General features: G+C 40.9%; 4 protein-coding genes and 1 non-coding gene across 12 annotated transcripts; 2 read left to right on the plus strand and 3 right to left on the minus strand.

Moving 5' to 3' along the window:
• The first annotated feature begins 66,647 nt into the window (after positions 1-66,647).
• On the plus strand, positions 66,648-66,754 carry LOC115802703 (U6 spliceosomal RNA). Its single transcript, XR_004023228.1, has one exon. It is a non-coding gene; the product is annotated as a U6 spliceosomal RNA (small nuclear RNA).
• A 13,005-nt stretch (positions 66,755-79,759) lies between these two features.
• IL20RB (interleukin 20 receptor subunit beta) lies at positions 79,760-112,646 on the minus strand. 6 transcript variants are annotated; one of them, XR_004023217.2, is made up of 9 exons: positions 112,400-112,638; positions 109,638-109,748; positions 100,134-100,260; positions 98,367-98,557; positions 94,152-94,276; positions 91,921-92,071; positions 88,265-88,407; positions 82,546-82,786; positions 79,760-80,118 (listed from the first exon to the last, which is right to left on the minus strand). XR_004023217.2 is itself a non-coding variant. In XM_022582567.3 (8 exons), the coding sequence occupies exons 1-8, from the start codon at positions 112,470-112,472 to the stop codon at positions 82,679-82,681; spliced, it is 1,029 nt and encodes a 342-aa protein (XP_022438275.3). In that variant the 5' UTR covers positions 112,473-112,638; the 3' UTR covers positions 81,865-82,678. The 6 variants fall into 6 exon arrangements, 4 of the variants coding, with proteins under 4 accessions (XP_022438275.3, XP_030617380.2, XP_089767237.1 ...); XM_022582567.3 differs by lacking the exon at positions 79,760-80,118 and having other exon boundaries at positions 81,865-82,786; XM_089911111.1 differs by lacking the exons at positions 79,760-80,118; positions 82,546-82,786 and adding an exon at positions 82,793-88,043 and having other exon boundaries at positions 112,400-112,645.
• Positions 112,647-113,152: 506 nt separating this feature from the next.
• On the minus strand, positions 113,153-205,410 carry NCK1 (NCK adaptor protein 1). 2 transcript variants are annotated; one of them, XM_022582566.2, is made up of 4 exons: positions 205,309-205,410; positions 143,220-143,463; positions 125,249-125,961; positions 113,153-123,216 (listed from the first exon to the last, which is right to left on the minus strand). In XM_022582566.2, exons 2-4 carry the CDS (start codon positions 143,443-143,445, stop codon positions 123,022-123,024), a joined length of 1,134 nt encoding a protein of 377 aa, XP_022438274.1. In that variant the 5' UTR covers positions 143,446-143,463; positions 205,309-205,410; the 3' UTR covers positions 113,153-123,021. The 2 variants fall into 2 exon arrangements, with proteins under 2 accessions (XP_022438274.1, XP_022438273.1); XM_022582565.3 differs by having other exon boundaries at positions 204,875-205,378.
• LOC149749442 (uncharacterized) lies at positions 204,235-224,992 on the plus strand. Its single transcript, XM_089911113.1, has 2 exons — positions 204,235-205,900; positions 206,475-224,992. Exon 1 carries the CDS (start codon positions 205,020-205,022, stop codon positions 205,503-205,505), a length of 486 nt encoding a protein of 161 aa, XP_089767239.1. The 5' UTR covers positions 204,235-205,019; the 3' UTR covers positions 205,506-205,900; positions 206,475-224,992.
• Positions 209,794-243,304, minus strand: SLC35G2 (solute carrier family 35 member G2). 2 transcript variants are annotated; one of them, XM_022582564.2, is made up of 2 exons: positions 243,036-243,304; positions 209,794-212,359 (listed from the first exon to the last, which is right to left on the minus strand). In XM_022582564.2, exon 2 carries the CDS (start codon positions 212,339-212,341, stop codon positions 211,103-211,105), a length of 1,239 nt encoding a protein of 412 aa, XP_022438272.1. In that variant the 5' UTR covers positions 212,342-212,359; positions 243,036-243,304; the 3' UTR covers positions 209,794-211,102. The 2 variants fall into 2 exon arrangements, with proteins under 2 accessions (XP_022438272.1, XP_022438271.1); XM_022582563.2 differs by having other exon boundaries at positions 242,746-243,304.
• Positions 243,305-278,155: the final 34,851 nt, after the last annotated feature.

Here is a 278,155-nt window from a genome sequence, read left to right on the forward strand (position 1 = left end):
CACTGCCCCACCATCCCTGTCCTACCCTCATCCACGTGCCATAGCCACTCAGCCCCCTGGCAGAAAACACCTCTCTCTTTGGGGAGAACAAAATAGCCTCTTAGTCAGTGTTATCTCCCAGTACCTCCAGAATCTCCCCACTACTTTCTGACCCCACATCACAAGTTTAGGCCACCTCATCTCTCCCCTGGGTGATGAGAGCTTCTCCCTTGCCTCCATCCTTTCCCCCATCCATTCAAAGCATTCTTTTTAAAAGGCAAATCTGATCATGTCACTCCCCTTACAAAAACTTGCAGTGCCTTCTTGCTGTTGTGTGGATAAAGACCAAACCCCTCCACAGCTGATGCTCTGACGAATCCTCCAGCTTTGTCTTCCCAACTCTCGTCCAAACATGGTATAGCCACATGGAAGTTCTTCAGGTTCTTAAAATACCACTTTTCTCCCTGCCCAGAAGACTCTATTCTCCCTGTCTGGAGCTCTCTTCCCTCTGTCCTTCACATAGCTCACCCCATCCGTTCTTTCCTCTCATATAAACCTCCCCTCCCCTCGAGGCCTGACTCACATGACCCCTTGGATTAGGGTCTGTACCCCCAGAGGCTCTCATTACCCCCTGCACACCGTCTGCTGTAAAACTCATCTCACTTTAAGTAAGTAACTGCTTCATGTATTCTAATTTGTTAATGTCCATCTCCCCCACTCAAGGGCAGACATTAGGGCCACAGAGGCCAGGTCTATCTGGCTCACCTCTCCATCCCCAGTACCTAGCACTGGGCCTGGCACATGGCAGTGTTCAATGAACATTTGTTGAATGATGGGAATTCCTTGGCTGTCCAGTGGTTTAGACTCCATGCTTCCACTCTAGGGGCCATGGGTTTGATCCCTGGTCAGGGAACTAAGATCCCGCAAGCTGCACAGTGTGACCAAGAAAAGATAATTAAATAAAACTTCAATTAAAAAAAATGTTGAATGAATTTTGGATCATGCAATTTCCATATACTCACAGATTATGCACTTTTCCCCCAACAATAATTTTATGGCCATTTCAGCATGAAGCCTCCTTAGATATCACACCAAATCAGCCATTTCTCTGTGCTTCCTGAAGGTAACTGACTCCTCTGTCCCAAATTTGAATCAAGCCTGAAATGAACTGAATTGTACATCACTGGAAGGGTCTTTCTCTTCCACATTATCAAATACCCCTCCAACAGAGGGTAAAATTGTGGTAAGAATTTTTTTCATGTCTAACACTCCAGAGTTTCCTAAGTGCTCTTACATGTATCATTGCACAATGTAAAATCACATTATTCTTGCATTATACATACATATATATATATATATATATATATATATATATATATAATTGCAAAGTACTGTTTTTAAGTGTAGTTTCCTTGGGATCTCAAAATTACTCCTTACTTGTACCAATACAGGTAATCAGACCATTAAAAAGCCGCTGGGGGGCTTCCCTGGTGGTGCAGTGGTTGAGAGTCCGCCTGCCAATGCAGAGGACACGGGTTAGTGCCCCGGTCCGGGAAGATCCCACATGCCGCGGAGCGGCTGGGCCCGTGAGCCATGGACGCTGAGCCTGCACATCCGGAGCCTGTGCTCCGCAACGGGAGAGGCCACAACAGTGAGAGGCCCACGTACCGCAAAAAAACAAACAAACAAAAAAAGCCCCTGGGAACCTGGCACTTTTCCCCCCTCCCGACCCTCCCTTGTGCACCAGCTATCACTTTTAATAAGAAGCTTTGCTTGCCTAAGGAAAAAAAATAGAGAGAAAGAAGCACCCTGGGACTTTCAATACTGGGTGACAGAATATGGCAGACCAATAACTTCAGAGTTCTGAGGGAAGATTTTTTCTCAATCTTGAATTATTTATAGTTGACCAAACTATTGATCAGGTGTGAGGGTAAAATAAAGATATTTTCAGATATTTAAGGATTTAAGATTTGACTTCCCATATATTGTTTTTAGAAAATCACTGGGAAGTTTGCTTTGGCAAAAGGAGGGAGTAAACCAAAAAGAGGATAACACAGGATTCAGGAAACAAGTGAAGCAGACAAAGAGAGTGGTGAAAACAAGTCCAAGGATGTCGCCGACGGCCTGGAGAACAAGTCATGCAGATGACAGCAGGAGAACAGCAGGTGGGGCGTTAAGTGTGGTCATCCAGGCTGTGTCCTGCCCATGGACACACCACCCAGAAAATCCATGGGGCTGAAATCCAGCCCATGCGTGGCTTACCAAGTCAGGTATTCTGATGGAGGGCTGAGTGCCCCAAGGTTCCATATTAGTTTGTAGCATCCCTGAAAGAAGGCTGTGGGACAGGAAGGTGGGAGGAGTGGGCAGAATGTTTAGAACTCTTGACAGTTTGGAAAAATTATCGATAAGACTGTTGGATCATTTGGAAAAAAAAATTAGTCAATTGTATTAGTTTGCTAGGGCTGTCATAACAAATACCACCGACTAGGTTGTTTAAACAACAGAAATGTATTTTCTCACAGTTCTGGAGGCTAGAAGTCCAAGACCCAGGTGTCAGCAGGGTTGGTTTCTTCTGAGACTTCTCTCTTTGGTTTGCAGACCGCCACCTTCCCACTGTGCCTTCATGTAGTCTTTCCTCTATGTGTCTGTGTCCTCATTTCCTAACTTCCCTTTATATGGGCACCAATCATACTGGATTAGGGCCCACCATAATGGCCTCATTTAAACTTAATCACCTCTTTAAAGGTCCTATCTCCAAATACAGTCACATTCTGAGGTACTGAGGGCTAGGACTTAACATACAAATTTGGAGAGGACATAATTTAACCCATAATGGTCACATAGTAAACTATGCAAAGAAAGAAAGAGAGAAAGAGAGAAAGGGAGAAAGAGAGAAGGAAGGAAGGAAAGAAGGAAGGAAAGAAGGGGAAAAATGGAGGGAAGAAGGAAAGAAAGAAAGAAAAATTATTAACAAAAGGAAAAGGAAAAGTTGTAGCAGAAATGATCATAGTAAACTGTCTGGTCAAGGACTTCCCTGGTGGCTCAGTGGTTAAGAATCTGCCTGCCAATGCAGGGGACACAGGTTCGATCCTTGCTCAGGGAAGATCCCACATGCTGCAAAGCAGCTAAGTCCGTGTGCCACAACTACTGAGCCTGTGCTCAAGAGCCCGTGAGGCACAACTACTGAACCTGCAGGCCACAACTACTAAAGCCCGCGCTCCTAGAGCCTGTGCTCCGCAACAAGATTAGCCACTACAATGAGAAGCCTGAGCACCGCAACAAAGACCCAACACAGCCAAAAGTATAAATAAATAAATTTATTTTTTTTAAAAAGCTATTATTTTTTAAAAAAAGCTATCTGGTCAGCAGCAAACAATATTTACATTGTTATTATAATGTAACACTAAGTTTTAACCAAGCTTCGTACTATTGAGAGAATAAGGGTGACAATAATGTAGATGAGAGAGAGTGAGGACTAACAGGGTAAAACCCTCAGCCACCATAAAGGAAAGATACGTAATAGATAATATTTGAAACACGTTACTCAAGAAACAGTGGAACAAGATTATTTAGAGCTACAGAGGTAAACACTCAGAAAAACAGCCTAAAGTGGTTGAAAGTAGGTGTATCTGGTGAGAAGGAATTGGCATGGGGAGGGCTGGAGAAAGGAGCTACTAAACTTTATTATAAGCTTTCTGTAAGTTACTGTTTTAACTGTGAAGATACTACTGTGGTTAAAAAATATTTTTTTAACTTTTAAATAACTCAAATTCTAACATTTAGGAGGCCACTGACACGCAGACTCATGCTACTGTATTATTTTCTTTGTGTGCAAAATTCAGAATAATCTCCTCTCACCTCCATTTAATTGAGACACATTCCAGCTTGCAAAAACAGCTATTTAAAGCTTTTTACCATTTGCAATTTCTTATTCATATGGATTGGAATTTTCTCAATATTTGCAGCCCAAACAAAATTCAGAAATGAACTGGATTCTAAGATTGTAAAACCACAGTGGGCATTGGAACCTGATCTCAAATGTATGTGTTCATGAAAACCAACTCATTGTTCTCAGTAACTTTATATTAAGTAAATGTTTTATGTTTTCCCTAATAAAAATATATTCTAATAAAATGCTGCTTTTTCGCTTCCATTAAATTTTTTTTTCAGATAATGGGAAGGAAGACGTTTGTGAAGGCGGGTCTTACCTGGGAGCCCCCTTGCCCTTTGTCCACTGTGGATTCTCATCATGGATTGAAACTTCCAAGATTTTCATCACTACAACAGGAACACCAGTAAATGGGGGTGGAGGGTAAGGACAGCCCCTGGAGTCCACAGCCTAAGCCAAGGGCATCCTGTAATTGTCCATCTCTCTTCCCAGTTTTGGTAAGTCATACAGCTTTGGAATTACAAGGTTTGGTGTTGATTTTCACATAAGTGATACAATGCATGATCTTTCCAGCTCCTTTATGATACTCACATCCAAATATAAAGATTCTGACCCAGGGTCAGCTGGATAAAAATTCTTGTTCTTTATAGAACTATGCTCAAACAGTTCTTAAAATCTCAGGAGCAAAACCAGGTAATAACTTTATGCTGATGTGAAGAAAAGCATCTTTGAAGAGTTCCTAATCAAAGCTCCTGTCCAACTGCAAGTTAATTTTTGAAGTTTCTTAGAGTTCAGGATGGTCACCAAGCTATTTGCTAAGTGTTCCTATAGTCACTTGCTTACAGAGAAAATAGGGTGGAGGATTACATGTATCTTTGATCCCTCTCTTCCCTATAAGATGTGCAGGGACTTCAGCATTAAGTACCTGGAGGGGAGAATTTAATGTTAGACCCAAATATTTTAGAAACAAACAGAGGCTCCCCTAATGTGACATTTTGTTTACATTAAAGAGCTAAGTTGGGCTTCCCTGGTGGCGCAGTGGTTGAGAGTCTGCCTGCTGATGCAGGGGACACGGGTTCGTGCCCCGGTCCGGGAAGATCCCACATGCCGCGGAGCAGCTAGGCCCGTGAGCCATGGCCGCTGAGCCTGTGCGTCCAGAGCCTGTGCTCCGCAACGGGAGAGGCCACAACAGTGAGAGGCCCGCGTACTGAAAAAAAAAAAGAGCTAAGTTTTCAAGGCTAAAGAGGATTTGTAATATCTTCCGAGAGATCAATATTCACCTCGGGATGTTTCCACCTGGTGATTAGGAGTGCCTTCTTCATCATCGTCATCGTCATCAATATTCCTTCTCGCTATGGCACACAAACAGTAGTAAATTGCTTCGGGCACAGATAAACCTCTTTTCTCACATTTTTTATAAACTAAGAAACCTAAAACTTTATAAACTTGTAAACAAAAAATGTAATGGTATATTAAGACTGACAATGGCAAACTCAAATGCCCACAGAGACCAGGCACATAATATATGTGAGAAAGACACATACAAAGAACATACTGTCTGTCTAAATGGGGCAGCCACTATCCTCTTCCAGATGACTGTTGGACTGAGATTCCAATTTTGCTAAATATTCTGACTTTTCAAGAGAAGCTGGAATCCTTGATTTTTATGTGAAATGCCATAATTTGCACTCAGCAACCAATTTTTTTTATGTGTAAGTTTTGCAAAATAAGGCTGTGGTCTTGACTCATCCCAGGGGCTGCTAGTTTCAACCTCTATTATCAGACAATGATAATAGATTGTTTTTCATTCATTAAGTCATAAACCATATCATGCAGTGTTGACCAACACTTGTAAGTGAAATGGACACAATTCTTACCAACCTAAACTCTTATCAAACCCTGCTTTGGACTATGACATGTTTTTTTCTCCCATCTACAGATGGCCTCAGGTCATGGCCCTGTTCTGACTGTAAACTTAGCTGGTTATTTGTCTGTTGTCTCTCAGCTCCATGCCCGCCATCTATGTTCTGCTCTGTAAGTATCACAGTGGGCTGGACACCTGCTAACTACAATTCCCACACTCATTTCCCGAGTAGATTCCAGTCATGTTTAGTCAACGAGAATCACTAGAAGAGACTCAGAGCAGGAAGAGGGCAGAAGCTATTGTCCATTCTCTCTCTCTCTCTCTCTCTGACTCAGGTCTCTTTCTGTCTCTGTCCCTTTCTCTCTCCCACCCAAGCCCTTTCAGCAGTCCACCCCAACCATGGCTAAGCCTCATTCACCTCCTGGTTCCAGATCACTCTATTTCCCCTTTAGTCCCTCCAGTCCTGGGGGGGGGCTAGTGGTTTCCTGAAGTTACTACTCTTTGGATGACCTTGCCTCCCCCTGTTGTGTTTTTCCAACCCTTCCAATATCCTTATTACCAATTCCTGGATAAATTTTCTCTCTTGAACTGCCTACGTGTCAAACCTGACTATTTGAGTACTCATACATGTCTGTGTATGTTCAGCTGTATAAATAACATTTGGTCATGAAAGTTGCTTGCATCTGCAAGGTGTACCTTGCACCCTGCCATTCTTACTAAAACTCCAGAGACCTTCCTTTTCAAACTCAAGTGAGCTGCCACCCCATTGAAAGCTCTTGAAGTAGAGAGTAAGGCAGTGTTTCCCAAATTTGTCTTATGATACAAACTGCTTGGGACACTTGTTTGAAGACAGTTTCCCAACCCCTCCCTAAACTGATGACTCAAATCTCCAGGGGAGTGGCTTAGAAATCTGTACTTTTGACAAATACCTCAGGTGATTCTCTCAAGCAAGCTTGAGAAACACTTGTGAGCACCACCTCTTCTACGGGCAACTCCTATGCCCATTAATAGCTGAGGTCCAATGTTAACTAAACTTACTGATGTAATCATTTCACAATATATGTAAGTCATTATGGTGTGCATCTTAAACTTATACAGTGCTTTATGACAACTATATCTCAAAACTGGAAAAAAAAAAAGAGAGGCAATAGTTGCACTGACTGTTAGAGTGAATGGTGGATAAATAAAATAATAAGCAGAAAGAAAAAAAAATTTTAATAAATGAATAAATAATAATTAATAATTGAGATCCTCTGCCCCAGATAGTCATCCTGGCTTAAGTGGGCAATCCAAGCAATCATCTCGCCACTGACACTTCTGTATAGATAAAAAGCTAGTGGTCACTGACAGCTTTACTTTTCTAAGACAAAATTAATCTACCAAAGTGGTATAAATAGCAAAATCTGGAACTATTTCATTGAGGTGAATGGGTTTGGGAATTGGAAAGACTTGGATTTAAATACCAATGATATCACTTAGTAACTATACGACATGCAACAAGCTGTTTAATCTCTTAGAGATTCAGCCTTCTATAAAATGAGAATAATACCATCTACTTCACAGAGGTGTTCTGAGGATTAAGTGAGAATATGTGTAAATCACCTAGCATGGTTCCTGGCCAAGGTATCCAATAAATATCTGTTCCTTTCCTAATCCATAAGAAGAATGCTGGATTTGTGGTAGATTTGTATTGCATCAACCTAATCGAGCTAGAACTACATTTCCCAAAACTCCCTTCCCTGTATAATCCTGAGTTAGCACAAGACATTTTGCTGGAGATTTGGAAGATAGGAGGGAAGCAGCAGCTATATTGCCTATACACAGTAAACAAGTAAATATAGATAAACAGGCTGTAGTAAGTGAAATGGGGTGATCTGATAGGAAATAAATGGAGAGGAGGGAGCATGAAATTACCATCTTACACAGGATAGTCTAAGAAAGCCCCTCTGAGGAAGTAACATTTGACCCCTCATCCTGATACCTCAAAGATAAGCTGACAGCCCAGCTAAGAGCTGGGAACAGACAGCCCAGGCAGATACAATAGCAAATGTAAAGGGTGCAAGACAGGTCAGGGCTTGGCTGGCTTGAGAAACAAAAAAGGGCCCAGCATGTCCCTGGTATTTGAAGTAAAACAGAGGATGAATGGCACAAGGGGATAGTGGAAATCTGGGCAGAAGCCAGACCATGTAGGGCTTTACTAGGCCACATTTTTTTATAAATGTGGATTTTATTCTAAATGTAAGGACCCCACTGAAGGGTTGGGCTTAGGGGATGACATGATGTGACAACTCCTTTTCATGTTTTTCTAAAGATCACTTGTTTTATAACTTTTAGATTGCCAAATATTTTTTAAGTCAGCATCAAATGTTGAAGAATAGAGGGAAACAAAAACATTCAGAGTGCTGGTGGCAATGTACTGCCATGTTGAAGAGCAATTTGACAGTTTCAGGTAAAATTGAAAATATATTACCATAGGATCCAGCACTTCTATTTATTCCTGGTATCTGCCAGAGAAATTTTGGAATGTTACATAAGAAGATATGTCCAAGACTGCACAGAGCAACACTCTTGGCAATAATAAGACAGTGAAGTATTGGTGGATGAATAAATAAAATGAGGTCTATCCATCTAATGCAATTCTATTCAGTGAGTAAAATAAATGAGCTTGATCTATATCAATATATAAATATATATATAAATTTTCAAAAATTGCAAAATAATACTAGACAACAATGCTAGACATCAAATATAAATATGGGGAATAAAAGTATAAAATGTATATGTATAACAGATTCACTCTGCTGTACACCTGAGACTAACACAACATTGTTAATCATCAATACTCCAAAAAAATTTTTTTAAACTATAAAATGTGGACAAGAAAGACATACACCAAGCTTATCATAGTGGTTTCATCAAGGCAAGACAGAAAGGGAGGATGAGTGACATTAGCAAGATGGCCAAATAAGATAACCCTCACTTGTATCCCCTCTTAACAACAATAACTTAACTTGGAAACCATCCACAGACAAAATGCCTTTGTGGGAGACAAAATCAGAGAAGAACAAACTTGTCTCTGTTTGCAGATGACATGATATTATATATAGAAGACCCTAAAGACTCTACCAAAAGAACTGTTAGAACTAATCAACAAATTCAGTAAAATTGTCAGATACAAAATTAACATACAGAAATCAGTTACATTGCTATACATGAACAACAAAATATTTGAAAGAGAAATAAAGAAAACAATCCTGTTTCCAATAGCATTTCTGTACACAGAAAACTATAAGACTTTGATGAAATACATTGAAGAAGACACAAATAAATGGAGGATATACTGTTTGTGGATTGATAGAATTAATACTGTTAGAATATCCATACTACCCAAAGCCATCCATAGATTCAGTGTAATCCTTATCAAAATTCCAATGGCATTTTCCACAGAAATAGAAAAAAACAATTCTAAAATTTGTATGGAGCCACAAAAGACCCCAAATAGCCAAAAACAATCTTGAGAGAGAATAAAGCTGGAGGTATATGTTCTGATTTTAAACTATACTACAAAGCTATATCAATCAAAACAGTATGTTACTTGCATTAAAAAAGACACATAGACCAATGGAACAATATCAAGAACCCAGAAATGAACCCATGCATATTTGGTCAATAATATTTGACAAGGGAGCCAAGAATACTCAATGGGGAAAGAATAATCTCTTCCATAAATGAAATTGGGAAAACTGGATAATCACATGCAGAAGAAAGAAGCAGGACCCTTATCTTATATCACTCACAAAAATTTCCTTGAAATGGATTAAATACTTGAAAGAAGACTTGATTGGAAGACTTGAAATCATAAAACCTGTAGAAGAAAACATAGGGGGAAAGCTCTTTGACATTGGTTTTAGCAATGATTTTTTTTATATGACACTTAAAAAGTGAAAGCAACAAAAGCAAAAATAATAAGTGGGACTATATCAAATTAAAAAGGTTTTGTAAAGAAAAAGAAACAATCAACAAAATAAAAAGGCAATTTATGGAATGGGAGAAAATATTTGCAAACTATATACCAGATAATGGTATTATTTCCAAAATATATAAGGAATTCACACAACACTATAACAAAAAACTAAATAAATAATATGATTTCGTAAATGGACAGAGGACCTGAATAAATATTTTTCCAAAGAAGACATGCAAATGGCCAATAGGTGATGCCCAACATCACTTATCACCAGGGAAATGGAAATCAAAACCACTTGAGATATCACTTCACACTTGTTGAAATGGTTATTGTCAAAAAGGCAAGAGATGACAAGTGTTGACAAGGATGTGGACAAAAGGGAACACTTGTGTGCTGTTGGTGAGAATGCAGATTGGTGCAGTCACTATGGAAAACAGCATGCAGGAAGGAAATCCAAAAAAGAGGGGATATGTGTATATGTATAGCTGATTCACTTTGCTGTACAGTAGAAACTAACACAACATTGTAAAGCACTATACTCCAATAAAAATTAAATAAATAAATAAAATGAAAAAAGAAAAGAAAACAGCATGGAATTTCCTCAAAATATTAGCACTAGAACTAACATTTGATCCAGAAATCCCACTCCTGGGTATATATCCAAGGGAAATAAAATGACTTATCTCAAAGAGATATCTGCACTCCCGTGTTTATTATAGCATTAGTCACAGTAGCTAAGATATGGAAATAACTAAGTGGCCATCAATGGATGAATGGATAAAGAAAACATATAAATATATACAATGGAATATTTTTCAGCCATAAGAAAGAAAAAATCTTGTGACATGGATGGACCTTGAGGGCATTATGCTAAATGAAGTCAGATAGAGAATGATAGAGAATAATATTTAAGCATGTGCTTGTCGGCCTTCAGGAATAATCCAGTTGTAAAGGACAGACTGAAGAGACAGCAGGAGGAAAAGAGTGATTGTAGGAACAGAGTCCTTAGGAAGGTTAGAGGAGGAAGAGATTCTAGTAAACATTGAAGGATGCTTCTTCCACTGTAACAAAAGGCAAAGAATGTCAGTATAGGGGCAGATAGTCTTGAACATTTGACTGTGGAGAAACAAGAGTGTTCCTGAAGGATACAATAAGGTCACTAACCAAGAGAGGAGGAAGGAAGATGTTACAGGAGATTTGATAAGAAAAGAAAAGTCATATTTCTTCTCCTCTGGAATTTTCTAAATTATGATTGATGATTGAAGCAAAAATTATAGAATCACATGGTTTAAATATATGTAGAGGAAATATTTAAGACAATATATTATAAATGGGAGAGAGTAAAGGGAAAAAGGTATGTTTTCTATACTCCACTCAAATTGATAAAATAACAACACCAATAGACTGATAAGTTATGTATATATAACGTAATACCTAGAGCAACCACTAAAAAGAAAACTATACAAAAAGGTACTCTCAAACACACTATACTAAAATCAAAATGGATTCTAAAAGCTGTTCAAGCAACCCACAGGAAAAAGAAAACAGAGGGAACAAAGAGAAGACACAAAATAAAATGGCAGATATAAGCACTAACATATCAATGATTGGATTAGGAGTAAATTATTTAAATACACCAACTAAAGACCAAATTGGCAGAGTGGATTTAAAAACCTGACCCAATTATATGCCATCTAAAAGAAATTGTTTTAAGTGTAAAGATATAGACATGTAAAATAATATAAACTTATGTATCATGCAAACAGTAATCAAGGAAAGCAGGAGTAGACTTCAGAGAAAAGAAAATTACCAGAGATGGGGAAGGACATTATATAATGATAAAAGGGTCAATTCACCAAGAAGACATAGCAATCCTAAATGTGTATGCACCAAACAACAGAGCTGAATAATATGTGAAACAAAAACTGAAAGGAGAAATATACAAATCCACAGTTATGGTTGGAGACTATAACACCCCTTGCTCAACAAGTTATAGATAACTAGACAGAAAATAAGCTGTACAAAGAACTCAACCACACATTCAACTAACAAGATCTAATCAATATTTATAGAACATTCCACCCAGTAACAGCAGAATACACATGATTTTCAAGTGCTCATGGAACGTATACCAAGATAGACTATGTCTTGGGCTATAAAATAAATTTCAACAAACTTAAAAGAATTGATATCTTAAGAGGGTGTTCTACAACCACAATGGAATCAAAGTAAAGTTCAGTAACAGAAAGATAATGTGGAAATCTTCAAACACTTGGAAACTAAACAACACACTTCCAAATAATCCATGGGTCAAATTAGAAGTCTCAAGGGAAATCAACATATAAATTGACCTGAATGGAAATGAGAGCACAACCTATCAAAATGTGTGGGACACAGCTAGAGCAGTGCTTAGAGGAAATTTTATAGCACTAAATGCATACAATGGAAAAGAACAGCCTAAGATCAATAATCTAAGCTCTCCACCGAAGGACCAAAAAAAGAAAAGAAACCCAAAGCTAGCAGAAGGAAAGACTTAATAGAGAACAGAAAACAATGACATTGAAAACAGAAGAACTATAGAGAAAAGTCAATGACACCAACAGCTCATCTTTATAAAAGATCAATAAAACTGACAAACTTCTAGCAAGGCTGAGAAGGATAAAAAAGGGAATACACAAGTTACCACTATCAGGAGTTAAATAGGGAATATCACTAAAAATCCTTAGATATCAAAAGAAAAATAAAGGAATACCATGAACAACTCTACACACATACATATGACAATAGATAAAATGGCCCACTTTCTCAAGAGACACAAACTACCACAATTCATTCAATATGAAACAAGTAATTTGAATAGCCTTATAGCTATTAAGACAATTGAATTCACAATTTTAAAACTACCAAAAAGAAAACTGCAGGCCCAGGTAGTATCACTGGAGAATTTTACCAAATGTTTAATGAAGAATTAACACCAACTGTACACAATCTCTTCTAGAAAATAGAAGAGGAGGGAACAGATCCCAATTCATTTTATTGATATGAAGCTAATATTACCCTGATGCTAAATCCAGACAAAAAGATACAAAAAAGAAAATTATCAACCTATATCTCTCATGAGTATGTAAAAGCCCTTAACATAATATTAGCAAACAGAACTCAACAGTATATAAAAAAGAATTATACACCATGATTAAGAGAGATTTTTTTCCTAGTGATGCAAGGCTGGTCCAATGTTCAAAAATCAATCAGTTAACCACCACATTAACAAGTTAAAGAGGAAAAAGCATATGATTACTCAATGCAGAAAAAGCATTGGACAAAATCCAATACTCATTCATTATTGTTTTTAACTCTCAGAAAAATAGGAATAGAGGAAACCTTCCTCAACTTGATAAAGATTATATACCAAAAAACCTACAGCCAACATCATCATACTTAATAGTGAGAAGCTGAATGCTTTTCCTCTAAGATCGGTAACAAGGCAAGGATGTCTGCTCTCACCACTCTTATTCAACATAATGCTGTACATTCTATCCAGTGCAATAAGGCAAGAAAAGGCATACAGAGCAAAAAGGAAGAAATAAAACTGTCCCTATTTGCAGATGACATGATTACCTACATAGAAAATCCCAAGGAATCTAAAAACAAAAAAAAAAAACAACAAAAAAAGAAACCTCCAAGAACTAATAAGAAATACAACGAAGTCACAGGATACAAGATAAACATAAAATTTTCTCTTGTATTTCTATACACTAGCCATGAACACATGGACATTGAATTTAAAAATACAATACCATTTGCAGTCTCTCAAAAAATGAAATACTTAGGTATAAATCTTATAAACATGTACAGGACTTGCTTACTGAAAACTACACAATGCAAAGAAAAACCACACAATGAAAGAAATCAAAGGAGATCTAAATAAATGGAGAGACATACCATATTCATGGATTGGAAGACTTGGCATGATAAATATGTCATGATGAAGATTGCCAATCTCCCCAAACTGATATACAATTAAACACAATTCCTACCAAAATCTCAGCAAGATTTTTTGCAGATATAGACAAGAATATTCTAAAACTTATATCGAAAGGCAAGGGAATTAAAATAAATAAAACTATTTTGCAAAAAAGAAGAAATTAGGAAAAATCAGTCTACCCAATTTCAAGACATATAACTACAACAATCAAACTGTATGCTTTTATACAGAGAGAGTAAAAGTGACGTTGTCCTAGATAGGGTGGACCAAAAAAGAAAGATCATACATATAATATTCTACTTGACCTAGGCCAAAAGTTTGAAATGCTCTAAATGCAGAATCCCTGGAAATGTTTCAACAGTGTGGTGTACATTTTGCGTCTATATAACATAATACACCTGAATAAAAATCAAAACATCAAGTCTCTCATTTGTCTTCAAATCTGAAAGACAACTATTTGGAGTTTTCATTTTACTCTTACTAAAATTGTTCATTAAGTTTGTTTTAAGAAAAAAATAGAATTATATTCCATAGAAAGGGAAAACCGAGTTGTTCTGCAAAAGTCCAGATGGATGAGTGTGCTCATAGAGAAGACAAATACAAATATATGTTGTGGGGAATTAGAAATTTTGATTAGACTTAGTGGATGTAAATTAAATTTCTACCTCTAATAAGATGATAAGGCACATATTAAGGAAGGAACTGAGAAGAAATTATACTATTTATATTTTACAGGGTTTTATTTCCCTGACAGTACTGACAAAGATTTGCAGCCAAAGAAAATGCAAAGGTGCGTTCATGTTAACATCACTGCAAGTCTGAAGGTGAAAAATAACTGATAGAATGTGTCTTCCAAAAATAGCCATCGTCTTCCTAAAAAACAAGTGAGGGGCTTCCCTGGTGGCGCAGTGGTTGAGAGTCCGCCTGCCGATGCAGGGGACATGGGTTCTTGCCCCGGTCCGGGAAGATCCCACATGCCATGGAGCGGCTGGGCCCGTGAGCCATGGCCGCTGAGCCTGCGCGTCCGGAGCCTGTGCTCTGCAGCGGGAGAGGCCGCAACAGTGAGAGGCCCGCGCACCGCAAAGAAAAAAAAACAAACAAACAAACAAGTGAGGGTTGAAAAAAGCTGGTGATAGACAGCTCTGCCTCCCTATTCCAGTGTTATACAAAGACCATAGGCATGGGGAGGGCCAATAAATAGGTCACCTGCATTTGCAGATTGCTGAGGGCACGCTAAACAAGGAGGGCAGTTATCAAGGTAGTCAGTAGCACCTGGCCCCTCTTTAAACACCTAAGCATGACATTTAAATCAGTGGTTCTTAAATTTCAGCATCCATCAGAAACACTTATTGGGCAAGTTAAAGCTCAGACTGCTGGGCCCCACCCCCCAGAGTATCTGATCTGTAGGTCTGGGGTGGAGCCTGAGAATCTGGATTTCTAACAAGTTCCATGATGATGGCCTAGGGACTGCATTCAGAGAGCCACTAATTTAGAGGAACTTAACACACTTTTTCACTTTACTTACACACTTTTTTGGCACTTACTTAGGGAAATTATCACAAGAAAAAGTTTTTCTCCAGATGTGCTTGTATGCCTCCCTTTATCAGATACAATGTGTTTCCCTTTCCTTCTAGGAAGCTCAAAACTCTTATTTTTATCAATTATATTAAAATGTCAACTGAGGTTTGAGGTGCTTCTATATTCCTGTTCCTCAGCAGCTTCTCCTTTTATTGAAAAATGCTTTGTTTCTTTTAAGAGGAAGACAGGGTGAAATGAACAAATGAATAAATGAATAACTAAACTTTCATTGCACTTTATTTCTTGCCTAGAAGCTAGCAGCACTCACTAAGTATAAGCCCTAAAATTTGGTATCTTTAACTTTGTAAAATACTAGCTTCCAAATGACTGCCCCACGTGTTACACCATTCCCCTCTGATAAGCTAGAGAAAGGGTCATTGAAAGATGGTGTCCATGTGGGCTTTGATTTGGAGCCGGTTCACCGTGTTGATCCCACACCTGACTGGCAAGGACGAGGCAGGAAGGTGCACTGCTGCACAGATGGCGCAGTGGTAGAGCTCTGGCCCAGCACTTAGTTCATGAGCCACAGAGCCAGCTTCCCACTGTCTCTTATGACACTGGCTGTGGCGAGGTTCTATTCAAAACCAGCTTCTGAATTCTCCATTTAGACATTTTCTCTGGGCCTACTCTGCCCTGCAGACAGCCCTAGCAAGAGCAGCCTCAAGTGGGACCCCAGCCCCTCAGTCATTCTCAGGTTCCAGTCATGGGTTTGGCAAGGATCCTATCACCTGCCAGGGCCCTCATCAGTCTCTGTTCCCAAATTCTTGGCCCCTTCAGCAACACCATTGTTCCTCTTGCTCACACAAAACACATGTGCGCACAAATCCATACACACCATGTGCATGAACACCCTTTTAGGGACTGCTTTACAAACCCCTGGGTATAAGATTTGAGGATACCATTTATAACAGGAGTCTTTCCCAAACAGACCAGCTTGGGAAATAGAGAGATTGAATTCTACCTGACACATGTTTTCTCTCATCATTATCAGGCTATTTTGGATCTGGCTAGTTATTAACTTGCTATCAGCTGAATTCCACTTATAGTTTTCAAAGTGCTCACTGTCAAATGATTTCAACCAGGGTTTTTCTTTACTGGGGATCAGCTGAGTATAGGGTCAGGCAGAGCAGCCCGACAGGATGTCTGAAATGATGCTGTGTGTGTTGCCTGAAGGCGGAAGGATCTTGCAGGGCTGATCTATGTAGCCATGAAACAGGCTCCTGATAACAATAGCTGCCATTAGTCAGCACCTCCCATGTGCCAACGTCTTATCTTACATTTAACCCTCACCAGCAGCACAAGATGTCTATCACCATCTCCAATTACAGACTCTGACTCAAGCCAGTAGGTGACAGGACCAGATTGCACCCTTTCAACTCCAGGACACAGGTTTCTGCTACACAGGGCTGGTTTGCTTCTAGGTTCATAGAGAACCTCATTTTCTCATGATCCTATGGCCTTCTAATCATGGTTTGCCACCATCTATATAAAACTCCAATGTTATCTGGGTAGATGAAAAAAAGTAATGAAAACAGATTAAATGTGTATTGGCTTCTGAACTAATTTTTATTTAAATTAAAGGGTGCATTCATATCCGGACAATGGCTATGTGTTTGTTTTTTTTTTTTCCATCTTGTCTAAGCTCCTCACTTCCTGGTGGCTAGAAATAATGAATGCATTTAAAGGCACATGCACACACAAACATGTGAGCACACACTGGTAGACAGCTAAATGTGTTTGTCTAGCATTTTCCCTTAATTTAATTCATGAAGTTGAGCAGGACTGGTCCCACCAATCTACCAAGTTCTAACAGCATGGGGATTTGTTCGGGGACAGGTCTGTAATTCAAGTTGGTCCATCCTCATTCCGAGGATTTTTGCCAGAGCTGCCAGAAGAAGACACTCCATGTCCATAGGATGTAAACCTAGAGAGAGCCTGCCTGAAGACAACACAGAGAAAAGTGGAGCAGAGACACAGGGGAGAAGTCCTGAGGACAGTGTCTGAGGCCCCCAATCCAGCATGCTTGAAGCTAACTACTGGGCTTTTCAGTTTGTGAGGCAATACAATGCTATTTGGTCTTAAACAAAATTGAGTTGGGTTTTCTGTCATTTTCAATAGAACAAGCTCTGATGGGGATCTATAAACTCCAGGTCTTAGCAAGCACCTGGGTCTAGTCCCTGCTTCCCTCAACTAGAGTTCTTTTAGATGCGAATAACTCAAATAAATTTGAATGGGGGGAGGGGCATTTTTAAGGATATATGTGGAGCAGTGAGGAAGAAGAAAGGACCTGAATTCCAGAACAGGGGACTTTCTGGTCACATCAGTCCCCACCTGCAGAAAAAGAAGACCCTCAGGATGAGTGGATTTCCACTTTGCCACCCCACACCGATAGGATTCAGCTGTCCTCAGGTATCTTCTCTCCCTGGGGCTTTTCTGTTGCAGCCTCCTCACGGCTTATTCTTTCAACCTGCCGTTTCTCTGCCTTGAGTCCCTGCTCCGTCATAACTTGGACTCTCCATCACGCCTCTCAGCTCCCACTCTTCCTCGAAGCTCCTCTTCACACAGCCCTTAAGCTCCAGCTCTAGCCCCTCACAGCCTCCTCCTCTTGGCATCTTCTAGTTCACATACCTGAAAGAGAAAGATCTGATTGGCCCACCTCTTCTTTGTGTGCAGGGCAACTTCCAGCCTGCAAAGTGGCTGCCCCTTGTGTCAGTAAGCATTTGTGATCCCATCAGCTGTGGACAGGGGTGGAATCTTTTGCTTTTACTTAGAAGGGACTGTGGGCAAGGCAAGTGCCATGATTGCACACTCTAAGTGCACGCCCACTCTCCCCCAGCTCCGCCAATGAGGGCTTTTTCTTCTGCCTACAGTACCGTTTCTTCTTTCTCCCTCAAAAGGCATCTCCAAGGTCTCCTTTCCCAGAAAGAGGCTGTGTAGATTTCCCCCTTCATAGCATCAACCATCTGCCATTGTGCAGATAATAGAATAATGTTTTAATATTTTAACTGATGGCATTTTCTCCAAGATTTTCTGATGTCTGGGAGTTCTCCTCTCTTTGAGGAGCTAGACTTTGGGAACCTAGGAAAACGTAAGTGATGTATTCTTGTTTTTTTGTGCTTTGAAAACCATTTACGGGACATAAATCTGGAGTTTATTCTGAGAAAGAATAGTGTCAGTCTGGCCTTGGTTTTGGAACTGGTCTGGCACCCACAGATAGGCCTGGGTGTTTTGTTAAACATAAATAACTTCACAGAACATCAATATCAGACAAGGCTACTATGAAACCATAATACATCAAGACAAAAACAAGACCACTCCGCAATCACGTCTGAACAGGGTCAAAACACGGAAATTCTTCAAGCCACAAAAATACCCAAGATCCCCCTCCCCCCAGCTAATATGAGTGACTGCTACTTCTTTATGTACTAGAGCTTTAGCCTCTGTCTTCTTTAGTCTTTAGTCTTCTCTCCTTCTAGATAAAATGTATTAGATCCCCAATTGTAGAATTACCCTACTTCCTGGCAGCATCCAATCTAGAGCAAAATCCCATTTCCTTATAAACTGTTTCAAATCTCTTAACACAAGCCCAATTCTATAATAAGTTCTTTCTAACACCCTCTTACCGACAACACCTCAGTTCTTTATGGCTTGTGCTTTCCCTCACCACACGCAGTAATAAACCAAAAATTTTCTACTAAGGTGTGTTCTTGCTGGTCTTGGCTGGAGGGCATTGACATTTTTAACCTTGAAGAAGCCAAGGGGCATAGCTTATACCATAAATTAAAAGATTTGAAAGAATGTGTGTGGTCATTCAAAGTTTCTTCCAATCCACACCCACAGCAGACTGCGTAATATTCCATAATCTGGGGAGTTAAGGCAAAGGGGAGAGAAGATCAAAGGAAACACACTGATACCTGCTACTGAAAAATAGGCACACTCTATGGGAATATTGTGACAGCAAAAACCAGTATTGCAGTCACTACACGGAAAGGAAGAAACCTGGACCCAGGTGAGTCCCTGAGAGGGGTACCCATGCCATTTGCTCTCCCACCTCTCCCCATCTACCCCCACCAACCCACACTCACCAAGCCAAGTCTTTTGGAGGCAGTGTGCATAACAGAATTCCCAGATAGATTTGGGGGTCCAAGAGTAAGGAGGATCTGTGCTCAGTTCCCAGGTGGAGCTTAGTACTTGCTAAAAGTCATGGAACTTCCTAAAGCCCAGCATCAGGACTCTCTGAACCCAGACATTTCGGAATTTTTATGGAGGTTTAATTACATAGATATGATTGGCTAAATCATTAGACTTGATGATTGAAATCAATCTCTAGGCTGGAGGTCGGGGTAATAGGTGGGCCTAAAAATTCCAAGCTTCTAATCAAGACTTGGTCTTTCTGGTGACCAGCCCCATCCTAAAACTATCTATGGGCCCACCAAGAGTCACTTCATTAGCTTAAACTCAGGTATGGTTGAGGGGGCTTCTTAGGATTAACAAAAGATGTCCCTATAACATTTATCACTCAGGAAATCCCATAGGTCTTCGGAGCTCTGTGCCAGGAATCAGGGACAAAGACCAAATATGTATTTCTTATTATATCACAGCTGCACAGTGCATGGAACAGCCATCTGTGTGGGGACAACCGAGAGGGCTGTGGGAGCAGCTAAGACCCAGACCTGAAGAAGCCTTGTGGTTGGGATAAAGAGACACAGCTGTAATCTACATGGACCAGCCCTTATGAACCAGATGGAAATGAGATGCTCAGAAGATGCCAGCGTGGAAGATGACACTAGAATCCCCCCATCTCCCAATGTCTTGGCATTCTGATGCCCCCAGAACTCATTTCAACCCCATGGAAGGGGAGGGGGCAGGAAATCCTGAACAGACCAAGATACTTACATCAGTGGAAATTAAGTGTCCATTTGTTGTCAGAATAAAAGCTCAAAATAGAAATTAAGTTCTGTTCCGAAAAAATTAAAACAGTTTCATATTGGGGGCACCTGACTTTGTTTAATGAGATAAGTCCACTACTTTTGTTGTCACCTGATCTAGGCTGCGGGTGTTCGGAGTCTGTGGAGGTCATGTTCACAAGACCTGTCTGTCCCCCTCACTAAGTTCTAAGTTCCTGAAACACTGGAACCCTGAGTTATTTGTCATTGACCCACCAGTGCCTATCACAGTGCAGGTTTTTCATTTGCCCTGGATCAGCTATTAACCAGCTATAAATCCTTAGGAAAGTTACTTAATTCCTTTGATATTCCATTTGTCACCTTAAAATTAGGTAATCTACTGGCAAAAATAAAGTATGTGTTTTCACCGATTGTAGCAAAGACTAGTATTACATTGGTAATGAGTATGAATTGCAGAATATATTAAGGAAATGTGTTTTTCTATTTTATAGCTATATACTAATCAGAACTAGGTTAACTAGATTCAACCACTCCTTTAATCCAAGGGATTCAGAGTAGTCCTTAGGGAACCTAATTTAATGACTAGATAAGACAAATTTGTAATTAGCGTATCAACTGCTTATATGGAATTAAGTCTTTCCAAAGTGCTTGAAGGTACTTGAAACAGTTTATCTTAAGTAGACCAACTGTTCCCAAACCTGGCTCATCATCAGAATCATATGTGGAACTTTTTAATCACAGAGATCCCTCGGCCTGCCACGGAGATTCTGATTCCGTGGGTCCTAGTGGGATGTGAAAGCTACATGTTTAAAAAGCGTCCCAGAAAATTTCAGTGATCAGCCAGGTATGAGAATCACTGCTTTAGAAAAAATTAACTAGACAATGGAAACTCCAACCGTATCTGAATTATCATAGATTCCAAATTAATTTCTCTTTTACACTTTATATTAGAACATGCTTTTTTCTTTTCTGAATCAATACATTACTAGTGAATGCTGTGCTCTCTGGGAGTTGCTTCAAAATAAGCTGGGGAGGTGAGGAATGGGCTGGGGAATGAGATAAAATGAAACAAGATTGGCCATGACTTGATCATTGTTGAACCTGGGGCAGAGTACAATTATTCTATTTTGTTTCTATTATTTTATTCTCTCTACTTTCGTATATATTTGAAACTTTCCATGACAAAAAGTGTTTAAAAACAAGACTGAGGTACGTGAATAATGAGTAAAGGCTCCTGCTTCTCCCTTCTCATAATCTCATTCCCCACTATTAACAGTTATTAGAAGTTGGTTGTATATGCTTTCAGATGTTTTTCTGTGTATTCTAAATGAATGTCCACTTTTTTATTCCACTTATGTGCCAACTTTGTACCAGATCCTGTAATGAAATTGGTTTAGGAGATATGCCTGGAAAATTTTCACAGAGAAATCATTGCAATCCCCTCACCAACCTTCTTCCTGCTTCCTCACTCCCACCACCTCGTGTGTCACTCCCTTAGCAAACAGAAGAGGGCACCTTAAATCCCAATCAATCTGCCTGGGAGCCATTACTGCATTTTCCTCACAGCCCAGTTCTCCACACCTTGGGACCTTCAAAGGCTTTGAAAGCAGCCTTCAAAGGCAACTCTGAGTTCAAATCCCAGCTCCATCACTTTCTGGTTAATACTTAATCTCCCTGTGCCTCAATATTCCCATCTGTTCAGACACTAACAGGAAAACTAACTCTTGAGGGTTATTAGGATGAGTAACACCTGTAAAGTTTAATTTTTCTCCCCCCACCCCAAATTCTCTAATTAACATATGCTCTTGTGTCACTGTGAGTCACTGTGCCAAATTCATGTCCAAACCCAACTCTAACCTTATACATACACACACACACACACACACACATACACACACACACCACAAATATGTTATTATTTCAGGTTTTGTTGCACTGAAATGTAAGATAGTCAAACAAATCAAAAAGTTAATTATTTTCTTCAGCCTCCTTTCAGTAAAAAGATGTCTTTCCACTAGGGGGATAAAAGAGGTTGACACACGTTCATATAGATATATATGTGTCCCAAACATGATCTCTAAAACCCCAAGTACCTAGCTGGCCACCTCTCAGGTTTTGTCTTCGTTTGTTTTTAAATCTCATTTCGGCCCTTTCTTTTCCAACTCAATGTACAATGGTACAATGATGCAGTATCTCCAACCATAGGTTTCCAAGATGGTCTTAACCCATCAAAACCCTTGCAACACATTTCCCAAAACCTGTTTAGGTTGGTGTTCCTTGACACTAAATTCCATTTTATCTATAGATGTATCTGCACAGAAGAGAGAGAGAGAGAGAAGGGGGGTGGTGAGAAAGAGAGAGACAGAAAAGGATAGAAAGAGAGAGGGAATGCTTCCATAACCTGGGTCATCTCCTGAATTTCTTATTTATAATCCAAATATATTTGGGTCCATGTATTCACAGGCGGAAGAACATACACTTCTTGTTCACATCCTGCATGAGTGCACACACAAACACATGTATAAATCTCTTCTGACCCTATCATGTACATACTTTGAAAAGTTTGTTAGAAGAACCAGACTGGTAATAATTCACTGCACCTCATGTATAATAAGCAGAAATGCACTGGCCTTTATGATGAATTGCTGGGGTAACACAGGGACATCTTGTTTGCATTTCAATGCACCAAGTGTCAGATTCTTATTTCATTACTTGCCGGCACATTAGTGGACAGTTTTTAATTTCTTTTTTTTTTTCCCTTTAGCAAAGCTCCACAGAGACCTCTTGCTTTTACCACTTGCATCGAGAGCAAGGTTGCATTATTTTTAAATGTTATAGTGTCTGGGTCTCACTCGAAATGTTGCTGAATTCACAAAATAAATGATAGCATACAACCAGCAGTTCTATCTGGCTTTTTAAAAAAAAAAAAACACAAAATTTCTCTTGCTTTTATTGAACTCAGTCTCTGAACAGGAGTTTGGAGGATTTGTGTTATCTTCTTCGTATTTTATATTGGAAGGTGTTCTTTGTTTTTAGTTATGTTTTGGAGGTTTTTAAATCCAGATTCATATTGTTCCTTACACACAATGATATGAGAAGCTACAAGAAGCTGTCCTCAAGGAAAATGTAGTTCTGAATTACCTTGTAATCTGCTGGGAGCTGTTGGGTGCTTGGACCTGCCGTGAAGCTCCCTGGCCTGCCCCACACTTGAGGGATGGGATGTGGATGCCACATGGACTGAGATGATTTTTTTTTTTTCAAAATTCTCCAAAAAAAAATTTGATGTAGACTTTCTTCCTAACATTTTCCCAGGTACATAATCAGATATAATGAAACATTCTTTAGAGCAGTGATTCTCAAACTTAACAGGCATCGCTAACACCCAGAAGGCTTGTTAAAACATAGATGGCTGGCTCCCACCCACCCCCAGAGATTCTGATTTACTAGGTCTGGGAATTTGCATTTCTTTTTTTTTTTTAACATCTTTATTGGGGTATAATTGCTTTACAATGGTGTGTTACTTTCTGCTTTATAACAAAGTGAATCAGTTGTACATATACATATGTTCCCACATCTCTTCCCTCTTGCATCTCCCTCCCTCCCACCCTCCCTATCTCACCCCTCCAGGTGGTCACAAAGCACCGAGCCGATATCCCTGTGCCATGCGGCTGCTTCCCACTAGCTATCTACCTTACGTTTGTTAGTGTATATATGTCCATGCCTCTCTCTCGCCCTGTCACAGCTCACCCTTCCCCCTCCCCATATCCTCAAGTCCGTTCTCCAGTAGGTCTGTGTCTTTATTCCTGTCTTACCCCTAGGTTCTTCATGACATTTTTTTTTCTTAAATTCCATATATATGTGTTAGCATACGGTATTTGTCTTTCTCTTTCTGACTTACTTCACTCTGTATGAAAGACTCTAGGTCTATCCACCTCATTACAAATAGCTCAATTTCGTTTCTTTTTATGGCTGAGTAATATTCCATTCACAGAACTAGAACAAAAAATTTCCCAATTTGTATGGAAACAAAAAAGACCCCGAATAGCCAAAGCAATCTTGAGAACAAAAAACGGAGCTGGAGGAATCACGTTCCCTGGCTTCAAACTATACCACAAAGCTACAGTAATCAAGGCAGTATGGTACTGGCACAAAAACAGAAAGATAGATCAATGGAACAGGGTAGAAAGCCCAGAGATAAACCCACGCACATATGGACACCTTATCTTTGATAAAGGAGGCAGGAGTATACAGTGCAGAAAGGACAGCCTCTTCAATAAGTGGTGCTGGGAAAACTGGACAGGTACATGTAAAAGTATGAGATTAGATCACTCCCTAACACCATACACAAAAATAAGCTCAAAATGGATTAAAGACCTAAATGTAAGGCCAGAAACTATCAAACTCTTAGAGGAAAACATAGGCAGAACACTCTATGACATAAATCACAGCAAGATCCTTCTTGACCCACCTCCTAGAGAAATGGAAATAAAAACAAAAATAAACAAATGGGGCCTAATGAAACTTCAAAGCTTTTGCACAGCAAAGGAAACCATAAACAAGACCAAAAGACAACCCTCAGAATGGGAGAAAATATTTGCAAATGAAACAACTGACAAAGGGAATTTGCATTTCTAACAAGATCCCAGGTGTTGCTGATGCTACAGATCGAGGAATACACTTTGAGAACCACTCCAGGGTGGATTAGAAGCCCGGCTCTGCCATTTACCTTCCAAGTGGGCTTGGGAAAGTTGTCTCACATCTCTGAGGTTTAGAGTCCTCATCAGTAAAATGGAGATAATAATAGCACTTCCCCCTAAAGTGATTGTTAAGGAAAATGAACAATAAATATAAAGCATCAACCATAATGCAGGATACATAGTCAATGTTCAACAAATATTAGTCCTTTTCCCTTTGTCTTCTTCTCATAGAAGGGAGATGAGAGGTCCAATAGTCCAATACTCCACACAGGGCAGGAATCCCTCATGCATCCTCCTGCTATCGTCCTTCGGCTCCTGTCCAGTCACCTCCAGATGTGGGAAGCTCACTACTTCAGGGAACCCATTGCTTTGTGGCCAGCAATCACTGGTAGAAAGTCATGCTGGGCTGAAACTTGTCTCCCTGAAATTACATGCCACTGCCCTCCTGAGTCATGAAGACTAAATCTTGCCTCGGAGCCTGAATGTGAGCAGGCTCAGGAAGTCCAGACTAAAAGGTCTAGGCTTTATTCCTGGTTGGTGGGAAGCTTTTGACTAGTTTGGTTTGGTTTGGTTTGGTTTAACATCTTTATTGGAGTATAGTTGCTTTACAAATGTTGTTTTAGTTTCTGCTATATAACAAAGTGAATCAGCTATATGTATACACATATCCCCTCCCTCCTGCATCTCCCTCCAACTCTCCCTATCCCACCCCTCTAGGTGGTCACAGAGCACTGAGCTGATCTCCCTGTGCTATGCGGCTGCTTCCCACTATCTATTTTATATCAGGTCATGTATATATGTGAATGCTACTCTCTCACTTCATCCCAGCTTACCTTTCGCCCTCCCCGTGTCCTCAGGTCCATTCTCTACATCTGTGTCTTTATTCCTGTCCTGACAATAGGTTTATCAGAACTTCTTTTTTTTTTGGATTCCATATATATGTGTTAGCATACAGTATTTGTTTTTCTCTTTCTGACTTACTTCACTCTGTATGACAGACTACAGGTCCATCCACCTCACTACAAATAACTCAGTTTCGTTTCTTTTTATGGCTAATATTCCACTGTATATACGTGCCACATCTTCTTTATCCATTCATCTTTCTATGGACATGTAGGTTGCTTCCATGTCCTGGCAATTGTAAACAGTGCTGCAATGAATATTGTGATACATGACTCTTTTTGAATTATGGTTTTCTCTGGGTATATGCCTAGTAGTGGGATTGCTGGGTCATATGGTAGTTCTATTTTTAGTTTTTTATGGACCTCCATACTGTTTTCCATAGTGGCTGTATCAATTTACATTCCCACCAACAGTGCAAGATGGTTCCCTTTTTTCCACACCCTTTCCAGCATTTATTGTTTGTAGATTTTTTGATGATGGTCATTTTGACCAGTGTGAGGTGATACCTCATTGTAGTTTTGATTTGCATTTCTCTAATGGTTAATGATGTTGAGCATCCTTTCATGTGTTTGTTGGCAACCTTTATATCTTCTTTGGAGAAATATCTATTTAGGTCTTCTGCTCATTTTTGGATTGGGTTGTTTGTTTTTTTGTTATTGAGCTGCATGGGCTGCTTGTATATTTTGGAGATTAAGCCTCTGTCAGTTGTTTCATTTGCAAATACTTTCTCCCGTTCTGAGGGTTCCCTTTCATCTTGTTTATGGTTTCCTTTGCTGTGCAAAGCTTTTCAGTTTCATTAGGTCCCATTTGTTTATTTTTGTTTTTATTTCCATTTCTCTGGGAGGTGGGTCAAAAAGGATCTTGCTGTGATTTACGTCATAGAGTGTTCTGCACATGTTTTCCTCTAAGAGTTTTATACTATCTGGCCTTACATTTAGGTCTTTCATCCATTTTGAGCTTATTTTTGTGTATGGTGTTAGGGAGTGTTCTAACTTCATTCTTTTATGTGTAGCTGTACAGTTTTCCTAGCACCACTTATTGAAGAGGCTGTCTTTTCTCCATTGTATATTCTTGCCTCCTTTGTCAAAGATAAGGTGACCATATGTGCATGGGTTTATCTCTCGGCTTTCTATCCTGTTCCATTGATCTATATTTCTGTTTTTTTGCCAGTACCATACTGTCTGATTACTGTAGCTTTGTAGTATAGTCTGAAGCCAGGGAACGTGATTCCTCCAGCTCCGTTTTTCTTTCTCAAGATTGCTTTAGCTATTCAGGGTCTTTTGTGTTTCCATACAAATTGTGAAATTTTTTGTTCTAGTTTTGTGAAAAATGCTAGTGGTAGTTTGAAAGGGACTGCACTGAATATGTAGATCGCTTTGGGTAGTATAGCCATTTTCACAATGTTGATTCTTCCAATCCAAGAACATGGTATATCTCTCCATCTGTTTGTATCATCTTTAGTTTCTTTCATCAGTGTCTTATAGTTTTCTGCGTACAGGTCTTTTGTCTCCTTAGGTAGGTTTATTCCTAGGTATTTTTGTAGTTGTTGTTGCATTGGTAAATGTGAGTGTTTCCTTAATTTCTCTTTCAGATTTTTCATTGTTAGTGTATAGGAATGCAAGAGATTTCTGTGCATTAATTTTGTATCCAGCTACTTTACCAAACTCATTGATTAGCTCTAGTAGATTTCTGGTAACATCTTTAGGATTCTCTATGTATAGTATCATGGCATCTGCAAACAGTGACAGCTTTACTTCTTCTTTTCCAATTTGGATTCCTTTTATTTCTTTTTCTTCTCTGATTGCTGTGGCTAATGCTTCCAAAACTGTGTTGAATAATAGTAGTGAGAGTGGGCAACCTTGTCTTGTTCCTGATCTAAGTGCAAATAGTTTAGTTTCAGTTTTTCACCATTGAGGACGATGTTGACTATGGGTTTGTCATATATGGCCTTTATTATGTTGAGGTAGGTTCCCTCTATGCACACTTTCTGGAACGTTTTTATCATAAATGGGTTTTGAATTTTGTCAGAAGTTTTTTCTGCATCTATTGAGATGATCATATGGTTTTTATTCTTCAGTTTGTTAATATGGTGTATCACATTGATTTGCGTATATTGAAGAATCCTTGCATTCCTGGGATAAACCCCACTTGATCATGGTGTATGATCCTTTCAATGTGCTGTTGCATTCTGTTTGCTAGTATTTTGTTGAGGATTTTTGCATTTATGTTCATCAGTGATATTGGCCTATAGTTTTTGTGTGTGTGTGTGACATCTTTGTCTGGTTTTGGTATCAGGGTGATGGTGGCCTTGTAGAATGAGTTTGGGAGTGTTCCTCCCTCTGCTATATTTTGGAAGAGTATGAGAAGGATAGGTGTTAGCTCTTCTCTAAATGTTTGATAGAATTTACCTGTGAAGCCATCTGGTCCTGGGCTTTGGTTTATTGGAAGATTTTTAATCACAATCTCAATTTCAGTGCTTGTGATTGGTCTGTTCATATTTTCTATTTCTTCCTGGTTCAGTCTTGGAAGGTTGTCCTTTTCTAAGAATTTGTCTATTTCTTCCAGGTTGTTCATTTTATTGGCATATAGTTGCTTGTAATAATCTCTCATGATCCTTTGAATTTCCTCAGTGTCAGTTGTTACCTCTCCTTTTTCATTTCTAATTCTACTGATTTGAGTCTTCTCCATTTTTTTCTTGATGAGTCTGTCTAATGGTTTATCAATTTTATTTATCTTCTCAAAGAACCAGCTTTTAGTTTTATTGATCTTTGCTACCATTTCCTTCATTTCTTTTCATTTATTTCTGATCTGATCTTTATGATTTGTTTCTTTCTGCTAACTTTGGGCTCTTTGTTCTTCTTTCTCTAATTGCTTTAGGTGTAAGGTTAGGTTGTTTATTTGAGCTTTTTCTTATTTCTTGAGGTAGGATTGTATTGTTATAAAGTTCCCTCTTAGAACTGCTTTTGCTGCATCCCATAGGTTTTGGGTTGTTGTGTTTTCCTTGTCATTTGTTTCTAGGTATTTTTTCATTTCCTCCTTGTTTTCTTCAGTGATCTTTTGGTTATTTAGTAGCATATTGTTTAGCTTCCATTTGTTTATATTTTTTACAGTTTTTTTTCCTCTAATTGATTTCTAGTCTCATAGCGTTGTGGTCGGAAAAGACACTTGATATGATTTCAGTTTTCTTAAATTTACCAAGGCTTGATTTCTGACCCAAAATATGGTTTATCCTGGAGAGTGTTCCATGAGCACTTGAGAAGAAAGTGTATTCTGTTGTTTTTGGATGGAAAGTCCTATAAATATCAATTAAATCCATCTTGTTTAATGTGTCATTTAAAGCTTGTGTTTCCTTTTTTATTTTCATTCTGGATGATCTGTCTATTGGTGAATGTGGGTTGTTAAAGTCCCCTACTCTTATTGTGTTACCGTCAACTTCTCCTATTATGGCTGTTAGCATTTGCCTTATGTATTGAGGTGTTCCTATGTTGGGTGCATAAATATTTACAATTGTTATATCTCCTTCTTGGATTAGTCTCTTGATCATTATGTAGTGTCCTTCTTTGCCTCTTCTAATAGGCTTTATTTTAAAGTTTATTTTGTCTGATATGAGAATTGCTACTCCAGCTTTCTTTTGATTTCCATTTGCATGGAATAACTTTTTCCATCCCCTCACTTTCAGTCTGCATGTGTCCCTAGGTCTGAAGTGGGTCTCTTGTAGACAGCATATATACGGGTCTTGTTTTTTTATCCATTCAGCCAGTCTGTGTCTTTTGGTTGGAGCATTTATTCCATTTACATTTAAAGTAGTTTTTGATATGTATGTTCTTATTGCCATTTTCTTAATTGTTTGGGGTTTGTTATTGTAGGTCTTTTCCTTCTCTTGTGTTTCTTGCCTAGAGAAGTTCCTTTAGCATTTGTTGTAAAGCTGGTCTGGTGGTGCTGAATTCTCTTACCTTTTGCTTGTCTGGAAAGGTTTTAATTTCTCCATTGAATCTGAATGAGCTCCTTACTGGGTAGAGTAATCTTGGTTGTATGTTTTTCCCTTTCATCACTTTAAATATGTCCTGACACTCCCTTCTGGCTTGCAGAGTTTTTGCTGAAAGATATGCTGTTAACCTTATGGGGATTCCCTTCTATGTTATTTGTTGCTTTTCCCTTGCTGCTTTTAATATTTTTTCTTTGTATTTAACTTTTGATAGTTTTATTAATATGTGTCTTGGCATGTTTCTCCTTGGATATATCCTGTATGGCACTCTCTACACTTCCTGGACTTGATTGACTATCTCCTTTCCCATGTTAGGGAAGTTTTCAACTATAATCACTTCAAATATTTTCTCAGACCCTTTCTTTTTCTCTTCTTCTTCTGGGACCCCTATAATTCGAATGTTGGCAAATTCAATGTTGCCCTAGAGGTCTCTGAGACTGTCTTCAATTCTTTTCATTCCTTTTTCTTTATTCTACTCTGCAGTAGTTTCTTCCACTGTTTTATCTTTCAGTTCTTATCCATTCTTCTGCCTCAGTTATTCTGTTATTGATTTCTTCTAGAGAATTTTTTATTTCATTTATTGTGTTGTTCATCAGTTTTTGTTTGTTCTTTAGTTCTTCTAGGTCCTTGTTAAATGTTTCTTGTATTTTCTCCATTCTATTTCCAAAATTTTTGATATCTTTACTATCATTACTCTGAATTCTTTTTCAGGTAGACTGCCTATTTCCTCTTCGTTTGTTTGGTCTGGTGGGTTTTTACCTTGCTCCTTTACCTGCTGCGTATTTGTCTGTCTTCTCATTTTGTTTAACTTACTGTGTTTGAGGTCTCATTTTCACAAGCTTCAGGTTCATAGTTCCTGTTGTTTTTGGTGTCTGCCCACAGTGGGTAATGTTTGTTCAGTGGGTTGTGTAGGCTTCCTGGTGGAGGGGACTGGTGCCTGTGTCCTGGTGGGTGGGGCTGGATCTTGTCTTTCTGGTGGGCAGGGCCACATCCAGTGGTGTGTTTTGGGGTGTCTGTGAACTTATTATGATTTTAGGCAGTCTCTCTGCTAATGGAGGGGGTGGGGGTTTGTGTTCCTGTCTTGCTAGTTGTTTGGCAAAGGTTGTCCAGCACTGGAGCTTGCTGGCCATTGGGTGGAGATGGGTCTTAGCATTGATACAGAGATCTCTGCGAGAGCTCTCACCAATTGATATTACATGGGGCTGGGAGGTCTCTGGTGGTCCATGTCCTGAACTCAGCTCTCCCACCTCAGAGGCTCAGGCCTGACACCAGGCCAGAGCACCAAGACCCTATCAGCCACATGGCTCAGAAGAAAAGAGGAAAAAAAAAAGAAAGAAAAATAAATTAAAATTAAAAAACAATAAATAAAACAATTTTTTAAAATTATTAACATAAAAAAATAATAATTAAAAAAAAGAGAACAAACAAACCAATAAACAAATCCACCAATGATAAGAAGTTCTAAAACTAAAGTAATATAAACATAAATATCAGAAACAAATCAGTTGCAGACAGCAAACCCCAAGTCTACAGTTGCTCCTAAAGTCCAACACCACAAATTTGGGATGATATGTTGTCTATTCAGGTATTCTACAGGTGCAGGGTACATCAAGTTGATTGTGGGGATTTAATCCACTGCTCCTGAGGCTGCTGGGAGAGATTTCCCTTTCTCTTCTTTGTTCGCACAGCTCCCGGGGTTCAGCTTTGGATTTGGCCCCGCCTCTGCCTGTAGGTTGCCCTCAGGAGTCTCTTCCTGACCAGGCAGGACGGGGTTAAAGCAGCGGCTGATTAGTGGGCCCCGGCTCTCTCATGCCAGGTGGAAGGAAGGGTACGGTAGTTATAATTGGAATGTGGGGCGAGCCTGCGGTGGCAGCGGCCAGCATGACATTGCAACAGCCTGAGGCGCTCTGTATTCTCCCAGGGAAGTTGTCCCTGGATCACGGGACCCTGGCAGTGGCCGGCTGCACAGCCTCCCAGGAAGGGAGGTGTGGATAGCGACCTGTACTTGCACACAGGATTCTTGGTGGCAGTGGCAACAGCCTTAGCGTTTCATGCCCATCTCTGCGGTGCAAGCTGATAGCCGTGGCTCGTGCCCATCCTTGGAGCTTACTTAGGCAGTGCTCTGCCTCCTGTGGGCACATGGGGAAGGAATCCCCTCTCCTCACGCACCCCAAAACAATGGTCTCTTGCCTCTTAGGCAGATCCAGACTTTTTCCCGGATGCCCTCCCAACTAGCTGTGGCACCCTAGCCCCCTTCAGGCTGTGTTCATGCAGTCAACCCCAGTCCTCTCCCTGGCGTCTGACCTCCAAAGCCCAAGCCTCAGCTCCCAGCCCACACCCACCCCAGAGGGTGAGCAGACAAGCCTCTCAGGCTGGTGAGTGCTGGTGAGCACCAATCCCCTGTGCAGGAATCTCTCTGCTTTGCCCTCTGCATCCCTGTTGCTGCACTCTCCTCCGTGGCTCCAAAGCTTCCCCCTCCCATCCACCCCCCATCCCTGCCACTGAAGGGGCTTCCTTGTGTGTGGAAACCTCTCCTCCTTCACAGCTCCCTCCCACTGGTGCAGGTCCCATCACTATTCTTTTGTCTCTGTTTATTCTTTTTACTTTTGCCCTACCCATGTACGTGGGGGTTTTCTTGCCTTTTGTGAAGTCTGAGGTCTTCTGCCAGTGTTCACTAGGTGTTCTGTAAGAGTTGTTCCACTTGTAGAAGTATTTTTGATGTATTTGTGGGGAGAAAGTTGATCTCCACATCTTACTCCTCTGCCATCTTGAAGGTCCCCCCTGCCTTTGACTAGTTTTAAGCCAGAGAGTGAAATGGTCAGATTTGTATTTCATAAAGATCACAAGGATAAGAGTTTGAAGAATACATTGTATATGGTGAGACTGGAGCCAAGGAGACTAATTAGAAGATTACAGAGAAGAGGAAGTGAATAGGAGTGTATCAAGGGGGTAGAAAGAATAGGACTTGGTCATCAGTTGTGTGTGAGGTATGAAGGAAAGGGTATGTCTAGGATGATGTCCAAAGCCCTGGCAGCTGAATAAGGGCTAACATTTACTGATAAAGGTACTACTTGAAGAGTATCAGATTTTCTAGGAAATAATCAGTCCAACTTGGGGCACGTTAAGTTTGCAATACTTGTGGGATATCCTGTGGGCAGTTGAATACATAGATCTGAGATCTCAGAGTAATATCTGAACTGTAGATGTAGATATGGGAGTCAATGACTTACATATTGTAGTTGTTATAGGAGTGATTTATAGGAATTATAATTATAGGATATTAATTCCATAACTATAGGAAGGGAAAATACAGAGAGAAGAAAGAGGGGGACCAGGACACAACTTGGTGGAAGAGCAACATCTGAGGGGCATATGAACCAAAAAAGGATGTACCCAGGTCAGCCAGAGGGATGGGAGAAGACAATGGAGAAAGCAATAACACAGAGGCCCAAGGAGAACCCCAATGTTCACTGCAGCACTGTTTACAATTGCCAAGATGTGGAAGCAACCTAAGTGTCCATCAACAGATGAATGGATAAAGAAGATGTGGTATATATATATACAATGGAATACTACTCAGCCACGAAAAAGAATGAAATTTTGCCATGTGCAGCAACAGGGGTGGATTTGGAGGGCATGACCCTGAGAGTGAGGGTCTCCTTAAATTTTATACCATAGGAGTCTCAGTCACCTCACCCCAGTCCTGGACATAGATTCTCTCAAGGATCTTCTTTGATATCCTAAAACAATACTATTTGAAGACATATAAAATTATCTCATTTCTGGGGTGATGTCACCAACATGACTAAGACATCCCTTGTTCCTCCCCCTATAGACACCTCAACAATAACAATTTGGCATCCATCCACAGATATGGGAGCTGTGGGATCCAACACCATACACCAAGGGACCCAGGAGGGGTCATGCCCACCCATGTGGCAGATAATAGGCATATAGACCTCTGTCCCAGCTCTGGACCCTGCAGTGGTGGCCCATGAACCTGCTCCAGCCCCTCTCAGCCATAGTCTGGGAGCCCCTGGAAAGCACTGTCTTAGACAATTACTCATGGACCAGAGAGCCTTTGCGGAAGTTCAGGTTTCCAGTGGAGAACTTCCAGCACACCACTGGAAGAAAAAATGCAAGTTTGAATGCATTGGAGAGGGTAAGAGGAACAATTTGGTTTTCCCACATTACCCCTTCCCAAACCAGCACAGCTCAGGGCCAAGTGACATCTTCTCTTCTTGGCCTGTGATTACTCCCACAGGGGAAAGGGAGTGTTTGAGTGAGCACCTGATTTACCTACTTGTGCCGGATGCTGCCAAGGAGGCCCATTTCTCTCTCACTCCACCCAGAGTACTGAGTCATGAGCTGCATGACTGGGGCGCAGGAAGAGGATGGGAGAGCAGCACATAGGAATCTTGGAGAACATTAAAGGGATGTGAACCCACTAACTGTACCAAGGACCCTATCAAGCCCACCCACATCTGCTAGGGACATGTAGCCCACAGATCCCCCCAACTGGCCCACAGGCAACTGCAGTGCTCCATGTGCTTCAACCACACACACCCCGACCCAGCAGCCCGTTCTCAAGGTGTACTACCAATGGCAGCGAGAGCAAGGTTTGGCAGATGGCTGGTGAGCAAGCACAGAAAGCCAGTCCAAATCTGCAGGCCAGGAAAAGACCACAACCTTGAGCTTCAGTACCTCCTCCAGAAAAACAAAAAGGAGGCTGTCAGCACATGATCTGGTGTGTTGAAGGATCAAGAGAAAGCATACAAGCTTAAGAATTCTGCCACAAGAGGAAGAAGTATGGAACCGGTGTGTCCATAGCGGGTCTGAGAAAGCCTCAGAATCCCTAGCTGGGCTAATGGAAGATATTCCTCTCCTGAAGTCAGTAAAGACAGGAGGAGGTGACTACTTCAAATGCAAAGATAGCTCAAGACTTCAAGAACGTGAAAAATCAAGGAAAATGACACCACCAAAGAGTTACAATAATCTTTCAGTAATTGACCCCAAAGACATGGAGATCTGCAATTTATCCAATAAAGAATTCAAAATAACTGGTTTAAGGAAGTTCAATAAGGTATAAGAAAACACAGAAAGACGATTCAATGAAACCAGGAAGAAAATACTCAGCGGGGAAAGAATAGTAGCTTCCATAAATGGAGTTGGGAAAACTGGATAATCACATGCAGAAGAATGAAACTGGACCTCTGTCTTACACCACAAAAATTAACTCAAAATGAATTCAGAGTTAAACATAAAACCTGAAACCATAAAACTCCTAGAAGAAAATGTAAGGAAAAGGCTCTTTCACATTGGTCTTGGAAACAATTTTTTTAGATATGACACTAAAATCATAAGCAACAAGAGCAAAAGTAAATAAGTGGGACTACCTCTAACTAAAACACTTCTACACAGCAAAGGAGCAGTCAACAAGATGAAAAGGCAACCCAGATATATTTGTAAATCATATATCTGATAAGGGGTTAAGATCAAAAATACATAAGGAATTAACGTAACTCAACAGCAAAATTAATTAATTAATTAATCCAAGTAAAATGGGCAGAGGATTTGAAGAGACGTTTTTCCAAGGAAGATGACAAATGGCCAACAGGTACATTAAAAGGTGCTCTACATCACTAATTATCAGGGAAATAGTAATTAAAACCACAGTGAAACATCAACTCACACCTGTTAGAATGGCTGTCATCAAAAAGACAAGAGATATACAAGAGATAAAAAGTGTAGCGAGGATGTGGAGAAAAGGGAACTTTTGTGCACTTTTGGTGAGAACGTAAATTGGTACAGCCACTACAGAAACTGTATGGAGCTTCCTTACAAAATTAAAAATAGAACTAACATATGATCCAGAAATCCAACTTCTGGGTGTATATCCAAAAGAAATGATCGACATTACAAAGAGATATCTGCACTCCCATGTGCATTGCAGCATTATTTCCAATAAGCAACATATGGAAACAACCTAACTATACATCTACAGATGAATGGATAAAGAGTTGGTATGTATATATAAAGGTGTATGTATATATTAATATATATGAATATTATTTGGCCATGAGAAAGAAGGATATTCTGCCATTCGTTACAAAATGGATGGACCTTGAGGGCACTATGCTAAGTGAAATAAGTCAGAGAGAGAATGACAAATACCACATGATATCACTTATATGTGAAATCTAAAAATGCCAAACTCACAGAAACAGGATAGAATGGTGGTTGCCAGGGACTGGAGGGTGGGGGAAATGGTGAGATTGGTCAATGGCACAAATTTCCAGTTGTAAGATAAATAAGTTCTGGGGATCTAGTGTACAGCATGGTGGCTATAGTTAACAGTACTGTATTACATACTTGAAATTTGCTAAGAGAGTAGATCTGAAATATTCTCACCACAAAAAAGAAATAGTGGGCTTCCCTGGTGGCGCAGTGGTTGAGAGTCTGCCTGCCGATGCAGGGGACACGGGTTCGTGCCCCGGTCCGGGAAGATCCCACATGCCGCGGAGCGGCTGGGCCCATGAGCCACGGCCGCTGAGCCTGCGCGCCCGGAGCCTGTGCTCCGCAACGGGAGAGGCCACAACAGTGAGAGGCCCGCGTACCGGTAAAAAAAAAAAGAAAAAAAAAAAGAAATAGTAATTATGGAGGTATTAACTAACACTACTGTGGTAATCATTTCACAGTACACACGCTTATCAAATCATCATGTCATACACCTTAAACTTACACAATGTTATATGTCAACTATACCTCAGTAAAGCTGGAAAAAATTACCTTATTTCTATAAACTTATTTCTTCTTTCTGCTAGTCTTGTGTATGTGCAGAGATATTCTGGAATGGATTTGTATTTAGAATGACTATGTTAGGATTGAGTGTTTGAAGGTGTATCTTAGCCTAAGTTCCCAGAGACAAGGGTTGGTACCACCAGCCTCTAGTAGCTAAAAGCCAGAGATCTGGGAGTCAGTCCTGAAATGCTTCTTGCTCCCTCCCACATCTAACCTATAACCAAGTCCTCTGCGTCAGTCTACAAAATACTTCTCAATCTGTCCGTTTCTCTCTACCTCCATGGCCGTCATCTGGCTCAAGCCACTGTAGCTATTGACAGGAACCATATCAACAGCCTGATGACTAGGCTTGGTTCTGATCAGTCACCTCCAGCACTGAAAATGGACTCTGGTGGAAACTTGTAATCGCCTAAAACTAGCTCAACAGGGTAGGGGTGGGCAAGAGGTGAGGGTCACGACTCCTGAACCGTCTGGTGCCAACAGCTGAGTGGGCCTCCAGCTTCTGCAGGAGGCCTATTCTCATCTATTTAGGCTTATTCTGACACTCAGTATTGACCTCACAGTACAGACTTCAGATCCAGGGCCCTCAAGGCCAGGGAACGCATCAGTTCTTCCTCGCCCATCTCCCCACCTGGCTGTCCGCTACTGTCCTACTCCTGCTCAGACCCTCAGCACCTGAAGGTGTCCAACACCCCTGCTGCCAGCCCTTCAGTTCTCCCTCTACCCCCAGATTTTTCCCAGGGCTTCTGGGCCTGAGCTTCATCCCTCGGGCTGCCCCTCAGGCTCAGCCCCTCCATCCATGAAAGTTATGCCCTTATTCTGACAGTTTCCCAACACCTACAGGACAAGGGCAAGTCCCCTTCTTGGCAACATGGTACACAACTGCCCAGGCCCTGCTTACCTCTCCAGCCCTGTTTTGTATATTCCCCCTCCTCTCTTGAACACTCTAGCAATCTACTTGTCTCCCAGATAGGCCTCTCGGTTTCACACTTCCACATTTTGTTCATGCTGTTCCCTCTGCCTCAAAGGCTTTTCCCTCACTTTTACTACTGACTACTCCTGTTCATTCTTTGAGACTCAGATGAGATGACCAGCTCCCCCCATAGTCCATCCCTCGTCCTTCCACACCTACCAGTTCTAGATGCCCCTTCTTCCTGCTCCTGAATTTCCTTCTCACTCTGCACTTTACCTATTACATGTTAATTATTTGTTTATCTTTCCATCTCTATCACTGAACTATGAGCTCTTTGAAGCCATAGACCACCTCTTATTGACCTCTGTCCCCTAGGCCTTGCATAATCGCTCACACACAGTAGGTGTCAAATAAGTGCTTGTTGAGTTAGGCTGGCCTGACTCCCAGACCCCCTGCGCCTTGTGTCCCATGTGCCAGCCCCCAGCAGGGTGACACGCTTCTCCCTCTCCACAGCAGGGACTCTGACTGCTGCCTTTCCTGAACTGAGTCACATGGCGGCCGCTCTAAATGAAGTGCACAGGTAGTGAGGCCTGGATGGCTTTTTAAAGTTTCTCAAGGAAAAGGAAATTGTGAAATGCCCCACTGGGGCTGCAAAGCAATCTCTCCTAGTCTTGCGCCCAAAGCCAGCTGCTTGGGCCGGGGAGATAACGGGACCCCACGCTGAGCTGCCACCAGCAGACTCAGAAAAGTAACAAATTGACAACATTCAGGAAGAAGATTCCTCATTTCCAATAGTATCATCTATACCCTGTGGCATAAAGCACCTCCTGCCTTATTAGCGTCTTTTACATTTTTTAGTGCTGAATCCAAGGTGAAAGGGAGGAGGGGGAGAGGGTATGTCTGTACCAGAGTCCTTTAGGAACCAGGAAAATGCCGTGGCAGAGATGAATTGTAGACCCAGAAATAGCATTTGGGGGATGAAATGTATAATGTTCACTCTTTTTCAAAAAAAAATGTTTAATACAGCCCAAATGACATCATATCAGGTCAGACAGAGCAGAAGGAAGGAAGGAAAATATTGAGCATTAAAAGAAATTAATCCAGACAGGCGCTTTCTAAAATGGATTCCACACTGCACACACTGAAGACCAGGGAGAAAAATCTTCATCAAAAAAGGTGTCTCCCCTCACTTGCCACGGTTAAATAACAGCTGGACTTACTTAGGTTTTAAACTATCCACTGCGCTTCAAAGACCAACACCAAAACTTGAAGGAAAATAATATTTAGGTAGTCTAGTCGGGCTCTCTCCGAGGTATGCCTGTGAAGTAGGGGAGTTCCTTATCATATTCACTAAGCCCAGTAAATTTCACTCACACAGAACCCCTGCCAGCCCCCGCCCTGGCTTCCCCACTGCCCAGGACCCACGTCCCCATGCTCCCCAACCTTGAAAACATAAGCTGTCCTGTGTATCACTGAATTATAGAGTTCTAGAAATTAACATGTCGCCACTAGTATTCTCGTGGTGGCAGGTCACTGAAGCCCACTCAATCTAGTTTCAACAAAGAAAGGGGGAGAATTTTGTTTAAGGCCACCAAGCTGTCTTACAGAAACCAAGAGGAAGAATGCAGCCTTTCTCAGGAAAGAACTAGAACTCGGAATCGTTATGATTTCAAGTCCCTCTCTCATTTCTGATTCTCTGCACATGTGCTTCACTACCCTGGCTCTGCAGGCTGGCATTTCCTGATCCTCAGCTCACGGGACGGATTGCATAACCCACAGCCCCTGAGAAACCCATGGCTCCTGCCATTCCACAAAGAAGCAAAATAACTGGCTGTCTGTCCAGTTCAAGTCCAAATCCCTGGAGAAGGGAATCTGATTAGGTAAAGTATCGTCTCTGACCCAATCAGCCCTGACAAAGTGGATACATCCTATAGTGCATATGGTTGCCTTGGGCTCACCCAGAGCATCTGGGAGCAGTTCCCAAGGAAGATGTGTTTGTGTTCTCTCCAGGGTCCAGAACCAGCACTGGACAGTGGGCCGCTGTGTCTCTCCTGACCCTAGCACAGGCTGAGTCCTGTCCAATATCTCTCAGGAAATCTGGACCAAGTCAGGAAAGAGAAAGCTTTTGGAGAAAGGGATTAGAGAGAGAGATACTAATTATAGGCATCAAGAGAAGCCAAGGGATGAACAAGCAGTACAAGTGTTTTGCCATGGTTTTCAAATAATCATTTATCAAGAAAGAAACCAGGGAGATGCAACACTGTCATGAAAACACAATTCATACACAGAAATGAAGAATACTAGAAGGGCAGAGATGATATAATTGAAGAGTTATCTCATCCACTGAGTTATACCAAAGTGCTCATAATTTGTTTTCCTTTTTCTATCTTGAAAAAGTCTTTTTATAATGCTATAGAACTAATAAATCTTGATACGTATAGCACTGTTTTAATGATTATTTCACACTTATGTTATAATTTAATTTTTACTAAGTATGACCAGGTGAAACTGCCATTTTCATAGGTCAAAAATGACAAACATCATCAATTTCAAAATAATATATATGCATCCTTTTAAATAGAACTACAGACTTAAATGAAAACATCGGCCCTTGGGATGACTCCCACTATGTCCCTGATTCCTGCTGCCCAGAGGCAACCATTTTTAGCTTTTTAGACTATTCTTTCTGATTGTTTATTTCTAAATAATATATTCTTATCTCTTTCTTATCTTTATATTTTATACTTTATATGTCAACTTCCTCCTGTGGAAGATATGCACCATCTCAATGCCATCAAACCTATCGGGTAACTTACAAGCTCCAGGGGATTTCTTGAGAACATTCCTCCTGAGGACTTCCATCCTTCTCCTCAAATCTCAGCTGGTGCTCTCTGGACCTACAGACTAGCTACAATACTGGAACTTTTCCCATCATTCTGGGAATTCCCTTTGCCTTTGCCACTCGCCTGTGTTGCTTTTCCCCACATTAATTTGATGTTCTCCTCTTTCTTGGTTTGCAGTCTCATTCTGTGGAGCACACACCCAGTAGCTTTCTGAACATCTGAACAAAGGAGATACATTTGTAAGAACTTACATGTCTGCAAATATCATTCTGCCTTCAATCTTGATTGATGGTTTGGCAGAATATGGAATTCTAGATTGAAATGTATATCTTTCCTAGAATATAGAAAGCATGACTCATTATCTTCCATCTTCAAGAGTTTCCATGATAAATCCTATGCCATTCTGAATCCTGATATGTAGGCATAGCCTGCTTATTCTCCTTAGAAGATTTTAGACCTGTGTCTATGTCCCAGGTATTCTGAAATTACATGAAGATGTATTTTGTAGTCAAACTCTGTTCATTCATTTTGATGGGCCTTTAAATCCAGAAGTTCTTGTCCTGGAAATCATCTTGTACTATTTCTATAAATTTCTCCCGCATCATTTCTTGGATAGTTTCCTCTCCTCCACTTTCTCTCTTCTCTCTTTGGGGCTCCTTTTCATCAAATATTGACAACTTGACCTGATTCTCCAGCTTTATCTTTTCTTTCCTATTTTCCAGCTCTTTTATTTTGTTATTCTATTTCTGAGGGATTATCTTTCACACTATCTTACTCAATGTTATCTTCCAACTTATTTATTAAATATATCACTTTTATCACATTTTAAATTCCCATGAGCTCTTCCATATTACATCATCTCATTTCTCTAAGGACACCTCATATAATATTACCTCTTATCTCTCTGAGGATATTCAATTATAGGGAGCTTTTTTAAAGATTTTTCTTCCTTTCTTATTTGTGGTTCTTCAGAGTTACTTTTTCCTGTTTGCTTGTTTTAGTCACTATCTTTTCTACACGAGACTTGTCACAAATGTCTGATGATCTTTGGTTGCCCGTCTAAAAGTGAAGTCCTGGGACTTCCCTGGCAGTCCAGTGGTTGGGACGTCACCTTCCAGTGCAGGGGTGGTGCCAGCTCGATCCCTGGTCAGGGAGCTGGGATCCCACATGTCTAGCGGCCAAAAAACCAAAACATAAAACAGAAGCAGTGTTGTAACAAATTCAATAAAAACTTTTAAAATGGCCCACATCAAAAAAAAAATCTTTAAAAACAAGAAAAGTGAAAGCGAAGTCCTAAAAAAGCTGACCAGAAGCTCTTTGTGCTTGGGTGCAACAGGAGATCAGGTGGTGACCCAGCCATTTGTGTGGGGATTTCCAAATATTAATGTCTGGAGATTTGTTCTCTCTTGTATTCTTTGTTCTTGTGGGTTTATTCCCTTTTTATTCCTTCTGTCTTTTCAGTGAGATTTGAGCAGGGAAAAGAAGTGATTGTATGGATTCAACCCACCACCTTGAGTTGAGAGTGCTCTATTACATTTCTGACAATTAACGTTTCTTTCTGGGGAACTGGGAGTTCACATGTCTCCTGTGTGTCCCCAACACTGTGTTTCTGTCTGCTGGTGAATCAGCCCTCAGAAGTCAAGAATGTGCCCTTATCTTTTGCTCCTTTGTTTCTGCGGCCCTCTCACAGGATAGAACCCACTCGGAGGTTCTCATTGGTTCCTCTGATCCCTTGAATGCAGAGAACAGTCAGCATACTTGGGGATATACTTACCCCCTCTTCCTTTTTCCTGCTTTAGCTGAAGCAACAGTTTGCTAGAATCTGCCTATTGCTTGTGCACTTAACGTGGTTCTTACCACCCCACCTAACACAGCCCATCTTCCAGTGATGACTCTTATCTCTGTTGCACCTTAAGACCAACAATTCCATCTTTGTAAGGCCTTTCTTTGCACCCACTCAGAAACTGGCAAAGAACATGGGCTTCCTCTGGGAAGTAACATGATTGGCACAGTGCGGGGGAGCATCTGCTTTAAGACAACTCTGGGTTTTGTACCAGCTTGGTCAAATACTGAACCTCTTTGAGACAACTTCCTCATTGTGAAATGGAGATAACATTAGTATAGTGAAATAACTTTTCAAATAATTAGTTATGATACTGTATAGCCACTGTCCCACTTACACTCTGCAATTAAAGGGAAGGAAGGACATCCACTGAGGTAGCAACAGATACTTTTGGGAACAAAAGTGCTGCATTCTTTATCTTTTATGGTCAAAGGACACTTTTTGGGTATGAAACATGAAGGTTTTTAAATGGGGATGCGAATAGAGAAAGCAGATTTGTCCTGTACTCCACAGCAAATGGAAGAGCTCCAAGATGGAGGAGAAGGAAGAGAGTTCTGAGAGAAAGAAGAAGGAGACACCTTGTAGGAACCCAGCTCCATGCCTCTCATGCCCCGGGGCAGGCTCAGGCTGGGCAGAGAGCATCTGAGAGTGGAGAGGGCTGTACCCTGCCCACCAGAGAGCTCTGAGAGTCAGCCAGCAAGCAGCCTTGCAGAGCTGACGTTGGGAGGTGATGGGCCAGCTGCAGAAGCCCCAGGAGTGTCCATGGGCATGAATGGAAAGCAGAAGTTCACTGAGAATGAACACTGTGAGCCGGCCTGGAAGTAAGCACAGCACAAGGCAAGTGGACCCCATCGCTGAGTCTGGGGAGGACAGCCCAGACAGATCAGAGGAATCTCTCTGCAACTGAGCTCAGGGTGACAGCAGCAACGCAAGGGCAGAAGTGGGGACAAATCAGCAGAGGGAGATACCCCTGCTCCTGGCCTAAGCACAAACTGAGGTGGAAAAAGAGACAAAGAGGGGCACCTGCAGCAAATACCTCATCAGTGAGGCAAGCACAGGCCATCAGCCCACCAACCCAATGCCACTGGGTCCTGAAGCCTCCCTTGAACAAGATATGTGAGTATGGGGGTGTGGGGCAGGCGGGAGCCACAGACCTTGAAACAGTTACATTTTAAACAGAAGGGACAAAGAAATTAGTACCTTGTGTCGAAAGGGCTTGAAACATTGCTAGGTTACATATCTTCTAGCAGTAGGAATAGGAATTTGCCTCTGAGTTCAATATTAGAGAAATTTTTGAAGCTTCATTTCTTCTCATCTGAGTCTTTGAGGCTATTGTGACTATAAAAGCCATGGTCATTATACTTACTTCATAGAATTTTTACTGTGATTAAATAAAGCTCTATCCATAAAGTCTCTAACACTCAAAAATGCTAACAACAGCCATCTGCCTGTGGGCCTAGAAAAGTAACACAGGGAGCAAACACTCATTGCCTTGGAGCAGTGCTTAACCCTGCTCGCTGTATCCCCCAGGCAGGGGATGTCTCCCCGACACTGGTTCCCCATCCCTGTATCTCTTTTCTGCAGAGCAGGTTAAGCTGGGCTTCTGGCTCTGAGCCCGATGGACTAATGCTTTCCCTTTGCCAATCACACTCTGAGTTCTCACTTTGCCCAAAATACCACCATTTAGGATCACTGAATCATCCTCTCCTTTTCCCTATGTCAACGTGAAGCTGGAGGTACACTCACAGTCACCCTGCTAAGAATGTTAGACAAATAATGCAGTTTGCCCAGACACTGCATGTTCAATTCAGCTGGCTTTAAAGACAGAGATGTGGAAAGCCCCAACCAGGAGATAGAGATCTTTACATCAACTACAGAAGGACAAATTTAAAACATCCGTGGACTGAATGAGACAGTCCCGTGGGGAAGATCCTTCCACCATCAGGAGGGTCCAAATTTCATACCCAGGTAGCAGGTTGCTTTTCTCATTTTATAGACCTCCTGCTGGACCTGCAATTTGATGTATCAATTTCTTTCTTCTAGTAAAAGATGAGCTATGAGGCAGCAGAAGATGAGATGTTCAGGAGAAAGTTAGAGGAATTTTATAGCCTATGTTGTCCATACCATCCAATGGCAGTCGGCCTCTATAGATACTTATTAAAATTAATATTGTTTGAGCAAGTCCAGAAAGAAGAAAGCACTTCTGCAAGCCTCTGCATGACATAACTCTCCCTCACAGAGCCTGGGACCCTAGCGACTGCATGACACGGTAGGTCATAACGCCGTTGTGATGGAAAGAACATTGTGCAGGGAATGAATAAACTCTGCCTGAACGGCATTTTGGAATCACACTCCCAGCTGAGGAATAGCACTGTTGATTCACTCCACCTCTGTCATTTACCAGGAGCATCCACACACCTAATACTACCCTCTGGTTATGGTGACACTGATTAGGTAAAACCTCAAGACAAAGCAGGCCTTGCCCAAGCAAGTCACAGCTACGAGCCTGCGGTCAACATCTGCTCTTACACATCCGGCCTACATTAAAGGCTACGGCCCTGTCTCCAGAACGACAAAGAAGCCATGTCAAAATTGAGCATTGCCTACAATCAGAGTGGCCTCTTGTGCACTTGTGCAACGATAATGGGAATGTACACGTATATGGTACTTTATAGTTTACAGAGGCGTTTTTACCAACTTTATTCCAATTAGCCCTCAGAACATGATAAGAATAGGTATCATTCTCCTTATTTTACAGGGGAGGAAACTGAGGTTCATAGAAAATAAGTGACTCGCCCAAGGCCACAAATCGAGTAAGCAGTAGAGCCAGGGTTTGCATCCAGGTCCCTGACATTGTGTTGCTTTCATTCCTGCAACTCGTGCATATGGTAGCAGGGCACAGGGATGGGATTCCCCACCATTCACTCTTGCCCATCATTTTTCTACACTTTTGGGGCAGCAGTTAGGGTACTTTGGGTTTATTACATTGAAAAGGAAAGGCATAAAAAGCAAAGAACAAAGAAGTGAGTTTTCAGCTTTTGAGTTTAAAATAGGATGTTGGAACTTCTGACGGCAAACTGCTTGAGATCTCAAAACCCTGGGTTCTGAGTACACAAAGGCGACATTCTGTAAAAGTAGAATTCCGAAGACACACCTGAGTTGGGTCAGCTCCCCCACCCAAGTCTCCACAGGGCAGAAAGAGACAGAGAGGTAGAAGGGGAGTCAGAGATTAATTCAGGAGTAGGGGGTCCTGCACCCCCCAGGTGGGTGTTCTAGACCCAAGAGCTGGACCCTGCAGGGGGCAGACTCTGAGCTGGGCCCCATGATCCATCTATCTCTACCTCTTGGTACTCGTGCCCTTGTAAATCCCCTCCCCTTGAGTGTGGGCAGAACCTGTGACTTGCTTCCAACCAACAGATATGGCAAAGGTGACAGGATGTCCGCAATCATGGGTACGTGATTACAATACATACAGTTTTAGTGCCTGCCTTGCAAGGAGACACCCTCCCTTGCTGACTGTGAGAAGCCAGCTGCCGTGCTGGGAGCATCCCCGTGGCAAGGACCACATGCCAAGGAGCTGAGAGCATCCCCCAACCAACAGCAGCGAGAAACTGAGGCCCTCAGCCCATGGCTGAGGAATGAATGCTGCCAACCGCCATGCAAGCCTGGAACACATCTTTCTCCAACTGGGCTTCAGGGAAGAACTCAGCCCTGGCAGCACCTTGACTGTGGCCTTGCAAGGAACCCAGCTAAGCCATGGCCAGACTCCCAACCCACAGAAACCATGAGATAATACACGTGTCTTATTTTAAGTCTCTACACGTGTGGTAATACTATTTTGCAGCAACAGAAAACTAGTACAGATAAGTTCAGGGATCTGTGGGAGAAGGGATGCGTGTCACTCCCAGGCAAGGCCCAGCAGGGTAAGTGAGGTCCTTGAGAGTTTCACAGCCCCAGTACGGTAAAGACACAACATGGTAACAGGGAACTCTACCCAATATTCTGTAATAACCTAAATGGGAAAAGAATTTGAAAAAGAATAGATATATGTGTATGTATAACTGAATCACTGTACTGACACCTGAAACTAATACAACATTGTAAATCAACTATACTCCAATATAAAATTAAAATTAAAAAAAAAAAGAAGACACAATGGGGTAAAATGCTGGCAAGGCACATCTGAGCAAATAGGACCTGGCAGAGCCTCTCCTGAGTATTCCTTATATTGTAGAAGCTCAGGAGTTTCATCCAAAGGGCTCGAGGATGGCTGAGGAGGGACAGCAGACAAGGAGGGGCCTTGTGGGCAAGACCAGGAAGACACAGACCAATGACACAGACACCTCAGGAGGTGTCAGTGGCTCAGGATGCCAAAAACCAAACCAGAGAGGTAAGTGACACATCCCAGATGCCAGCTTGGCCTCTTGCCACGACCAGAGACCAGGAGCTGTCCATGATGCTGAGACGTCTCCAGCTCCCTGGACTGGGTATCACTCCAGGCAGAGGGTGGGAGCTGGGGCAGGAATCCTGGACAATTGTGTTCAAAGTAGAAATGACCGAGTTTACCTGGAAATGATTAAGGATCCATGTTCTGCCATCAGTGTAGGAGGGCGGCAAGTAAACATCCTGATTCTACAGGCTGATGAGTGCTGGGGTAGCAGGAAAGGCAGAGATCTTGGGGCTGTGGGAAAAGTATCACTCAGTAAAGGGTTCCTGGAGGAGGTGAGAGCTGAGCTGAGTTTTAGAGGATGAACTAAAATGAGATTCTATGAATATAAGATTCCAAACTTTCATGGTTCCATGCATTTAAGTTTCCAAGGTTCTAAGATGCTTTTTTTCCCAAGTCTACAGATCAAAGTCTCCCCACTGGCACTGTTATCTGTTGGGGCCCTGCTTGGGAATGGGGAGGACACAAACTATCTGAAATGTATCTGAATCAGACTCCTATTCCTCATCATTTTCCACATCTCTGTCATCTCTGCCTGTAGGGATTTACTCCTTTTTTAATTTACTCTATTTTTAAGAAAAGTTTCACATGCACACAGTTTCAAGAATCAAATCATTGTGCAAGACTTGTATGAAAAAATAGCAATTGCACACACTGCCCCATTCCACCCCCATTTCTCGTCACGCAGAGGAAATACATTCAACTTTTAGAGGATTGTTCTAGATGTTTTCCTCTCTATCTCTAAGTAACTTGCTGATCCTACTACTTCTTGATTTTTCAGTTGCACTATCCACTGTCTTCCCAGTATGGAAGATGAGACTTTTTTGCCACTGTCTCTAACCCTACCACACACACCTTCTTCTTGTCCCCATTCTCCCAATGGGGTTGATTTATAATTCTAGTTAAATTCAATATTCAGTGTTTATATTATTAGGATCATGTAAATGCTATTCACAGCTAAGTCATGAGGCTTATGAACTATTATTAATTTCTAATAGATTTTGTTTTCCCTGGATTTTATGATTGTTTTGGTATTCCATTTGCTAAATTTTCTATATTCTTATCATTAATCTAGGTGTGAACTCTTCCTCATATATGTAAATGTCTTCTCAATATGTTGACTCATTAAGCATTTTATCACTTGTATCTTTTTGAACAGCTCTCTCCCAGGCTTCGGATCCACTCCAGCAATCTGAATGGCTTACATGTCTGCCATCCTGGGATTTCCCTTGACCATTATCCTGGAGATTCCTTTGTTTCTCTGCTAAGTTGGAGTCTGTGTTTCTCATGTCCCTGTTTCACCATTTCACCATTTTTCACGTACAAACACACACACACATGCTTCCTGGCTTCAGTGTGTGTTTGTTTCCAACAGCTAGTGCTTGCAGCTCTTCTTAGGAGGACAGTCCTTGGGCAACTGAAGGCTATTTGCCACCCCCCAGAGCAACTCTTAACTAATGGACTGGTTTGGGAGCATGTTGCTATATTTTCTCTACATACTCAATCAACCCATCATGGCTCTGGATGCAGACACAGTTGAAGAAAGTGGATGGCAGAGTGGAGAAACTAAAGACCCAGCTTCCTAGCCAGAAGACCAGGAGGGGAGGACCTTGGAAGCCAGGAAGTGTCAGAGGAAATGAAACCCAATCCCCAGCTAAAGGGACAAGTCCTGCTAGGTCTAACCTTAGCAGATCATTGTGGTTTCATTCCTCTTGACAGCAACTGGTTTAAGCATGACATGGAATGCAATTCTGGCCAACGAGAAATGAAAGAAGTGCTGGAGGTGAGAGGGGTGGGGGCAGGGGGCAGATTTTGGTAAAGGTTTCAGAGAGAAAAAGACAGTGCTGATATTAGGTGTTATATTTGTGGACTAGGGCCACTGCAACTGTGCTGGAACCACAAGCAGAGGTGGCAGAGGACAAAGCTGACATTCTGCAACTGGCAAAATGGAAAGATCCTGGAGCTGGGCAATTAACCAGTATGGAGCTGCCCCACCCCTGGGCTTCTTGTTATAAGGGATTTTTTTTTTTTTCATGTTTTTTGAGTGAACCGAGGCAGGATTTTCTAGAATTTGCAGTCAAGTTACCTAAGAGTCATACCTGATAAGGTACATACAATGCAAAGAGATTGCTAGACCATGGACGAAGGGCCAGATCCTCACCCACCCAATGCTGCTCTCACTCACTCTATGCTTTAGGTCCTTTCCTTGAACCCTGGAGCAGAGCATTACTTACACCTTCCTCAAGGTTCAGAGAATGTATTAACTTCAGGGAAAAGTAAGAAGACTGTATCTGGAACAGGGAGGGAAGAGGGACTCCCCTTCCTCCAGGCCGTCCACAGAGACTTGCAGCATCCTCGTAATGGCTTCCTGGGCAGGCAGCAGGCCCCAGGTGATCACCCAACCACAGCAATAGTCATTGTACAGAAATAGAGGTCAGCTCTCCAAAGGAAGCTAGAAACACCCTACATGTTAGAAAAGAACTGACTGCATGGATTACCCGTATAATGAAGTTTTAACTACCATCTCATTGTTTTGTCAAATAGTAGATGTTTGACAAATATTTAAATAAATAATTTTATAGGAAAAATACCCCAGGAATTGAAAACTTCCAGCTATTTACATCTACCTACATTTTTTTCGCAGACTCACCAGAACATAGACACCATTTATGTGAAGCTATAAGAGTGGTTATTCTATTTTGCATTCTGCTTTGCTTGCACTTAGCTTTGTGATGTGTGCACATTTCCACAGCTCACATACTTTTCAGTTTCAGTGGTCACAGGGAATTCTGATACACCATGGTTCTCTTAACCATTCCCACTCACTGGGCATTTGGGTCACTTTCTATTTTCCCCTATTATGAACATGCTGTCATAAATACCTTTGTAAAAATGGCTTTTTTCCATTTGGATTATTACCTTAGGGTATCTTCCCAAAAGTGGGATTACCAAGTCAAAGGATATAAATGCTTCATAGTTCTTATTATAAACTGCCAACTTGCACTTGAGAAAAATAGGAACAAATTACAGAGTAGCCAACTGTGTGTGGGTTTTCCATGCAGAACCTAACTTAACAGGTTTTCTCGATCTTATTTATTTTTATTACTTTAATGTTGGCATTCCTTAGCTGTTCACATCTGTATTTCTTTAGTTATTACTCAGGCTGAACATTTTTTCATGTCAGTTTGCTATCTGTAAGAAACAAAAACAAGACATTTTTGTTAGAGAAAATCTATTCCTTATGATGATGTGGCAACATTATAAATTGTAAGGGTGATATTAATTAAAGATGTTACCTGTCATTCTTTATATGTAAACAATATCTTCATATCTTTTGATAAATCCTCAAGTAGAGTGCAGGTCTTAGCCATACATTTGCATAATTCTGTATCTATTTTGGCCCTTAAGACTTATTCATGATAATTAAAATAATTTTCTAATTTTTTCATTTCATTTAGTATTTTTTCTTTACGAAAAAGTTGCAATTATTTTATAATTGATTCGATTCACCTTGTTTCTGATGATATCTTCTATTGCTTTAAATATCACAAATATTTTTCTCTTCCATTGTAGAAATAAATATTCTATTTCATCCTCTTTTGATTTTTTTATGGTTTGTTTCATGGTCATTTGCAAGGTGCACACCTGAGGTAAATTTCATTACTGCCTGGACTTCTGACATACATGGCTAAATTCTTCCCTTATAACACTAACAGAGGATAAGAACACACAGTCTTTTAGTTCTGTGTGTGGTGGGTTGGTACAGGCCAACTCAGAGTTCAGGATGCTACTCTACCATACGCCTCACCCTCCTGCAGGATTCCTTACTAACCAGACAGAGCAAGTAGAAGGGTGTTCATAAGCATCACGAGCGGAAGAAAATGCACACACACACAAACACAATTTTTTTTTTTTTTTTTTTTTTGCAGTACGCGGGCCTCTCACTGTTGTGGCCCCTCCCATTGCAGAGCACAGGCTCCGGACCCGCAGGCTCAGCGGCCATGGCTCACGGGCGCAGCCACTCCGCGGCATGTGGGATCTTCCTGGACCGGGGCACGAACCCGTATCCCCTGCATCGGCAGGCGGACTCTCAACCACTGAGCCACCAGGGAAGCCCGCACAAACACAAATTTTAATGCATGTCTCTGTATTATTTCTTACACCTTCATGTGCATCTATAATATCTTAAAATAAAAAGTCTAATTATAAAAAAACTTTTAAAATGCATGGAAATTTAATAAGATATTTTCTTTGAAGTATTCACACCCTGACTCTCAGCAGAAGTCCAAAAGCTTAGCACATGGTATCCTTCATCGTCAACTCTGGTACTCAGGGCAGGGGCCGCCGAGAGGTAGAGTCTTCATCCTCAATCTCCCATTATTTGAGGAATCAGCTTTCAAACACTGCCATATTAAGGCCAAAGGCAGGTTTAGAAGTCCTGGTTTTTAACCAGATTGCCAAATATTTATTAAGGGCCATAAGCAATCTTGCTTGAAAGTGGGGCACCAGCTGTCAAGTAAACAACTTGTAGCGGAGAAAATATTTTAAAGCTGCCAACAGCCTCTTCCCATTGCTACAGGTGAGGTTTAATTTTTGAAGCTGGAAGACTGTCATTTTGGTACCTGATTGAATTTTGCATCCTAGAATCTAAGCGGGAATTGGTCCTCAGGCTGGCCTTCCTTTTCCTTTGGAAGGGCCTCTAAGGGGACCCTTTTAGTCATGCAGACAGAGATAAACCAATTTCTTACCCCTTTTTCTTCAGACAGCCCGCAACCAGTCAGGGCTTTGGATGTTAAGTATTCTATTCACTAATGAAAATTTGGTTTGTATTTTAGCAGGACTGCACCTTTGCAAATAAATTATTTTAAAATGTGAATTTAAACTGTTCAGTCCCTGAAAAATATTTCTTGTTTATGAGAGATATTTCTATTTTCTCTACCTCCAGTGTTTATTCCCAGGAGATTGCCAGACCAGCTCATGCCAGGAGCAACATCAGGCCTGGTGATCTCCTTTTATACAAGGGACTTGAGCATTCAGCAGATTTTGGTACCTGTGGGGGGGTCCTGGACACAGAACAATGTACCACAGTTTGGGTAGTTTAAACAACAGAAACCTATCTTAGAGTTCTGGAGGCTGGAAGTCTGAAATCAAGGTGTTGGTAAGGCTGGTTCCTTCTGCGGCTTCTCTCCTTGCTTGTAGATGGTAATCTTCTCCCTGTGTGTTCCCTGTATGTGTATCTGTGCGTCCAAATTTTCCCTTTTCATCAAGACACCAGTCATACTGGATTAGTGCCCACCCTACTGACCTCAATTAACTTGATTATCTCCATAAAGACCCTATCTCCTAATAACGGCACATTCTGAGGTATTGGGATAGAATTGAAGACACAATCCAACCCCTAACACCTTATAGGGTTGTCATGAGGATTAAAACGAGTTAGGTTTTGTAAAGTGCTTAGATCAGTGCCTCACAGACAGGAAGCCCTATACACAGTTTGCAATGATGATGAAGAAGAAGAAGAAGAAAAATCATATCAACTTGAGAACTTTTGTACTGTGTAATAGTAAGATGTAAAAGTGGTTGCAAAATGATTTAACACAAAATATAATATGTTTTATAACACACAAAATGGAAGGAAAAGACAAAACCTGTCCAAAAGTGTTTACTCCCTGGTTGCTGTAAGATCAATTTCTAGCAGCATGTGGAGTGTTTGAGCCTAGCTTGTGTGCCACAAAACTGAGCCCACCAGGTGGGCAAAATGAACCCACTGTTACACAACTCTTAGTTACACTTTCCCACTGCCACTCACGATAAACAAGCAAAACTCACCTCAGACTGAAAATCAACAGTAAAGGGACAGAAAAAGAGGCCTTGCCTCAAGGAAACTTCTTTTTCTTTTTTTCATTAACTCACCACCCTGAGATCACAGAACCCAGGAAAAAGGTGGGCAAATCTTGGAGTCCATTGTTGAGTTCCAGGCTCAGGGTAGCTTCCAGAATAAATACTATAAATGTACATTTATATTGAGTGGGCCAATCAGGAAGCCCTGCATCTTTGCTTGCCCTAAGAAATGGAAATTACTTCCTCCAGGACCCCTGGCAAGTGCGCAGAGGCTGAGCTCGTTGAATGAACCACACAATAGTGGCGACTGGTGGGAGACCCTGGAACTGAATTCCAGTGTTCTTCACCCACAGCTCTGCTTCCATCACTGACTGGCACCTCCAATTTGCCCCTGCGGGCCTGGAGAGGAAACTGCACCCACAGGCCAGGCCTGGAGGTCACTGTGGCCTCAACCAGGCAGCTATTGCTTCAAAGGGCTCATTGAATATAAATGCAGTTATTGCATTTAATGTAATGCAATTATTAACATAGATTATTTTGAATTGGATGAATATTACATCAGATGTATTCAGCTATGAGTAACAGAAAATCTAACAGATTCAAACAAATACAGGCATTCATTACTTGCTAACAAGAAAATGAGAAGAGGGTGATCCTAGGGTTGGTTTGACAGCATAATGTGGCCATCGAGGAACCAAGAATGTCTATCTTTCCATGCTCCCATCTTTGGCTTGTTGGCTTTTGCTGCCCTGGTACCACTACCTTCTTGCTTCATCTCTCCCATGCAGGGAGGGAGCAGCCCCCTGCTACTGCTGATTTCTGGGTTGTTTTATCCATCCACTGTTTGTCTTCTCAGCAACTCTACCACCTGCTTAAACAATTTCCTACATTAAAATCCATCTGTCACAATAACTAAAATGACTTTGTTTTCTCAATTAAAACCTGACTGGCCACACAGCTAACACAGTAACAACTCAAATCCTCAGGGAGCAACACTTTAAGAGTGCATACAGGGCTTCCCTGGTGGCGCGGTGGTTGAGAGTCCGCCTGCCGATGCAGGGGTTCGTGCCCCGGTCCGATGTATATGTATTTGCTTGCAGAGCCAAGCAAAAGTGTAGGGCTGAGTCAAAGATGGTTTGACCCTCTAACCCTTGTGCATTCACCTGTTAAGTCAGCCTTGGGGGAAGACATGGCTGGAAAAGATAACCCAATGGGACCCTACTGTATCAGTTCAGGAGACAAAGGAAGGGTTTGAGAACCCTTGCTGATGTCTGCTCAGTGACACAACTGAATTTTTCTAATGAAAAATGAGAAAGCAAAAATTTTTCTAAGAGGGACTCAACTATTTCTTTTTTAAAAATATAATGTTTTGCTTGAATATGTTTTTACAGTCTTTTTAAAAGCCTCATACACATTTTCAGAAGTCCTGTTAGATATAAGACCCCCAAACAGTAAGGAGAACCATAAATACTGTAAATAGGAGTTTAAAAATTCACTCACCAAACTCGATAAACTCAAGTTTTGTATTCAGATAGGAGGAGCTAGACAGATGAAGATTCCTCCTTTCAAGTTGGGAAAGGTTCATCCTAAGGATTTCTGGCCTTGACATACAGGAATTCTTCCCTTTTGTGCCAGGAAAGACAGACTCAGGCCTACAGAGCATAAAGGCGGGGAACCAGCCTCTTAGGGGAAGCTAACTGCTGGCTGAGAGCGTGAAACTTCCCTAGTTGTCTAAATGCATGTCCCAGACAAGACAAGCAAGAGTCAATATCATCTATTCCAATCTGGGAGGAGGAACCAGGGATGGGTAAACAGAAGCTGATTCTTCCTATGTTTTTATATTTCTTTAAGTCTTACCCCAAACATAGTAGTCTATCTAACAAACATATATTGTATTAATAAGAGTTAACTCTGTAGGGTTTTTGGTTTTTATAGAGCTTTAGAAAGGAAGAAAATGGTCTTTCAGTCTCCCAGGGCTATGGGAAGCCCAGATATGGACCCTGATGACCCATAGCAGGTACCTGGACTGAAATCACCCTGCTTAGGAGGATGCCTAGAATAACCCAGCTAAGCCAAGAGGTAACAACAAATAGCACAACTCCTACCTAATCGAGGCATGGGGTGAGGGTCCAGAAAACAGCTATCTAATCACACCAGTAACTTAGACAAAGCAAAGGGGAAATAGATAAGAGCACACGTTTTCCTGTTGATGTCCCACAGCTGCTTCCACCCACACCTTTGGATTAAGAAGGATGGACAGGAAAACTACCTTCTGCCAATTAATTCCAGAGTGTAATTTGTAGCCTGGGCCCATCCTGGAAGATCCTGGGCTGCTAACAAACCATGACACTGCTTTAATTTCTCCTTTGCCCCCGCACTTTATTAAAACCTGGAGTGGGTTCCATCAAATATCCCTTCAAGGGAAAAACAGAGAGAGGGAGAGAAATGGAGCAACATTTGTCTCAATGCAATATGAAAGATTAGAGTTTGCTGGATAAAGAGGGAGAGGGGAGGGGGTAGAAATTCTTGTGAAACACACGCATGAACAGGGACACACACACAGACAAAATTTCTCTTTTGCAATGACCTCCTTATGCCCCATCCATCAGCCTGGGGTTGGCTTATTCTAACTAGCAGATTCCTTTATTCAGTATAACAGGCCCATCAGACACAATCTGCATGCCAATTACTGGCACAGACCCCTTGATACCAAAAAATGTAAATTAGCTGTCAAGGAAAAGCTTCAGCTGGCCAGGTCTCTTTCTTGCTCTCCATTTCCAGCTCATATACACACTCACTCTGCTCAGCACCTAGCTCTCACCAGTGAGTCCCCAGTGGAAAAAGTCATCTAAGAAATACAAACATATTTTATTATTATTAGTATTAGTTGCTGACTTTCTCAGTACAATGTGAAATTCACCAGTGGGCAAAAGCTGCTTCGGGCAGAAATGGGTGAGAGAGGTTGATTTCTGATAATTGCATTTCTCTGGGAGCAGATCAAGGCGTCCCATGAAAGGACATTCAAAGAAATGTGAGGATAAGGGCAAAGAAAACAGACAAGGAATGGGATTCTGTAACCAAGATAACAATGAGAACTTTCACACTTAGGAATGGGCCTAGGCAGAGTTGAGGGGACAGAGGTGAGACACGCTCCAGGAAAAAGCCTGCAAGACTGCTTTGCATTCTAATCAGCTATCACAAAGCCAGGCTGCAGCCAACCTAGAGGGCTTCTTATGGACACAGAAACACTCCAGTGTGTTTTCAACCCAACCTAAGCATGCTACCCACAAGGTTTCTGTCCTGCCGCTCCCAGAATCTCCAAAAGAGCACATTTGATTATACAGTTCCTCTTTTCTTTTTCCCAAAATGAGTCACAGAGGTAGGAGTTTATTTTCTACTGCCAAGGGTCCATGTTGAATTCCATTTGATGGGACAAAGGACACCACGTGGATCACTGTGACTACAGAGTGATACACTGGGAGATTTAGGGCATCCCCTTCACTCAGGGGCATGTCCAGCCCAATGTCGGGGAGGCCCTTATCCTTAAAATTTTCAGTGAGGAGTATCTCTGTATTAACAATTTTAGTTGCATGGATCAATCCATGCAAACAACAAATTTTTTTTCATTAAATATTCTCAATATCACACAATTCAATACTTACTCAAAATCTGGATTCCTTCCATGGCAAGTGGAAAATATCTTTACTTCTAAACAAACTGTGTTTTCTTCCCATGCATTCTGGCAGCTAAAATTGTCAGCTAGGAAAGTCTGGAGTTTTTTAGATGCTCAATTTTCAGAACATGATGTAAAAAGAGCTTAATTTGTCCAACTGAATGCCTACTATGTTCCTGAGACCTAAATGTGTGATAAAGATTGTAGCAAGAATGAATGAATGCCAGGAGCTAAGCCAGGTACTGCAAATAGGTTGGTGAACAAGACACATGCCTTGACCTTGAGGAGCTCAAGGTCAGATCTAGTTGAAATCCTCATCACTCACTTCTTGTCCCTGTATATATTTTGCAGCTGGCATTAATAAACAACTTGCCCATTTCACGCTTAGGAACTCTTGTATGCATTGCTGGGAAGAAGGCCACGGCATGCAGTACCCTATGAGCAAGTGAAACTAGACTAAGCACAAAGGAAAAAAGTGCCAGGCATGTGTGCTGTCTATTGTTTAATTTTAAAAGATAAAAGTGAATACACACGTCTTGAGTTGAGTGTCCTGTGAGGAGGTTCAGCGCACATCCCGAGCTGAGGTGTCAGCTCAGCCATTTCACGAGGAACTCTGGTCTGAAGGGCCGGGGGCAAGGCCTCTGCACAGGGGCTGGTATGAGCAAGTGAAACAGACTAAGCACAAAAGGAAAAAAGGTGGATGAGCTAGGCCTGAAGTGAAATTGCCAGATTTAGGTCCTTTCCAGATGAAATGTTGATCCTCTAACAACAGGAGTAATGGAAGATTTCCCTAAATCTGCCCTCAAGCATTTCCTTGATTGATCTGTGAGTATGGAACACTTCAAAACTGAATAGTGTGAAGAGAGAGCACCTTCAAGATGGCAGAGGAATAAGACGTGATCACCTACCTCCCCAAAAATACATCAAAAATACATCTACATGCGGAACAACTCCTACACAACAACTGCTGAACACTGGCAGAAGACCTCAGATTTCCAAAAAGCCATGTGGCTGACAGGGTCTTGGTGCTCCAGCCGGCTGTCAGGCCTGAGCCTCTCAGGTGGGAGAGCCGAGTTCAGGACATTGGTCCACCAGAGACCTCTTGGCCCCATGTACTATCAATCAGCAAGAGCTCTGCCAGAGATCTCCATCTCAACGCTAAGACCCAGCTCCACTCAACGACCAGCAAGCTCCAGTGCTGGACACCCCATACCAAAAAACTAGCAAGACAAGAATACAACCCGACCCATTAACAGAGAGGCTGCCTAAAATCATACTAAGTTCACAGACACCCCAAAACACAGTAACAGATGTGGTACTGCCCACCAGAAAGACAAGATCCAGCCTCATCCACCAGAACACAGGCACCAGTCCCCTGCACTAGGAAGCCTACACAACCCACTGAAAAATCCTTACCCACTGGGGGCAGACACCAAGAAAAACAGGAACTATGAACCTGCAGCCTGCGAAAAGGAGACCCGAAAAACAGTAAGTTAAGCAAAATGGGAAGACAGAGAAATACGCAGCAGATAAAGGAGCAAGGTAAAAACCCACCAGACCAAACAAATGAAGAGGAAATAGGCAATCTACCTGACAAAGAATTCAGAGTAATGATAGTAAAGATGATCCAAAATCTTGGAAATAGAATGGAGAAAATACAAGAAAGGATTAATAAGGACCTAGAATAACTAAAGAGCAAACAAACAATGAATAACACAGTAAATGAAATTAAAACTTCTCTAGAAGGAATCAATAGAAGAATAACTGAGGCAGAAGAATGGATAAGTTACCTGGAAGATAAAAGAATGGAAATAACTACTGCATAGCAGAATAAAGAAAAAAGAATGAAGAGAATTGAGATAGTCTCACAGACCTCTGGGGCAACAGTAAATGCACCAACATTCAAATTATGTGGGTCTCAGAAGAAGAAGAGAAAAAGAAAGGGACTAAGAAAATGTTTGAAGAGACTATAGTTGAGAACTTCCCTAATATGGGAAAGGAAATAGTCAATCAAGTCTAGGAAGGGCAGAGAGTCCCATACAGGATAAAGCCAAAGAGAAACACACCAAGACACATATTAATCAAACTATCAAAAATTAAATACAAAGAAAAAATATTGAAAGCAACAATGGAAAAGCAAAAAATAACATACAAGGGAATCCCCGTAAGGTTAACAGCTGATCTTTCAGCAGGAACTCTGCAAGCCAGAAGGGTGTGGCAGGACATATTTAAAGTGATGAAAGGGAAACACCTACAACGAAGATTACTCTACCCAGCAAGGATCTCATTCACATTTGATGGAGAAATTAAAACCTTTCCAGACAAGCAAAAGGTAAGAGAATTCAGCACCACCAGACCAGCTTTACAACAAATGTTAAAGGAACTTTTCTAGGCAGGAAACACAAGAGAAGGAAAAGACCTACAATTACAAACCCAAAACAATTAATAAAATGGTAATAGGAACATACATATCAATAATTACCTTAAGTGTAAATGGATTAAATGCTCCAACCAAAAGACACAGACTGGCTGAATGGATACAAAAACAAGACCCATATATATGCTGTTTATAAGAGACCCACTTCAGACCTAGGGACACATACAGACTGAAAGTGAGAGGATGGAAAAAGATATTCCATGCAAATGGAAATCAAAAGAAAGCCAGAGCAGCAATTCTCATATCAGACAAAATGGACTTTAAAATAAAGACAATTACAAGAGACAAAGAAGGACACTACATAATGATCAAGGGATCAATCCAAGAAGGATATATAACAATTGTAAATATATATGCACCCAGCATAAGAACACCTCAATACATAAGGCAAATGCTAACAGTCATAAAAGGGGAAATTGACAGTAACACAATAATAGTAGGGGATTTTAACACCCCACTTTCACCAATGGACAGATCATCCAAAATGAAAATAAATACGTAAACACAAGCTTTAAATGACACATTAAAAAAGATGGATTTAATTGATATTTATAGGATATTCCATCCAAAAACAACAGAATACTCTTTCTTCTCAAGTGCTCATGGAACATTCTCCAGGATACATCAAATCTTGGGTCACAAACCAAGCCTTGGTAAATTTAAGAAAATTGAAATCATATCAAGTATCTTTTCCAACAGCAACGCTATGAGACTAGATATCAATTACAGGGAAAAAAACTGTAAAACATACAAAGACATAGAGGCTAAACAATATGTTACTACATAACCAAGAGATCACTGAGGAAATCAAAGAGGAAATCAAAAATGACCTACAAACAAATGACAATGAAAACACAAGAACCCAAAACCTATGGGATGCAGCAAAAGCAGATCTAAGAGGGAAGTCTATAGTAATACAATCCTACCTCCAGAAACAAGAAACATCTCAAATAAACAACCTAACCTTATACCTAAAACAATTACAGAAAGAAGAACAAAATAACCCTAAAGTTAGCAGAGGAAAGAAATCATAAAAATCAGATCAAAAATAAATGAAAAAGAAATGAAGGAAATGATAACAAAGATCAATAAAACTAAGATCTGGTTCTTTGAGAAGATAAACAAAATTGATAAACCATTAGACAGACTCATCAAGAAAAAAAGAGAGAAGACTCAAATCAACAGAATTAGAAATGAAAAAGGAGAAGTAACAACTGACACTGCAGAAATATAAAGGATCATGAGAGATTACTACAAGCAACTATATGCCAATAAAATGGACAACCTGGAAGAAATAGACAAATTCTTAGAAAAGGACAACCTTCTGGGACTGAACCAAGAAGAAATAGAAAATATGAACAGACCAATCCAAGCACTGAAACTGAGACTGTGATTAAAAACCTTCCAACAAACAAAAGCCCAGGACCAAATGGCTTCACAGGCAAATTCTATCAAACATTTACAGAAGAGCTAACACTTACCCTTCTCAAATTCTTCCAAAATATAGCAGAGGGAGGAACACTCCCAAACTCATTCTACGAGGCCACCATCACCCTGATACCAAAACCAGACAAAGATGGCACGATAAAAGAAAACTACACACCAATATCACTGATGAACAGAGATGAAAAATCATCAACCAAATACTAGTAAACATACTCCAACAGCACATTAAAAGGATCATACACCATGATCAAGTGGGGTTTATCTCAGGAATGCAAGGATTCTTCAATATACGCAAATCAATCAATGTGATACACCATATTAACAAACTGAAGAATAAAAACCATATGATCGTCTCAATAGATGCAGAAAAATCTTTTGACAAAATTCAACACCGATTTATGATAAAAACTCTGCAGAAAGTAGGCATAGACTGAAGTGTCCTCAACATAATAAAGCCCATATATGACAAACCGACAGCCAACATCGTCCTCAATAGTCAAAAACTGAAAGCATTTCCACTAAGATCTGGAACAAGACAAGGTTGCCCACTCTCACCATCATTATTCAACATTGTTTTGGAAGTTTTAGCCACAACAATCAGAGACGAAAAAGAAATAAAAGGAATCCAAATCAGAAAAGAAAAAGTAAAACTGTCACTGTTTGCAGATGACATGATACTATACATAGAGAATCCTAAAGATGCTACCAGAAAACTACTAGAGCTAATCAATGGATTTGGTAAAGTAGCAGGATACAAAATTAATGCACAGAAATTTCTTGCATTCCTATACACTAATGATGAAAAATCTGAAAGTGAAATTAAGGAAACACTCCCATTTACCACTGCAACATAAAGAATAAAATACCAAGGAATAAACCTACCTAGGGAGACAAAAGACCTGTATGCAGAAAACTATAAGACACTGATAAAAGAAATTAAAGATGATAACAACAGATGGAGAGAAAAACCATGTTCTTGGATTGGAAGAGTTAACATTGTGAAAATGACTATACTACCCAAAGCAATCTACAGATTCAGTGCAATCCCTGTCAAACTACCACCAGCGTTTTTCACAGAACTAGAACAAAAAATTTCACAATTTGTATGGAAACACAAAAGACCCCGAATAGCAAAAACAATCTTGAGAAAGAAAAATGAAGCTGGAGGAATCAGGTTCCCTGGCTTCAGACTATACTACAAAGCTATAGTAATCAAGACAGTATGGTACTGGCACAAAAACAGAAATATAGATCAATGGAACAGGATTGAAAACCCAGAGATAAACCCACGCACATATGGTCACCTTATCTTTGACGAAGGAGGCAAGAATATACAATGCAGAAAAGACAGCTTCTTCAATAACTCATGCTGGGAAAACTGGACAGCTACATGTAAAAGAATGAATTAGAACACTCCCTAACATCATACAGAAAAATAAACTCAAAATGGATTAAAGACCTAAATGTAAGGCCAGACACTATAAAACTCTTAAAGGGAGCTTCCCTGGTGGTGCAGTGGTTGAGAGTCCACCTGCTGATGCAGGGGACACAGGTTTGTGCCCCAGTCTGGGAAGATACCACATGTCGCGGAGCAGCCAGGCCTGTGAGCCGTGGCCGCTGAGGCTGCGCATCCGGAGCCGGTGCTCTGCAATGGGAGAGACCACAACAGTGAGAGGCCAGTGTACCGCAAAAAAAAAAAAAAAAAAAAAAACTCTTAGAGGAAAACAAGTCAGAACACTCTATGACATAAATCACAACAAGATCCTTTTTGACCCACCTCCTAGAGAAATGGAAATAAAACCAAAAATAAACAAATGGGACCAAATGCACAGCAAAGGAAACCAGAAACAAGGGGAAAAGGCAACCCTCAGAATGGGAGAAAATATTTGCAAATGAAGCAACTGACAAAGGATTAATCTCCAAACTTTACAAGCAGGACATGCAGCTCAATATCAAAAAAACAAACAACCCAATCCAAAAATGGGCAGAAGACCTAAATAGACATTTCTCCAGAGAAGATATACAGATTGTCAGCAAACACATGAAAGAATGCTCAACATCATTAATCATTAGAGAAATGCAAATCAAAACGACAATGAGATATCACCTCACACCAGTCAGAATGGACTTCATCAAAAAATCTACAAACAGGAAAAGCTGGAGAGGGTGTGGAAAAAAGGGAACCCTCTTGCACTGTTGGTGAGAATGTAAATTGATACAGCCACTATGGAGAACAGTATGGACGTTCCTTAAAAGACTAAAAATAGAACTATCATATGACCCAGCAATCCCACTACGGGGCATATACCCTGAGAAAACCATAACTCAGAAATAGACATGTACCACAATGTTCATTGCAGCACTATTTACAATAGCCAGGACATGGAAGCAACCTAAGCGTCCATCAGCAGATGAATGGATAAAGAAGATGTGGTACATATATACAATGGAATATTACTCAGCTGTAAAAAGAAATGAAACTGAGTTATTTGTAGTGAGGTGGATGGACCTAGAGTCTGTCATACAGAGTGAAGTAAGTCAGAAAGAGCAAAAACAAACACTGTATGCTAACACATATATATGGAATCTTTAAAAAAAAATGGTTATGAAGAACCTAGGGGCCGGACAGGAATAAAGACGCAGACATAGAGAATGGACTTGAGGACACTGGGAGGGGGAATGGTAAGCTGGGACGAAGTGAGAGAGTGGCATGGACATATATACACTATCAAACGTAAAATAGATATCTAGTGGGAAGCAGCCGCATAGCACAGGAAGATCAGCTCGGTGCTTTGTGACCACCTAGAGGGGTGGGATAGGGAGGGTGGGAGGGTGACTCAAGAGGGAGGGGATATGGGGATATATGTATACATATAGTTGATTCACTTTGCTATACAGCAGCAACGAACACAACAATGTAAAGCAATTATACTCCAATAAAGATGTTAAAAATGATAACAATAAAAAATAAAATTTAAAAATAAATAAACGACTTGTCTTGGCTTCCACTGGAGGATGGCTTATGTGTTCCCTCACCCAAATGTTCTTCCCCCAAATCCCAGTTTTAAGATACTGTATTTCAAAAAAGTTGTTTACTTTTTATCACCCATCAAAACAAAAACAAGTTGATTTAGGATCTGATGACATTTAGTGCTTGTAACCACTCCCTCCGTTCACTTCTGGATGTTTCAGGAGGCATTCCTAGTTTTCCTTCCATTTCTCTGACTGTTCCTTCTCCTCCTCCATTGAAGATTCTTCTTTCACTCCTTAAATGTTGGTATTTCTCAGGGTCTGTCCCAGGTCCTCCTCCTTTTCATATATTCAGGCTCCAGGACAACAAAGAAGACAAGGAGAGTCCAAGGTGACCCCCAGGTTTCCTGACTTGAGCAACTGGACAATCATAGATCATTCTAATCAGAGAATCTTTTATTGTAAGGAACAGAAATCCAAACTAGCTCAAGTCAAAAAGGAGTCCTAGGACTTCCCTGGTGGTGCAGTGGTTAAGAATCCACCTGCCAATGCAGGGGACACGGGTTTGAGCCCTCGTCCGGGAAGATCCCACATTCCACAGAGCAGCTAAGACCACACACCACAACTACTGAGCCTGCGTGCCACAACTACTGAAGCCCGCATGCCACGAAGTCTGCTCGCCTTGAGACCGAGCTCCAAAGAAAAAGAAGCCACCACGATTAGAAGACGGCGCACCATAACGAAGAGTAAACCCCCGCTCGCCACGACTAGAGACAGCCCGCGTGCAGCAACGAAGACCCAATGCAGCCAAAAATAAATAAATAAATAAATTTACTCTAAAAACTGGAAAAAGATGTATTAAAGCTACTTGAATGTACTCTTCCAAAAAAAAAAAAAAGAATCCTGTGAGGACACAAAGTGTCTCAGAGAAACACGAAAAACTCCCAGGCCATTGGAAAGGCAAAACCAAAGCCACTTCAAGACAGAGACACTCTCTCCTCCCCATGGAGTGGCTCCTCAGCTTCCCTGACTACCTCCACCCCCTTCCCATCCTCCAATCAGCCACCTCTGAGTCTCCTCCCTTCCTAAACTTCATCTAGCCCTTTATTGCCACCCCAGACACAAATCAGCCAGTCTTTGCGCTCTAGTGCCTACCGTTAACTGAAACTTGGTATCGCTTAGATTCCCCAGAGAGGGCATCTGATCAGCCCATCTCTCCTTTTCGGCATCAGGTCAGCCGGCCAGTGAGCTCCCCTTCGATGAGGTGTGCACTCCTATGCCAATCAGCTATAACTGGGGGGTGGTCGGGGGCCTGCTGTCCACCCAGCAGGGGCTGTGGGTGGAGGAGGATTCTCTAAGAAGGGAGATATCCCCAGATGCGCCGAATACAGTGGTATTGTTAAACACACTAATTCTACAAATATTCATTGTGAAAATGCTAAATGCACAGCAAGAGAAGAGGACTGAGGCTTAAAATGCTCCCATTTTGGAGAAAACAGGTTGAAAAGCACCAGCAGAAGAAGCAGAAGTTTCCATCACTTTAGATGTGACAATCTAGGGAGAAGAGAATTTTGAGAAGTGTATTCATTTCTTATTGCTGCTGTAACAAATTACCACAAACTTAGTGGCTTAAAGCAATACAAATTTATTCTCTTAAAGTCCTAGAGGGAAGGAAAATGAAATGGGCTTTATGAGGCTAAAATTAAGTATTGGCGGAGCTGTGTTACTTTTGAAGGCTCTAAGGGATAATCCATTCCTTGTCTTTTCTAGCTACTAGAGGCTGCCAGCATTCCTTGGCTCGTGGCCTGGCATCACTCTGCTTCCATCATTACAGCTCCTCCTGGAATTAGACTCTCCTGTCTCCTCCCTCTTTTCCTTATAAAGACCCTTGTGATGACATTGGGTCCACCCAGATAATCCAGAATAATCTCCCCATCTCAAGATCCTTAACTTGGTCACATCTACAAAGTCCTTTTTGCCATGTAAGGTAACATATTCACAGGTTCCAGGAGTTAGAACATGGATATCCTTGGAGGGTCATTATTCTGTCTCCCACAAGAAGGATATGTTGGTCGCACGAGACAAACCCCGCCACTAGCCTAAGGAGCAGCCACTGAATCTCACGCAGCCTCATCTGAGTCCTTCAAAAATATCATTTTCACAAAATGGAAGAAATAGAAACCAAATGTCAAAAGATTAGAGGCATGCAGGTGGTGAAAATGAGGAGGGAGAAATGCTGATCATTCCTTGGAAAAGTCCAGCAAAGGAAGACGAGAACTATAACCTGAGAGCAAAAGAAGCAACAGAGTCATTGAGGTATGAAAGTTGGCGGGGCGGGGGTGGGAAGACCCCTCGAGACATGGGGAGGCAGAAATAGATCAAGCCTTGAGGGTCCAGGCTTGAAGGCACCTTTGGGGAAATGCCATGGAGGGGCTCCAAGAGGAAGAGAAGTTCAGCACAACTCAGAGTCTCCAGCTGAGGTTGGATGTTGACTCCACCTCCGTGACTTTCCCGAGCAGCCCCAAGGCCTGGATAAAGAACAAAACGCAAACAGAGGAGACAGTTGGATTGGATGGTTGCATGGAGGCTCTGAGAAGTGAGCGATGCTGTGCTGATGGAGAGAGCAACAGTAGAACAGCTGAGAAGGCAGAGAAGCCAGGGAAGGCTGGGGAGTGGAGAACTGAAGTGGGAGGGAGAGCCAGACAGCAGCCTAGGGAAGGGCTCCATCAGTACCTGCAGAGTGACAGCACACACGGAAGAATAAACAGCCAATCCCTAGCCACGGTGCTGCTGGTCAGGGGGTGTGATGTAGGATCTGGGGCCGCAGAGGAGGGGTTGCGACTGGGTGGGGGGCGGGGCTGCAGATGAACAGCATCACATCCCTAACCAGGCCACACCCAAGGCTCACAGAGCTACACAGGTGAGGGTGCCCGGCTTTCCTCCAGTATCCATTTGGTCACCACAGTCGAAGGAGCCCCTGGCCGCCCAGAAGGAAGGAATCAAGGTTACCTCACCAGCTTCCACCAAGTGGTCTATCATTATTTAGCCCTATATCTTTTTTGCTGGGGTCGGGCTGGGGGGACAGTTTTATACACTGTCTCCACCTGCCATGAAAATGTTTATCCAGGTTTGTCAGATGGACACTGGCAGAAAGCACATTTCTCCTCCCAGGGAAAAGAAAGATGTCACTGAAATTATCTTGGGTTCCATAGGTGACATTAGTACAGCCAGACTGCAAAACATCAAGTGACAATTTTCATGTTAGTTTCTGTTGCGCTAAATGGAAATCCTACCCTTGTGTCGATTATATTGGTGAGAAAATTCCCCCAGCCGCTGGCCCGGCGCGGGGCTGCACCTGGGCCCAGGGGCCACTTATCTGCCGTGCAGGTGAATTCTACGCAGCTTGGCTCTAGAGGAAAATGCATCTTACATAATGTTCTGCTCCACAGATAAGTCTGTTGTTAATATGCCTCAGACTGCCTTGGCTTTGGCTATTATCACAGATACATGCAACGTACATCATTTTTATCAGTGTGCATTGTACTTGGGGTTGACAAAAAATAAAAAAGGAAGAGAGACCACAGGATATCATTTGTTATTTTTTAAAAAAGAAAAAAAAATGTTTGCTACGGATTCCACCCATACCACATATTATTCCCAATGAATAAATTGGAACATCGTGCTCGCTTCGGCAGCACATATACCAAAACTGGAGCGACACAGAGAAGATTAGCATGCCCCCTGTGCAAGAATGACATGCAAATTCATGAAGCATTCCATATCTTTTTAAAAAAAACTGGAGCATCAAACATGCATTAGTCAAATGTGTGGGTTTTTCAGAGTGGACTTTTCCATAGTTCAGTGTGATTGAGTAGTACGTGTAGGGCATCATGCCTGAGCAGCATGCTGCCTGCCACGACTCTGCCCCATCTTTTAAATGTATGGGGTATTTTTTCCCAAAAATGAGAGAAGAGGATTTGGTAATGAATTCTTTTAGCTGAGGGAACGGAGGAAAAGTGGGGGCCTAGTGTGAACCTGGGCCATTTCTGCTTTCATATCCAGGAATTGATCAATCTGGGGAAACTGAGGTAGCTCAATCAGATGTTTGTTCCAACAGAAGCCAGCTTTGCTGCACAGTGAGTCCCAGCTGCACTGTCGGCAGAACTCCTGTCCCTCCTTGGGAGACCCTCCCCTGCGTGGGGCATTCAAACAGTGTGACGCTGTTTGGGGGTGTTTGGGTAGTGATTGGACAGTAATATATTTCCTCGTTTCCTGGACCCAGGAAGGCAGAAACTTGAATGATGACCAGTGATGAAACCACCAGCACAGCCAGGCCAGGCCCAGGAGCCCACAGGCTGAAGAAGCCCCAGTGAGTTGATTGCATCCATGTCTCTAGGTCTCATGTTCCCTTGTGTGAGACGCCCTGGGGGGACTAAATGACCAGTGACGATCTCCGCATCAACCATGTGCACAATGCCTAATGGACGGATTTCACCCTCACTCTAGTCTGGCCTCTCCAAATGTTTCTGGGCTTCCTGCTCGTCGGGGGGCAGCTGAGGTGCTGGTTGAGGATCCCACCTGAGCTCTGGCTGAACCCCATCCCCAAGAAAAGCCCAGATCCCAGACTAGAGTTGGTACTGAGAGGAAGGGATCCCAAAAATGTGGATCTGAGCACATGGATGGAGACTGGAGAGTCCAGCTCCCACAAGGAACGAGAATCTTCTGACAAGGCTGACCAAGAGCTTTGCGCATCACCTGCCCCAAGAGGGCGCGATGACAGATCCAATCGCAAACAACGTGCACAAGGGCTGATGGGGGACATGTGGAAGGGACCCTCTCAATGCTCCATCCAGATCCTCTTGGGTCCCTTCCACCGTTCCTGTGCATCTCCCTCCCGGCTTCACTATGCTTTTCCCTAATGACCACCATCCCACTTCTGGGATTCAGACCCTTCAAACAGAGATTAGTTTATGAGTCCTGGACAGGACTGAATGCGAGGCCAGAGTCTTAGATGTTTTCCAGAGTTGATCCAGACCACCAGAATTCTCTCCAGCCCGTCACTCATGTATTCCCAGCACGCTCTAATCTCCCTCACCTCTTTGCTCATCCCATGTCCCGACTGCCTGCCTGCCAACCACTGAACCATATTTATGGTTGTCTTCTACGTGACTCAGAGCATAACATGGTTAAATCAGGAACCCCAGTACTCCTCTGTCTTACCCTCAGCTGCAGGAGCCTGGAGGCATGTTTAACAGTCACACAGAAAGTGCTATGGTGCCTGTGCTTTGTCCCAAATCCAAGAGGAAGGCTCTTCTGTCCAATGTGGTTTAAAACGCCCCTCCCACTGTAGATCGTAGCAGCGAAGAATGCTGAGCAGGGCAGAACACAACATCCAGGCCCCAGAAACAGGCTGAATGCCCAGGTTTGGGGAGGAGAGAGCAAGAGAGTGTGAGAGCCGCCCAGCACTCACAGCGCCCCCACATCCCCATCCTGGCAGTCTGGCAACAAGTCACTCCTCACAGGCCTGAAGCCAGAGCCCAGCGCTTACTCATTCGATAATAGACAGTAATTGCATATGCGCCTGTCCATAGAAATCAGCGAATAAAGAGTCAGTAGTTACAGATTTACTTTTCACATCTGTTGGTACAAAGATGAAGAGCTTTCTGTCAACAGTAAAAGTAACTCAGTCCAAAGTGAGTCCAGAACTTAACAAATTACACCCTCTGCCTCTTAGTCCATTGGGTAAGGATAGCAAGTCACCGAGGGGCCATTGGGGGTGCCTTCTTAGCTATGCACATTAAGGCCTTACCTATATTCGGGGAGAGGATGCTAAGGCCCCATGGGGATGTAGGTATATAACTCCCTATTGCTGATGCCCTGGAGGAGTGTAACAGGATTATATGGTGCTGTGAAGCCACACCCCTGCCTGACATCCCACGATCTGCAGGGCTCAGGAGAAAGGTGGACAGTCTGTAGTAGGATCTGGGATCTTCTGGGAATAAAGCGTCTAAGATCCAGACTTGCGGCTAAGAAAGCTGTCGGGGTGGACAGGTCTATGGGAAATCTGGAACGGGGACCCAGGCCCTAACCAGAGGCCTGAGGCCTGGGTTCAGGGCTTGTGAGGCGAAACTAGAGCTGGCAGGGCACCTGGCTGGGGCCTGTGCTGGGCCCTGAGGGTAACAGCTGAGCAGGTGAGCAAAACCTGAGTAAATAACTTGGAGGCCAAGGTGAGAGTTCACTCTGCAGAAGACAAACATCCATCCATCTAGGACCAGACTTTGGCAGGGATGCCCTGTGGCAGTGACCACAGTTCAGATCCAGGGGTTAAACCATCAGGGGTTCTGGAACAGCATGGAGGTGAGATATGGAGGCCTTGAGAGGTGGTTCTCATCACCCCTAGTTAGAGCCTGTGGGGACTCCCCAGGGTAGGTAGAAACAGTAAAGCAAGAGGATAGAATTTTTGTTTCGAGCTGGTGATGTGGCTCAAACATAAAAATCTTAAAACAGAACAAAACACACACAACACTCCAGTCTAAACAGGTGGGCCGTGGAAGAGGCTTGCACAAGCTGGAGGAAGAGAACAGAGACTCTTTTACTGGCAACCCTGTCTAGGGGTCTACCAGCCCTGCTGCCATTCTCACTGGAGGTCAGCTGGGGAAGGACCTCTACTGAGACCTCATTCCAGAGTGCCAGCTCACTCCTCCTTTTACTCCTGTCACCTTCATAAAGGCCTGGATTGAAGAGCTCCCCTGCATAAATTTAATATTGATTGGGTCAACATTCTAGAGTCCAGAGTGGCAACCACTTGGTAGCCTCTCTGGCCATCTCCCCAAGGCAATGCTCTCTGCCTTCCACCAATGGCCCGGGGAGAGATGCTCACCACATCTGGCCTCCCTCGCACCCCGGGGAAGAGGCCCAGTCTGTTGCAGCTGAGAAAAAACTGAGAGAGTAGTGCCTGGCCCTCCACGGCAGTCCCCATTGCACCCCTCTCCTCCCACCCTGTGAAGCGACCATCTCGGCTGCGCCAGGCCTCACAATTCACAAAGGGGTCCACATGCACAGCCCACCGAACAGCATCACTTGGCCTGCATTACCTCTCCATAATAATCTCATACATCAAAGCGGGGAGAGACCTGGCTCTGCCTGTAAGCGACTCCGTTAGACATTGAATATCATTATCAGAAGCCCCTCGCTCCCTCGGCTTCGTATGCAAACTCCTGAGCTCCCTGGAGTCCTTCCTGAAGAAAGTGCCCTGCACGACGGACATTTGTTATTTTGCAGGAGAGGACGCTGAGGCTCCACGGGGACCTAACCAAATGAACTGCAGCCAAGAATTGGTGCCAATCAAGACCTACATTGACACCTAGTGGCATCTCTCGGAACTGCAGCTGGCTCCGGCGGGTTCCTCTGGAAGCCACTCTCAGAAAAGCAAGAAACAAAGCCACTGATCCAAATATTTACAAATATCCGAGAAGAAGACAGAGTGGGAAACAAATTCACTTTTCAGCACCTCTTTGGTGATAGACAAACCCACACTTCATGTTTAAATATCTTAACTTGGCATGAGAGGGAGAAATTGAAACCATTACTCTTTCATCTCATCTCAGGATAAAATTCATTGAGAAAGAAAGGGAGGAATAGAGTCAAAAGCCTAAGTGGAATCCAACTTTACATTGCACATCCCTCTGATCTACGAATCCGACCTACATACAGTCACACAAGTGTGCAAAGATAGTCACTGCAGCAGTGCTGGGAATTTTTTTTAAGTGGAAATAACCTAAAAAGACCAACTATTATATATAATATTATACATTATTGTATATAATACATTATATATAAATATGTTATATTTATATATAATATATATTAAAATATAGATATCTAATAAAAGTCATATATAGTGATATATAGTGATATATAGATAGATCACCTGGTGTACGTGTCATGACTTTTGTTATTGTTACATAATACGATTTTACCTTTATTTGGAGTCTCCTTTCCTCCTGATGCAGAAAAAGTAACCATGGTGAATCCTGGATAAAGTCAGGCATTTTATTTTATTTTTTTAACATCTTTATTGGAGTATAATTGCTTTACAATGGTGTGTTAGTTTCTGCTTTATAACAAAGTGAATCAGTTGTACATATACATATGTTCCCATATCTCCTCCCTCTTGCGTCTCCCTCCCACCCTCCCTATCCCACCACTCTAGGTGGTCACAAAGCACCAAGCTGACCTCCCTTTGCTATGCGGCTGCTTCCCACTAGCTATCTATTTTATGTTTGGTAGTGTATATATGTCCATGCCACTCTCTCACTTTGTCACAGCTTACCCTTCCCCCTTCCCATATCCTCGAGTCCATTCTCTACTAGGTCTGTGTCTTTATTCCTGTCTTACCCCTAGGTTCTTCATGATGAAGGCATTTTATATTTAAACTTAGTCAATGCAGAAGTTTTCTTTCCTTACCTTGGCCTATAGATTTAGGGGCTTACTTCATATCACATCTTCAGAGGGGGAGTGTCTGCTCCCCAAAGCTCCAAATGGAGGTTTATCACTGACCCCTCAGCTCCTGAGTCCCCAAACTCTATCCTGAGCGTTCTATAACACCCTCATATGTTATGTCTAACCCCCAGGGGAGGGCACAGGAGACGCCCTTTTGACATCCTGACTGTTTTTTCTTACTTCCTCATCTTCCCTCTCCCTCAGCCACAGCTTGATCTAGCCTGAGTTTGGGAAGAGGGGGAAAAACTGCCAAAACATAACCTTTTCTGCTCAACCTTTTCTACTTCATAGTTGGGTTGAACATTTTAGCCTAAAATCCAAGAACTGGCATATTTCATCTCTGATTCCACTGTGACAGCTTCCTTGAAGAGATGAGTATCTCCCACCTACCTTCCCAAATCGGGAGTGGAGGAGGGCTCCAGAGAAGAGGGAGTGTGGGATGGGAGAACCAGATCTGCTGACACTTCACATATTATCCCATCTCTGAGAGAGAAGGATCTGGAAGTAGGCACAGCAAACAGTCACAGAGCTCACACCTAGGATGAAGGAGAAAGGAAGGAAAGGAGGGGCTTTTTGATTTACGTCCTTCTATGTTGCCCGAACTTTTTACAGTAAGCAGGTATTCCTTTTGGAGATAAATTTAGTTGGCCTAAAGATTAAAAATCAAGAGGCTAGCCAGATCTTAAGTTTGTTCCCTTCCTCTTCTTTCCATCCTTTGAAAGCAGCGCCTGTGACAGCTCTACAGTAGGACAGCAAGCTGTTTCCTCCCTTGCCCGTCCTGTCCCCATCACTGAACCAGCCAGGCCCCAATCACAGAGCCGAGTGTCAACACTGAGGAAAACCCCTGGAATAAGCTCCTACTGTGTGTGTGGTACTCTGTGTCTGAGCCCTAAACGACGAGTGCCTTGAGCTCCTCATAAACTACATGTGGACCAGAAGTAACAGAAAAGTCTTTTTTTTTTTTTTTAATGGAAAAAAAAAGCCTGTTAGTCTATGGAGAGAGAAGGGAGTAGTAGAAAGTTGTGGAGACGACAGTCGCACGCCCCCTGTTCTCCCTCCCTGGGCAAAAGAAGGCAGGACACACTTTTGACCCAGATGTTTCCTGTGATGGAAATGTGATCGCACTGATGCCGGCTCTCCTTGCTCTGTTCCCAGTGAGGCATGCCGGTGGTGGTGCTCGGGAGGGATTGTTTGGGTTTTTTAATTACTTTGCCCTCACCATAATCAGTGCACTATTCTGAACTGGAAGTTTTTTCAATTACGGAAATTTTTCAGCCATTACCTCTCCTGTGATCTCACCAGTTTTCTCACTCAGAACGCCTCTCGGATTAGAATTTCTCAGTCTATCTTCCATGACTCTCAACTTCATAGTTTTCATTTCTCCATCTTTTGGTTCTGTATTATATGTAATTTCTTTCTCTCCTTTGATTGACTCATCTCTCATCAGCTATTCTAGCCTCTTATTTATCCTACTTATTGGAGTCTTTTTATTTCCAAGAGCAATATTTTTCATAACCGCCTGTTCACATTTAATCATCTCCTGGTCTCCTTGCAAAGATGCTATTCCCTCCTTACCTCTTCAATATGTAACATGATATTAAACTTTAAGGGAATATCCAAATACTGTACCTAACACCCATAGAGAGGACATAAAAAGGATTGAGTTTTTGGACATTTCAAAGGATTTGTGAAGAGGATGTCTTTGGAGAGAGTGTTGGAGTGCTCTGAGTTTCACTGACCCCAGGCTAAGGATGGAATGAGGGGCAGTTTATCTCTTAAGCCCAACCTTAGGGTTCCATGCAGAGAGCCTGATGTGTGTTCCCTGCTGTTAGGGAAAAAGGAGCCTGGGTGCCTGGCTCAGTTGGAGGAGGCCAAAAGGCCTATGAATACAGAGCAGGTGGTAGTGTCTGAGGAAACCAGAGGAAAGCTGCAGCTGTGGACTAGCCTGTGTTCTCCAGGGAAACCCTAAGGGCCTGACTTGTGATTCACTGACAAGGGCTGCCAAAGGCTGCAAGCAGCATCCTTACCTGCCATGAGAGTCTAAGCCCCATTGGATCTGCTGGATCCTGTGGCCCGAATGGCAGAGCAGCTTGCACCGCAGCCTGGACCGATGCAGAGCCTTCTCTTGTTCTGGGCCCCACTCAAAACTAGCGTCTTGGGGCTTCCCTGGTGGTGCAGTGGTTGAGAGTCCGCCTGCCGTTGCAGGGGACACGGGTTCGTGCCCCAGTCCGGGAGGATCCCACATGCCATGGAGTGGCTGGGCCCGTGAGCCACGGCCGCTGAGCCTGCGCATCCGGAGCCGGTGCTCCACAACGGGAGAGGCCACAACAGTGAGAGGCCCGCGTACCGCAAAATAAATAAATAAATAAATAAATAATAAATTTTTAAAAACCCACCACCTGGCTAAGCTTATAATATTCCATGATGCAGTGTCATTCTCCAGGATCCATCCTTCTTCTGCAGAGGTCAAATAGGCGAGGTGAATGGGGGTGGGGTAGGAATCACCACCCCTGCACCTTTCAAGCCCTTGATGGTGGCACTAATCTCTGCAATCCCCCCAGGAGTGTAGTATCGCCTTTGAGTTACTAGTTTCCTAGGTGGAGGCAGCTTTAGTGGCTTCCACCTGGCCTTTCCCACCTCACTCCACAGGTCAGAGAAGCAGTGTGGGAATTCTGCCAGCTAATGAGTATATCTATTCCAGTTATGCATTCCAGAACCAGGGAAATAGCCACAGGGTGTGTTCAGGGACCCACTGGGCCCACTCTGACATGGACCTGAATTAAACCCCGTTGATCACCTGACTTCTGTAAGTCACTGCTCTGACTGGTGGACCACAGTGACATGTGGGGTCTCCCAAAATCACTGTCAGTTCAGAATCAGTGTCCAGTAGTCCCCAAAAGGCCTGATTATTTCCTTTCCCCCAATGCAGTTACCCTGATAAAAGGCTATAAGTCCCTTTGGGGAAACCTGGGAGGAAGAATAACAGTACAAATGTTTGGTAATGTTCCAGGGTCCTTCCTAAAGGGCATTAGCACCCCCTTCATTCAAGGGCCTCTGGGTCTATAAACTGGCTCAGGTCTGGGAATTGATTGAGAGGCCACAGTCCTCTGTTTTTTTAAAAAATTTTATTGGCGTATAGCTGATTTACAATGTTGTGTTAGTTTCAGGTGTATAGCATAGTGATTCAGTTATACATATACATATATTCATTCTTTTTCAGATTATTTTCCCATATAGGTTACTACAGAATATTGAGTAGAGCTTCCTGTGCTACACAGTAGGTCCTTGTTGGTTATCTATTTTATATGATTCAGGTTAGACTTTTGTTCCCTTGACCTAGACCTTTTCTGTTCCTACAGATCAAGTAGGAATGTAGTAGGCTTCCTATCAATTTCACTTCTAGGAACACCATGATGAAGTAGCCAACGCCCTAAGCCTGTATGAGTCAGACTTTCCCAATGGCTGCCTTGACTTTGCTGTCTATTACACTAACCATGTCCACCTTGCTTTTGGCGGTTGATTGCCACCACTTGGCTCCTGCCACCCCGGATCTAATTACTCCCATTGCATTTAGGCCTCGATGACTGCAGCTGCCACTGTGAGATCTGACCTGCAGAGAAAGGTGATCAGAGCTCTCCAAGGATGTCAGGGCTCCCCTCACAAACTTATTTCTCACAGTGATGGTGAAAGGTCTTCTGCAGAGAAAGACAAATACTGCATGTTTTCACTTGTATGTGAAATCTACAAACTAAAACAAACAAATGAATATAACAAAACAGAAGCAGACTCACAGATACAGAGAACAAACTAGTGGTTCCCAGTGGGGAGAGGGGTGGGAGGAGGGGCAAGACAGGACAGAGGAAGGAGGTTAAGAGGCACAAACTAGTAGGTATAAAATAAATAACATACAAGGATGCAATGTGCAGCACAGGGAATATAGCTAATATTTTATAACAACTTTAAATGGAGTATATATAACCTATAAAAATATTGAATTACCATGTTGTACACCTAAAACTAATATATTATAAATCAACTATAATTCAACTTTTAGAATAAAATAAGATAAAAAGAAAGGTATGTCTTCTGGACCCTCCCAGTGGGGGAGAGAGAGAGAGAGAGATTTATTATAAGGAATTGGCTCATGTGATTTGGGGGCTGACAAGTCCCAAGATCTGCAGTTGGCAAACTAGAGACCCAGGGGAGCCAATGGTATAGTTGCTGTCTGAGTCTGAAGGCCTGAGAACAAAGAAAGCCAATGGTGTAAATTCCAGTCCAAGCTTGAGTCTGAAGACAGAAGTCTGATGTCCCAGCTTGAAAACAGTTGGGCAGAGAGAGAGAATTCTCTCTCACTCAGCCTTGTTATTCTACTCAGGCCTTCAAGTGACTTGATGAGACCCAGCCACCACGAGCAGGGCACTCTGCTTTACCCAATCCACCATTTCAAATGTTACTCTTCTCCGGAAACACCCTCACAGACACACCCAGAATCGTGTTCATCCAAATATCTGGGCACCCCATGGCCCAGCCCAGTTGACACATAAAGTTAACCATCACAAGCTGGAAAAACAAAATTCATTACCTACATGGGAGTTACAGTCTGAGAGTTTCAGCAGGAAAGATTACGAAGAACCCACAAAAGTATTCATAGGAGAAAGAAGCAGCTTTAAACCTCAGTGGGTCCCAGGAAGCCCAAACCCAGCTTTCCACTGTTCCAATCAAGTAAGACCTTTCCTGATCCCCCTTTTCCCTCTTCCCTTGAACTCCAATCTCAGAGGGGTCCACAATGGCTGCAGGTGAAGGAGGAGGATGTAAAAAAAGAGAGATAGAAGCTGACCACACCCTTCCCTGAAGTCAGGAAGCCACCTGCTAAAGACAAAAGAAACTTTATATCTCATGAGAGTTCAAAGTTGTTATTACTATCTGGGAATAGGCAATTTTAATTATGAATGCAAACTCGTAGTGAAAGTGGCTCTAGAGCTTTCTATTACCCAGAAGTATCCAAAATACTCTCAATTGGCAGGGAAAAAAAGCTGCCACCACTACATTTTAAGGAAGAGTGGGAGACATTCCATGAGTTTTTAGATTTTCAAATTACCTATTATTTCCATCTCTTCTGTTATGAATTCTTCTGTCTGTTGAGTCTGTAAAATGAGCCTCAAGATGAATTTCGTAATGTCCTTTGTCATCTTTGTTCCAAAGCTCATTCTGCCTGGGAGTGTTTTCCATGAACAAGTCCTTGCATGGTAAGAACTTTTGCAGCTGACTTAGCCCATTCTTCCTGGTTTGCACACCCAAGGTGGACTCTTAAATTATGGACTTTCAGGTGCTGGCTCTCAAGCAACAAAATTCCTGGCGCTGCACCCCTGGCGCAGGACCAGCCCAGTTCCCATCTTTAGCAAAGATGCCCCTTCTCCTTCCTGCACCATGGGCAAGCAGCACGTTTCTGGAGTGTTTTCAGCCCCCATTTGCTGGATAGGCAAGACAACCAGCCCCAACCCCAGCTTCATGCAGCAAGCACGGGTCCACTCTCCTGCCAAGCACAGGGTACACTCATCTCCATTCCCACATGAGCTTTGAAGTTCAATCTATGTATACCCACTTCCTTCTACCCTTGGGCTACATTTCACCAGCCTACTCTGTAGGTTTATTCTTCATTATTGGTCCACAAAGATCGATTTATTTTTTGATTCATTCATTGGCTCGTGTGTGTGTGTGTGTGTGTGTATGCACATTTCATCAATCACTCCTCTGTGGCTGGAGGAGGTTACAGAGGGGGCTTGATGTGTGCTCACTCCACCATCTTGATCAATGTCTTCCAGGCATGTCTCAGACACTACTGAGCTAGACAAGCAAGAAGCATGTCCAGACCTGGTCATCTCAGTCTTCACAGAGTGGACAGGCCCATTTCCAAAGTGGCAACACTCTCCCTTGGTGATGGGAGGAGTTTGCTTATTAGTAGCTAAAGAAGAACTCCTTTCCTCTCCTGTCCTATCCTACCCAGAAGAGTGGTCATGAGAGCTGACACAGGGCAGGCTGGTTGAATATCCTGGAGAGGCACAATTCCAGAGGTTCAGTGATACCAAGTTTCAGTTCACGGTAGGCACTGGAGCGCAAAGACTGGCTGATTTGTGTCTGGGGTGGCAACAAAGGGCTAGATGAAGTTTAGGAAGGGAGGAGACTCAGGGGTGGCTGATTGGAGGTTGGGAAGGGGGTGGAGGTAGTCCACCGCCTTGGCTCAGGCCCAAGCTTCTTATCAGCTCTTCAGCCTGAGGCCTGTCTTTGCCAATGCCAGGTTAAATTTCTCCTTCAGAGTTTAAAACTTTGTTAGAAAAGAAAAGAAAGATAAAAGGAAGGAAGGAAGGGGGAGGGAGGGAGGGAGGGAGGAAGCCCTTCAGAGCGGTTAATGTAGGCGGGATGGCATCAGAGGGCCCTAGTTCTGGGGTGTGATCTCCTAACCCAAAATAACATCTGTAGGCTGACACCAAGGCAGTTTGATAGAAGACTTCCTGGCATCTCCAGGAAATTTGGAGATGTGTGGCCACCTCGTAGATGAGTCATTTTAAAGCACAGGAGCAAACGTAGAAGTTACTGAGGTTTACACAGGCACTTATTTTTCCAACAGCCAGGTTTTTTAAAGTCGTTTTTTAAAAATTTCCCCAGTGGGGTGCAGTAGAGGGACCAGGGACATGTACCTCCTCCCACAGGAGAGTTTGCGCTTTTGCACTGGGGGCTTTTTGCAGGTACCTGAGAAGGCTCGTCAAATTTTCCTCCAAGGTCCTTAATGGGCTTTTACAACCTCTCCTGGGCTGGCAGCCCGCTCCAGTCAAGGAGGCAGAAAGGGCTGTGTCTTCCCTTTGTGAACCTCCTGCTCCCACCTGTGTGGGTTTTCCAGGCTTTTTTGTTAGATGCTTGAGGACCTGAGAATCCCTTGAGCCAGAAAGAGAAAACTGTAATTTGGGGTCAACTCTTGTGTGCCACTTCCAAACGTCACAGTCTGGGCGCCAAAATGGTTTAACATGACCCTCCCGTCGTGGGAACAAGAAAGTCAGTCAAATCCAGGGATAGGCTAGAAATAGAACACATGGGGGAAAATACCAAAAACTCCTTTTTTAAGACGTAGGGAAGGGCAGCACAGAGGAAAGACCGACAGACAGGGGAGGAGGGAGAACCACGTGGGCACAGAGTGGAGCCCTCAATCATGAGCTGGGGACAGACTGAACACGAGCGAGGAGATGGTGGCCTTTGCTAAACTCTAAATCTACTGACGGCAGTGGAGGTTTGCTAGGGACCAAGCCCGTGGAAGTTTGCTGTTGAGTTCTCATTCTAGGAAACTTGCCTGAGTTTTCCTTTTCTCTATCCCGGAAGCCCAGGGCGCTTCGAGGCGAGTGGGAACAAAAGAAGGAATTTCCCGTACTCAACACTAGGTGGCGCCAGACAGCTGTGGACGTAATGAGGTTTCCCCCTCCAGGTGGGCTCAGAAGCTGGCGGAAGTTCCCTGAAGGGACCGAGTCAGGCCAGATTACAAGGAAACTGAGAATCCTAAGCACCCACAGGAAGTTAGCCAAAGCATAAAATGGGCACACAGAAAAATAAGTAGAAAAAACAAATCTAAGAGTTGGGGAAATGTAGCACAGAGGCTAGACAGAGTCTACAGTCTGTAAAAGGAACTTAAAAGAACTTTGCCGCGGAAGCCTTGGCAGGAAAGATGTGCAAGTGCAAAAAGATTGGAAGGGGAGGCTTCGCAGGCGTTCATGATGGGGAGGGTCATGGCCTGGACCAGGTAATGCTAGTGGTGACCACCTTCTGACTGCTGTACCTACATTTACTAGTCTACATTTACTAGTATGATTCTTTGATACAGCAAGTCAATAAGCCCAACAGGATTCAATAACAAGAATCAGTAGAAATACATTCTATTCATCTTCTCTGAGCATTTGATTTTTGTGTGTACAGTTATGGACCCATGACTTTTCAAATTTATTGTGTCCATTGATGTAAGCCAGAACTCTCTTTTTGATGCTCACATTGTCCCAACTTTGGCTTGGGCAAATTTACCCCTTTTAGATTGATTCTTGCATAATTTTGAATGACCCAACTATTGAAAGCTTTGTTTCTGGCCTAACAAAGTGTAGGTATCCTGGGATTGCCTTGCACCCTTCCACCCGAGACCAGGCATGGAATCAGACATTGTTCCAAGATACCATGGCTCCTTTGGGGAGAAAAATAGCATTAGAAACCAAAATCTGGGGTACATTGCAACTGGGCCATTTCAGTGGCAAAAAGCCATAAAGGAAATATATTTTTCATTTAATGTTTTATAAAGACATGACTTCATATTGCTATATTCAGTTCAGTTCCAGCAGTACACTGCTCCTCCTCAAATGTTTGAGTCTACCATTGGTCTTCCCTTCCACTAATCTTGAAATCTAGGTTCCCGTCAAAATAAACACAATTATTGGTCTTCTCTGGTGGCGCAGTGGTTGAGAGTCCGCCTGCCGATGCAGGGGACGCGGGTTCGTGCCCCGGTCCGGGAGGATCCCACGTGCTGCGGAGCGGCTGGGCCGGTGTGCCACGGCCCCTGAGCCTGCACATCCAGAGCCTGTGTTCCACAACGGGAGAGGCCACAGCAGTGAGAGGCCCGCGTACTGCAAAAAAATAAATAAATAAAAATAAACACAATTATTTACTTGCTCTGACAACTTAAGGGAATAGCTTTAAAAAAATACACTGTCAATACAAACAGTATAAATACTAAATATAGTTTTTGTTTTAGACCGCACACTCCTGAGGCTTTGTTGCCAAACCATTTTGTTCTAGAGTCATGCTTAATCTCCCACACTGTGTGACTTATTTGACAGTTGTGGTTCTGCTGTTTCCATTTATTTTCCTTCAGAGGAGGATGCAACCTGCCCTTACCCCACCCCTCCATTTTCTGCTCCACCTTGTCATTTTCCCATAGGACTTACAAACTCCCAATATACTAGATAATTCACTTAATAATGATCATTGCTAGTATTATTTTATTATTATTTCTCCTTTCCCCCCCACATTCGAATGTAAGCGTCATGGAGCAGGGGTTTTATTCCTTGGACTCTGGCAGCATCTGAAGGCAGGACTAAGAAAGTTGGGCTTGATTCTGGGGTCACGGGTGTCAACTCAGTTGAGCAGCATGAAGGACTGTGAGAGATGGTCAGTCTCCCTGCCATCCTGTTGTAGTTATTAATCACACCCATTTTCATTCATTAAAGTGTCCCAGCTGAAAGGGCCGGGTGATTGGAGAGGAGGAGGGGAGGCTGGGGAGTTAGAACACAAGTACTCCGGGCCAGAGGGAATGGCCAGCTACAGGGGAGGCAGCCCCCCTACTTTCAGGAACTAGCTCAATGTCCGGTGCATGGCTGGGCTTCGATAAGTGATTCTGGGGACATGGGACGACACTAGAATAACTGAGAGAAATTCCTGTATACCTGTAAATGCCTGCAAGGTGGATGGGCAGTGAGACTATCTGTGAGAGGGACGCAAGCAGAGGGAAGTCAGGGGTCATTTCTGGGTTCTGGGCCTAGACAGGTGACAGGCGAGAGGGAGGAGGGGGTTGGCGACTGGTGAACTAGTATCGTCTTTATTTCTGCAAACTAAAAATATGTTTCCAGGTTAGGCCAAAGGTAAAACGAACACATACTCTTCGCACAAGAGTCAGACAACACAGAGGCATACAAAATGGTACAGATGAAATGATCTTCAGTGATCTCATCTTAAAGAGAGCCCATCCTCTGGCTCCTCGAAACCCCACCAGATGGAGAGAGGTCTGTGGGCCTCTATCCTGTAGGGGAAACACCTGGCTGAAGCAGTTAGACTGTCTCCACCTCTGGGCTGGCTGGAAGGGGCCCAGGAAGTGGGGGTGGAGACAAACCAGTTCAGAGGCTCCAGAACTGGGAGGGCTGGGGTCTAAAAGGGAGGCACAGGCCTTGCCCAGCAATCGTTTCAGCCTTCAAGAAACTTCCCCCTCCATCCCTTCTCTGACCCTGACTCCTCCTCACCTGGTGGGGGAGAGGGTCGGGAAGAGGCTTCAGTCGCGTGCCCCAGATGAACATGCTAGGAGAGTTAAGGACACCCGAGGAGCTGTCTTAAGGAAAAGAGGTCCCCAAGGGATTTCCTGTATCACAAGGCCTCCAGGAAGACGCAGGAACATCCTGGCCGGATGAGGCTTTGGCCAGCTGCTTCAGTCACGTTTCCCATGCAGCCAGACGCTGCCCCTCGCTGGTTCCCTGCCCCATCCCCTACCTGGGGCTACTCCCACATCTCCTGACCAAAGGTGGTCTTCAGGTGACTTGCACTCAAGGTTGGTGATATAACTGGAACCCTAAAGACAACTTTTTTGGAAGAAACCACAATGATTACCCAAGGTGACACCTTTTTATTTTTCATTCAGTGCTATAACAACAGTACAGGAAAAAGGAACACAGCAAACATTGCACTTATGATCAACATCCTTCTGCGGTCTCATCTTATCATGCACATGCATTTTAGCTGCTGTCCTCAGTGTGCACACACTATCTACCCTGTACAGCATTTCACATGTCTGCGGCGTCTGCGCGCAGCCCATTTTCAGGGGGCTGTGGCCTCCCTCCGGGTCATGGTTTGGAGAGCTGGCTGAGCCATTCAGTCACCTCTGAGCAGGCATTTGGCTTGAAGTGAAATCAACCCCATTGCACCCACCCTTCCTTTCCCCTTCAAGGTTCCTCTAGCAAAGCAGGATCTCCAAGCCAGCAGGTGTATAGAGCCTGGGATTATTCCTGTTACACGTGTATCTACTGCTCTTCAGAAAAGCAGAACCAATCCCAATGCACAGTGTTGCCAATTTCCCTACAGCTCTGCAAGTGGTGGAGAGATGATATGGATATATATACATATGGTTTAATGGTTGGGTACTTAATCCCCTCCTTGTATAGTTGAGAAAACTGAGAGACGAAGCACCTTCCACAGGGTCATCCCTCTAGAGGACAGCAGAGAGATCCAGTGCTGGACGTTGCATCCCCTGACCCCCTCTCAGTGCTCCGTCAGCCACACCACTCTACCTCTGACAGTTGCTTCTCACACAGACACAGCAGGCTCTTCTTCTCTTGTCCTTTGTCCTTGGAGGAAAGCCGAAGCACGGCCCTTCCCCTCACTGTCCCATGTCCGGCAGACCAGGTTTCTAGGCTTCATCTGCTAGATCCAGGCCCTGAGGAGCGCCTCAGAAGACAGCCCGGCCGCCACACAGGCTTCTACCTCTTCCCTTCTGCAGCTGATCAGCTTCTGGGGTGAACTGGTTATTTTCTGAAAAGCAATTTTCATTCATCTTCATTAGGTGACTAGTCATAGTACTAGTAATCGTGGAGAATATCACCAAAAACCTCAACTGTCTGATTCATTAACTTTCCAGCAGCAGAAAAGCCCAAAGACAATTCTAACCCCTGGAACAAGGGCTTCCCACCTTCACTGAGATCGTCTCCCAGGTCACCAACCAGCAGATGTCTTGGGGTCCTGCCTCCTCGGCACTCCTCCCTAGGGGACCCTGCCCCACAGAAGCCCAGAATGTAGTTCTGGTCCAAAAAATCTAACCTTCTTCCGCCAGAGAGCTCTGAAAAGAGTGACCTGGTCTGAGGTGCTCCACGTACAGCACTAGCAGGGTGTCTGGTCCAGGGATGGTGCTCCATAAACAGGAGTCCCTTCCTACTCATACTTCACATTCCTGCTATCTTCTCCCAGCAACCCCAATACATCATCATAACTGGTTGTAAAAATGCAGGTATCAACCTTTCAGGGCGACTTTCCCCAGTGTCACCCCTAGACCACTCGCCTCCAACAAACTCACTTGGGTCTTGCACAGCTTCTCCCACAGCCCTTCCCATCATCACTTTTCTTTTTTCTTTTTTTTTTGGCTACACCATAGGGCATGTGGTATCTTAGTTCCCCGACCAGGGATCAAACCCGTGTCCTCTGCAGTGGAAGCGCAGAGTCTTAACCACTGGACCACCAGGGAAGTCCCTCCCTGTCATCACTTTAAAGAGTGGCATGTGGGCACAGACAGGTGGGCACAATGGTTTCCTCCACCCCCATCCCCAGAGACATTAGCTTCATCTAGTCGGTTGCCCTTGATCTTGTTTGTAAAGAGGTGGCTACAGGGCTCACTCCTGGTGTCCACAGGCAAATAATGGGAAAGCAAGGCTCACTGAATGGGATGTCAGTGTGGAGCCCACCACCAATTCCCTGATGCTGGTCTGGTCAGATTCCCAGGACACTGGCTACCTACATCTGCAGTGCTTATACCTGATTGCTTTTTAAACTCTAGAGGAGTGCCTTGCAATGGAAATGTAATGTGAGCTACATAAGCCATTAAAAATTCTCCAGTAGCACATTTTATAAAGTAAAAAGAAATAGGTAAAGTTAATTTTAAAAATATATTTTATTTTAAAAATAAATATTATTTCAACATCTAATCCGCATAAAAATATTAATAAACTATTTTATATTCTTCTTGTACCGTCTTCAAAATCTGTCATGTATTTCATAGTTACAGCACATCTCAATTTGGACTAGTCACATTTCAAGTGCTTAATCATCACATATGGCTAGCAGCTACCATACTGGATGGCGTCGTTCTAGAACATTAAAGTGAAACAGCGTAATCTCAGAATTTCAGAAGGTACAAAACTGTTGTCCCATAGTTTAGAACAAACTTCCAAGCAAGGTTCAGCTGATATGTTTTTTTTTAATTTGAATTTGTTCTTAACATTTGAAAATCAGGAGATTTATTATAAAGTCTGGATTTCTGGATTCTCATTTCAAATTTAGGAAGCACTGGCTCACATCCCCTCTTGGCAGCAAACTGCATGAACTGAGAAGAAGCTGGTTTCTTTAGCTGGGCCATGTTTGCCATGGTCCTCCTAACTATCTCTCCCTATTAAATCACATTTATTGCACTGTACACTCTTTTTTTTTTTAATCTGTCTGGGCCCCAGAGGCATCTGGGCTCACAAACTCCACTTTCTATGAAGCACACAAAGTCAGACTTGGGATGGCCCATTGGAGCACATCTCAATTTAGAGATGACTAACTTGAGGCCATCTTGATGTTTGCTACCCACATTACAGTGGAATGTGACAGCAAGAAGAGAAAGAATAAAGTGAGTCACAGAAAGGAAACAAAGAACCTTTAGCACCAAAGCCTCCATCCCCATGAAGCAATTATGGATAAAAGACAAGGAAAATACATTATATTTTAAAATAGGGAACACACACTGAGCAGTCTTAGTATAATTTTCCTTGCATATATATTTTTGCCATAGACTGTTACTTGATGATAAAAACTTGAATGGAAAGACATTCTTAATGGTATATTTCAGAGTGCAACCATCACCAACTGTAAAATTATAGATGAAGACATGAAATGTTTAATCCAAGCAGACAAATTAAACATTTACAAACTCAATAGGACTTTTTGAAGCCTTGTCGAGGATTTCCACTTGGTAATTTTCCATGGTTTAATTGGAAAGATGCATGGTCTTTGCAAGGTTGGCTGGAAGTTGCTTTTTAATAGTTTGGAGGATTATCTACGACCAGTACAAATGTTGAAGTGCAGCTAGGCTGTGCTAAAGTAAAGGCTGAGAGGGGGGAGATGATGGTGGTGATGTGCAGCTCCAGAACTTATTTGGGATTTGATGGACACTAGCTATCTATTTCTCACAAAACACAGTGGGAAATGCATACACTCAGAGAAACTGTCCATGTTAAAATCTGGAGAGAAACAGAATACAAATTAAAAGCCTTATGGAAAAGAATGCATGTAGGAACAGACACTAGAACAAAGTAGGAAGGATGGTAAGGGGAACAGAGAAGCAAAAGGTGGTCAAGGGTCATGGCATTTACCTTCCACGGACAAAAGTGGTCATTCTCTCATAGAATCTCCTTGTCTCGGGACTTCCCTGGTGGTCCAGTGGGTAAGACTCTGTACTCCCAATGCAGGGGGCCCAGGTTTGATCCCTGATCAGGGAACTAGATCCTGCATGCATGCCGCAGCGAAGAGTCCCATGCCACAACTAAGAAGCCCACATGCTGCAACAAAGATCCTGCATGCCACAACTAAGACCTAGTGCAGCCTAAATAAATGAACAAAAAAAAAAAAAAAAGAATGTCCTTGTCTCTGGTCTCATCTCAGTTGCCTGGTTTTCTCCAAAAGCTATTTTTAGGGTATGGCTCATAATGCATTAGGATTCCTAGGAGCTCTTGCCATTGGAGGGCTTTCCTTGTGCACCTGAAATTCTACAGGGAACGGACCCTTTACATTGTTCTTTCCCTGGCCCTTTACTCTGTGGCTCCCTAACAACACACTGGGTCCTGGGAGGGAACTCTGCTAGGTCATTGAATGTAGGACCAGAAGAGGGAAATTGAAGGAGGGTATTAGGAATGCAAGAGCTCGTGAGTAGAGGGTAAGCATGGAAACAGAGTTGAGAGGAAAGCCGTAAAGGGTAACTACTCAGTGGAGTCCAGCCGAGGAAGCTGAGCTTTTTACGTGTGTGGAAAAGAAGAGCTAGTGACCTGCTGAGTCAGGAATGCTCCCCTCCCATCATCATCGTTTTGGGTTCATTCAGGGGTTCTTCCTTTACTGCAGGGCTCCGCTTCTACTAACGGCAGAGGAGCACCAATCAGACCGATCTTCCTGCAGATAGCAACTTCAAAAACGGATCAAAATATGAAACCAACTTCCTTAAGTCACAGGAGAGCAACCAAAAGTTGACACTTGGAAGAAGGGAATGTCTCTGGGTGAGTTTCCCATTTTTTACAGTTCCCTGAGGAGCTGAGGGCAGGTCTCTCTTGGTGCCATGAACAGAAGAACCAGAAAACAGATATGGGTGCAAACAGAAAAGTTAGGAAGTGAGAGGACTAGAATTAAGTGTTAATGGATTAAACATTGCAATTAAATGGCAGAGATTGTTGGAACAGATTCACTTAAAAAACAAAACAAAGCAAAGCAAAAAACCTCTGTGCTGCTTCAAGAGACACCATTTAAATTTGAGAACACGCATAAGTTTAAGATAAAAATATGGAAGAAGATACACCCTACAAACAGTAAACAAAAAAGGGCTATATTGATATCAGGATAAGAATACTGCCAGAGATAAAGAGGGACATTTCATGATGATAAAAGACTCAATTATTCAGGTAGACCTATCAATCATAAATATGTATGCACCTAAAACAGGTTCAAAACACATGAAGGAAAAATTGACATGAAAGGAGAAACAGACACATCTACACTCATAGTTAGAGATTTTGTTGTCTCTCTCTCAATAACTAATAGAACTATTCCAACAAAATCAGTGAGGACAAAGATGATCTGAACAGTATTAAACATTTTGGTCCAATTGATATTTATAAAACACCACCCAACAACAGCAGAATACACATCCTTTTGTGCTTCAGGGAACTCTGAGCCCCTCAAGTTCTTGCTGAAGGGGATGCAGGCCAGCCCTGTTCCCTATGTTTGATACATCCCACTGCCTTTATGTTTAGCGGTAAACCCTTTAGTCATCCAGAGGGGCTGGAGGGGGAACCGATGTAAAGAACACTGGTTGGTAAACATTATGAAAAGGGGCAAATGAAATGAGCAAATATCCATAAAGCCTTAGAACGGTGCCTGGTGCTTAATTCTGGACCAGTGTCCCCTGGAGTCATGACTCCCTAAACTCCTGGAAAGAAAGAGAGCTGACACTAGGATCATATGGTGGGGCGTGCAGGGTGTCCTGAGGACTGGACTGCAGGGAGGGTTAGTCCTCCTGTGAAGGGGGAGCATGGCCTGTGCTCTCAGGGCCCTGTGATGTCACAAGAGGGACCCTTCCAGGGTAACTCCTGGCTGACAAGGAACTGCAGGAATGTATAGCTTGCAGGCAGTTCTGGCTCTAGCTGCTTCTGAGAAGCTGACCGCTAACCCCATCCTCCCAGGACAGAAGGGTGAGATATCCCTGAGGGGACAGGGATGGGTTTGCTTTTGTTTGTTATTATTTTGTTGTGTTCTGTTGCACTGCTCGGTGGGTTGAGGTCTGGGGCGGAGGTGGGGGGCTAGGGTGCACAGGAAGCAGACAGATGCAACGTGTGGGGATCTCTGGAGACCTGCTTTTGCTTTTCCCCGACCCTGGCACAGCACACAGGGCCTGTCCCCACTGGAGACACTCAGATCTATGGCCCAGTGACCTCAGGTGTAAGATAAGAACCCTGGCTTGTGAGGAGTTGGGATCCCTCACCTTCGGTAGTCACAGGTCCAGCTAGTCCCCCTGCCCCCAGCCAAAGGCAAAGCAGACTCCACGCGCCCTAATTTCACACACGTGCACTTCACCGTGAGGACCCATGAGGCTCTTGGCGTATGAACTGACTATGTTGTGTTGGAACATATTTCTGGATGCAGCTGCTGTTACAATGATGGGAGGGAGGTAAGAAGGCTCGGTAGGCCGGTCCTCAGGGTAAGACTATGCATGACGCCTGGAATGCAGAGCCTCCTGGGCTGGGCTACACACCTGCTGCCTTGGCCGTGCCAGGACCTGGGGGCAAGGAGCAGAGGCCTGATGGGAGCCTGGGGAAGGCCACCACCCCCTGGTGATGGGACGTCTCCCAGCCCCTCTGACTAGGAGGGAATTCCTATAAGTACTCTTCTCCCCTCTTTGTGCAAATGCTTGTAAACCCACGATATGTGTGTCCCTGCCCCACTAAGGCCCAGACTACATCGGGTCAGCATCATGCTGAAAGGAAAAAGAACAGTTACCAAGGTGTCGGGGAGCATCACCACAGGGCAACAGGAGTGCTGGAGCAGCCGGCCCATTTTCCAGATGGAGAGCGGCACAACCACGAGGATCAGCATGAAGCCCACAAATGAGAACAGAGCCAGTGCCAGCGGCAGGGTCTCTCCTGGAAACAGAAAGACAGGAACCGGCTTAGGAGACAATCCTGGGCCTCCCTCGCTTTCCTGGATCTGGCTCTGCACACTGGCCAAGAGAGCAGATGCCAACACCCTGATGTGTGCCCTAGTGACCGAAATGACCACCATTAAAACCATTTTTCTAGAATCCAGATTGGTTTCCAGAAAGCCAAGGAAGATTACGATCTTTTTCTTGGGAAGGGAAAGGGAGGAGCATCATCTGTTAAGCCACTAGCTGTATTTGCACGTACCTCTGAGCCACTGCCAGGAAGAAGGCAGAGGGCCAGGCCCCGGGCAGGATGAGGGGGAAGCACCAAAAGAGAACAGCCCAGAAGGGAGCTGGGCAGTAACTGAAAACAAAGTGTATTTCACAATTTACTCTTGGCATTGATTCGTGTGATGGAGGAAAATGCTGAATTCAGAACACAGTCACATAATAACTCATATATCAAGCCCCTGCGAGGGTTAAGTGACTTACCCCAGGTCACACAGGTAGGGCTGGCTCCAAATTCTACTAAGTGATGTATCAGAAAGTGTCAAGTCTGAACGTCTGGAGATGCGGAAGGGGGGGACAGGTTACTTTCCCATCTCTCTGTCCTATTCGTTTAGCCCCTCTGGGCTGGACTGCTCACCCAGGATGTGAAGGGTGCCACAGCCAATGCAGCTGCAGAGAAGCTGGTGGGCTCTTCCAGATGGCTGGGGTCCCCAGAGTTTGTATCAATGATTTTGGAAAATATGTTGGCAGTACACATCAAGAGATACACAGATGTTCATACTCTTTCATCCACTCCTGTGAGTGGATTCCAAAGAATAATTCCAAGGAAGGAAACATATGCAGAAAGCAGTTCACAGCAACATCTTTATTAGAGCAACAGCCTCGCATAACCAGCCCCCCTCTCTGCCCAAAGCAGCACCCCTGCACCTTCCGCCACCCCAGCACGCTCTGGTGTGCTTTCTCATAGCACGTACCACCAAGGGACACCATCTCATTTGTTTACTGCCTTGTAGCCTGTCTCCCCAACTAGAAGGTAAGCTCGGTGAGGGCAGGGACTTCCCTGCTGTATCCCAGTGACGGGGCCAGCAGGTGGCACATAGTCAGTGCTCAATAATTATTCACTGAATGAGTGAATGAATCAGTGAATGAACATCATCTTCAAAAGCAGATGGCAATGATCTAAATACCCCCAATGGAGGATGATTTAATACATCATGGGATATCATCATGGCAGGTCAGGAGTTCAGCTATTAAAATGAGAATTAGGATATATACAGACTTGTTCGCTGCATCACGGGTTGTAGTGGCAAAAGACTGGAAAGCACAGAACATACCTGTTTATGGGGGATGGTTACATATACTTTGGCACACCCATATACTGGCTTGTTATGCATGTTCTTAAACAGTGAGGTAGATCTATATGTACTGACATTAACAGGTGCTCACAATAGCAATGCCCAGTGAAGGTGAGCGAGGTACAAAGCAGTAAGCACAGTCCAGTCCCAGTTGTGCCTCTGAGTACTGACATCACATGATGACTGGAGGATTAAATGCCAGACTTGCCAAAGGAAACCTCCTGAGTGGTGTGGGGAGAATGGAGAACGTGTACTTCTTACTTTATATACTTCTGTGTTGTTCGAGTTTTTTTAACAAGCTTGACTTACATGGTTTTAAAAAGTAGTATAAAATGAGGGTCTGGGGGAGGGATAAATTAGGAGTTTGGGATTAACATATACACACTACTATATATAAAACAGAGAGCTTCCCTGATGGCGCAGCGGTTGAGAGTCCGCCTGCCGATGCCGGGGACACGGGTTCGTGCCCCAGTCCAGGAAGATCCCACATGCCGCGGAGCGGCTGGGCCAGTGAGCCATGGCCGCTGAGCCTGCGCGTCTGGAGCCTGTGCTCCGCAACGGGAGAGGCCACAGCAGTGAGAGGCCCGCATACCGCAAAAAAAAGAAAACAGATAACCAACAAGGACCTACTGTATAGCACAGGGAACTATATTCAGTATCTTGTAATAACCTATAATGGAAAAGAATCTGAAAAAGAATAGATTTATATACATATATATATATGTATAACTGAATCACTTTGCTGAACACCTGAAACTAACACAACATTGAAAAGCAACTATACTTCAATTAAAAGATAAATAAAGACCCAAAAAAAGTAGTATAAAATGGTAACCAGAAAATCTACATGGAAAATGTTATGGATGTGATATTTGTGAAAAAGCAGACTCAAAGTGTATATATAATTCAACAACAACATGTGTCTACACAAAGGCTAACAGCCCTTTGACCCAGCAACTCTACTTCCAGGGATTTATACTTCAAATATACCAGCAAATGATCTATGCCCAAGGTAATTAATGAAAGCATTGGCTGTAATAGGAAAATATTGGGAGAAAAAAACTAAATACCCATCAATAGGGAGCTAGTTGAATTAGTTATATATACATACAGTGGAATACTATGTAGCTACAAAGAAGGATGAAAAAGTTCTTTTCAGATATGGAAAAATCTACAAGATATGTAAAGTGAAAAAGACAAGATCCAGAACAGTGCATGGAGTGTGCTAACATTTGTGCTAAAAGGAGGGGAAATATATAAAAATATATTCCCATTTACTTGTAAATGTATTGAGAAGTCTTTAGAAGGATATACAAAAAGCTAATACCTCTGGGGGAGGGGTGGGAATTACATGGATGAGGAAGGCGGTTCCACACGTACCTTATCACATTTTTTTTTTTTTTTTTTTTTTTTTTTTGCGGTACGCGGGCCTCTCACTGCTGTGGCCTCTCCCGTTGCAGAGCACAGGCTCCGGACGCGCAGGCTCAGCGGCCATGGCTCACGGGCACAGCCGCTCCGCGGCATGTGGGATCTTCCCGGACCGGGGCACGAACCCGTGTCCCCTGCATCGGCAGGCAGACTCTCAGCCACTGCGCCACCAGGGAAGCCCTCAAAATGATAATTTTTAAAAAACTAAAAAGTTATACACAAATGTCACTTGTGGTGTTTGTGTGGCAAAATCATGGGATATGGGGTTTTGTTTTCTTTCTTTTCACTGCAGGCTTTTAAACCATAAAAAATTCAAGGGAAAAAATTAAGTCAAACAAGAGGATTCTACAAACTTTCTATAAGGTCCCTCCCAGCTGAGTGCAGCCGTGCTACACAGTGGGCTACGTCCACACAAGGTCCGACGCTCAGGCCCCGGCTGCCTCACTAGCACCCCCCTCTGATACCCAGGCAGCTGCCACCGGGTCAACCAGCCTTGCAACATCTGGCCTCAGGCCTCGGGAGCTTTCAGGGAAAAGTGTTCTAGACAGCTGTCAAGTGACCCCTGCCCAGCCCCAGGGTGGACTCTCTTCGGGGGGGATTGGAACGCAGAACAATTTCACCACAGGATCTACCCAGCCTGGGGGAGCAGGTCAGGGAAACCGAGGGGATACTCGGAAGCAGCAAGCAACGAGCATCGCCCAGGAGGAGCAGACAGGCGGTCTTACCTTGCACCTTGACACATTCTGTCTCGCTGAAGGCACTGTGCCTCCCAATGGCCTTCACGAACGTCCGGACCTTCACACAGTGTGCAGCCCCTGGCTCCATGGTTTCCAGGTGCACCGGAATGCCCCCGCGCCTCACCATCTTGACGTGTTCCTTTAGGAAAACAGAAAACAGTTACACTCTGGGGGAAGCAGGACACAAAAGAGGGAGAAGGAGGGAAGGGAAGCTGTAAATATTTCCTTTCCAAGATGCATACAGAATGTTCCTCTCATTCATTCATTGATTCATTCTTAAATATTTATTTATTTATTTAGCACCTACGGTGTGCCAGGCATTGGTGTAAGCACTGAACAAAACAGGGACACAGCATTGAACAAAACAAAGTTCCTGCTCTCGTGGAGCTTATGTGGGGTAAGACAGACCATATATAACACACATCAGGTGGTGATGAGGGTTATGAAGAAAAACGAAGCAGGGCAAAAAGGTAGAGAGTGATGAGGAGGCACCAGAATAGGGATTAGGGAAGACCTCTCTGATAGGGTAATCTCTGGACAGAGACCTGAAGGTCAGAAATCTGACTGGGGGCTTGGCCGGGCCACTGCTGCCAGGGGGATCAGTGCACAGGAACACTGGAGCCTGTGGGCAGTGCCTCCTCACACTTGCATCCATCCACTGTCTGTCCATCCATCTGCACGCCCCTCCACCCCCACGCACCCCCTGAGGGCTGTGCTCTGCGTCTGAACCTGTGGAGACTCGTCTGGGCCAGGCCCAGGTGGCTCAGGACACGGGCTCCTCTCCCAGCACCGGCTCTGCACCTCCCGAAGAATCCTAGGGATCTGCATGCTCTCAGCCAGCCCAGCCCCTGATCAGTCCCACACTCGACTCCCTCCGCCTGGCAATGCCACCTCCTACCCCTGGGCCCTGACCCAGCAGGAATAAATGCTGGAAACCATGGCTGTTGCCTGTTCCACCTACACATACCACCTTCCAGGGGAAGCTACCCAGCCCACGGTCCCCATTGAGTGGGTGGTAGGGCACATGACCTGTCCCTCAGACACTGGCATTAGGTCAGGGGTACCTTTGGCCTGGAAAGGGTCTATCAGAGGCCAGCCAGCAACCGGCGACCCCTAAGCTTGGCCTGATAAGACAAGCAGTAGCAGTCAGATTTCCTCTGCTAGGAACTGATCTTGGGGAACTGATACCCGCAGCTAGAAGCAGGGACCAAGGGGAGAGGACATGGCGAGGAGGAGTCAGGCCTGGTAAGGCACAGCCATAGGCATGTGCAGGAAGGAGTGGTGAGGGATCAGGGCCTGCGAGCGAGCTGGGGAGAGGGCCACGGAAAGAGTGCAATAGAGAGGACCCACTGGAGGGAATCAGAGACTCCACAGACGGGGGCCCCTGGGCAAGTGAGGCTGTGCTGCAGCCTGGCTCTGGGCCTGCTCTGATCATGGAGTCTGTGAGAGCCCCTTATAGCACCATATTAATCCCTGTGACAGAGCCTATTTTTCCTTGTGCTGACTCGAGTGGGCCTTGTCACCATCTCAGCTTGGACAGGGCCTCCACAGGCCTGCCCAAGCTCCATCCTTTCTGCTGCTGTGGCTGCAGGATGCTTGGCCACTCCCTCTGGGAGAGCTGACCTCCCACCCAGCCTAGCCCGCAGCATCCATCCCACAGGGTAGGGCAGCGCCCCATCTAGGCATTCCGGGTGGCCCATTGGCTCAGAATTAGTGCTGTTTATCAGCCAGCTCCTGACTCTCTGCCCCGACTTCTGCACCCTGCCCAGATACACACCCTCAAGAGCCTTGTGCCAGCCTCATATGCTTTTGAAATCATCCAGTTGATCTGGAACACCCTGGTCTGCCGCCTGTAAACAGCAGGGAGAATGGCTGAGAAGACATGCTGATGAGGGAGAAGAAATGCATTGAAAAGGTATCATGGATCCAACTATGGCAGAGTTTAGGGCAAGGAGGCAGCCCTCATACTTTAGCAAACGTGGCCTGAGACAGCTCCCAGCCACAGTCTGGGTTGGACCAAGGCAGTCCTCTGAGGAAGAGGCTGCCGGGATTGTCAACCTACGCCCATCTCTCCTTTCCCACACTTCACCCAGGCCCGCTCATCCTCAGGCCACCCCAGACAGCAAGCACTGCAGGGGCTGGCTTTCCTCATCCAGCTCTCGGAGGTCTGTGACTGCTTCTCCAAAGTCTAACTCAAAGGCCAAGGGTGGAAGTCTCACCTTGGCACCAGGCTCTCTCTTCCAGTAGGCCACGAAGAACTCAAACTGTGGCCCCAGGTCTTCCAGCTTAATAACCAGGTGGAAGCCATCCTTGGTGATCTCCATCCCAGGTGGGGTGAGGATGGCTGTTGGCAAGACAAGGAGAGAATCAAAGCCAGCCCCAGACAAGACTGAGTTTTGTCCAGGGAGACCATGACCAAGCCATCAGTAGAAACATGTCAGGCTCATGGGAGGGGAGGGGTTTGGATATGGCTTCACGGTGTGCAGAGGCGTGTACACTGATCCTCTCCTGTACTCAGCAGGTGCTCAGTAGACACTTTTTGAATGATGAGCAAATGAAGAAAACAAATGACAACCACTTACTACAATTCGCATAGATCAGTTATATATACTGGCTGCTGCTAACTCTCAAACATCAGCAAATCAGCAGCCTGTGGATGGGTTGGCCTCTCTATTCTCAGTCCAAGGATTCTTCAGTCTCATATCCTTAATGGAAGATGTTGGAAAATCAGAGGGTTTTACAAATTCCAATAATCAGCTCTAGAAATTTACAGCATAAGCACAAGCACCATCCTTCATATTACTGGATCCCAAACAGAGAGGCCAGCAGCCCCCATGGATACTTTCCTATCAGGAGACCAAGAACAGAAGGGCCCACACAGACAGTCTTTAGTCCCTGGTTACTGATGATGGATCCAGACTTGCCTCTCAGATCCAGATGCTGCAGGACCAGAGGGGCCACCACAATTGCTGGCCTTGGCTTGGCAAGTTTAGCAGAGTGTGTTCTGGGCTACATCCTCCTGCACTGGGGTCAGTGGACACTCAAAAGAAAGGCAGTTCCTGCAGGGAGTTTTCAGAGAACAAAGTATTTCCTGGCATTTGAAGAGCTGCCTGGAAAAGGAACATGAGGACTTGGAAAGTCAGGGACCAACTGTACAAAACATACCCAGTTCAGAGGCTTCATATGAGCACACAGCACCACAAGAACTGCGTCTGAAACACCTCCAGTAGGGAGAGAGATGTTTTGACTCCTCCAGTTTTAAGTCAAACATGATTAGAATTGGATCCCCTGATCTCCATCTATGTTGAGATTAGAATTAGACAAAATGACCTAATGTCATTTCAGTTCAGAGAATTTTTTGACAAAGTTGGGACAAGAACTTCTGTCCTATGTACTGTACAAACTTATCTCATTTAATCCATCCAGCAAGCTTAAGAAGGTAAATACTGTTCTTATCGTACAGATAATGTAACAGCCTCAGAGAGGTTGAGTGACTTTCCCAGAATCACACAGTTAATGGCCAGAATTTGAGTCCATGTCTTTCCACGTTTCTAGACTCTGCTGTGGGGTGTTTTTTAACTCCCGATGAACAGGATGCACATAGATCGCTTAAATCAGACTCTAGGCTTGGGCCCTGGAGACAAGTGGTTCTAAAGCTCCCCTGTGACATGAATTCATATAATTGAGGTTAAGAACCTCTGCTCTCAACAGGCTTCCCTTTAAGAGTAGGAGATCCTTTTCAAGAGAGCCTTAAAATAAGATTTTTCATATGTCTTGGGAGAAGTCAGCATGGCCTTTTTCAAAGGCCAAAGAACAGACGTAATGCCCTTGAGAGTCTCGATTCCATCCCAACTCTGCAGCTAACTTCACCTGCACAGGGACCACACAGGAGCAGCTTCTGGGCCAGGTACAGAGACTCCCTTCCCCAGCTCCTCCTGCAGTGGCCCTTTTCCTGTTTATATTGGCCTTCTCAAGCACAAGTTGCTACTGCACACACCCACCCCCATAGCTTTGTAGGCACTCCCTCAATCTCCAAATGCCCCGTGCCTTCCTTTCCAACAGCTGCCAGCCCCCAGCAATGACCTTGGCTGGAGCCCGTGTGCTTCTAGGAGCCAAAGGGAGGTGGTGCTGGGTGCTGCCCAGGCACGGCAGGAAGAGGCAAAGCTGCACTACCCTCCAGCGCCTCTCAGGCTTCCCCAGGGCCTGCAATGGGATCCCACTGCCTCCACCATATCCTCCCAGTGCCTAGAGAAAGAGACTGGGAAGAGGAGCCCACATTCGGCACCAAAATTTCTATTGGTATCCATTCCAATTGTCCCACTGCTGCCCCCAGCTCTTCCCTCCTTCCTCTGCTCTCTGGCTCTCAACTCTGGGCATCCCTTGGGTAATTAATATTAATATTTACTAATAGCTGAGTGCTATGATAAGACAGCACCGCCCGGAGCCTTTGCACTTTTCATCTTGTCCACAACTACCCAGTGAGGCAAACTGTTGCCCTTCTTACAGATGAGGACTCAAGGGGCTGAGCTGGGATTTCAACCCCACCTGCCTGACTCTAGAGGGCCAACTTCCCCTTCAAATTCACCTTCCTCAGCCCCTTCTAGCGTGGACTCCCTCACCTTCTAACAGTCCTAATTTCTACCCAATCTCATATAGTCCTCAGTAACCTTTGATTCATTCCATTACTGCCCCAAACCTTCCTTTGTCCTCACTCCCAGCAGAGGGTCACCTGCCACACCAAGAAAACAGGTCACCGCAGGCCTTTCCCTTGCCTTTCCTGCATGTCCCAACTGGTCATGTTATCATCCACACCTGCCCTGCCCCTTCTGCCTCCATTCAACCCTCCAGCTGGCAGCCTGTCCACCATCACCACGGCTCCATGAAGCCACTTTCTCAAGGACCCATTTAGGGGCTTCCTTCAGGCCCAGCAGCAGCTCATCCGCTCTCCCCTCCATGACCCTCTCCCCGCCCAGCACCTACTAGTGCCTTTCCCTCTACCCTGTTTTTAAACCTAAGGTTTCCCAGGAGCCTATCCTGGGTTCTCTTTGTCCTTATGTCTTGTCCCTGGACATCTCACCTGCTCTCAAGCCACTAGCTATTAATTTTGTGTTGTGTGTCTAACCTTGACCTGTCTGAGCCCGAGGGCCTGATTTCCAACTGCCAATCAGACATCCGTGGCATGATATCCTATAGGCATCTCAATCTCAAAGAGCCCAAAGCCAGCAGCAACTCTTATCCCTCAGACCAGTCGCTCCTCCTGGGTTCTCTTCCTTGGGTGACACTCCCACTAACCCCATCTGGAAGATGGACGCCATCATTATCTCTCCCCACTCTGTCTCCCAATAACTGGTCCCCAAGCACTGTCCTTTCTAACTCAGCAATGTCTCTAGAATTTGTCCTCTTCTTCCCATCCCTTCCCCACTTCTGGGATCAGGACCCACCTTGGCTCAGCTGGAGTGTTACAACCCCGTCCTCACTGTTCACCTGCCCTGAAGGCTTGTCCTACTCCAGTTCACTTTTCACACCACAGCCAGAGTGATTGTTCTGTAAGACAGACCTGGCCTAGACCTTCTCTTCTTCTGTGGCCCTCCTCTTCCGACTTGATCAAGCTTTATGTCAAAGCCCTTCACCATGTGACAAGCTGCTTCCTCGCCCCCGGCATCCAGACCCTGCTACTGCGGTCCCCCCCACACACCCTTCTACACACTGGCCATTATTTGCACTCTGCCATATTTGGTCACCAATCTGGATTCTTCCCTTACTTCTTTTTTTTTTTTTGCGGTACACGGGCCTGTCACTGTTGTCGCATCTCCTGTTGCAGAGCACAGGCTCCGGATGCGCAGGCTCAGCAGCCATGGCTCACGGGCCCAGCCGCTCCGCGGCATGCGGGATCTTCCTGGACCAGGGCACGAACCCACGTCTCCTGCATCAGCAGGCGGACTCTCAACCACTGCGCCACCAGGGAAGCCCTCTTCCCTTACTTCTTTCTCAATTATTTTCCAGGTTCTATTGCTATAGAAAAGTTACTTATTTCCAAAGGACTGTTCCTAATCATGTATAGACCCTATTGCACGAAGAAGATGCTCACACAGCAACAAAGATGGAGTTAGCAAGGCCCCAGATGGGAGGCAGTGTAAGATTTATGAGGCACTACTAGGGTAGGGAGAGGCCGTCCTAGCCCCATCTCCCCAGTTCCAGAGCAGTTTTCCTTCCAGGGACAGGACTGACTTCCAAAGTCTCTTTCAAAATGAGAGTGAAGGCCTGTGGGAAGCAGCTGACTTTTTAAAAGGGAGCAGTTAGGGCTGTTGATGTTCACAGTACTCTGGCTTTGCAAGACTAATTTGATGCTGAAAAGAATCCCAACAGTCTCAGTGAGCATGGTTCCTGAAGGGGAGGCTGCTGGCGGCGGGGGAGTGAGGAGAGAAGAGCCTTACTTGAGTTTCGATTAAAGGGGTGCTTCAGGGTGCTCCATGCTGAGGTCAGTGAACCCAGGGTGGCCCTGACCCGGAGGCTGTATGGTACAGTGGCGGTGATGTCATCAGTGATGTCACACTCGGGCCCTTGGGTGGGCGAGCACCAGCTGCTGGGGATCCAGATGTGGCTCATGTACAGGCTCTCATACTCTCTGGCCAAAGAGAGGAGGGGACAGCGTCACACCAGCCCCTTCTACCCAGGCTCAATGATGGTTTCAAGTAACTGTCGCATCCACTGACTTTTTATGGGTCAGGAAAACAAGCATTTGCTCCATACGCATTTCTCCCCTCTCCTCCCTCACCGACCACCCTTTCTTCCTTACTCCTTCTCACCAGACAAGGGAGACCCAAGCATAAACCCCACTCTATCCCAGTCTCTCCATCTGCATGCTCACAACCCCAGTCTCAGCCACTGTCATCCCTTTCCTTGCTGTGTGTCTCCTGACTGATTTTCCTGCTTCCTTTCCTGCCAGTCTTCAAACCATGCATCACTCAGCAGAGCATCATATTTGTCTCCTTAGTGGCTTCCAAAGAGTCTAGAATGGAGTCCAAACTCTCTCCCATGGCCTACAAGACTCTCTGGCCTTCTCATTACACCCCTAAACGTGATGCTCCCTCCACACAGGCCTCCTTGCTCTCCCTCCGACAGGCTGTCATGTTCGCTGTGTCTCAAATGCTCTGCCCCTGCATTCCCATTGGCTGCCTGCTCCTGTCCTTCAGATATTGGCTTAAATATCACATCCTCAGACAGACCTTCCCCGACCATCTGATAAAAAGCTACCACAGAAGAAACTCTCTGTTGCATCAGCCTTTTAGCTTCCTCCTAGAGCTGATTTCTATCTGAACTTACCTACAGCAATGCTGCCTGATAGAACTTTCTGTGTTGGTGGAAATGTTCTGTATCCCTGTTGTTCTATATGGTAGCTACTAGCCGCATGTGGCTATTAAGAACTTGAAATGTGGCTCGTACGACTGGGAAACAGACATTTTAATTTAATTTAATTTAACTTTGATTAATTTAAATTTAAATAGCTGTCTGTGTCCAGTGGCTACCACACTGGACAGTGCAGACCTCGTGTACTTATTTCTTTACCTTTTTACTGTCTCCTCTAAATGTAAGCTCCCTCTGTCCAGAAGCTTTGTCGACTGTACCCGTGAGCCTAAGAGAATGTCTGCACGTGTAGTTGTTCAGTTTGTATAAACTGTTAATGAAATATATTGAGCATCTTCTGTGTCCCTGTCACTCCTTGACAGCTCCGAGGGCCTGGACACCTGGAGAAGGGCCAGCTGACCTATAGGATCACAATTTGTTTTGGCTTCTAGGGGCAAGCACACAGTCAGGAAAAACTGAGGTCTCCCCCACCCCCAAAGGATCTGAGTCCCCAGTGATTTCTCCACCTCAAGTCAGAGACAAACTTGTGTCTTCTTAAAATTTTCTTCAGCATTAGACAATTGACTCACTGTTGGAAAGAAGCTTCACCAAAAAGTCTTTATACATGTTTGTGCTTCCAGGGAGTTCACTGTCAAATCCATGGGACAACTTCCCTTGTTGCTTCAACTCTCTCAGTGCCCATGCAGACAGAGGATGCAGATCATGGGAAATAACCTCTCCCTGGGCTCACAAAGCCTCCTTGAGCTCTGGAATGAAGGTTGTGATTCCTGGAGAGGAATCAACTAATGTCTAAAAGACAAAAACTAAAAAAAAAAAACACAAAAAGCAAAACTCACCCTTGGTACTCGACAGAATAGTGTATTATTTCTTCAGGCACAATCACTGGGCTCCATGTCAAGACATGCTTCATGTTGGTTGATTGTACAGAGAGGTTCTGAGGGGCAGGCAGAACAGCCACTCCATCTGAGACCAAGGCAGATAGACAGGCTGACAGGTGAGCTCAGGGGGCTGGCATCGGGGGAAATGCCACAGCTTCAAGTTAGTTTCTAATGAAAAGCCAAACATGCTTAGGAACTAGAAACAACTCTAAAGTCACCATACTTGTGTTCATGCTAAATTTTTGCTATCATCATTGTAATTCTGCCTTTGGTGATTGAATGGCATGTTAATATTAATAATAATAATGGCTAATATTATTGAGCACTTACCGTGTTCTATCTAGGCCGTGTGCTAGGTTGTCACATGATTATCTCATTTAATCCTCATGACCATACTGGGAGGTAAGGACCATTAGTTTCTCTGTTGTACAAATGAGGAAACTGAAGCACATTATGTACAACCCTTATGTCACGTTGATCTAGATGCAGGCCTTGACTCTGCCACTTACTATGTGACCTAAAGCAAGTTGCGTAAACCTGAGCCCCCCACCCCTACATGGTAAACCCATACTGGCTCCTGCCAGCTTCTCATCACCACCTTCTCCTGCTACTGCCATCCTCAGGTACCAAAGCAATTTGTTTGTGTCCCCAAGAAGGCCAAACAGGGCGCAGCTGCCATCTGAGAAGTGCAGGCTCAGGTCTGCCGTGGAAGGAGTCCAGTGCAGAAAGGCACCAAGCCAGCTCGGAGACTCCGCCCCAGGCAGCCTGCAGCCCTCTGAGCCAGCCGGGATTCAAGCACCTGCTCACACAGCTGTGTGCTCAGAGTGTGCACACAGTGGGTCTACAGTTTGCACACAGAATCAAAGAGGCCTGTGAAGCTGAACCTGCCCTCATAAGGACCTTGCAGCCTCAGGGTTCATCCTTGCGTGTAACCCAGGGTGCAGTCTGGATCTTCCGATATGGTCTTCCCCTCCGACTTTCACACGCTTTTCTTTTAATGCCCAACACCTGCCTCCCTTTGCTGTTACAGTTGCAGTGATAATATCGACAGCATGGCGTGTATGAGGCTGGGACCCTTGCCTGGGACTTTTCATCTGTGTGCCTGTCTCCAGATTGGCACCTGCTGTTCGTTATCCAGCGCTGTAACCGCGAGAGGATGGGTGCTGCTGGGGACACCCCACCTGGTGCCCTTGCTTCTTCCCTAATGTAGGACCCTTGTGATGCACCCTGATCTCACTCTCAGCGTCCACGGCCTGCCCTGCGAGGAAACACCTAGGGTACCCACAAGGGAGGCTTCCTGCCCTCCCCACCTTTAAACCTGTAATCACCCAAGGGATGAAAAGGAAAAGAGCCAGCTGCAGTGAGGCCACCCGGGAGGGTGGAGCGTGGTCCTCTCTGACATCCTTCCTCTGGTAAAGTAGACAAAACATTTCCCTAGTCAGATATGCGAAGATTATAAAGCTATGTAAATATAAAGCTCTAATTCATAATTCTAAAACTCTCAAAAATGAAATCTCCTGGCCCAGATGGTTACACTGGAGAATACTATGAAATAGTTAAAGAGAAATTAACACCAATTTTATACAATCTCTTCAAAAAAATAGAAGAGGAAAAAGCACTTTCCAACTAATTTATGAGGCCAGTATTACCCTGATACCAAAATCAGGTAAAGGTAGTGTGTATTTAAAAACACAAAAGCCTACACATCAATATATCTTATGCACTTAAATGCCAAAATCTTCAACAAAATACTAGCAATCCAAATTCAATAATGTATAAAAAGGATTATGCACCATGATCAAGTGGAATTTATTCCAGGTATGCAAGCCTGGTTCAATATTTGAAAATCAATTAATGTAATCCACTGCATCAACAAACTAAAGAAGAAAAATCATACAATCATATCAGTTGACACTGAAAAAGCATTTACAAAATTCAACATCCATTCATGATTTAAAAACAGAAAACAACAAAAAACCTCTCTTCAAGTCAAGAACATTAGGGAGTTATCTCAATTTGATAATGACCATCTATAAAAAACCTACAGTTAACATCTTATTCAATGGTGAAAGACTGAATTCTTTCCCCCTAAAATCAAGAACAAGGCAAGGGTGCTCACCCTCATCAGTTTTACTCGACATTGTACTAGAAGTTCTAGCAGCTGTAATAAGGCAAACAAAGGAAGTAAAAGGCATTACAGATTGGAAAAGAAGTAATTAATCTCCCCCTATTTGCACGCTACGTAGAAAATCCCACAGAATCTACAAAAAAACTTCCTAAAACTAATAGTGAGTTCAGCAAGTTCATAGGATACGAGGTAAACATTAAAAATTAGTTGTACTTTTAAATACTAGCAATGAACACTTATACACAGAAATTTAAAATATTTACAATCATTCCCTCCCCCAAAAGAAAAGCTCAGGTGTAAATCTAATGAAACATATCTAGGATTTGTATGAGGAAAACTCCACAATGCTGGTGAAAGATTTCAAAGAAAATATAAATAGATGGAGAGACATACTGTGCTCATGAATCGAACAATTTGACATAGTTAAAATGGTAATTCTCCCCAAATTGATATACAGGTTTAATGTGATTCCTATCAAAATCCCAGCAAGGTTTTTTGTAGATATATACCAGCTTTTTCTAAAATTTATAAGCAAAGGCAAAGGAAGGAGAATAACTGAAACAACTCTGAAAAAGAATAAAGTGAGAGAAATCAATCTGCCCAATTTTAAGACTTACAGTAATGAAGATTGTGTGGTATTGACAAAGAAATAGACATATAGATTGATGAAACTGTATAGACATCCCAGAAATAGACCCACACAAATATGCTTGACTGACTTTTGGCAAAGGTACAAAAGCAGTTCAATGAAGGAAGGATAGCCTTTTCAACAAATAATATTAGAGCAACTGGATATTTGCAGGCAAATAAAAAACCTCAACCTAAATCTCACACCGTATGCAAAAAGTAACTCAAAGTGGACCATAGACTTAATGCAAAATATGAAACTCTAAACTTTTAGGAAAAAACATAGAAAATCTTCAGACCTAGACAAAGATTTCTTAGACTTGACACCAAAAGCAAGATCCATAAAAGGAAACATAAATGGGCATCATCAAACTTAAAATATCTTGCTCTGCAAAAGACCCTGTTAAGAGGATGAAAATACAAGATACAGACTGGGAGAAAGTACTTGCAAACTATATCGCACAAAGGATTCATATCTAGAATATATATACAAAGAATACTCAAAACCCTACAGTAGAAAAGCAAACAATTCAATTAGAAAATGGGCAAAAGACATGAAGAGTCATTTCACCAAAAAGTACATACAGATGGCAAATGAGCACATGAAAAGATGTTCAACATCATTAGCTATTAGGGAAATGCAAATTAAAATGTCCCTGAGATAGCACCACACAGCCATCAGAATGACTAAAAATTTTTAAAGTAACAATACCAGACCCTGGTGAAGATGCAGGTAAAGTCACTCATACATCGCTGGTGGGAATATAAAGTGGTACAGCCACTCTGGAAGATAGTTCAGCAGTTTCTTGTGAAACTAAACTTGTAATTACTATACAACCCACCAATTGCACTCTTGGGCATTTATCCCAAAGTAGTAAAAATTTATGTCACACAAGATCTGCACAACAATGTCTATAAACAAACTGGAATCAGCCCAGATGCCCACAGGTGAATGATTAAACAAATTATGGTATATCCAATAAAAAGGAACAAACTGGGGCTTCCCTGGTGGCGCAGTGGCCGATGCAGGGGACACGGGTTCGTGCCCCGGTCCGGGAAGATCCCACATGCCGTGGAGTGGCTGGGCCCGTGAGCCATGGCCGCTGAGCCTGTGCGTCCGGAGCCTGTGCTCCGCAACGGGAGAGGCCACAACAGTGAGAAGCCCGCGTACCGCAAAAAAAAAAGGAACAAACTATCACTACGTAAAACAATCTGGATGAATCTCTAGGAAATTATGCCAAGTGAAAAAACCCAACCCCCCAAAAGTTACATACTGTATGATTCTCTTTTTATAACATTTTGAAATGGCAAAATTTTAGAAATGGAGAACAGATTAATGGCTGCCAGGGGTTAGGAACAGTGGGGAAAGGCACAGTAGGGGGAGGTTCTAAAAAGGCAACAGGAGTATCGTTGTGGTACTGGAACTGTTCAGTATCTTGACTGTGGTGATAAATACACAAACCTATTACACACACACACACAAGCACACGCTCGAACGAGTGCAAGTAAAGCTGGGGAAGTCTGAATAAGACAGGTGGATTGTATCAATGATGTCAATATCCTGGTTGTGATATTATGCTACTGTTTTGCGAAATACCATTGGGGAAACTGGGCTTTCTGTATTATTTCTTATAACTGCATATAAATCTAGAATTACCTCAACAAAATTTCAGTTAAAAAATACAAACATAGTGTCATCACACCTAAAAATTTAGCATTAATTCTGATTATCTGCATGACAGGATACATTTTAAAAGACCATGAAAGGATAAATTCAAACAGGATGAAATGCACCTAGGAGAAAAGTAAAGTTGTAGAATTAGGTGCAGTCAATTAAATCAGTGAGGGACACCTGTTTAGGGTGGGAGACCTAACAATTAGGTGTCCTAATGACCAGGGCACTCATCAAGGATTTAAGCAACTACTCTGAGGTTGAGTTTCTGGGTATATCTTTCTTCATGAGGGGCACACAGGCAGGACAACAGCAAGAGATGTCCCAAAATTTAGGTGGCTCCATTATGTTATGCAGCAGTTTGCACTTATGTAACTGTCTTCTCCTACCTGTGAGGTTACAAATCTAACTCCACTATGGGCAAAATACTCAGTCTCATTCCTGTCTTAAAATGAAAACTACTGCTTCTTTCTGAGCCCTGTAGGCAACATCTTCAATATCTTTATGCCATTTGTACCGTATATTCCAAATTCCATCTTTGTTTCACTGTTGTTTATGTAGCACACATACACATTGGGAATGAGATGGAAAAATCAGTAATGCCCATGAACTACTGATGCCAGGGGATGTTTAATTGGGTTACATAGAAAGCATGGTGGCCCTACATGAGGAAAAATCCATTTTATGCTAGGACACTAAATAGGGAAGTCTATTTTCAGCTCAGACTCCAAGCTGAGAGTGACTCCTTTCACCTATGAAGGGTTTCATAGGTGAATCCCCTCCAGTTGTTAGACAAGGCTCACTGTGGTCCTGAGAACACAATTCAGTGGAGAAAAAGAAAACTTTGGGGCTTCCCTGGTGGCGCAGTGGTTGAGAGTCCACCTGCTGATGCAGGGGACACGGGTTTGTGTCCCGGTCCGGAAGATCCCACATGCCGCGGAGCGGCTGGGCCCATGAGCCATGGCCGCTGAGCCTGCGCGTCCAGAGCCTGTGCTCTGCAACGGGAGAGGCCACAACAGTGAGAGGCCCGCGTACCGCAAAAATAAATAAATAAATAAATAAAAGAAAAAGAAAACTTTGTTATCCACCCACCATTCTCATTAACAAGAAATGTCATCTACCAGCCAGGAGTAATGCGTATTGAAGTCAAGTCTCTGAAGAAACCAGTTAATAGAGACTCTTCCTGATGTGAATGAGTAAACGCAAAAACAAAGAATACACTCAAGGCAGGAGGGGAGAGTAAGCTTACAGTGTGAACAGGAAAGACTACTGGCCACAGAGAGAAGGGTGCAAAATTGGGAATAATTATTTCCTCAGCCACACTGGATGAGAATTCTCAACGGAGCTAGACCAAGATATTGGAATATCTTCTGTATAATCGTTTGGTTCCTTGTGAATAGTTATGCTCCTGTCACTGTAGAGAATTGTTCTTGTTCTAGCAGTCTGACTCAGTATCTCAAGAAGGCCCACCGGGTGGAGCCTCCTGGGTGTTTCCAATAGAGGCTTGAGCCAGGTGACTGACTATTTAAGATTCTGGTGCTCAGTGTGGCAGAAAGTAGCTAAGCAACACTTTTTGCATAGAGCTGCATTCACAAAGCTGATTCCTCTTTCTTGCGGCCTATTAGTATTCTATTGCTGCTGTAACAAATTCCCGCAAATGTAGTATCTGAAAACAACACAGATTTATTATTTTCCAGTTCCATAGATCAGAAATCTTACACAGGTCTAACTGGGCTAAAATCAAGGTGTTGGCAGGACTGCAGGCTCCAGGGGAGACTGTTTTCTTGCCATTCCCAGCTGCTGGTGGCCACCCACCTTCTTGCGCATGGCTCCTCCTTCCTCCATTTTTAAAGCCAACAATGGCTGGTTGAGTCTCTTTCATGCTTCAAATTTCTCCTGCCTCTTTTTCTGTCCTCCCATCTCTCTCTCACTGCATCCAGGAAAGGTTCTCAGCTTTGAAGGACTCATGTGATTAGATTGGGCCCACCCTGATAATCCAGGATAATCTCCTAATCTCAAAATCCCATAACATTAATCACATTTTTAAAATACCTTTTTCCATAGGAGGTAATGTATCCACAGGTTCCAGGAATTAGAACGTGGATGTCTTTGGCGAACCATCATTCTGACTACCCCATGGGGCTTGCACTTCAGGGGATATTGATACCATGAACTGACACGATACCCTAAAATGTCTCCCTCGAATACAGTAAATTATTTCAAGAGAATCCCCTTGTATGTGACCAGAAGAAGAAAAGAGCAAGGCTGAGCTAGGACATGGCTGCTAAGCAGGTTGCCGGCATCACTCGCTGCCTAAGTAACTAGTGCCCCACCCCAGCTTCAAAAGGTATGCAAACCAATTCATGTCTCAGGAAAGTGATCTACTGCTTCAGGATCTTAAGGTATGGTCTTTGGATCAGCAGCATCACAATACCCAGGAGCTTATTAGAAATGCAGACTCTCAGGCTGCAAGCTGTGCCCTACACAACCAGAATGTGCATTTTAACAAGATCCCCCAGGTAATTCATAAGCATATTAAAGTTTGAGAAGCACTGGTATATAGAGTTCTAAATGGTTCTCAACCTTGGTTGCCCATGAGAATTACTGGGGAGGTGGCTTTTTGTGGGTGTTTTTTTTAAGTTTTATTTTGAAATAATTTCAGACTTACAGAAGAGCTGCAAAAATAGTACAGAGAGCTCCCATATACCCTTCATTCAGCCTTCCAGATGCACATGACCATAGTACAAATATGAAAAGGAAGATATTAACATTGGTCCAATATCAATAATGAAGCCTCAGTATTTATTCGAATTTCACCGATTTTTTTCCCCTAAAGTCTTCCTTCCTTCCTGCCTGCCTTCATTCCTTCTTTCCTTCCTTTTTTTCAGGAACCAATCCAGAATCCCACATTTAGTTGTCATATCTATACTTAGTCTTCTTCAATCTGTCCTCAATCTTTCCTTGACATTTTTGACGGGTACTGGTCAGTTGTTTTCTAGACTATTTCTCAGTTTGGGTTTGTCTGATGTTTTTTCATGATTTGATTAAGGTTGTGCATTTTTGGCACATACTCACAGGGAATACATGATGTTACTATGTCTTATTACTGCTGGTGTTTACCTTGACTACTTGGTTAAGGTGATGTCTTCACTATAAAATGACCATTTTCCCCTTTATAATTAATAAATAACTTAGGGGAGATACTGTGATACTATGCAAATATTCTTTCTCCCCCAACTTCCATCCATTAAATTTTGTGTTTATTGGTGGATATTACTTGCAACAATCATTGCTGCGATGTTTTGTGATTTTCTATGTGTTAACTGGAATCCTGTAAGAAATAGCTCTTCCTTCTCCACCATTTGTAATAGAAATTTATTTTATTCTATCGTTTTTTTTTTGTTTTTTGTTTTTTTTTCAGTACACGGGCCTCTCACTGTTGTGGCCTCTCCCGTTGCAGAGCACAGGCTCCGGACGCGCAAGCTCAGCGGCCATGGCTCACGGGCCCAGCCGCTCCGCGGCATGTGGGATCTTCCTGGACCGGGGCACGAACCCGTGTCCCCTGAATCGGCAGGCGGACTCTCAACCACTCCGCCACCAGGGAAGCCCTATCATTATTTATTTTGTTACTCAAATCGTTCCAGCTTTGGCCATTGGGAGCTTTTTTGGGTTTTGTGTCCTTTTGACTTACTCCCATCTCTCACTCTCTTTTTTCATGTTATTTTTATTAATAGACTTTTAATTTTTAGAATAATTTTAGATTTATAGGGAAAAAACGCAGACAGTAAGTACACAGAGTTCCTGTACACCCTTCACTCAGCTTCCCCTAATGCTAACATCTTATATAGTCACAATATATTTGTCAAAACTAAGAAACTAACATTGTACATTACTATTAACTAAACTCCAAACTTTATTTGGATTTTGCCAAATCTTCCACTAATGTCCTTTTCTCATTCCAGGATCTAATCCAGGATCCTTGTTGCATTTTCCCCATCCTTTTTTGAGCACTTCCTTCCTTACCACAAGATGCTCCAAACTTCTATTTTCTCTTCCCAGTTATGGAATAAACCACTTCTCTAAGGAGCCCCACCCAGGAAGTTTTGAAAAATCCCAAAGACCAGGCAGCACCCTAGATTAGTTAAATCAGACCTCTGGCTGTGAAATTCTGGCATTTGTATTTTTAAAAGCTCTCCAGTTAATTCCAATGTGCACTTGAGGTTGAGAACCACTGATCTAGACCTTACTTCAGGTACCTGAAAGATAGTTAAAACTATGAACGATATATGATATCACTTATATGTGGAATCTAAAATATGATACAAATGAACCAATCTATGAAACAGAAATGGAATCATGCTCATAGAGAACAGACTGATGGTTGCCAAGGGGGAGGGGGTTGGGAGAAGGGATGGAGTGGGAGGCTGGGGTTAGCAGATGTAAGCTTTTGTATATAGAATGGATAAACAGGTCCTACTGTGTAGCACAGAGAACTATATTCAATATCCTGGGATAAACCATAATGGAAAAGAATATAAAAAAGAATGTATATATATATATATATATATGTATAACTGAATCACTCTGCCATACAGCAGTAATTAACACATTATAAATCAACTATACCTCAATAATAATAATAAAAAAAGCTATGAATGATAAACCCCTAAAGACTTAGGTGTACTTCCCAGCAGGTTCTTATGTTCCCTGCAGACAGAAAACACTGTTTTGTTCATATCTAACCACCCAGAACGTGGCACACAGCAGGCGCTCAGAAATACAGAATGAATGAAAACGAAACAGGTGAACCAAGTCTTGGCTCCTTAGTGAAATTAGCCTCAGCCTGATTTTTCCCCCCGAATTCCTATCTCACATTAGACCTTTGTGTCATTCTGAGGTTTATGCCCACCACAAAGCCCCTGGGCACATTTCCCAGGCAGAACCCCTTGCATCTCCTCCCTGGAATCGCCATGCTGGCTTCCCCTCACTGTGTCTGCTGTCAGCTCCCCCGTTGGCTCTGTTCTGCCACCTTTACCTCCAACAGCCCTTATGGCAAATGTGTCAGAAAACACAGCAACATCTTCTTTATTCCTTTTGCTTTGTCCTTCCAAACTTTTTCTGGCCTGCTTCAACGTCTCAGCTTCTTCTGCAGAGAAGTACAAAGGGCACAGGCTCTGTAGCCAGCAGAACCAGAGTCAAATCCCAGTTCTCCCACTTATTAGATGTATACGCTTGGGCAAATAGCTGAACCTCTCTGAGCCTCTCTTTCCTAGTGTATAAAATGGGGGTTATATCACCTACCTTGCAGGATTGATGTGAGATGTCAAGAGAACATTTTTGCTAATCCAGAGCACAGTGTGCGGTCATAAATGGCAGTTGCGATGGTCATTGTCGCTGTTATTACTGCTGTTATTATTACTATTATTATTATTATTGGTAGTGGGAATCAGTTTCCTGAATTACACACTATTATTTGAAAGGGACAGGGCAAGGCAAATAAATTCTGTAAAAGAGAGCAAGACCTCTACCCATCTGTCCCAAGGATCTAGAGTAAGTAGTAGAAGTTCATTTAGACATTGCAGAAATCATTGCAGGCTCCTACACAGTCCAGAGTAAATGGTCAAAATTGCATAAAGGCAACCTCAGCTAAAGCAAATAACTGCTGACACCACCATCGGTTTGCATAACCAACAGATGAAAAGTAACATCTTCAGAGTGCCTTTGTTTGCATAATCTCGTTTGACACCTCCCAACCGAAAGGTAGCTGTTTTGACCAATTTGCAGATGAGGAAACTGAAGTGATAAGAGATATATTCACTGAACGAGCAAGTGATAAAAGTCAAAACACACACAGGTCTTTCTCACTCTGACATCCCTGTGGCTTCTACCACTGGTGGGTTTTTTTTGGTTGTTTTTTTTTTTTTTGGGTGGGTGGTGGAGGGGGACAGGGATGGTTGTTGTAGTTTTTTGTTTGTTGTTTTTATTTCTGTGTAAGTTTACAGGTGGCAGAAGAGTACTCACCTCCAGGTCTACTTGAAATAGGAGTCCAGGAAAAGGCTTAAAAGACTGGACTACCTCATTGAAGAAAATGTCAAATTAAAAAATGGGTGAAGGGGATCAAAAAATGTAAATTTCCAGTTATAAAATAAATAAATCATGGGGATGTAATATATAGCATGGTGACTATAGTTACTATACTGCATATGTGAAAATTGCTAAGAAAGTGGGTCTTAAAAGTCTTCATCACAAGAAGAAAAAATTTGTATGGTGACAGCTGTTAACTAGACTTATTACAGTGACCACTTCACAATACATACAAATATCAAATCATTATGTTGTACATCTGAAACTAATATAATGTCATATGTCAGTTATACCTCAATTTAAAAAAAAATCAGGAAAAATATGCTGGCCTTTCCCCTTCTCATTTGGCCACCCCGTCTTCTCCCTTTAGCTTAGTGGAGGAGTGTTTTCCTAGCAACTTGTTTGTGCCACCAACTAATCAATGAATCAAGTAACTAACCGATCAGCTAACATGCTGAGCCTATGCTAGGGGCTGTGGGGACGCCAGGAAAGATGCCTAGGCCCTGCCTTCAGGCCAGTGCAGGAAACAGAAATAACCCACTGAAACAGAGTACATGGGGTCAAGGATCAAAGGAGAGAGGTCTGGGAAGGGTCTGCAGGAGCAGGGATCCATCTGGAATGATGATGGGAGGACGGGTTTGGGATGGGGTAAGGACTGGAGAGGGAGCTTCTGAGGGAAAGAACTACAATAAAGACCAGGAGGAGGAAATGGGGGGGTGATGCGCCAGCTGTGAAGACAGCAGCCGCCTGTGGCCCATACTTGTTTTCAAGGAGTAGTGAGAAATAGGATTGGGGCCTAAATATGGTGTGTCATGAAACAAACAGCAAATTTGCTCATCATGTGCTGAGACATAGAGTTGTGAAGGGTTTTGAGCTACACAGGCATATATTTGATGTTTAAGTCAGCTCTAAACATTTGCTAATCACCTCGGCACTGATTTGTTACCTGATTTAAACTAACCAGAATAATTAGTTCTCAGTGTTAAAAAAAAGAAAGTACTCAAGACACCCACAGACACTGCAAAGTGCCTAGGACCTTGGTGTATTCAAATTAGAAATTTCTTTTAAATGTTAGTTGACAGGAAGAAACATCAAAAGTGAAAGCTGCGATTTCAGAACAATAACATGTAGGTGCAAGCAGCCAGAATGGAGCAGAGAAAATTATGTAATCTTACTGGCAGGCAAAATGCCCCAAACCAAATACTTTTTAAAATGGTATGGAGTACCTGACTGCTACCTTTTCTGAAGTGACCAGGAGAGAATTCCAATTTTCATAAATCTTGTACCCAATATTAAGGTTGCAAATTATGTCTTTCTATTCAGGTGTATTTTGTTAGAATCTTTACTTAAACCTGTCCTTACAGTGAACATCTCTGAGGCACACACAAAAAGACTGAGATAATAACTATGTTGTGGCTTTTAAAACTAAATAATAAGATAAATAACAAAATGCATGGATCTCTGCTAACCTTTTAACTATTTTTCTGATGCTTTATCTTCCTAGATTGTTCTGTGGACATTGAGAGATCTCTAAACAGAATGCAGGCCTTTTCTCTGTGGGGATGGAGGATTAGGAGGTGAGAAACCTTTTCAAAAACAGACATAAGACGTTGTATGCATATATTGCAACCCCAAACCCTGGGAAAGTATTTTTCACCTTCCTAACCTACATTTGAGTCCCAGACTGTAAGCGGTATTCTGATTCATACTTACCCACGAGCAAACAAGGAATCAAGGCGTAGGAAAACCACATGATAAGACTTGTCTCGATTTCTTCTAGAACCATTGTGAGGGTCTCTGTTTGGCAGGCTCAGTTTGAACTGGAACATTGTTTCCTTCCAGAATGAAGCACTCTTTCCGTATCAGCCATCCTTGCTTCGGAACGCAGAAGTTGGAGCTGAGTCTGAGTCGCTGTAAAGCCTGAATTGTTCTGGAAAGAGGAGCCAGCCCAGACACCTCAGAAGAGGCGGGCTGGGCAGCACCCTCCTTTCTGCCCAAACCCAGATGTTGCATCAGGGGGTGTGGCCTAGGAGAGTTCCAGAGAAAAGATAACTGGGAAGCTTAAGAATCTGCATGGGGGAGATACCTGGATCATAGGCTCTGCTCTGGGGGTCCCTGGTGGTCTCCAGAGGTACCCCTGGCAGTAGCAGGCAACATTATCTGAACTTCTTATCAAATAGCTGTTCTCTTCCAAGTCTCTCTCCTGTGAGTTCATGCAAGCTAGGTACTGATTAGCTGTTTATCTACATCTCTACTTCAAAAAAAGTAGAGAAGTTTAAAAATTTTTTTCTAAATATCTTTTATAGAGTCAGGAGGTGAAGAATATATAGCTTCATATGTGCTTGCAGCTGCAAAAACACCTGGAAGAAGATAGAGAAAACTACCAAGATTGTTTACCTTGGGGCAAAGGGAGTGGTAATTGGGAAGACAGAGGAGAAAAATGGGAACGAGACTCTTTCCACCACCTTTTGTTTGTTTGGGGATTTTAAAAAATTGTTTTTATTGTGGTAAAATACACATAACATAAATTTACCATCTTAACCATTTTTAAGTATACAGTTCAGTGGTATCAAATACATCCAAATTGTTGTACAACCATTACCACCATCGGTCCATGTAACTCTTCATTTTGTAAAACTGAAACTCTATATCCATTAAACAATAACTCCGCCTTCTCCCCTCTCCTGGAAACCACCATTATACTTCTGCCTTTATGATTTTGACTACTCTAAGTACCTCATATAAGTGGAATCATGCAGTACTTGTCTTTCTGTGACTTGCTTATTTTCACTTAGCATAATGTCCTCAAGTTTTGCCCATTTTGTAGTATATGGCAGAATTCCCTTCCTTTTTAAGGCTGAAAAATAGTCCATATACATTTTGCTTATCCATTCATCCATTGATGGACACTTGATTTGCTTCCACGTTTTAGCTATTGTGAATATAATGCTGCACTGAACACAGATGTACTAATATCTCAAGACCCTGCTTTCAATTATTGTGGGTGCTGTTATATTTTTATATTGTTTGATTACTGAACCATGTGAATGTATTATTGAAAACTTTATTTAAATTTTTTAAATTGGAAGGAAAATCTTATGATAGGGTTTGGCCCCTTAAAATGTCAGTTTTTTAAAGACTCTAAACACTCCACATGTGCAAACACCTCAGTGGAAAGAACATGAATTTTAGAGTGCAACACATTGTGGTTCCAGTGTCAGAATTTATTTGCAATATAACCTTGGGAAAGTTACTTATTTATTCATTCAACAGACATTCACTAAGGGCTTTTATTATGTACTAGATCCTGGGAATTCGATAGTTCCTGTCCTCAACCAAAACCTAGTAGAGAAAATGGACATGAGAATAGTCACAAATCAATACTGAAAATGAAGTGACAGAAATATTCACAAGGGAATAAAGGAGCATTAAAGAGAAACACCTAACCCAGCCTGGGGGATCAGAGAAGACTTCTTGGAGGTGACTTTGGGCTGAGTATTAAATGCTGAAAAAAATCAGCCAGCCATAGCATGTTTGGGAAACCACGAGAAGTTTGATGCAACTGGAGAGCAAGGTTGGAGTGGCAAGAAATGGGGCTCGAAGGTAGACAAAAACAGGATTCAAGAGAGAGCTTTGAATGCCTTGTTGAGGAGCTCAGAGTTTATCCTGAGGCAATGAGGGTTAAAAGCTCAAATCTAATCTGTCATTCCCTGTATTTGAGCTTTAAAAAATTTATGACTAGGGTAGAGAAAATCGTGGAAGCGGCCAGAGTGGAGGCAGGTGGGCCAGGAGGGAGGGATGTGGGTCAGCCAGTTGAGAGATGTTGGCTTCCACTAGGTTTTCCCATGTCTGTAGAGAGAAGTGACTAAATTCAAATGATGGAGGTAGAATTGACAGCTCCTAGATGTTGAGTGGATTGGCGGAGGAGGAGGCAAACATGATTTTCACATTCTAGGTTTGAATAACTAGGTGGATGACAGCATCTCAACCTAAATAATGTTAAGGAGGGTGGGATGGGAGCAGGGCAGGCAGGGTTGGGGATGGTACAGAAAAAGGCTGCATGTGTTCAGTTTGATACACTCGACTTTGAGGTGCTCATATGGGCAGGGGCAGTCTCCAATATTCAAATCATCTTTGTCTCAGTTTATGAGTGTCAGGGTATGGCACCACTTCCCCTACATTCAGCATTTCATTGGTAGCTGAGACCAGGAAGTGGGTGAGAACATTCAGGGAGAGTATGTAGATTACAGAGATGTGTGGATACGCTCCAGGAGAAGACCTGCATTTAAAGGACCAGTACAAGCAAAATGACATAGGAAGATATAGGGGCAATAAATAGGTCAGAGAGGTGGTCCTGGAACAAACTATGGTCCTGGAAATGATGAGGGATGGAGTGATCACCAAGGGGGGTGCAGAAGAGAGTCACTGAGTAAATTATCAAAAAATGTCTCCTGGATTTACGTCACCTAGAAGGTCATTTGTAATCTCAGTAAGAGGAGTTCCAGCAGAGAACTTGGATCAGAAGCTAGATAGTTGCAGGCTGAGGATTGGATGGGAAAAGTAGTGCTCTTTTGATGTGAAGGGGAAGAAAGCAACTCTATGAGCGTCATTTTTATAAAACAATGTCTTGCATAATATTTGTGGGAATTAAAGAATGTAGACAAAGCACATTAGCACAGTGCCAGGGACACAATAGGTCTTCACAAATGCTGTATTAACCATTTGTTATATTAATAATATTAACAATAAATACATTAGGGTTTATTTGCTCTGACTGGCTGGCCCTTTGTGGGCTGCCCATCTTTCACTTTGGCCCCTGGATCAGCAAAAAAAGCTTCCAGTTGGTGCCCCTGGATCAGCAAAAAAAAGCTTCCAGTTCGTGACACCTATTAGAGGGTGGTCATTAAAAGCATGGGCTCTGGAGCCAGACTGTCTGGGTTGGTATTGGTACTCTGCCACTTACTAGCTGCGTTTTTTTCACCAAGTCTTTTAAACAATGTTTTAATGTCCTCCTCTGTAAATTGGAGACAACTGTAATAGTACCTAATTCGTAGGGCTGTTTTGAGGATTATATGACATGGTGCACTTAGAACAGAATCTGGCAAAGTAAATACACAATAAGTATTCGCTGTATATCTTTTAACTACATCAAGGTCAAAGACACTTGCTGCATCCTCTCCTTGATCCCTGCACTCTATACACATTTCCATATATTATACGACAGACTTGCAAGGTATTGATAAAATTTGATTCCCAACTTTTCAGATGAGCACACATCTGAAGTTTATTTACTGTAGATCCCAGAGCCAGTCAGGGATGGAGACAGGAATTCCAACAGAGATCTGCCTAACTCCAAGTTCTTTCCACTCACCTTACTACCTCCCAATTAGTATCAAAGGAGGGCTCACAATGTGTCTGAGGGACGTAAAAGAGTTAGTGATCTAGGAGATCAGCAAAGGCTTTAGAGAACAGACAATCCTCAATATGGAATTCCAAGGATGTACCCGTTTAGATTTGGATAGGAAAGATGTGCTTGCAGTTAAGCATTCCAACTGGGAGAATGGCATGGGAAGGCCCAAGGATGGAAAAGTTGAGGGGAAAACAGACTGAGGATGAAAAGAAAAAGGAAAAGGAAAGTAAACAGAAAATGGGAGAAAGAACAAGACTCATTTAGTTATGCGATGGGGGAGGAAGAAGAGTTGTTCACCAAACCTTGAGGTGTTAAGATAGCTCAACCTGGGCATGGGTCCCTGTCAAGATGCCCCTGCCCAGCACTGCCATGTTGACAAGGCAGTACTGCCTGCCAATCCTTCACAAGCCACTGCAGAAAGTCTCTGACCTGGGCTCAGCACACCTCTAGGGGCACTGAGGGGTAATGCTACCTGCCTGCCACAAGCTTTTGAATGGCAGTTCCTCTCAGGACTGGTCCATGAATCAACAAGGAACTCAGAAGATCCACCTCTGCATGGGCCATGCCACTGGGTGAGAACCTCTGGAGGGCCGTGCCTCACTTGCTAGCTCCTACCCTTGCCTGGATCCCCAACTCTGATCTTGCCTTTCTCTTCTGGCTTTGAGGAACTTCTCTTTCTACACTTTCTCATCAGCTGGTTGTGATATTTTGTCAATGCAACATGCCAAAACCAAACTATCCTCTAACCTGTTGCTGCACTTCTCAGATTAATTTCCACGGCCTTCCAGAGTTGAAGATGATCAGTCGCCTATGCCTGAAGATGAACCGCTGGAAGAACAAAGCTATTTCCTATCATAAACAAGTACAGTCTAGAAATAGAAATTTTTTTTCCTATTACACTATTTGAATATTTAATTACAGAAAGAAAAGCAAGGATTTAAAGGTTTTTGTGGAAAAGTAAAGAGTGGGGAAGGAAAAGGAGATTGATGGTCAAGGAAGAGAATCCTAAGCCCTCTGAGCCCCATAGGGCTGGGACTAGAATGAAGCAAGGGAGGCACCAAGGGTGCAAAATTTCAGGCACTCACTCTTAGGGTTGTGCAAATGCAGGGTAGGTCCTGGTGCCCTGGCACAGACCACATGGTCAGTTAATTGCAATAACCCTTCCTTGCTCTACTTAACACAAAATAGTTCTCTTCCCTTTACCAAGATTCCTAAATATCTGTCCTGTGTTTTAGCACATCTGACATTTAATTGTAACCCACCGTCTAAATTATTACTATTATTTTTCTGGAAGTAACACAGTGTATTTAAACAGTGGAATTCTCCTTGTCATAGATTTTTCTAACTCCCGCTTCCACTGAGTCTGCTCCAGATGTAACTTTCACACACTTTCAAGCTCTGGTTTTCAGGGTTCTTACAGCCCTTTTTCAACCTCCTCTGAATATTATTTTCTTCTTCAATTTCCTGCCTCGTTTATTGTCTGGCACCAGTGCAGAACATCAGGAATTTAACCTCCCTTAACCTCAATTCTTTCCTTAGGGGGTGATGAATTAAAACCCTTAAGTCTGTCAAACTGCCCTCCTTCCTGTAGTTATAACTGATTCTTTTCTATGTGACATTTCCCAACAACTCCTCTTAAGACGTAGAATCAGGCCTTATTCAGAATAGTCCTTTGTACTTAAAAGTTCCGTGTTTAAATAAAACAAATACCATTTTATTCAATTCTAAAATTTGAAAACCAAAAACAATGCTCTGTAATAGCGAAGATCTTAATAATTTTCAAATGATTTTGATTGCTGTATTTTCAGCCATTCACTGGTTTAATCCTAGTCATCAGTGATTCTATTAAGTGAAGCACACAATATGCTCAAAGTCTGTTTTATGAGGCCTCCAACCATCCTATATAAATTAACACCCCACTCTCACTCTCCGACCTCCTCATCTTGCTCTGTTTTTTCTTCATAGCACTTCTCCATTAGGCATTACATCACTAGAAATGAAAGTTTTAGGACAGCTTTTGGACAAATTTGTCCATTTTCTTCACTATCATTTTTGCTAGGTTAGAACAGTCTGGCACCTACGCAATCAAACATTTGACATGAGGTGGTTGGATGGTTGGTTGAAGGATAAGTATCTCCAAAAGCAAAACAAAGACACAAAACCATACACATAGATATAACCGTTCAAAAAGTATTTTTCTCATCTTGACGCCAAGTGATTAGCATATGCGCTGATGAAATCAGTACTTGTTTTCTTCTACAACATCCCCCTTATCTATAGTCTAGAAACCATATCAAAACAACTAAATGTTTGGCATTACTTGTTCCAAGAAAAGACATGCTTATTCAGGGATCACTAATTTCTTCTACAAATGCTCAAAAAAAAACAAATTTAATAACCATTCCGGTATTTAACCTAAAACAGACAACACTTTAGTCTCATTCTGGACTCCACCTGTCTCCATAATTTCCTGAAAGCTATCTCCAAATGTTCTACATAGTTTCTGAGCCTAGAGATTTAAAGCAACTAAATACCTTAACTACCTTAGATGTCTATTCTTAATTGTCTATTTATGCTTGTCTTCCTGTTCGAGAGTCATTATCATTCCACGAGGTACAAGAAAACATGGAGAGGAAATTGAGTACTCTTTGTCTTCTTTGTAGTTATAACTACAAATAAAATTTGCAACATTATTTCAAAATACTGAGACCAGCTTTCCCTGGAGCTTTAAAAACAGCTTAAAAAAGTAATCTGAGTGGAAACATTTAGAAAATCAGCCAGTCCAATCGGTAAATTAAAAGTTTGTGTGAATCCTTTGTAGGCATCAGGCCAATTCTGAAGTATTTGAGATAATGAAAGTGCTCCAGCCAACAAACATACCCTCAAAAAGACACTGTGGTTTAAAACATTTACCTTCGTGAACACCGCCAATAATAACAAAAACTCCTCCTCCTGCTCTTCAAAACCTCACCAAGCCCAGTTTATGTTCTACTCATTAAACAAACAAGTCTCAGCAAACTGTATACTTTCAAATCACAAGAACCCCTCATTAGTAAACAAGAAAAATATATTCTTTGGTCATTTGGTTTTAGGTCAACAGCAAAAAACTAGGGTGTGGAGTATGCACAGCATGCTGGTCTGTAAGAGTTTAGAAGATGACAGAGTTGAGTCATATAAACTTGCTAAACCAATAGAACCAGTTTATCAGAAGAGAGGAGCTTCCTACCTTGCCTTGCAATAGAATAAAATACAGGTTTTCCCCAGAAGCAGTAATATGGCATTTTCAAAAAGTTCACTGGATGCTGTTCAAAACATAAAATGAGGATGTCATCTATCCTGTATCAAATGTACTTTAAGTTAGAAGCAACCTCAGTTGTGAAGCCATTCGAAAACAGTTAAAGGATGTATATAAATACAGGATTACAAAGGATTTCCTTTTCTTCTAGCAAAATATTAAAGTGGAAAAGTTAAAAGCATGCTGAAATGCTACATTCCTAATTTATTGATTTGGACATTGCACCTGAAGCATTTCTGCAAAATGGTAAGTTTCCAGATAACTCCAAGTTACAGGAAAAACAGGGAGTAACAGTAACTGCATTTGGAGACTTGAACTAAGGGGGAATAAAGGCTGGGAAAGAGCCTTTTTTACACTTTTAATTTTGTTTTTAACCATATGCATTGGTAAAAATAAGGGAAGCATCCATACCATCTGATGCCTTCTGGGAATTCAAATTTAGTATTATCAGCTTCTCATTTTTCAGGGGAAAACAGAACTCTGGATTTTATGTGAAATCCCCCAATTTTAAAATGTTAACAATTACTTTTTTAAGCATTGTGGGTTGAACTGTATTGGTTGTATCCTGAACAGGGCACCTTGCAAGATGGGAGAAGGGTAGTGGTGGTGAGTTTTGGACTCCTCAACAGCAAAAAAAGTGGCCAGGCTTGCCCAGAGAAGAGGTGCCTTTTCCTAATTCTCACAAGGTACCTACACAGACAGTAGTGGCCCTGCTTCTCGCAATCTCTGGATTAGATGATAGAATTAAAGCATTAACGCTGGAGATAACTTATGTGCCACTGATCTATCCACATATCTATGAGGATAACATCATTCTAACAATCCAAGTTGCTCATCTGCTAGGCTTTTTATCTTCCAGCAATGGCAGTTGATTGCACTTAGGCCTTCTGATTTTAAGTGATATGTCTGTGACACACCATCTTTAATAGTGCCAGGTGCCTGTGTTACTGTGTACAAAGACGTGTAATATATGTTTGTGAATATGTATTCAGCTGAACTTAAGGACTTATGACCAAATAACAGATACAGCAGCAATAGCTTTTTGTTACTGAGTTTATATAAAGTTCTGAAAAACCTTCTTCCAAGATTTTGGAGAAGTTATTTGTAGAAGTGGGTTGGGCAGGGTTATGTGTGTTATGAATATTTAAATTGATAGCTAAGCATCTCCTCACAGGTGGAAGAAAACTACTGTAATACTGCTCTTCCCAGGACTTTCCTCCTTGTCTAAAAACAAGCACAGAGAAGCCAATGTGTCACAATATAGAGTGTATCAGGCTGGGAATAAGGAAACCTGGTTTCTAATACAAGTCCTGATACTAGCTAGTTATGTAGATGTTTTCTAAGATGGTTCTAGTTCTTAAGAAAATTAATTCATGCTTTTAAAAAACAGTCATTGATGTAAAGATTGGTTTTAAGACTTTTAAAAAATTGATAAAATGTTGAAGTAGAAAATTAAGTAGTTCCCAGTGAGGTTTCATCACATAATAGGAGGAGCACACAATAGCTATCATTGGCACACATGGACTATCTAGGAATTCCCTAGTTATTATAAATCTAATTATGGCACAGAAATATGCATTCTGCTTCCAGTGCTACTCCATTCCTAGCTACTTTCTCAAAATCCTTAACATCAGCTCTGCAGGGTTTGCTATAAATAGCTCATGTCTGTGATACAAAGTAGTAATTGAGTTGCTCCTCTCCTTTTTTTTTAAACAAATATCCATTTTTTAAATAAGGAAGACTGGGGGGTGGGGACCACAAAGAGTGTGGAAAATAAAAAGAAAGCATCATCAAATGTTTGTTTAAAATTAAAAAGATGTTTGCTACCTAGTCATTTTACAACTACTATAAAACTATTTTCCTCAATTTATATTCAAGTGATTTTACAGCAAAAAAGGTAAGAATACATGACTTTTGTTTCCATTAAACTTGCCTACTAATAATCATCTTAATAAACAAAGGGGGCTGAGGAAGATAATGAAATATGAACTAAAAGGCTTTAAAAGCAGATGCAATGAAGATAGAAAATTGTACAATGTCTATATTTGTTAACTCCTATTGCTTAGTGGGAGAAGTCAGGGCTGCCACCCAGTGGCAATGTAAGTCTTTAAATGATTTGAAGACTTAGAGAATTAAAAAAACATTTAAAATAAAATTTAAAAAAACCGAAATCAAAAACCTCATGAATTAGACAACTTCAATTTTAGAATCAGTAATTCTGGTGTCTTAAATGTCTGTTCATAACATATTAAAGAATGGAAACATTCATTTGCGTAGGCAGCATTGGGGAAATTTTTTAAAATCTCATGACTTTCTACTATTTACTAAGTTATGTGGTTTTAGTAAGTATTTTCTATTAAAATATTGAAAGTACTTTGCTTAAATTAAATCTCCAGAATTTACAGTGGGGGGAAAAGCTGTGACCATAAAGTATAACTGGTTTTCTTCTGTGATGTATAGAAATAGATTAAATACGCTACAGTAGCCTCTCATCCATACACCCAAACTTCTGCTTGATAAACAAAAACTTAATAGAAGCATCTGCAAATATAAGATTCTAAAAATAATTTTCCCTTACCATTAGCACATCACATCTTTTCCTCAGGTATACATCAATTTTAGTGTCCCAGTCAATAAAATTCAAAGCTGAAAGAAGAAAATGAGAATAGAAATACTATGCCTGATAATTACTGATTTTTTTTTGGTGGGGTTGGGGAGAACCAAGTATCTCGTTGACTCTTACTTCTTCAAACTTTGGCCATAGCTTTTTTCACATTGACACAGATATAACATATTCAAAAACAAGATGCTTTGGTAAAATAACACTAGGGGAAAAAAATAACACTAGAGCATCCATTTACAGTTTGAAAAGCTAAATATCTCAGAGACTGTTTTGTTCTCTTGAATAACCAGATGAGAGAGAAGCACCAAAAAAAAAGAAAAAAAAACTTAGGAATTTACAGATTTTTGTTTCCAACAGTTGTAAATTTAAATTGTACAAGATATGTTTTCTAACCTATGTCCCGTATGTTTTGCTTTACACTAAAAACAAACGAATTTTGAAAAATAATGACAGACACAACATACTTGATATTTACAATGGCTTGTGACAAATATAATACCTGAAAATAATTTCTAATTTTCCATTTATTATTGCTATTTAGTCACAGAAAAGATTAACAACTCTCCAAGAAATTTATTTTAGCATATGCCATATATTGATATAATTGATATAATAATTTTATATGAAGAGAACCATTGCAGAAGTAACTAAGGTGGTGCCCTTACAAGGAAATAAAGGAAAGGCAGTAAAGAAATTCTTCCATATAAAGACTTTCGATTTGCATCATTTTTTCAAAATATAAAACCTTAATATTAGAAGCGAAGAGAAAAAGAGCAAAAAAACCAATGAAACAGAAGACCAAGGATAAGGAATTGCTCTATGCAGATGTCTGGCATATGTAGTATATATGTATGAACTGAGTTATAATAAAAATACTTATGTATTATAGTCAATTTTCATATAGAGTTAGAAACAGCAATTTCCAATCAAGCATGACTGGAATGATATTTTCTCAGTCTTCACATGACGAATTACAACTGTATAGCAGTCACTTCTGGTCAGCAGTATCATGATAAATGCTTGATAAGATACAATTTTTCTCCTTGTTCACTTGTAAAAATTGGTGCCTTTTTGTAATGTTCTACAAGTTCTTCCATGGTGCTGAATTTACGCTGCCCAATGCAGTAGACAGTCTCTTTTAGTTGGACTTTAAAATGCTTGTTTTTCCCTTGTGCTTTTAGTGATACTGAAAAATCATTTGGCTAAAAGAGAAAAAAATTTTGAAAGACATCTATTAGCATTTTTATATTAAACTAATAACAGCTAAAATGTGAGCACTTTAAGTACTAGGCACAATACTAAATTATTTATATGAATTATCTCCTTTACGCCTCAAAACAAACCCATTTTACAGATGAAAAAAAAATCAAGGCTGAAGAGAAGCTAAGTTGCCTAAGATCATCCACCTAGTTAACAAAAGAGCCAGGATTCAAATAGAAGCAGCCAGACTCTTAAGTCTCTTAACTATTATGCTCTACCTAACACCAGGGCAAATCCTTTAGTTTAACATCTGAAGCATAAAAACTATCTTCTCTCCATTCAAACTACTGGAGAAACATAGGAGAAAATCCAAGACATCCACCCCTTTTCAATTAGTAGCTAACAGTAGCTGTCTGTATACAGAGTAAATACTCTGAAATCTCAAAGATGAAGGACACAAAAATGAGAACTAATTTAAACTCTAATAAGAGATCATAAACTCAAATGCCTATAAGGGGCAAAAAAGAAATGTAAACAATGGCCAGGGTGGCTATATAGGGGGAAACAACAGTACATGGCCAATCTAAAGGAGGTGGCCACTTAACTGCAATTGTTGCCTTGTAGGAATACGGCTCAACATTGACAGGCCTTCCAATTTTAAAAGGGAAATCTGATGTCCAAATTCTTATACTAAATCTCCCAATATTTAAAAACTGACAATGAATTCAAATGTTTAAAAACACTGTGCAGGTCAAATGAAATATGCCTATTTGAGACCTCTACTTCAAAAATTCTACTACTAAAAGTAATGGTATATTTTGGATAATATCTATGCTTAATTACCCACAAGAAAATACACAGTATTTTGCAATCAAGTTTTAGGTTTTTTTTTTTTTAACCTTACACTCTTCTGAATAGTCTATATCAACCTCTTATACAGTTACTGCCAAAGTTTCAAACAGTGGGTTTCTTGGAGACATCTTATGGTTATTTACCACCCACTCCAGGGTCACTCCCTTCTAATCCTTCTGCCCACTGCTTGTCCTAGAAAGTAGGGCCAGGTCAGGCAACTAACAGAAAACAAATCCCACCACTCTTCCCTATCATCAATCACCTTCTCTTTCTGAGGGGTTATGTACAGGCCCCCATTTCCTGAACTTCACATCAGGCAGTTCAATTAATTTCAATCTCGCCCTCTCATCTTTCCCACCCCTCACCCCTTAAACACACACACACACCACTCAAACAGATAGGTTTTCTTTCTTTCTTTCAACCTTCTGTACAATCATACATTAACTTTTGTACAAATACATATACACAAAAAAAGCCAATACTACTCATGGAAAAGTAGTGATATCCTTTATCAAGGAAAAATAAAGGCCATTTTTAAGGGAAATGAGTATTGTCAAATTCTAAAATCCTAGATAGTACCCAAAAGAGCCCACAAAACTATTTTCTTATTCAATTTTTATGGTTTTACAGTTTTATTGTTTTACTAGTATTGGAACAGAATTTATCTTTTATTGCAAATGCACTTCAAATACAGAGTGCATGTTCAAATGGGTTTCTGAGGTATGTAATAGTGTATTCCAACTTCCAAACAAGCAATTTATAAAAAAAGCAAATATCAATTTTTTAAATTCAGGGATTTCCTTTATTGTAAGGATGACAGTGTATCCATTATGCAATTTAAGAAATGTTTTTCCCAGTTTAGTCTACTGCATTGTTCTACTCTCAGTGAAGAAACCAATGTTCAATTTTCTCCATTTTTCAGTTTAATGCAAAAGAAAATATTTCAGGAAGGCAAAACCAACAGAACTAGGACAAGGCTTTTAAATAATCCAGGGTAGGGCTATATATTACTAAAAATAAATACACTTGGAAAGAACACTGACTTTCACTAAGAAACTTTACATATTTTAACAAATATACTACCTGGTTAATTTTAGGGAAGCCACTTAACTTCTCTAATCTTCTATTTATTTTTTTAATACTCAGAGTTCTATTTCCATTTACCTTTGAAAACCAACTTACCGAAGATTCACTATCACGAATGAGGAAATCACCTTCATGCCCTCTTTCATTTAATGCCATTTCTGCTTGGTGCCTGGTGACTTTCCCATAATACCATGGATTGCCAGCAAACTTTCCAGTGAGTGAAGGCCTAATGTAATCACACTGTGGAGGCGATGGTTCCAAACCTGAGGTTAATGGATTATTCTGCATAATGGTAACATAGTTTTTTGGCACCAGACCAACCATTCCATTGATCTTCCTGCATTTCCACCACTCAGGGTCATTTTCAGGTTTTTCAATAACATCCATTACATCGCCTTTCTCAAAATTAAGTTCTTCATCATTGGACGAGCTGAATGGGTAAAGAGCCTGTACCACATGTAACACTTGCCCAGTATTTAGGTTACTGACGACTGCTGCTAATTTCTCTGACAAAGAACCCACATGGTCACCCAAAGGACTGTCGCCTTCCTCAGTCACATAGTTTGAAGGGAACCATCCAACATGTCCATTGTAGCTACCCCGCCACCACCCATCACTGCATTTCTCCATGACGATCACCTTTGTCCCTTTTATCAATGACAATTCATCCTCTCTCTCTGCCATGTAGTTAAATTTTACATAAGCAGGCATGTTGAGGTCATACAGACGTTCCCCTGGGTCAACAAAGCTATCATCAGCAGGAGATGCAGAATCTGGCACACTAGGTTTTCTTTTCACTTTTCCAATGCCTGTTTAAATAAAAAAGGGTAATGAGAATATAAAATAATGATAATCAAAAACACCAACTGATTCATTATTAAGAAAGTATCTTCAATTCTGTAATTCTTTCAAGCCTTTTAACTAAGATAACAAATTCCGTCCTTCCTTTTTCCCTCCCTCTCACTTTCTCTTTCTTTCTTTACATCCTCACGACTTATAAAGCCTCCAGCAAACCCGTATTCTTCTTGTCTTACTTTATTAACTGAGATTCTATTAACCTGCTGTATAGAAATAAAATAGTAACTTAAATCACAATTTTATATGCAATATAAAATTGTAGTTAAGTCTAGGTAATCCTCCCATTTGCTTTCTTAGTTCCCAAGACCCAGGTTGCTCTATTTATTTTACCTCATGTTTATTTTAAAATAATATATCCACAACAGCAGAGACTTTTGCTGACTTTGTTCATGGATATAATCCCAAGGATCTCATACAGTGCTTAGTACACAGGAGATGCTTAATATATATTTGTTAAAAGAATGAAAAAAATAACCAAATGGTACTATCATCACAAATGTATGCTACAGCAACTTTAGTCAGGCATTTTCACCGCTGCTCACTTGAAAACTAAGGCATTCCTAGGTAAAATTTCTCAAATACTTTCTCACTATCTCAAAATTCTTTCTCATTACCCTTACTCTTTTTCTTCTCCCAAGTTCCCAACCTCTGATCCTTCTGGGTTCTTAATACCTACCATCTTTCCTGCCTCTTTTTGGGACTCTTGGCCATCCTTGTTCCCCTCCCACTCACTCCCTTCTATTGTCTAAAAACACATTTAGATCGCTTTTATTCCAAAATAAAGTTACTTCAACTCTGCTATTGTTCTTTAACTACATCATTCTTTATAAAACTGTCTTCCCTTTTTCCTTCAACTTTTTCACCACTCACTCACTCCTAACGCCTTATAATCTGGTTCTCTATCTCCACCAAAACTACTCAATTAAAACTGTCATCTCTTCACTGCCAAATTAGTCCCTTTTAGAGCCCTCGATCTTTTCAAACTCTCTATACAGCAACCAAGATCACAGATAACTTTGTACAACATTTTCTCCTTCTTTAATTTCCCCGAGAGTCTCCTGTTTTCCCTACTGACCTGTTTAAATATTCTTGTGTTCCTCTGTCTGGGCTCCTCTAAACCTTGTTATAAAATTGCATTGTACTTGCTTACTTGTCCATCTAATAAGAGTGAGTTTCCTGGGGGCAGTAAGCTGGATCTTATTACCTTGTATCTCCAGCACTTAGCAGTAACTATAGTAGTAGCAGGAACAAAGTGAATGTTTGCTGAAAGAAAAAGTGAATGATTCCTTTGTTTAAAGTGTTTCCCAAGATGCCATGCTTGGACTTAGCCTCTGCTTCAAGGAAATCATACACTTTCACTTTCTATAACTTCTCTATAGAAGGTTCCAAAGTCTCTTTGTAGCTCTAAGCTGGAATTCAAGCATTACAATTCCAAATGTCACTAGACATCTACAGAATGAATGTACCATCAGCACCTCAAATACAACTTCCATGTCCAAATAAAAATAACCTCTCCAAGATCCATAAATCAACTAACTCCCTCCCTCCCAATTTCCTTCCTTCTGGTTAATGATGTATCATCATCATGAAAAATTCATACATCAGGGATTTCTGGCACAGCAGGGAACTCTAGGGTTCCATCCCTCCAAGAGAGTAATTAATGAGCTGGCGAATACTGTCAAAATCAACTTTTGCGGAACTCCAGAATCTAGTAAAAAACTTATAAAAACTAGCTAAGCTTAGGGAATAAAGAAGCTGCTGCTTTGTAGTAAGAGAGCACTGTAGCATTTTAAGCTGCCTGCCTAATATCTCTTAAATCCCAAATCAGTGGTGGCTGTGAGGATAGCAAACTGAACTCCTAATGCCAGACAGAACAATACAGACCTTATTCACAAAGAATTGTAATTGTGCGTTTCAACCTATCTGGAAGCTACCTGAAGGACCGGCACAATGACTTGCCGTGGTTTCACCTGACTTGGAGCATTCCCAGGGCTAGGATGTTTTCTGCTGAAATCATTTAATTGATGCAGCAGACTGGTAGAAGAAACAACAACTAGGATAAGAAACAGATAAAAAATCCTAGGAAGGAAAAGTTTGAGTAAGGACACAAATGGGGTAATAAGGGCTTTGAAAAGCCCCTGTGTATACCAGAAAATCAAGAAAGCCACATACATAGCCAGAACCGGCACTTGTTCAGCAAAGGCCTGAGTAGACCCTGAGCTTTCACCTATTGCTGACCTTCAAGCTCTGAAGAAGCAGTAAGTAAAGGCTAAGGAAGAGTTGCAAATGGCCTGGCTAAGTGTTGAAAGAGGTTTTTTTTCTTTTTCTTTTGGTTTCACGTGTTTAAGAAAACTCTTTCAAAACACTGGCTAACAACTAAGCAAAAGAACACAGATGTATGTGGTCGCACATTGTGTGGTCACACAATGACACAGACTTTATAAAAATAGTTTAGAAAAGTCACTAAACAAGCAAACAAAACCACCACAATAAGGAGCAACAACAAACCCTAAGGACAAGGTAGAATCTGATGCTGAAAGAAAAAAGTATCAATCAAGAATTCCATGTCCATATATACACTATCAAACGTAAAATAGACAGCTAGTGGGAAGCAGCCACATAGCAGAGGGAGATCAGTTCGGTGCTTTGTGACCACCTAGAGGGGTGGGATAGGGAGGGTGGGAGGGATGGAGACGCAAGAGGGACGAGATATGGGGACATATGTATATGTATAACTGATTCACTTTGTTATAAAGCAGAAACCAACACACCACTATAAAGCAATTATACTCTAATAAAGTTAAAAAAAAAAAAAAGAATTCCATGTCCAGCAAAAGTGTCCTTTAAAACTGAAGAAGTTAAGATACTCCCAAGGTAAACAAAAACTGAAGGAGTTTGTCACACTACACCTGTGCTACAAAAAACGCTAAAGAGTCCTCCAGGCTGAGATGAAAGGTCACTAAAGTCATATGAAGAACAGTGGTAAAGGTAGCTACACTGTAAATATAAAAACCAGTTACATTTTTAGCTTGTAAGTCCTCTTTTATTCTTATATGATTTAAGATGCAAATATATAAAACGGTAATTTCAAATCTAGGTTAATAGGCACACAATGTATAAAGACAAAACTATAAAAGAGCAGACTTTTGTATACTACTGAAGCTAAATTTGCATTACTTCAAACTTGATTGTTAAAAAGTTAAGACGCTAATTGTAATCCACAGGGTAATCACTAAGAAAAAAACTAAACACACTGAAAAAGAAATGAGAACAAAACAAAATGTGCATCATAAAAAAATCAATTATATGCAAACGAAGCAACTGAGAAAGGATTAATCTCCAAAATATACAAGCAGCTCATGCAGCTCAATATCAAAAAAACAACCCAATCCAAAAATGGGCAGAAGACCTAAATGGACATTTCTCCAAAGACGACACACAGATGGCCAACAAACACACAAAAAGATGCTCAACATCACTAATCACTAGAGAAATGCAAATCAAAACCACAATGAGGTATCACCTCACACCGGTCAGAACGGCCATCATCAAAAAAATCTGCAAACAATAAATGCTGAAGAGGGTGTGGAGAAAATCCTCCTGCACTGTTGGTAGGAGTGTAAATTGATACAGCCACTATGGAAAACAGTATGGAGGTTCCTTAAAAAACTAAAAATAGAACTAACATATGACCCAGCCAGACCACTACTGGGCATATACCCTGAGAAAACCATAACTCAAAAAGATACATGCACCACAATGTTCACTGCAGCACTATTTACCATAGCTAGGACATGGAAGCAACCTAAATGTCCATCAGCAGATGAATGGATAAAGATGATATCACTCATATATAAAATGGAATATTACTCAGCCATAAAAAGTAACGAAATTGAGTTATTTGTAATGAGGTGGATGGACTCTGTCATACAGAGTGAAGTCAGTCAGAAAGAGAAAAACAAATACCGTATGCTAACGCACTTACATGGAATCTAAAAAAAGTAGTACTGATGAACCTAGTGGCAGGCAGGGCAGGAATAAAGACGCAGATGTAGAGAATGGACTTGAGGACACAGCAGGGGAAGTGGAAGCTGGGATAAAGTGAGAAAGTAGCACTGACATATATACATGACCAAATGTAAAATGGATGGCTAGTGGGAAGCTGCTGCGTAGCAGAGGGAGATCAGCTTGATGCTTTGTGATGACCTAAGGGGTGGGATAGGGAGGGTGGGAGGGAGGCTCAAGACAGAGGGGATATGAGGATATATGTATATATACAGCTGATTCACTTTGTTGTACAGCAGAAATTAACACAACATTGTAAAGCAGTTATACTTCAATTATATGAAAAAAATCAATTATAAAAGGTAGTAATAAAAGAATTGAGGGGAAAAAAGGTATAAGACATATAGAAAAAACAAACAGCAAAGTATCAGAGGGCCTTTCCTACCAGTAATTTCTTGAAATGTTGGACTAAAAGGTAAAGATTGGCAGAATGGATTAAAAAAATATGATCCAACACTATGCTATCTATAAGACACTAACTTCAGATTCAAAGATGCAAACAGGTTTGAAAGTGAAAGGATGCAAAAAGACATTCCATGAAAATGGTAACAAAAGACTTTAAGACAAAAATTGTTACAGGAGACAAAGGACATTATATGTTGATAACAAGTCAATCCATGAAGAAGATTTACCAATTATAGATATATACACACCTAACAACAGAGCGGCAAGACATATAATAAAGCAAAAACTAACAGAATTAAAGGGATAAATTGACAGTTCTACGATATAGTTGGAGATTTCAATACCTCACTTTCAATAATGGATAGAACAAAAGACCACGAAACTGAAATCATATAAAATATCTTCTCTGACCACAGTGGAATGAAATTCAGAATCAATAACAGAAAGGAAAACGGGAAAATTTACAAATATGTGGAAATTAATCAACACACCCAAACCACTAGTAGGTCAAAGAAAAAATTACAGGTGAGATTAGAAAATACATTGAGATAAATGAAAACGAAAACACAACATACTAAAACCTACAGGCTATGGCAAAAGCAGTGCTCACAGGGAAATTTATAGCTCTACCAGATTACATTAAAAAAGAAAATCAATCTCAAATCAATAACCTAACTTTACTCCTTAAAGAACTAAAAAAAGATCAAGCAGAAGCTAGCAGAAGGAAATAATAAAGATTAGAGCAGAAGTAAATACAAAGAGTACAGAAAAACAACAAAGAAGCAATGAAACCTTTGAAAATATCAAAACTGACAAATCTTTAGCGAGACTGACCAAGAAAAAAAAGAGAAAAGACTTAAATTACTAAAATCAGAACTGAAGTGGGGACATTACTAGAAACCTTACAGAAATAAAAGAATACTACAAACTATATGCCAATAAATTAGAAAACCTACATGAAAAGAAAAAATTGCTATAAACACACAAACTACCAAAAATGACTCAAGAAGAAACAGAAAATGTGGATAGACTGAAGTAAAAGACTGAATCAGTAATCAACACTTCTCAACAAGGAAAAGCCCAGAACCAGATAACTTGACTTCTGAATTCTACCAAACATTTGTCTCTCAAACTTCTACCAAAAGAGAAGGAAACATTTCATAACTCATTCCGTGAGGCCAGCATTACCTAGATACCAAAGACATAAAGATATCACAAGAAAACTACTGACCAATATCCTTTCCTGTATGAATATAGATATAAATATACTCAACAGTCAATTTTTGCTATTCATGGTGGTTCTGTTCTATAAGGTGACCATGAATACTTAATTAGCATACTGAACCACTGCTCTAGGGGATACTCTGTTCACAACATTTTTGTTATGTGTGTTTCTCTTTAAAGACACTTTATTTAATATAAATTGTTGACTCACTGACACTGAACTCATGGCCAACAACGCTATAAACTCATGCCTGAATGAAGCTTACCTAGCACACATATTTTTTCCATAAAGCAAATCAAAGCTTTCTTACACTTAGGAACACTAGACAATACTTTAGCACTATGCTTGGGCACCATTTTAAACAGTAAAATCACACACACACACACACACACACGGCATTAAACTGCAAAAAGGACACTGATTTTCAGTATGAGAGCTGAAATGAGAGGTCACCTTGTTTGACCTCTGATAGCAACTCAAATTTTTTGCCCTTGGCAAATGTGCACAAAAGTACTGCAAGTAGCAATTTGGGATTTTCATGATAAAAGTGATAAAACACCCTTTCATGATAAAAATGGTCAGCAAACTAGGAACAGAAGGGAATTTCCTCAACAAAATAAAGGGCATTTATGAAAAAACCATGGTTACCATCACACTCAGTAGTGAAAGACGGAAAGCTTTTCTCCTAAGATCAAGAACAAGACATAAATGCCCTCTTTCACCACGTCTATTCAACACTGTACGAGAAGTGCTAGCCAGAGCAATTAGGCAAGATAAAGAAATAAGAGATAGCCAAACTGGAAAGGAAGAAGTAAAATAATCTTTATTCACAGATGACATGATCTTATATAGAAAATCCTAAAGAATTCACACACAAAAAAGCTAGAACCAATAACTTAGCAAAGTTGAAAGATACAAAAACACAAAAAAAATCAGTGTATTTCTATATACTAGCAATGAATAATCTGAAAAGGAAATTTTTTTTTCCTGTGCTCTTAACCCCCCAAACCTTATTGGGCTCCTTCCTCCCTTCCTTCCTTCCATTCATTCATTCATTCAGGCTGGCTGCGTTGGGTCTTCATTGCTGCGCACAGGCTTTCTCTAGTTGTGGCAAGTGGGGCTACTCTTCATTGTGCATGGGCTTCTCATTGCAGTGGCTTCTCTTTGTTGCAGAACACAGGCTCTAGGCACACAGGCTTCAGTAGTCGTGGCACGCAGGCTCAGGAATTGTGGCTCGCAGGCTCTTGAGCGTAGGCTCAGTAGCCATGACACACAGGCTTAGTTGCTCCGCAGCATGCGGGATCTTCCCAGACCAGGGCTCGAACCCGTGTCCCCTGCATTGGCAGGTGGATTCTTAACCACTGTGCCACCAGGGAAGTCCCAGGAAATTTTTAAAATTCAATCTTTAATAGCATTAAGAATAAAATACACAGAAATAAATTTAATCAAGGAGGTACAAGACTTGTACACTAAACACTACAAAATATTGTTGACCTACAAAATATTGTTGAAAGAAATTAAAGAAGACCTAAATAAATGGAAAGACATTGTGGTTTTTGTTTTTGTTTTTTTTTGGGGTACGCGGGCCTCTCACTGCTGTGGTCTCTCCCGTTGCAGAGCACAGGCTCTGGACGTGCAGGCTCAACGGCCATGGCTCACGGGCCCAGCCGCTCCACGGCATGTGGGATCCCTCCCAGACCGGGGCACGAACCCGTGTCCCCTGCATCGGCAGGCGGACTCTCAACCACTGCACCACCAGGGAAGCCCTCTATGTTTTGTGTTTTTTTGTGGTACACGGGCCTCTCACTGTTGTGGCCTCTCCCGTTGCAGAGCACAGGCTCCGGACGCGCAGGCTCAGCGGCCATGGCTCATGGGCCCAGCCGCTCCATGGCATGTGGGATCTTTCCGGACTGGGGCATGAACCCGTGTCTCCTGCATCGGCAGGCAGATCTCAACCACTGCGCCACCAGGGAAGCCCCCATTCTGTGTTTATGCATTTGAAAACTTAGTATTTTTAGATGGCAATACAGTTGGCCCTCAGTATCCATGGGTTCCGTATCTGTGGATTCAAACAACCTCAGATCAAAAATATTTGGGGAAAAAAAACTCCAGAAAATTCCCAAAAGGAAAATGTGAATGTGCCATGCACCAGAAACTATTTACATAGAATTTACATTGTATTAGTATTACAAGTAATTGAGAGATGATTTAAAGTATACAGGAGGATGTGTGTAGGTTAATGCAAATACTATGCCATTTTATACAAGAAACTTGAGCATCCTTGAGTTTTGGTTATTTGCAGGGGGTACTGGAACCAAACCCCTGCAGATACCAAGGGATGCCTATACTATCCAAAGTGATCCACAGATTCAATGTAATCCTTATCAAAGTACCAACACCCTATTTTTTGCAGAAATGGAAAAAGCTGATCCTAAAATTCATACGGAATCACAAGTTATCCCAAATAGCCAAAACAAACTTGAAAATGGAAAACAAAGTTGACGGACTCACACTTCCCAATTTCAAAACTTGCTACAAAGCCACAGTACTCAAAACAGTGTAGTACTGGCATAAAAGCAATGAGGAATAGACCAATGGAAAAGAATTGAGAGTTCTGAAATAACTCTCAATTCTATTCCAGTTGCTCCATATATTTTGACTTTGACCTTGAGGAGGGTGCCAAAACCATTTAATGGAAGAAAGAATAGTCTCTTCAACAAATGATGCTGGGACAACTGCATATCCACAGGCAAAAGAACGAAGTTGGATTCCAACTTCATACCACATACAAATATTAACTCAAAATGGATAGATGACCCAAATATAAGAGTTAAAACTTTAAAACTCTCAGAAGATAACATAGGGAAAAGTCTCATGACCTTGGATATAGCAACAGATTCTTAGATTTGACACCAAAAAAAAAAAAGATAAACTGTACTTCATTAAAATAAAAAACACTTGTGCAAAGGACACTACCAAGAAAGTGAAAAGACAACCTACAGAATTAGAAAAGAATATTTGCAAATCATAATGCTGATAAGGGTCTCTATCCAGAACATATATAAAGATCTCTTAGAACCTAAGAACAAAACGAAAAAAAACCTATCTCAAAAATGGACAAAGGACTTGAATAAATAATTCTTCAAGGAAGATGTACAAATACCCAAAAGCACATGAAAAGATGCTCAACATCATGAGTCATTAGGGAAATGCAAGTCAAAACCATATGAACTTTTTTTTTTTTTAAAGAATCAATTTTATTTATTTTTGGTTGCACTGGGTCTTCGTTGCTGCGTGAGGGCTTTCTATAGTTGTGGCAAGCAGGGGCTACTCTTCATTGCGGTGCGTAGGCTTCTCATGCTGTGGCTTCTCTTGTTGTGGAGCACGGGCTCTAGGTGCGCGGGCTTCAGTAGTTGTGGCACAAAGGCTCAGTTGCTCCATGGCATGTGGGATCTTCCTGGACCAGAGCTCGAACCCATGTCCCCTGCATTGGCAGGGAGATTCTTAACCACTGCGGCACCAGGGAACTCCGACAATGAAATACTGATACCACTTCACATCCTACTAGGATGGCTATAATAAAACCAAATTAAACCAAACGAAAAAAAAAGGAAAATAAGTGTTGATGAGGAGAACCCCTCTGGTCAAAATGTAAAATGGTGCTACTGCTGTGGGAAACAGCTGATGGTTCCTCAAAATGTTGAACACAGAACTACCATAATTCCATCCCTAGGTATATACCCAAAAGAACTGAAAACAGGTATTCAAATAAATACTTGTAAACAAGTGTTCATAGCTTCACTATTCACAATAACCAAAAGATGTAAATGACCCAAATGTCCATCGACAGATGAATGGATAAACAAAATGTGGTATACCCATATAATTCAATATTATTCAGCCATAAAAGGGATGAAGTGGTGATACATGCTACAACATGAATGAACCTCAAAAACAGTATGCTGAGTGAAAGAAACTAGACATAAAAGGTTACATATTGTATGATTCCATTTATATGACATAGCCAGAATAGGTAAATCCATATAGACAGAAAGCAGATTAGTGGTTGCCAGGAACTAAAGGGAAGGAGTAATGGGAACAACTGTTTAATGGGAATGGGGTTTCCTTTTGGGTGATGAAAATAGTTTGGAATTAGACAGATGTGGTGGTTGCACAACATTGTTAATGTACTAAATACCACTGAACTGTACACTTTAAAACTGTACACTTTAAAACAGTTAACTTCATGAATTTTACATCATAAAAATTATTTTCTTAAAAGATTCACACATCAAATCCTTAAAGTCACCATATGTCCTTTATGCCAACACTTTCCATTTCCACTATTCATGTGCTAGTTCAGGCTTATGTTGTTGTGCTTGAGCCTTCACTACCCACTAACTAGTTTTTTTTTTTTTTACTAATCCAATCTATCCCACTTCAACCCATCATCCACATCATCCAGTCTAATCTTATATTACAGCTACAATCACATGACCCTATTGCTCAAAAGCCAACAGTGGCTCTCCTGCCTAACAAATTAAGAGAAATGCTCTGCCTGGAATCTACAGCTCTCTCTAGAATGTCCTCAAGCCTTCCTTTCCAGGCTTATGGTATAGACCAGCGGCCCCCAACCTTTTTGGCACCAGGGACCAGTTTCGTGGAAGACAATTTTATTTTTCCAAGGATGGGGCGGGGGTGTGGATGGGATGATGATGGTTCAGGCAACGGGGAGCAGCAGATGAAGCTTCGCTCATTGGCCTGCCACTCATCTCCTGCTGTGCTGCCTGGTTCCTAACAGGCCACGGGACAGGTATCAGTCCGCATCCCAGGGGTTGGGCACCCCTGGTATAGACTATAGAAAACAGTGTAGACCTTGAAACAGCCTTTGAGTTCAAATCCCAGGTAAGCTTCTTACTAACTGTGGAAACTTGAGCAAGCTATTTCACTTTTCTGAGCTCAGAAATGGAGGAAACAGCACTTACCATGAGTGTTGTGAGAACTGAATAAAATAAAGTAATAGTACAGTACACAGAGTAAATGTTAAACAAAAGCATCTTTCTATAACGCCCTGCACTAAAACTACCCTAAATTTTAGTAAGAATGGGCCACTTAAATCCCCTGAATTAGATGTTTCTACCTTCATGACTTAGTTTACCTTGTTAGTTTCTTAGCAAAACCTCATTAAAACTTCTGCCTTTCAAAAATGTACCCATTCAAGAAGTGTCATTTCAAATAACAACTTTATTATTTTATTTATCTTTCTGCTTCATGTTTTTCAACATCCTTCATTCCCCATCGTCACCCTCAATGATATTATAAGCTCTCCTTTTTGAAGTACCCCAGCACCTTGTACTTCTGAGGTACTTGTATGCTAGCATTTCCTGTGTTTGTCTTTTAAGTCCATCTACTAGAGCATAAGCTTCCAGAGAAGCATTTTTAATGTCTCACTGATCTTTTGCACTTCCCATACTACTTAGAACTGTATACATACAGCAGGTGATCAATGTGTTTATTAAACTGATTAAACTGAATACTGACATAAGCAAATATAAAATTCTAAACCTGAAAATAAAGGCTAGTTCAAAAATATTTTTCTTTTGATTCCGAAAAAGATAATGTCTAAGACTAATTAACCTTGTCCAAAAAAACTGTGAAGAATTTTTGGACAGACCCAACAATTAAAGCCCTAAGTGGGAAAACACCAAAACAACCTATTTTAATCTTAGAGGCCAGAAATAGTTCAGAGAAAGAATATAAGCTTAGAATATTTGTTTTCTGTACAAAACAAAGTCCTGTTTATCATGTGAATGACAAATGCATGCGTAATCAATAGCTTGCTTTTTCCCCTGCTTACAAATCTTCCAGAAGGGCCTGTTTATTGCCCTTTGTTTCTGCTTAAAAATAGTCCTTCCAATCTCATGCTATCAATGAGAGAGTAGATGCAAAAGTACTTTACAAAATTATAAAAATGTAAAGTATCAGTATCTCTTAATTTCTCAAGTACGTTATAATCAGCAACAATTAGATCATTCCACAACAAGCAGGCTCCCTCAGATCAATGTATTATCTTTTCTAAATTTTTCCCAGCTTCACAGTTAGTTCACCACAATCCTCCTAATTTTAATCAGTCCCTTTTGCATCAAATCTTTTCAATCCATTACTTATCTGACTCTAATCTTTTCTCTACTCTATAATGTGTGCACTAGGGAAACTCTTAACAAAAGAGACCCTGAATTTAAACTTTAGTGCTGTTACTTACTGGTTAATCTGATCTTGGTCAAGTTATTTAATCTTCTTTAAACTCCAGTTTCCTTGTTTGTGAAATGGTGGTGTGTAGTAAGTACCTATCTCAGAAAAGTTTTGTAAAGAATTTTTTAAAGTTTATATGCAAAGCACTCAGCACAGTGCATAGCACCTAGCAGGCACTCAATCAATGGTGGTTATTACTTTCCTACCTCCTAGTGCTTCTGGCATTTACTTTTTCAGAGTTGGGAGGGAAATAATACTCAGGTATATGCACTAAGGATGTGCATAACTCTGAGGCAGTCATTTTTATCATTAGCTTTGTTTAAAAAACCAAAAGCATTAGTATAGTTTTCCCCTCACTCCAATCCACTAGTCTTACTTCTTTCTTCCTATAGCACTGTTTCTTGACCACAACAATGTACTATTAACTCCTCAAAAGTTTTTAAGAATCTGGTTAAGCACTGTAAATATTCCATCTTCACACAATAGTTGTCCTCTCCCTAAGGCAAATCTTTGTACCCATAACTATTCTTTATGTAACCTGGTTTCCAAATCCTTTGATATACTTGATGTTAGTATTTGGAAGCATCTGAGTTTCTCAATATCACTGTTAAAGTATATTTATCCAAAGTGAATAGACGATGTCATGTTTTATTTGGCCAGCACACACACTAGGGAACTACTGCATCCCTTCACCTGAGTGCCTCGTAGATTTGAAACAATGCCATCATACAGAGTGTTGAGATATTTTTTTTAGCACCTACATTATCACAGCAGCTCCTACTAAGTTTTTCACTCATGTAAATTGCAGCCAAGGCAAATTCTCAGCAACTTTTTCAATTCCTTTTAAAAACTTAATGTAGAATTTTACAATTATGTCTGTTTCTATTCATCTTGTTTATTTCTCAGTTTTTAGCTTTCAAATAAATTTCTGAACTCAATGTACTAGTTATACTTCCATCATTAGGTCTTTACCTTAAGCATGTCATTTCCCTTCCATCTAAATCAGAGTAAACAAGTGTTCAATAGAATAAGGCCTAAGAAAGTATTACGGATTCTTGCGAATTCTTTAGGGAACTATAATTCTGTTATGTTCCTCCTTCTTCAAAACCAGTTTCTCCCTTATGGACTTTCCCCTGATTTCTATACCACATGTAAGACTGATCAGTTGTTTACCAGGACTAAAGACTTTCAGAGTCAGAAGGGACTTTCCAGGATCATCTGGTCTTGCCTTTACAAATAAGGAACAGAAGATTAGGAAAGTTATATACCGTTGGCCACATGGCCTATAAGTGATATATCTGGGAGCAGAACAAAGGAATTCTAAATACATATAAATGATGTTCTTTCCAGTACAGGTTTTTATTTGATTTTTTTGTATTTTTATCTGTTCACTTGATTTATATGAAGATAAATTACTGCTTTTTATTATTCTCTGCTTTCTCTAAAACAATGTGCCCTTTTTGTTCTCAAGGGTATTCTGGCTACCACACAAGGAGCACATGTATTGTTTCCTCTTACTTTTCAAGGCCATTCAGGGAAAAGGTTGGTGAACAGCTACAGAGCTAAATAAATATAAATTCTGGCTTACTGCAGGCAGTGAGGAAAGGAATATTTTGATTATAAATCTCAAATCCTCTCAGTCTACACATGTATTTAAAAATAACTATCAGCTTTCTAAGACTCTATAAATTTTATACTGTATTGATGGTATATATTAAATCACTGTATCAATGACATAATATATTCTTTTTATACCACTTCTAGTTGATTTATGGTCAACATCACTTAGATATCAAACTCAGATATGAAATATTAATAATAAATAACAACCACCAGCTACCTCCTCACCAGAATGTAAGTTCTGTGACAGTTAGTGTAACAACCACCACCTACCTCCTCACCAGAATGTAACTTCTGTGACAGTTAGTGTTAGTTTTTCATTCTATAATTTTTGTGTGGCTTGCAGTGGGTAGGCTCTCAATAAAAATGTTGATAAACAAATGAATGAATAAATAAGCTCTTTAAAAGGAAAACTAACCCCCCAAAATGGGTCTAAAATTTTAACAACTCCCCAAAAAGTAAACGAAAGAGATATATTCTAAAAGGATTTACTTGGCCACCAAAGTTAATTAAAGAAATGAATCAGTCTTAATGTTACAACTTTTTTTTCAACAAAGTGCTTTTACTCCCTTTCCATTTTGCCCTTTGCCCCGAAATCTTTTGACAGGTTACTTTTTGTTTCCTTAGACTCCTTACACATAAGAGACTTCTACAACAATCCCTCTGTTCATTTTCCTAGAACCACCGAGCAATTGTTCAAAGAGACCAAATCAAGTTCACTATCATAAGAGTATAAAAAGGCTATCAGCAGATACACAGATGAGGTTCTTGTTAGTATTAGAATTACTTTATGACCTGAACTCAAAAACAATCTAAGAATTCACTATTTTCTATCAATGTTTTCATATTCTTTGTATGCAGCTGCTCTTACAATTCATTTCAAAATATCAAGTCTCACATTAACCAAAATAGCAATTTCTAGCAATCCGACATTAAGTCAAAACATTCTCTTTACTGATGCTTTTATTAAACATTATCTTCTACATCGGTCCTCTGAAATCTAAGCAAAAAGCACCAGAACAATATCATGTTACTTCAAATGTTGAGGATGAAGGAACTTGCTCACTTAAAGCCTTTTTCTCCTCCTGTTTTTAATATGTTTACAATTTATTTAATTCACTTCAAATGTCTATGCTAAGTTCAAAGAACTAACTGCATCAAACTCAAATCATTTATATCCTTTTCCTGTCTGTTATTTAAACATTGATATTAAAAATTTTTAATTACTTATCAAGTCAAAGCTATTGATATTTGATGTATCACCAATCACTTAGCTTATGTTTCATCAACAATATAAAGCACCAGCCTATATAAACCTACCATGTTCTATCCGTAGTTTTCCTTTAAATTCACAAAGTGAAAACTCTATTTCAAAAACTACAAGAAAACTACAGATTTAATAAACAGATTAACTTACTGAAAAAATCTTTAAAGACCTTTAACCAATCCATTAAAAAAATCCCGTGTTCTCTTTCGTCAGTTTGTTAACACAGCTCAGGATAATTCTCGGTGAACTTCCTGGTTCTGCAACATTGAAACTCCCCACACCCAATACATGTGACTTGGCCCACACCCAGGCAACAGAAAGGTTTGCTGAGGCTTCTCTCTTTCCAAAACACTTTTCCCCTGAACTCCAACAGAACCTATAAAACAAGTATATAGTGATGGCCACAAATATGACCTTACTATTCATATTTATTTTGGAAGAAGCTTTAAAGCGTGTATTTTTTTTTCAACAGTTGAAAATATATTCATGTATTCATTCTTTCCTTTGTTTTCTCCTTTTCTTTCTTAACCTTCAAATAGTGTCTCCATCAGCACAATCAATCATTGTGAAAAAAATCCATTAGTTATATGGGACATTTAAGTTACCTACCAAAAAGGGATTCAGAAATTCTGAGAAAGGAAAGAAGGCTGTCCGATGCAAAAGCTGGATTTACATCATTATACAGTCTCACTATAGACCACTAGTCCTCTGGAATAGACAGCAATAACTGTAATATACTAATAAAATTAACAGCGATAGCCTAGAACTTAAATAGATATAGTCTTGCTAAAACTGTCTCAATAATATCAGAAAATAATATAGAAGGTTTCCCAGGAGTATTAATAATAAAAACTGTATCTAATAAGGCTTTTAAAATTCATATGCAGTCATATCTAAAACTGGAGTGTTTTTCCTCTTTGCTCTATATTAGTTTTTTCACTATCTTTTGTTAATTACTGTCACATCTGCTATACCTCTCAGGATACCACTATCCTTTTTAAAAGGAACATAAAAGTTTATCTAGGTGTGGCCCTAGTCCTTTCTGTGCCTTCATCACTATGAGGCATACTTTCTTGATAGAAGTTACCTTAACTTTCCCTAATACACCTAATCAACATGCTTTAAATAAATGTCCAGTATTTACAAAATCACAAGTATTCCTGGTTCTAACTTTGGTCTCTTCAGCTATTCAAGGACAATCTCTTTCCAACTGTCTTTCATTCATATGTGAATTGTCTTCTATTTAAAAACTACTGTTAAAAACTAATAATAATGGCCTTATTTGCAAAACCTTAAAATCTCAAAAAAAGGCAAACCTTAACTAGTTAAAGCAGTTAAGTATCATGGTGAAAATTCAGATTAGTAACTCCATTTATTAAATGACCTTTAGAATAGAATAATAGAATAACAATAATGCTGAATAAGAAATAAAAACTAATATAAAGCAGTTAGTCAATAATATTCCATATTCATCAATCATGCCACATTACTCTCAAACTATCTTTTTTCAAGGAGAAATTTTACTTCTTCTCCTACATATATACCAAAAACTATTAAGTAACAGCATGCTTGCCTGAATACCTGAGGGAAATTCTGTCCCTCCCAATTCCTTCCTGTCAGCCAAGGAGAATTAAGAGAGAGAGAGAGACAGCCTAGGCCTCATTTGCACGTATTTCCTTCCTATCACAGCTTGGCCAAGCCCAATGTGAAGTAGGTTCCCCTATCCCTGGCCCTAACGGAAGGCCAGTAAAAACAAACAAAATTTACAGTTAGGGGAAGAAAGAAGAGGAAAAAAGAGAAACAAAATAAGAAAGAGATAAGCTTTGTAGATGCTAATATACAGTAATGCACAATTTAAAACTCTTTTATCAAATATAAGAATAAAATGATAGTTTGTTTTTAAAAGCACAGTTCAAAATATAAGCCATTAGATGTAAAATGAAGCAATGAAGCAATCCTGTAAAATATGTTGCCTTGATGACAAGGAGGATATTCTGCATCTCACTCATTTTATCCCTATCTCAATTAGATGTAGAATCTGTCTAAATTCCAACAGGCACTCATGGTTCAAGGAGCCCCTGATAGAAGATCAGAGTTAAGTTCCACTGTCAGCATCACTCTGGCTTGACTCTTGAACTCTGGCCAGGTCCACCAGCTAGATTTACAGAAACTGACCTTCACTGGTCTCCTTGAACACACCTGACTTGAATACCCCTGCTATGAGCCAAATTTACCTTGCCTAGCTGAAATCCCAGCCCTGGGATGTTCTAGTTGATTCTGCCCACTGCTGCCAAAATTCAGTACAAAGAACCAAGCTCCAGCATTCATTTAATAGAAAGTACTGTCATTCTTGTTTTAATACAAAAATAACTTACCTAACGTATCCTTTAGGTTTTTTACAATCGATGCTTTCCGAGCACTGTTTTTCCTTTCCACGTAGTTAGAAGGCACAAAACCCGTTTTATTCATGGAATTTCGAACTCGCCACCAGGACTTAGAATCATCCAGAAGCCACAATCTCTCATTCTTCTTGATGTCCAGCTCTTGTTCTTGTTGGGCCACATAATCAAATTTGGCTACTACCACCACTTCTTCTGCCATTTTTCAGCAGCTTCTGCACTGTAACCACACAGAAAATATTTTACATAAGGCTTAACTAGTAGTAGTCTACATGCTTTTCCAAAGAAACACACCTAAGAACCAAAGAGCGCTGAATGATTGAAAATAAAAATATGAAAAAAATTAAAATACCAGGCATATGCTAATCAATACAAAACTGGTGTAGCTGTATTAATAACTTAAGGCAAAACTATTACTAGTGATAAGGAAATTAACTACATCATGATAAAAGGGTTTTTTTTTTTTTTTTTTTGCTGTACATGGCCCTCTCACTGTTGTGGCCTCTCCCGTTGCGGAGTGCAGGCTCAGCGGCCATGGCTCACGGGCCTAGCCACTCCGTGGCATGTGGGATCTTCCAGGACCAGGGCACGAACCTGTGTCCCCTGCATCAGCAGGCGGACTCTCAACCACTGCGCCACCAGGGAAGCCCATGATAAAAGGTTTTATTCAATATATATAACAGCTAAACTTGGTACTTATTAATATAGCCCCAAAATAGAACCACAGGGAAAAATTGACAAAATCATCATCATAGAGGACAACTTTTAATATGTTTATCTCAGTAATAAATTAAGGAGACAAAAAATTAGTAAGGCTAAAGAAGAACTGACATCATAACCGCTAAGTCTGATGTAATAAACATATACAAATATAACTTCCAAACAGAAGAATATAAACAGAACATATACAAAAATCAATCAAATGCTAGGCCATAAAAAAGTCTCTACATTTTTCATGTACTTGGCACCCTACAACCATATTCTGACAATTATAATAAAAAGACAGCTTTTCAAAAACCTTATATATTAATATTTAGAAACTTCTAAAAACTCATGAGTCAATGAAGAAATCATAATAGAATTTGGAAAATACTTAAAAGTAAAATTAAAGACTATATAGCTAACTTTGTGGGATGCAGCAAAAGGAGTATATAAAAAGGAGATTTGTAGTTGTAAATAGTTACATCAGAAAAATAAAAGTTAAAAATAAATTAATGAACTGATCATCTGTCTTCAGTTAGAAAAGAAGAACATAAAGAAAAGTAGATAAAAGGAAATAATACAAATAAAAGCAGAATTTAATGAAACAGAAAACAAAGATATAGAAGAAAGGCTCAGCAAAACAAAAGGTAGTTCTTTGTCACGACTAAAAAATGGACAGAGTCTGGCAAGACTAATCAATGAAAAAAGGAAAAGAGAGCCCATAAATAAACCCACATACCTATGGTCAATTAATCTTCAACAAAAGAGGCAAGAAAATACAATGGAGAAAAGACTGTCTCTTCAGCAAGTGGTGTTGGAAAAGCTGGACAGCCACATGTAAATCAATGAAGTTAGAACACACCCTCACACCATACACAAAAATAAACTTAAAATGGCTTAAAGACTTAAATACAAGACACACCATAAAACTCTGAGAAGAGAATATACGCAAGACATTCTCTGACATAAATCGTACCAAGGCAACAGAAATAAAAGCAAATAAAAACAAATAGGACCTAAACAAACTTAAAAGCTTTTGTACAGCAAAGGAAACCACAAACAAAACGAAAAGACAAACTATGGACTGGGAGAAAATATTTGCAAATGATGTGACCAACAAGGGCTTAATTTCCAAAATATACAACCAGCTCAAACAACTCAGTAACAAAAAAACAAACAACCCAATCAAAAAATGGGCAGAAGACCTAAATAGACATTTCTCCGAAGAAGACATATAGATGGCCAACAGGCACATGAAAAAATGCTCAACACTGCTAACTATTAAAGATATGCAAATCAAAGCTACAATGAGGTACCACCTCACACTGGTCAGAATGGCAATCATTAAAAAGTCTACAAATAACAAATGCTGGAAAGAATGTGGGGAAAAGGAAACCCTCTTATACTGTTGGTGGGGATGTAAACTGGTGCAGGCACTATGAAAACCAGTATGGAGGTCCCTCAAAAAACTAAAAATAGAGTTGCCATATGATCCTGCAATTCCACTCCTGGGCATATATCCAGACAAAACTATAACTTGAAAAGATACATGTACCCCCACTCTTCATTGAAGCACTATTTACAATTGCCAAGACATGGAACAATCTAAATGTCCATCAACAGAGGAATGGATAAAGAAGATGTGGTATATATATACAATGGAGTACTACTCAGCCATAAAAAAATGAAATAATGCCATTTGCAGCAACATGGATGGACCTAGAGATTATCATAGTAAGTGAAGTAAGTCAGAAAGAGAAAGACAAATACAATATATATGACACAAATGAACTTATCTACAAAACAAACTCACAGACACAGAGAACAGACTTTTGGTTGCCAAGGGCAGGGGGTGTGGGAGGGATGGACTGGAGTTTGGGATTAGCAGATGCAAACTATTATATATAGCATGGATAAACAAGGTCTTACTGTATAGCACAGGGAACTGTATTCAATATCCTGTGATAAACCATAATGGACAAGAATATGAAAAAGAACATATATATATATGTGTAACTGAATTACTTTGCTGTACAGTAGAAATTAACACATTGTAAATCAACTATACTTCAATAAATTTTTTTAAAAATGAAAAAAAGCACACCAAATTACCAGGAATAAAAAGGGAGTCACATTAATAGATGCTACAGACATTCAAAAGACATGGCAATATTAAAAACTTCATCAATAAATCTGAGAAAAAGTAAAATGTACAAATTTATAGAAAAATTAAAATAACAAAAGTAATAAAATTGAATTAGTCATTAAGAAATCTTCCCATAATGAAAACACCAGGTCCAGATGGTTTCACAGGCAAGTTCTATTAAAATTCAAAGAACAAATAAATCCAACTTATGCAAACTCTTTTAGAACAAAGAAAGGAAATGTTACAAACCTAAGTCACTTCTGAACCTAGAATAGCTCTCTGCTTTCTTCAGAGAGACTGTTTTACATAAAGAGCCATCCCGGTTTAGCAAGCAAAAAAAATCAGCTTCTGATTTTGGATATTGACTATCCAAAATACTGATTCTGTTTTCTCAATGATGAAGCAAGTTCTTCAGTGTACTCAGGGAAATGCATTTTAATCTAGAATTCAACAAGCCCTCGCATTCAAGTGTAGATACTTTTATATCTACAAGGTAGATACTTTTGGGGGGTTATTGCAAGGTCTCAAAACCTACCATACAGTCTTCTAAAATAATGACTCAAGTATATACAGCAGCAAAATTAATAATGTTAAAAAAAAAAGAGGACGATGTGGTATTCAAGAAATGACGAACAGGGAGAAACCAGAAAAATTAATTTGTATTCTTGCAATTTTTCTGTTTGAAATTACTTGCAAATAAAAACTTACAACCAGGACTTCCCTGGTGGTCCAGTGGCTAAGACTCTGCACTCCCAATGCAGGGGGCCCAGGTTCCATGCCTGGTCAGGGAACTAGATTCCACATGCCTCAACTAAAAGTTCACATGCCACAACTAAAGATCATGCATGCCGCAACAAAAAACCTGCGTGCTACATTCAACTAAGACCAGGCGCAGCCAAATTGAAAAAAAAAAAAAAAAAAAAGAAACGGTACAACCAAGTCTAAATAATAACTGGTGCATGATGTAAAAAATCACAAGTGATAGACTTTTTGAGACACTGAAAAGCAGAGAGATTTTGTCAGGGATACTTGGGCACCAACTGTGATTCCTTCCTGTGGGAACCTGTCTTCCCACCCCCTTATTAATCTACAAAATTAATCTTAAAAAAAGAGTATAATGATAAGAGTTGGTTAAAAAAAAAAACAACAATAAGAGTTGGTATAATAGTTGGTAGGTTGTATATCCAGCATTCATTTTCTCTTTTCCTAACAATATCCCAATCATCCTTATAGTTGCCACCTCATTATTATTATTTTAGCCATGCAGCTTGGGGGAATGACTCTAGCTTCAAAGGTGTATTTGGGTTAATGAAAGCTTTCCCTCCATTTAGAATCACCTATGGAGCTTTTTAAAAAATACAGGAGCTTGGGGCCCCTACTTCAGAGATTCTAATCAGTGTGGATTGTCACTCAGGCATTACTATTTTTAAAAGCCATCCAAGTGATTCTAATGTACATGCAGGACTGAGAACTCATCTAAGCCAATCATGACAATCTCTTCCTTGCTAGTTTTGTCCATATTAACCCACTTAAGGCCAATGGGATGCAAGGAAAACTATGCTAGCAATTTCAGGGTAATGACTGGCTCTTGAGAAACGTAGTAAAAGACTGTCTTTGTATTTTGTCATGGACAGATGTGAGGCCTGCAGCCATCTTGTCACCAGCTGGAGAATGAAGCTGACAAACAAATGAAAGGAGGGCTTCTGGGAAATAGAGCCAGAGCTGCTAAAATAAGTACTAAAAACTGCCCCCTAAACCTCCAGTTCCTTGAACTAATGTGTTTCTTTATTACGTTAAGACAGTTTTAGTTGGGTTTTGTTCTTTTCAGCTGAAATTCCCACTATAGGCAAACATACCCTATCAGATATCAAAATGCACTAAAATATTAAGGCAATTTAAAAGAATATGATATTGGTATAGAATATCAAATAGACCAGTAGAATATAGATTAAGGTCCAGAAACAGATACACCTACATACAGGCGGCTTTAGAAGCCCTCTTCTCTAATATACTAGCTATGAGTTCTTCTAATTTAGGTCTTTTTGAAACAGATGGAGTACTTCAGACCACTTAACACAAAATGAATTTTTGTATATATTTTCCCCCTAAACATTTACAGTGGTCTCACCCAGGCCTAATTCACAAGCAAGTAATTTTTTTAAGTGACTTCTTTGTAAGTCTTTCCAAAGCAATCAACTTCGTTTTCACAAAAGCAATTTTCTTTCAGCACTATTTTTGTTAATTTATATAATATACAAGATTATAGTAAGAAGCACACCTGAAAGATACAACACCTCTAATTCTTGGTAAGCAGATTCAACTCAATTGGTGAGAGTAGAAATATGTCAAGGGTATCAGGTTATATGTTTCATAATGGAAATAAAGGGGTTTAGTCAGTTAATTAGGCAAGTCAGCGAACTTCTACTATGTGTCTTTAAATATGCAAAAATATGAGAATTTCATATCTAGCAGGGGTGACATTTCAAATCACTGGAGAAGAATGAGTTATTCAATAACTGATACTAGGACTACTAACTATCTATTTGGGAAAAAACAGTGCCCTACCTCACACTATATACAAAAGTAAATTAGACAGACGACCTTGACTTCCAGGAAGACAGAGTAGTTGTACTTTTCTCTATTTCTCCAGCTAAGTAGAACTAAAAACCCTGGATATTACATATGAATCAAACAAAAGAAAACTCTGAAAGGTAAAGAGAAGGAAAATCAGCTGGGAAACTCAGGACCCAAGTAACAACACAGTGGTGAATCCCCTAGGTTTTCTTTTTGCCTGGTATATCCTAGACTTGAAGATTGGCAAGCTAAACACACCAACAGGCAGAGAAAAAACAACAAAAACAACAAAACCCAGTGCTCTCCAGACAATGGATCAAAAAAGGGACAGCTTAGCAATACAGAAAACTTTTTAGACGATAAAAACTCTACTCCAGTCAAACACTGCAGAAAAAACGGGCCCCACCCATGCCAGCAAAGACCAAGAAGGAAACCTAGATTTTCTACCCTTGAGAGGCTATAATGGGGCACCGCAACATCTGTGCCTGGTGGTGTAAGTAAAGACCAACTAAGGTGCCAGGGCTTTTATTACCCATCAGCCAGACAATCGGCAAAGATGTAAAAGAAATCAAGGGCTTCCCTGGTGGCATAGTGGTTGAGAGTCCGCCTGCCGATGCAGGGGACACGGGTTCGTGCCCTGGTCCGGGAAGATCCCACATGCCGCGGAGCGGCTGGGCCCGTGAGCCATGGCCGCTGAGCCTGCGCGTCCGGAGCCTGTGTTCCGCAACGGGAGAGGCCACAACAGTGAGAGGCCCGCGTACCGCAAAAAAAAAAAAAGAAAAAAAAAAATCAATAACACATTCAACCAACAGGATCTAACCAACATTTATATAATATTCCAATGAGCGACAGCAAAATATACATGCTTTTCAAGTGCCCCTGAACAAATAACAAGATAGACCATATCCTGGGCCATAAAATAAACCTCAACAAATTTAAAATAACTGAAATTATAAAGTGTATTCTCTGACTACAACAGGATCAAACTAGAAATCAACAATAGAAAGATAACAGAAAAACCTCCAAATATTTGGAACATACTTCTAGATAATCCATGGGTCAAATAAGTCTCAAGGAAAGTTCATTTACACTGAAGTGAAAATGAAAATAAAATCTATCCAAATTTGTGACACAAGATCAACCTGCAAAGAGCAACTGTATTTCTATATACTAGAAATGAACACATGGACACCAAAATTAAAAGTAATACCATTTATAATAAAAGGAAAAAAATGAAAGAAGTGCTAATCTAACAAAACATCAAGAGGACTATATGTTGAAAACTACAAATGCAGATGAAAGAAATCAAAGAAGATCTAAATAATAGTGTTTATGGAATGGAAGATTCAACACAGTAAAGGTGTCAATTTTTTCCAAACTGATATACAGGTGATGTAATTCTTATTAAAATCCCAGCAAAAACTTTTATATATATAGAATTATTATTCTATAATTTTTATGGAAAGGCAAAATAACTAGAATAGCAAAAACAATTTTTAAAAGTTAGAATAAAGTGGGGAAATACTTACTATGTAGCTACAGTAAGCCAAGACTTACTGTATTTGCAAAGGGATACACACATATATCAATGGAACAGAACAGAAAACCCAGAAATAGAGCCACACAAATATGCCCAACTGAATTTTGACAAAGGTGCAAAAAATAATTCAACGGAGGAAAACAGCTTTCTCAACAAATGTTGCAAGAGCTAATGGAGACCAAAATTGGCAAACAAAAAAAATATACATTAACCTAAACTCACACCTTATGCAAACACTAACTCAAACTGGATGACAATCTTAAATATAAAACTTGAAACTTTTAGAATAATATACGGAATAAAACCTTCAGACTACAGAGCTAGGCAAAGAGTTCTTAAACTTGACACTGAAAGTAAGATCCATAAAAGGAAAAACTCAACAGTAGAAAAACAACTCCAATTAGAAAACAAGCAAAAGACATAAAGAGACATTAACTGAAGAAGATGTATAGATGGCAAACATGCACATGAAAAGATGCTCATCATCATTAGCTACTGAGAAAATGCAAATTAAAACCACACTGAGACATCACTACACACGTATCACAATGGCTAAAACAGAAGAGTAACAATACCAAATATTGACAAGGATATGTCGAAACTGAATCGCCCGTACTTTGCTGATGAGAATTTTAAATGGTACAGACCCCTGGAAAACAGTTTGGCAGTTTCTTGTAAAACTAAACATGCAACCACCATACAAGTGAGCAGTTGTATTCTTGGGCTTTTATCCCAGAGACATGAAGATTTATATTCATGCAAAAACTTTTACATGAATGTTTACAGCAACTTCATTTGTGAAGTCAAAAAATGTAAACCACCCAGATGTCCTTCAACAGGCAAATGGTTAAACAAACTGTGGTATACCCATACCATGGAACACTACTTATCAATAAAAAGAAAAATATTATCGATACATGCAATAACTTGGATGTATCTCCAGGGAATTATGCTGAATCAGGGGGCGGGGGGAGCCAATCCCAAAGGTTACACACTATATAATTCCATTTATCTGACATTCTTGAAATGATAAAATTATAGAAATGGTGAGCAGATTAATGCCTTCCTGGGGTTATGGACAGGGTGGGAGTGGGAAGGAAATGCGTGGTTATAAAAGGGCAGCAAGAGGGATTCTTGTGGTAATGGAAATGTTCTGTATCTTGACTATCAATATTAATACCCTGTTTGTTATACTGTACTACACTTCTGCCCTATGTTACCATAGTACTTCATCATTATACAAGTATCACACTTTCCTCAACTATACCTTACTGATGGACAGTGGGTTGTTTCCTGTCTTCTGGTATTAAATAGTGCTGCAATAGTGCTCATATACATGTCACTTTGTTTTCCTGTTTTCTGTGCCTCTGGGCTCGAGTCATGGAAGAATGCTGAGATGAAGCTTAAGGTTTATATAATTTTGTGAATACTGCCAAATTTCCTATCTATTGGCTCTTTATCTTTTTGTATTCTCAACAATATATGAGAGTGATTATTTCCTCACAGCCTTGCCAAGAAACTATGTTGTCAATATTTTGGATTTTTGCCAATTAGATAGATAAGAAATGCTACTTCAGAGCAGTTTTTATTTGTGTTTCTCTATTACAGTGAGATTGAGCACCTTTCCCAAAATTTAAAGGACATTTGCATTTGTTTTTCTGTGTGGACTACTTGTTCCTATCTTTTGACCATTTTCCTATGGTGTGGCTTCTTTCAGTTTTTAGAAGCTCTCTGTATAGTAGGAATATACGCCCTTTGTCTTTGGTATAAATTTTTCCATTTTGTCATTATCTTTTAAATTTGGTTATCGTACTTTTTGAGAAGAAAATTTTTGAAGAACAGCTCAAAATTGTAAATGCACATTTCTTTGAACCAGCAATCTACATACTATGGGCAAAAATGATTCAAGTACCCGAAGTCATTTATGTAAAAATGTTTGCTGCAGCACTGCTTATGTGAAAAATCAGGAGTGAAATGTACACCAAGAGTGCCTAAATTATAAATACTGGTATGGTAAAATGTCCAAGAAATATTAAGCAAAAAATGCAAATTCAAAACAATATGCTCATTATGATTGTATTTTGAAAACATCCTACTACATATGCTTGTATATGCATTAAAAAGTTCAGGGAGGATACACATCAAATTGCACAGTGGTAGCCTCACTGAGTGGTAAGACTGGTAAGACTTTCATTCCCTACTCCATAGATATGTGTGGTTTGAATATTTTTCAATAGGTACGTATTACTTGATTTTTTTAAATGTACTATAAAAAGAGAAAAACAACTGAAAGCTAGCTAGTAGGAACTGGCATCCAGAACACAAAGTATGGGTGAGGACACATGGGGCATGTAAGAGAAAAAAAGAAATGTAAGAGTAGTAAGTTGTCATAGAACTAAATCTGCTTTACAGTAGAATTACACAGAATTTAAACAACTGGAATCTAAAACGAAAACAAAAAACAAAAAAAACCCCACTATAATTCAGCTTTCCTTTGATGACCATTTCCTCAGTTAAGTACCAGATAAAAGAGCTAACCTTAGAGTTCAGATAGTAGGGAAAACTGTGCATCTTTAAAAACAAGTAACAAAGTAAAATAACATGTTAACACTACAAGAGGGACAACAATTGAGGCCAACTGAGAAAACAAAGTAAATGCTTCCCATCTCATGCTTACCCTGGAACAGATGCTCACAGTAGAATTACGGGTAGTAACATTTGCACTATTGTAATAGCCATTTCTCTTGCTCTCTTTTGGTTAGAGACTAAAAGTTTAGTTCAAAAAACAGAAATTAAATATGAAGTGACTCCATTGCACTTTGATTCAGCCCAGAGGCCTGGCTGTAAAGGTTGTCAATTAATATTCCATATTCTCCTACAAAAGCTTCAGCTCCATGTTTGCAACTACACTATTTGCACTGGGATGATCTTGGCCCCACTCTTCTTCCAGGAATTGGATTCCTATCCTTTGGTCTCTCTGTCCTTGTACCTAGCACCTGAACCCAGGAGCCTCATCAACCAGTGTCCATTTCCTCCCTGACATCAAGTGTTGGATTTCCTTTATAAAATCTGAACTACCTATTTTGATCCTCACTGACTACCTGCCCTCCTCTGATACTATGAACATCATGAACCTCGGATTTGACATCAGTCCCACTTTATAGTACTCACATCCTGCTTGCCTTTTTCTCCTGGGCTTATTTCCTGATCTCAGTTTGTTTTTCAAATTCACTTCCAATCTCATTCCCAAACTGGACCTAGACACAATCGCTGATCATACTTCTGGCCTTTTCTGATCTGGTTACCACAAGAACAGAACCAAGTTGGAATTAAAGAACTCAATCATTTCAACATGTCACTAAAGACAGACAACATGAAATTTACTGTTCTTGGGATCTTCATAAATTACACCATTCTTTCTTATTGGAAAGGGATCAACAGACTAAGTTGGAGAACACCTACTGGCCTAAGATGAGAGGTTTTTACACCGTCACAAAGGCTGAGAGTTGCTAAAAATATGTAACTCTATACCAAGGAACATTTACTAAATGTCTGTAATTCAGGTATATCCTAGCATTTCCCTCACAACAATCATTTAAAGTATTATCCTCACTTTACAAGTATAATACAGATACTAAGAAGTTAAATGGCTCTTCAACCTTGGAAAGTAAGTGGTTGAAACTGGGAGTCAAATGCATGTTCTTTTCACTCCCCCCAGAGTTCATGTATTTTTGATTACTGCTGACTATTAAGGAACAGAAGAGGAATACACAAGTTATAAATACATGGAAACCAATTACCTAGTAAATCAGCAATTCTCAAACTATTTGGTTTCAAAACCCCTTTACATACTTAAAAACTGAAGAGCTTTTTTGTTTAGGTTGGGTCTATCTATCAATATTTACCATATTAGGAATTAAAAGTGAGAAAATGTTAGGATATTTTCAATTCAATTAAATATAATCACATTTAATCCAATACATTTTAACATATTTTTATGAAAATTATATTTTCTAAAACAAAACATTAATGAAAAGAATAGAATTACTTTACATTTTTGCAAATCTTTTTAATGTCTGACTTAATAGAAGACAGGTGGATTCGCGTATCTGTTTCAGCATTTAATGTATTACAACATCATTTTGGCTGAAAAGAAAACCTGGTCTCACACAAATGTATGGTTGGAAAAGGGGAAGAGTATTTTAAGAGTCTTTTCAGATAACTGTGGATTCTTTTTTGGTACTACACCAAAACTTGACATGCAGTAGAGTTTCTTAAATACTAGTTTCTAATGTGGAATCTAAAACTTTATCAATGAACTTTTCCATACTGTTTTAAATATTAAAACTCACTGGCCTAAGTATTTTATTTTTTTTGTTTATCCACTTACCTTTTGTTTTTATTTTTTATAAATTTATTTATTTACTTATTTATTTCTGGCTACGTTGGGTCTTCGTTGTTGCATGCAGGCTTTCTCTAGTTGCAGTGCACGGGCTCCTCATTGCAGTGGCCTCTCGTTGCAGAGCACAGGCTCTAGGCAAGCAGGCTTCAGTAGTTGTGGCACGCGGGCTCAGCAGTTGTGGCTCGTGGGCTCTAGAGCGCAGGCTCAGTAATTGTGGCGCACAGGCTAAGTTGCTCCATGGCATGTGGGACCTTCCCAGACCAAGGCTCAAACCCGTGTCCCCTGCATTGGCAGGTGGATTCTTAACCACTGCACCACCAGGGAAATCCTGGCCTAAGTATTTTAAATTCCAGGAATGATGAGTGTAAGCCTGCTGCAAACTTTCTCTCCAACTGATTACAACTAAAATCTCCAGGAAAAAAATGCAAAGCATCAGCTACCTAAGGACCCTGAAAAGTATACAATAGGTAGATTGGAGAGGGAAATCAGCTTGAAAACAGACGAATACATAAATACCCTGTTGAATACACAAATTTCCTTTGAAATTTGACCAAACAATAAATTTCCTTTTGGTCACCCTACCACACACACACTTTATTTCCTAGCTATGACCCAAAGCCAAGAAGAATGGGAAATTGTGCGGAAGGTGCAGTAAGGAAGAACCTCATTTGGAAGAGAAGTTCATTTGGCCAAAAAACAGGGGGAAAAGCCTCTTGAAAGCCAGAGTGGGTGGGTTAAGTCCCTGAGGTTTTTTCCTTCTTTTCCCCCTCTCCCAGCCCGGTCCCAAGGCCAGCCTCAGTGCAGATCTGCACTGCTGACACAATGATGGAGACAGCATATACGTTAAGACCCCAAGAGGGGACTTCCCTGATGGTCCAAGGGTTAAGACTCCATGCTTCCAATGCAGGGGACACGGGTTTGATCCCTGGATGGGGAACTAGGATCCCACATGCTCCGCGGTGCAGCCAAAAAATTTTTTTAAATAATTTTAAAAAAAGACCCCAAGAGGACACCTATGCTTTCTCTATAGCCTCTTCACCCTGAACTCGGGCACAGTCAGGCACAGTCAGGCCCAGAACTGAGCAACAACATGCGAGACTGAAACTCTAATAAGAAAACCCAATTTTTCTGGCCAAAGGAAGCAAGGGGTCACTGGGAGCTGGAGAATATTGGAAAACTCCCATGAAAGAAGAGCAGAAGAACGTAATCTATGACAAAGACTCTCTCTTTGACCAAACTCTAGCCAGGTTCCTCTGAGCCAAGTCTTCTTAACTAGGCCTCAATCCTGACCTATAAAAACTGCAGACTCGGGGCTTCCCTGGTGGTGCAGTGGTTGAGAGTCCGCCTGCCGATGAAGGGGACACAGGTTCGTGCCCCGGTCCAGGAAGATCCCACATGCCGCAGAGCAGCTGGGCCCGTGAGCCATGGCCCCTGAGCCTGTGCGTCCGGAGTCTGTGCTCCGCAACGGGAGAGGCCACAGGCCACAACAGTGAGAGGCCCGCGTACCGCAAAAACAAACAAACAACAACAAAAAACTGCAGACTCTCAGCATAAATGACTTGTCATAAATGATTACTCACACTAACAGACTTGAACAAACACTAGGATAGTTTCTAATAGCTTAAGGCTCTATCCCTAAGATGACCCCTCCAGCCCCCTTAAGTTCCTGCCTGAGAAAGCTCAATGCTGCCAGAATTTACTGTTTGTTCCAGCTAAATCTTGGTGATAGACAGGCCCCTGAACTCCCTCTTAGAGCAGTTACTTTAGAAAGCTTGCAATTATAAATACTTCCTCTGCTCCCTTGAGATATAAATTGTCTACCACCTAAAACTGTCTTCTCAAGGACCCAAGAGCCATCTGTTTAAAATGCAAACATTCAAGGAGATAACTCTCACTCTTGTTCCCAGACCCTGTAGGAAGATAAGGGCCCAACTTTGGTGGGTGCCTTGCTCTAACTTGCACCACTGCCTCTGTTACAAAGAGAAGTTTATTTCTCCTCTGGATAAGTACCAATTACAAACCCTGCTGCCCTAGCTATATGGATCAATCCCCTTCAACACCGCTCTGTGCCTTTCCCTTAGCACATTCCAATTTCTTAAAAGTCTGCTGCCTTTTGTTTTGGCAAAGTTGAATTCAGTTCATGCTGGACTCTCTTCCCTGTCGTAGTATTTATTGAATAAAATCTATCCTTACCACTTCAATTAGTATCGAGCTTGTGAATCTTTTATATCTCTAATTCTAGTTATGAACCAACTTAAGTACTAAACTCCCCTCCCCCAAGTTGGACATGCATGGAATTTCCAAAGAAGCATGACAAAGGCACTGAGAACGGAAATACAAAATAAACACCGCCCAAGCCCAGACCATCCCTGACTGGTGCACATAGCAAACAGACTCAAATAGTACAGCAAAGGTTTAGAAAATGAAACTGATATTGGAACTACTGCCCATAAAACCAAGTAAAAACTGGTTTGAATCTAATCAGATTGATGCCTACTAAAACAACAGCAAATTCTCCGAAGGATTTTAACAGGATCCCAATTCTCATAACTTAATACTAGAAATGTCCAGTATATAACTCAAACTTACCCAACATATCAAGAAGTAGGAAAATTTGGGCAAGAATTGGAAGAAAAAACAACCAACAGATAGATGTGAACCAAAAATAACCCAGATATTGGAATTATCAAAAATCTTAAAGTGGCTAATATAACCATGCTCCATGAGGTAAAGGTGAACACTCAAACAAACGGAAAGATAAATCTCATCTGAGAAGAAGCTATTAAATAGGACCAAATGGAAATTTTAGAGCTGAAAATCGTAATATTTGAAATAAAAACTTCACTGGAGAGGCTGAATAGCAGAATCAAGACGGCAGATGTATTAATTTTCTATGGCTGCTATAACAAATTACCACAAACTGGGTGGTTTAAAATAACAGAAATTTATTCTGTCAGAGATCTGAAGGTCTCAATCAAGGATACAATCAAGAAGTCTGAAATCAAGGTGTTGACAGGGCTGTACTACCTCTGAAGGCTCTAGGGAACAACCTGTACTTTACCCCTTCCAGCTTTTGGTAGCTGTCAGCATTCCTTGTGACTGCATCACTCTAACTCTGCCCCTGTGTTTACACTGCCTCCCCCTCTTCTGTCTAGCAAATCTCCCTCTGCCTCACTCTTATAAGGATACTTGGCATTGGAATTAGAGCTTACCAGATAATCTAAGAATTTATCCTCCTCTCAAAATCCTCAAATTAATTAATCACACCTTTTGTCACATAAGGTAATGTTCACAAATTGCAGGGATTAGGAAATGGACATATCTTTTTAAAGTGTGCCATTCAACAAACTACAACAGAGGAAACACTGTGTAAACCTGAAGACAGATCAATAAAAATTATCCAACCTGAAGAACAGAGAGGGGAAAATATTTTTGAAAAAGAAAGAACAGGGCTTCAGGGACCAGTGGGACAATATCAAAAGAGCTACTATTCATGTCTTCGGAATCCCTAAAGAAAAGATACCGGTACAAAAAAATGCTTAGAAGAAACAGTGGTTGAAACTTTCCGAAAGTTTGCAAAAGGCATAAATTTACAGATTCAAGAAACTAAGCAAACCCCAAATAGGATAAATTCAAATCATGTCCAAGCACATCATAATCTAACTGCTAAAAACCATAAGTAAAAGAAAAATCTTGAAAGCAGCCAGAGAAAAACAACATATTACATACAGGCCAGTGGTTCTCAACTGGGGGTTATTTCACATCCACGGGTATATGTGACAATGTCTGGAGTCATTTTTTATTGTCACTGCTGGGGAGGAGGGAGGTGCTAATGGGGATACTGCTAAACATCCTATAATGAATAGGATAGGCCTCCACAACAAAAAATTATCCAGTCGAAAGTGCTAAGGTTGAAAAATCCTGATATAGGGGGCAATCTGAACTACAGGACTTTTCATCAGAAACCATGAACCATATCTTTAAAATGTTGGAAGAAAACAACCGACAACCCAGAATTCTATATTCAGTGAAAATATCCTTCAGGAATGAAATGAAATAAAGATATTCTCAGATGAATCAAAACTAAGTCACTTTGCTGCCAACAGGCTGGCTCTAATAGAAATGTAAAGGAAGCTTTAAAGCTAAACGAAAAATGGTATCAGAGGGAAACTTGAAACTTCAGGAATGAAGGAGGAGCAACAAAAATGGGAAATATCTAGGTAAGTATAAGATTAATTTTCATCTCTTAAGTTCTTTAAAACATAGCTCTTGAAACGGAATATTATAATATTTTCATGGGGGGCTTTCAACCCATATGTATAATTCATATGACAATTATCATATAAGTGGGGAGGGCAATGGGACCTATATACAGTTGTTAGGCTTTATGTTCTATTTGAGGTGGTAAAATATAAACTCTAGATATACTAGGAAAATTAAGTATATATAGTATATAGTATATTATAATCTTTAGAGCAATTACTAAAAAGAAGGACAAAGAGATAACAGCCATGAAAACCAATATATACATTAAAATGGATACTAAAAACACACTCAATTGAAAAGAAGGAAAAGGGAAAACAGGAACAAAACCCAAAAGAAACAACGAGTGGGCTTCTCTGGTTGCGCAGTGGTTGAGAGTCCGCCTGCCGATGCAGGGGACACAGGTTCGTGCCCCAGTCCAGGAAGATGCCACAGAGCAGCTAGGCCTGTGAGCCACGGCCGCGGAGCCTGTGCTCCGCAACAGGAGAGGCCACAACAGTGAGAGGCCCGCGTACCGCAAAAAAAAAAACAACAAAAAACAAAGAGTAAATAATAAAACTCAAACATATCAATAATTACACAAAATAAATGACCTAAACATACTAATTAAAAGCTATACTATCAAGGGACTTCCCTGGCAGTGCAACGGTTAAGAATCCACCTGCCAGTGCAGGGGACACGGGTTTGGGCCCTGGTCTGAGAAGTTCCCACATGGCGTGGAGCAACTAAGCCTGTGCACCGCAACTACTGAGCCTGCGCTCTAGAGCCCACAAGCCACAACTACTGAGCCCGCATGCCGACTACTGAAGCCCGCGCCTAGAGCCCATGCTCCGCAACAAGAGAAGCCACCACAATGAGAACCCAACGCACAGCAACAAAAAGTAGCCTCTGCTCACCACTAGAGAAAGCGCACGTGCAGTGAAGACCCAACACAGCCTAAAATAAACGAATAAATAATTTTTTAAAAGATAAGACTATCAGATTAAATTAACAAATAAGACCCAACTGTTATCAAAAACCCATTTTAAGGGCTTCCCTGGTGGCACAGTGGTCAGGAGTCCGCCTGCCAATGCAGGGGACACGGGTTCACGCCCCAGTCCGGGAAGATCCCACATGCCGCGGAGCGGCTGGGCCCGTGAGCCATGGCCACTGAGCCTGCGCGTCCGGAGCCTGTGCTCCACAACGGGAGAGGCCACAACAGTGAGAGGCCCGCGTACCGGGGAAAAAAAAAAAAACCCTTTTAAATATAATGCTATATAGATTAAAAGTAAAAGGATCATGCACACAGTGGTCAAAAGAAAGTTGGAGTGGCTATATTAGTATCTGAGAAAGTATATTTCAGAACAAGGAAAATTATCAGGTATAAAGACCTGAGTTAATGAGAAAAAGGTAAATTCATCAAGACAACCCAACAATCCTAAATATGTATATAATTAACAATTAAAGTTCCAAAATACATGAAGCAAAAACTACTAGAACTGAAAGAAGTAAAGAAATCCACAATTATTCTGAACTGTAACCACTCTCAGTAATACATAGAACAAGTAGACAGAAAAGCAGGAAAGATACAGAAGATCTAAACATCAGCCAACTGAATCTAACTGAACATTATACTCAACAACAGTAACAAATGTACACATCTTTGCTAGTACACACAGAATATTCACCAAGATAGACCATATTCTGGACCATAAAACCAACCTTAATAAATGTAAAAGAACTGAAATTACACAGCATATGTTCTCTGACCATGAAGAATTAAACTAGATGCCAATAACAGAAAAAAAACTGGAAAATCTCTAAATATTTGGAAATTAAGTAACACACTTCTAAATAATTCATGTGCCAAAGAGTCTTCTCAAGGGAAATTTGAAAATATTTTGAACTGAATGAAAACACAACATATGAAAATTTGCTGGATGAAGCTAAAGCACTGCTTAGAAGGAAATCTGTAGCATTAAAATACTACTAACAAAATGTTAGAAAAGAAAAAAGATCTCAAATCAATAATGTAAGCATCCACCTTAAGAAACTAGAAAAGGAAGAGCACATTAAACCCAAAGGAAACAGAAGGACTTAATAAAGATCAGAAATCAATGAGATTGAAAAAGAACATAAAAGAAAAATTACTGAAACCAAAAGGATTTTTTTCCCTAAATATACATATATTTAATATTTATTTACTTATTGGGCTGTGCGGGGCTTAGTTGCAGCATGCCAGATCTTTTAGTTGTGACATACAGAAACTTCAGCTGCACCATGTAAACTCTTAGTTGCAGCATGTGGGATCTAGTATCCTGACCAGGGATTGAACCCAGGCCCCCCTGCATTGGGAGCATGGAGCCTCAGCCACTGGACCACCAGGGAAGTCCCCAAAAGGATGTTCTTTGAAAAGATCAAGAAAATTGATAACTCTCTAGTAAGAATGACCAAGAAGACAAATTGTTCCTGTCTTAGTGTTCAGTGAAAGGTAAAACTTTTGAGGATGAAATTGGACTATTTGCTTTAAGCTATTTCTAAACAAAGTGCAGAAGGTGAAGTTTAGATTCTCTTGAATGCTTATACTAAAACACAAGTAGAGAAATAAAGATGGAATTGTTAATCAAGAGGGAAGCAGAATTTAAATATTAAGTTGGAAAATTCTCTGCCTACCCATATTTTTAAAAATGAGAGGAGCTTTAAGATGGCAGAAGAGTAAGACGTGGAGATCACCTTCCTCCCCACAAATACATAAGAAATACATCTACATGTTGAACAACTCCTACAGAACACCTACTGAATGCTGGGAGAAGACCTCAGACCTCCCAAAAGGCAAGAAACTCCCCACGTACCTGGGTAGGGTAAAGGAAAAAAAAAAAAAACAGACAAAGAATAGGGACGGGACCTGCACCAGTGGGAGGGAGCTGTGAAGGAGGAAAGGTTTCCACACACTAGGAAGCCCCTTTGTGGGCGGAGACTGCGGGGGGCAGAGGTGGGGTAGATTCGGAGCCACAGAGGAGAACACAGCAACAGAGGATCGGTGCCGACCAGCCCTCACCAGCCCGAGAGGCTTGCCTGCTCACCCGCCAGGACAGGCGGGGGCTGGGAGCTGAAGTTCGGGTTTCGGTCGGATCCCAGACAGAAGACTGGGGTTGGCTACGTGAACACAGCCTGAAGGGGCCAGTGCGCCACCGCTAGCCAGGAGGGAGTCCAAGAAAAAGTCTGGAGCTGCTGAAGAGGCAAGAGACTTTTTCTTGCCTCTTTGTTGCCTGGTGCGCGAGGAGAGGGGATTAAGAGTTCCGCTTAAAGGAGCTCCAGAGACAGGCGCAAGCCGCGGCTATCAGTGTGGACCCCAGGGACGGGCATGAGACACTAAGGCTGCTGCTGCCACCACCAATAAGCCTGTGTGCAAGCACAGGTCACTATCCACACACCCCTTCCGGGGAGCCTGTGCAGCCCGCCACTGCCAGGGTCCCGGGATCCAGGGACAACTTCCCCGGGAGAATGCACGGCGCGCCTCAGGCTGGTGCAACGTCCCGCCGGCCTCTGCCTCCCAGCCTTGCCCCGCATCCGTACCCCTCCCTCCCCCCTCCCCCCGGCCTGAGTGAGCCAGAGCCCCCGAATCAGCGGCTCCTTTAACCCCGTCCTGTCTGAGCGAAAAACAGACGCCCTCAGGCGACCTACACGCAGAGGTGGGTCCAAATCCAAAGCTGAACCCCGGGAGCTGTGCGAACAAAGAAGAGAAAGGGAAATCTCTCCCAGCAGCCTCAGGAGCAGTGGATTAAATCTCCGCAATCAACTTGATGTACCCTACATCTGTGGAATACCTGAAGAGACAACGAATCATCCCAAATTGAGGAGGTGGACTTTGGGAGCAATGATATATATTTTTTTCTCCCTTTTTCTCTTTGTGAGTGTGTATGTGTATGCTTCATGTGCGATATTGTCTGTATAGCTTTGCTTTTACCATTTGTCCTAGGGTTCCATCTGTCCATTTTTTTTAATTACTTAAAAAAACTTTTTTCTTAATAATTATATTTTATTTTAATAACTTTATTTTACTTTATTTATTTAATCTTCTTTCTTTTTTTTCTCCCTTTTATTCTGAGCCGTGCGGAGGACAGGTTCTTAGTGCTCCAGCCAGGCGTCAGGGCTGTGCCACTGAGGTGGGACAGCCAAGTGCAGGACACTGGTCCACAAGAGACCTCCCAGCTCCACGTAATATCAAACAGTGAACATCTCCCAGACATCTCCGTCTCAACGCCAAGACCCAGCTCCACTCAATGACCAGCAAGCTGGAGTGCAGGACACCCTATGCCAAACAACTACCAAGACAGGAACACAACCCCACCCATTAGCAGACAGGCTGCCTAAAATCAAAATAAGGCCACAGACACCCCAAAACACACCACCAGACGTGGACCTGCCCACCAGAAAGACAGGATCCAGCCTCATCCACCAGAACACAGGCATTAGTCCCCTCCACCAGGAAGCCTACATAAGCCACTGAACCAACCTAAGCCACTGGGGACAGACACCAAAAACAACAGAAACTACAAACCTGCAGCCTGCGAAAAGGAGACCCCAAACACAGTAAGCAAAATGAGAAGACAGAAAAACACACAGCACATGTCGAAGCAAGGGAAAAACCCACCAGACCTAACAAATGGAGAGGAAATAGGCAGTCTACCTGAAAAAGAATTCAGAATAATGATAGTAAAGATGATCTAAAATCTTGGAAATAGAATGGAGAAAATACAAGAAAGTTTTAACAAGGACCTAGAAGAACTAAAGAGCAAACAAACAGAGATGAACACAATAAATGAAATTTAAAATTCTCTAGAAGGGATCAATAGCAGAATAACTGAGGCAGAAGAATGGATAAGTGACCTGGAAGATAAAATAGTGGAAATAACTACTGCAGAGCAGAATAAAGAAAACAGAATGAAAAGAATTGAGGATAGTCTCAGAGACCTCTGGGACAACATTAAATGCACCAACATTCGAATTATAGGGGTCCCAGAAGAAGAAGAGAAAAAGAAAGGGATTGAGAAAATATCTGAAAAGATTGTAGTTGAAAACTTCCCTAATATGGGAAAGGAAACAGTTAATCAAGTCCAGGAAGCACACGGACTCCCATACAGGATAAATCCAAGGAGAAACACACCAAGACACATATTAATCAAACTATCAAAAATTAAATCCAAAGAAGAAATATTAAAAGCAGCAAGGGAAAAGCAACAAGTATCACATAAGGGAATCCACATAAGGTTAACAGCTGATCTTTAAGCAGAAACTGCAAGCCAGAAGGGAGTGTGGGACATATTTAAAGTGATGAAAGAGAAAAACCTACAACCAAGATTACTCTACCCAGCAAGGATCTCATTCAGACGTGACGGAGAAATTAGAAGCTTTACAGACAAGCAAAAGGTAAGAGAATTCAGCACCCCAAACCAGGTTTACAACAAATGCTAAAAGAACTTCTCTGGGCAGGAAACACAAGAGAAGAGAAAGACCTACAATAATAAACCCAAGACAATTAAGAAAATGATAATAGTAACATACATATTGATAATTACCTTAAATGGATTAAATGCTCCCACCAAAAGACATAGATTGGCTGAATGGATACAAAAACAAGACCCATACATATGCTGTCTACAAGACACCCACTTCAGACGTAGGGACACATACAGACTGAAAGTGAGGGGATGGAAAAAGATATTCTATGCAAATGGAAATCAAAAGGAAGCTGGAGTAGCAAAATAGACTTTAAAACAAACACTATTACAAGAGACAAAGAAGGACACTACATAATGATCAAGGGATCAATCCAAGAAGAAGATGTAACAATTGTAAATATTTATGGACCCAACATAGGAGCACCTCAATACATAAGGCAAATACTAACAGCCATAAAAGGGGAAATGGACAGTAACACAATCATAGTAGGGGACTTTAACACCCCACGTTCACCAATGGACAGATCATCCAAAATGAAAATAAATAAGGAAACACAAGCTTTAAATGACCCATTAAACAAGATGGACTAAATTGATATTTATCGGACTTCCCATGCAAAAACAACAGAATACACTTTCTTCTCAAGTGCTCATGGAACATTCTCCAGGATAGATCATATCTTGGGTCACAAATCAAGCCTTGGTAAATTTAAGAAAACTGAAACCGTATCAAGTATTGTTTCTGACCACAACGCTATGAGGCTAGATATCAATTACAGGAAAAAATCTGTAAGAAATACAAATACATGGAGGCTAAACAACACACTACTTAATAACCAAGAGATCACTGAAGAAATTAAAGAGGAAATCAAAAAATACCTAGAAACAAATAAGAATGAAAACACAACGACCCAAAACCTATGGGATGCAGCAAAAGCAGTTCTAAGAGGGAAGTTTATAGCTATACAATCCTACCTTAAAAAACAAGAAACATCTCAAATAAACAACCTAACCTTACACCCTAAAGCAATTAGAAAAAGAAGAACAAAGGAACCCCAAAGTTAGCAGAAGGAAAGAAATCATAAAGATCAGATCAGAAATAAATGAAAAATTAATGAAGGAAACGATAGCAAAGATCAATAAAACTAAAAGCTGGTTCTTTGAGAAGATAAACAAAATTGATAAACCATTAGCCAGACTTAACAAGAAAAAAAGAGAGAAGACTCAAATCAATAGAACGAGAAATGAAAAAGGAGAAGTAACAACTGACACTGCAGAAATACAAAGGATCATGAGAGATTACTACAAGCAACTCTATGCCAATAAAATGGACAACCTGTAAGAAATGGACAAATTCTTAGAAATGCACAACCTTCCAAGATTGAACCAGGAAAAATAGAAAATATGAACAGACAAATCACAAGCAATGAAATGGAAACTGTGATTAAAAATCTTCCAACAGGGCTTCCCTGGTGGCGCAGTGGTTGAGAGTCCACCTGCCGATGCAGGAGACACGGGTTCGAGACACGGGTTCGTGCCCCAGTCCGGGAAGATCCCACATGCCGCAGAGCGGCTGGGCCCGTGAGCCGTGGCCGCTGAGCCTGTGTGTCCGGAGCCTGTGCTCCGCAACGGGAGAGGCCACAACAGTGAGAGGCCCACGTACCGCAAAAAAAAAAAAAATCTTCCAACAAACAAAAACCCAGGACCAGATGGATTCGCAGCCAAATTCTATCAAACATTTAGGGAAGAGGTAACACCTAACCTTCTCAAACTTTTCCAAAATATAGCAGAGGGAGGAACATTCCCAAACTCATTCTACGAGACCACCATCACCCTTGACACCAAAACCAGACTAACATGTCACAAAGAAAGAAAACTACAGGCCAATATCACTGATGCACATAGATGCAAAAGTCCTGAACAAAATACTAGCAAACAGAATCCAACAGCACATCAAAAGGATCATACACTATGATCAAGTGGGGTTTATCCCAGGAATGCAAGGATTCTTCAATATACGCAGATCAATCAACGTGATACACCATATTAACAAACTGAAGGAGAAAAACCATATGATCATCTCAACAGATGCAGAGAAAGCTTTCGACAAAATTGAACACCCATTTATGATAAAAATCCTGCAGAAAGTAGGCACAGAGAAAACTTTCCTCAACATAATAACGGCCATATATGACAAACCCATAGCCAGCATCGTCCTCAATGGTGAAAAACTGAAAGCATTTCCACTAAGATTAGGAACAAGACAGGGTTGCCCACTCTCACCACTATTATTCAACATAGTTTTGGAAGTTTTAGCCACAGCAGAGAAGAAAGAGAAATGAAAGGAATCCAAATCGGAAAAGAAGAAGTAAAGCTGTCACTGTTTGCAGATGACATGATACTATACATAGAGAACCCTATATAAGCTACCAGAAAACTACTAGAGCTAATCAATGAATTTGGTAAAATAGCAGGATACAAAATTAATGCACAGAAATCTCTTGCATTCCTATACACTAATGATGAAAAATCTGAAAGTGAAATTAAGAAAACACTCCCATTTACCACTGAAACCAAAAGAATAAAATATCTACGAATAAACCTACCTAAGGAGATAAGAGATCTATATGCAGAAAATTATAAGACACTGATGAAAGAAATTAAAGATGATACAAATAGATGGAGAGATATACCATGTTCTTGGATTGGAAGAATCAACATTGTGAAAATGACTACTACCCAAAGCAATCTACAGATTCAATGCAATCCCTATGAAACTACCACTAGCATTTTTCACAGAACTAGAACAAAAAACTTCACAATTTGTATGGAAACACAAAAGACACTGATTAGCCAAAGCAATCTTGATAAAGAAAAACAGAGCTGGAGGAATCAGGCTCCTGGACTTCAGACTATACTACAAAGCTACAGTAATCAAGACAGTATGGTACTGGCACAAAAATAGAAATATGGATCAATGGAACAGGATAGAAAGTCCAGGGATAAACCCACGCACATATCATCACCTTATCTTTGATAAAGGAGGCAGGAATATACAGTGAAGAAAAGACAGCCTCTTCAATAAGTGGTGCTGGGAAAACTGGACAGGTACATGTAAAAGTATGAAATTAGAACACTCCCTAACACCATACACAAAAATAAACTCAAAATGGATTAAAGACCTAAATGTAAGGCCAGACACTATAAAACTCTTAGAGGAAAGCATAGGCAGAACACTCTATGATATAAATCACAGCAAGATCCTTTTTGACCCACTCCTATAGAAAGGGAAATAAAAACAAAAATAAACAATGGGACCTAATGAAACTTAAAAGCTTTGGCACAGCCAAGGAAACCATAAACAAGGCAAAAAGACAACCCTCTGAATGCGAGAAAATATTTGCAAGTGAAGCAACTGACAAAGGATTAATCTCCAAAACATACAAGCAACTCATGCAGCTCAATATCAAAAAAACAAACAACCCAAACCAAAAATGGGCAGAAGACCTAAACAGACATTTCTCCAAAGAAGATATACAGATTGCCAACAAACACATGAAAGGATGCTCAACATCATTAATCATTAGAGAAATGCAAATCAATACTACAATGAGATATCATCTCACACCCGTCAGAATGGCCATCATCAAAAAATCTGCAAACAATAATTGCTGGAGAGGGTGTGGAGAAAAGGGAACCCTCTTGCACTGTTGGTGGGAATGTAAATTGATACAGCCACTATGGAGAACAGTGTGGAGGTTCCTTAAAAACTACAAATAGAACTACCATACGACCCAGCAATCCCACTACTGGGCATATATCCTGAGAACACCACAATTCAAAGAGTCATGTACCAAAATGTTCATTGCAGCTGTATTTACAATAGCCAGGACATGGAAGCAACCTAAGTGTCCATCAACAGATGAATGGATAAAGAAGATGTGGCACATATATACAATGGAATATTACTCAGCCATAAAAAGGAACAAAACTGAGTTATTTGTAGTGAGGTGGATGGACCTAGAGACTGTCATACAGAGTGAAGTCAGAGAAAGAAAAACAAATATCATATGCTAACACATATATATGGAATATAAAAACAAAAAAAATAGAAAAAAATGATCAGAAGAAACTAGGGGCAAGACGGGAATAAAGAAAAAGACCTACTAGAGAATGGACTTAAGGATACAGGGAGGGGGAAGGGTAAGCTGGGACAAAGTGAGACAGTGGCATGGACATTTATACACTATCAAACAGAAAATAGATAGCTAGTGGGAAGCAGCCGCATAGTACAGGGAGATCAGCTCAGTGCTTTGTGACCACCTAGAGGGGTGGGATAGGGAGGGTGGGAGGGAGGGAGATGCAAGAGGGAAGAGATACAGGGCCGTATGTTTACGTATAGCTGATTCACTTTGTTATAAAGCAGAAACTAACACACCATTGTAAAGCAATTATACTCCAATAAAGATGTTAAAAAAAAAATGAGAAAGCACTATGTTCAGAACAGAACACTAAGGTTGTGGCCAAGGACCCCTTGATAAAGAGATTAGTATGGGTGTGAACATCAGACTTTATCAGCCACTCCAGCAGGAAACAGCCAATCAGAACTGGAAGGAGACAGGACAGAATGAAGGAAGATTGTCAGCCTTCTTAGGTTTTACAGGATGGGACCACAAAGCTATTCAGTTGGGAACTCGGGATATTCTTCATGACAAGAAAAGAAGGACCCCAAAGACTCTTCTGAAATCATGAAGGCTGCCTCCCCAGTGTCCAAAGAGGAGGCTATCACCTGGGTTTCAACAGGCCAAAGACTCCCAGTCCAAAGTCATGGGGGTCAGGCCAGTAGAGCCACTACTATGTGAGATTCCACACACTAAATTATTATTTAATAATAAATAATAATTTATTATTAATAAATTATTTAATTAAATATTAAAATATTTAATATTTTTAAGTGGACAAAATGTTGGAACAGATACTTCACCAAAGAAGATATATGGATGGCATATAAGCATATGAAAAGACCTTCAATATCCTTAGTCATTACAGAAATGCAAATTAAAACCACAAAATGTTATCACTACACAGCTATTAAATGGATTAAAAAGAGAAGGGAGGTGAAGAAAGAAAGGGAAGGGAGGGGGTAAAGAAAGCAACAAGCGAGTGAGTGAAACAGGAAGAGAGAAAGAAGGAAACACACAAACAAACTGACAATATTAGGTGTGAATGAGGCTGCAGAGCAGCTGGAATCCATACACTACTTGTTGGAATGCAAAACAGCACAGCCACTATGGAAAACAGTCTGGCAGCTTCTTATAAACATAACTTACCATGCGACCCAGCAATCTCACTGAGCCAGATTCAAAAGGCTACATATGACATTCTGGAAAAGGCAAAATTATAGGGAAAGAGAATAGATCAGTGGTTTTCACAGGTTAATGGTGGGAAGAGAGTGACTACAAAGCAAGAGGAAATTTTTTTTTGAGAGCAAGGTGAAGGAACTGTTCTGTACTTATATTGTGGTAGTGATTACATAACTCCAAGAATGTGTTAAATCCCATTCATACTCCAAAAAGTGTGAATCCTGTTGTATGTAAACTAAAATAAATATATAGCAGAAAACATTCATTGTTCGGCCTTAAATGGAACTATTTTTACTCATATATGGTTTTGTATCATCACCCAATATACAGTCACTGAGTTTCTGCATATCTTCCATATGCTGACATCTTTATATCATTGTGTTTTATGCAGTATCTGGAAACACCAGAGTAGAAATGAAAACTGAACATCCCAGTCAATGAAAACAGTTTGGGTCTTATAAACTCCCTAAAAGGTCCACTTTAGGAACCTTCAGAGAATTACTAATCTAAATATGGGAATAACATCAGGCCAAACAGCTAAAAACATGTTCTTCCCAACCTACTTTTAAAAATTCATTTGGTGTATCCATATATTAATGACGCTAAGTTACTTTATCAATCATCTTATCAAATCATTTTACCACATTGTGTATGATACGTAAACAATGAGGAAGGGCATTGTTTACTAGGTAAATATATAGATCATGATAAATATGACCATTTTGGGGAAGCCAGTTATTATATTCCAAGGAAAAAGTAAAGAACCAGCCAGTGATAGAAAATAATTCTAAAGGGAAATCTCCCATGCTAATACAAATGCAATTTTAGAATCTGCTGTACTTTAACACATAACTTGACAACTTCCTGTTTCTGATAAAAATCAGCAGAGTGTCAATACCCAAGTGAGGAGCTCCGGAAGTCTGGCTGGGCTACAGATCTCTCAGTAAACAATGAAGGGGTGAAAATCCCCCAATAACTAACTTCAATATGCTGTAATGCAAAAAGACAAGGCAATTCATAAGATTATTTTATTCTATTCAATGTTTTAAAATCTACTATCTCATCAAGTAATTTTAACTGCTAGACACTCGTACTAATAAAACAACATGGATAAGAATCCCACCATGAGGAAAACAAAAAGTTACAGGCTAGTCTGAAATAAAGACTACCTACCCGTTTTTTTTAAAAGGACAGGTCAAATAAATTGCCATCTTATCCTATCCACTTTTGAAAATATCACTTTGAAAACATCCCCAATATGAGAAAGCACAAGATAATGACAAGAGCTAAAGTCCTGTGCATATCAAAATTTATTCACTTATTCATTCAACAAACGTTTATAGAGTAGTTATTAGAGTAGGAGGACACTGAGCTAAAGCCTGAGAGTAAAGAAAGGCACATGAAGCAAAAATCCTGCTCTCAAAAAATAGACTATAACTCTATCTCTTCAACAACTTGTTTAATTAATGCCTTTTATATACAAGGCATTATTCCCTATATGATTATTTTGTCAGGTATCACAAAATTTTACTTATTACTCTCTGAATTACAATAAGCTGTACCAAGATCACAATAAGAATGTATTGCCATTTTATAATCTGAAGAATACTGCATTTTATATAAATCAAAGAAGTCATTACATGTTACTGCTAAAGTAAAAGCAATATGATAATCTTGCTAAGATTGCTAAATTATGAGCAATTATGGTATAAACCACCATCTATAACAAAAGTGTAACATAATGAAGAATTTAATGTCATAATACAACAAATGTAAACACATTAACTGATCTAATCCTTATTGTGCTTCACAACTAAACATAAATGGGTAAAAAACTGACTGTAATCATATATTTATATGTATTTTTAAAGTTGTGGTAAAATACATTGTTTTGGGCTGAACTCTCACCCCTCCTCCAAATTCAGATGCTGAAGTCCTAACCTCTAGTACCTCAGAATGTAACTACATTTGGAGATAGGGTCTTTAACAAAGTAATTAAGGTAAAATGAGGTCATTAGGGTGGGCTCTAATCCAGTATGATTAGTGTCATTTTAAGAGCTGATTAGTACACAAACACACTCAGTGGGAAAACTATATGAAGACAGTGGGAGAAGACAACCATCAACCAAGCCAGAAACCAACCCTGCTGACAACTGATGTCAGATCAGATTCTACCTCCAGAATTTTGAGACAATAAATTTCTGTTGTTTAAGTCACCCAGTTTGTGATACTTTGTATTGGCAGCCCTAGCAAACTAATACAATACACATAAAATTTATCATCTGAACCATTTCTAAGTCTACAGTTCCATGGCATTAAGTATTCACAATGTTATGCAATCATTACCCCCATCCATCTCCAGAACAATTTTCATCTTGCAAAACTGAAACTCTATACCCATTAAATGATGACTCTCCTATATACAGCCAAACTACCAATTAAGTATGAGAGAAGAATAAAATAATTTTCAGACATGCATTCTCAAAATATTTAATTCCAATGTACCCTTATTCAGGAAACAACTGGAAAACACGCTACAGCAAAACAAAGGAATAAAGCAAGATAAAAGAAGACACTAGACCTAGGAAACAGGGGGACCAATGAAGAAAGGCAAAGAGACTTCCAGAATGCCAAGAAAAGCAAATTAAGCTCTGTAACAGGTCTACAATAAATAGTCCAAATTGGAGTAGGATTACAGGAAAAAGAGAAAAAAAACCTGATAGATTATCTGACAGGTATGACTATGTGAAAAATTAACCAAGTATGAATTTTACAGAACTGTTGTAGGGTGTGGGAAGGTTTAGCTACAAATTCAAAGAAAACAAAGAAAATTTTAAATGAGAATCTTACAAATTTCAAGAAAAAAATATGAAGTTACACAAGAAAAGAAATTTAAACATAGGAGGTGGGTCAGCTGTAAGCAATACATACATGGTTTATGTGGTCACGATAATGAAAACACTGAATCTGATTATATTTTATCAAGACAATGGGGCCAAGAAAGATAGGTTAAGAAAATGAATATCCTCATTTATCTTAACAGAAAATCAGTAGATGTCTAAATTTAATGAATAAGAGATAATACAGGCATTATATAGTTTTTACTTATCAAAGTAATATATGAACATGGCTTAAAACGTTATATAGTGCTAAGGCACCTATCCTGCTTTTTCCTCCCCCTTGCCTCAAGAGGTAATCACTTTCAACTTTTTTAGCTGTTTCTTCTTGCTTCATCTGGTATCATTAGAAACAGCTAGGAGAGTTGAAAGTGATTACTTCTTGAGTAAAAGGGGTGGGAAAAGTAAAGGGAGAGCAAAGGACTGCTATTTTTGTTACAGGCCTCTTAGCACTATTTGACATTTTAAACTATGTTCATATACTTTTTTTTTTTTAATCTATTTTTGGCTGCATTGGGTCTTCATTGCTGCGCACTGGCTTTCTCTAGTTGCGGCGAGCGGGGGCTACTCTTCATTGCAGTGCGTGGGCTTCTCATTGTGGTGGCTTCTCTTGTCGCAGAGCACGGGCTCTAAGCGCGTGGGAATCAGTAGTTGTGGCTCATGGGCTCAGTGGCTCGCAGACTCTGGAGCACAGGCTCAGTAGTTGTGGCACACGAGCTTAGTTGCTCTGTGGAATGCGGGATCTTCCCAGACCAGGGCTTGAACCCGTGTCCCCTGCACTGGCAGGCAGATTCTTAACCACTGCGCCACCAAGGAAGCCCTCATATACTATTTTGATAATTAAAAAATTTAGAAAGCCTCACTGATCCCTTAAAAATCAAAAATTAAGTCAATCATAATATTGAATAGCTAACTTTTAAGCTGTACCAGCATCTAATCTCTCTTCTTTTTGTGATACTATCTCAACTTCTGAGAAACTACCCTCTCCATCCCCACCCCCACCCCCCAATTCTATTTCACCATTTTTTAGGTGGAGTTCCATCAACTGTGATATAGTATCTGCAATTCTTGCACGGCCAAATCAGAATATTAAATTCCCTTAATTCTTGTGACTAGTTGGAGAATGGGCCTAAAACTCAAGTTGTTCATTCAGAAAGACTCCTGGGATATCTATGGGGGTTACTGGGATGACACCCTTTTCCCAACAGACTTAAACCTAAGAACATGTACACTCAGAGTAAACATCACTATGTAGAACCTGGCAATGAAGCTGAGAGGCAAATAACGATTAGATTTCATTTTTTGAGCCCTTAAACCTAATCATTCCTCAATCTAGAACCTACCTCTGAATTTTTCATTTCAGAGATAGCAAAAAATTACCTTTCTGTTAAAAATGAACTAATAGGGCCAACATGTGTGTACGATGATAACAGGGAACCAAACTGACTGAAAAAAAAGAGTATGAAATTTAAAGGAGAAAAGAACAGTCTAAGAAAGAAGACTTCAGATGGAAGAAAAATGAACAAAAACAAGAATATAAAAAGCTAGATGGGGATTAAGGAAACTCTAATACCAGCAAGTACAGATACTTCCAAATTTAGTAACTGTGTGTGTGTGCGTGTACATGTACACTTTGGAAAGGGTTTAATGAAAGCTAACACTGAACACTATTGTGGGTCTTATAAACAACCAAATCACTGATTTTACCAAGCTTTCCCTTGTAAACATTTACCAGGTTTTTTTTTGAGGTCCTTCTATGTTCTAGGCACAGTGTGAGAGAACCAGCTTACAAAGCTAAAGCTGTCCTGGAAGAGCTTACAGGTTAGTGGGAAAAGTTCTATTTCTTGTTAATATTATTTTACCTGTAATTCTGACTTATTTTAAACATATTTTGCTCCCAATTAGCATTACAAACTATGCCAGCTGCATCTGTAAATTAGGTCCAGTGTGTTGCTGTTTATACATTTAGCTACCTCTGACCGGACCAATAAAATTACTTGTCTTTCCACTTTATAAACTCTTAGCTGCCAGAACACACCTATTTTAAAATGTAATATAAAAACATATGGCCTGCCTTGAATACCAAAGGCCTAAAGAACAAAAAATATAATGGTCCTAAGAAGGCAAGCTTGGTATCAGGTTAAAACAGGACAGATCCAGAGGAGCAGCATAACAAGTTTATACTCACTAGTTCTAAGACAGAGGCTGTACATTCTGGTTTCATTCTCCTCACAAAGGGTAATGCCAAAAAGGAAACTACTAATAGTTGGAGAAGAGCTTTTCTACTCCATGTGTCATCCACCCTGGAGTTTCTGGGAAATACAAATTATCTTCCTAAGACATGGAAGGAGCGATTTTATTCAGCCTAGACTGCCTCTAACCCCTAAGCACTGGGGAAAAGGACTCTCATAAAGAAACATGTCCTTTTCCTAAGGAGAATGGAACTAAACTAGGTGACCCCACCCTCAAAAACAAAACAGGAGTCAGAAACTAGAGACCAGTTTTACTGGACTATGACAGTAAAACACCTGGATTATCTCATGCCTTTATTACTGTTATCTCTACATTGCCTCCATATTTGGGTATGTGGCCTGTTAAGGTAGAGGAAATGAGAGGACTGTCTAGATTCTCTATCTTTTCAGCCAAGCTTGAGAGAACCCCCAGGTGGTTGTGTAGGTGAACACAGCTTTAAAAGCACAAAGGAGGGACTTCCCTGGTGGCACAGTGGTTAAGAATCCACCTGTCAATGAATGGGACACGGGTGCAGCAACAAAGACCCAATGCAGCCAAACATAAACAAATAAATAAAATTTAAAAAAAAAAAGGCACAAAGGAAAATCTACATTCTCTGAAATCTGATTCAAGGGAAAAAGGAGAATAGGAACCAGTCCAGGCCTGAAGACAATACACCCTACATTGTTCTCACATAAAGTGAAGCAATGCTCCACAGGTGTTTGCAAACTGTTAGAGAGCACACAGAGGGCTAGGTCTTAGGGGATAATTCTCTTCTACCATCACCCCATCTAGCTTCCTCAGGCTATCCTTAATCTGTAGGGCTAGGAGGTATCTCTTACCCTATTTGACATTTAAACTATGTTCATATATTATGCTGATAAATAAGGATCTTGCAAGTGCAGGATCTGCACCTAAGAGTGAGTACCTCCTTCAATTCTGTACCCTAGGCAACTTAGATGCTTGTCTCACCCTAGTCCCAGCCCTGCTTCATTGCCCCTGTGAATAAAATATGCTTATGATGCATTCAATTTCCTTTTTAACCACATCCTTGGGTTCTAGACACTGCTCTGTCATTTGCTATGACTCAGAGAACATCATATCAACCTCCCTGAAACTCCATTTTCTTATAAGGGAACTGAATAAGAGAATATCGAAAAATCTTTTTTTTGAGCACCAAAACTATAATCTAAGTTTCCCCTTAAATTTTCTGGGCTAAACAAGGCCAGATTTGTATTGTGTTTTTTTGTTTATTTTTTAGAAATTTATTTATTTTATTTTATTTTTTTTGGCTGCTTTGGGTCTTTGTTGCTGCGTGTGGGCTTTCTCTAGTTGCAGCGAGCGGGACTATTCTTCATTGCAGTGCGCGGGCTTCTTATTGCAGTGGCTTCTCTTGTTGCGGAGCACAGGCTCTAGGCACACGGGCTTCAGTAGTTGTAGCATGCAGGCTCAGTAGTTGTGGCTCAAGGGCTCTAGAGTGCAGGCTCAGTAGTTGTGGCACATGGGCTTAGTTGCTCCACGGCATGTGGGATTTTCCTGGACCAGGGCTCAAACCAATGTCCCCTGCACTGGCAGGTGGATTCCTAACCATTGAGCCACCAGGGAAGTCCCTGTATTGTGTTTTTAAATTTTTTCATTATATTAAGTGCTCACTATTCCACTCCTTACTCTTTAGTACACTCTAATTACTGTATGCCCTAAAAGTGTCACTCCAAGTTGTACATATTTCCAAACGAGTAAACACAGCACCGGGGACAGCGGAACTATCATTTTCCCCATGATGTACAGTATAAATAAGGTTTAGGTTGCATCATCACTTTTTACGAACCATATTTTCCTGACATACACCAAACTTGTGGTCACCTGAAATCCAAGACTTATTTAACATGCAATTATTCATAACATTTGAGCATCTTTCACGTTAACTGCTGCACTTAATTCTACTTCTCTCTCATGCCCTCCATGTGTAATTTTTATTCAAACATAGATTCAGGACTTTACTCAGAAATCACCTCACAGCTATCAGAATGGCTATTATCAAAAAGACAACAAATAAGTATTGGTGAGGATGTGGAGAAAAGGGAACCTTCATGTACTGTTGGGAGAAATGTAAATTGGTGCAGCCACTATGGAAAACAGTATGGAGGTTCCTCAAAAACCTACAAATAGAACTACTATGACATAGCATTTCGACTTCTGGGTATTTATCCAAAGAAAATCAAAACACTAATTCAAAAAGACATATGGACCCCTATGTTCACTGTAGCATTATTTATTTACAAGAGCCAAGATATGGAAGCAAACTAAGTGACCACCCACAGGTGAATGGACAAAGAAGATGTGGTATATATAAATGTACACACACACACACACACACACACACACACACACACAGGAATACTACTCAGCCATATAAAAGATAAAATCTTGCATTTGCAACAATGTGGATAGACCTAGAGGGTACTATGCTAAGTGAAATAAGTCAGACAGAGAAAAAGAAATACTGTATGATTTCACTTATATGTGGAATCTAAGAAACAAATGAACAAACATAACTAAACAGAAACAGAGTCATAGATACAGAGGGCAAACAGGTGGTTACCAGAGGGGAGGGGTGGGGGGAAGAGAAGTAGGCGAGGGAGATTAAGAGGTACAAACTCTCAGTGACAAAATAAATGAGTCACAGGTATGAAATATGCAGTGTGGGGTATATGTCAATAATTATGTAATATCTTTGTATGGTGACAGATGACCAGACTTATCATGATCATTTTGAAATGTATAGAAATATGAATCACTATGCTATATACCAAGAACATAGTGTTATAGGTCAATTATACTTCAAAAACAAACAACAAACAAACTCAGAAAAAAAGAGATCAGATTTGTAGCTACCAGAGGGGTCAGGGGAGGGGGAATTGGATAAAGGTAGTCAAAAGGTACAAACTTCCAGTTATAAGATAAGTACTAGGGTTGTAATGTACAACATGATAAATATTATTAACACTGCTGTATGTTATATATGAATGTTGTTAAGAGAGAAAATCTAAGAATTCTCATCACAAGGAAAAAAATTTTTTTTTCTATTTCTTTAATGTTGTACCCATATGAGATGATGGGTGTCCACTAAACCTACTGTGCTAATCATTTCACGATGTATGTAAGTCAAATCATTATGTTGTATAAGCCTTAAACTTATACAGTGCTGGATGTCAATTATATCTCAAGAAAACTGAGGGAACAGTTTAGGATGGTAAATTTTGTATTATATGTATTTTACCACAATTTTAAAAATCAGGGGGAAAAGTTATATACATTTAAACTTTCTAGGTCTAATGTTTCCCTTTTTATCATTTTCTGTTTAATTATTAAATTCTAAACAACCTAGTCTCCACACTACAGCCAGAGTAATCTGAGCTTTTAACTCCCCTACTCAAAATCCCTCAATGGTTCCTACTAGCCCTCAGGATAAAAACACCTTCATACAGTCATATCTTTCCATATTCTCCACCTATCCTCTACCCATAAAGATCCATGTTCTGCTCCCTAAATTTGGCATCCTTTAAGGATGTTTACCTCAGTATTGCTCCTTCTTTGGAACCTAAATTCAAGAGTCATTTCTCTTATCATCAGATAAGGCTGACTTAGGTGCCTCTCCACTGTGCTCTTATACAACCTTTTATTTATTTTATTAAGGCACTCAGTGTCCTGTCACTGAAACAGGCTGCTTAAATAATGTCTCCCTACACAGCAAGTTCTTAGATGAACTAGACAAAGTCTCATTTCATTTTGTATCCTTGGCACCTTAATACATGCATGTGATAATTAAATTTACAGAATCAACATCATAACTTTCAGCTCCCTTCACATGGTGTTCCAGTCCTCAATATAGCATGCCCTTCCTCACTCAGCAAACTCCGGAATATCCTTTATGATCTCATTCATGTTTGTTATTTTTTTCATGTTTGTTTTCTTTGCATCACTTCCCCAGACATCTCTGAGCAGAGTTAGTCAATCCCTTCTCTATGCATCTACCTCTTGTACAGTTCTTATAATTTCCGTACCTCCATATGGCAGAATCCGTTAGTTGTCTACCTCTTTATTTGTCCTCTTCTTCCTAAGTAACAGAGCTCCCCAACTGGGCTCACCACATGGCAACCACAATAAAAAATTATATTTTAAGCCTCCTTTGGAGTTAAGATGTGACCATGTAAGTCTTATTCTCAAGTAGTAGTCAGTTGCAGCTTGCCTCCTATAACAAGTAAGGCAACCCACCCCTACATCTGTTTTTTACCCAGTGTCCTTAACTCTGGTCTCCAGTATCACGTGTGACTCTGTCAGCCTCTATGATCTTACAAGACATGAATTAAAGATCACCTCAACTATTTCCATATCTAAACCTGGCATAGCCAAGGCTTCAACCCCACTTTGCAAGCTGTGCTCCTAGTCCACTACTTCCACAGATAAATTTATCTCATTTTTTAACAAGGCTTTCTTTTTTTAAAATTCTTTCTATTTTATCTTATCATTGCTTTTATACAACAGGCATATGTTACCCATTCTAATGTTTTTAAAAATTAGTTTAAAAATTTGTTAATTATTAAAATTATATGGGTCTCTGAAGATATTGGTGAAGAAAGGTTAATACGACAAAGCCAAAAGATTGTACAGGATATATATGTACCTATTTTGCTATTAAAAAGAAACACATGCTTTTTTTCCCCCTGAAAATCATACTTATCATCTCATCAACTTTTTTCTTTTCTTTTCCCTTCCTTCCTTCCTTCCTTTCTTCCTCCCTCCCTCCCCCTCCCTCCCTCCCTCTCTCTCTCTCCCTCCCTCCCTTCCTTTCTTTCATACTTTTGCAGTGTAAAAGTTTCCAAATCTACTTTCAGAATACCATCACTACCACTAAGATAGAAACAATATTTATCACTGTATCACCAGTTCCTAGCATATTAGGCACACAAGGATCTAGTGACTGAGGCTGATGCCACATAAGGATATGTCACCTGTGGCAATGAGGTCAATAGGTAAGATTCTACATTCCCACTTTGTTACAAACTGAGTTATGAGCAGTACTCAATTATCAATTCATCAAAAGACAGAAAGTTAAAAAAAAAAAGTGGTAAACAAAACAAGGAAAAATAAATCTACTTATAAACTAGATGTAAATGAGTTTAGTTCATTTATAAGAGATTATAATAAGAGGTTATCAGATTTGATATAAAAATAAAATACAAAATCCAACTAAAGCTGCTTATAGGAGAGAAAGGCTGAAAATAAATGAAAAAATATTTTGGCAAACACCAACACAAAAAAGATGATGTAGCGATCTTAATATCAGACAAAACAATATTATGGCAACATTAATAGGTATGGAGAGGTATTTCAAGTACACATGGAACATTTTAAAAAAACAATCGTGGAGTCACAAAGAAAGACAAAAATTTCAAAGAACTTATATCTAAGACCACCTTCTCTGACCACAATATAATGTTGAAATCATCAATAAAACATCTTTGAAATGTTTGGAAACTTAAAAATGGACTCCTAGGCAAAAAATTTTAAAGAAAATCATAATAGAAATGATAAAATAAGAACCAAGCAACAATACAAGTATTATGCTATCAAAATGTGGATCTCGGTTTATAGCTTTAATGTATTTTTAACAAAAATATAGATGAAATATGCTTAACTAATATTTTTTCAATCAAAAACTGAAAAAAGATGCGAGTAAACATAAAGAAAGCATAAGTGTATTAATCATGTTTTTAAATTTTCTATATTTTGTAATGCTCTGACATGGCAGGGCCTTTCAGACCCAGAGGACTGTCCCTCCCAGGATTACCTAATCCCTAGAGATAGCAAACAGTAAGCCCAAGAGCACATCTTTGATGTACAACCAATGAATCCAGAGCCCATATCCCCAACCATCTCCATCAAAAAACCTCTCACATACCAAGCCAATATTCTCCCTGCCCTAAATCATGCCAGGGCCACTACTAGAAACAACTAAAGACCACCCCTATCACCCAGAGCTATAAATCATTCAAACTATCCAACCCCAGGCTTGCTCAAGCGTGCCTACCCTGACTCATCCTTCTCACAGAAACCACAATAAAGGCTCCATACTTTCCCCTTGACTCCTTTTGCCTCCTTGGTGTGGCGTGGCTTCTGTTTCTAAGGAACTGTGAGTAAAAACTTCTTTCATGACAGTCATTTCCATGTCTGTGTCTTACTCTACCAGATTAAATCAAATCGTGTGTACATTTCAAGACATTAAAGGAAATAAAGAGAAATTAAGAAAATGGAAAATCAGAAAAAAATATCCCAGAGAAGGGAAGTTTCTCAAACTTAATCAAAAAGCATAATCCATAAAGGAAAATAAATATGGAAAAGATTGACGAGTGAGTACATTAAATCCTCTGCTTTCCTTAAAATCAGTTGTGAGATAGAATTCACATACAAAATTCACTGATTTTAAGTGTAGAGTTTAATGAGTCTTGACAAATGTATAAAATTGTGAAACCCACACCACAATCAAGATCTAAAACATTTTCATCACCACTTTCTGGTTCCCTTGTGCCCCTTTACAGTCAATCCTCTCCCCTTTAGCAACTACTAATACTCTGTCACTATAGTTTGCCTTTTCTTAAATTCCTCATAAATGAATCATACAGTTGATTACATAAAACTTAGAAGTTCTGGCTTCCCTGGTGGCGCAGTGGTTGGGAGTCTGCCTGCCGATGCAGGGGACACGGGTACGTGCCCCAGTCCGGGAAGATCCCACATGTCGCGGAGCAGCTGGGCCCCGTGAGCCATGGCCGCTGAGCCTGTGCGTCTGGAGCCTGTGCTCTGCAACGGGAGAGGCCACAACAGTGAGAGGCCCGCGTACCGTGCAAAAAAAAAAAAAAAAAAAAACTTAGAAGTTCTGTTCATCAGATTCCCTATTATAAAAAAAATCATTAATATACTTTTAGAAAATGTTATAAAAAAGCCTTACTAAAAAAGACAAAATTCTAGCAAGATTAGGATCAACGCAGAATGCAAACAGCAACTTATCAGACATAGAGCTAAACAGGTGGTATAATGGGGTTGGGACCCTTGCATTCTGGAAGGGAGCAGAACTGACACTTACTCTAGAAATGGAATTGCCTTCCCTGCCCAAAGTGTCCCTCAACATTTACAGTATAATACCTCTGCCTAGCACCACCATCCAATGGTTTCAAAATGTTTGCTTTACCAAAATGAGACCCATCTTAACCTCACCTCAAACCAAAGGACCTGTCTAATGGGGAAGGAGAAATAATAATAAGCATCTGACTATGGCATACTCTGGTCCTACCACATATCACATCACCAGGAAACTGCCAGACTAACAAAATAATGGAATGGCATATTAAAGGCTCAGCTGAACAGTCGCCCTGCTGGTCTTCCAGGATGACCCAACAACTATGGTGTTATAACCCTATTATCTAGAATGCACGAGTCCAGAAACCAAGACTAACTAACTCTTTTCACCATCAATCCAAGTAACTCATTTGTGGAATCTGGATTTCCCACATACCCACAATTTAAAAGCTCTCCCGTATTAGAGGTCCTGAGGGTAACGCTTCTACCAGAAGATACAATAAGGGTTCTACTAAAAGCTACAACCATGGAAGTTTACGGAAGAAAGGGTTCCAGAGGAGGAGGGCATCAAGCACCTCCTTGATGCAAGATGTGTTCTTTGCTGGAATGTTCTTCCCCACTTCTTTATCTGCTTAATTTCAACTCATCCATCCAGTCTCTAAGTAAGTAGAATTCCCTCAGAGAAACCTTTCCCAATCCCTGAATGCTAGGCCTAGGCTAGTCTCTCTCTCCTTTTACATTTTCTCATGGTCCTGAAAGTTTCCTACATGATGGTTATCACAAATGTGTTGGTTGAAAGGTAACTAATGCAAACCTAATTGTACTAACTGAAATGTAATTAAATGAATGGGCACTAAAAAAAGCTACAACCACTACCTGGGCACTTTGGCCTCCTCATGCTGATAGACCAGCAGGCAAAGAAATAAATATACTAGGAATGATTACTGACTCTCATTATCATTAGGAGTTGTTGTACACAATGTAGGTAGGAAGCAGTCTGTCTCAGACTCAGGTTGTTTTCCAAGCTTGGTACTAATAAAGGAAACAGGAAATTGTAGCAACAACGGCCCAAAAAGTGCAAGACAACTAAGGGCTCAAGTCCCTCCGGTTTGGAAGTCTAGAGGTCACAAGCAACCTAGAGCTGCTGAACTGCCGGCCCAGCCTAAGGGAAATCTAGAATGGGTGGTGAAAGAGGAAAATGATGAATATTAATCCCTCCTTCAAGACCAGTTGCAGCAGCAGGTAGCACCAGCTTGCAGCAACAACCCTTTTTAAATTTCAGTTGAGGCTGCAGTGACTCGGCAAAGGATTAGAATCAATGCAGGGTCCAAACAGATCTGAGCAGAGCAAGAGGTACGTTTGTGGTAACTTGTTACAAAGCAAAAACCTAAAACAGCTAGAATCAAAGGAGAGGCTGGCAGCAAGGCACAGATTCTATCAGAAAAATCTTCATCTTCACGCAATCCAACTCTCCTTTGATTCTAGCTGTATTAGTTTCCTAATGCTATGTAACAAACTGCCATAAATTTAGTGACTTAAAACAATACAAATTTGTTAACTTAAAGTTCTGGAAATAAGTTCAAAACAGGTTATACAGAGCTAAAATCAAAGCCTGCATTCCTTCAGGAGGCTCTAGAGGAAAATCCAGTCCAGCTTTTAGAAGCTGCCCACATTCCCTGGCTCCTAGCCAGGTCATCATGACCTCTGCCTTCCACTGTCACATCTCTTTCTTCCTTTCTTTTCTTAAATGAAACAGAGCCAATTTTATTCAAATTCTCCAAAATTTATACTCAACGTATTGTTTCTAAAATGTTTCACCTTTATATAATAGTTTTATTATTTCACCTTTCTTTTATATTTTATAGTTTTTCCATTTTTTCTCTTTCTAAAACTGACCCTCCTGCCTTCCTCTTATAAGGCTCCTTGTGATTACACTGGGCGCACCCAGATAATTCAGAAAAATCAACCTATCTCCAGAGTTCCTTCTGTTATGCAAGGTAACATAGTCACAGGTTTAGAAGATTAGGATGTATGTATCTTTGGGAGACCATTATTCTGCCTACCACACTAGTCATAAGCCAAGGCTAATAGTTACAGGTAGGTTCTGACTTACTTCCCCCATAGTGTTCACTGTGATTCATTTTCTTTCTGCCCTAAAGCTTCTTTAAAGCCATGAAGTGAGACACCACTTGGCAGGCTCTCGTGTGCAGCCCTAAAATGGGGGAGGGAAGGAGAAAGAATTTACCCTGCACTGAGGCAACCGTCAACTGATGGAGAACAAGAACAGATGATACAGTTTACTCCTATCCATCCCTGAACAGACAAACTGAGAAGCATCTAGAGCCTCAAAAGTTCCCACTGGGTTTGAGTCCTGATTGCCATAGCACTGAATAACTCAATAACACACTCTTGTATTGGCTTTTCTTCTTTTATTTCATTCACGCTGGCCCCTTGCTCTTGTTCCCTAGGATCATCTGCCAAATAAATTACCTGCACGCAACTCCTTGCTTTTAGATTGTTCTTTAGGGGACAGGATGAGGAGGAGACCTGGTTAAGACAGTCAGGTAAAGAGTTTTAGACACAGAAAAAGGAAACATGATTTAATAAAATGAAAGCTATGCACATAGGAGGTTGTCTAGTGTTGACACTATCACTGTATAACTTTGAGTCAAATCTCTTAACTTCTATGTTTCAGCAACTGCAAATGAATGGTTTGACTTCCATGATTCTCTATAGTTCCTTTCAGCTCTAAACTTTTACGATACAACCAACAGCGTTATGGATTGGTGAAAGGGGACAGCAGAAAGGCAGAGTTGTGATATTATCACCAAAGAGGTCAGCCAAGGAAACTTGAAATCAGCCAGTCAGAAGGTAATACAGTGTGGAGAAATTAAAACCAAAAAGTCATGGAGAAATTAGAACCCTCATACACTGCTGGTGGAAATGTAAAATGGTATAGCCACTTTGGAAAACAGTTTGGCAGTTCCTCAAAAGGCCAAACATAGTTACCATATAACCCAGGAATTCCATTCCTAGCTATACACCCAAAAGAAATATATATATTCACATAGAAATTTATAAAATGAAGCTGAACCCTTACCTTACACCCTATACTGAAAGAACTCAAAATGGATCAAAGACATAAATGGAAGAACTAAAACCATAAAATCCTTAGAAGAAAACACGGCAAAAGCTTCACAACATTAGAGTTGGCAATAATTTCTTAGATCTAACACCAAAAGTACAGGCAACAAAAGAAAAAATAAACTGGACTTCATCAAAATTAAACTCTTTCGTGCATCAAAGGATACTATCACAGAATGGGAGATAATATTTGCAAGTCACATATCTGATAAGGAATTGATATCCAGAATATATAAAGAACTCTTACAACTCAACAAAAATCAACCCAATTAAAAAATGGGCAAAGAATTTGAATAGACATTTCTCCAAAGAAGATATACAAATGCCCAACAAGCACAAGATGCTCAACATCACTAATCATTAGGAAAATGCAAATCAAAGCCATAATGAAATACCACCTCACACTCATTAGGATGGCTAATCCTATCAAAAAACAGAAAATAACAAGTATTGGTGAAGACATGGATAAATTAGAACCCTTGTGTATTACTGGTAGGAATGTGACATGGTACAGCCACTGTGGAAAAGTTTGGGGTTCCTCAAAAATTAAAAATATAATCAAGCAATTCGACTTCTGGGTATATACCCAAAAGAAATGAAAGCAGAGTCTTGAATAGATATTTGCACACCCATATTCACTGCAGTATTATTCACAATAACCAAAAAGCAGAAGCAACCAGTGTCCATCAACAGATGAATGGGTAAATAAAATGATATATACAATCAATGGAATATTACCAGCCTTAAAAAGGACGTGCTACAATGTGAAGACATTATGCTAAGTGAAATAAGCCAATCACAAAAGGACAAATCTTGTATGATTCTACTTAAATAAGGTTCCTCGAGAGGTCAACTACATAGAGACTGAAAGTATGGCGGTTACCAGGGGCAGAGGGGATGGGAGAATGAGAATTTAGTATTTTATTGATACAGAGTTTCAGTTGAGGAAGATGAAAAAGTTCTGGAAATAGGTGGTGGTGATGGTTACACAACAATGGGAATACACTTAAAAGCCACAGAACTATACACTTAAAAACAGTTAAAATGGTACATTCTGTTATGTATATTTTACCACAATAAAAAAATTTATACATGAATGTTTGTAACGGTATTATTCATAATAGTCAAAAGGGAGAAACAACCCAAATGTCCATCAACTGATGAAAGGATAAATTTGGTATGTCCATACAACAGAATATTATTCAGCAATAATAATAAAGTACTAATGAGTCATAAAGTACTAATACGTGCAATAATAAGGTACTAATACATGCTATAACATGGATAAACCTTAAAAACATTATGCTAAGTGGAAGAAGCCAGCCACAAAGGACCACATATTATATGATTCCATTTATGAAGTGCCCAGAATGAACAAATCTAGAGACAGGAAGTCGATTAATGGTTGTCTAGAAGGACTAGGGGTAGGGGAGGTCAGAGGGTGACAACTAACAGGAGTGGGGTTTCTTTTGAGGGGTGGTGTAAATGTTCTATGTGGTGATGATTGCAAAACTCTGCAAGTACTAAAAGCTACTGAATTGTATACTTTATTTCAAGGAATTTTTAAATTTCCTCTTTGATTTCATTGTTGACCCACTGGTTTTTTAGTCTCCACGTAATCCTTGTTTTCTCGTTTCTCTTTCTGTGGTTGATTTCAGAATTGTATACTTCAAATGGGTGAACTGTATGTATGTGAATTATATCTCAATAAAGCTTTTTTTTTTTTAAAGCCAACAGGACCCAGTGACTGAATGGAACTGTAAATGAAGCAAAGAGATGAATAAAAGATTAACTACAAAAAAAACAAAAAAAAGATTAACTACAAGAAAACAGAAACATCATACTTTGAATTCTTGCTCTGACATTTATTATGTGTGTGACCTTGAGCAAGTTACTTAACCTCTCTGTGCTTTGATAACATCTTACAGGGTTGTTGTGAAGATTAAACAAAGTCATACATAAAACACTTAGTACAGTGCCTGCTACATAATCCTCTTTCCCTGCCCTATCCTCCCACCTAACGCTAAAAATTCTACGACCAACTGTAAGAAAGTATAAACTTAGTTATATCTGAATTTTAAGAAATTATGTCTGTTCCAGGTAGCAAATAACCCTTAAAGTCACCAATTATATGCTACTGGCAAAGCAATTTTCAACTGCTAATTCACAGCAAGTTGAAACCCCAAGGCAAAGAGAAAGATAAACTTTAGAAGCTCTATTCACCAATTATCTCTCAGCTACTTTTTCCCTTGCCCTCCTTCATTTTTAAATACTTCTTTCCTTGCCTAACGGCCTTTTTACCTTACCCTTTATTCCAAACTACTACTCTTACTTATAGACTGCTATTGATCATGAAAAGGCAACAATAAGTTACTTTTTTCCATAATAATACATGTTAAGATGGGAGAAAAAAAAAAAAAGACTGGTCATGCAAGCTATGGAACCACCAAACTGCCCAGCTAACCTGTCAAAGTTCCCTAAACAAAAAGATAATGAAAAGGAATGCAGGAAAGCTCCCACTTCCCCTTGTGTAAATGGCTCTCTTATTTGATTATCTGGAGACAGAATCCTGTGGCAACTGCAAAAAGGAACTGAAATTTCTCCACACTACCTATGACCAAGTTCCACTACCAAAAGTCAAATACTCTAAGCAGTTAGTACAATTTGACATATAAAACTATATTTCCATTTTAAATATACCTTCATTTCATTTCAATGTTAAATAAGAATTTAGTCTCAACCCATTTTAAAGGACAATGCCTTTCAAAGGAGCACCTGCATTATAAATGCTTCCGGAATAACTTCAGTAAAAGGATGTGGTTAAGAAGCATAAACAGATGAACCGCCATTGTACTGCTATGATTCTGTATATTTTCAGATCAGAAAATTCCTACTAAAAACTTTTCAAAATAAATTCATAAATGTTATCTCTATATAGGCTTTTAGTACAATTCTAACTTACTGGAACATTTAAAAAGAATATATCTCTAAGGAAAAGATGCTACAGCAAGCTCAGAAGCCTTTTCTTCCTCTACAAACTCCTTAATGCCTTCTTGATGCTTAACGGTATTGTCTTGTATTTCACTTCAAAACGTTTAATGGACACGTACTAAAAAGAGCAACTACATTAACTGCTTTTAGCATAGTATGTTAATAATCCTCACAGCGACCTTATGAAGCAGATATTAATATCACCATTTTATAACCTTCAGGAAAGGTAACATTTCAGAAGCTTCAAATGCATATCACAAAGAATACCCACACTAGCAGCAGTCAAGCTAAACTTTCTTCTTTCTGAAACTTCCTGGTATCCTTAGCCCTGTATTAAATTCGTTCTCCTCCCTCTCTACCTACTCCTGGTTTCCATATCAGGCTTCTCTTTTTTTTCCCCTTGCTCTTATCAATATATACCCTCTCCCTCAGTAGATCATCCATTTTTATGGCTTCATCTTATCACCTGGGCCCAACTGATACCCAAATCTATAATTTCAATTGTGTGCTCTAATCCAAGCTACTGTTCCTCAATATTTCTACATGAAAGTCTTGCTATCACCACAAACTCAACACACATCAATCCCAACTCATCATTATCTCCAAAACACCAACTCTTCTATCCTCTTTACTCATCTGTTAATTACAAACCACTATCATCCCCTTCACCCAGACTCCCCACTTTAGTCACACAGCAATTTGTGTTGGTTTTTCCTTTGATTCCTCTTCATCCTTTTCTGTTCCATTGACACTGCCACCACTAAAATCCAAGCCCTCAGCAATTCACCTAAATTACCATTAGAAGTCTTGGTTATAATTCCCTCCAGTCTCTCCAGTTCAGTCTGTTCTGTATAACAGTCATTCATTCATACAACACATTTACTAGAGTGTGCTAAGCACTGGCTGGGTGCTGCAGGGATACAACAGTGAGAAAGACATCTCTTTCTAGCAGAGGACACAAGTAAAGCAAACAAAATTTTTTTTCAAATAAAATAGTTATACATTGTGATAAATGTAAACACAGTGCTATCAAAAAGGACAGAAAATAGGAGAGCTATTTTTGTTTGGGATTTTAGTTAGAGATGGATTTTAAGCTGATACTGAAGATGAGAAGGAGGGAGTCATCTAAATATTTAGAGTGCTCCAAGCAAAGGAAACTACAAAACACACAGGTTCCAGGAGGAAAAAATGTTTGGCATGTTATAGGAAATGACCTAGTCTAACGTAAGTTGAGAATAATAAGGGGGAAATGGTACAAAATAAGGTTGGAACAGACATAGGCTAATTTTAGTCTATGGGTAACAAGAAGTCATTAAAGGGTTTTAAGCAAGGGAGTTCTAATCTAATATACACTGTGACAGAGACTGCTAGTGCTCATTAATATCTGTGTTCTCTCTTTCATTAGTACACTGCTACACTACATTTCCCAGCCGCCTCTGTAGTTAGGTGGAGTCATGGGACTCAGTTCTGACCAATGGAATGTGGGTGAAAGTGATATACGCCACTTTTTAGTGGGCCCTAAAATCTTCCTCCATACTTGCTTCCCTTTTCAAGACAGCCTCAAAAGTCATATTGTGATGATAGTGATAATTTAAAAAGATAGAATAGCCTGTGCCCCTGAATTACTGCAAGGAGCAGAGGTATCCCCACTCCTACTCCATCACACATATACACTAGACTGACATGAAAAAGTAATTTAAACTTCCACCGTGTTAAGCCACTAAGATTTGTGCTTATTAAATAAAGCTGTTAGCATATCATGATTAATACAGAAATCTTAACCTTTCTTTGACTGCCATGTAAAGAATTAGTTAAAAGGAAAAAAACCAGTAGAAATACAAAGACTAGTTAAGACTCAACAACAATAACAACAAAAGTTTTAAATACAGGACTTCAATAGACATTTCTCTAAAGATATACAAATGACCAACAAGCATATGAAAGGATAGCTACTATTAAGAAAGGAGGGAAGGAAGGAGGGAGGGAGGGAGGGAGGGAGGGATGGTAGTTCCTCAAAAGAAAGTATTGCAGTTCCTCAAAAAATTAAATAGAGAATTACCATATGGTCCAGCAATTTCTGAAGAGACTTGAACAGATATTTGTACATTCATGTTCATAGCAGCATTATTCATAATAGCTGAAAGTGGAAGCAACCTAAATATCCATCAATAGATGAATGGATAAACAAAATGTGGTATATATATTCGATGGAATATTACCAGCCTTAAAAAGGAAGGAAATTTTGCACATGTGACAACATGGATGAACCTTGAAGACATTATGCTAAGTGAAATAAAGCAGTCAAAAAAAGACAAATGCCAATGATTCCACTTAAATGAGATAACTAGAGCAAACAAACTCATAGAAACAGAAAGTAGAATGGTGGTTGCCAGGGATTGGGGGAATGGGTAGTTGTTTAATGAATGCAAAGTTTCATTTTTGCAAGATGAAAAAGTTCTGGAGATTGGTTGCACAACAATGTGAATATACTTAATACTGAACTACATACACTTAAAAATGATTAGAACTGTAAATTTTATGTTATGTGGATTTTACCACAAGTTTTTAGAAGAGCAGTGAATACAAATGTGAATCATTACACTGTATACCTGAAACTAATAAAACGTCAATTATATCTGAAATAAATAACAACAGGAGTCCAAGTAAAAAGATGATGGTACCTTGGTAGCCTGGACTTGAGTGGTATGGTGACTATGTAGACAGAGAACAGAAGAATTCAAGATGTATTTGGAGTTCGAAGAGACAAGATGGATTAGAAGTATGGGAAGTAAGGGAATCAGGTATGACACCTGGGTTTTAGCTACTAGGTGAGCGGCAATACCATTGAATGAAATGAGAAAGATTGAGGAATGAACTAATGGAGGCAGCAGGGAAAGCGTACAGTTTAAGAGTAAGGAAATCAAGAATTTGTTTTGATTGTTTTAAGTTCAAAATACCTATGGGATATATATAGAAGTGGCAAAATCAAGGAAACAGCTTGATGTATCTGGCATATTGTATTTTCCAAAGATGGCTGAGACAATATCTTCAATGCTTCTCTTACTGTGTAATTTAGACACCACCTCTTAATGGGGGGGAAAACTTCCCTCCCCTTGAATATTGGTAGGCTTATTACTAAGCAGAAGTGAAGCTATGCAACTTCCAAGGCTGTCATAAAAGTGTTACAGCTTCTACTGGATACCCTCAAGATGCTTGGTCTTGGAGCCCAGCCATCATGCTATGATGAAGCCCAAGCAGCCTACGTAGAGATCTACATGGACAGGAACCAAGGCCCCTAACCCAGGGGTCACCAACCCCGGGCCACGGACCAGTACCAGTCCATAGCCTGCTAGGAACCGGGCCACACAGCAGGAGGTGAGTGGCAAGCAAGCAAAGCTTCATCTGCTGCTCTCCATCACTCGCATTACCGCCTGAACCATCCCCGCCACCCCCACCCCGGTCCGTGGAAAAACTGTCTTACACGAAACCAGTCCCTGGTGCCAAAAAGGTTGGGGACCGCTGCCCTAGCCCATAGCCAGCCAAGGAGTTCACAGTCAACTGTTAACAACAATTTGTCAGCAGTATGAGCAAGCAACCCTAGATGATACCACTTGGAACAGAGACAAGCCATCTCCATCCAAGTGCTGCCTAAATGTAGATCTATGAGCAGAAGAAAAATGATTATTGTTTTAAACCACTCAGTTTTGGAGTGGTTTTTACACAGTAGTAGGTAATGGACATAATAAATGGCTCTGGAGCTTAGAGCAGAGGTCTTGCCTGAGCAAGAGGTCAGCCACATATCAATACTATTTAAAATCATAGGCTTAAACGAGATCACCTAAGGGAGAGTACAAGAGAGAAGAAATTCCACAATGAAGCTCTAAACTCCAATATAAAAAGCTAAGCAAACAAAAGATATCACTAATTCAACTTCAAACTCTTTGCCAATTGCCTAATTAAGAGATACAGACATAAGGTATTTTAGTAGCTTCATTGTCATAAAACTACCAGGGCCTTCTCACATGTTCAAATCCAGACTTACTGCTCTTTCATCTGATAATCAGTTAGCGTTAAGGGAATTCTCTTTATCACCTTAGGAATTCCCTTTGTCCCTCTAGAATTTGATTTCCTGTCTCCTATAATGCTCACCTTCCTCTTTCACTGAAGTTTACACCTTCCTTTTGTTGGGTGGAGCAAATCACACAATAGCTTTCTGAGAAGGAAGTGAGGAAGAGAAATTTTTGGAGACCTTACACGTCTTAAAATGCCTACATTCTATACTTGTACTTAATAATTTGGCTGGGTAAAGAAATCTAGCTTGGAAATCATTTTCCCTCAGAATTTGAGGGCCTTGCTCACTGTCTTCTGGCTTGTGAGGTTGCAGTTGAGAATACTCAATCTCTGAAGTTGAGGGACCCATTTCTCCCCCTCCAGAAGCTTATAGATCTTTCTACCCCTCCGGAAGCTTACAGTCCCATGTATTCCAAAATTTCACAATGAAATATCTCAGTGTCTGTGTGTACTGGTTATTAAGCTATTGTCCTAGACTTCAAACCTACTCTTCTCTACTCTGCTTTGTAATGCTGAGGGGCTGGAACCCTGCAAATCACAGTTCTTTGCTAGCTGGCTTCCTGTTAGACTCTGCCTAAAAGGGACACTAGAAAGACACTAGAAGGTTGAAGGAGGGAACAGGGAGATACTCCTTCAGCTCAGTATCAACTGTCAACCTTCAATGTGGAAACAGCAATTGTTCCAGTATCAGCAATTGGTTTCAGTTAGCAACTTTTTGCTTTTGTGTTTTTCCTGCCATTCCCAGACCAGCCTTATCAAGTCTCTTAAAATACTTACACTTCCTGAGCAGGCAGCAACTCCTCAGAAGTTTGAGTTCCAGTTCCTCAGGGACACTCTTCAAGCTTCTGAATTCCAATAATTCCAATCTCTTCTCTTTGTTCTCCCAACCCTAGTGGCTAATTACTTCCTACAGTTAACTATCTTTGTGATACCTGAGAGTTCCCTTATTGCCTTTTCAGTTCTCCAATTATCTAGTCTATTATAGTTTCTGAGGGCTGCTATAACAAAGTAACACAAACTGGGTTGGCTTAGAACAGAACTCCATCTCACAGTTCTAGAGGCCACAACACAAGTCTGAAATCAAAGTATTGGCCATGCTCTGTCTGAAAGTATTAGTTAGGATCTGTTCCAGGCCTCTCTCCTAGCTTCTGGTAGTCTCAGGCATTCCTTGGCTTGTAGATGGCCATCTTCCCTCTGTGCATGCCTGTGTACAAATTTATGTCTGAATTTCCCCACTGTTTTTAAAGAACACCAGTCACAATGGCTTAAAGGACACTCTAATGACCTTACTTTAACTTGATTACCTCTGAAAAGACTCTATTTCCAAACAAGGTCACATTCTGAGGTACCGCAGGTTAGGGTTTCAACATATCTTTTTTGCAGGGACACAACTCAACCCATAACATCTGGCTAAACAATTCTTTATATTATACAATTCTGTTATAAGTAGTATAGTCTCCATTTTCCTGACTAGACCCTAATTCAAAGTACATTTATCTGTTTTCATCCATTTTCCTTGAGAACCCAGAAGGCTTCTCAATATGCAAAATGATATTCCTCAACTTTGGGTATTTTTCTTGAATATTTCACCATTATTTCTTTTCCACTCTTTGCTCTGTTCTCTCTTACCAACACTTCTGTTGCTTACAAGTTGATCTCCTGGACTGACCTTTGAATTACATATATTTTTTTACCTGTTTTCCATCTTTTCCTCTACTTTATGCAAGGTCTCCTCTACTTTAACTTCCATTCTTTTATTTTCTTCTTACTGTTACCCTCTAATTTTCAAGAGCTCTTTTTTTAGTTCTTATTGCTCCAAATTCTTCTTTTCTATTTGTTTTGGTCTCTTATATTAAAAGCTTTCCTCATGGGCTTCCCTGGTGGCGCAGTGGTTGAGAATCCACCTGCCGATGCAGAGGACACGGGTTCATCCCCCGGTCCGGGAAGATCCCACATGCCACGGAGCGGCTAGGCCCGTTAGCCATGGCCGCTGAGCCTGCGCGTCCGGAGCCTGTGCTCCGCAACGGGAGAGGCCACAACAGTGAGAGGCCCGTGTAACGCAAAAAAAAAAAAAAGCTTTCCTCATGAATCTGGTGATCCTTGACTGTCTTGTTCATATTTAAAACTAGGGCCCTAAAAACTGATTGTGAATAACTTCAGAGTTTTTCTCCTTGGTTCTACTAAGAGAATCATCCTCTAAGTTCCTACTTGATTGTCAGGATTCTGGGACCCCAAGAGGAGAAGGGACCTCAATAAGGGTTCTAACATTGAGCACATTCACTTAATCCAGGTGTTCACTGTAGGATAACTGGTCTTCAATTACATTAGTATCTACCCCTCTCTTAGAGACACTGTATTTTATCCACTGCAGAGGATAAATCTTCATTCAGTCTTCTGCTGCCGCAGTAAAGAGGGCAGTCACTTAGCTATACAAATTGACAAAGAGATCTAGGCTCATGCTGCCTTTTTGTTGTTGTTTTTTTGTAATAGCTTACTGAGATATAACTCAAATTCTACACAAGTCATCAATTTAAAGCATACGATTCAATGATTTTTAGTATATTCAGTCGTGCAACCATCATCACAATCAATTTTAGAACATTTTCATCACACCAAAAAAGAAACCCGTACCCTTGAGCAGTCACTTCCCATTTCCCTCTAATCTCCCCTATTCCCAGACCTAGGCAACCACTAATTTACTCCGTATCTCTATAGATTTGTATTTTCTAGACATTTCATACAAATAAAATCATACAATATGTGGTCTTTTGTGACTGGCTTCTTTCACATAAGCATACTGTGAAGGTTCATTCACGTTATAAAATGTATGAGTACTTCATTGCTGTTTATCGCAATATGCATTTTTTTTACCCATTATTAGTTGACGGACATCTGGGCTGTTTCTACTTTTTGGCTATTATGATTAACTGAGCTGGCTTCTTAAACAGACTTTCAAGCAATCCTTCTATTTTTAGCACCACTCTCAGCCCATCTTCCACAAGAATACCTGATGCTGCCAATTCCTGAGCCTGAGGATTCTTTTCTATTTTTCCTACTGCCAGTTTAGGATTGAACTTTTTTTTTTTTTTTTTTTTTTTGTGGTACGCAGGCTTCTCACTGCTGTGGCCTCTCCCATTGCAGAACACAGGCTCCGGACGCACAGGCTCAGCGGCCATGGCTCACGGGCCCAGCCGCTCCGCGGCATGTGGGATCTTCCCGGACTGGGGCACGAACCCGTGTCCCCTGCATCGGCAGGCGGACTCTCAACCACTGCGCCACCAGGGAAGCCCCGAACATTTTTAAATCTACTAAAATGTTTCTATCAGGCTGTTGCTTTCCAGCTTCCAAATTTCATTGCTTCTTCCATTCTCTTTACCTATGTAGTTCCAACCTTTAAAAAATATTCTATACGATCAATCATCTTGGTAGGCTTTGGAGGGGAGTAAAAGTAAATGCATATTTCACTCATCCATCTTTACACAGTAATCTTTTCAATTATTTTTAGCCTTTATTCTAACATATGCATTATAAGGCTATAAATGTTCCTTTAAGCATGGATTACCTGTATCCCTTAAGTTATGTCATATTTTCATCATTCAGTTCAGAAGAGTTCAATGTCATTTCTTCTTTAATCCCTGGGTTACTTAGGAGTATACTCTTTAATTTCCAAACAGTTGACATGTCATTTTCTAGTTATTTTTTGTAATTGATTTCTAGCTTAATTCCAACATGTCAGAGCACATATTCTAGAACTGATTATTTCCATCTTTTTTATGGTCCAGCATATGTAAATTTGGGGGGAAATTTCCATAGGCACTAGAAAAAAATCTGTATTCTTCAGGTGCTGGGTAAAATGTTCTATGCATGTAATTAGACTCATTTGTTAATTATTTTGTTCAAATCTTTTGACTTTTTTGTCTTATTGTTGTTCTACTAATTACTCAGAGTTATACTAAAATATCCCAAATTATATTTATGAATTTGTCTAATTCTCCTTTTAGTTCTGCCAGTTTTTTACCTACCAAGTTGTCAAAAATTAGAATAATTATGCAAAGTAAAGGAACACTATTTGTTGGTAAAGATATAAATTCGTATGTTTTTTCTGAATAGTAGTTTGGCAACAGTTACCAACATTTACAACACCTATACTTTTGAACCCTGTTATTTTACATCTAAAACTGATTCTAAAGCTCTTAATGTACACCAATCACTGCTTAGCAGTTAAGTGGATACATGAATTCTCACGTAAACCTTATAATAATCCTTTGATTAAGTATAATCCCCATATTACAGATAAGAAGAATGAGGCTTGTAGACGCCTAAGCCCAAACAGTGATGAAGCCTATACTGGAATTCAAGTTGTCTGTCTCCAGAATCTTTAAACTTATATATACTGACTCGAAAGAATGTTTATAAAAGCCAAATTAGAAAACAAAATGTAGCATGCGATCCTATTTTAAGTGAGCATGAGTTTGTATACTCAAAGAAACAAGTCTGGCATATACATATTAAAAAATAACAGAGAGGACTTCCCTGGTGGTGCAATGGTTAAGAATCCGCCTGCCAATGCAGGGGACATGGGTTCGAGCCCTGGTCCAGAAAGATCCCACATGCCGCAGACAACTACTGTGGGCGACAACTACTGAGCCTGCGCTCTAGAGCCCGGGAGCCACAACTACTGAAGCCCGTGCGCCTAGAGGCCGTGCTCCGCAACAGGAGAAGCCCCCACTCACCACAACTAGAGAAAGCCCGTGCACAGCAACGAAGACTCAATGCAGCCCAAAAAAATTAATTAAATAAATAAATTTGTAAATAATAATAACAGAGATAGGGACTTCTCTGGTGGTCCAGTGGTTAAGAGTCTGCACTCCCAATGCAGGGGGCACGGGTTAGATCCCTGGTCAGGGAACTACGATCCCGCATGCCACATGCAGCAAAAAAAAAAACCAAAAAAACGGAGATAAATACTAAAGATAAGACACCATTTAAAGGAAAGAAAGTATTATACAAGAAACCTGTGATGAGACTGCTCACACAATTAAGACTAAACGTAACAGTTTTTCAGCAGCTAGCACTTAAAGGAAAAGACATTTTACTTTATTTCCTATAACAATGCAATTCCTGTTTCTCCCACCCTGCCACGTGCTTACATTAATTCTCTCTCTCGTTTCTGATATCAGGTGGACAAATACAACCCCACACACACATATATACGCACACTTACACATATATATGTATATGTATATTACTGCCTGGAACAGCTTCTTGTCTGGAGCCAATTTATTCTGCCAGTTATGATTTACCAACTACAGAGAGAGTTGATGAAAATTGCTCATTTAAAACATGACTTGGGCCTGTTCTCAATGCCTCTTTCCCCATTCTTCAAAGTATACACGCTTATGTTCTGCACTTAGATGACAAGAAAAAGAACAATGCACATGTACACTCATTATGCGTTGTGATTTATTTCTTCAGTATTTTGCTTTTCCTACTTCTTGACATTTTACATTAAAAAAATCTCATATCTCTGATAATAGAGTATATCCTACCAATTCTTAGTCATAACTTCCATGATATGCACTAAACTAAATTAAAACAAATAGCTTCAGGAAGTCCCAAGATTGTAAACTGAAGCCTGAGTGGGAGTAAAAGTAGTAGTCTAGAAGCTTTATTAAAGGAAATCAGAACCATTACACCCAGAACAAAGTAGGCAAACCTTTTCTGTAAAGGGCCAGATAGTAAATGTTTTAGTCTTTACGGGCCACACAGTCTCTGCCACATACTATTTTTTTACAACCCTTTAAAAATGTAAAATCATTCTGATTGGTTGGTTACTCCACTCTGAACTAGGGCTCACCAGATATAATTAAAGATCTGCATACCCTACCAAAAGTAGGGGAATGAGAAATCCAATCCCTCAAACCAAAAAAATTGGTGGCCAAACTTTCAGACCTCAAGCAGATTTGAGTTTTCCTTCATGTACCTGACCCAAGAGGAAAACACCTCCTGCACATCAATCAGGGTTTTCTCAAAAAATGGCTCACTTGGGCCACCATGAAATGAAATTCAAAGTCTTCAAGTCCCCATCAATTCAGACTTTCACTCACTAGATAACATCCAAGGATTGATTACTGACACCTGAAGTAAGCCTCCAACATAAAAGCTAGAGGCCAATTTAGAAGGAACAGAGGCTGCAAATAAATAAAAAAGTTAAAAAAAAAGCTATTTATAGCCTCAGAAATTAGAGAAGACAATGCATCCATGACAGAAGCACAAAATGCTCTCTATAAAAGAGAATCTTAAAGAGAACAAAAAGAACTCTTGGGAAATCAAAATCTTCACAGCAAAAAATGAAAAATTCAACAGAAGGCTTAGGAAATAAAGTGAAGAAAGCCTCCCATATAAAACAGGGCCAAAAGACTAGGAGGTGAAAAGAGAAAAAGGGAGTATCAGAGGACTAGTCTAAGAGATTCAAACAAAGAACAGAAGTTTCACAGAGAGAGATACAAAAGGGAGGAGACTAAACCACTGTAATGGACTGAACTGTGTCCCCTCAAAATTTATATGTTGAAGCCCTAGCCCCCAGTGTGACGGTATTTGGAGATACAGCCTTCAGGAGGTAGTTATGGTTAAATGAGGTCATAAGGGTGGGGCCCTAATCCAACAGGATTGGTATCCTCAAAATAAGAGGAGGAAAGATACAGTTCTCTCCATGGAAGGCCTTGTAAGGACACACTGAGAAGGCAGCTGTCTACAAGCCAAGAAGAGAACTCATCCGAAACCAACCTGGACAGTACCTTGATCTTGGACTTCTAGCCTCCAGAACTGTGAGAAAATTAGTATCTGTTCTTTAAACCACACAGTCTACGGTATTTTGTTATGGCAGCCCTAGCAGATTAATCCAACCATCAATGAAAAAATTCAAGAAAATTTCCCAGAACTGATGAACATAATTTGGCAGATTTGGAGGGCACAACGAATAATATCTAAGGAAACACACAAAAATAGATGTATGCCAAGTCACACCCTCATGAAATTCACAAAATTCCAGAAAGGCAAAAAACAGGATCAGGAATCAGAATGTCTTCAGAATTCTTAAATGGGCCACAAGCTAGAAAACAATGGAGAGATGCCTTCAGAATTCAGAAGGGAAATTATTTCCAACCTACAACTCCTTACCCAACCAACCAAATCAGTGGGAAGACCAAAAATAAATAAATAAATAAATAAATAAAGGGGGTTTTTATTAACGCAGATCTCAACTTTTCACAGTAATCTACTGTGCGATATACCCCATCAAAAGAAGGGGTCAAAACAATAAAAAAATAAAAAAGAATTACATGATTCACAGGAAACAAGAGAGTTAAGGCAAAGGGAATCACTAGCTTTATGGTAAAGGGAGAAATCCCAGGAAACTACTATGGACCAGCCAGAGAACTAGTTCAATCAGGTTCAAAAACTGGGAGAAAGGGACTTCCCTGGTAGTGCAGTGGTTAAGAATCCGCCTGCCAATGCAGGGGACACGGGTTCGAGCCCTGGTCCGGGAAGATCCCATATGCCGCAGAGCAACTAAGCCCATGCACCACAACTACTGAGCCTGCGCTCTACAGCCCGCGTGCCACAACTACTGAGTCCACATGCTGCAACTACTGAAGCCCACATACCTAGAGCCAGCGCTCCGCAAAGAGAAGCCACCACAATGAGAAGCCGCGCACCACAATGAAGAGTAGCTTGCTACAACTTGAGAAAGCATGCACACAGCAATGAAGACCCAATGCAGCCAAAAAGTTGAAAAAATTAAAAAAAAACAAAAAACTGGTAGACAAAAACAGAGCAATTCTACTCCCATGTATATATACTCAAAAGAAATGAGGGTGTATGTCCACTAAAAGACTTTTAAGTAAATGTTCATAGCTGCTTTATTCACAACAGCTAAAAAAAATGAAGTATATCAAACATCCATTAATGGTGAATTTTTTTTTAATGTATATATTCATCCAACAAAATACTGCCATCAGTGAAAAAGACCAACTACTGCTGTACGCAACATCATGGGTGAGTCTCACAAACACAATGTTAAGTAAAAGCAGCCATTCACAAAAGTATATACTGTATGGTTCCACTTATATTAAGTTCAAGAACAGGCAAAAGTAACCTATGGTGATATAGGTCAAAATGGTGATTACTTTGCGGGGGTGGGGGGCGGGGGAGATACAGATTTGGGAGGACCCATGAGAGACCCTTCTGGAGCACTAGGAATGTTCTATACCTTGATCTGGGTAATGGGCCTATGTCTACAACTGGAAAAATTCATTAGGGATACACTGAAATTTGGCCACTTTGCAATTCTAAAAAACATAATGATACTTTCTCTAAACAAGTTTTTAAAGAAATTAATGGAACATTCAACTGGATCCCACAACAGGAATTAATCAAAAGGGAAATTTTCTAAGGTCTTATACACAAAGATCTTTATTTCAAAGTTATTTACAATAGGAAAACAACTGGAAATAACACTTAATAAATGAGTGTCATGTAAATTCTGGATTTCTCTGCTGTGGAACAGAAATTATTATTCGGTGTCTTTCTGTTACTAGCAGCCAAACTTAATACTTATTAACCCAAAAAAGCCATCTGCCAGAGGGAAGAGCATGTTCATAGGCTCCAAGGCAAAAAAGAGCTTGGCTATTCAAGGCCCAAAGAGTAGCCTAAAGGAAAAAGATAATGCCAAGAAATGCAGCTAGAAGCTGGCAAAAGCCAAATCATGGAAGGCTTATAGGGCTTTCTAAGAATATGTAAAAAAAAAATGTAAAAAAACATAGAAAAACTAATGTATTTGGGTTGGCCACAAAGTTCATTCGGGTTTTTCCAAACTTTTTGGCCAACCCAAAATCTGACTTCCTAGGGCAGCAAAAATTCGGGGTTGGGGGGCGGGGGGGGGGGAGGTTGTACAGGAAGTATTCTAAATGTTTCTAAAAATAAAAATGTTGCTTAAAAACATATAGTATCTGGAAGTGATCAAGTATTTCCAAAAACCTTTCCAGTGCCTTGTTTAATTAATAAAATGTTTCTACAATATAGCTGGAATACTCAAAAAATACAATGAACATTAAATTCTTTGTTATATTTATTATTTGAATTGATCTAAATGCAACATGATTTTGAAGCATGCATGTACTGAAAGTTTGGGAAGGCTGATTCATTTAAAAAAAGAAAAAAAAAAAAAACCTTTTCAATGCACCCGTTTTTTAAAAGATCTCTCCAAGCCATACTCTCACTGCTTTATTCAACTGGTCTGTTTGAACAAAAGCAGAAATTATTCATACCATACTTATCCAATTCAGCACTCCTTAGGTACAATTTCAGGAAAAAAGAACAAGAGAAACAGTGTTTCCACAGTTTATTTTAGCAGATAATTATTTAAACAAATAAGAATAAGCCATTATAAACAACCAAACAATAAAAGAAAAATAGCTTCTAATTTTTCTAATTTGTTTCAGGCCAAAAAAGTAAAGCATACCCTCCAGAGATATTTCACCTGATAGTTTTCTGTGCTGTGTTATACCATTCAACTCTTGCTACATCAATGTAACAAAAATACCAAGGAAACCCTATGCTGCTGGTATTAACAGAAACTTTAAAGTTAAGAGGGAAAAAAACGTGAAGAACAAACATATAAAAGCTCTCTAACTCCCCAAATGGAACAAATGGTTTACAGAATGTTTTGCTCAATAAGCAGATTGCTCAATAATCTGGTTCTTGACAGATGAACAAAATGAAAAAATAGCAAAATGTAAAAGTGTTACTGTTCTATCAAAAAGAGAAAAAGGGGCTTCCCTGGTGGCACAGTGGTTGAGAGTCCGCCTGCCGATGCAGGGGACACGGGTTCGTGCCCCGGTCCGGGAAGATCCCACATGCGGCAGAGCGGCTGGGCCCGTGAGCCATGGCCGCTGAGCCTGCGCGTACGAAGCCTGTGCTCCGCAGCGGGAGAGGCCGAGGCCATGGCAGTGAGAGGTCCGCGTACCTCAAAAAAAAAAAAAAAAAAAAAGAGAAAAAGAACATTTAGTTAGGTCAATAAACTTAGTCACCTAATAAGTCATTGTTCACATCTACTTTCAAGGCTCCCAAAGATTCAAGTCTCTTTTATCAAGAGAATCAAACAAACTAAAATCCAACAGTGAAACTTCTAAGAGATTCATTTTTAGTGAGTCAGGACTCAACAGTGGACATGACAGTATTATTTTTGTTAAAGCTGTTAATACATCCAACAAGCTAGAAGTCTCTATGTAGACTTTAAATCACTGTTTCAATGATTCAAACAATGCAAGTCATGAAGGTTCCCCTGCCCTCATACAGAAGTTTTGAATCTATATCAGAAGGCATTAATACACAAAATGCAAAGTAATGTGAAGCAAACAATACAAAATGACATTGCAAGAGATGAAAAGAAGTATAGTTTCATATAGAATACACAATTTTTTTTTTTTTAATATACACAGCTTGAGTTAGGAAGTCAAGCAGGAAATCAAGGTTTGAGTCTCAGTTCTGCCACCACCACTAGGTGAATTTTAGTGCAGTTAGTCTGTATGGATTACGTTTTCCCTATCTATAAAACAGATGGTTGGATTCCAACGTTCCTACAATATTGTTCCATAGTATTATGATACAAGTCCACATAAGATTAAAAACCAAAGGAATGATAAAACAGTAAGGGCAGTGCGTTCAAAGGAAAGCAACAACACAGAGAACAGAAAGATCTGGAAGGTTGCACTAAAGGACCAAAAATGAAACTTCAACAAAATTTGCCACTTAATTTAAGGAGGAAAATTCCTTTTAAAGAACGCAGGCTATACGTAGGCAAAGTCTCAACAGATACCAAGGTAGAAAAATACAAAGTCTAAATGAGAACAAGAGATTGGGTTGGTTAGGGTGGACAGCTCCTATAGAGAATTAGTGCCATCATTAGAAAAAACAGGTTTTGAGCAGATTGTTAGAAGGCTGGGAATTCTGAACTATACTCTGTAAATAACAGGGAACTATTGCTGGTTTAACAGTGAGGGCGTTGGAAGCATTATTTTAAGAACAGGCAGAAGGCAGAACATACTGAGTAGGGAGAAAAGACAGGCAGAAAACCCAGTTAAAAGCTAGTGGGAAGGAACAGATATCTGAAAGAAATTTCAGAAAATGGTTAACAAAAATTGGTCAGTGTTAAGTTATGTGGATAGAGGAAGTCAAAGATAAAACCAAGGTTTATGTCTGGGTAATTTAAGGCATGATAAAATCACCAAAACACAGTCAGCATATGGAATCAGTTTTGAAGGGAAGACTATAAATTCTATCTTTCAAATAAAGTAAGCATCCAAATAGAATTGTTGCCTTATTAAACAATCTTTAAATGTCATTTGTGGCCCTGTCAGCTGTCTTCCTAAAACAGCACAGCAAAGTATTCACGGAGAATTTGTTAAATGCTTAGTAATTTCAAGAGTTTCCTCTAATTCTACTTATTGACCAAATAACTAAATAATCATTTAGTCTTCTGGTGTAGGTAGACAACATTTGGTATTTTTCCATATTATAAAGGTGAGTAAATTGTAAAAATTATTAATTAAACTATAAGAGGGAAAAAATGGACTGCAACTGTATTTATCAATTCTTCCTGACATGTGATTTATAACAATAATCACATCAAATCTACCTTGAGTTTTGGCAGGAAAGTTCTCAAAGGTTCAAAAGAAAAATGAACCCAGTGGCATAAAGCATCATTCAATATCTAACAAAATGTTCGAAGCTTTATTTACATGGACCTGAAAGCACTGGTAACATCTGGACTAAAGATAATACTTAGAAAAGTAGAGCAAACAATTTAAAATTTAATACATGAACAAGCACAGCTGAGAAATCTTGAACATTCTGCAAACTGTTCACAGATGACAATTTTCCAAAGAAGAAAATCCCAAAGTTTGTGATCAAGATGAAATAAAACTAATATTAATCAACCAATGCATAGTTCTTGAGTTTCTATCAAACTTTGAATGGGATGCCTGTTTAAGAGCCGACCCCATTGACTCTGTGAACTCGCTGAAGGTTGAGACTTTAGGCACAGTGCTTTCCAAGTGCTTAATAAATTGTATAGTTGGTCTTTCATAAATCTACCAAAGTAAGATTTTTAACAATGAATACCTCTTGCAACACTTACCCGTTCTGACCGGACACTGAGTGAGCTTCTTTGCTCACCACCCAAGATGGGGTTAGAAATTTCTCCTTAACCTTATTCTTTCATAACTCCCATGGTTTATCACAAAATCTAACGGGGTATAATTATTTTTAGGTGACTAGTTCATTCGTTCGACACTAATTAGGCGTCTATAATGTCAGAGTTCTCAGTCCCGAACAAAATCCAGCTTCCCGAGCCTCTTACGGCAAATTTAACTTTCATGGACACACATAAGAAAGGTTACAAAACTATCGAGATACATTTTCTTTTCTTACCGGATATATTACAACTCAAGTCAAAAGCTCACAGCCCAAGCAACTCGCGTACTAATCTACAGCAGGTCCATAAGATTAAAATAACCCAGCTTTCCCGAGGAGGAGGGAAACGGCTGGGGGTGGGAGGAGGGGCGGGAGGCGCATCCCGAAGACGTCCACCCTCCTCAAGGGGAACGGCTCCCTCCCCCTCCTCGCGGGCTGGAGGTGAGCGCGCCCCTTTCCCTCCACTACCACATCCCTACCTTCGCGGCCTCCGACTGCGCCACAACAGCCAACAGGACTTTTGGGGAGAAAAAGAAACGGGGAAGGGCGCGCGCCTCACACTCGATCTCCCAGCTTCGCGGGGGCGGCCGGCCGCGGCGCTCACCCCGACCCGACGTTCCGGGGATGGACCGGGAGGCCGCGGGGCCGCGCCGCCCGGGGCAGTGGCCGGAGGGTCGCGCGGAGCTCCGAGGCAAACGCCCAGGCCCGGCCGAGCGGCCTCCCCGCCCCCTCCGGCTCAGCTCCGGGCCGGCAGACGGCGCCCCGGGGGCTAACTTCGCCGGGGAAGAGGAAGCACCGTGGCAAGTAACAGGCTCTGTGGATTCCCGGAGCAAGGAAAGGCTGTTCTGTGCGTCTGCCTGCCGGTACAACCGTCTCACCTCCCTTCTGCCGAGCCCGGGTGGCCCCAGCTCACCTGAGGAGGGCACCGGGACGCCGCCGCGGCCGCCGCGATGGCCGTTACGGCACGAGGCCTCCGCTCAGCCGCCGCGTAGCTCTGAGGAGAGGGGCGGGGCGCGCGTGTCGAGAGGGCGGGGCTGCAGCGCCGAATGGTCGCGAGGCCGTGGGCGGATCCGCGCGGGCAGGAAACCCCCTCCCTGCCCAATCCGATAGGCTCAGTCTCCCCTTCCACTGACGCGACAGCCGTCTGCGCCGCGCTGGGATTGGGCGGGCTCCTTTGTCAATCAAGCGCTGTGCAGGGTGTGGAGCGAGCTGAGGCGGCTCCGCGGAGAGGGAGTGAGAACGCAAGAAGCTCCCTGCTTGACTCTGAGTCTTGTTGCTTTTGTCTCCCCGGCTGTTCTGGCTTATTACTCTGGGCCTTCCTCCTCAGCGCCACAGGAGATTCTACGGCAGAAATGACTGCTGCCCGAGTTCAACCCCGACTGCTCTGGGAGCTTCTTTCTGGTTTCTGCACCAGAAGGTCTTGCCAGCGGAAGGTTCTTAGGGGCGGGGAGCGAAAAAGAAAAAACAAACAAAAAGGCCTGGAAATGGGGACCTGAGAGAAAAATGTAAGACATATGCTTAATTTGAGCCGCAAACCGAAATAAGCTGAGTCTGAGGGCCTTCAAAGTACCCTGGTTTTTGGGTAGCTTCCCGTCTTGGCTGCGGTAGCCTTGCTGTGAGGGGGACAGTGACCTTGGGTGCCGGGTCTGCCCATTCTTAGCGGCCCAGCCCCAGCCGTCAATAAGTTGGTTCTCTTGAGACCCCCGCTGCAACCCCCAATCACCTGCCTCGTTTCTTCCCAGACATCTCTGGGGCTCTGCTTAGGCGATGCCCCCTTAGGGAAGCCTGCTGGGGTGCACAGGTATTTTCCCCATCCTGCTGTTGAAAGGGCCTGTCCATACCCCTACCTGATTGTAAACTCAGTTAAGTCAGGAACCATGTCAGTATTCCGTTTTCCCCAGTGCCTAGTACGTGGTAGATCGTCAGTAAATATTGTTTAAAGCATGAATACATCTTCCATTCCCATTTTAAATCCTGGTCCTGACTGTAAATTCCAAGAGTTTATGCTTTTCTGTATTTAACTTCAAAATTATTCGTTTGGGTCCTGATAGAGGAATGTGGTTCTCTTGCCATATATAGGATCACAAGGTCAAGCACAAATCACCCATGGTCCCTTCCTGGCCTCAAGTTGACTGGGGCAAATGGATCACGAAATTCTGGGCAAGTACTCTGTCTATATCCCATAATTAGCATCTAAAGTCAATAAGTGAATTTTGGATTTATTCTGAGGGTCTAAATACCTGTGTATATTTTATCATGGCTGATGTGGACTGAATTGTGTTCCCTCTCAAAATTCATATGTTGAAGTCCTAACCCCCCAGTGTGACTGTATTTGGAGATAGGGCCTTTGAAAGGTAGTTAAGGTTAACTGAGGTGATAAGAGTGGGGCCCTAATCCTGTAGGATTAGTGTCTTTATAAGAAGAGGCAGTAGGAAGAGACAGCAGAGAGATTGCTTTCTGTCTTCACAACAAGAAGACACAGTGAGAAGACAGCCATGTGCAAACAAGGAAGAGAGCTCTCACAAGAAACTAACCATACTGGCACCCAGATGTCGGACTTCTACTAGTCTCCAAAACTGTGAGAAATTAAATTGTTGTTTAAGCCACAGTCTGTGGCATTTTGTTATAGCAGCCCAAGCTGTCTAATACAATAGTTTTATTTGTTGATACATTTTATAAAGTTTATGGATTGAGATATTATTACATTCATTTTTGAAACTATATAAACCATTGTCCAGAGGTTGAAACTATTTCTCCAAAATCACGTGGCAAACTGTTAGCTACACCTGGCTCAATTCAATTCTAGTTACATGTGATGGGATTAGGGAGTGTGAATACAAATATAACAGGTAAAATATTCCTTGCCATCAGGTAGCTTATATCACTGCCTTAAGTGGAGAAATTAAACCCAGAAAAAATATGCTGAAGTCATAAGTTTAGATTTTATTTTGTATGGGAATATGTATTTTGAATGGGCCAATTATCTGAACAGACCCTTTGTGAGATTTTGATCCAGATCTATTGACTACTGTGTGCCATCTATTTAAGCAGTAGAAGAAGTAAGGGAGCTTTTTCATAAAAGGATTTTAGTTCCCTGTAAATATGTGTTTTTCTTTTAATCTTCCTTTAAAAGTTCCCTCATCACCCTTTCTTACCAGGAACTCTTAAAAAAAAAAAAAAGAAAGAAAGAAAGAGAAACTAAAAAGATATATGAAAAAGAGAAGGAATTGAAGAAGAAATAAGGAAACAGCAATGAGAGAGGAAAGCATTGGGTGGAAGGGTAGATAGACAGAAAGTCATATATTACAGTATGGTGTACTTAGAAGAATGGAGTCCATGTTCGTAAGGGGTGGGAGTTGTCCCAGAGACCTCCTTTCACACAGTCTGTCTCCCCAACTTCCAAATGTAAACATGCGCTTGGCTTCTTCTTTCTCTCTTTTAAAAGCAGAACTCAAACCAAAAATAGGAATCAACCCTGCTTATCCGTTATGAGTGGACTAGGAACTAGCCAGGATCAGGCAACAACATTTAGGTCAAAACTTATGACCTAAGGACTAGAAATGGGGCCTCAGATACAGGTAGCTAATCTGTCTAGGATAAAAACATGTAGACAGTTCACTTCATTCATTCCAAAGGAAAGAATCTGGGAAGAAAAGGAAAGGAAAAATGAGCCTCCATGTCTTAAGACCTTTCCCAGGAAACTATGGAGGGCTTATTGTTGGAAATGCTTAGAACTTCCCTGGTGGCACAGTGGTTAAGAATCTGCCTGCCAATGCAGGGGACACAGGTTCGAGCCCAGGTCCAGGAAGATCCCACGTGCCGCGGAGCAACTAAGCCCACGCACCACAACTACTGAGCTTGCGCTCTAGAGCCCGCGAGCCACAACTACTGAAGCCCGCACGCCTAGAGCCTGTGCTCCGCAACAGGAGAAGCCACCGCAATGAGAAGCCCACACACCGCAAGGAAGAGTAGCCCGCACTCGCGGCAACTAGAGAAAGCCTGTGCGCAGCAACGAAGGCCCAACGCATCCAAAAATAAAATTTTTAAAAAAGAGAGAATGATCTGGTTTAGCATCACTGTAAGGACTATTTAGGACAAAAAAAAACCTATCTACTAATCAGTAAGAAGAAAGTAATCACAGGCTTGACTGTGAAGTATAGAAATTAGTGGACCCTGGTAACTAAATTCAATTTCTATACTGAGTGATGTTAGTCTTCTATGGTAATTAATTCAACAAAAATTGATTGAGTCCACTCTGTGGTAAGCAGTACAATAGATACCAGAGACCTAAAAATCAGTCCTCAACTTAAAGGAGCTCCATTCAATGTCAGAGAATTAGATTTAAACAGGTACTTATTTGTATAGTAAATACAGCAATAGATATGTACAGGGGGACATTAGTCCACAGGGGGAGGGGTGTGTGTGGTCAAGCTAGTCAGGCAAGTAAGTAGGCAAAGAAGACAGGGTCCTTCCACATAGAGGGGCCTGCGTTTAAAAAAAAAGGTATTACACAATAGTAGAATATTGCTAGAGCAGAAGATGACTAAAAGTGTAAACAAGAGTGGGTTATGCAAGTTAAGGGCCTTAGACTTTATCCTATAGGCAATGAGAAGCCATCAAAGGGTTTTCTTACAGCACTTTAAACTCATTCTGTTGTTTTCTGGCCTCTACTCTTTCTGATAAGAAGCCAGCTGTAATTCTTATCATTGTTTTCCTGTGTGTCATATATCTTTTCCTCTGGCTGCTTTTAAGATTTTGTTTATCTTTGTTTATCAGTAGTTACACTATGTTTCCAGGTGTGATTTTCTTTGTATTTATGATGCTGGGGGTTCACTTATTTCCCTGGATCTGCAGATTGCTGGTTGTATCTTTTTACCCAATTTGGAAGACTTTTGGCCAGTATTTCTTCAAATCTTTTTTTATGCCCCATTCTCTCTCTTCTTCTGTGACTACACTTACACTTATACTAGACTTCTTACTCCTTAGTACAGGTCATTCCAGGCTCTGTTCATTTTTTTTTCAGATCTTTTTGTTTCTGTGCTTCAGTTTGGGTAATTTCTATTGAGAGCCAGTAGTTCCTGAAAAATCTGAATGTTAACATTTTCCAAAAGTACAAACACCCTACAAATGACTTTGGGTTCCTTTCGGGGTATCTTTGAAGGCATATTAGGAGAACAGAAATCACAAGATATTACAACAGAGAACATAGTATTGGGTGTTGATGGACTGGAAAAGCAAAAAGGAAACACTGAAGCAGCCCAGATATGATAACTATAGAGAGCAGCTAGAACCCCTAGGAGTAGTGAAAAAGAGGAATCAAGGTTGGATCATCAGGTCTCAGGAGCTCAGAGGAATGACTTGCTGACCTGTAGCTTATACCCCTGGGAGGATGCTGTGCAACTGGTCCTGCTGCTACTGAGAGGGAGATGATGAGGCTGGGTAGCGGGTGGAGGAGTGCCAAAAGAAGCTTAAGGCTGAGATCAATTGCTGCTTCTGGACCAAAGGGCTCTTGCTTATTGCGGGGGTAAAAATGACAGAAACTGCAAGCAAACAGAAAGGAGGAAGTCCTTTATCCTCTCTGTTTTACAGTCTCCCTCTAATGCCCTTTTTTGGTGGAACCTAGTGAGACCAGCTGGCATAGGAAAAATGTAGTTTGCAGGGTCTGATTCATAGCATCACAGAGGAGAGTTATAGATGGGTGTATTTGAAGTTAAGATAGCTCAATAACGATAGCTTAATAAGCAATACCATATCAACATTTGTTTGTGCTAAATTAGTAAAAAATTCCCAAATCTATGTGGTTTTACAGACTTTTAAGCTCTTCTGAAAAGAATCTCAGGACACAAAGTTTTCAGTTTTCTGCTGTACTATGATTACTGTTAGTGTCTTTTTTAGGGGTAAGGAGTACCTTTACTGCAGCTCACACATATACTTACTACATAAACAAGGGCAGGTTTGGAAGAGATCTGCATAACTGAGGATGAGTAGACCCTCCCCCAACATTCTATCTCCCACCATAAGGCACAAAATGGCATAGACTAAGTAGAGCTGGCAGGAATCCAAGCTTTTCCCTCCCTCCATTTACTCTGCATTGCCTAATGTGGCCTCAGCAAGGGGAAGACCAATTTCTTCTAAGGTAGGACAACCACCACTGCCAGTGAAAAACCAGCTCCTTTCCTTCGTTCCCTCTTTCTTGCCTCAACTCACTCAAGCTACTCTACCAAGCCCAATCACCTCTAGTTTTCTAATGCAAATAGGTGACAAAACAGGGCTTGGTATTCAGCATTTCACCTTATAGATTTTTGAATATCGAAGGATTTTTGTTGAACATTTATAGAACATTGGGCATGAACATTTTACTAATTTTTGAACTTCAGGACCACAGAATTTCCATCTGAAAGGAGTCATTTCTTCAAGTCTTATGTTCTTTAGTGATAAAAGTTAACATTCTCTACCCTTTTATTATTTATAATAAATAATCATTTTTATAATAAAAATTGCCTGTTATTATTAACAGCAAAGAGACCAGATTCATGATATTCCACATAATTTAGTATATGTTTTTAATTTATTAGACTAGAATAAATTTTTCCCCGTCTGCATATATTAATTATATAGCACTCTGTCAGTTATACAACACATTTCTAGATGAACATTAAAATGTCTGTGTACCTATTAATAACTGAACATTAACAATAATCAGGTATTCACTTAATGGGAGAGTCTAGTATTTCCTGATAATCCTGCCTTCTTAAATTCCTCCAGTAAAGTTTATAGCCAGCAAGGACAAAAACACTAATCATAATGATTACCCCTCCAAAGACATCATAGACACTAGGAAATATATGTAACACTAGGAGCTGCAACACCATGGCTACCACAATCTCCAGATGTTGCACGGTGCTGACCAAAGCTGGATGGAATTTGTCCAAGGCATAATAAACTCCTAAGAAGGCTGCAGTAGAACAAATGCATATAGCAATGAGATAACTCCAGGTTTCTCCATCTAATGGGATGATGGGTTCTTGAAGAACGAACATAGTAGATACTCCCCAGACTGTCCCAGTCCAACCAAAGGTAAACAGTGCAGTCCACATGCTGATCTTCTCCTTAATGGATCTGTATACTATCATGGAAAGAGCAGTGGTCAGTCCAGCCATCACGGTCATAGTGTACCCAAAGGCTTCTTTCCAGGCATTTAACAAAGAATTATCTTCATCAACAATGTTGGGGATCATGACAAGACAAACACCTAAGATGCTGCAAACAACTGTAGCCGTGTCAACATAAGCCATTTTCTCATCTACAAGTAAAAAAGCCAAAATGGCACTGAAGACTGTGGTTGTGGCTCTCCACATAGTGGTCCCATTGCTGGGAGGAACTATTGAAAATGATGTATAAGCACAGGTGATAGAGATGACATTGCATACACCATAAAAGAAGAGTCGCAATCTGTATCCACTGGGTCCAAAGGGGGCTTCCTGGTAGTAACACACAACTAACACAGATAAGACCTGCAAAACAGAACGGATAAAAATCAGTTCTAGAGATGGAACTTTGGAACGATCAGAAACAAGCCTAGTGATAAGAGCTACACATCCATGAGCCAAAGCAGATCCAAACAGCACTATCCACATTTTTCTGGATTGAAAAATATTTTTTTCTGCAAAAGTTTGGAATTGTCCAATCTCATTGGTCATTGGGTCTTCTGTTGGTGGATGTTGAGTATCCATGGTTCCAAAGAAAGTTCTTCCTTTTCTTTTCATTTCACTCAGCAGGCCTTTCTTTGGATTTTCTTCCATAAAATTTCCATAGTCTTCACTGATTTCTTCATATCCATCATCCCCAGGCTGAGGATAATGAGAAGTATATTTCACCATCACCGTGTCTGGGTGTATTTTCACCCGTTTTTTAACTGGATATTTTTTGGAGGGAGAAGTATCCATTTCTTCAGGCAATCAATTCTATTTAAGAGGGAAAAAAAAAGACAAATGTACATATTCATCACTTGAAATATAGTTTTAATTTCTATTATAATCATATGTACCAATTCAGTAACAGACAGTAGAGGTTGTAACAGGAGGTTTTTTTTAAAAAGTAATAGGAAGAGATGATCTGGCAATATGCCTTATCAGATGTATGAAGCCCAATGAAATTGTCTACCCTTTTTTCACTCTCATCTTAAGTCTGCCCCTATGTCTCATTCTGATTTTTCTTTGTCTCATTAAGCTGTATTTTCTTTACATCACAAACAACTGATATTTTTCCATTTGTTCATTCCTCCCTCTCTACGCATCCAATAAGATAAACACAGAAAAATAAACGACAACATAGATCAAACCTTTCCTTCTCATTGTGTCCATTTGTCTGTATTATAAATTATAATGATTAAGTCCAAATTCTTTTGTATAATCACTTCTGTATGATACCCAAACTAGTCTTATATTACAAATTATAGTGATTTTTTAAAATGTTTTTTCTGGCTTCCCATACACTTTCAGATATATGGGATGCACTGAAATTAGAAAATAAATAAAATGGATTTCGTGACATTCATGCATTTTTGCTATATACAGCTTTTCTGATGAGCAACTGGGCAATATGTTTAAGATTTTAACTAAAACTACCCTTTAATTCAGCAATATCACATCTAAGATTTTACCCTAAAGAGATGATCACAAGATGCATTTTACCTTATGTTTTTTTTTAAAAAAAGGAAAAAATAAGAGTACATATTTATATTTGTTTATATAATATAAAAAGTATAACAAATGAATTATGGAAAGAGACAAAGGAAGCTAATAATCATTGGGGTGGGACAGGAAACAAGAATAGAAGGAAACATTTTTACTGTATACTTTTTACTATATTTTTTGAATCATGATAATTGTTTAAAATTAAATTACAAACTAAAAGAAAAGTTCATCTGTTACTGAGAAAAAGAGAGCATACAAAAAGGTGGGGAAAATGTATGAATAGGAGAGTTCATTGTAGCTTACCAGAATGACCCTCGATACTATGCTATGCAGCCATTAAAAATGACAATGCGGATCTTTACTGACATAGAAGGATGTCCATGACATATAAAGGATTTGCCATAGTGCTGGCATATAGTAAACTCTCAATGAATATTAATAAATTCAGCTTCCTTTCACCTATAATTAACTCTTTTGAAACACTGGGTGTCTTCTACAATGTTATTCTTTCTTTGAGACCTGTATTTGTTCACTTAGTTCTCTTTAGTTCTTTCCCCTCTCCCCAAGAACAATTTCCTATTTCCTTCCCAATGATTTCGCCCCTCCCCTCTAAAACATAAAAATTTTTAAAAAGGAAACCTTTTTATTTTTTGTCTTCATGACATATTCCCTGTTGCTTGCCAAAAACTCACCAGTTCTAGGATCTTAAACCATGGTCCAGAAATCAAATCCTATTTTGTTCTTTAACACCATCTGGGTAAACCAACTGTTCCTATTTACTCCTTTCTCTTCTAAATGACACCACCTTCAGTTGGAAGAGTCATTTTAAAAAACACCACCTGTGCCTCCAAGCCCTTCAGTTCCTAGCATGGACCCCCCCAACTTGCAGTCCTTCATGCATATTGCTATCAGGCTAATCTGGATGTTCTCTTTTTTCAACTTTTATTAGGATATTTCCACTTCAAATCATGACTTTAGCTTCAATAATCACAAACTGAATTAACAGTCTTGGTCTCCCAAATAGATTTTCCTTCCCTAAATTCCTCACTTATGTTTGAAATACCACCATCTTTCTAGTTCCCCAAGCTAGAAACCAAGGAATACTCAATTATCCTTTCTGCCATCACACTCCATTTGGTCATCAATCTTATTGTTTTTGTCTTTGAAATATTTCTCAGATTTTTCCTTTCTCCTCCAATTCCATTTTACCTTTGTGATTCTGGATCAGGTTTTTATGAATTCCCATCTAGAATATTGCAACAGTATCCTGACTAGCCCTCTTGGATCCCAGTCCTTCTCCCCTAAAATCCAACTATACTATACCACTGTCACATTAATGCCTTTAACAGATTCAGAACAAAACAAAAAACTTCCCTCAGGCTTTCCATTCAAGAACCTACAAGCTTTCCTACCAACTACGTCATTGGTCTCTACTCCTCTGCCTAACTCTCAAGACCCTGCCTAGTCTAGCCCCTATCGATACTTAGCTCCTTAACAAACATACTTTGCTCTGATCAGTCCAGTGTTCTCCCTGTCCTGACTCCCCACATGTGCATGTTTCTCTAAGCTTTTATTCTCACTAGCTTCCCCTCTGCTCCCACTTTCTAAATACTGCTCATCTTTTAAGGAGGCCCAGTCCAAATCTTGCCTTTTAGAAACAAGCCTTCCCTGACCACTCTAGCCACTTATTTTTTTCTTCTTTGTTTAACATCTGCAGTAGTTCTTATAATTTTTGTAATCTCATCATTTTGTTATTTAGTTGTCTCCATCAGTGGAATTTTGTCTCCAGTCATTGTACCCAAATTTGCTGTTAAATCTCTTTTCCTTGCTAGTCAGCAAATATCTTAATGATACCTCAGTTAGATCCCATAACTTCCCACTTGCTTAAAATTGTTAAAGTTGTGTCTTATATCCTTTCAAAGCTTTCCCCTTCCCACTGCAGGCCAGATTTGTAGCCCCAGGGGCACAAATAGGGGAAGGACATATTCTGTTGGTTTACTCCTTCTCCCTTTCCCTCCTTTTGGAGTCCTTGGGAGGGCAGTATGGTCTACCTCTGGGACACCTCCTCCATCTCTCTAGGCTCCAGCTCCCCTGGTGTATTGGCACAGGGAGGAAGGAAAAGGAAAGGACACATATCTCATACACTGGCTGTTGTTGTGTGATGGCTTTTTGATATATAAACTTGGCTAGGCTGAACTACATTCTCTAGTTATTTAATCAAACACTAATATAAGTGCTGCTGTGAAGGTTTTTGCAGATGTGATAGAAGTCCCTAATCAGTTGACTTTAAGTTAATAAAAGAAAGACTATCCTGGGTGGGCCTGACCTAATCAAGTAAGCCCTTCCAAAAACGGATTAGGCTTTCCATGATTTCACAGATTCCAAACAATTCATGCCATTGGGGTTCTAGCCTGCTCATGACCTTCCTTTCCTTACTACCTGTGGACAAGAAGCTTTGGCCTTTGCTCATGGGTTCCAACATGCTCCTGATCTTTTCTTTCTGACTGCCTGCCCTACAGACTACAAACTTCCTTATCCAGCCACCACAGTTACATTAGCCAATTCCTTGTAATAAATCTCCTGTTGGTTCTGTGTCTCAGGTTGAACCCTGACTCTAATACATGGTGAAATTCTCTCTTTGATTATTGTCTTTGTTTCTGTGCTAACTCTGATAGGCCATTGATACTCTGTAGGTTGCAGGCATCCAAATGCAGGCTATCTTACATAAGTTCTGTAGAGCCTCCCCAGTGCACAAATTCCTGATGTGGGGGAGTCTCCTGCCCTGGGGATATGGCCCACAGGTTTTTTTTTTGTTTTTTTTAATTTTTATTTATTTATTTATTTATTTATTTTTGGCTGTGTTGGGTCTTTGTTTCTGTGCGAGGGCTTTCTCTAGTTGTGGCAAGCAGGGGCCACTCTTCATCGCAGTGCATGGGCCTCTCACTGTCGCGGCAGCCTCTCTTGTTGCGGAGCACAAGCTCCAGACGCACAGGCTCAGTAGTTGTGGCTCACGGGCCTAGTTGCTCCACAGCATGTGGGATCTTCCCAGACCAGGGCTCGAACCCGTGTCCCTTGCATTGGCAGGCAGATTCTCAACCACTGTGCCACCAGGGAAGCCCAGCCCACAGGTGTTTGCTGTTTGGGTCCTCTTGCCGGGTGGGCAGTTCTCTTGGTTAGGCACCAAAAGTATTCACTTGACCCCAGGAAAGTCACATATCCTTACCACTCCAGTGAGTATATAGGCCACTCACCACTGCCCCCTTCTCTCCAATTTTCTCTTTCCTCGAGCAAGCAAAGAGCAAATTAAAATGTGCTTTCTAAGCAGACTTCCAATTGGAGAGCAAGAAAGCACACCCAATCATTGTAAATAATGATCTGGTAACTTTCACCCTCAGTTGGCTCTAAGGAGGAACATCCCTCTGCCCTCCCCATTAGGAAAAAGCACAACATTCTTCTTAGACCAAGGACCCACAATAGATAATATGATCCCTTTGACAGACTGCATTTTCCAAAGAGAGTCACTAGTCTAGTATCTCCCATACTACATGTCTGGTTTTGTAAAATGTGAGTTTGACATTATTAAATAGAGAGGTAGGGTCTATATTCCCTCCCATTAAAAGTAGCCCTGCTTTTGTGACTGTTTCAACGAATAGAGTATGGTAAAAGTGACCTATTATGACTTCTGAGGCTAGGACATAAAAGGAAATATAGCTATTCCTTCCTAGCTGCAATACTTGTGCTTGGAGCTCTGAGCCACCAAGTAAGCAGTCTGACTGCTCTGAAGTCACCATGCTGTAAGGAAGCTCAAACTAGCCCATGTAGAGAAACCACATGGAGAGGTCCTGAGACCACCTGAAGAGAGAGAAATTCCTGGTAAGCCCCCAGCTGCTCCAGCCCCCTGCTGTTCGAACTCCAGCCACCCATCTGTCTTCAAGTATATAAGAGACCCTGAGTCAGGATTGCCCTGCCAAGTCCTTTCCAAATTCCTGATCTATAGAAACCATGACAGATAATAAAATGATTGTTGTCGTTTTAAGCCACTAAGCTTTGGAGTGATTTGTTACCTGCAATAGATAACTGGAACACCCTATTTCCCTCCCTAGTATTTTAAGGAATCGGAAGGAGGAGTGGTCTTAGTGACAGTTAAAGTAAAAGGCCTCTTATATTTGGACCAAAATGATTGGCTTTTGAAACTGGGATATTTTGTCCCCCATTGTGAGATCCTGGATTCTAATTCTGAGGTAAGAGGAAACTTTTTTTTTTCATTAAAGTACAGTTGATTTAGAATGTTCTGTTAGTTTCTGGTGTACAGCAAAGTGGTTCTGTTATATGTATGTGTGTACATATACATACACACACATATATATAACTGAATCACTTTGATTGTTATATATACGTGTGTGTGGTGGTGTGTATACATATATATATATATAATGAAGAGGAAAGTTTTAGTCAACATCCTGTTAGGTATAAATTAATGTATTTAATCCTAGTCCAACTGTATACTTTAAACTGTTATTTGAACTGTGTCATCTTTGTTCATTTCTCTCAGTGGATTAGTCTATAACAGATATATTCCAGGTATTTCTCAACACCATTAATATTATATTGTATAGGGATTCCCTGGCGGCGCAGTGGTTGAGTCTGCCTGCCCATGCAGGGGACACAGGTTCAAGCCCTGGTCCGGGAAGATCCCACATGCCATGGGGCAACTAAGCCCATATGCCACAAGTGCTGAGCCTGTGCTCTAGAGCCTGCAGGCTGCAACTACTGAGCCCACGTGCCACATCTATTGAAGCCCGCGCACCTAGAGCCCGTGCTCGGCAACAAGAGAGGCCACTGCAATGAGGAGCCCGCGCACTGCAACGAAGAGTAGTCCCCGCTCACTGCAACTAGAGAAAGCCCACGCACAACAACAAAGACCCAACACAGCCAAAAATAAAAATAAAAAAATATATATATTTTTAAAAATATTATATTGTATCCCACTGATGCAAAAGCCATCTTATACTAAAGGGAGACATAAAGATTTTTTTTTTTTTTTGGCCACACCATGTGGCATGTGGGATCTTCCTGTGCCCCCTGCATTGGGAGTGTGGAGTCTTAACCACTGGCCCCCAGGGAAGTCCCAGGATCTTATTCATTCTCCCTAGTTTTCATTTAATTTCAGCCTTTGAAATATAATTATTGAAGAGAATCTGGAATCCTGACTAGTAATTACATTTTTGCACATTTAAGTCTTTCAACCTGTGAACATTTCAATAAATACTAACTGAGGTACCATGTGCCCAGCACCATTCTAGGCTCTATAAATATGAAGATAAATAAAACAGGCATGGCCCCAACACTCATAGAGCTTATAGACTAGTGGAAGAGACAACAAGTAATTCAAATTTAATATTTTAATAAGTTAATAATGCAAGTAACTACATGAAGTACAAGAAACTGTTGGAGCACATACAAAGGGCATGTAACCCAAATATGGGGGATCTTTGCAGGTTTCCAGGTGGAAAGGATGCCTGAATTGGGACTCTAAACATATGTAACATATAGACAAGTAAAGAGGAGAAGGAGAAAAACAAAACTTTTTTCCAGAGATTAAAAATTTGAGTCAGAAATGTTGGTTTTGAGTTCTAGCCCTGCCACCAACTAGAGCAATAACTATGTCTATTTTAAGAGAAAGTTTTAGATGATAATTGTTGGGGTCTTTTAACTCACCTCTCAGTTTGTCTGTTTAATGATTTCACACTTCTAGTGTTTTGATATCTCTCCCATGTGAGACCACCATGCAATTCAGTGATCACAAATTTCTACCACCTGCTCAAAGTTGTTCTGACCAATATGCCAACTCAGTTCCTCCTCCTTCCTTACAGAGAGGAAGAATCTGAACTAATTTCATGGCTCCAGTTCCTCTGACATTTATGTGGGGCTGTCCCCTCCCAGGCAGAGGTGTCCATTTCAGCTGCATAGAGCAACTCAGCTGAGAAGAGGGAATGTCAAACAATAGGACCGGAAGACTAGCCTATCCAGCTACAAATGTATCAACCTGAAATGTTGGACAAATGGACTAAAAGGATACATAGTTTGGTGTCTGCTTGAACAATGGGCACAATTCAGTATTGCAAGCCTGAAAAAGCAGTATTTGTATCTAAAAGAGGTACTGTTTCCTAAGCTACATCCCACAACCTAAGGCCCAAGATCACCTCTCACCTAAGGCTGAGAAAACGAACAGTGCCATCCCTACTGTCTTGGTGGGAATCCTTAGAAAATCTCCTTATGGTGCCTACAGCAAATGCCACTTGGTAATCAGAGCTTCTTTCTTTAGTTACCAGACTGATCCCTAAAATGGTAAACAGTCTTAAATATAAAGCTGGCTAGTACAACTTGATTATAATACAGTGGTTTAAATGTGGGCATTGACGTGGTATTTGACACTCATGAATCAGACTGGCTTTGAACTAAATATTTATCACAAACTGATAGGTTACTACATTATACCTGAGCAGCCCAGTCCTGAGATACCTTATTCCCCCAGTGTGCTTGGACAGTCTTGCCCCTGAATGGAAATGAAAAGACCACACCTAACTGGTCACCTGAAAGGGAAGACCCAACAACCACCTTTCCAGGATATTGTGAGACATCAGGACATGCATAGGATCTGTGCTGTTAAACATATCTCCCGAAAACTATTGAGAGAAGCCATTCATCCCTCCAAACTGATGAAAAGGGGCCCATATTCTGAGGCCTCAAGGCTGTGAGCATGAGTCTACCAATCCTTATGATGAACCCAGCTTAGCATAACCTTTAACACCCCTCTTTGAATAGGGATTCACTCTCTTCCCCACTGCAACTCATGAGGATCAGGAGAACTAGAGGCAGCATTTAAGTCTGCTTGTACTTTATTAATACTCTTTGGGACTGTATCTTTGTGTAAAGGCCCACTGCTTTAGAGAGGAAAGAACCTCCTTCTAAGCTCCAACCTCTGGAACTAGAAAATCAGTTCTTAAATAAACTAATAAAGTAGAACTAGAAAGACAAGAATAATGATAATAAGTGAGAAATAACAGAGTAGAAGATAAAGAGCATGCCTTTCTTAAATCAGTCACATTCAGAAAGTGAGGGATTTATCATGAAGAAGTAGATGTTTGCCCTTCTTAGAAGGTTGATAATATTCACATTGTGTGTTAAGTGGCAAATGATCAAAATGAAATAAGTCAAATCATGAAACGGAACAGTTTTATGAAGATGTAAAAGAGGGGCTGCAAGAAAATTTAATTGTATAATATTTCAAATACTCAGATTAAAAAGGAACTACCATAAGCAAATTCAACCAAAGGGGGAAAAAAAGAGGAGACATACAATCTAGTAGTCTTCTATGGTAAACCAACTGAATCTCTATAAAAATATAAAAGGAAATTTCAGAGCAACCAGGACAGAATCATTCTTACTCAGATGTATTACTTAGGATAGATATACCATATATAATGGCAGAAATTGCAATTAGAATAGCATTCATATTGCATCAGATTATTGCCTGACAAACAACAGTCCATCTATGTCTCTCTTAGAAAAGCAAAAAATAAGGCACATTATCAATTTCTCCTTTGTAACACTTAGATTAAAGCATCCTTGCAATAGCTCTCAGAAAAAGACTAAGAAGACAAGATCTTGATTTAGCCAGAGATCATGAAAACATTTTCAGCTCTAATGGAAACAATCAGAATTAGCATAAAAGCAAGAATGGGAAAACAAACAATAAAGAAAGGCACAACTGATGGCTCTAAAATCCAGTGAAAACAGAAGGAAATATGGAAGAAGTCAATAATAACAATACTATCAATAGCCAGATGTATTGATATTTACATTTGTACAGACAACGTGCTAAATTCTAAACATGGGTTAACTCAGCTTTGAGAAGAAGTGAAATCTTAGGAGGTTTTGGACTGGGAGAGCATCGTGGAAGGGTGGAAAACAAAATATTTGGAGAAAACTAATGGCCTACCTCACTTTGAACTGCAATAACTTAAAAGGAAGTAAAGGTAAGTACTCACTTTAGGAAACTAACTCGGTACATATTATTGAACACACTCTATGTGAAGGGCACCAGGTAGGCCACGAGGAGCAGGTCAGTAGGTCTTATTGTTGAAGACAATTTGTCCCAAAGTTTTGTCTAGAACTGTGTCACCTAGTGCCCCAAATTAGTCTCTCCTCCCTGCTCTTCTCTCACTCTTTCCTCTCCCCAATCCCCTCCCTCTTTCTCCATCTTACCTTCTCAACGTTACTCCTGTCTCCCACAGACACAGCCCTGTCTGACATCCTAGCCCAGAAGTAACTGCCACTTATTCATGCAAATGATTTCAGGGAAAATGATATTTATTTTATTCCCTTAAAGGACAAAGTATTATCACTGTCAGAGTCACATTCCACTTTCATAACAGAATAAACTATTTTCATTTTCCTGAAATAATTTCTCTGACAGGAAGCAAGAGTGATGATGACAAAACATCTGTGCAGAAAGTAGGAGAAAAGCCTCAATCATGTGAGCACCCCTGCCACTAGAACTCCACCCTAAGAACTAGCCTCCTGTCATCCAAACCAAAATGTATACATGTCACTCCTCTGGGCCTTTTACCAGTATCATCTGGTACTTAGCCCCTGCCTCCTTTTGTCATTTTTTTTTTGGCTGTGTTGGGTCTTCGTTTGCTGTGCATTGGCTTTCTCCAGTTGAGGCGAGTGGGAGTTACTCTTCCTTGCGGTGCCCAAGCTTCTCGCTGCAGTGGCTTCTCTTGTTGTGGAGCATGGGCTCTAGGCACGCAGGCTTCAGTAGTTGTGGCACGCGGGCTCAGTAGTTGTAGCTCACAGGCTCTAGAGCGCAGGCTCAGTAGTTGTGGCACACGGGCTTAGTTGCTCCACGGCATATGGGATCTTCTCAGACCAGGGCTTGAACCCGTGTCCCCTGCATTGGCAGGCAGATTCTTAATCACTGCACCACCAGGGAAGCCCTCCTTCTGTCATTTTATTCTCCTTGTGTATGACATTGTTAAGTTTTAAAAAGCAATGGTTCCTCAGTTTTAAAAAGCAATGGTTCCTCAGTATGTGTTTTTAGAAAGAGGGACAACCTAGTGCCCCAACCGATGAGTGGATAAAGAAAATATGGTATATCCATACAATTGAATATTACTCATCCATAAAAAGGAATGAAGTTCCAATACACGCTACAACATGGATGAACCTTGAAGACATTATGCTAACTGAAATAAGCCAGACACAAAAGGACAAATACTGTATGATTACACTTATATGTGGCATTTAGAATAGGCAAATTCATAAAAAGAGAAAATAGATTAGAGATTACCAGGGGCTGGGAGAAAAGGGAATGGGGAGTTACAGCTACAAGGTTTCTGTTTGGGGTAATGAAGAAGTTTTGGAAATAGATAGTGGTGATGGTTGCACAATATTGTGAATGTAATTAATGCTATTGAATTGAACATTTAAAAAAATTGTTAAGGGACTTCCCTTGTCTCCAGTGGTAAAGAATCACGTTCCAATGTAGGGGACGCAGATTCGATCCCTGGTCGGGGAACTAAGATCCCACATGCTGTGGGGCAGCTAAGCCCTAGCGCCACAAACTACAATGCCCATGCTCTCTGGAGCCCGCACGCCACAACTACAGAGCCCATGCACTCTGAAGCCCGCGTGCCACAGCTAGAGAGAGAAAATCCACATGTCACAACTAGAGAGAAGCCCTCGCACCGCAAGGAAAGATCCCACGTGCTACAACTAAGACTTGACGCAGCCAAAAATAAAAATAAATATTTTTAAAATGTGTTAAAATGGCAAGTTTTGCATTATTTATATTTTACCACAATTTTATTTAAATAGGAAAAAAAAAGAAAAGAGGGGCTTCCCTGGTGGTGCAGTGGTTGAGAGTCCGCCTGCAGATGCAGGGGACACGTGTTCGTGCCCCGGTCTGGGAAGATCCCACATGCTGCCGAGCGGCTGGGCCCGTGAGCCATGGCCGCTGAGCCTGCGCGTCCGGAGCCTGTGCTCCGCAACGGGAGAGGCCACAACAGTGAGAGGCCCGCATATCGCCAAAAAAAAAAAAAAGAAAAGGAAAAAAACGGGGAAAATGTACTGCTTCCTCCAGTGTGGGGCAGGGGAGAAAGGAAGGCATTGGTATTTTCAAAAACCTCCCCAATAATCCTAATGTATAATTTTCTTGTGGGAGAACCACTCAACTAGATTATCTAAGGACCTTCTGGATTTAAGATTTAATGAATCTGTATAGGTATACATATAGCTGATTCACTTCATTGTACAGCAGAAACTAACACAACATTGTAAAGCAATTATACTCCAATTAAAAAAAAAAGATTTAATGACTCTGTGGCTGCAACATGATTAAGGAAGACAGAGAGTGGCACAGGGATGGAAATTTTAAAAAAAGGGGGGGCGGGTGGATACTGAAGCCAGACTGTCTGGATTTGAATCTTAGCTACAGAACTTATTAAATATGTGACCTTGGGCAACTTACTGAACATCTTTACCTATTTCCTCTTCTGTAAAATTTCGATAATAATAGGGTAGAATAAAAATATTAAATCAGTTAATACATACAAAACACTAAGTATCTTGCACTTAGCAAGTGTTCAATAACTTTTAAATCTTTTTTCACATGATTCTGTCTGCCTGGAATGACGTGGGCCTCCCCCTTTCTGCCCTTGTCTACCTGTACAGCTCACATTTGTGCTTCAGTGATTTGCTCAAGTGTTACTTCCTCCTTTGCAAAGCCTTCCCTGTTCTCTCCAATTTTTGTGCCCCATTGCCCCTGCATTCATTTGTTTATATCCTGTCTTTCTCACCAGACCATACACTTCGTGATAGCAGACTTTCTCACCATTATATCCTCAGCCCCAACACAGTGTCTGGCACATACTGGCACTCGATAAATGTTTGTTGGATGGAATGGAATGGATTTGAAAACCAAGAAGAGGAAGACATGGAAAAGAATGGGGAATGATGTTGACTACTGACATCTCTATAGGATCTTATAGGCCCACATACCCACTTCTGGTGTCTTAGCATCACTGCTCAATCAATGGTAGGCAGCTGAAAACCTGCAGTTTCCTGTGATCATCAAACTGCAGAACTGTTCAGAAGAACTCTCCCTGTCCTCTGCCTTTACCCTCTTTACTAGTCAGAGTTCTCCAGAGAAACAAAATTAATAGGATGTGTATATATACACCTATATAGAGAGAATAATTTTAAGGAATTGGCTCACGCAATTATGCAGGCTGGCAAGTCTAAAAGCTTCAGAGTATGCCAGCAGGCTGTAGACCCAGGGAACAGTTGCAGTTCAAGCCCAAAGGCAGTCTGCTGGCAGAATTCCTTTCTCCTTGGAGGATGTCAGGTTTTTTTCTTCAGACCTTCAACTGATTAGATGAGGCCCACCCTCCATTATGGAGAGCAATCTGCTTTACTCACATCCACTGATTTAAATGTAAATCTCATCCAAAAACACCTTCACAGAAACATGAGCATAATCTTTGACCAGCCAAGTTGACACATAAAATTAACCATCACAGCCTCATCCTTTGCTTGTCCTCCATAAGCACAAAAGTTCTGGCTATTCCAAACTGCAGGAAATTCTCTATGTCATGCTCTTTCATGGTTCTGGGTTTTTACATAAGCTGTTCCTTCTTTATGGAATACTCTTTTCCTGTTTTTTCGCCTGGTAAATTACTGCTCATTTTTCAAGACCCAGATTAAATGTTACCATCTCTGGAAAACTTCCCTAGGCCCATTTCCCACCCCAGTCTGAGTTAGATGCCCACCTCAGTTCTTCAATCATAGAATTTATTGAATGCATTGAATTACAACTGTGTTTTTGTCTTTCTCTTATGCTAGCTCTGTGAGGGTTTTAACCCCACAGGTATTAAAATTAGATATTATTAATTTTTATATTTGCAGCATCTAGCTCAATGCTTGGCATGAGATAAGTGCTTAATAACTGTTTGTTGAATGAATGGACTACTTTTTAATGAAGCAAATTTTGTTAAGAACAAAATATAAGTAATATAAATAAATGGATTTAAATGGCTAGTAACCCAAATAGGGAGCCTTATCCATTAAAATACTTTAAAGTCCTTAATAGCATTTCAAGAATAATAAAACATTAGGGTGAGCAGTTTAGCTATTAAGAGAATGTGTGTGTTTAGCTTCTCTGCCTCTGGCTCTATTTATGCTGCTAGGTCGCCCATATTTTCTTTAATATTAAATTCCTCAGGCATAACTGGAGCTGTTCTTTAAATAAAGTTTATCTACTTTTCTTAATTAAACTATTATCAACCAGTTAAGAAGGGTGTGGAGATACATGTCTTTCAGCATCACCAGGCTGAACTTCAGTTGCTATTTCCCTGCTTCCCAGAGCATGTCTCATAGCTTGGCCCAGTCAAGTGAGTCCCACCAACAAGACCACAGCAGTTCCTCATCAGGATTCCCTGGGCTTGCTCAGGACAAGCTTGACTGAGAAGCTATTTACCACCATCAGCCCTTTAGAAAAAAACACATTTTGTTTATTCCTATTACAAAAGCAATATATGTTTATTGTAGAAAATTGAGAAATGTGAGAAAGCAAAGAAAATAAAAACTCATAATCCTACCACCCAGAGCTAACTAATGGCCCTTCCAGGTCTTTTTCTATTTGTGAACATTGTTTTCCCCAAACATGGTATCAACCACTATATCCTATTTTATAACTTCCCCTTTACTTATCAGTGCATTGTACACATTTTTCCATGTCATTAAATATTCTACAACATCATTTTTAATGGCTAGTTAATATGGATCCAATATTGGGTTCTGAACACAACAGGTCAATCATTAACTTCAGCTTTCTGAGAGTTTAAAGGTAAATGGGATGACCAGCTGCCACCGATCCTTTACACAGGGGTAGATCCATAACCATCACAGGAAAAGTCACATATGTGAAAAGGTACAAATAACAATGTTGATGTTTTCCCTGAATTTAAATGAGGAAACAGTTTTTGATGGCCAGGGGAAGATTGTGAAAGAATAAATAAGAGATAAGTCAAGAGGATTCATGTTTCCTCTTTGCTCTCTGTTCAGACGTCATCTACAGAGAGAAACTAGCTGAGACCAATAGTGAGATAAAGTATGTCTTCATTCATTTTTTGTGTTTATTTAGGATCAATACACTGTTTGGTTTTGAAAGGATTTGAGGCAACCATTCAACTAGAGTTAAAGGAAAAATGAAACCACAGGAAATATCAAGCACAGATGCCTCAAAGTACCTGGGAAGTACTCTTTTGGATTGTTTCGTCCTGAATATGGCTCTAGATTCTCTAATTATAAGGATAGCTATGATTATTTAGCCTCTATTCTGTGACAGGCATATATTAAGAACTTTATTTTATCATTTAAAGGTCAAAACAACTCTATGAAGTAGGTATTATAATCTCCATTTTAGATATGAGGAAATAGGTTCTGAGAGGTTGGGTAACTTGCCAGTTAGTGGGTGACATAACTAATTAATGGTAGAGACAAGATTCAGGTCCAGGTCTGCCTTCCCAAGCCCTTTCTTCCATACTATTCTGCAAAGTAACCATCCATGGTAGGCAGAATAATGCCCCTCAAGCCCCACCAAGATGTCCACATCCTAATTCCCAGAACTTTACCTTATATGACAAAGGGGAATTAAGATTGCAGATGGAGCTAAGGCTGTTAATCAACTGACCTTAAAATAGGGAGACCATCCTGGATTATCTGGTTGGGCCCAATGTAATCACAAGGACCCTTAAAAGTGGAAAACAGAGACAGAGAAGATGTGACAACAGAAGCAAAGTCAGAGTGATGCAATGTGAGGACTCAGCCTGCTGTTGCTGGCATTGAAGATAGAAGGGAATCATGAGTCGAGGGATGTGGGCAGCCTCTAGACGCTGGAAAAGGCAAGGAAGTGGATCCTTCCCTAGAATGTCCAGAAAGGAATACACCCTGCCAACACCTTGGTTTTAGCTCACTGATAACCCGAACTGGACCTCTGACTTACAGAACTGCAAGATAATAAATTCATGTTGTTTTAAGCCACCAAGTTTGTGGTAATTTGTTACAGCAGCAAACAGAAAACTCAGACACCATCATTTTGTGAAGGTCTAAAGATCAGATTTGTATTCTTGGAGAAAAGATCCAAACACTTAGTACTGGTGTGGAAAAGAACTGCCTGCATGTAATCCATGATTTTCCCCAGAAAAGAATTGTTGATCTTCTTAAGATGTAGAAAAGTGTTGGATGAAACTACAAAGTTCTGGGTCAAGTGACATGGACAAGATTATTTTAGCCTGCCATAGAAAATATTTGCTGGCTGCTTACCCCTGTGATACTGTTTGAGACATCTGCTTTTAACAACCACATCCTCATGGATCATCTAGAAATAAAGTGAATTATAAAACACCTCTCAAGGGCTGAGTAAACTGCCCTGTTGGATGTAGTCATTAAATACTGAATCAGAACTTTGGTTGGATACCACCAGATAGGACTTTGGATTAATAACCAATGGTGGGGGACTTCCCTGGTGGCACAGTGATTAAGAACCCACCTGCCAACGCAGGGGACATGGGTTCAATCCCTGGTCTGGGAAGATCCCACATGCCGCAGGACAACTAAGCCCACGTGTCACAACTACTGAGCCTGCGCTCTAGAGCCTGCGAGCCACAACTACTGAGCCCGTGTGCCACAACTACTGAATCCCACGTACGTAGAGCCCGTGCTCCGCAACAAAAGAAGCCCGCACACTGCAATGAAGAGTAGCCCCCACTCGCCGCGACTAGCGAAAGCCCATGCACAGCAACGAAGACCCAACACAGCCAAAAATTAAATAAATAAATAAATTTATATATATAAAAAAATAACCAATGCTGGACAACAGGTCTAACCAATTCTTGAGGCAGCAGATTTGAGCTTGAATTCTACCTCTATCACTTTCTGCCTGTGCATGTATCGTGTAACCTTTCTAAACTTCAGTTTCTTCATTTGTAAGATGGACTGATATTACTAACTTGGAAAGGTTATTACTAAGGACTTAATGAAAAGATGGATCAAAAGCATCTAGAATCATACCTGGCACATAGCAGGTGCTCAATAACTACTAGCTTGCTTCCTTCATGTTAGTCAAAGTACTGTGAAGATTTTGTTACTAGTATAGAAGAAATGCTTATTTTCCTCTCTGATCTGTTTCTATAGCAAGAAGGCTTACTTATAGTTTATAAATTGCTAAATTTGTAACTTTTTTAAAGGATAAAACAATGCACTCTAGGAAATGTGCCTGGAGGCCCAGATTAAAATCTGCTCCTCCAGCCCTTCCAATGACTTGAGAGACTTCTGATTCCTTGTATTATATCTCTTCCTGATTGAAAGAGCCAGAGTGATTTTTGTTATCTGTAACTAAACCTTGCCAGATACACAGATGCACTGTGTATTACACCATGTGATATGTAAAACTGAATCCCACCAGTCAAGGAACCTCTCCTGCTTATTCTGCTTTTAACAATATTATTTTAATACAGATGCCAATAAAGCATTAATATTTTGAAATTTATGGAAGAGTATTCATTCACACATAATGCCAGTCTAATGAACCAAAGACTGAAGATAATCCCTTCCAATAGTCTTAAATTGCTATTAATTCTTTTCTTGATGAGACAAGGTGGTGAACAACAGTAATTCATAGTAGACAATTTGCTTACATTTTGTTCCTCATGTGGTTATTGTTTCAGAAAAATAGCCTAAAATTTATCAAGAAAGTTAGAATAGATTTTTGAAAGCATCAACCAGGATTGGTTGGTAGTCTGGAGTAAGAATAACATCAGATTTTCATAAAGATGGGTAGACAGCACTTTGAGCTCATACTGAAGAAATACATGTCAATTGTAAATAACTTAGGACTGCTAATTAAGACAGAATCCGAATAATTCCTTCAAGCCATCTTCTACTAGAAACCTTTTAAATTTTATGTGATTACTTAGATAGTTCTCTGGAAATACAACTATCAAGGCAAGTTTATTATAACTTCCTTACACATTCTGTCTACTCAAATCTTCATCTAGGCCCAGCTAGCAAACCAGGCCAAGAGACAAGTTTTAGAAGTCCCTCAGACCTCTGATTTTTTTAAAGTGCTGTTTCTGAGAAGACTCAGAGCCACAGAGAAGTCAGGAGCCATCACAGTATGACTCCATCTCCTCCCACATCCATGCTGGGCAGGACTTTTCAGCACATCTCAAGTTTTCTGGGTTTTGCAACAGCCCAGGGTAGCTCCTTAAATCTGCCATGCCTACTCTCTCAACAGATCTAGGCACCACCTAAAGGGAGTTTGCCAAGTCACAATCTCCTTTGTGGTCTGTGAGTTCCACGAAGGCAAGAGAGTTCTCATTCATATTTGTATTCTTAGCACACAGAGCACACTTAACAAATATTGAACAAAAATAAAGACTCATTCCTGAACTGCATTCTACAACTGCTCCTTGAACTCTGTCCCATCCTGCTATCAGTTATCACAAGCTCTGCTGTTCATTCTCCCATTTCTGTCCTGGTTTCACCTCTGAGATTGTCCTCACACTGTTATCTTTGCTGCTTGGCTGCAATTCTGAGTCTCTGTGCTAGAGATACTGGTTCCAGAACCCTGAGGAAGCCTTCTCCTGGTTTGGCCTGCCACTGGACTCTATGCTGGCCCCGTGCTGGCCCAGGATTGTCACAGCAGCCCAGCCAAGATATATCTGGGAGAGGGGTCAGCATCCCTGCAAACTTCTTGGATCGAGACAACTTTCATCTGAGCTACATTATTGAAGAATTTTCAATCTAAAAATAGGAAAGCCCTTCAACCCCATTCCTCATGCCTCCTTGTCTTGCGAAAGAGATCCTGAACCACCCACCAAGAAAGAAATAAGGAAATGGCAATGAAATCAGACTGAATGAACAGAGGGAGTAAGGGTATTCATTGAAAGGTTGGCATTGAGCATTTGGAATTTAAAAGACCAAAAAAAGTCTTGGTTTTACCTTTTTTTTTTTCCATTTTCAAAATGTTTCGGTGGCTAAAATAAGTTATACTTTGAATTCACTTAAGAGCAATGAATGTTAATATATTAGAAGTTACTTCATGAAATAAGGACAATGTCTTTACTTCAAAATACTTCAAAGTAGTCATCTGAATATTTGACAGAAATATTATATTTTATTAATCCTGTGTTGAAATGATTGCTTAATTACTTAGTATTTTCATTTACACTAGCCAGAAGTGATTACTTTCCACATTTTAGATTTTTCAGAGTAAAAATGATACAGTCTTAGACTGGACTTTAAATTGGCTATAAACTGGGTTTTTTCACACATAATTTGTGAATATAACTGACGGTAGCTACTCTTAGGTGTTTGTCCCCAAAATGTTACATTGGGGGTCCTTGGGGATGAATTCTGATCTTTATATTCACATTGTTGGCCAGTAATAAACTGACATTTGGCCTAAAAATTAGTAGGATATGTAATCCTTCACTCTATCCATGCACTTCTTGCTCTTGAGAAAAAATAATTTACTCTGGGAGTCTGACAGATAGCTAGCTTCTTGCATCGTGGAATTTGATTTTGGTGCTCTGACCCTGATAGTCCAGCTCTTCACTAGGGCTCACTTTTGTATTACTGTAGCAACAGCTAGCTTTTGTCTCCATAGTCGATGACTGCATCTCCTGACCCTGCCAACTGTCTCTCAAATTCACCTTCTTTTTTGTTTGTTTGTTTTTTGGTTTTTGGTTTTTTTTGTGGTACGCGGGCCTCTCACTGTTGCGGCCTCTCCCGCTGCGGAGCACATGCTCCGGATGTGCAGGCTCAGCGGCCACGGCTCACGGGCCCAGCCGCTCCGTGGCATGTGGGATCTTCCCGGACCGGGGCACGAACCCGTGTCCCCCGCATCGGCAGGCGGACTCTCAACCACTGCGCCACCAGGGGAGCCCTCAAATTCACCTTCTTACTTAGAAGAAACAGGGGAGGAATGTGGATGAACCACTCTAAATCCATCATCGTTGCTCTGTTTTGCTGGTGACAGGTCTGTGGTTACATCCTGTGTGAGGATCACTCCCTGTGCTAACAGATGCACAACAGCACCAGAACGGTATGACAGCTCACTCACTCCAGGTGAGAAGAGGTTTGGGGCACACTAGGCTGAATGATAAACTCCTCAGCACGCTAGCTAACATCGCTTAGAAGAGGGATACTTAGGTGAGAAAGAATCCTTATTCTGGGCTGAATAGCAGAAGCTGCCCAAGTGGATGTGGGTCAAGGCTCCTTAGATGGAGCTGAGATAGGCTGAAGTTGGGGTCGTGGCTGGCTGAGCTGGGGATGAAGGCTGCTTAGCTGAACTAAGAAGGGCAATAGATACTGGATTCCAGAGTAGGCCAGGCCGGGAGGAACAAGGTAGAATGTGGTCTAAGTGAGCTAAGAAGAATTGTGCTATGCTGGGCTATGGGAGAATGAGAGCAAGGCCTCAGGATGTTGCTGGGCTGTGTCAGTCTGGGTTATAGGAGAGGAGAGAATTACAGCTAAAGGACTTGGAGATGAGGTGAGGTAAGGAGAGAGATCGGATGGGATGGGTATGGGGTCGGGGAGAGGCAGGAAGGAGTAGTGGAGAGATGCACCAAACAGGAGGCTTAGCGCAAGTTTGAGCTGGAGACTCAGCTGACAGTTCTAGGGCAGGAGGTTAGGAAAGGGATAGCCAGGGACTATCAGCTGTGCAGGAGCTGCTAGGAGTCAACAGCTGGCTCTGGGAAGGACAAAGAATGAGAAAAAAGAAATCATTAAATTTGTAGGAGCAGAAGGTGGGTGGGAAAGGGAGGTGGGGATGAGAGTTATCATTCTGGTTAGAGCTGGCCTAAATATTCTATGTTACCATCACCTTGGAAGTTCTGGGCATGTTAGTTGCTGTGTAGGCAAAACTGGAGAAGCCCGTCTCCTCTGTACTCAATCGTGGCTAATGACTTTAGTAGACTCTAATGAACCGTGCATACCAGGAAAGGAAAAGGTTAACTGAGATTGGAAAAAAGCCTTATGTGGCAGTTTTCAGATAAGCAGGTTGACTTGGCTTGTGTGAGGGTGATGATGCCTGATTTGGAAAAGAGCAATTTATGTTGTACCGTTTTAAAATCCATTCTGGCACACTGTGATGAATGTGTTGGCTGGCAGCTAAGAACTTGCTGAAATGCAAGAGTCTTTCACCGATTATAATCGACACTTCCCCTTCCAGGAAAGAGCCTTTCTCATCTCTGAAGCAGTGGACTTATCAATTTGCATAAAATATGCCATTCTCATTGAATATATATTTATCATCTACCACTTACTTTCCTACTGTCTTTTTTTTTTTTTTTTTTTGCAGTACACAGGCCTCTCACTGCTGTGGCCTCTCCCGTTGTGGAGCACAGGCTCCGGATGTGCAGGCTCAGCGGCCGTGGCTCACGGGCCCAGCCGCTCCGCGGCACGTGGGATCCTCCTGGACCGGGCCACGAACCCGCATCCCCTGCATTGGCAGGTGGACTCTCAACCACTGCGCCACCAGGGAAGCCCCCTACTGTCTTTTTTTTAAAAAAAAGCAGAATTAGTTTACAGTGAATCAGCATCTTTAAATTCAGCTGTGCTGGGTGACTCTGTCAAGAGTGGCAGGAAGTCATCGCTAGAAGGGGGAGGGGAAGGAATAAAATGATCCTTTTCTGTTTCCATGATCTTTTCTGTATGTATCTAAGTGGTTAAATCACCAATTAGGTTAGATGCTAATTAAATATAAGACAGATTACAGCGCTGTTCTGATATCTTGTTAAAGTTGTACTTATTGGTTGTTTATTCTTTACCTAATTCTCACTAGAGAGGATCAAATAGCCCAGCTGAGTTCAAAGAAGGCTGCCAACCCCCCAGGTCTTACACCAGTCCCTGAACAAAAAAGGAACACCCAGGATCAACAGCCTACTCTCAAATCCCTCAAATACTACATATACCACCTGCTCACATTTGCCCTGTTCTGGCTGCTGTTTATCCATGAAAAAGCCAAGCCTGAATTTTCTCGAGGCCAAGATTTATGAAAATGCCAAATGAATCAGTTCAAAATTGTACACATTTGGTTTCATTTGATCATAACTGATTCTTCACACTGTAGACACCACTCACATCTCAAATTTTATTAAACTCAAATAACGTAAAGCAATTGAAAAATGGTGAACAGATGGCATCTTGTTTCAGACCAAACCGTAAGTCAGATTTTGAATGAAACTTGACAACATCTGGTTGCTTAAGTGGCATACCTAGATTTATTAAAGTCGTTCCACTCCTTTAATGCTATTTAGAGAACACACACAAATATATAATGCTACTGCAAAGCTGAAAAGAGACTTCATAAAGTCCCATCACTGGCAGGGACATTGTATAGGAAGGAAAAGCACAGTATAATCCATCCCATCAGGAGTTAATTTTACCAGCAACATGTACCAAAATTTAAAATGTGTGAACTCTTTGACCCAGCAATGCCATTTCCAGGAATATATCCTAAGGAGATCACTAGTAAAGTACATAAAGATGGCAAGCAATGATACTCATCATGGCTTTCTTTACACAATGAAAAACTGGAAATAACCTAATTGTCCTTTAATGAGGGACCTGTTAAATAAAAACATCAATGCAATATTATGCAGTCATCAAAAAAGATACTATATATGTATATATATTGACATTAAAAAACCTTCATGTCACATTGCTAAGAAAAAGAAGGGTATAAAAGAGTATTCATGGTATGACTTTATATAAAACAATTTATATCTATACTTACAGATGGTGAAATTTCAATTATTCAGCACTTTCTTCTTTTTACTTTTTAGGTTAATTTTCCACATAAGCATGCATTTACTTTAAAATCCAGGAAAAAAATCAAGCTATTTTCATTAGAGGAAAAAAAGTCATTACTCGGTATTTCAGTTAGAAAAAATGTCACCCAGGAAGCCAAATGTAGCTCTTATATTTCTGTGCCTTCTGTTGCAAAGAAAATTGTGGATAAACAGACCATATTACAGAGAGAAACTGGATGGATGGTGTGTAGAACCCAAACCAAAACAGAGGTGAAATACTACATAAACTAAGGAGGGTGCCTTTATTATACAGTGTTTGAAAGAATTAATTCATTGCTCATGTGTGCGTGCATTACTATATTTTCAGGACTAACAAAAAAAATAGTATGGATTCTAAATGGCAGCAAATAATATAATCATCATTGGTTTTTCTTACATAAGTTACCACTCTATAAATCTCTGTGTTAATGTGGAAAAATCTGACCTCAACAGATGGACCTCATGCTGTTTTCTAAAACATGAACAGATTTCTGATCTTCTGGACCAGGAAATGGAGTCAGCACTAAAACAGCGGACACCATCATCCACCTCCTAGAATTTCAATTTAAGGAGCTGCTAATAAAAGCAATATTTCCTCTTTAAAAATAATAGCACAGTGACATGTTTCTGTCCTAACGGAATGTGCTCTCGATATAGTAAAAACATAGTGGAGATTTGTTGCAGTGGAGGTGCTGGCTGACTGATTACTGAACTGCACCAATTTTGGAGAATCCCCTCACTGTCGTTCTTGGCAGGTAGCATCATTTGGCAGCTTCCATCCTTCACTCTCCAAGTTTCTCATGGAAGGCACAGTCCTGAGGGCTGCCACTCTGCCTGGTTAAATCTTCATCCCATTAGCCCAAGGGCCCCCTTTCCTTGAGCATCTTCACAGGAGCAGTTTCACAATAGATACCCTTGGGCTTGAAGTCCCAATAAAGGGCTCTCAGTCAAGTAATTAGCAACTTTGCATTCTTTTCCCCCCCAGCTCCACCACTTTCTAGCTGTGTAACTTAAGGCTGTGAGGAGGCCGGTGGAGGCAGCAAGACTGGGTCTGAGGAGGAATTGGGGCCAAGGGGATGGCCCACGAGGTCAGGATATTGGTTATATAAAGGGAGAATGAGGAAATAGTTCAATACCCTGAAGATAATGGGAACCAGATTTCTCACCATCAGAGAAGGAAGATACAAACAGAAAAAGGGTGAAGACTAGAATGAGCACTGTGGTGTTGGAGTGCAGTTGAAGGTATTAGAATAAACACATTTTAATATAAATAGATGAATAGATATAGAAATAAATATAGATGTGCTTAAGAGTTTCCCAGTTCTGTCTGCTAAGATGGCCCTAAAGTAACAATACTCCAGTAGCAATGACCACACCTAGCACCCAGATCTTGCATTCTCTACTAAAAGGAAGCTGGGCTCTTTGGAAAAATAGCTTTTGAAATGACTGAAATGGTTGGGGCAGGAAAAGTACAAGACGAGCCTGGAACATCTTACACTAGAAAGTACTCTGATAATAGAGATGTCAAAACAACACAAGAAGCAGTTTGAATGGGATTCGAATGGCCAAATCTGTAACAATTTCAGCATCAAAGTCAATAATCATTAATCGTAGTAATTGGTTATAATCCACCTAATAGAATAGAAATCCACAAGTCCAAACTAATGTAAATAAATGAATAAACAAACAAATAAATAAATAAAGGAAGAGAAAACTCTCCCTTACAACAGAATACCAACTAGTAAAGGTCAAATGAATGTTGGAATTGGAAAAATTGCCATTTGGCAATCATCATAGTAATAATTTATTTGAACAAGAACCATCATAAAATAAGTGACCGAAAGTTTGTTGAAGAATAGGATGTTTACATAGTCTCAAAGTGTCTCCCCACAAAATGCTTATAATTACAAAGGGAAAAATAACAACTTTACAGTGGAGAAGTTATCACCTTAACCAAGTCATCAAAGTTAACATCACCAGCAAAAAGATAAATCAATATTGTATCCCTTAATAAGATCCACTGAAAAAAACACAGTATTGCTTCTATCATTTTCCTGACAAAAATGTGTAACTATGCCAAAAATGCATAACGTGCATCAGACAAACCTAAATGAGGAACATTCTACAAAATTAATGGCCTGAACTTTCAAAAATGTCAAGGTCACTAAAGACAAGGAAGAAATGAGGAACTGTCACAAATTAAAGATTAAAGAGACAGGACAACTAAATGCAATTCATAACCCTGGATTTAACTCCAGACAAGAAATAAAAAACATTTTTCTGAAGAGGAAATTATTGGGGGAAATGGCATATATTGAATGAGGTCTGTGGATTCAGTGGCAGAATTATATCAATCTTAAGTTCCTCATTTTGGTGATAATTCTGTGGTTATGCAGGAGGGTGTCTTGTCTTTAAGGAAAACTACTTAAGTGTAGTCTTCCTACTTAAGTACTTAGGGGTAATTAGGCATCACATCTGCAGCTTATTATCAACTGGTTCAGAAAAAAAGAGAAAGTATATGAATGAATGACAAAGCAAGCATTGTAAAATGTTTATAATTGGAGAACTTGGGATGAAGTATATATAAGAATTACCCTTCACCCCAAGAGTTCATTGGACTATGCATGCAAGTTTTCTGTAAGTTTGAAATTATTTCTAAATAAAACATGAAAAAATATACTGGGGATAACAGAATCTACCTAGATTTTTTGGGAGAAGTACATGAGTTAATATGTGTGAGGTGCTTAAAGCAGAGCTAGGTATACAGTAAATGCTAAATAAATGTTAGCGATGATGGTGATAGTGGTAATGAAGTCCTGAACTTTACATCACAACTCATCTGAATCAGGACAAGTTGACTCTGGTTCACTTACTTGTTTTCTCTTTTTAGATTCAATTTAGAAATTGAAAAAAATATTTATTTACATTTGAGATGCTAACAACATTATTAAACTTGTTTACTATAGTTTAAGCACACAGTGTTCATGTAGAACAATATTTTATAAACTGTTGTCCTCAAGAAAAAAGGATGCTAGTAGTATGTTTTAAATAATCAAGATCAAGTTTTTGAAATTTTCATCCTTCATTAATTTAGGCAATATGATAATAATGAGATTATATGATAAGTACATACATATATATATATATTTCTTTATCCAAATACAGTATATACATTAACATGTATATATTTACTATAGGGTAACTATATACAAATTATAATAATATGCATAGAATTAAAGACCATGAGAGTTGAAAAAGGCTGTGGAGCTCACCTACTCCAATTTCTTTGAAAGTAACTCTAGCCTCTACAGCAACCCCAACCAATAGTACAGTTTCCATTTGAACTTACAGTCACAGAAAACTTATTCCTTCTCAAGGCAGCCACCTGGGAGTCATTCTGATTGTTAGAAAATTCTTTTTTAACATTGAGTCAAAAATCTCTCTATATGTAATCTCCAGTGTCTGTTCCTACATATTTGCTCTGGGATCACTAATTAATTCCCTCTTCCACATGACATTTCAGTATCAGGAGCTACTATTTCCTACCCTCCCCGTCCCAGGTCTCCTATCATGAGTTTTCTCTTCTACAAACTGAAAATCTTCTCTTTCTCAATTATTCCACGTATAATCGTGGTTTTCATCTTACCACCTTAACCATTCTTCTCTGAACATATACCAGTTTCTATGATCTCTCCTAGTCAGGAGATCCTGTTTCTATGAGGGCAGCCTGAGATCACACCAGCTATTCTGGCAGCCTCATGCATTTATGTTTATTCCTTCATTTGGTCAATATTTACTAGGTGCCTATGAGGTGGAAGGCACTGTGCTAAAATAGTATGAGAGATAAAATTAAGAAAACAGGGACTACCCTGGTGGCGCAGTGGTTAAGAATCCGCCTGCCAATGCAGGGGACACGGGTTCCAGCCCTGGTCCGGGAAGATCCCACATGCCGCGGAGCAGCTAAGCCCTTGCGCCACAACTACTGAGCCTGTGCTCTAGAGACCGTGAGTCACAACTACTGAGCCCGCGTGCCACAACTACTGAAGCCCGTGCTCCGCAACAAGAGAAGCCACCACAATGAGAAGCCCGCACACTGTAGTGAAAAGTAGCCCCTGATCACCGCAACTAGAGAAAGCCCATGTGCAGCAATGAAGACCCAATGCAGCCAAAAATAATTAATTTTTAAATTTTTTAAAAAACAGACAATGGTAATAAAAGATAACTTTAAAAAAAATCTAGAAAACATACGCTTTCTCTTAAAGAACTTACATGTTCATTTTGGAGAAAAGAAATATGCTAACAAGTACCACAAAACAGACACAACAAGTGCTATGCACATTAAAGGAAGTTATACAATTAAATATGTATTTGCTTTAACATGAGAGTACTAGAGAACAAAGCAAAAGTAATGACAATTTCAGACTAGCATGAGAACCAGTAAAAAGCAGCAGTTTGGGATTTAAGCAACATTAAGAGAGAAATTTCCAGATTAGGAGAATTATTCACAGATTCAGAAGACACAAACGGTTCATAGTTTTACCCTTAAGAGCTCTGACAATGGGATCAATAATCACTTGTCCAGAGTGATTTACATGCAACTTTATAGAAAGGCAAGAAAATAAATAGACTAGACTACTATGCACCAGGCTTATACCAAGGGCTCAGTGTGTATTATTTTACTTAATCCCACAACAACCCCAACAAGGCAGGCACTAATATCAGTCCCTCTTTAAAAAGAAAAAAAATTAGTGAAGATCAGCAAGCTTCAGTAACTTGCCCAATCTTACAAGGAGCTTACTATGGCAGTCAGCCTTCAAATCCAGACTGTCAGCTTCCAGTCCAACTTGAGGCCATCAACTACTTACTACCCAACAAAGCAATATCTGGCAAATTCCCACCCACGTCCCCACAAACTTCCAGGCGAACTACTTGGAGAAGGCTCTCACTAAACAATCTGTTCCTCCTCTGGACTCAAGAACAGTTTCTACAGGACTCTGTTACAGTCCTTGATACAAGGTATCAATGTGAATTGTGTATGTAACACAAACCCCTGATAAAGTGTTCCTGCTCCAAGAACAGAGATTGTGTCCTTATCTTCTTCTTGGAATCCCCAGGCCCTAGGGCATTGCCAGACTCAACAAATGCTAGGAGAATGGCATAGCTGGTCCCCTTTGAAGAAAGTCACCCTTTTAACCAGAGACCTCTAATTCTGGGTCTAATTAGTTGTGGTGCAGAGCTTTGGTTGCCACAATGCTGCAACCTAACTCTATCTTCTATCTCTTAACTCTAACTAAACTAAGGGAATCTGGGAGTTCCCTGGCAGTCCAGTGGTTAGGACTCCACGTTTCTACTGCAGCGGGCACGGGTTTGATCCCTGGTCAGGGAACTAAGATAATGCAAGCCTCATGGTGCAGCCAATAAAATGATTTTTTTAAATTTTTTTAAAAAAGGGAAGGGGAAAGATATATTTGACTACATAAAAACTGAAATTTTCCATACAGCAGAAAATATAAAGTTTAAAAATAAAAAAATCAAGAAAAACTTGCAACATGTAACAGAGTCTTCAGTATACAAAGAGTTTTTACAAATAAGAAAAAGAACATAAGAAAAATAGAAAAATAAGGATATGAGCTGGAAACTCACAAAACAAAAGTAAGTATGACCAATAAATATATAAAAAGATGCTCTTTACTGCCTATCCAATTGGAAGAAAACCCTGATTTTGGTGATAGTGTGGGGATACTGACATTCTAATTCAGTGTTTATGTTGGTATATATTGGTACATCTTTTCTGTAGAACAATCTAGAAATAGTGTTCTTCCAACAAATATTTCTTGAATACACATATATTTGACACTGTGTAGATACTGAGAACATAGTAAAGAATAAAGCACACAAGGGAGGAGACAGGAAATAATTGAACAAATAAACAAATCAATGTATCAAAACATAAAATGTACATATCCATTGAATGATCAATTTCACTTCTAGGATTTTTTTTCTAAGAAAATAAATGAGTGCACAAATGTTTGTTCAAAGATATTATTTGCAGAACTGTCTAATAACAGCAAAAATTGGAAATAAATAAATGTTCATTATTATAAGATTGCTTAAACAAATTATCTTCTGCCCACATAGTGCAATATTATACAACACTTAATGATGATGACCTAGTTTTATATGTATTGGTTTGAAAGATATTAATGATAAATTACATAGTGAAAATGCAACCAACAGAAGATTGGTCCATTTAAAATGCATGTGTGTCCATCTAAGAGAAAATCTGTTAAAGTATGGAAGTTCCATAAAAAACTAAAAATAGAGTTACCATATGATCCAGCAATCCCACTCCTGGGCATATATCCAGAAAAAATGAAAGCTCTAATTCAAAAAGATACATGCACCCCAGTGTTCACAGAGGCACTATTTACAATAGGCAAGACACTGAAGCAACCAAACTGTCCATCAACAAATGAATGGATAAAGAAGATGTGAGATATAGAGATATAGGTATAGATATAGATAGATAGATACACAAGGGAATATTACTCAGCCATAAAAAAGAATGAAACAATGTAATCTGTAGCAATATGGATGGACCTAGAGATTATCATACTAAGTGAAGTAAGTCAGACAAAGACAAATATTATATGATATCATTTACATGTGCAATCTAAAAAAATAATACAAATGAACTTAATTATAAAACAGACGCACAGACCTAGAAAACAAACTTATGGTTACCAAAGGGGAAGGGGGGATAAATTGGAGTATGGGATTAACAAATGCACACTACCATATATAAAATAGATAAATAACAAGGATTTACTGTAGAGCACAGGGAACTATATTCAATATCTTGTAATAAACTATAATGGAAAAGAATCAGAAAAAAGAATATAATGCATATATGTATAACTGAATCACTCTGCTGCACTCCTGAAACTAACACAATATGGTAAATCAACTATGCTTCAATTTTTTAAAAATCTATTTCCAATGGTTTTCTCTGGTTTTATGTATTTCTCTGTCACCTAAATTTCTTACAGTGAGCATACACTTTACGAGAGAAAAACCACAGATATTCAATGTTTTGAAAAGTATATATGTAATCTTTACAGAGTTCACAAACCATATCCCACCAGTATATTTGAAATTGTCAGCATTATGATACATCTTAGTCATATTTTCTTCAGATTATAACTTTCCATAAGATCGTTAGCTAGCTATTGTTCTGTATTAAATTTTTCATTAATTCTTTTTGTTTAAACTTCCTTTAGCAACATCTTTTTTGTATCAATATCAATTTTACATCTTTCTAGACTATCTTTGTTCTGGAATTAAAATATGTGTAAATACTTCGTTGCTCAGCAAAATACCAAACACTTTAATTCACCTGTTCCCAAGGTTCTGTGACTTGGGAACAGATAACTATGGAAGTTAATGGTTCTGTGGAGTTCAGAAACACTAAACGTGTCAAAAAATAAAGATGGATTACACAAGAAGCTCTGGGAAAAATGTGTGCCTTGTAGTGTGTGATGGCACTGAAAACCAATGAGTGTATTTACATGTGCGTAATGTTTGTGTGCATATACACATACATGCATCCTACATATGCTATGCATATGCATACGTGAGAGTTCATACATGTGCGTAATGTTTGTGTGCATATACACATACATGCATCCTACATATGCTATGCATATGCATACGTGAGAGTTCATGTTTATGCTCACCCTGTGTCCTCCCATGTAGGTAAATCAAACCTGTTATGCATATGCTTTATCTGCACCCCAGGGCGAGCCACATTTGCCTTCATGTCATGTGCGGGAAACCAGCATCAACCCATCCGCAAAGGGTTTCAGTGTCGAGCCAGGGAGCCGGCGCCACTCTGGCCACCTGCCTTGGAGAGCGGCTACTCAACGGTGCGGAGTAGAACCGCAAGGCAGGCCGCCGCCCGGGAAGTAAGCCGACGAAGGAGCTTGAAGCACTTCAGCACCACGGACACGGGCAACCCCAATCGAGTCCTTTCGAGCCGTAAAGCTGGCGGAGACCGCCCCTTCCCCAGGCGCCCCCAGCCCTTTTCGCCTAGTGCGTCACTATCTCCGGGCCCTCAATCGTCACTGAGACGCCAGCTTTCCATCCCGCTCCTCGCCAAGCCCGGCAAAAGCCTGGCCGGAGATGCGGGTCCGCGCAGCGCTCCCACTCGCCCTTCCTGCTGACCCGCGGCACCCTGCCATCCTCTTCTCTCTAAAGAGGCCAAACGGGCGCACGAGGCGTAGAAATTCTACAGCCCGGAGCCGGGTCAGGGAGGGTCCTGTTTTCCTCCCCGGAGGTGGGGAAGGCTGAGCGGACTTGCTCTGAGCCTCCACCCGCTACATTCGGCCGCGGCCTGGCCCTTCCTCCTTGCCCTCGCCTTTCGTTGGGGAAAGATTTCTCCAAACCGTTTAATCTCCGCGAAAATCTCAACCCACATAGACTGGCGTCCAAGAGGCAGAGACAGACAACAGAGTAAAGGCAAATACTCATTCTCGGCCCTATTTCTAAAACCATCCAGCATTCTTAAAAGTTTGTATTTGAAATTGATCCCATGGCGCCATAGGGACTCTCCCTTGTTTGGGTGGGTTCCTGGGCGAAAGGAAAGCAGTAGCTCCTGGCCTTTATCAGAGAGGCTGGGGAAGGACCCATACATGCGACGGTGGCAGGAAACGGGGGCGCACAGCTGATACTGACCCTACCGAACCCGCGTCCAGGTTTTCCAAGAGAGCAGTGCCGGGAAGTGGCGGCCCCGCAGCCGTTCAGGCGTCGAGCAGAGCCTCCGCAAAGGCTTGTAAACGGGGCGGGGCGCTTCGCCCAGGGCCCGGCCTAACCCCAAAAGAGGGACTCGGCCTCTTAAGTGCCTCGGCTAAAAGCGAGCGTGTGGGGTTCGGGGTACGCTCCCACTCCTTACGGATGGGGCGGCCCGGCAGGCAGGGTCAAGGTCCCAGTCCACTGCTGCCGACCGGCTGCCGGGGCCCGGTTACCTGTGCGTCGCGGCGAGGAAGGAGCGCCCGGTGCTCCGGCCGGGGCTGCCCGCTGCCGCGCGCCTAGTCCAGGCTCTGAGCCCACTGAGGCCACCGCGCGCTTCGCCAGGAAAACCGCGGCAGGGACGGCTGAGGCCGCCTGGCTGGGCAGGGAGAGCGGCGCCGCAGGCACGAACCCTGCGCCTGCGCTCTCCGCTGCTCCCCCTCGCTTCCCACCGGCAGGTGCCCAAGTGGGAGACCAAAGGGGAGCGCCGGGGATTTGTGCCCCTTACTCGCGCGGTGGGAGGGCCCAGGCGCCGCGAAAGTGCCTTCCGGGATCGCTTTAGCCTATGCCCTTCGAGAGACCCGGTCTGCCGGAGTGACATGGTTTTGAAGCAATCGCCGGTCTGCCGGAGTGACATGGTTTTCTGGAAGGGGGCAGGGAGGCAGCCTCAATCCATTTCCACCTGTCCCTTTGCGTTTAAAAGTCGCAAGTCGATTCCTTGATATTTAAAATATGTCTAGCATCAGTAAATCGTGGTCCGGGAAGGTCTTCGGGCATCCCCCGGCTCCACCTGGTGTTTTACCGATGAGGTCTCTGGGGCAAGGGTCTTGACGCTGCAGATCTGGTTCCTGGACGGAGGTCTATATACCCCAATCCCGTGCTGAATGAATACAGCTTCTTGGAAACAGGGTCACGAGGACAGGCAGGAAGGCCATCAGCATAGGCCAGGCAAGAAAGGGTGAGGCCTGAACCAAGGTGCTAGCTGTAGGAAAAAGATAGGAAATGACTGCTGGTTTTTCCTCTGTCCTTCCAGATCCACTCACCACCCTGTTCTGTGACTCAGGACTGACTTTTATGGACGACATCAACTGTCCTCTGGCTTTTGTCTGGTTTTGGCCAATGGGAGGCATGTGCAGGAGGTCCATCACAGGGCAGAGTGTTCATCACAGGGCAGGATGTTACTCAGGACCTCTCCCCCACATTCTCAGAGGGCCATTCTATTAGCAGTGGCTGCATTCTTTATCCGAACGCCATTACTCCAATCCTGTGGCCCTCTCCTACAGTTCATTCTTAGTCCTGTTTACCACTTGCTACCCTTGCCCCTGCAGGACTGGCTCCCAGATGTTTCCTTTAAACCTGCCCACACCTTTTTAAATAGCCTCTTCCTTAAATTCTCAACTATCCCCTGGATGTGCCATGCCATCTTTATCCTACCACATTTTTCCTACCATTCCAGGACACTATAATACTTCACTGCAGTTGGGAAGATTCATAAGAAAAAAAATGTGTCAAAGAAAGATGAGACTTTTGGGACTTCCCTGGTGGTCCAGTGGTTAAGACTCCATGCTCCCAGTGCAGGGTGCCCTGGTCAGGGAACTAGATCCCGCATGCTGCAACTAAGAGCCTGCATGGCGCAATTAAAATATCCTGCATGCTGCAACTAAAGATCCCGCATGCCCCAACTAAAGATCCTGCATGCTGCTACAAAGATTCCACATGCCAAAACTAAGACCTGGTGGAGCCAAATAAATAAATAAATAAATAAATGTTGGAAGGAAGGAAGAAAGAAAGAAAGAAGGGACTTTTAAAAGGTGAGATGTCTCCCAGAGTCATCTTGATAGCTCCCAGGCTCCAGGCAGCCATCATGCTAGGTGATCTCCCCACCAAGTCCCCCAGCCTGAGGGTATCAAAGACAGTTTGAATAGACCCAAGAATGGGATTCAGACTACTCAGAATCAATGTGTTCCACAAAAGGGCTGGGGGTCATCTAAGTGTCCAGCACAATAGAACTTTTGGGTGCCTCTTGATGGGAAGAGACAATCTAGATCTTTATGGAGCAAGTGCTGGTGCTCTCCCAACTGCAGCTGGCCTGCTTTTGAATGAGTTGATATCCTTAGGACACTTAAAAGAGTCTTGGGCACAGTGTCTGAAAAATGTGTTTATGAAGGAGCTGCTGAGTGACGCGGTTGTTGATGAGGGTCTCCGGCTGTTTCAGTAGAAAACCCAAAGAATGTTCCCAAAGAGGGAGGAAATAAAAGGCAATAGAGTGAGTAACGATTGCCCCTAGCACTCCATGTCAGCTGGGTCTGAATCCAAGGCCTGACCATCTCTCTGGCTTGTAAAAATATTCAAACTGGTTTAACTAGTTTAATTCTTTCCCCATCCCACCCCTTCAAAAAGCACACAGACAAAAACAAAACAAAACATCGAGGCATTATCTTGGTAAGGCTTACCCAAAGGTAACCCCAGGAGTAGCTGCTTGCAAACAGAATTAATATCTCCCCTATTTGTACTGAATACAAATGAGACCAGAACAAAATTAACAAGTATCTTTGGCCTTTCTTCATTTTGAAGAGGAAGGATCCTTTGTTGTTCAGAAAGCAACCTGGGCATTAACTGTGCTGATCTAGGTAAGGAGTAGAGGAACAGAAGCAAAAGGAGCCTCAGAAGGCTAGACTCATCCACAAAGCTCAGCTAGATTTTATGTTTCTCTTGGAGGAAGTGGGGGAGGAAGAGAGCCAGAAAAGTTTTGAGGATGCGAGTGAGAAAAATGAAGATGTAGAGTGATCTGAGTTTGAGAGGTTTGTGACTAGGAATTTAGCACAGCTGCCATTCTGAATGATACTGAGAGACACTGAGAAACAGGAAGAAGGATTTTTAGATGTTTTGTTATGTGTAATAAGTGGAATTCTTCTTTTGTGCTATAATATTGAGGACTTTTTCCGACAATTGTCAAAAACGCAAACTGATTTAACTGAAAAAATCTATAAATAGATAGCTTCAGGTATGGCTGGATCCAGGGTGCAAACAATGTCATCAGGATATGGTCACTCCTTCTCTCTCTGTGGACTTCAAAGAGTTTATTCTCATGTAGTGATTTTCCCCCACCTCCCCACCTTTCCCCAGTGTTGAAACTATATCATCCTTATAGCTAATCATTCCAGTAGAAACAAAGCACATATTTCCAAGTAGTTCCAATAAAATCTTATTACGTCTCGTTAGCAAATTCTGGATCATATACCCAACCGTATGCTTTAGTCTGGGGACAAAGATTGGGGGAGGAGTCATTCTCCAAAGAAAACTCAAGGTTCTATTATCAGAAAAAAATCCATAAAGTGATGGGCAAATTTGGGTGTCACAAACTGTGATAACAATATGAAACAATTTCTAAGAATATACTGTTAAGATAGGAAATACACAAACAAACAACAACAACAAAAAAAACAAGTACAGACCAGTGTGGAATGTAAGTTGCTGTTTGTGTAAAAGAGGGGGACTAGGGCTTCCCTGGTGGCGCAGTGGTTGAGAGTCCGCCTGCCGATGCAGGGGACACGGGTTCATGCCCCGGTCCGGGAGGATCCTACATGCCGCGGAGCGGCTGGGCCCGTGAGCCATGGCTGCTGAGCCTGCGCGTCCAGAACCTGTGCTCCGCAACGGGAGAGGCCACGACAGTGAGAGGCCGGCACACCACAAAAAAAAAAAAAAAAAAAAAAAAAGAGGGGGACTATAGAGTGAGAAATGGACAAACAGACAGGCCAATAGGCAGGTAGAAACATAGAAATGTATAGGGACATACAAATATACATGCCTAGACAGAATATCTCCAAAAGGATACACAAGAAAAAAAAAAAGTGATGGGCAGATGAAAAAAGAACATGTCCATTAGAGGTGCCTCTCAAAGAAACTTCAGTTAAGATTTATACTGCTTTTCAATTTTTTGATACTAGACTAGTGTTTCTTTTGAAAATGACATCATGTTGACATGGAGAGCAAGGCAGCTGAAATTCTTTCAACCTAAAAAATAAAGGGAAATATTTTGCTGTTCCTACAGAAAGAGATGTCAGAAAAGATTTTTTAAATATATTTTGTTTTGTTTCCATATACATACAGCCTTTATTCAAGAGGCCTGTTTTCTGATCCCAAAAATTGATTCAAATTCCTCAAAGCCTGAAGAAGTTACTAGAGTTCCTGATTACCATTGTGAAAATACGTGTTTCCCCCATCAGCACCACCACCACTTCACTCTTGCAGTTAGACACAAAGCTCAGTTCTTGTAGCACTCTGGGCCAAGCAACTAAAAATTGGTTTGTATATCCACACAGGGAGGCACACAGTAACACCCCATTTTAGGAACATTCAGACTTTTATCAACCTCAAATACCTGGCACACCACAAATCTTGAAGTAAGTGAGGCAACTTGCTGTCTCAAAATTCAAGCACTTGCCTTAGTCTTCAAATTGTGTACAAAACAAAGGGCACCAACAATAAGCACATTTATCTATTTTCCCCCAATCAATTCTTTCTTCATTATCATTTACTACTCTATTACCACATTTGCTCACTTCACCAATTACTAGTTCTGAGCTTCAGATTCCTCATCAGAAAAGGGGACAATAATAACCTACTATACAGGGCTGTTATGAGGATTAAATTAACTAATACATGTAAAGGGCTTAGGACAGTGTTGGGCACCCAGCAAGCACTAAATTAATGTTTACTATTAAGATTACAGGGGCCCAAAAGTAAATCCCTCTAGATAAGTAAAACGAGTAAAAAGTCTGTATGGAGATCATGTCTGAAGAGAATGCTGTATAAGGAGAGTAGCTGTTCGTTCAGCTTCAGAGACCATAAGGAAATGTGAATCCAGTGTTGAAAGATCTTCTATTTTTTAAATATGGGATAGAAACCTTGATTTTTTTTTTAAATTCTTTCTGGGATAGATTTTTTTTTAATATATTTATTTATTTATTTTTGGCTGCGTTGGGTCCTTGTTGCTGTGCAGGCTTTCTTTAGTTTCGGCGAGTCGGGGCTACTCTTCGTTGCGGTGTGCAGGCTTTTCATTGCGGTGGCTTCTCTTGTTGTGGAGCACGGGCTCTAGGCACACGGGCTTCAGTAGTTGTGGCACACAGGCTCAGTAGTTGTGGCTCACGGACTCTAGAGCACAGGCTCAATAGCTGTGGCGCACGGGCTTAGTTGCTCCACAGCATGTGGGATCTTCCCGGACCAGGGCTCAAACCCATGTCCCCTGCATTGGCAGGCAGATTCTTTTTTTTTTTTTTTTTTTTGCGGTACGCGGGCCTCTCACTGTTGTGGCCTCTCCCTTTGCGGAACACAGGCTCCGGACGTGCGGGCTCAGTGGTCATGGCTCACGGGCCCAGCCGCTCCGCGGCATGTGGGACCTTCCCAGACCGGGGCACGAACCCGTGTCCCCTGCATCGGCAGGCGGACTCTCAACCACTGCGCCACCAGAGAAGCCTGGCAGGCAGATTCTTAATCACTGCACCACCAGGGAAACCTTGGCTTGTGGGACCTTAGTTCCCGGACCAAGGATCTAACCTGGGCCCACAGCACTGAAAGCGCCGAGTCCTACCACTGGACCGCCAGGGAATTCCCAGAAATCTTGATTTTTAAATGAAATTTTCTGGTTATTAAAAATGCAAATGCATTCACGATTTTTAAAAACTCAACAAACTAAAAATAGAAGAAACTAACTTGCCATAATAAAGGCTATATGTGAAAAACCCACAGTTAACATTACACGCAATGGTAAGAGACTAAAAGCTTTTCCTCAGGAATGAGACAAGGATGCCCACTCTCACCACTTCTATTCAACATAGTACTACAGGTTCTAGCCAGAGCAAATAGGCAAGAAAAAGAAATAAATGACATTGAAATAGGAAAGGAATGATTTCTGTTCACAGATGACATGAGTTTATATGTAGAAAACCCTAAATACTCAAAAAAAGACTGTTAATAAATTAATTCAGCAAATTGAAGGATACAAAACCAATGCTCAAAAATCAGTTGTATTTCTATACACTAACAATGAACACTCTTAAAAGGGAATTAAGAAAAAAATCCATTTACAATAGCATCCAAAATAATAAAATACTTAGGAATAAACTTAACCAAGGGGATGAAAGACTTGTACAATGAAAACTAAAAAACTTGGCTGAAAGAAATTAAGACAAAAACAAACAGAAAGATACCTTGTGTTCATGGACTGTATGACTTTAAATTACTAAGATGTCAGTACAGCCCAAAGTGATCTACAGATTCAATGTAATCCCTGTCAAACCTCCAATGCTGTTTTTTGCAGAAATGGAATCCATCCCAAAACTCATACAGAAACTTAAAGCCAAAAAATGTTGAAAACAAAGAACAAGTTTGAGGTCTCACACTTCCTGGTTTCAAAACTTACAGTAAAGCTACAGTAATCAAAATCGTGTGGTATTAGCACAAAGACAGCCACATACACCAAAAGAATAGAACAGAGAGCCCAGAAATGAACACATATATGGTCAAATGATTTTTGACAAGGGTGCCAAGACCATGCAGTAGGTAAAGGACAGTCTTTTCAACATTTAATGTTGGGAAAACAGAATATCCACATGCATAAGAATGAAGTTGGATTCTGCCCTTACACCATATACAAAAATTAACTCAAAATTGATCAAAGACATAAATGTAAGAGATAAAGCTATAAAACTCTTAGAAGAAAACATATGGCAAAACTCCATGACATTGGATCTGGCAATAATTTTTTGGTTGTAACACCAGAGGAACAAGCAAAAAGAGAAAAGATAGCTAAGTTGGACTTTATCAAAATTAAGTGTCTTTTGTGTGTCAAAAGACACTATCAACTGAGTAAAAGGCAACCCATAGAATGGGAGACAATATTTGCAAATCATATATCTGATAAGGGATTGATAACCAGAATATATAAAGAATGCCTACAACTCAACAACAACAACAAAAGCAACTGATTAAAAAGTTATCAAGGACTTCCCCGGCAGTCCAGTGGTTAAGACTCCCTACTTCCACTGCAGGGGGCGTGAGTTTGAACCCTAGTCAGGGAACTAAGATCCCACATGTTGTGCAGTGCGGCCAAAAACAAAAAGTTATCAAAAGCCTTGAATAGACATTTCTCCAAGGAAAATATACAAATGGCCAATAAGCACATGAAAAGATGTTCAGTATCACTAACCATTAAGGTAATGCTAATCAAAACCACAATGAGATACCACTTCACACCTATTAGGGAGATTATTATCAAAAACAAAAACAGAAAATAATAAATGTTGGTAAGGATGTGGAGAAACTGGAACACTTGTGCATTCCTGGTAGGAATGTAAAATGGAATACTCACTACAGAAAACAGTATGGCAATTCCTCAAAAAACTAAAAATAGAATTACCATATGATCTAGCAATTCTACTTCAGGGTATTAAATGTAGTGAAAGCAGGGACTTGAACAAACATTTATAAACTCATGTTTGTAGCAGCCTTATTCACAATAGCCAAAAGGTGGAAGCAATGCAAGTGTTGTCAGATGAATAAACAAAATATAGAATGTACATAAAATGGAATATTATTCAGCCTTTAAAAAGAAGGAAATTCTGTCATATGATACAGCATGGATGAACTCTAAGGACATTAGGCTAAGAGAAGTAAGCCAGTAACAAAACAATTAATGTCGTATGATTTATATGAGGTACCTAGAGTAGTCAAATTCATAGAGACTGAAAGTAGAATAGTTGTACCTGGGACTGGGGGTGGGTGGGGGCTGAGGAACAGAGGATGGGGACTTAGTGTTTAATAGGTACAGAGTTTCAGTTGGAGAAGATGAAAAAATTCTGGAAATGGATGGTAGTGATGGTTGCACAGCAATGTGAATACACTTTAGAACTGTATACTTTAAAATAGTTAAAATGGTAAATGTATGCTATGTATATTTGCCATAATTTTTAAAAAGTTAACTTAAAAAATGCAAATACATAAACACTGTCAAGCACATCCACAAGTCATAGTACTCACAGAGGAAACTATGGGCTTACAAAAAAAAAATTAAAAATCACATGAGGAATCACCAATAGAGAGAGTCAAGGAGACACAGCAAGGAAGATTAACTCTGGTCCTGGTTGCTTCTTACTGGCACTATGGATCCCCCGATGTCTGGCTGTGACACCCAGAGGATTCCCAGCCCAAGTAATTTGCAAGCGTCTTTTGGCTGCGAAGTCACTTTGCTGCCACCATGGTGACAGACCAACTAACACCATCAGCTACTTTCTATATCCCTCACAGTGCAGGCAGGAGCCTCTGGATCACTTCCATACTACACAAGAGTATGAGTAGTATGAGGAGAGTCACCTCGATGACTCCTTGTCTATGCCACACTGCACTTTTCCTCTGCTTTAGTCATCCTGTGTTGGTGCAGAGGCACCTTGGGGGGCTTCCTCCTCCCACATTCCCGACAGGGAGTAGAACAGAAGCCCCTTCTACTCTCAGCTTCCTCCACAGTCTATTCAATAGCCTTGGAATTTCTGCCTGGAAAGCTAAAGTCACAATACAAGGGTCTACCTCTTTACTCCCAATCTCTCTCACTTTCTTCTCCTTTCTGCACTCAAATAGCAAAATGAACTTTGACTCTTTTTTTTCTCATTAAACTCCTTTTTTAGGAGTCCTAATCCTCCCCACCCTCATGGTTAGTAGGTACATTTGGCTGACTAGAGAGAAAGTCATATACATGGAAATGCAAAAGAGATGAACATGTCGTGTATTATTTTAAATTAAGTAAAATGGACAATGGCAATAAAGGGTTATAATTGCTCGTATAACTGAACAGTCCAGAGTCTTAGGCCAGGCTTTAAGCAAATGCTGAAATGATGGGATTAGGACTCAGTTTCTCTCTGTTTCTCAAATCCACTTCTTCATTGTTGGCTCCATTCTTTGCAGGCTTCTCCCCTCGTGGTTTCAAAATGACTATCACAGGCTCCAGGACCCACATGTTTTCTTGTTCACATAAAAGGAAGAAGAGCACTTTCCCTCTTCCACTTTTTGAACCAAAGTCCTGAGCTTAGCCTGGCTGGATTTGTCCTTCCCTTATCCAATCATTGTGGTGATTGAGATGATGCCTGTTAGCTTATGTTAAACACCACATCCCATCTGACATATTCCATTCCTAAAGCAGAAGAGGGGTATCAAGTTCCACTGAAGCCCATGGATCTTGAGAATAAACATTAGATACCATTACCAGGAAAAAGGCGAATGTGTGTTGGGTGACCAAAGATAGCGATGTCTACCACCTCCAATGTCTACCAGATGTGATTTGACTTACTGCTCAACAAGACTTTATTAAACTAAACACTGAAAAACAAATGCAAAACAGAATCAAGTTAATCTTAGCAGCTCTTCCCCACAGTACACGCCCTTTCTGACTCCTGATTCCTGTTCTGGGAAATTTCTTTTAAAATAATATCCTAGTGTCTGCACTTGACACACCAAAATTTGCCTATCTCCTGGGTGTCCTGGACCACTTCTCTCATCAGTGTCTGTCCTTGCCCTAGGACATGGTTTGAACCCTAGGGGCTTTACAAGGAACAGGAGCCTGCCCATGTGGGCAGGCTGCCAGTCTATGTGTCCACACCTCCTTAAAGATCATTAAAGTGGTTAATAAACCACCTAACAGCCGAAGTAGAGTTTGCTCTAATTTTTATCACATTCATTATTATTATTTATTTTTATATTAATAATATATGTAATATATGGATCTTTCTGCTTCAATTTGACTGTGAAAATACTCACTAAGTAAAAGAAGGGGGTCTGCTGGGAGGTAGGGGTTCACCAGAACCAGGTCCAACAGAAGTACTAGGGGTAGAGGGGGCTCATCCCGGCTTCCTACCTTTGCGCCTCTGCCATTTCATTTTTTCTCCCCTCTTCACCCTCTCTAAACAGGTGAAGAACAATAACCAGCCTGCCACCAAATTTTCCATATGCAAAATAAGCTCTCTCTTCTCGCTCCATTAATCCTCAAAGACTTTTCCACTTTAGAACTTGAGATGTGATTGCTCACACTGGGTATTTAATATCATTTGTAATAATCAGTGTGATAAAAATTAGAGCAAACTCTGCTTCAGCTGTGAGGTGGTTTATGAACCACTTTAGTGATCTTTAAGGAGACATGGTCGCGCAGATGGGCAGCCTGCTAGCGCGGCAGATGGCGTTGGACACAGGCTCCTGACTGCGGGGTGGGGGGGTGGGGGGGAGGCCTGAGTGGGGAGGCCTGAGCTCTATTGTTAGCTCTGCTGCTCTGCAACTGTGTGACCTTGAGCAAATCAATTAACCCCTCTGGACCTACCAGTTTCTCAGCTCTAAATAGCAGGATTAAACTTGATGTTCTCTAAGCTCTTTTCACCTGCAGCGTTCTAAAATGTTCAGAGAAATTGATTTTGTTTTGTTTTGGGCTGTGTTGGGTCTTCGTTGCTGTGCGTGGGCTTTCTCTAGTGGCTCCGAGCGAGGGCTACTCTTCATTGTGGTGCGCGGGCTTCCCCTTGCGGTGGCTTCTCTTGTTACGGAGCAGGCCTATAGGTACACAGGCTTCAGTAGTTGTGGCATGCGGGCTCAGTAGTTGTAGCTCGCGGGCTCTATAGAGTGCAGGCTCAGTTGTTGCAGCACACGGGCTTACTTGCTCTACGGCATGTGGGATTTTCCCAGACCAGGGCTCGAACCCATGTTCTCTGCACTGGCAGGCGGGTTCTTAGCCACTCTGCTGCCAAGGAAGTCCCTGATTTTGTTTTTAACAGTTCACAAATGAGAAGTTATCAGTAAAGAGTTCTTATCTTTTCTAGAACTGGAAAGATTGCCAAGAGACACTCATTCAGGCTGAAAGGAGTTAAGGAAGAGGTGGAGTGTAAACAGTGAACTAAGGGGTGATCAGATGGTGGAGGACAAGGTCCTGTGTGGGTCCTGACCCTCCTCTGAGTCTCCAGTGAGCCTCAGAGAGCACCCGCACAACCTCGGTGGCTGTGTGCACTTAACCGCAAGAATCCCCGTGCTCTTTGGCCTGGAGAGAGGTTGAATATTCTAGATTCATAGGATTCCCTTCTTCTGAAGCTCCTCCAGGGACCCAGTCCTCTCTCCCACTACCTCTGTTTCCCAGAGGAGGGCCCTAGCTAGGGGGAACATCCAAGGTGTGGTCCCATGACACCTAAATTAGGATGACAATTGGAAAGTTTGAAGCAACCTCTGCTCTCGCTCAAATATCTCACTAAAACAACTAGAAGGGGATTTTTTAAAAAGACATATATCTACAAGGACCAAGAGAAAAGGAGACAACAACAACGGAATTTTGGAGGTTAGAAAATGCTTGAACAAGCAGTAACTGGCTTAGCAGACTCTAGTAAATGGAATCCACAGTCAGTGATGGTGGAAGGTAAGAAACAGCCCAATTTACACTGCAAAACCCAAAAGATCATGAATTGGCAGCACCAGATACCACCGGAAGTGAGGTTGAAGTAAGGGATAGAGATAAAAGGGATGGATTGAAGGTTCTTTTAAGAAGCTGTCAGTTCCCCAGATGTCCCTCCCAATCCACACAGCAAGGAAATGACCTCACCCCCACTCTCGAAGGAGACTGGAGGCCTTCCCTCTGAGAGCAAAGAGGACTGCTCTCTGGAGAAGGAAAATCTGAGCGTCTCTGCACTGGGGGACATCAGGCCCAACTGGGGATAGGGAGATCCACGTGGAAAACAGGAGAGTGTGAATGTTCACATACTGAATGTTAAAACCACTAGTTCTCTTCTACCTCTTACCTCCCAGAATAATGGCAGCCAGGCATGTACTCTCCAAGAGCCTGGAGGATCCTTCTCTGAGTATTCTAACAAGCTCAAGAGAGAGACTTCAAAATTCTGACATAGGGATTCGCTAACCACTGGCCCTGCTAGACCACTGTACAGTGAAATCCACAACTGACAAGCCCCAACCCATGCTCTCAGAGCTCCCAATCAGCTTTTTATGCCTTATCTTTAAATATTAGCAGAGGCCAAAAATCACCACACATCTGAGGAAAGCCTCAGAGAGACCAAAACAAACAAAGATAATTTTGAGGAAACAGAGCCTAACCTGGGAGAAAAAATTTTTTTTTTGTAATAACCAAAATTCTCAGAGAGAGTGATATTACATCAGTGAAAGAGGAAAAGCATATATTTATAAAAAGGAATATTCAGAGAACACAAAGGGAGACTTGAAAATTTAAAACATGATAGTAGAAAGTTTTTTAGAGTTAGTAAAAAGGTGGAAAGGGACAGTTTCCCATGATGTGAAACAAAAGGACAAAAAGATGGAACACTGGACAGAAAAAGTAAGACAATTAGAACACCTACTCAGGAAATCCAAATAAAGAGTCCAGAAAGATAGAACAGAGAAAACAGAAGGGAGGAAATAATCCTTGAAATAATTCAGGACAATATCTTAGAGTTTGCAGATCGAAAGGGCCTATAACCCCACATGGTTCTCAAAAACAGGCTCACTTCAAGGCATATCTTAGTGAAATTTCAGAATCCTAGGGACAAGCAGAACATCTTCAAGCTTCTAGAAAGAAAATAAACAAAAACAAAAAAAATCTTAATAGGGCATATAAAAAATTAAAGACAACACAAACAGATGGAAAGACACACTGTATTCTTGGACTGGAAGGATTAATATTGTTAAAATGACCATAGTACCCAAGGCAATCTACAGATTCAATGCAACCCCTATCAAAATATGAATGACATTTTTCACAAAAGTAGAACAAACAATTTTAATATTTGTATGGAAACATGAAAGACCCTGAATAGCCAAAGCAATCTTGAGAAAGAAAAACAGAGCTGGAGGAATCAGGCTCCCTGACTTCAGACTATACTGCAAAGCTACAGTAATCAAAACAGTATGGTACTGGTACAAAAACAGAGACAGATCAATAGAACAGAATAGAGAGCCCAGAAATAAACCCATACACTTATGGTCACCTAATCTATGACAGAGGAGGCAAGAATATACAATAGATAAAAGACAGTCTCTTTAATAAGTGGTGCTGGGAAAACTGGACAGCCATATGTAAAAGAATGAAATTAGAACACTAATACCACAGACAAAAAGAAACTCAAAGTGGATTAAAGACCTAAATGTAAGACCAGAAACCATGTTTCCTAGACTAAAACATAGGCAGGACACTTGTTGACATAAATCATAGCAATATTTTTTGGATCCATCTCCTAAAGCAAAGGAAATAAAAATATATAAAGGGGACCTAATTAAACTTAAAAGCTTTTGCACAGCAAAGGAAACCATTAACAAAACGAAAAGACAACCTACTGAATGGGAGAAACTATTTGCAACTGATATGGCCAGTAGGGGTTAATATCTAACATATATAAATAGCTTATACAATGCAACATCAAAAAAACAACCTGATTTTAAAAATAGGTAGAAGAACTGAATAGACATTTTTCCAAAGAGGAAATGCAGATGGCCAACAGGCACATGAAAAGATGCTCAAGATCACTAAACATCAGGGAAATGCAAATCAAACCCACAATGAGATGTCACACCTGTCAGAATGGCTATCATCAAAAAGAACACAAATAACAAATGTTGGCGAGGATGTGGAGAAAAGGGAGCACTATTGTACACTCTTTGTGGGAATGTAAATTGGTGCAGCCACTGTGAAAAACCTTCATACCGTTTTTCACAGTGGCTGCACCTATTTACATTCCCACCAATAGAACTACCGTATGACTCAGCAATTCCACTCCTGGGTATATATCTGAAAAAAACAAAAACACTAATTTGAAAAGATACATGCACCCCAGTGTTCAAAGCAGCATTATATACAATTGCCAATATATGGAAGAAACCCAAGTGTCATCAACAGATGAATGGATAAAGAAGATATTGTACACACACACACACACACACACACACACACACACACGTATACAATGGAATACTACTCAGCCATAAACAAGAATGAAATTTTGACATTTGCAGCAACATGGGTGGACTTGGAGGGAATTATGCTAAGTGAAATAAGTCAGATAGAGAAAGACAAATGTATGATATCACTTATGTATGGAATCTAAAAACTACAGCAAACTAGTGAATAAAAAAAGAAGCAGACTCACAGGTATAGAGAACAAACTAGTGGTTACCAGTGGGGAGAGGGAAGGGGGGAGGGGCAATATAGGGGCAGGGGAGTAAGAGGTTCAAACTATTATGTATAAAATAAGCTACACAGATATATTGTACAACATGGGGAATATAAGCCAATATTTTATAATAACTATAAATGGAGTGTAACCTTTAAAAATTGTGAATCACTCTTTTGTACACCTGTAACTTATGTAATATTGCACATGAACTATACTTTAATAATCAATCAATCAGTCAGGAATTAGAATTCTTAGGGCTTCTTGACAAAGCCCCTGCCATGTGCTCCAGGCAAATTTTCAGGGCTCTACTTGTCTCTCTCTCTCTTTTTCTTTTTTCTTTTTTTTTTCTGGCCATGCTGCACAGCTTGCAGGATCTCAGTTCCCTGACCAGGGACTGAACTCAGGCCATGGTTGTGAAAGCCCAGAATCCTAACCATTAGGCAACCAGGGAACTCCCTTCATTGCTCTACTCTTAAATATGAGTCAAAGACAGAGGCCAAAGGAAAATTATAAATGATGGTAGTAGAAGACTAAGACTTAGAAGACTAAGTACTGTTTAAAAGTTTAAAACTCCCTCCCCTCTCCACTACTCCCTGAGCAGCCAGTGGGATGGATAGAGCCAGAGCCAAGGACCTGCCTGCAAGCCATCTGTTTACTTTTCCCTCAGACTTCACCTCTGTCACCCAACCCTTCACTATTCACTGCCTCCACCTCTCTCTCTCTCTCTCTCTCTCTCACTCTCTCTCACACGAACACACACACATGCATGCGTGCTGGCTTGATTTGAGAACATGCATCATGCTGCTTTTCTTGATAGCAAACATTGTTAATTATGGCTCTGCCTAGGAAATAGGCAAAGATCCCAAGAGCTCAGGCCTTGACAGTAGGGAGCTACACTTCTTTCTGGACAAAGAGTCAGACTAGATTTAGTGACAAATTCTAAATTGCTATGAGAATTTCCCATTTCCTTGAAGCATAATGCTCCATCGATTGATTGCAAGCTGAGTCATATACTGAGTCTGCTTCTCACACTGTCAGCGGGAAGTGTAATTCCTGAATGACTCCCAGCAGACATTTATAGATTTTTCAGTCTGTTGAGTTATAAAAGATACCCAAAGCCTTTTTTTTATGAAGACCTTTAAATAAATCTTGATCTTAACAGCTAAGTCATTGAACATAATTACATTCAACACACTGGGAGTAATCTGCATAGAAGCAAGAGTTAAGTTAATGAGGATAGAAAAACAATTAAGTAAGTGTGTAAAGAAACAAAGAACAGAGGACTGAAGACTGGAGTTCTGCCTTGCAGTTTGCTCTTGTTTAAGAGGTAGAAGAAAGAAAAATAACTATTTAAGGAGATAGGGCAAAGAAAGGAATAGGGACTTGGTTAGGGTACCAGGACAGAAATCAGAGAAAAAGAATACTTCAAGAAAGTGCTGGGGAATTAGTGCTTCCCCATCCTCACTACAATGCAACAGCCCTTAATCAATGACTAACTGAAGTTGGTGTATAAATATCCTGGATCCCACACTCCTTAGGATAACTCTGAGCCCATGTTCTACACTGACTCCCAGAGTTCCCCAGAAGCATTAAGTTCTAGTCACTCACATTGGTAATTGACTTGATAGGGTACCATTTATTGGCTTTCTTCCTTTTTCTTTCTCACTTTCCTACACCCCTACTGTTGCTTCCTGGCATCATCTCCAAAAGACTGGGATGAGAAAAGGCCACTGATAAGATTCTTGATAAGATTCTTGAGAGATCAAGATCTGTAGAATGGAAAAGGCAGAAGCCATACTGCTGGATTCTAAGGGGAGAGTTGGAGATGAGGAATAAGAGACAGGAATGGAAAACTGTTTCCAGAAGTTTAGCATTTAGAGGAAGTAAAGAAATGAGGGGGGGATATTAATGGGGCAATGGGACTGGGCAAAATTTTTTTGTTTACATCTATCTATGAGAGATCCAATGCACATTTTTAGACATTTGGCCCTAGGACCATTTGTGTCTTTCTGGAAGCTCCCCTCCCTCTTTAGGTTCACCTTCTACCTCTCTCCTGTTTTTATCACCTCTTTGGCTAGCTTCTCTTCTTTGCCCAGATTTGAGTGTTTGTTTTTCTGAGGATTCTGCACTTGGCCCTCTCCTCATCTTTTTCTATACCCTCTTTCTGGGTAATCTAACCCTCTCTCATGACTTGAACTTCCACCTATACACTACTGATTTCTAAATTTGTATGTTCAACTAAGACTCCTTTCCTGGACTCTACACCCAACTGCCTACTTTATCTATCCAGCAAGCAGCTCAAAATAATCATGCAAAAATTGAACTTCCCATCTTCTCAAATTCATTTTTTCTTTGTATTTGATTGGTGAATGGTACTAACATTCATCCAGTTACCCATATTGGAAAAGTGGAACTCATCCTGAACCCCACCCTCTCTTTCATCACCTTCATTCAGTCAGTAATTAAGTTGAATAAGTCCTTTCCTTTTCTTTAACGTTTCCCAAGTCCACCCATTCCTTCCATCTCCACTGTTCCTGCCTGAGTTCAGGCCATTAGCATCTCTTCCATGATACCATAAAGGTCTCTTAAGTGGTCTCACTGCTTTTAGTCTTAACCCATTCATATATTCTTCACACTCCTGCCAGATAGATTGCCTGCTGTTTAAAACATCTCCAGTCTTTTTCACATGCATGTGTTGGGTGGGTGGGGTGGGGCAGGGGGCATTGTATGAGAGAGACAGAGAGAGAGAGAAAGACTCTACAAGAATATTCATGGTCAGAGTTGGGGAAAATTGTGTCAAGGACCCCAGAATTCTGGGTCCGTTCCCATCTCCCTTTCTGTAGGTTCAAACCAAGATAACAACTCTACCAAATGTAATTATTCCATTGGAATCTTTTTCTGGGTTTAGCCCCTGTGAAACAGGATAAAGATAGGAAAGACATCCCTGGTATTTTTTATCTATGGATGATAGCCACCAGTGGAGGGCCCAAGGTTAAGAAGCAGAGCTGAAGGAAGGTCGTGATACAGAGACAGAAAGCTCAAGGTACAGGAGCCCTCCTAACACAAGCATCTTCAAGGCAAAGGCCAACATGGCAAGACACAAGAAGGGGATTTCCTTTTTCTTACAAAACTCTTGTTTAGAAAGTTGATTGTGGACTGGGGAGGTAGACATTCCCATCCTAGATCCCACATGGATCAGCAACAACATCTCCTAAGACAGTGATCTTCAACCTGAAGCCCGTGCAGCGCTAGAGGCACATGAAGACTTTATTTCTTTTTTTCTAAATGATTGACGTGGGTTTGTATCCTGCAGGTTCTCCTATCCTACCCACTATTTTACAGTTATCCTTCTCTCTCTTTACAAAAGAAAGTCAGACCTGAATCTTACTGTGGTGCACCAAACAAGGGTGTGCATGTATTGGGGTAAAGGGGGTACATGTTTGGGTGTTGGTGCTGAGAAAGTAAATCACTGGATAACAAAACTTTTTGTAAGCCAGGTATTTCCTATTCTTTCTTCAATAAAACTGTAGGAGGAGCTAAGCAAGCTATCAGCTGACAGCTCAAAGAAAATAAATTTTTATAATATATCATTCTGTTATTTTGTGGTGTATAACTTAAGAGGAGTTTGAAGCACTGAATGCATTTGTTTATAACAAAATGCCTTCCATTTCCATCATCTTATTTATATAAATAAGATTTTCAGGGCTCACACATATATAAACAAACAAAAAAGGAATATGATTGATACTGGATACTGTCTCATTCCAGCAATAAATAATTTTCATCTATGCATTCATGAACCAATTTTTAAAATAGCCCTCTACCTCATTAATAAACGTACTTCAATAAATTTTAGTTTTGATATTTAGTATTACTTATCAAAGTTTGTGATATATTTATATTGTTTTAATCAAATATGTACTTATATTAATTGTAATGATAACTCAATCCAGAAGAAATATTTAAATAAAGTGTAATGGTCATAGCAAATGTTATAAAATTCCATTTCAATTTATATACATAATTTTGGCACAAAGAAGTATGATACTGTGATCAATAAAAGATTTTCAAGCATAAAAATATAATTTTGTGAAGGAAGTGCAATGGAAGTATAAGTTCAAGAAGAAAAAATAGATGCAATGCAATTTTGCAATGCAAAATTTTCTAATGAAAAAGAGGTTGCTCGTGTATGTTTTAAATGAACATTGGTTGGAGGATGGTATTGCATTGCTTGGATATTTAGATTCCACAGGATTCATTTAAAAGAGTGATATAACAGTTTACTTACTTATTTATTTATTTATTTTTGGCGTTGGGTCTTCGTTGCTGCACGTGGGCTTCTCACTGCGTTGGCTTCTCTTGTTGCAGAGCACAGGCTCTAGGCATGCAGGCTTCAGTAGTTGTGGCACGTGGGCTCAGTAGTTGTGGCTCACAGGCTCTAGAGCACAGGCTCAGTAGTTGTGGCGCACAGGCTTAGTTGCTCCACGGCATGTGGGATCTTCCCGGACCAGAGCTGGAACCCGTGTCCCCTGCACTGGCAGGCAGATTCTTAACCACTGCACCACCAGGGAAGCCCATAACAGTTTTTTTTTTGTTTGTTTTGTTTTTTTTGCGGTACGCGGGCCTCTCACTGTTGTGGCCTCTCTCGTTGCGGAGCACAGGCTCCGGACGCGCAGGCTCAGCGGCCATGGCTCATGGGCCCAGCCACTCCGCGGCATGTGGGATCCTCCTGGACTGGGGCACGAACCCGCGTCCCCTGCATCGGCAGGTGGACTCTCAACCACTGCACCACCAGGGAAGCCCAACAGTTTATTTTTAAATGCCAATATTTATAAAGTGCCAGAAATTATATCCTTTGCCATGATTAAACTTATGATAAACATGTTAAAGGTCAACTTAAAAATATGCAAAATATGCACAGTATATACAGTTTTCAAATAATTTTAGGGAATTTAAGAGTAAAACTGTTTGAAGCCCACTGAGTTAAGATTCTGTTTTGTTTTAAGTTAACCAAGACCAAAAAGACCACCATCACCATAAAAGTGTTCCCGGTCCTGATAATGCTCCTTACCACTGGGGATAAACTTCTTAGCATTGAGCCAGGATCATAAAGTTCTGGCCATTTCAGATTCCATCAGCTTCCTATTTGGCTAGCCACCTCTCTTCGCCTCATTTTCCACTCAGCATCCCCTGTCAACTCCAGAGTAGAGCCACATGAGATCCTTACAACTCCCCCCCAGAACACCATCACATTCCATACCTCAGGCCTTTGCTCAAACTGCTCCTTCTGCCTGGGATGCCCCTCACCTTTCTCCTCAGTTCCCCTTCTCCATCCAACAGGGAATTTCTCCCTCAAATTGTCATTCATAACTGGCCCTTAATTTAGCATGACCAACCATGCCAGTTTTCCCAGGACTGAAAGGTTTCCTTGGGGGACTTCCCTGGAAGTCCAGTAGTTAAGACTTCGCCTTCCAGTGCAGGGGGTGTGGGTTTGATCCCTGTTTCGGGAGCTAAGATCTCACATGCCTCGCGGCCAAAAAACCAAAACATAAAACAGAAGCAATATTGTAACAAATTCAATAAAGACTTTAAAAATGGTCCACATCAAAAAAAATCTTAAAAAAAAAAGAAAGATTTCCTTGGGATGAGGGACTTGCAGTGCTAAAACCAAAATAGTTCCAGGCCAACCAGGATGGCTGGTCACCTCACTGTTCTACGTTCAAGGGACCGACAATTTGGCTTGGGAAAAGTGACCCCAACTTTAGGGTGTTAACTTCTGTCTTCTTCCTACTGACCACCTTTCACCTGTGGAAGACAATCATTCTTCCATGCTCTGAGAGCACATTCTTAGGATAATACAATTCAAATGCTTTAAGCATTTAAGTCACTGTATTCCCAATTACCAGCTCACACTTCAAAGAGCAGTTACTCCGTGATCTTAAAAGAAACACTCTCTTCTAATTAATTAAACTCATTAAGCTTGCATATTCAACTCCTGCCAGTGCATGCCTTAGATTACCACTCCAAAATAATTTATCTACAAAGATTGGGGCTCTTAATCTCCTAAAAATAATTTTGGGAGAGGCATTATAAATTTCCTGTGACTGTATGAATCTGTGTTTGGGGACGTGGAAGATGGAAGGTTGATTCTAAACCACTGAAGAGTTTCCAGAATTTCCCAAGTTAGAATGTAGTCAGAAGGGAAGAAGCCATAGAGACATGTTACCTGACTGAACCTCAGTATCCAATCCAATAAGCCTAATAACACCTATTTTATTAAATTATTGAAAGGATGAAAAGAGGCAGTGTAGCAACTTAGTTAGGAGCTTCTGGAGTCAGGCAGCCTGGGTTTGAATGTTGTCTCTATAGCTTACTAGCTATGTGACCTTGGGCAAGTCACTTAACATTTCTGTACCTCAATTTCATCATCTGTAAAGTGCGAATAACAATAGAAGATGCCTCGTAAGCTTGTTATGAGAATTAAATGAATTAATATGTGCAAAGTGCTTAGAGCAGTGCGAGGCACATAGTAAGTGATACATGTGTTTGTCAACTAAGTGCATGGAAAGTGCCTGCAACATTAATAGGAGCCCAGGAAATGGAAGCTATTATTGTTTTTATAGACATTCTTTCTTAGTGGCATCTCTAAACTTTTAGAGAATAACTGGATTCAACAGAAGTTCAACAAATTACTGAACCGTGAGAATAGATTTTCTAACTCTGCACTGAGAGTCCTTTGTTCATATTATTTAGGGCTCACTGAGAAAAGACTTTGAGAGAAGAGGTTTTTTTGCATTGATAAGAAAGTCTGACAATTGACAACATAATTATTTTAAATAAATTGTTTTATATTAGCAAGGGTATTGCTGAGGTTTTCATTCCAAGTATTTTATATCCATCATTGTTCTGCCTGTCTGGGAAGAGAAGCCAGCATTTGCAGCATGGTTCAGAGTCCAGGTCAGCAGGCAGCCTTCCTCAGCAGGGCTCCCCTTGGTACACAGGACTGTGAAACCAATTTTGGGTTACCATGGTGACTAAGGGAGCTTCCGGAAATTTTTCCAAATGAAACATTCATTCAGGACATCAACAGTCATGGCCTGGAGGGAGGAACAAAAATGCGCTGTCCCTGACCCCACCAAGTTCACAAGTCTATTGGAGAGCAAGAGTATTTTCTCAAAAATCATTATCTTAAAAAGATGATTTTAAAACATTTTAAAGCTTCTGAAATCAGATGTGTCAATGGATGAGTTCTTTTAACGTTATGGGTTCCCGTGACCCAGATACCTATTGTTAAGTTAATAGATTAAAAGACGTCTTACTATCTGTAACTTTTGGGAACTGAAGAAATTTGGTATACTAGTGTGCCCTTTGCTATGACTGAAGCACATACAAAGGACAGAAGGGACCAAGCATTAGAGGGAGGGAGAAGCAGCATGAGTGTAGTTGAGCTCCCCAGGAAGCTTTCTGCAAACTTCTGCCTTGGTTCTTTTTTTTTTTTTTTTAATAAATTTATTTATTTTTGGCTGCCTTGGGTCTTCATTGCACAGGCTTTCTCTAGTTGCAGCGAGCGGGGGCTACTCTTCGCTGCGGTGTGCGGGCTTCTCACTGCAGTGGCTTCTCTTGTTGTGGAGCACGGGCTCTAGGTGCACGGGTTTCAGTAGTTGTGGCACGCAGGCTCAGTAGTTGTGGCTCCCAGGCTCTAGAGCACAGGCTCAGTACTTGTGGTGCACAGGCTTAGTTGCTCCGTGGCATGTGGGATCTTCCCGGACCAGGGCTCGAACCCGTGTCCCCTGCATTGGCAGGTGGAATCTTAACCACTGTGCAACCAGGGAAGTCCTACTGCCTTGGTTCTGAATTATTTGGATACAGAGAAAGATACAAAACTCTATCAGCAGGATGCAAATCAAATTGCCATCTCTCTCTCTCTCCCTCTCTCTCTCTCTCCACATGGCATACCAGTCTTACCTTATGACAGAAAGATGAGAGGAACAGGACTTGGTGGTGGCATGGCTCGTGCCCACAGATGGCCAGCCTGTGAGCACTCATCCCTGGCTCTTGCAGCCCAGGCAGCAAGGAGCAGACCTCCTTGAGGAGACTCTGTAGCATCAGCTTTTAGCATGCTGATCAGGGACACCTCCAATCACACTAATAAGGAGCTCTACAGTTAAGGCCCTACATATACCACAAAGTGTCAGCACTGTACTCCTTCTTGTGGACTGGAGGGATAGTACTGTCCAAAACCAAGAATAGCAAACACTTACATAGCCCTTCCTATGTAAACACTCTGACACTGTTCTAAGAGCCTTACATAGCTAATTCATCTAATCTACACAACAACTTTATAGGTAGATACTATTACTATCCCCATTTTACCGATGAGAAGATAAAGGCATAGAGGTGAAGTAACCTGTTGGCAGCCCCACATTCTACAGGGTGCTGAGATTTGAACTGGGTCTGACTTAAGAGTCCAAGTTCTCTACCTTCTGCTGCCTCTCAGCCTTGCTGTGAGTTAGACAAGCACACATGGGGAGTCCAGGACCACGCACAGACAACTCTTTACTTTGACTTTCATGGTGTATTCCCACCCTTAGAGAGTAGAGAGCAGGGAGAAGGAGTAAAGGTGGGAAAGGCTTCTATTGAACTTCAATGTTTAGTAACTCCCACAGATGTGGGATGAGGTGGGGTGAGGGTCCCTGTCTCTCAGACCACCCCATGTGGCCAACTCCTCATAGCTGAAAAAGGAACTTCTCCCCTTTGCATCCTTTCCAGCCCTCCATCCACAGCCCTTTCATTCATTTACCCAGAGGCCTTCAGGGGCCAGGAATGTTAACATAAATAGAGAACTAAAGAACAAATTCTCAAATTTAAAAACATTAAAACCTATGCCTGACGAAGAAAACACTTCTGGAGATAGAATGTAGACTGGGGAAGTTGCCACGTTGCAATCGCTGGTCTATTTCTTTGTTTCCTACTCATAGCCAGAGCCTCACCCCTTTCTGGTGCCCAGCCTCCAAGGAACTGTCACCTAGTCATCCTGCCCCATCCTAATCCCTTGCAGGATAGGCCAGATGAGGCTTCGTTAATCTGGGTCTTAAAGGATGGGTAGGAGTTTGCCAGGGAGTAGTCTGAGAATGAAGAAATATGTAGAAAGAAATAGCAAGAGCAAAGGCTGAGAGGTAGAAAACTTAAGAGACTGCTTGAGGGTCTGTGGGTATTTTATGTGACTGGAGAGTGTGGGCATCACATGAGGCTGGAGAGGGAGGCAGCGCCAGGTGTCAGCAGGATTCCAGCATCTACTGAAGAAACTTAGCTTTTGCCCTGGTGTCGGTGAGAAGCCCTCAGAGATTTTAAGTTGGAAAGTAAGATGCTCTGATTTCCATTTAGAACCTTCACCCTGACAGCTGGGAGCTGCAAGCAGGCCAGGCTGTTTGAACCAAAGCAGAGGCTCTCCGGCTAGACTGCAGAGGTGCCAGAGATATTTAGCTTGTAGGAATGATAGTGTTCAGTGATAGGGGAGGAGAAGGGGAGAGAAAATTGCAGTGCGGATAAGGTTAGAGCTGGCTCAGGAAAACAATCTAGAACATGATACTTGAATGTCTTCGTACAATCTGTACCATTTTGACTTGAACTTACCCTTGAATTGTCTCAACCTACTATGAGTAAATCCCTGTAGAACTGCTTAAAAAGCTCATTCTTTTCCAGTCCAGTTGTAATTGAGATGTCTAGTAGAGGAAACAAACACAGAACCGGTTTGTGAGGAAATGTGGAGGTAACACAGGCAGTAACATGGCAGCAGCCAATGGGCACGTAGCCTGTGTGACCTCCATGATTCCTGGTGGCTCCCATGCTCTCTTGGTTTCTCTCTCTCTCTTTCAGAGCTTCCAACTGGCACTGCCCCTCTTCAGTCCTCCAGCCTTTAATCAACTGGATCCTCAGGGGCGGGCACCTCTGGACTATTTAGTCAATGCCCTGAAAGTGCGGAACAACACCTAGTCAGAGGGACTCCAATATCTCCAGATTCAGGACAATTATCAGAAGAGTGAAGGGCCAGAGGGTAACAGGGAAAACTGCTCTTTGAATCGAGGTCCCCCTGGGGAGATGAGCTGTGGGTGACTCAAGGCTCAAAGGTTTTGTTCAGAATGAACCATAAGGATTGGGAGGCATGACGGTCAGCTTTAAGCCACTTCACAAGGGACAGTGCCTGGGCACCAGAGAGATGAAATTCAGCAAATAAGAAAAGGCTGTGGCCTTTAGCTGCAGGGGTAGCGAATCCCACTGTCTACAGGGACCATGCAAGAGTGGGATGGGCTAGGGAAGACTGTGGCACCCTGCAGCAGGGGTGCTTCATGTAGAAGGGCCAGCTCCTACTCAGATCCAGCCAAGACCATGTGGGAAGGGAGAGCTGCCAACTTCTCAAGAGGAGGGAGAACTTCAGAGTTTTATGAGCCATCTCCTGATTTGGAGATGCTGGCAATTAATTCAAAGTTTAAAAACATTGAGCAGGCCAAACAAAGCTCACTTGTGGGACAGATTTGGCCCAGCAGCTACCAAGTTGCAACCTCTGCTCAGAAACTTGGACATTAAGCTCTGAATTCCAACAATCTGGAGCTAGAGCAGGAAAGACGGTGCAGGAAGTTGGAATAAGGCAAATGGTTCATCAGACCTTAGGAGTCGTTAGACCAATTCCTAATTGCATAGATGGGGAAACTGAGGCTTGAGAAGACAAGTACTGAAGGGCACACGGTTTCAGGCAACCTATGGCATTTGCAGCAAGAACAAGGAGACTCAGATCAGGTTCCAGAAAAGCAGCACTGAGCCAGCCTGACTGGCATTTGCTCCTCTCCCCTCAGTCTCCTGTTTGCTTATTTGTTCCTGTTGCCTACTTTGCAGCTGTGACTGATACATACGTCCTCTCCTGAACTCTGCATTCTCCCCATCGGACTCCCGGAGACTGTCTTGAGCTTCATCTGGAGCCCTGCCAAGACCTCTCGGCCTAGAGCTGGTGCTATTTCTGAGTCTGTTGGCACTGTGGGCGCCACCCCCCCCAACTGTCCCTGGGCTCCTCCCTGGGCCTGTGTGAGCCCCACCTGTGCCGGCTGTGACACACAGCTAGTAAGGGGCAAAAATATGGCTTGATCTCAGTCTGCCTGAGTCCTATGTTCTGTCCACTCAGACACACTGCTTCCCTGGCTTACTATCTCCCTGCAGAATGGAAAGGCAGGTTTGAATATCATTTTTGTGTGTGAACTATAAAGTGAGTTTGAGTACATTTCAGTTTTGCTTTTCCTTGCCCATTTTGCCCTCTCATAGTCAGGGACAACTTCCCCGTTAGGCACGGCAAGCACAGTATCGAGGGTCCATGGTACTCTAAAGGGACCACAAAATGTTTTCATCTTCGTTTCTGTAAAACTCATAATAAAAATAAATACAATGAATATATAAAACCGAATCCAGTGTACTTAATGCCAGTGAACTGTACACTTCAAACGGTAAATGTTCTGTTATGTGTATTTTAACACAATAAAAAAAAAAGCGAATGCAGCCTGGATTGTATTCATCTTTACACCAACACAGTCATAAAATACAATTTTTAATATTTTTTATGGAAAAAGGGTCCACAAATTCAAACTTCCAGGGCCCATGAAAGTCATAATTCAGCCCTTGCTAATAGTGAGTATTTGGCTAATTCATATCAAAGATAAGTTTCATACTTATGGACCAAACCATATGGACTGCCACTTGTCCATGGCCTTGAGAGCCTAAGGTTACATGTGTGAAGGTTACACACCATGATCCAGGCTCCTAGCACCTGTCACCTGGTGGCAGCTACAGAGGTTGTTCAGGTGAGATGCTGAGGACAGTGGCTATGAGAACTTTGTTAGTTCCAGTCTCCACAGTACAGGTTCCCCTTTCACACAGTGAAGCCAGATCCTTGGAGGTGATCAATTTTATTCCAGAGTTTTTTTTTTTTTGGCCACACCATGCAGCATGTGGGATCTTAGTTCCCAGACCAGGGATCGAGCCCTTGCCCCCTTCAGTGGAAGTACGGAGTCCTAACCACTGGACCGCCAGGGAAGTCCCCCAAACTGCATTTTTGACGCTTTTTAAAATTAACAAATCTTTCTCTTGGTTTACCAAGACAGCCTTCTGGTGGCTCTCCCTGACTTGACTTTTGCTCCCATCCAACCCAGTATGACTTTTGTAAACTTTTATCTCCCTAAAATAAGATTATTCAGTGACTCCCAATATTGTCATTATTTCAAAAGCTTGATGGAAACCCCACTTTTACTCATGGCAAGTAAAATGAACTAACTCGAAGTTGCTTGAGTTTGGGCTAGAATTGTACCAGCATACTTGGTATAATTAATAAATTTTGAGAAAACAAATGGATTTTTTTCTTTCACACATGGGCCCTTGGGGAAAAGTTCATGAACGGGTCCTGGGAAGTGCAAAGGCCTGGGGTTCCCTGGAAGTGTCTCAGCAGAGCTGGCCTGACCCTTCTGGGAGGGCAGCTGCTACTCCAGCCACAGAGAAATTACTCACTAGCTGACTACAGGAGAGGGGGAGGGGACGATGAGGAAACATCACATTAAAATTCAATGCAAAGTGAAAGCTTGTCTTGAGCAAGAGTGAATGACTCAGCAAGAAACCTTTTTCCAGGATTTGGTTACTGCTCTCTGCAATTCCTATATTAAATAACAAGCACATACTTATTATTTGCTTGAAGTAATTTCATTACTCACCAGATGGCAAATAAGCAACAAACACATTTCCTGGAATGCTTTTTAAATCCTAAAGCGAAAGGACTGCATAGGGTCACAGATACTTGGTGCATCTGGTCATTGAGGGGAACTTGGCCTTTGGCATGTGAAAGAGGCTTTGGTTTTTAAGTCTAGTTCTGCTTGTTTGTCTCTATAGTACGTAGTCATCATCTCCCCCTCCCAATTTTGGGGGGAAATAATAAATACATACATACTCAGTTCACTCTTTTCTTTATTTAAGTAATACTTACTAGATATCTTCATTGTGCTATTCTGGACCTAGGGGCTGCAGCAGTGAACAAAATCAAGGTCCTTGATGAAACAAATTCAGGAATTCAGGTTTATGCGGTATAGGTGGGCATGTGACCTTGGTTATTCCTTAGCATAATCTCTCTCCTTAACCATCATTCAGTAACGGACTCAGAAATGTGCATGTGTCTCAGATGAGGTTCCCTAGAAGCAGAGCCTGAGGCAAGGATTCAGATGTAAGGAAGACAGGTGTGCTCTCAGGAGAAACACGTAAGGGAGTGAGGGAAGCAAGATAGAGAAGAGGAAGGAGACGAGAAGAAAGCTGGTGTCACGTAAAGTCCAGATTTGACCTGATTTTGTTTCTGGAAGGAGAAGCTTGCCTCTGGAACACAAATTGCACTACAGAGTTGTTTCTGCCTGGAGGCAAGGTGCTGCCCTTTTGTACCTCCTTGTCTGTCAGTCACTGTTCTAGAGATAGAGGCAGTGTAACCTTCCAGGCATCCTTGGGTTAGGAGGCTCTTATTAACCAAGGGCAACTCTCGTAAGTCAAGGTCACAGGTTTAAGCTGCTAGCCACAGCCTCAAAACAGCTGTGGGTGGTGGGAAGAGGGATAAGGATGGGAAGAGTGTAACAGCTGATAGAGGGGATCTGGATGGAGCACCAAAAACATCTACTACTCTGTGTGTCTCAACCAGGCTAATCTTAGACTGTGAGATTCACTTCTGCGACTTCTGTGGGAACCACTGGGAAAATAACCACTCATTTTGCTCATTGTGAAATTAGTAGGATATATGCCTGCAGCTGCTTAGGCCCAGGAGGAGTCAACTGAAAGGAAATAAGTATAGAGAAATGTAGAGAGACAGAGTCCTGATGACACTGAGTCTCACAACCAGCTGTACAAACAGGCACGTGGCCTTGGCCATGAGTGATGTCCAGCTGGGCAGAGTGTAAAAGCTGAGTCCCAGGGGCACAAATATTTAAAGAGAGAACCAAAGAAGAAGCAGTCATGGAGGATACTGGGGTGTCGGAGAAATGGGAACCTAAACTGAAGAAGACGTTTTGAGCCTGTATCAGTAAGGTTTTGCATAAATTCCTTTAGGGAATTAGTTTAGTAGAATATTTCTGGGTGGCACATTCCCCCTTTTTCTAGATCTCCTGCAACTGCGAAATGAACATGTTCATTTTTGCCTCAACACCCCCTCTTGGAAATGATCCCTTGTGTAGCTCCTACTCAGCCTGGGATCCTGCCTCCTCTGGCCACATTTTATTAGAACCTATGGAAACCAATCCAAAGGCAACCAAATTCCCTGAATAAGCTAAGCTGAAAAGCCCAGTGATTGTCTCTGATGGATATTTTAATTAAAAAAACATACAGTGTGAGCCTAAATCAGCACAGGGACAAGCCAGCACCACAGCTAGTAGGAAGCTAAAATAATGAGAGAAGAGTCACCTTGGGAAGAAAAAAGAAACCGGTCCTCACAAAGAAACAGATTAAATAAAGCAAATGCAAAAGAAGTGGAAACCAAGAGCCATGCAACTTTGTGAGAACTGGAGGGGTAGCATCACATCCTGACTTTCGGTTTTGAGTCCCATGTCACCAGCACAGTCTCATTTCCTGACCTCAGATGCTTAAGACACTGTCCATTGACGTCTTATAATAATGTACGCTCCACCTAAGGTAACTCAAGTGACCTTCTGTTCTGTGACCAGTCCTCTCTGAATTATGAGACAAAATGCCTATCACATCTATGTGGCCCACTAAACAGATGTGTATTACATTTAGACGGTATGGTGGGTGGATTTATTGGCACCAGTCCTTCACCTTTGTCTGCATCCACACCCTTTGCCATGTGACTTTACAGTTCCTCTCTTTAGAGGCAGGATATATTTCTCCTTACTGTGTGCAAAGTTTTGTGATTCTCTTTGGTCAGAAGGATATTATCGGACACTGTGCAAGGGAAAACTTGAAATATGCTTGTACAGTTGGGCTTGCCCTCTTGCATCTCTGCTATCACCATGAGAAGAACTGTCCCCAGGTAGCTACTGCCCGATCAGCCTGAGCCTTAGAATGAACACATATGGAACATATCTGAGCCGTACTCTTGATGAAGACCCAAACACAGGTGAACCCACAGCTTGAAGCAGAGCCATCCAACCAAATCCAGTCTAGATCAGCCAATTCTCAGATACACAAGCAAGAATAAATGAGTTTGGGATTATTGTTACACAGAATTATTGCAACTATAGCTCACTGACACATACACTAACAATTCCTGGAATATTACAGCCAAGCAATGCTATTACCACCTTTCTACACTTACTGAAATTTCCTTGGCCTTACCCTCAGTTCATAAGGGGATGGTGTGGTGGGCTCAGCTTTGTGCCTCAGGCCTCATAGTATCCCAGCTCTCATGAGGCTCCACTGGACACAAGAACTTTCATTCTTTTCAGGGTCCACACTAAAATCATCTTCTTCAAGCTCATGGCTCAATCCTAGCAAGGCTGGTGGATCTTACCTTTAGCAGGTTCTGGGTTTTGGAGCCTAACAGCAAAGCAGTGCCGACTGTCTTCTTTCTGCCACAACCAGACCATGACATAGTTAAATAAGAAGGCCACCAGACACTGGTAGGTAATTTACATAAATTCTTTTGTTTAATCCTCATAGTAAATCTTGACGTATTATTATAAAATGTTATGTTATCTCCACTTTCCTTTGGAGATTGAGAGAGTTTGAGTGATGTGCCCAAGGTCACCAGCTGGTTAATGGTAGAGTGAATCAGGTCTCTGGTCTCCTAAATCCTAGTTGGTGTTTTTCCCTCTGCTTACCAAGGTGTCCTCCACCCCGATGTGTCCAGTTCCCTTCAGCTCACATCAGCTTAACCCAGCTGGGAGGGGACTCAGTAGTCATGGAGTCAAATTCTCTTACTTCAGAGGAGAGATTAAGTGAGATTAAGGTGGCAGAAGATTGGGGATTAGAATTCAACCTCGCGACTGAAATTGAGGGCATGTTCAGGGCACTAAGCTGTCCCAGTTCTTGGAAGGGACTAAAATTCTTTTGCCAAGGAAAGAGTATTTACTTTACAAGGTCAAACTGTAAGAGAAACACAGCACAAACTCTGCCTGGTGAGTGTCCAGCGTGTTCCAGTTTATGGAGCATTTTCACATCTAAGATATCCCTTGAGACTCCCACCAGCCCTGGAGGTCACCAAGTCCTATGCCCTCTGCCATGTCTCCCTGGAAACTCAGAGTGATCGAGTGTTCCACTCAAAACAGAACTGCGACAGGATGAGGGCCAGCTTCTGTTCTGCCTCCTAGCTACATGCAAGCTGAGAGAGGCCCTTCCTGGAGGCTGCAGCTGCACACTGTGAATGCAGGCTGGCTGCACTCACCCTCAGCCTCTGTTGGCTCTGCATTTCTTGCATTGAAAAGTGCCGGCAGGCTGAGGGCCAGAAGAAGATCTCATTAAGGAGTGTGAAACATATGCTTCACTGCTCCTTTGTTGCTGTCAGACAAGAAGGCTGAAGAATTAAGCATGGATGAATTTCTGGAAGTGAACAAGGATAGTGCCAGAATCAAGAGTACAAGAGAAAATACCAACTTTTTTTAAAATTACAAAATCCAAACTTGAAGAGACTGTAAGGTTTCAAGCTGCTGGCTAGTTGTCTACCTTGGAGCGATTCCTCTGCCCTTCTCCATACTCCAAAGCTATGTTATTTCTGAAAAATATCCTCCAAGGATTAGCAATGCTTTTGTGGGACTAGTTAGTGATGCATCAGAAATTAGAATAGAACTTTTAAAACTTGAAGTTAGGATTCTCCAACTGTATTTGTACTTTTCTGAAATACAATGTCAAAGGCTACCTCCTTCCATCTGGACAGCTGGGCCATTCAGCTCTGGTGAATTTCTCCTTGGTGAATGTCATGGACATGGTAATCTGCCACTCAGATCCCCTTCATTGCAGGATTGCTGCCCCAACTACTAGGAGTGCTGTTAGCAGACAACCTTTGGTCATCAGTTCCTTCAGGGGTTGTCTCATCTGTAGAGATTAACTTCACCTAAGGTTAGTCTTTCAGGGCTGGCCATTCACCCAAGGTCAGTCTCAGGACTGGCCATATCCAATGAAGAAAGATGCAGGAAATAAAGACCTAGCCACCTCAACCCAACTTGGGAAAACTTTGAAGGGCCACTCTCACTCTGAAACTCCATTTGAGGGAGCCAAACCTACCGTTGGGCTTGCATCACAGTTTGATTTCTCGCTCTGTCAACTCCTGCTTCTTTCCCCTTCATTCAGCAACAGTCGATCCCGAGGGTACTTCCCCATGAATATCCAGCTCACTAAACTCCATCTCAGATCTGCTTCCTGGAGAACATAATTTGAGATAAGTTGTTTCAATATTTTTTTCAACTTTTAGATGATTTTTAGAACAGGTTTAGGATCACAGCAAAACTGAGCAGAAGGTACAGAGATTTCTCATGTAACCCCTTGCCCACCACACACACAGCCTCCCCCAGTATCAAAATCCCACACCAGACTGACTCATTTGTTACAATTGATAAACCTACTCTGACACATCATTATCACCCAAAGTTCATAGTTTATATTAGAGTTTTATAGGTTTTGACAAATGCATTATGATATGTGTCAACTATTATGGTGTCATACAGAGTAGTGTCATTGCTCTAAAAACCCTCTGTGCTCTGCCTGTTCACCTCTCCCTCCTTCCTTTACTCCTGGCAACTGGTGATCTTTTACTGCTTCCATAGTTTTGCCTTTTCTAGGCTGTCATATGATTGGAATCATACAGGAGGTAGCCTTTTCAGATTGGCTTCTCTCACTTAGTAATATGCATTTAAGCCTCTTCCATGTCTTTTCATAGCTTGATGGCTCATTTCTTTATAGTGAATAATAATTCATTGCCCAGATGGACCACAGTTTATTTACCCATTCACCTACTGAGGAACATGTTGGTTGCTCCCAAGTTTTGGCAATTATGAATAAAGCTGCTGTAAACATTCCCATGCAGGTCTTTCTGTGGACATAAGTTTTCAGCTCCTTTGGGTAAATACCAAGGAGTGTGATTGCTGGATTATACAGTAAGAGTATTTTTAGTTTTGTAAAACACGCCAAATTGTCTTCCAAAGTGGCTGTACTCTTTTGCATTCCCACCAGCAATGTAAGAGAGTTCCTGTTGCTCCACGTCCTCATCAGCATTTGGTGTTGTCAGTGTTCCAGATTCTGGCCATCCTAATAGGTATATAGTGGTATCTCGTTGTTGTTTTAATTTGCACTTCTCTGATGGCTTGTGCTGTAGAGCATCTTTTCATATGCATATTTGCCATTGTATATCTTCTTTGGTGAGATGTCTGTTAAGGTCTTTGGTCCATTTATTTGGGCTGTTTATTTTCTTATGGTTAAGTTTTAAAAGTTCTTTGTATATTTTGGATAACAGCCCATTTTCAGATGTGCCTTTTGCAAATATTTTCTCCCAGTCTGTGGCTTGCCCTCTGATTCTCTTGACATTGTCTTTTGCAGAGCAGAAGATTTTAATTTTACTGAAATCTGGCTTATCAATTATTTCTTTCATGGATTGTATCTTTGTTGTAGCTAAAAAGGTATCACCTTACCCAAGGGCATCTAGGTTTTCTCCTATATTATCACCTAGGAATTTCATAATAAGTTTTGCATTTTACATTTAGGTCTATGATCCATTTTGAGTTAATTTTTTTGTGAAGAATGTAAGATCTGTGTCTAGATTCTTTTTTTTTTCTGCATGTGGATGTCCAGTTGTTCCAGCACCATTTGTTGAAAATATATTTTTTCCATTGTATCATCTTTGCTCCTTTGTCAAAGATTAGTTGATTATATTTATTAGGGTCTATTTCTGTGCTCTCAGTTCTGTGCCATTAATCTATTTGCTTATTCTTTTGCCAATATTGCACCATCTTGATTACTGTGGCTTTATAGTAAGTCTTGAATCTGAGTTATGTCAATCTTCTAACTTTGTTCTGCTCATTCAATATTATATTTATCACTCTGGATTTTTTGCCTTTCTATGTAAACTTTGTTTATTGTTTAAAGTTCTTAATTTTATTTTTTCCCAGCTTTATTGTGATATAATTGATATATAAGGTTGTGTAAATGTAAGGTGTACAGTGACAATTTGATATATGTATATATTGTGAAATGTTTGCCACAATAAGGTTAGTTAACACATCCTTCACCTCACATAATTACCATCTTTGTTGTTCTTCTTCGTATGGTGAGAGCATTTAAGATCTACTCTCATAGCAACTTTCAAGTATACAATAAGGTATTGTTATCGATAGTCACCATGCTGTGCATTAGATCCCTGAAACTTATTCACATTGTAATTGAAAGTTTGTAACCTTTGGCCAACATTTTCCCTTTTTCCCTACCCCCTATTCCCTGGTAACCATCAATTTGCTCTCTATTTCTATGACGTTAATGTTTTTAGATTCCACATATAAGTGAGATCATACGCTATTAGTCTTTCTCTGTCTCATTTTCTTTACCCATTCGTCCATGATGGACACTTTGTTTTCTTGTCTTGGTTACTGTGAATAATGCTGCAATGAACACAGAAGTGAAGATATCTCTTCAAAATAGTGATATCAGTTCCATTGGATATATACCCAGAAGTGGGAATGATGCATCATATGTAGCTCTATTTTCAATTTTTTAAGGAACTTCCATACTGTTTTCCATAGTGGCTGCACCAATTTACATTCTCACCAGCAGTGCACAAGGGTTCCCTTTTCTCCACATCCTTGCCAGACTTTGTTATTTATCTCTTTTCTTTTTGATAATAGCCTTTCTAACAGGTGTGAGGTGATATCACGTTGTGGTTTTGATTTTCATTTCCTTGATGGTTAGTGATTTTAAGCACCTTTTCATGGACTTGTTGACCATATGTATGTTTTCTTTGGGAAAATATGTATTCAGGTCCTTTACCCAAAACCAAATTAGGTTATTTGGTTTTTTGCTATTGAGTTTCTATGAATTCCTTATATAATTTGGATGTTAACCCTTTATTGGATATATGGTTTGTAAATATTTTCTCCCATTCCTAGGTTACCTTTTCATTTCATACTGTTGATTGATTCTTTGGATGTGTCTTTTTGCTTAATGTAGTCCAACTTACTTACTTTTGCTTTTTTTTTTTTCTTTTCTTTTCTCCTTTAACACCCTTATTGGAGTATAATTGCTTTACAATGTTGTGTTAGTTTCTGCTGTATAACAAAGTGAATCAGCTATATGCATAGGCATATCCCCATATCCCCTCCCTCTTGCATCTCCCTCTCACCCTCCTTATCCCACCACTCTAGGTGGTCGCAAAGCACAGAGCTGATCTCCCTGTGCTATGCAGCTGCTTCCCACTAGTTATCTATTTTACATTTGGTAGTGTATATATGTCAATGTCACTCTCTCAATTCGTCTCAGCTTACCCTTTCCCCTCCCTGTGTCCTTAAGTCCATTCTCTATGTCTGCATTTTTATTCCTGTCCTGCCCCTAGGTTCATCGGAACCATTTTTTTTAGATTCCATATATAAGTGTTAGCATACAGTATTTGTTTTTCTCTTTCTGACTTACTTCACTCTGTATGACAGACTCTAGGTCCATCCACCTCACTACAAAGAACTCAGTTTTGTTCCTTTTTATGGCTAAGTAATATTCCTTTGTATATATGTGCCACATCTTCTTTATCCATTCACCTGTCGATGGACACTTAGGTTGCTTCCATGTCCTGGCTATTGTAAATAGTGCTGCAATGAACATGTGGTACATGACTCTTTCTGAATTATGGTTTTCTCAGGGTGTATGCCCAGTAGTGGGATTGCTGGGTCATATGGTAGTTCTATTTTTAGTTTTTTAAGGAACCTCCATACTGTTCTCCATAGTGGCTGTATCAATTTACATTCCCACCAACAGTGCAAGAAGGTCCCTTTTCTCCCCACAGTCTCCAGCATTTATGGTTTGTAGATTTTTGATCATGGCCAATCTGACCTCTGCATACAGGTCTTTTGTCTCCTTAAGTAGGTTTATTCCTAGGTATTTTATTCTTTTTTTGCAGTGGTAAATGGGAGCGTTTCCTTAATTTCTCTTTCAGATATTTCATCATTAGTGTATAGGAATGC

This window comes from Delphinapterus leucas, chromosome 4 (assembly GCF_059928025.1).
Source record: "Delphinapterus leucas isolate spDelLeu-1000000601 "Yukka" chromosome 4, BTC_Dleu_Yukka2, whole genome shotgun sequence".
Classification (NCBI taxonomy): Eukaryota; Metazoa; Chordata; class Mammalia; order Artiodactyla; family Monodontidae; genus Delphinapterus; species Delphinapterus leucas.

Bases quoted from the DNA above. Each gene is read 5' to 3' on its own strand.
- IL20RB (XM_022582567.3), bottom strand. From the start codon at position 112,472: ATGGTTCTAGAAGAAATCGAGACAAGTCTTATCATGTGGTTTTCCTAC. The intron at 109,749-112,399 runs GTAAGTATGAAT...ACTTCTCTGCAG, and splicing joins GATTCCTTGTTTGCTCGTGG to AAGAAGCTGAGACGTTGAAG. The intron at 98,558-100,133 runs GTGAGTTTTGCT...CTCTTTGGCCAG, and splicing joins TATTCTGTCGAGTACCAAGG to AGAGTATGAGAGCCTGTACA.
- NCK1 (XM_022582566.2), bottom strand. From the start codon at position 143,445: ATGGCAGAAGAAGTGGTGGTAGTAGCCAAATTTGATTATGTGGCCCAA. The intron at 125,962-143,219 runs GTAAGTTATTTT...TTATTTAAACAG, and splicing joins AAACCTAAAGGATACGTTAG to GCATTGGAAAAGTGAAAAGA. The intron at 123,217-125,248 runs GTAAGTTGGTTT...TTTCTCTTTTAG, and splicing joins TTCGTGATAGTGAATCTTCG to CCAAATGATTTTTCAGTATC.
- LOC149749442 (XM_089911113.1), top strand. From the start codon at position 205,020: ATGGACCGGGAGGCCGCGGGGCCGCGCCGCCCGGGGCAGTGGCCGGAG.
- SLC35G2 (XM_022582564.2), bottom strand. From the start codon at position 212,341: ATGGATACTTCTCCCTCCAAAAAATATCCAGTTAAAAAACGGGTGAAA.